Here is a 280,038-nt window from a genome sequence, read left to right on the forward strand (position 1 = left end):
AGCCAGACTTCTCCTAGTCTGTAGCTGCTCAGGGTTGTTGTGCCCCAAGTGCAGGACCCAGCATTTGGCCTTGTTAAACCTCCTGCCATTGCTCTCAGCCCAGCGGTCCAGCCTGTTCAGATCCCTTTGCAGAGCCTCCCGACCCTCCAGCAGATCGACACTTCCACCCAGCTTAGTGTCGTCCGCAAACTCGCTAAGGGTGCACTCGATGCCTTCATCCAGGTCATTGATAAAGACATTGAACAGGGCTGGACCCAGCACTGAGCCCTGGGGAACCCCACTTGTAAGTGGCCTCCAGCTGGATTTCACACCATTTACCTATGATCTTTATCATAGAATCATAGAATCACCAGGTTGGAAGAGACCCACCGGATCATCGAGTCCAACCGTTCCCATCAATCACTAAGCCGTGCCCCTCAGCACCTTGTCCACCCGTCCCTTAAACACCTTAGGGAAGGTCCCTTCCAACCCAAACTATTCTATGATTCTGATTTCTCTTTTTCAAACCATGTAGAGGAAAGTCACGCACCCAGAGGGTTAATTGCAATGAAACCCCGTTGGGTTTTCTCAGCCCCCCGGCCAGGAGGAGGCTGGCAGCGCTGCACCCGGGTATTTATAGCACCGTGAACTTTGAGCGTGTCCAGCGAGCGGGCGAAACCCTGGCTGGAGACACAGGGCTGGCCTGGCAGAGCTGGAGGCCGTCAGGGGCCCCAACCCCAGCGCTGCAGCAGAGAAACCAAGACATGCCGGCCCCTGCGCACCCCACTGCGGAGCTGAGCACCCCACGGCCAAACAGCACCCAGGAACCCATGAACAACAACAGCAGGTTAAGCCTCCTTCAGCCTTCACTGGAGCAGCGTCCTCAGGAGCTGGTGTTCCCTGTCTCCGGAGCAGTGTGTGCTGTCAGCAGGATGCAGGCATCTTCCCTTTTCCGTGACAAACCAGAGGAGGCTGAGGGGAGACCTCATTGCTCTCTACAACTACCTGAGAGGAGGTTGTGGAGAGGAGGGAGCTGGGCTCTTCTCCCAAGTGCCAGGGGACAGGACGAGAGGGAATGGCCTCAAGCTCCGCCAGGGGAGGTTCAGGCTGGACATTAGGAAAAATTTTTCACAGAAAGGGTCATTGGGCACTGGCAGAGGCTGCCCAGGGAGGGGGTTGAGTCACCTTCCCTGGAGGTGTTTAAGGGACGGGTGGATGAGGTGCTGAGGGACATGGTTTAGTGATTGATGGGAATGGTTGGACTCGATGATCCGATGAGTCTTTTCCAGCCTTGTGATTCTATTACTCTACGATACTGAAAGCGAGCAGTATCACTCCTGAGGGTGGGCTGAGCTGCTGATTGCTGTGCAGGGCACCCACCCCCCTGCAGAGCTTGGCTGCATAAGGGTTTCTGGAAACCCCAGCCCTGCTGATCAGTGTTCCGGCAGCAGCAACACTGCCAAGGCTGGAAGCAGAGAGGACACCAGAAAGCCCTGGTCCAGCATGTCCTCATCCACTGTGGGCTTGTGCTTTACTGGGTGTGGGCAGTTGGCATCTCCTTGACTCAAAATACGTGTGTTTCTTGGTGGAGAAGGGCTAGGAGAAGTAGAGATGGGCCACAAGGATGATTAAAGAAGTGGAGTGGCTTCCACCCAAGGAACAGCTAAATGGATGCTTCCTCCAAGGCAGGAGATGACGAGGAAAAGAAGACAGGAAGGCAGGAAAAGTGAATTTATCGCCAGGTCAGAGAAATCCAGGTGGATCTTCAAGAGGATGATGGGAGATGTGTCACCAACACAAAGATCCTCTCCAACTCCTTCTCCTGGAGCTGAATATAGGACCTGCAGACCTGTTGCTAGAAACCTACCAAGACCATAAAGGGTTTTTATTCCCTCTTCAGAAGCAACTGAAATACTTGGGCTGAAATTTGCTTTTTTCTTTCAAGTTTTCACTGTGATGGTGGCCCCAGAAGAGAGCATTTCATCTCCTGTAGGTGATGTGTGACAGTGTCGTAAGCAAATGGAAACGGGATCTTACAAAGAGCAGCATCCAGAAATCTTCCTTGTGGAGGACCAGTGTCATTTCTGATTACAAATCTATTATGGTTTTGTAAATTACCCGTCTTGGCTGACTCTGAGAGCAAGTTCTCAAGATCGTCTCTTTTTTCCCTGAAAGCACTGGCTCTTATACCCTCAGGAGAATGACATGGTGTTGCTGTTGCCCTCTGAGGAGGTCGTAGGTCCTGTGTACCCCAGGAACATTGAGAGACCTTTGCGTTTGGAGGCGCGTGAGCAAGCGTGAAACATCAGGAAAGGAAAGGGAGGAATGGGTTCAGTGTTATGGATTTCTGCATAAAATGGAAACTAAAGCGTGGCTTCAAAATTATTGAGCACGGATACTGTTCATCACATAAGGTTGTTGGGGGAAAAAAATTGGCTGATTTACATTTTTATAGGAAATCAAAGGAGTTTTGTGGGTGACATAGCACCTTCCACTGCGAATGTCAGCGTGAGATAAGTGGGCTTCAAATAAAAGGATAAATATTTTCCCGCGAGGACTGAATTTTTACAGAGAGTTCAGCCTGGGAGGAAAGCGATTTTAAAAGGCATTTTTTTTGTCGCTATAAAAACTGCATTTCAGTAGCACAATCAGCATTTACTGCAAGGATGCTGACCCTCACCCTTGCCTACCAATGTTTTGCTGTTTAGATGAAACTGGTAAAAGCTTCAAACTGGTGAAACTGGTTTTGGTGCAGCTTGGGGCAGCAGGAAAACGGAACAGCCTGGGTGTTGTGGATGTGGTGATTTTCCCAGCAGGAATTTCAGGGCAGGAGGGGAGTCCAGCCTGCTTTTTAGGAAGGGTGGGATTTTTTCAGTGGCTGTCGGAGCAGGCTGTAGTTTAGCAATACTATAATTTCATCCGTGAGTAGCCTGGTGGGGGTTTCATTCGGGTTTCAGGTTGGTGGCCCTCGGAGAATCGCTCTGCCGCGCTTCGGATCCGCTGCTGTCTGGCATAACAATTCAGGTTGCTGGAAAGCGACGATTAGCATAACTGAACGAGTGGGTGAAATGTTCATTATATTGCCTACTGTCATGTTTGTGTACCAGATTTTGTTACCATCTGTCATTTCTGTTTTCTTGTTGTTGCCAAAAGTTGTCATTCTGAATGGAGGGCGGAGACGTATTTTGCAACGCTGACACGAGATAATTTTAGGTACTTTAGGGCTCATATGTTCTGTGCTGGGTGTCAGCAGCCCTCGTGTACTGCAGCATCATGAGTCTTTGATAAATTCTCAGCGGTGATTTAGTTAAAGGAGTTTTTAGAGTCACTGGGCTGCAGTCACACAAATGTGTGAGATTCTCAGCTCTCATAATGTGAAGGAAGCATCCGGTCCTTGCAATCGCAAGGGAAAGCTTGACAATAAAATAGAAGCTTTCCCTGATGTAAAATAAAACAGAAAATATAAAGAAGGGGGGTCATAGCAATGTTGGACTGTGAAAACCCAAGCTCCTGCCTAGAGATCTGACCAAGGAAAGCGACAGCTCTGCCGTAACAGACTGTGATGCTCTCAGATTATTTCCAGAGATGTAAATGTCCCGGGGAAGAGAAGCTGGACAAATTCAACCTTGAAATAAGCTGCAGCTCTCTCACAGTGACAGTAACTGCACACTGCGACAATTTGCAATGGGAGCGGTGTACTCACCGGGGCTTGCAGCCTTTAAAGCAAAATTAGTTCATTTTCAACCACACATTTGTAATTCAGTTTCTGGGAGGAACGGTTCAGCCAGCAAGCAGACAGCTGGGTAGGTGAAGCTGATTTCTTGCCTTTCCCCAGTGCTGCAAGATCGCCTGGTCCAAGAGCTCTGTGTCCTGTGCCAGAGGACACGGGAGAGAGAGGGCTCCGGGGCGCCTGCATCGTCCCCATTCCTCTGGGACAGAGTGTCAAGGTCATGCCAGGAGTGCTTAAACCCTCCTTGGCACTGCTGGGGCCGCACTGGCACCTCGCTGCTTCCCATCTCAGCCCAGAGCAGCTCCGCTCTCACCAGGACTGTGAGATTTTAATTGCTCCCTCCAGCTTTATTTTCCTACAGGAAAGCTGGAGAGGGGCTCTTCATCAGGGATTGCAGGGATAGGAGGAGGGGGAACGGTTTTAAGCTGAAAGAGGGGAGATTTAGATGAGATCTTATCTCAGGTTGCCCAGAGCAGTGGTGGCTGCCCCATCCCTGGAGGTGTTCAAGGCCAGGTTGCATGGGGCTTGGAGCCCCTGATCCAGTGGGAGGTGTCCCTGCCTGTGGCAGGGGGTGGGACTGGGTGGGCTTTTAGGTTCCTTCCAACCCAAACTATTCCATGATTCTATGACCCAAGTTCCAGAGCTCAGTGTTCACTCAAAATGCAATGACCTGTGGCATCCAAAAGTATAGAAAAGATGATATAATGCCAGTTAATGATGCAAATTCATAAGCAGAGCTATAAAAACATCCCAGTGTTGTGGTAGGAACTCATTCTGGAGTGGGAGTGCAGGGGGTCATTGCTTGTTCAAGCAGAGGTGTGGAAGGAGATGGGGCTGCCCTTGCTCTGAAAGAGGAAGAGGTAATCGCGAGCATCTCAGAAGGCTGGAGGGAAACCAGGGCTGTGTGGTGACAGCAACCTCTTACAGATCAAAGGAGGAGAAGGATGGAAATGAGGTTTATAGAATCATAGAATCATAGAATAACCAGGTTGGAAAAGACCCACCGGATCATTGAGTCCAACCCTTCCCATCAATCACTAAACCATGTCCCTCAGCACCTCATCCACCCGTCCCTTAAACACCTCCAGGGAAGGTGACTCAACCCCCTCTCTGGGCAGCCTCTGCCAGGGCCCAATGACCCTTTCTGTGAAAATATTTTTCCTGATGTCCAGCCTGAACCTCCCCTGGCGGAGCTTGAGGCCATTCCCTCTCGTCCTGTCCCCTGTCACTTGGGAGAAGAGCCCAGCTCCCTCCTCTCCACAACCTCCTTTCAGGGAGTTGTAGAGAGCAATGAGGTCTCCCTTCAGCCTCCTCTTCTCCAGGCTAAACACCCCCAGCTCTCTCAGCCGTTCCTCATAAACATTTCTTTCCAACAACTCTCCAAGAACCCTGAGATGTCTGGCAGGAGGGATTTGAAGTTCGTATTCAGAGCCCCAGACCGCCCATCTGCTGCTGAACTCTGCCAGGATGTTTCCTGGCTTCAGCAGGACAAGAAACCACCAAGGGAGCAGCCCTGGGAGGTCCCGCAAAGAGGCCCAGAAGTCAGTATCTGGGCTCCTACATGGAGAAGTTTGTCCCAGCTGCGGGAGCCACAAGAAGGTGAATGATGCATCATGTTGTGAGTGAGTGAAATCCACATCCCATTCTCCGTCTTCACTGGATGCCTCCTGAGAAGCCTTTAAGCAACCCTATGGTGGGTTTGCACCCTTAGTGGCGCTGGTCACCCCACCTTGGCTGCCCTGACCCCTTTCCTTGGAACCACAGGAGGAGGCAGGAACAAGTTGCACAAATGATCTGGAGAGCAAGGCTCAACCCAAATGTTTCAGGGGCTCAGCCTGGGCTGGTCACCTCCGTACCTGAAAGTCTCATGTCACTTTTCCTCCCTTGCTCTCCCTGTGCATGGGCTGGGGTCCCAGGACTCACTCCAACAATTGGGCTCATGCTGGTTCTGGTACGTGTTATAACGTTTTAGATTTTAAACTTCTCCTGCTGGAGCCTCTGCGCATGTAAAATCCTTTATTTTACAAGGCCCTCGGCTCCTTTTTCAGTATGGGTTTGAGATAACAGCTCTGTCCAGTTAAAACACTTCAGTAATGTAAATTTGCTTTCCTTGCTTAAGTTCTCCCCTGTTTGCTCTCTCCCAAAGGGTAATTTTGCAAAGCTTGCGAGCAAATTCCACCTGAGCATTTCAGGGTGCTGTAAGCATCGCTGAAGCCATTGTGAAAAGGTTGAGTCTGTTTTTATTTCACAAGTGTTTTTCAGAGCTCTTGAATTCAATCCGGCTTGGTAAATTGCCCTAAATGAGCACCAAGTGCCTTCTTGTGTGGAAGAGCCTGGAAGGCAGCTGAGAATCACAGAATCATGGAAGGGACCTTAAAGATCATCTAGTTCCACCCCCTGCCATGGGCAGGGACACCTCCCACTGGATCAGGGGCTCCAAGCCCCATCCAACCTGGCCTTGAACACCTCTGGGCAACCTGGGCCAGAGCCTCTGCACCCTCACAGGAAAACAAGATTTTATCTCAATCTTTCCTCTTGCAGCTTAAAGTCATTCCCCCTCACCCTGTCCCTGCCCTCCCTGATCAAGAGCCCCTCCCCAGCTTTTCTGGAGCCCCTTTCAGCACTGGAAGCTGTTCTAAGGTCTCCCCGCAGCCTTCTCTTCTCCAGGCTGAACAACCCCAACTATTTCAGCCTGGACTCATATGGAAGGTTCTCCAGCCCTCGCATCATCTCCGTGGCCTCCTCTGGACTCGCTCCAACAGCTCCATGTCCTTCCTGTGCTGAGGACTCCAAAGCTGGATACAGGGCTCCAGGTGGGGTCTCATAAGAGCAGAGCAGAGGGGCAGAATCCCCTCCCTTGTCCTGCTGGTCCCACTTCTTCCAGATAAGGAGGGAGTGTGGGCTTGGTCATGGGTAGCGGGGCTGACCCGGCAGAGGTGCCAGACTGGTTGTTTACAGGTTGATTTAACAGCTGTGACCATAAACTGGATGTGGTAGAGTCAGAGACTGATCCGAGGTGTGGTAGCTTGTCAAGCGCTGCTCCAGGCTGGGTGATTCGGAGCTGATCTGGTTCCACTCCCCTGCTAAGCCCAAGGTGGGGATAAGCTTTCAAAGCTGGTGTTGGGTAGGAAGAAAAGCAGGAAAAAAGGGAGTTTCTCTTATTAATGCTTAATCTGCTGTTGGCTTAAGAAAACAGGAAAAGAAGTGAGCTAGGGTGATCTCAGACCCAAGTGCATCGTGCGTGTGTATGACTGTGCACGTCGACAGCCACTCTCTTGAATTCAGTGTCGTAGGAAGCAAGCAGCGTGCATGAGGTGGACAGGGAGGTTTGAAAAGTTAATCCCGTTCTAATTAGAGACGGCGTTGCAGCAGCCAAATCGCAGAGAGCGAGATGACACCAAAACCTAGAGTGAGTCAAGTCTTCCAAGAACAGGGCAGGAGAACATGCATAACAAATATAATCCAGCCTCGTGCTTAAACGACTGGAGCAATAATCCCAGAACACCAGGGAAGGTCTTTCTCCTGGTCCAGCTGACAAGATGTTTGGCCTGGTGGGAAGAATATCTTATCCAATCAAGGACACAAAATCCAAACAAATTAAAATGCATCTGGACTAATGTGCAGTGATGTGCACGTACGTTAAAAGTTCTTCCTGACCTTTCCAGGGATGGTTTTATGCCCTGGAGCATGGCATTTTATTCCTCTTGCCTTCTACATAATTTATCATAGAAAAATATTATTTTGGCTATAAAATTACTCACCTTCATTTGAAGCCCAGCGATAGTATTTAACTTTCTGATCCTTTTTGCAACTAATTTCCCCAGGCAAATTACATCCCGTGCAGAGAGATTCCTTTAACTTTAAAATTTCCTGCTGTAAGTGTCACAGAATGGGATATCACAGCTGGGAGGGTGATCATGTATTTGCTAACCTTGAAAGCACCAGAGTCGAGCACCTCGTTGGAGTTGCTCTGACACAGGTTTTCTGGTGGAAATTATCCCCGTTTTCCCTGTTCTGATTATCACCATCACAACACTCAGCTTTGCTGCCCTGCTCTGATCCCCTTAACCTCAGCTCGAAGCTGTAATGACAACCATTATTTCTATTTTTGCCTGAGCCCGTTCTTCAGGCACCGTGCAAACGCATGGCAAAAGGGGATCTCTGCTGAAGAAAAAGGTTTTACAGCTGAAGCCCTTGTGCTGTGCCTGGGAGAAATTCTGAACTGTATCGACAAAAAGGGGTTGGCATTGGCTCTACTACACTCGTAGAATCACAGAATTGTGAAGGTTGGAAAAGACCTCTAAGCTCATCCAGTCCAACCCCACCGTGCCTGCTAAACCATGTCCCAAAGTGCCATATCTCCATGTTTTTTGAACATCTCCATCTCTAGGAATGGAGGCTCCCCCACTGCCCTGGGCAGCCTCTGTCAGGGCTTCACCACTCTGTCAGTGAAGGAATTCTTCCTAATATCCAACCTGAACCTCCCCTGGCACAACTTGAGGCCATTTCCCCTGGTCCTATCCCTGGTTATTTGAAAGAATAGACCAGCACCCACCTCCCTCCAACCTCCTTTTAGGTATTAGATTTTAGGTCGCTCTATGTCGAGCACCCAGGAGATGCCAGGTGCTGACACAAGTCGGTAAGAGGGAAGTGAGACACATCTGAGTAGGATGCACAACAGCCAGACCTCCCGCAAGGAGCTCTCTCAGATAACAACGGGGCTAGAGAAACAGTGGATCCTTTGAATTGGTTGTTGCCATAACCAGAAAAAATAATGGATTTGGTTGGAATCAAACTGATGTGAAAAACTGAGCGAGGGGATGGTTGGTGAAGTGATCTATTTTAGTCACATTGTCCTTTCTTACTCCTTTTATTTTCCCAGTTTTTGAGCTAAAACCTTTATAAAAATCTTTGCTCATGGAGCATGGAAATGTTTTCTTTATCAGGTTTCAGTGCTTTCCAGATTCCAAAAGCTGAAACTTCAGGGGTTTTCTGAAGACTCACTGAATATCCGAACATGCCAGGGGTACCCACCTGCAGAAACGTGCAGTTTTCCAATAACCTGTTATTTGCTAGAAAGAGTGGGGGGGAAAGGTCGTGATCATCCACCTGTACCCATCCCTCAGAAATGCTGGGAATACAACCAGCATTTGGTCTTACGGAAATGGAAAGCGAGGTTCCTAACTCCAGACCAGAGGGAGGTGTCTCCTGCTGTCAGCCTTACACCGCAGCCTGCCTGGTTTGGTCCTGGATCTCCTGAACCTCATCTCCTGAGCAGGAAGACACCGTGGTGTCCACCTACTCACCCCAAGGCTGAGCCTGGAGCTAGATCTTTCCTGATAGCTGCTTGGCCAACATGGTGATGGGGACCAGACACCCACAGCGTGGCTCAGGTCCCACTTCAACAAAGACCACTCTGAGTTCCTCTGTCCTGTGAAAGTTTTTGGTTGGTTTTCTTTTAGCATAAAAGAGAGGAAGAATCATTGTGGTGGAGGAAGAGTGAGGCTGGAGAAACAGCAGGCAGTTAATGTATTCGCCTTGCCAACCCAGCTCAATGGGCTCCCTGCCCTGATGAATATTGAAGGATTTTATACAAAGTGGGACTGGTTCAGCAGGACAGTTTCCTAGAGACCCAGCCCAGAAAGGCTTCCATGTCTTGCTCTCTGGGTGACTCTGGGAGTTGAACAGAGCCTCTGATAAGAAATAAAGTCTTTTAACAGATGTGAGGAGTTGAGACCAAAGCAAAAAGGTTATGGATTGGTGGACAGGCCAGAATTAACCCTTGACAAGGTAAAGACATAACCAAAGGTCTTGCACTTAAGCTGTGTTTGACACCAGGAGTTCTCTCGAAGAAGAAGGCTGAGGCAGAGGGACAGGCAAGGCTCAGCAAAGCAGAAACAACAGCAGAGACGTAGTCTTGTGGCTACCTCCACCAGCCAGGCTGACAGCAGAGCAGGGGCAGAACACAATCGGTGTCCCCGCGGCTTTGCAAAGGCTCAGCAGTGTTTTGCAGACGGATGACTAAGAGCGTGATGGTGAGACTGGGAGCTCAGGCAGAGTTTTCATGGGAATGTCAGGTTCTGCCACAGCAAAAAATAAGGACTGTTAGCCAGAACGCAAGGGGGGCATTTCCAGATGTCATCTTAGATGCTCACGTGGAAGTCACTGCATGACTGTGAGCACTGCTACCAATAAACAAAAAAGCAAGCTGTATGAAGAGGGAGAAACAGCTCAACTATGAGGTTTGTAGCAATGAATTTACTTCCACAAAAGAAACATGCAGTCATCCAACTTGGTTAATAAATGCTTGGATTGCATTTGACTGAAAGGAGCAATGCTTAGTGTGGTAAAATGGGCTGAGTCTCTGATCTCGTCTTTGCAATGTCCTCATGGAGAGAGCAGAGGGCAGCAATGGGTGCAGAGGAATCCTGGACTCGATGATCCGGTGGGTCTTTTCCAACCTGCTGATTCTATGATTCTATGATTCTGAAGGGACAGGGGATTGCCCAGTCCCCCACTTCTGGGCAGAGAATCAAAGGTGCCAAAGTGTCGCTGCTGTGAGGTGCATGGAGTAAACAGAAGAAAGAATGGACGGAGGCACCAACTCTGGTGGGAAGGACAAGCCTTTCTCTGAGATACAGGTTGAAGCGAGAGGTGAATTCTCTGGTGATCTTAGCAGACAGGAGCATAAGCAGTGCTCACCACTGGAGCTCACAGCTCAGCATGTTAACTTGGACCGCCACTCGTTTGGGATTAAGCTAATACCACTCTGTGACCTGCAGCATCTGAAGAGCCTGCAAGTGCTTCTTCCCACTGCCTGCATAGTGGGGAAGGCCAAGCGCTTGACAGAGGGATAAAGCAGAGGAAGGAGGTGGAAAATGCTGCAATATTCCCATTTCAAACGGCCAGAGTGTGCCTGTGGACACCCTGCATTTCCATGTGCCTAGAGAAGGGATATTTCACCATAATCCGCAGGGGAAAAGAAAGTTTCACATCTTAATTTTGACCTGCACTGGCTGAAACCCCCACTAACCCATTCCTTGCAACTGCTAACAGGGAGCCGGCAGACACGAAGCTTGCCCAGATTACCCAGATTTTTATGGATAGAAATACCATTTTCAAACTGGCTGCAGGGCTGGGTGAGAGCTGGTGTCAGGTGAACACAACTGTAGTGTAGCAGAGCGCAAAGACGGATGATTTTCATAGCAGGTTGACTCTTAAAAAGTAAAGCAAATGGACTGTTGTCTCTCAGACAAAGTGCAAACTACGATTTCTAGAGCAGCAACTCAGGATGAGAGTGTAAAGACAGATCAATACTGATTTTCTCACAGCAGTTTGTCAGGCATGGCACAATTACAGGCCAACGCCAGCAAAAGGTCTTCACATTTGGGATGCAGGAAAAAAGGACCACTTGGAGTGACAGACTGGAATATGTTGATGAGAAAAAACTACATGGTCTTCCTGCACCGTTACTCTCACTTTGGTGAGGTAGCCTTACTTCTTAAATGGATTATTCCTCTGCATCAGAGCTGTGCTGGTAGAAAAGATGGGCTCAACAGACGATGAGCAGGATTTTGAGCAGTTCACAGTGTTTTCCACATTTGCATCCGGTTCCCACTAGCCTCTGTTCAACAATCAGGTAGGAAATGGCTTTAAAATAATAAATAGGTACTGAAAAGGAAGGAGAATCGGGTCTGACCAGTGCCTAACAGCATTAAATGACAGGGTAGCACCTACAAATCATGGCCAGCCACCTGCAGGTACTTTGTTTTCCATAAAAAGAAGCAAGGAGACCACTTGGGATGTTAGTTATGCTCGGTAGCCCAGGGAGCTGAGTGTTCGCAGAAATGCACAGACGTACAGCTAAACACAAAAGAGCACTGTGATTGCGGTCCCAGGGGTTACCACCACTTCCTGCACACAACAAGAATCGACACGTACAACAAAAATCAGAAGCCAGAAAGAACAGTTATTTCACATAAAGTTGCTTCACAGCCCCATGAGCACTGGGTGCGTGTAACCAGATGGACACACTCGGAGGAAGGATCGGCAGCTCCTTCTGCAGCAGCCAGGATGAAAGGAGGTAACGGGCGCTGTGTTTGTGTCTTTGCCTGGGACAGCTTCGTTTGGCAGGATGCAGGGATGGCAAAGCAACCAGATACTGGGACATAACGCTACCAGGAAAAAACAGTCTTCTTGCCAATGAGAACGGCACAAGTGATGCCACAGTGCTACAAGTTACTGTGCAGAGCTCTTCAGAAGTTATTCAAGCATAGTTAATTGTTTGGCTGTAAGGGTTTGCGGTCATGAGCCGTAGAAATGATACTTCCATGTTTTGGCTGGGGAAGGAAGGTGGGATCTCGGGAACTGTATCTTTAAGCGGTTTAGTTTGGGAGGCAGGAAGTCTGGAAATGGGCTGCAGCAGTGCCGGTTTCATTATGCAGCTTGTCCTGGAACCAGTCCCTGAACAAAGGAGTTATCCATTAAGCACCTGCCTTTCCGTGCCTAAGCACTGTGGATGAAACCCTCAGGAATCCATGCAGTGTCTTAACGGTCAGCTGGGAGAGTAGGTGGCTGTGCGCTGGGGTCTGGCTTGGGAATCCTGGGTGCAAGTTTGCAGTAGTAGGACTTGTTTCTTTGCTGTACAGTGTCTTTCAGAGATGTTCCTTTTGTCTCACAAAGTCCTCCTGCTCCGTTTGAGTTTGTTCTCTTTGGCATCATCAGCGGATGAGACCATCTGATTCTTGCGATACCGATACCAAAGGGCTGTGGTACGCTGAGCACTGCAGTGCTATGAAGCCTTTGGGGTATTTAATCCTAGCCCTGTTTCCAGGGGCAGTGGATAACAGCCAAGGTCTTCCCTCCACTCCTGCCATTAACCCAATGCTGTTCTAATCCCTAGGCGGAGGCAGACTGAGACCATCCCAAGAGGACGTCGTGCTGCAGAGGAGTTCCAGGACACAGCAGCGGTAGGATGCTCCTGCCTGGGGTACAAGATTCCTTTCCTCCAAAGCACCTCCTTCCTCTCCCACTCTGTCCCCAGGACTCTCAGCCCCCATCTGAATTCACCAATGTGGCAATTCTGGTACTTGCTGTAAGGATAAAGGAGCTCTTCCAGCTCATGGCAGAGGAATGATGGCCTACATGAGTCCTCTCATCTTCTCCCCATTCCCAACGGTGAGTGCACAGCATTGTCCTGGCAGCCGTGGTGATGGTGTCAGGGCCTGTTTCTCGGTGCCTGTATGGGCAGAGCTGCAGTGCTGGTGTAACATCAGGACGTTGCCCAGCACCAGGTAGCACAAACATCTCTCTGGAACTGGCCAGTAGCCATGAGACCACTTGGGTGCTGTCCCCAGTGGTCGATCTCCATCCTGACTTCATGTCAGAGCTGCAGAGTTATTGCAGCGGCAGAGAAGAGGATCATAAGGGGAGCAAGATGCTAGGAGGGTCTCCTGGTCTCCAGCAAATCGTTTGTTGTCCTCAAGTGACATAAGGCAAGGCAAGCACAAGAAGTCACCCAAGCTGCAGTTCAGAATGCACTAACTAAACTTGTTGAAGAGCTGAAGTGGCGGATAGCAGAGGGCTCTGCTGTCCTTGGTCATGCCTGACAGACAACCTGACCTGATTTCCCTTCCAGCAGCAGAACGTTGTCCCTCAACCTAAAGAGGAGCAAATGCCTTATATTACAGCAAAAGTCTCTGGGACAAGAGATATTGCTGTCATGTCTGGAGCTGTTATGAGACACCGAACCCTGTCCCACACTGAGCCATTCTAAAACAGGTGGGAACTTGAGGCTTTTGACGGAAATTAAAGCCGGCATAACTGGACAGCTCTTGCTAACTAATGAATAATATCGTGATAGAAGGGAGGCCTCTAAGAGACCTGCAGCATGATTCCACCTGGGGAAGTGGTGGAGTCTCCTTCCCTAGAGGGGTTTTAAAGAGTGTAGACATGGCACTTTGGGGCATGGTTTAGCAAATATGGTGGGGTTGGGTTGATGGTTGGACTGGATGAGCTTAGAGGTCTTTTCTAACCTTAATGATTCTGTGATTCTATGATTACAGTCAGACCTCAGCAAGGACAGGCACCATGTAAATAAATACTGAATTTGCAAGTAAATGTAATGAAATGCATGTAAATATAATGAATTCAACATTTGCAGTAAACAAAGGGTAGACTCACTTTTCGCAAAAGAAGATGACATTATAGATCTCCTTTAAACCAATAAAAAATTGCTGCTCTATCCATCTCAGCTCATGGGCTTCATCAGCACATCCTGAGGATTGTCCCGGTGCCCTTCTCCAGCCGGGTTGTGGTTGCTCTTCAGGGACATATCAATGCGTAGGCCATGAAAACAGCCCTGAGCAACCAGTTTGGGTATGAGGAGCTCTGCCGCCACATTGGCACAAGCACGCCAGAGGGACTTATACGACCTGCTTCTCAGGTTGGGAACCAGTATGGAAATGCACAGAAGTATGTGAGCTCCCGTCCTATAAACCTGTTTTGGGCTGGGGAAGTCTGTCTAGACAGTCTGCAAGGAATGTGTAAAGCAAAAGGATTTGGTCCTGATCAGCTCTGACCAGTGCAGGTTGGAGATGTGTCCCTTGCCTTACAGCAGAGGCCAGTGCAGCTACACATGGGGCTCAAAGATGGCCTCAAGCTCCGCCAGGGGAGGTTCAGGCTGGACATCAGGAAAAAAATTTTCACAGAAAGGGTCATTGGGCACTGGCAGAGGCTGCCCAGGGAGGGGGTTGAGTCACCTTCCCTGGAGGTGTTTAAGGGACGGGTGGATGAGGTGCTGAGGGACATGGTTTAGTGAGTGATGGGAATGGTTGGACTCGATGATCCGGTGGGTCTTTTCCAACCTGGTGATTCTATGATTCTATGACTGAGACATGAGACTGGGGGGGCATGGTGAGAGGGGATATCCATGGTGGGACTGAGATGGGAAGCTGTGAGAATCCAAGGGGAAGGAGTAGGGAGGGTGGAGTGTTGACTGTGAGGGGATGCTGTAAATGGGATGTTGAGAGGGGACATCTGTGGTGGGATGGAGAGATGAGGCCATGGGGGGTGACTATGAGGGGACCACAGGGAGACTGAGGGCAGAGAGACACTGGGGAGGGTGGCTGTGAGGGGACACTGAAGGGATGCAGTGAGGGGGACTTTGAGAGGGGTCATCCACAGTGGGACGGAGAGATGAGACTGTGGAGTGTGGCTATGAGGGGACACCATGAGAGGACATCCATGGTGGGACTGAGAGATGAGACTGTGGGGAGCAACTGTGAGGGCAATGGGGCGTGATACTGTGAGGGGATGTTGAAGGGCAACACCTGCATCAGGGCTGGGAGGGGGAAAGTGGGGACTGGAGGGAGGCTCAGTGAGGGAGACTGAGAGGGAATGCCGCGAGGAGGACATTGAGAGGGGACAGCTGTGAGGGGACATCCATGGTGAGATTGAAATGAGTCTGTGGAGAATGACTGTGAGGAGACTGAAGGGGACATTGTAAGGGGGGACGTCCAGGGTGAGATTGAGGGATGTTCCTGTGGACAGTGGCTGTGAGGGGACGCTGTGAGGGGACCCCGTGAGGGGACACTTTGAGGGGATATCCATGGTGGGGCACAGATGAGTCTGTGGAGGGTGGCTGTGAGGGGACGCTGTGAGGGGGACAGTGAGAGGGGACATCCATGGTGGGACTGAGACATGATCCTGCGGAGGGTGGCGGAAGGGGCACACTGTGAGGGAGGATGCTGTGAGGGGACACTGTCAGGGGGGATACTGTGAGAGGGGACACTGTGAGGGGACACTGAGGGGGGACACCATGAGGGGATACCTTGAGGGGACACTGAGGGGTACAGTGTTAGAGGGGACACCGTGAGGGGGGATACTGGAAGGAGGACACTGAGAGAGAGGACACTGTGAGGGGACATCATGAGGGGGGCACCGTGGGGGGGACACACCGAGGGGGAACACTGAGAGAGGGGACACTGTGAAGGGACGATATAAGAGGGGACACCCTGAGAGGAGACTTTGTGAGAGGGGGGACACTGTGTGTGGGACACTGAGAGAGTGGATGCTACGAGAGGGGACACGGTGAGTGGACATCGTGAGGGGGGACACCGTGGGGGGACAGCAAGGGGGGACACTGGGGGGGGAACACTGTGAGGGGACAGTGAGGGGGGACACACTGAAGGGGACACCGTGATGGGACAGTGGGGGGGGACCGCGAGGTGAGGGGGACACCGTGGGGGGAATGTGAGGGGGGACACTGAGAGGGGACACACTGAGGGGACAGGACATTGAGAGTGGCCACCGTGAGAGGGACACCGTGGGGGGGACACTGTTAAAGGGGACACGGAAGGGGACACCGTGGGGGAACACTGTGAGAGGGGGGACGCTGAGAGAGGGGACACTGTGAGGGGACGCTATGAGAGGGGACACCGTGAGAGGAGACATTGTGAGAGGGGGGACACTGTGAGTGGACATCGTGAGGGGGGACACTGGGGGGACAGTGAGGGGGGACACTGAGGGGGCTGGACATTGAGAGTAAGCAACGTGAAAGGGACACCGTGGGGGGACACTGTGAGGGGGGGGACACTGAGCGAGGGTCACTGTGAGGGGACGCTGTGAGAGGGGACACCGTGAGAGGAGACATCGTGAGAGGGGGGACACCGTGAGAGGACTCTGAGGAGGGACACTGGGGGGGGGGACGACGACTACTGAGGGGGCAGGACACTGAGAGTGGGCACCGTGAGAGGGACACCGTGCGGGGGGACGTCGTGGGGGGAGACGCCAGAGGGGGACATCGTGAGGGGGGACACTGAGGGGGACACTTTGGAGGGAGACACCGTTGGGAGACACTGTGAGAGGGGGACATCGTGAGGGGGGGCACTGAGGGGGACACCTTGGAGGGAGACACCGTGGGTGGAAGCCGTGAGGGGGACACGTACTGAGAGAGGGGACCCTGTGAGGGGACACGGTGAGCGCACACGGTGAGGGGCCCGGGCCGCCCCTGCCTTTCCGGCGCGGTCCCTTCCGGCGCGCGGGGGCGGCGGCCGGGCCGGCGGCGGCGCCGTAGCTGCTGCGCGGTGACGGCAAAAGCGCCATCCCCCTGCGCCCCGCCTCCAGCGGGGGCCGTGGAAGCGAGAGGCGGAGGGAGGAGAGAGAGAGAGGAGAGAGAGAGAGAGGGGAAAAAAAAAAAAAAAAAAAAAAAAAAAAAAGAAAAAAAACTTTTTTTTTTTTTTTTTTTTTTTAATTGAGGAATCAACAGCCGCCATCTTGTCGCGGAGCCCGAACGCGGCGCGAGCGGAGCGGGGACCCGGCCGGGGCAGCGGCGCCGCCCGCCCACACACGGGGCCGCCGCGCCGGGCGCCGCGGGGCTCGGGGGCCGCGGGCAGAGCCGACCCGGAGCCGCCGACACCGACACCGGCACCGCCGCGAGACGCCGACGCCGCCTCATTGTTTTGGGGCTGTTTGCGATTTTTTTTTTTTCTTTCTTTTCGGGGCGATTTTTAAAATTTTTTTTTTTAATTTTTTAATTTTTTTTTTACCTTCTTTCCTACCTCCCCCCCCCCCTTCCTCCTCCTCTTCCCCCCCCCCCTCCTCTTCCTCTCCCCCCCCCCCCTTCCTCCTCTTCTCGGTTGGACCGGGGCGCCCCCCCCCTCTGCCGGCGCGGAGGGGAGGGGCCCGCGATGCTCCCCCCCGGCACCGACTGAGCCGCCATCCGGGCACCGGGACGGACACGAAGAGAGGGCCGGGAGGAGCGAGGCCGGCGGCAGGGAGGGGGCGCTGGGCCCTTGCCCACCTCCCGCCCCGAACCCTCCTCTCCTCCTCCTCCTCCTCCCCCTGCGGCCTCTGCGGCGGCGGCCCTGGCCCGGCCATGGGGGAGCGGGGCCCGCCGGGCGGGCGCTGAGCGGCGCTGTTGCTCGGTGACAAGAACGGGGAGAAAGAGAGAGAGAGAGAACGAGCTTCACCCCCTCCGCTCTTCCACCGTTCAGGCTCGCGAGCGGTTACCGGTGCGCGGCCCTTAACGCCGGCTGCCATGGCGGAGAACTTACTCGACGGGCCGCCCAACCCCAAGCGAGCCAAACTCAACTCGCCGGGATTCTCCGCCAGCGATAGCACAGGTAAGAGGGAGAAAGGGAAGCGGGGAGGTGGGTTTGAACGGCGATTGTTCCCCACCTCCCCTCCGTACCCGGCCGCCCGCCGAGAGGGGGGTGGGGGGCAACCGCCCAGGCTGGAAGTCGCTTTTTCTTCTTAGCCCCCTCCACTTGAAAGGGGCCGGTGGGTTTCAACAGAGATCTCCCCTCTCCGGTGAGATACAGGGGGGTGGCTGGCGACCGCCCCGGGTTGTAGGGAATCGCCTGACCCCCCTCTATTTGAAGGGAGGGGTGCGGGAGCAACCGCTCAGGCTGTTTGGGATCGCGTAAGGTCCTTCCCTTTGAAGGGGGTCGGTGGGTTTCAACAGCGGTTGTGTGTGTGTGTCCCAACTCCGGGGGGTCGGGGGCAACCGCCCGGATTGTTGAGTATCGCCGAAGCCTCCTCCAGTCCAAGTTGCCCGCTATAAATAGAGCCTAGGAGAGCTTCATAAGGCCCTTGAGTTGAATTTCCCCTTTGCTTCCATCGCTGCTTGATTTTCGCGGTGGATGAGGATCGAGAGATGCGCCTCAGTTTGGGTCCTGGAGGTGCCCAGGTGAACAGGTAAGGAAGGAAAGGGGGAGAACCCCACCAGCACCGACCACCCTGCTGTTGGGGCTCTGCTCCTGGAGTCCCATGTATCGCCTGCAACTACAAACCCTGTGCAGGCAGCTTCTTGCTGCCTGTCTGCGCAGCAGAACACGGAATAAAAACTCCCTAATAGCACATTAATATTTTGCTTTTTTTATCTTGCCTGTGACCTCGGCTCGAACTGTTCTGAGCGTTTTTCCTTAAAAAACACGTAATTCGCTGATAATAATTTAAGTTGTGGGACTGCTTGCGCGATGAAATGTCCAGCAGGCTGGCAGTTGCTGCGAGTTGTCTGTGTGTCGAGTAGTGTCTTTGGCCTGCTTTTTTTTCCGATTGTAATAGGTTTGTGGGTTAGAAAACACATGAAAATTTTTCCTTTCCAGCAAGTGTGTGTTCCTGTTGTAAATACGCACGTGTGTGCACTAGAGCATGTGTGCGTGCCCTGGCGTCTTAGAATATTCCAACTGTTTTAATCACTGAAACAGTAGCTTGAGAGGGACACAAAGTGTGTTGTACTTGCATTTCTGTTTTCAGAGATTAACGAATCTTGTCGAAGGGACAGTTAAGTTAATCATGCTATGCCTGCTGTGTTTTTGCAGACTGGAAAAATTGTTACTATAATTGAACTGATAAATTCTGTGGGGTTTTTTGGTTTGCTTAATCTGTGTTTGGCCGTAGCTTTAGACACTTCAGTCCTTTGAGGGGGGGGTTTATGGTATCTTTTTCTTCTCGGCCCATAAAGAACTGAAATGTGCCAAAAAGAAATAATATTAAGAGTAAGAATTGGCAGATAATATCTGGGTGAGGTCTTGTGATGGAACTCTATTAGTCTCTTTCGTGGAAGCAGCGGAATATCGTACGGAATGCTGGTGTGGAAGTTGCTATGAAATGCCTCCCAGTAACTCAGGGAAGACATAGTTTTTCTTTAGTTCTGCACCTGCACATTTTAGGTTCCGCTGGTGGCCAGTGAAAGATGTTTGAAGCGGTGTCTGTCTTTTTTTTTTTTTTTCCCCTTTTTTGAAGTTCCCTTGGTCTGTTCTGGAATGCTTCAGTCATAATTACGTCCTGTTCAGCAAGTTCTGATGCGTGTCAGTGAGCTCTGTGCAGTGCTAGATATGCAAACTCCAGCATCTGCATAAAGTTTGGCACAACAGAGGGGGCCTTTGGTCACCAGGGGTGGCAAACGCCAGGTTGTATTTTGAACAAGTAGGAGTGTGTCCGTGGCGTTCTGTTGTCGTCCTGGTGTTCTTCAGGGAAAAATACCTCTGCTTGAGAGTGCAGGTAACATTTGTGCGCTTAGAAGTGCTTTTACCAAAAATCTCTTTCTAGGTTTTGTTGCCAGCAGCTAATGCTGTTTTTTGAAAGGTTGCTGAACATTTCTGTGCATTGTAGCAGTGAATAGAAATAGTTTTGAGTAGCGATTGCTGTTAAACACTGTTCCCGAACCTAAAACGGGCTGTGCTTGTGCATGGAGGCTTAAATGAAAAAGTTGTGCTGCAACCTGCGAAGTTGCCTCTGTGACCAGAGGTGTTTGGGTGGATGTGTTTGAGGTGTGTGCCCTGAGCTAGCAGTAAGCTGTGTATCGGATAACTGAATTGGGATTGCAGGCATAAACCCGCGCTGTTCGATGCCGCAGCTTGCATGAGTGGGACGTGCTCTCAAAGACGCTGCGCTAGGCCCGGCTGTGCAGTTCTATCGCTGAGCAGTCAGGCTGCGAGCCTGCGAGTGCTTGTAACCAAGCAGAGCAGTGCAATGGCGAAGGGTCTGGTGGCAGGCCTGAACATTTGGCAGAAAGCAACTGCTCGCCCTTATTTATATTTCACTTCATGCTTTCAGGGGAAATTTTAGCTGCCTTTAATCTTTCTGATAAAGAAAGCTCCTCAGCTTCCCGGACCAAAGTTTGTCCGGTTGAAGTTGGTCTGCTTACATTCTGAAAATACGAACTTCCCTGTTAAACTTAAGCGGCCAAATCAAATGTGAGGTCTCAGAGAAAGGAGTAGAGATGGAAAGATAGCAGAAACATACGTAGTGACTGTCGTTAAGTTTCACAGTCACCCTGTTTTGCTGTTGCCCCACTGCTCTTGAGATCAGTAAGGAAATTCAAGACTCGTGGCTGTTAACTTAGCTTGCTGTTGCTGTGCGGTGTCAAACAAGCTGACTCCTATGGTAAAATATCCATGGGAAAGATTTTTTCATTGTCTAGCCAGGTGGGAGTAATGCTTTTGTCTAATTACTGCTTTATTAGGTACACAGTATTTTTCATACCTAAGCATTTGTCTGTGCTGTAAATGTTAGGAGGCATTCTCATCTAGCGTGCTGCAGAATAAACAAGTGACTGGTACAAAAACTAGAATTACAGTAACTTTGGTTATGGCAGGGTATTATTTCAGCGTGGAGTGTCGTGATTGTTTTGTATGTTGCTGGCATTAGTCCTTCGGCAGAATATATGGTAGGCTGGCAGCGTTCTGAAGCCAGTCTTGGTCTGAACTCTGCGCAGGGATTGCTGCTGCTCTTTTCCAAGCTGGTGTTCCTCGGGTGGTTCAGCAAGTGGCTCAGCGGCTGTCTGTGCTGCATTGCCAGGAATGCCTCTACCTCTGTTTGTTACTGGCCCCGCAACCTTCTGCTGTTGCAGAGCTATACTAGTTACCGAAACGAAAAATCGTGATTTGAGCAAGAGCAGAGGGTGTCCTTAACAGCTTTGGGAGTTAATGAATTCCTCCAGTAGGTGAAGTTGGAAAGAAGGTGGGACAAACTGCTTCAAAAGTCCACCAGAGCTGGATTTTCACCTCATACGTTCTCGTGTGTGTGTGTTTTGGCTTTTTTTCCCTCTACAACTTCAGAGTATAAACAGATGAAGCATTACAGCTGCTGCTGCAAGTGCTGCAGGTGGAGATCTCCAGTGATTCTTTTCTGATTATGGCCCAGTGTGTGAGCATCGCAGTGCCTATACTTTAAATCTGGGGGGAAAACCAGTCTTGTCGCACGTGCCGTTGTACGTGCTGAGAGAAGTAGATCTCTGGCTAACATCCAGCGAGCTACAGAACTTCGCAGAGGGAGTTTGTGTTGATGCAGAGCCTGATATGATTTCGCTCGCCTGCCAAAAATCAGATAGGTGTGTTACAGTGGATTTGGTTTTAGTTTTTAAAGAGGGGGGCTGCCTTTAAAACAAAGTAGCTTAAGAAGCAGCAGGCAGGCTTTCTAAGCTTATGTTCGCATACTTAGCTGAAACTTCACATGGCCTGACGTCTTGATGATCCAGAACCAGGTTTTGTTTGCGTGCATGAAAGCATTAGTATGTGTGTTTTGGAGGGGTTCATTCCTGCATCGTTGAACAGTTTCACAGAAGCCTGTTTATTCGGTCTGCTCCTGGTTTTATATGATGTGCGCAGAACTTGAGTATTGTTTGTGCACTGTGACAGAAAAATCGCTTTTATGTATGTGCTTTCTTCATCGCTCCCTGGGATAAGAAAAAGGGTAATTCCATTAAGTGAACAGATCTGGATTTGTAAGGAGAAGACTTTGGGAAGAAATGCTTCCTCTGGAAAGATGTAGGTGAAGGAGTGATTGTAGCTGTAACTGTTTCATGGGAACATCCTTTGTTTTGCTGGTAGTTGCACTGTAGCTGGCCTGGATGGGAAAAAAATGTGATGTGCTATTTCATGGCTATATTGTTTCTTAAGACTTACTGTATGAGTGCAGTGGTGGATGGGAGCTGATGATGCCAAGCAAAAATGTTTACTTTGAGTTGTGTGAAGCTTGATACAAGCTGAAGGGGTTTCTGTATCTTAAGTGGCTGACCTGCATTGCTTGGTGCCTGCAGATGTAATCTGGGACAGGAGATCTGTAAGATTAGAAGTTGGCTGGTTCACTGAGAGTCTAGTGCAGCTAATTCTTACCGATTCGTGAAGTGTTGCTGATTGCAGGTGGTTGTTTACTTTCTTGTTGTTTGGGGTTTTTATAGATTTTTCTGAGGAGTTTGACACCAACATCTGTGTGAGCTGAAAAGTGAGCCGGTGATCTGCCTGGCTGATTTTATGTAGCAGTTTACAGTCCTACTATCGTGCCCCTTCCTTTTGTGAGATCCACGCTTTGAGTGTTAATTGCGTGTGTACTTGGGATTGATTCCTACCCTGAGTGCTGTCTTGTGCTGGGGCATGGAGCTCCTGGAAAAGAGCAGCCAGGAATAATGGCTGTGCTCGGGGGTCAGTCTGTTGTACCCCAGAGATCTCTTGAGAGACTGTGAAATGATTCCCAGTTTTCTGTTGCAGATTACTCACGTTCTTTTCTGGCTGAATGTTCCTTGGAGTCATAGTCCAGTGCCCTTAATTATTACTACAGCGACATGCGTGTTTCGCTGCTACATCTGCAACTTCACATGAAAAAAGATTCCATCCGTTCTTGCTGCGTGTTTTTATCAGTGCTCTGTTGTTACCTGCTAATAGAGAAGAACATGCGCATGAATCTCACTTTGTTAGCAAAATACTGCAGGTTAATGTGAAATCGGGCTGGAAGGGGCAGTAGAAAAACAAAATTTGTTCTTATACAGTGAAAAAGCATGTGGGAGAGCTCACAGATCTGACACTTCCATCCTGATTGGGTTTACACTTTCAAGAATTTTTGCTTTGTAGAATCTTCCTTTTAACATACGTTATGTTTTCCATCTGTGTCCTCAGATGCCTAAGGTACGGAGAGAACCTAAACCTTTTATTTGGAAAACTCTCTTTAATAGAGATGTCTCGGCAAATACTATCAAGTATTGTGCAGAACCGTAGCATGAATCAAAAGAAAACTGAAATTTCTATTACACCAGTAATTCACAATCATAACTCAGAATCTGAATCTTATTAACACATACTCTTCAAAAGCTTCACTTCATCTTGTTTTTCCTGTTTTCTTATTCACCACCTTTGAGAAGTAAGGTTCTTATTTGGAACATTTCATAAATACAGTATCTTTGATTTGGAATAACTTCATGCCTGTGTTTGTATATGTTTTTATTTATACATACGTAAGTCTGTAAAATAATCCCTTTCTTCTGAGGATCATCTTGAATGCTGCAGGAACTTCCTTGGGACGACAGCTTTGTCAGAATGAGTCGCTCTTTCTAGGTGACGTGCTCCCCAGTCTCACAGGTAGACGTTATTTTGTTGCTGCTCTTGGACACCTCTGGGGCAGACATCGGGGCTGACTGCTTTCTGTTGCAGAGTGAAAAGGAAAATGGAATATTAGATTCCAGCCGCTGGCCACTTGTGTCACACCTGAAGAGCGTGAGCTTTTCTCGTGCTGCCCAGCTTTACCATTGCTGATTCTTTGATAGCTCTTTTAGTGGGTGGTGGTGATGACGTAGGCTCTGTGTCATCCCCTGAGTAGCTTCATCTAATGGAGCAAAAAAATGTGGAAATTACCAAGAGACTTTAATTCAGTAAGTACCGAGTATAAATCTGCTTTGTAGTAGCTGTGATATTTTTTTTCCCAAGGTTCATAAACTCCTTTAAGGAAAGAATTAATGAGAATGATTCAGAACAACCTCATCTCACAGAGAATTAGTGCTTTTAAGTAAAATAGATTTGTGAGGGCATTGGAGTGTTGTATTCAGACAGTTATGGCTGGAAGGTTTTTTAGGTGAAATATATAAAAATCATTAGTTTGAAGCGCATGTCTGGTGCTGCTTCCTTATGCACGTTTGGCTTGGTTTGTGTTGTATGTTGTTGCACAGCTGGATCTGAGTTGCCAATAAAGGACCCTTCACTTATAATTTTGTACCAGAAGTGGGGAGGAAAAAGTGGCTTTAAACCAAAGAACAGGAATACAACTTTTGCTGCTACAATTCATCATAAAGTAGAAACAAAACTCACCTGTTTCTTAGCAATCTTGCATCACACTTCTTGTGTTCATTTCATACTATTACCTCAAGCACACGTCAGTCATTGCCACTGTGCAGCCGGCCTGCTCTGGGCTTCGGTCACAGGAGACCCACAAAGGTGGGGACTCGCAGAGCAGGGCTTGGGTAGCTGAAGAGAGAGCTAAAAAAAAGGCAGGACTGAGTATGGTGTTCTCCCCAGTGATGCCCTTGGTCAGTGTGGGAGGATGGAGAACTGAATGATTAAAAATCTGAACCACCTTGTGTTGACCTATGTATTTAATAAGTCTGTGTCCAGAGAATATCACAGTTGGAGTTGTTTGTCAAGATAATTCACACCTGTGTATGTTATCTGCTGATTTTTTTCCACATATGCAGTGAGGGTGGCACAGCCTTAAGGTGAAACAGTGAGTCTGTGAGTTGTGGAGGTAAGTGAAAGGCGTTCACGTGCAAACACTCTGGGTACAGACTGTGCATTTCATGCCACCATAAGGGAGCGCCCACTAGTAATTACTGGCTTGCCTTAAAGGGCCATCCCAAACTTAAATAGGGCCACAGAAAAGATGTGTGCACTTGTAATGGGGTGAGGAGGAGATCTCACTTCTGCTTATGTGCTCCAGGAACCCTAAAATGTTGAGTCTTTACATCAGAGTGGTCTGAGGTTACCAGTGTGGTGGTCCCAGTCCATGAGCAGGTTGGATGCCTCTTCTTCCTCGAGTTCAGTTTTTTGCTCTTAAGAGCAAGGAAAATTGCTGAAGCCTGTTGGTCCGTAAGTGTACATAGCCTGATGGCCACAGGCAGTGTAACAGTAGTCGCATCTGTGTTGTTGACGCTGCTGGATAGAATTTAGAGTTACTTGTAAGAGCACTAGTGTAAAAATAGTGAAGACACCTCGGGAAACAAGAGGAAGAATAGTTAGGGAGAGGCTCTGTAGGGACAGAGGAAAGCAAAGTCACTGCATGATTTGCTGTCCAGTGCTTCTAGGAACAGACCAAAGTGAGCACTTTTCAGGCTGCTTCTGCCACACGTTTTGGAGGTTATTTTTGTTTTATTCCCCTCTGGCACTGGGAAGGAGATGAGGGACTAGCTTCGTATCAGAATGCACTTTTCATGTTTCTTTCTGTATTTTAACTTTGGTACCAGGTGCATTTCATGTGCTGTTATATACCACTTTGTAATAGTAGAACATTCAAGTAATCTGTGATTATGTGTTTATTTTAATGGAAAGGTAGTAGAAGCAGACCTGAAAACAGTGGTTATTGGTGAAAGAAGCAAGTGTCCTAGGCATTTCTGGACTTTCCATACAGATAGTACTTTCATTATGAGCACAGAGAGGCAGTGGAGACTTTGGATAAGGGCAGTAGGGAGAGACTTGGGGTTACGACATCGTGACACCCAATGTGCAAGTGGAAGAGAGGCTAGGGACTGAACTCCATGTAATCAGGGAAGGGCTTTGATTTGTCCCGTTCTCTGCTCAGGGAGGAGAGAAAGAAGCAGGGGCAGAACAGTCTGTCTTTCCTGCATTAGGCAGTTGGTACCACACGTTTTAGATGTGATATGGGGGAGATAGGTACATGTGTTTTCCCCATCCTGACTTGTATGGCTGGCGTTCAGCCTGGGGTCAGGAGCGTTACTGAAACTGAATCAATGGTACCGGTGCTATTGCAGTCAGGGTTAGAAGAGAGCAGAGTCTTTTTCATCAGCTTCTTGATTGGTTTGCTCTGTGTAATGAGCTTCAGTTTTGAAAAGTCAGTTAGTTGCTGAAGTCTTACAGAAATGGATTGGGTGAGATTTTAGGAGCTTGAAGCTACTTTAATTTAAGATTAACTAGATTCTAAGCTGATAGTGTCTCTTTTGGTTATTGGGATGCACAAAACGAATCTAATTTAATTGATTTTAGGAACTGGGTCACTGCTTAGTTGCATGTCTGTACCCTGAATGGTATTTATCTCATGGCGAATCATGCTTTGGCAGAAGACAAATTGCAAAGGAAGCCTGGTAGATTGGATGCCTCCTTCTCAATCCTCCTATTCCTAAAATCCCAGCTACAGGAAAGCAAGACAAGGCAAGTGTAACGGCCATTTTCAACAAAGGTTAAAGAGACCTTACAGACAATTAGGGTGTGGTCAGGGTCACTTCCACCACTGGGAAGACCATGGAGGGGCTGAGGTGAGTTTAGTGAAAGGCTGCCTTGGAGATCAGGGGACTGGAGCGCTTAACCTTTGAGAAGAGAGGCTATGGGGCTGGGCTGCAGACCTCCCGATGTCCCTTCCAGCCTGAGCAACTGTTAGTCCTTAAGGAAGCGAGCACTGTGATCGTTATTTTGATGAGTTTCCTAGAAGCAAGTATCTGGAATGTGTAAAGTTGAGGTTCATTTCTGTGTATCGATATATTTGACTTACGAATAAGCAAACCAAACTGTATTTCTTACTCATCCCAAATACAAGGAGTTCAAAAGATCATGGAGGAAGAAACATAATACAATATCCACATCTCTTCTTATGCAAATGATAACTGAGAGGGACTTGTCCAGATGCCTACTGATGGATCTCATTCCCCTCTCAGCCCCTCCTACACCCAGCCTTGAGGGTCTTCTCAGCTCAGATGGGTTTCTCATTGCTGTTGCTTATGCTTGTTGTTAAAACTGAACAAGTGATGTTGCTCTCCTGAAAGTCAGATGCGCATCAGTTTACGATCTTCCTGTTTGTCTTGTTAGGTTAAGATGCTAATATAAAGTTTCCTCACTGGAAATTTTTTTTTTTGTCTACAAAGATGATGTTTAATTGCTCTAAAACATTAAACGTGCTCATTGTCTTTTGTGAAACAATCAATTATAAAATCTTCAACCCTCAAAAGAAGGTTGGAATGGTTGTGGCGATTGCTAAGTACACCAAACAGTATGGTTATTGAGTTGAGTTACCTGACATCGAATTTTAGGGAATGCCTGATGCTCTGAACTGTTCAGGTTTTGTCTGCTGGGGTCTGGCGTGATTGAAAGAAACCTTACAAAACAAAATTGGGCTCACTGAAATGTAACAGCTATGTCGGCATGAAAGACGCAGGGTGAAAATACTGCTTGTGTGCTGGGGCTGCAGTATGACTTCAACGTCTGTGCCGTGGATGGGCAGGCAAGGTTTGTGAGGGGAAAACTCCCCATCATGTTTCAAGTGGAGATTATGCTAGAAAAGTGAAACTGAGTTTGATAGTTCCTCACCTGCTCACTGTGTGATGTGTTTGAGATCATAAATCATGTAAAGAAATACCTTAGAAGGTTTGTCATCTCTCCAGGCTAAGCAAAAGGAGAAAAACAGTGGCATCGAAAGAAGTTAATTGATTGACTGTGTGTATTGAGAATGAAGCTCTTGATAACAGTTGCAAGTAGTCATGCAGGTGAAAATATTCTGGCTGCAAATGTGGCATGTTTGTTTGTTTGCCTTCCTTCTGAGAAGGCTTGGAAGGAGGCAGAACAACTTTTTTTTTTTTTTTTTTAATTCTGGTTGCTGAAAGTGTTGTCCAGGAAGGCAGAAAACCATGACATTTGAGCTCGTAGAACTGAAATTAGGAGAGGGAATGCTTCTTAAGTGTAGTTACCGTCTAATCTTCTCCGTGTGAAAATAGGTGATTAAAGAACGCAAAAGTCTCGAATTGGAAGAAGACGCCTTTGGAATGAATGGGGCTGTTGTAGTTGTCGTGTGCTTTTCCATCCCTTCCAAAAGATGTTGCTCCTGGTTTTTGGGTCTCTCCTGTTAAGAGGATGGTTGGGTTTATGTAGCAGATAAGTAAAGGGGTCAGGTTTAGGATGGGAAGTGCTGTGTTAGAGATGAGATGCTAGAGGTGGGTCTGCACAGCATTCATCAGCTCTACAGCTCCCTGTGCGCTGAAACTAGGCCTTCTGAGGTAAGGGAATCTGTCCTCCTTTATTATAAAAACACTTTCTCTGTTCTGCTGCATGCATGGTAAGTAGCAGGTTTCGGTAGCTGTCCTTGACTTAGAGAAATAATTTGAGCCTCGAGAACAGGATCAGTTATGTTCTTTCTGTGAGGATGGGGGACTGAGGCTACTTTTCATTTTGCTACCAGTAGAAATGGGCTGCCCTCTTCTTATGGCACATTTTTATATGGGTATATATGTATTTACATGTATTTTTATAACTGCCAAGACAATCTTTTGTCTTAGTTGTTTTCTTGCAGGCATGCTGGAGTGGACTTGTATTTTATAACTCTTGTAAAGTGTACCTTGTATTGATGTTTTTAATGTGCAGGACTGATTAAAATATAAATGTTCAGGCAATGATTAATCTTTCTGCTTTTGGATACTCAGTGAATTTTTACATGGCCACTGTGCTGAGCTGTTTACCTGCTTTTTACTTCCCTGCTGGCAGAGCTGTAAACTTTCCATCCCGAACCTGGTGTATAGCGTTCCTACAGGAGCTCAGGAGGGGTGGATTACTGTAGATTTAAGAGGCAGGATTCCCAAACGCATTCTGCACTCTTCTTGTACGCTGCAAAAACATTTCCAGTCCTTGGCTCTGGCAGAGCTGTTAAGAGTCCAGCAGCCAAACAAAAAAAAATATTGGAGCACTTACGCTCCGGCAGCCCATTTTGAAACACACTGGGGGGAAAAAACCTACTCTTCTTTTTGTAAGCTGCAGCGACATCTTCCCCCTCCACATTTTGTTGCTCTCAGTCTCCCCCAGCCTCATGTATGTGTGCACACACACGTGGATACCTTTTGTTCATGAAATATTAACAATTTGAATGCAGAAGCTTGGAAGAACCCCGTCCATGGAATTTTCAAAAGTTGTCTGAACAAGTGCTGTAAACCTTGCCCTTCATAGTGAGGCAGGATGACAAGAAGAGTTTAACAGCAGCAAAGGCTCAGCCCCAGGGTCAGCACCCTTGGTGAGGCACGGGCAGATGGCTCCGGATGTGCTCTGGCAGCGCTGCAGGGACCCGGGCATTCGCTTCTGTCCAAGTGGAGCTCAGCTCTGAAAAGAGGTTTTCATCAGAGGGGGGGGTTAAATTAGTGAAATCTTGGAAGAAGTAAGGTAGCACCAAAACACTTGGCAAGGGACACAAATTGCAGTTGAAGGTACGCCAGGAATTTCTGTAGACCAGCTGAAAAGGTGAAGTAAACTTGAAGGGAAAGGCAGCGAGTTAGTGAAACTAAAAGTACTGTATCGAACCTCGTTAACAAGAAGGTGAGTTTTTTACTTCCCCACTGACAAGGGACCAAGAGGTCTGTTCTGAGGTGTGGTGTATTCGTTGTGGCCGGTGTCCTGCAGACCTGGAGGAATTCTGCAGAGCTTGTTGTCTGCTGTAGGTAATGATAGCAAAATGCAGGCCCCTAGAGGAGCTGCTGCTTTGAACCTCTTTGAACAGGCAGGATTTAACATTCCTGTGTATGTGTACTGTGACTGTCCAGGTAGGTCACTGGCATTGGAACATAAATAAAATGTTTATTCATTTTCATTCTGTTAGGCTGAACTGAGAATTCAAACACTGATGAACTGTATTGTATTTAAATGTGCCGCCATGGGTTGGTAAGCATCCTGATTTTGTGATGCAGGTGCAGTGTTGTTTGGGCTTGCTGTTTCTTTTCCGCAATCAGTGGGGTCCAAGTTGTCACGTGCTGGAGAATCTTATGTTGATTTTGAATCTTGAGTCTTGCACCAACTTTTAGCAGTTGAAGTGTGAGCTGAACTTTGAAATAATGAAGCTTTTGGGATGCCTTTCTTTAGAGTAGATCCTTTATTGGCTCTGATCTGGAAAACTGTTACTCACTGTTGGGGATGAGGGTTTTTCAGGCATGACTTGGCTGGAGGTGGGGGCACAAAGTAAAGTTTTCACACATTTCCATTATGTTACAGTAAAAATTGTGAGTTTAGATGACATCCTTGGGCTGGAAAACCTTTCTGACATGCTGCATGTTTGAACAGCTACTCTGGTGCACTGGGACTCGTCTGCTTACGTGTTTATGAATATTGCTGTGTGTGCTTGCCCTCATGTGTTCAACTATCACTTTTGATCTCATGTGGAAGTGCCTGTATGCAGCTAAGTAACTTTCTGGTTTTAGTTACTTACCAAAATAGTATTGTTACACAGATACTGCTAATGATGCGTGATAAAATATTTTCATGAACCCGAGCTGCTCCATTTTAGAAAGCGAAACAAAAAACCTCCACTTTTTATTATTCTGGATGTTCCAACTAGGCAGAGCAGTTCCTTCAAGTAGCTTAATGAAGATTTGATGGATTTATTTTGCTCATCTGGAGAGTGCATGGATTACCACTGTCAACATAGGGCATGATAAATGAGGGCTGGGCACTTAGCAATTTGAATTACTTGAGCCAATCAGAGATCGAGAAGTGACTTGATTCGAGAGGTGTTGTGAGAAGAAAATGCTGAGCGCCTTTCAGGATCTCCTGAGGTAGTGGATTGTGATAAAAATCAGTGCCTAGAAACTGATGTTAAATACATTTATGTGTGAGATGGGGATCAAACTGTTGCAGAAGTAGTAGTGGTATTTTTGGTCAAGCTTTGAAGCCTCGCTGGAGGATGTTCTTTGGCCATACGTAAATTACAAGGTTGAGGTGGGATTGCAGGGTGAAGTGCACTGGCCTGGGATTATGTAGGAGGTTGGAGAAGGCGAGAGAATTGCTCTTTTGGGAGTGTAAATCAATAGGAGAAAAAGTCTTTATCTCTGCCGCCTTCTTTTAGCCAAAACAAGAAAAATTGAAGTTCAATCATTGTATTTGTGCACCCTTAGTTTCTTAAGCTTGGTACAAAGGTTTATCTAAAGTCTTGCCGAGAAACTGTTTCCTGGTCCCGTGTGGCTGTGTGCACACTCTGCAACTCTGCCGGCTGAAGAGCTCCAGAGTCAGTGTCATGAGAATCCTCGCTTGCTCTCTGGTGATCTTAAGTTTTGGGTAGAGATGTCCCCTAGTGCATGTCAGTGTTTATGACCAGTACAAAGCACTGTAGATTAATATTTTAGCCACTAGTTTGTCATGTTTTTCTCACCTGTATTTCTGTTTTAACTTCCAGATTTTGGATCTTTGTTTGACTTGGAAAACGATCTCCCTGATGAGCTGATCCCCAATGTCGAGTTGGGCCTTTTAAACAGCGGTGGGAACCTTGTTCCAGATGCAGCTTCCAAACACAAACAACTTTCCGAACTTCTAAGGGGAGGCAGCGGCTCTTCCTTAAACCCAGGAATTGGAAATGTGAACTCCAGTAGCCCTGTGCAGCAGGGAGTTGGTAGTCAAGTTCAGGGGCAGCCGAACAGCGCGAATATCGGTAATCTGGGTGCTATGGGCAAGAGCCCCTTAAACCCGGGAGACTCCTCTGCTTCAGGCCTGGCAAAGCAAGCGGCCAGCACCTCTGGACCTACCACACCTGCGTCACAAACTCTGAACTCTCAAGCACAAAAACAAGTGGGGATGGTGACGAGCAGCCCTGCAACATCACAGACTGGACCTGGGATATGTATGAATACTAATTTCAGTCAGACACACCAGAGCCTTCTCAACAGTAATTCTGGTCACAGTTTAATGAACCAGCCTCAGCAAGGACAAGGGCAGGTAATGAATGGATCTCTTGGGGCAGCTGGAAGAGGAAGGGGAGCAGGAATGCAATATTCTGCCCCTGCCATGCAGGGGAATGCAGGCAGTGTGCTGGCAGAGACTTTAACCCAAGTATCTCCACAGATGGCTGGTCACACCGGGCTGAACACAGCACAGACAGGAGCAATGACTAAAGTATGTATATATCATTTAATATATTCTCTTTATTGCATTTTTTTTTCTTCATACAGGTGTTCAGAAAACATAGTAGAGTCTTGTCTGGCACAGAACTAAAGAAAGCACTTTCCTGAGCCTGTAGTTACCCCTTTCGGTCACCAGTGATACCGTGAAAGCAAGATAGTTGAAACAGTATCTCTCATGTAATCAGAAATGAAAACACTTGTTGAAATACACATCCTTGAAGTTAAAAGTTGAATAGTATCTTAGCAGGGTGAATTAGACGAAAGTCGGATGATCCTGCAGAAAGGAAGCAGGTGATTGCTGCTGTGCAGGATGTCGATTTAGCTGTCAGACAACATCATCTAAAGCAACGTGAAAAGCGTTAGAGAAATCTTTGTAGGCTGAAGGGAGAGGTGTAGCAATGTGTCCTCTCACCAAGGACCCCTGTCAGCAGCCGTGCTGTGTTTTTCAAATATAGAGGAACTGAGCTGAAAAGATGAAGTTTCACCTAGAATGCCAAGCTAATGCAGGCGTGGCAGAAGCGAAAGGGAGAGGCAGCATCTCACAGAGAATTCCGATTCAGTGGCCATTGCAGGTCAGGAGTATGTACACCTGGAAATACCTGCAGTCGTGGGGCACTGCTCTGGTCCCTTCGTCATACAGTCATTGGTTTTTAGTTCTCCCTTTCCCAGGTGTGAGCTTAGAGAAGTGTTGTGATTACTGCTCCACGGGTCTTGCAGTTAGAAAGCAGTGTGCCCCACCTCTTGTCTGTGTTGCTTTGGTCCAGTTCCTTCCTGAAACTTTTGAGTGTAAACTCATCCAGTTCTGATATATAGAAAAAAATAGTTTAATCTTTGATATTTTAAAATCTCTGATTTTTACATCACTAGTCACTATCATTGTAGTTTATTAATTAACATGTAAGCGTTAATTGATCATTGTGTTAGCAATTAGAGGGAAAAAGAAGTTGAACAATGAGGAAATACTGGCATCATTGTGGAGACCTGTATAGCTCGTGTTATTTTTTGAAAATAATGTAGAATGTGTTTTCATGGCACTGACAGACATCCCTTTGCTTAAGGAGGAGTTGCTTGTGGTCTGAGTGAAGGTCATGTGAAAGTGACTCTAGCTGTCTCCGGCCTCTGAATTGGCCACATTTGTTGTGTGGAGAGGATTGCTCTGCACCTAAAGAAATTCAGCTTATCTTTAATTTATTTGAATTTGAAATTTGTGTGGAGAGTGACAAATTCTAATTGTCTGGATTATTTCTATAAACTTACAGTTATTTAAGTTGTTAGGAGTAGATTTTTCCTAGCCATCACATAGTTCTGTGATGAAACTACTTTTTTTTTTTTTTTAACGCGAACTAACTCAAATAAAATTACTGCAAAGCAAAGGGACTTGTGGGGGGCCTTCACCTGATGGCATATGTGTGAACCTGGAGGGGGAGGTTCTGAGATGTCTTGGTTCCTTTCAAACAAGCCACTCCTGGTAAGGAGTAGGCCAGCACTCGGACAAATTCCATCTTTCCAGGGCCTCAGTCTTAGCCCGATGCCAGCTGCGGATGGGATTCCTCAGCTCCAAAAGGCAACCTGGACTTTCTCAGCGTGTGTTCAGAAAGTAAAGCAGAAGTTAATTTGGACAAGGAATATGTTGCTAAAGGATAGTGGAAGTGCCTGTTACGCATGTCGTTTGGTAGTCCCTGTGCGCAGTGCTGTGCTCAGTGCTGGCGATGCGTTGCTAAAGGTGAGAGCAAAATCAGTGCTCTCAGGAATGCTCTATATGAGCTGTTAGGAGACACTGAAAAAGTAAGACTGTATAGTGATGGATCATGAGTGATGGTGGTGCTTCTGTAGAGGTGCTGTCACTGAAGAGAAAACAATTTTGAAGACTTGGCCAACTTTGAAATTAGAAAATTTGGTGTTTTCCAGGGCTCTAGCTCATGTTGAACAAGGTGAAGCCTAAAAGCATTTTGTGGGGGCTTTGTGAAGTTTTTCTTTCTTCATGTTATAATTTTCTCTCTGTAAGACAGTGAACACACTCAATATTTTGTTTCCATTTTGGAACAGATTATTTGTTCCCTGTTTTTTCTCTTGACAAGAAGCATTTTGCATTTTTGCCATTCTCTTTCATAGGCATTTGAGGACGGATGTCCTCTCCCAGCCTCTTCCCATCCCCTGGTTTATTGTCTTAATGGGATTATCACCCGTGATTGTATGTTAGCTTTTTCTCTTAGTGATGCTCCAGCTGTGATGAAAGCTTTTAAGAAAAGAAATGTTTCAGTGAGTTTTTGCTTCCAAAAACCAAAATTTCTGCTGCAGGAAAATGTGGGTTAGTTTGGTTTTTCACCTCCTGTTTCCTGGTGTTTACCATTTAATGTACAAAGCTTAAAAGATTTGAAGAGCAGCAATAAAAGTGGTGAGGCAGCTGATCTCCCTAATAGTGAATGTGCCTAACCTGAATAAACGGCTTAAATTGTTGTTGCCACCGAGCTGGAAGGACTGTGTCAAGACTGGAAGCAAATTGTCTCGGTGGTGACTGTAGCAACATATCCTAAGGGTGTGAAATAAAAAGTCTAGAAGAGCTTTTAAGCAAGATTTTCTCATTGTGTTTAATACAATTGCTGTGCATTGCTGATTAACTTCACGCAGGTATGGCTCAGAAGGCCATTTTTCTCAGTTCTGTGTGTTTATGTGCAGTGGGTTGCATTCGTGACCCTTTATGGTTTGGGACCAGTTTTGTTGGACAAAACCTTGCTTCCCTGATAGCTTGTTCTAATCCTTTTTTAGTAAATGACTAATCAAGGGAAGTTCGTTGCTTTTTCTGTTTCTCTCTTGTGGTATGTTTTTATAAGCATTCTTTCTAGTAAGAGGAAAGAAAAAACAAGAAAAAAATCCAGAATCTGTTCCCTTCACTTTCTCTCCAAAATAATGGGATTCATTTAATCTGGAGTGTCACAAGCCAATATTGTTAATTTTGAGCTGGAATTGCCATTTTAAGGCAGCTCTTGAAGGAATGAGAAGTACGTCAGAAATGAGTGTGGTAACTCGAGCGTATGATGCGTGTGCTTGCAAAAGCTGAAGGTGGCAGATAAACCTCACCTCTAAGCAACTGAAAAGGGAACAAAAAATAACTGATTCTCAATGTCAGAGAGCCATAAGGGGCTGACATTGAGACAAATCTTTTTCCATTGGCAGGGGAAGATTAAAGCAAAAAGCTTTCTCAGTCCATAGCGAGAGTAGCAAAGGATTGCACAGATTTCATCTGATCCTCCAGCAGCTACAGGTTAAATAATCGCTACTGAAGTCATGGTTGGGTTTTCGTGGGAGTACCTGGCATGTTCTTGGTAGCCTAGAATGATTTTGGGAATAGGGAGCAGAGTAGGCCCTGAGAAGGCTTTGTGAGTTAAAGTTACATCAGCTGACTGTAGCAACGGTCTGAATTCTTCCCTGGCCATGATGGAGATTTGTGTATTCGAGATCATTTAGAGCTCTCGCTTTGTGTTTTCATTTGTCTGAGATCTGGATAGCTTTGAGGACACCTCTCTCTGTGCTGCTGTATATATGTGCTCCCTTAACTGCCAGACCCCCTTCCCATAACGCTTCTGCTGCAGTTGTGGCGTTAGGGCCCTGCTCTCTCGGAGGACACTGCAGAGATGGTTGTCTTTTGACTTCATCGAAGTTGTTTTAAGCAGATTTCTTAAAGAGCAGGAGGATTCTTTGAACAGCTATCACTTGGCAGTGATAGAGGAATAGGTCATCTTGTCACAGTAATTTCCAGTAGTAGCAGAATTGTCCTTTTGTGTTGTACGAGGTTTTTGTAAACTCCATTAAATCCAGAAAACATGTTCAAGCCATCTAGAAAATCTCTTTAAATTAGAGTTGTGTGTTAAGATTGGTTGTTGAACACGTTAAGCAGTAGCAAAGCTAAGCAGATGGTCTATTGCTTCCATATCAATGAGCACTTCACTGCAAGCGTGCTCTGTGCCTGATACTTCCCTGTTGCTGTGAGAGCTCGTCTTTGTCAAATGAGGGAGATGGAGCCTCCATACAGTTCAAGTGCCAGCCCCAATGAAGTTGTTTCTGTCAATGGAATGTTACATAGTCTCTTGCTGAGATGCATTCTCTCATCCTCATTCTGCTGTCAAAGCTTGTGGAAAATCAGAAGAAAACTGTGGGACGTTCCCATGGATTTTCTCTTCCTTTTTGCACTCTGTTAAGACTTTCAGGCAGTGATTCGCCTAATTGGTACTTTGGCTCTTTCCCTTGAGAAGTAGTTGTGTCCCACTGAGGCAGGTAGGACCCTGGAGTATTTTCTGTTTCCTGTGTTTCCAAGGTGTAATGGCTCCCTGTGTGATCCTGTCAAAGGAATTACCTGTACTTCAGTACCTTCAGAGCTCTATCACCCAAATAAGGATATTCTGCTCCCCAGCAGAGAGGGACTTGGGAGAGAATTCTGGAGTTGTGCGTGGCTGATGATCTGTGGAAGCTGTTGCTTAGAACCTGCAGTGAAACTGCAGCTTGCTGGAGTTGCTTTCAAAGCTGTTCCTTCTACAGGACTATGAAACCTACCTCAAGGTTAGTTTTCTTTCCTAGAGGTGCAGTTTAATCAGGCATGTTATTGTGCTCTGTATGCCCAATCAAAGGATATAGTTGTTCAGTCAAATCTCTAAGACATCAGGAGAAAATGCTTGTTTATTTTCATACCCAGTTATGAGGATTACAGCATTATTGTTTTTTTGTAAAATGCCTTTTCAAGATTGTAGATTTTAATTAACCTCAGTTTGAAAACTCTAGAAGGATGTATTTGTATTAATATAAGCTAGAACCTGCCTGGCAGGGGGAAACAGATAGCAAAGCTGGTCTGGCTGATGGGTCTTTCATTGTAGTATTTCAGGAGGTTTCCTGTTAGAAATGAGTTTAGACAGAGTTCAAAGTGCTGTGTGCAAGCAGCGAGTTCTTACTTGCGCATTTTTGTATTTGACTAGAAGTTGGTACAAGTAGTAGGCTTGACACCAAAATCTTACAGGTCAAAAGTATCCCTAACTCTGCAAAAATAGACCCGATACGCTGGATTTCTGCATATGAAATCAGAGCAATTTTTCCCGTATTGGTGCAATTAATTTGAATGGTGTGTGTTTTCAACTTTGTTTTAGCCAAAACAGCTACATGGCAGTGGGTGTTACAGTAGAAGCTTTAGGTTAAAGAGGAGAAGGAGCTCTTCCCAGATGTGAACTTCAGAAAATAGTAGAACTGTATTTTATCTCTACCAAGAGAATAACCAGTTGTCTCATTATTTTTTTTATTGTTGAGCTATAAAAAAGCTGGGTTCTGCTATGTGTTGTTTCCAGGCTACATATGTTTATAATATGTGTGCCTTTGACAGCAACATTCACAGTTTTGCTCCCTGATGTTCTGAGTGGTGTTTTGGTGTTGGACATTAATCCTGGGTAAATGTAATGAGATAATGAGTTATGTTTATAGAGCAAGAATTCCACTACAAGACTTCAGTTGTGTACGTAGTTCTGTTACTTCACATGGTGTTTGGAGGATTCTGTTGCGAGAAAAATTTGTGATGAGAATAAAAGAAGCAAACACAGATTACCCAGCTGATATGCAAGGTACCAGATTGAGCTACACTTACTGATTGTGAATTAAGTCAGCTGGAGATGTTCTCATTCCTTTGCAACTCTGTTTGTTTTAGCAAACTGCTGGTGCTGTTTGTTGCTCGGGTGACTCTCAATCTGGCTGAATCTACCTGGATTGTTTTAACGTGACTCGGAGTTAATTTGCTTTAAGTTGTCTGTCCTAGGCTGCCAAGCTGTCTGTCTCCTAGCAGACCCTGCCTCTGGCAAGCGCAAGCAGCCAGGCCAAACCCCACTAAAGTCTGCAACACTATAGCTTGGTTCTCCATTGAATAACTATCACCAAACCAGCATTTTTACTAAGAAAAGACATACGTGCTTTGATAATAATACAAACGGAAGAGGGATATAAATACATAGAAACTCATAACGGCAAAACTCACTGACTTGTAAAATGAAAATATCTGTAAGGCAGTTTTGTTTTGAAACATGACCATGCGAAATGTTGTTCCACAGATGAGTTTGCTCTGATCTGTCGAAGAGATATGGTGACTTAAAAAGCTCGCTTACCACAACTGTTACTCTGACCCTGAAATTGAGTTGTTTCCTATTTCTAGCAGATGAGTTAAATTCCATTTGCAGTTGTGCAGTGTCATTGAAGGTCTTTGATGCGAGAGACGCTTGGCTCCTCTGCTTGTGCTTTAGCAGGAATCGGGGTTCAGTGTGGCTCTGGTGCTGCAAGGAGCAGTCAGCCTTCATGGGAGCAAACCACAGCTTGGTTTCCCCTCCTTCTGCCGCCTCCTCCGGCATTTTAAAAGCCTGTCTCTGTTACCTTGCAGTGGCTTATGACCCAGCTAACAAAAATGAAATGTTTATGATCTCTTTTCAGAGCAGGATTGTGCCGTTATCTTCTGCTGTAGTTGCATGACAGAAGATTTTTGTCACTGACTCTGAATCATATTGGTTACTGTCTTGCAACTCTTCAATTTCTGTTGTTGGGATGGGGTTTATTTCCGAGTAGTGTACCTAAAAGAAGATTTTGGAAGTGAACCTGATGGATCCACCAGTTCTGTTGGAAGCCACAGATTAAAAGCAACATTGCCAGGGTTGTTGTAGAAGGTTCATTAAAATAACAAAATACACTTCCCAGTCCTTCCTGACAGAGGTAACTGAAATGATATCTTTCTAGCTTTTAGACTTTTTGCATATCTTCCTGCTTGTGTTGGTAGTTTGGGTTTTTAATGAGCAGGTGAAAAATGACTCATGTTGAGAGGGAGCAAAGGCTGCCAACCTAGATTTTGGTGTATAGAAGTTACAAAATGCCTGATTGCTTCAGTCAGAAGGAAATGTCTTTGTTGTAGTCATTTTCCTCCCAGAGTGGTCATGCGCATGGGTACTATTGCATGGAAGCCTTTCTGATAAGGCCTCTCTGCAGGTCTCAAAATTTCTCCTTGCTTAAAAGATAAACTTTAGTATTTGTACTTAACAGTGAGTTGTGATTATATTGGGAATCCTGTAGTTGCATGTACTTACGATAATGTGTCAGAACACCTGGCATTGTGGTCTGAAAACTCGGTGCTGGCGGTCTGTTTTCTGAGAAAAAAAGGCAATGCAGGAAACTTGGAAGATTACGCATAGCATGATATACTTTGTCAGCCTAGCTAAGAAACAATCGGGAACGGAGAAGCTGCAAGGGGAGGCGATTCACCATCTGCTCTACTGTCAGACACAAACCCAACATCGTGTTTGCAAGTTGCACTTTGGAATTTTGAAATCCCCTCACTCAGCCAGGGGCTTGAAGTTTCCATGCAGGAGGCTACGCAGAGCATGCCTGAGTCTGTCTGGTAGCACGCAGGCTGTTTTTAACCTTTTTTAGGAAGATTAACTTTTAAACTAGAAAACTTCTTTCAATGCATGGTTTACTCGGCATCTCAACACCAAAACAAGACAACCCAATTTAATTTTTAGTGTCACAGTTGCTTGTTTGCTGTGCAGGGCTGAGAATAAGTAATGGCAGAATAAAATAGCTTTTTCCTTTCTTCTTGTGAGTGTTCAGAGGAAATACCTGTTTTTTCTTGTCTGGAAGCCCAAGTCCATTTGTGTTTGGTGTCAGTAGACAGTTTGCTGCTCTTTTGTTTATCAGCCATGAGCAGCACATGCTTGTTGCTCCTCCTCACCATCTTAGTATACAGCATTTTCCCCAGAAGTCTCTGTGGCTGGGGAGGGATGTGGCATGTGAAGCGTATTGTTTGTATTTTAACTCAATTAAAGCAGCAGCTTTAATTTGAAGGCCAGAAATACTTTGTAGAATCAAGGTTTAGAGGAATGAGGACTTCAGATTATTTTTGCTACAAGAACCACCTACCAGTAGTGTCTGGAAGTGTTAATACGTGCACGTTCTGAAGATGCTGAAGCCCCACAGTGAGTGTCCTACCTATTGGTGTGCGTACATATGAATTTGCTTGAGGCTCAGCAAATAAGCAGCTCCCTGTGCCATGAGAGGGATTCAGTAGTGCCTTTGTTTGGGGTGAATCATAACGAAAATACGGCATGTTAAATATAGGGACGTCCTTGCCAAAAGGAGACATCTATGAAATAGCCTTTTAGAAGAGAGCAGTAACTGGCTTATTGAGCAGCATGAGAGATGCTGCTGGTGCGGTGTGGAAAGGTTTTGTGTTCTCAGAGTGGCTGCAGCGTAATGCGGTCCTGTCTGCATGGCGTGCTTTTTAAAAAGGGGATTTCTAAAACCAAACAAACAGAAAACAAGCGCCCTTTGAAACTCTTGGCAAATTAACTAAACTGCCTTTGCCATGGGACGATCTTTGTACCCTGGAAATGGAGAAGTGTTGGAACACAACGAGTCGAAAGTGGAATTTCACTGTTGGAATGGCTGCATTTGCTTCCTCAGTCGATGCCGGGCACTGTGGATTCGAGTGTGTTTCTGGATAGCACGATGTGGGGGCTGCATTCAGTGGGCAGTGTCCGAGTGCAGCCCTGGTCTGTTCCCACTGTCTGTTTCAAGCATGTGTTTAGTGACACACAAATTGGATCTTACCTGGTGTAAAAACCTGTTGACAAGTGTCTTTGTAGCTTCATGTGTGAATTGTTCACTCTTCGAGGACAGCACATGTTTGCAGAAAGACTGAAGTTTTAAAGGTAGCTCTTTGAGTCAGGATGGTGTTTCAAAATAAACATATTTGGTGTTTAAAAATTATTTCAACAGTGTAAATTATTTATAGTCACATTTCTCCTTCATTATTGTTAGCGTTGGGCTATAATATTTGTGCTAAGTGGTTGTTTTGAGTAAACTATATTGATTTTTTTTTTCTTTTACTGTATTTAACATACCCTGTAGTGTAAATTTGTTCCTCAGCTATTTGATTTTCTTTTTTCTCTTCTCTGCTTCTGGATTGAAATAATTTTTTTCAAAGCATGGTCTCTCCCTTTGGTGTGTCCGCTCCTCCTTTAGGATTCCTGTCTGCCCCTCTAAAGAAAGGAAACAGAATTCCTCTTTTCAAGGTGTTTTTGAGACGTCCTTTCTCTTGCAGTTACTCTGTAGTGGTGCTGTTGCCTTTTCCCCACCTTTATATATCACAGCGGTTGCATGATAATCTCTTTGGCCAGCTTCTGGGAGAGAAATGGGAAAGAATCTCTTAAATAATGTTACCAAAGCAGTTCATAGTACTAGATTTTTGAAGTATGATGTGCTCTGCTTTTACCTGGCTGTCTCCAGCCAACTACAGGAACTCCAGAGCTGCTGGCAGACACATCCATAAACCCTTTTCTGTGTCCTGTCAGGTACATTGTGAAAGGCTGCAAGTAAAGGAAGAGGCATGGAGGTTGTGTTGAGGATAGAAGCCTGCATTGAGCTCAGTGATGGTGAAGCTGTAGGAATTGAGGGAGGGCAGGAACATCTGAGTCAAATTCCTTCATTATAGAATTCTCTTTTGATGTGACTATAAATGTATTTTAGTACTCGCTGATGCTGCTTTTGGAAAGAACACCTGAAGATTTTGGCCTGTGAATATACAGTCAGGGATCAGTAGAGGTGTATCTTAATTGAATTTGAGACTTTCAAAACCCTCTTTTAAAGTGTTGTTGAGTTGCTGTTGATGTCAAAGCTAGATTTTCTTGGTGAAAGAAACCTTTGAAACGGCTTTAGTTAATTTTGTGATTCTGGTTAACTTTCTGTCCTTCTGTGGCAGGAATAGTTCTTGTTTATCTGAGAAGGCAGGTTTTTCTGCTTGGCACTCAGAAAAGCTTTGAAGCAATTGGAAACATTAATCAGTTGAGGCTAATTACCCATTAATGCTGTGAAGTTTGTTTGCAGAGGTGACACTCATTACAAAGTAAGACTTCTGAGCTTTATTTTTGATTCCTAAGTACAGCAGTGATGCTCAGTGCAGAAATGGCTCTGATTCCTCCTGTAGTGTGCTCTGTTGTAACGGCACTCAGGCTTGTGCAGAATTTTGGAGATATTTTCTTTTTTTAGACACACGTGTATATATATATATACACACACAGTGCAAGCATATAGTTATTTCATTCTGTTATTTCTCCTGGAATAAGTTAATTTCTAATTCAATGTATTAAAAGATTTACTCTCTGTGTAGTCAGTCATTCGTAAATATTGTTTTCCCACAATTGCATTTCAGTAATTATGCAGGAACATTTGTACGTTTTTTTCAAGTGGTAGTGTTGCCTTGGAATACTTAAATTTGTCTTTGACCTCTTGGTGGAGAATTTTCAATCTTATTACAAGTGGTAATAAACCTCCTGACTTCCTCTTAATGGGATTTTAAAAATTTTATTTCTAGCTTTCCCAACTCTTTCGTCCTGTAATAAAGGATGAAGTAAATTAGAGTTATTCCTGGGCACTGGAGGATTTTCCTTTGACTTAGTTTATTACGGAAGGGTGAGACAGCCTAAACACCTTGTGAATCTATGCGATAGGCTTTTGTTACAGTGATTTCCTTACAAAGTGAGGATGGTGGAGACATTCAGCACGCGATGGGCTTGCTCTGGGCTGCTGGCCCGATCACAATTTAATTCTCAAAATGGATTCTTGACGTGTTCCTCTTTTTTAAGGCATTCTTGTTACTCACTGACTTTAAAAGTGAGCGTTTTTGAGTTAGTATTTCTGTCAAGCTGCCAAATTCGCAGACCGGTTTGGGTGAGCAGCTCTCACCTCGGCTGAGGCAGCGGGATTGCCACCATTCCTGCACTGACACCAAATTCACTATTTTTGGTAACACCGCTGGCTTTCTGCCATAAGATGATTAATCTTTTCCTTGCTTCTCCATCTGTCCTTCTGGCATATGCATTCTGAGCACCGTGACTTTCTTTTGGAACCCATTCCTATAGGATGAAATAGTAATTAGCAGAGACTTACTTCTTTTTTGTCAGTAAACAGATACAAGGGGATGCCAACATAGTAAAGAAAGCATGTCTTTCCTACCTCAGAAATGAATGTGAGTTTCTAGTGGACCTGTCTCTTAGACTGCTCAGAGAGCCCTAATCGCTTGGGTGGACCTTGCTTTGTGTCAGAGATTTGTGTTTCATACCAGAGGTAGATAAGAGTCCAAAGTTCGAAGTCCTCGGTGTGTGCCTGGCTGGAACACTGCTCTTTGGTATGGAGTGGTGATGGGAGTTGTGGCAGTAGCTCATGGGGCCTGAGGAGAGCCGGACTCTGGGTGACTGCTGCTGGATTGCAGTAGATCTGGAACTCGTGTGGGGACCAGTGGTGAGGTGGTGCAGATGGCAAAGCGTAGGTCTCTGTGTCTCATGAAGTTACTGCTCTGGGAAGCAGAATTAACACTTTTGAAAGCAGTCCTGTCCTGTCTCCCTGTTGCTGGCTACCTGTGTTAATAGCAGCTGAATTGTCTAGATCTGAATGTGCAATGTTCCTCCATTGCTTGGAGCCGATCTGCTCTTGCACTCACAGCACTGTGTGCTTCATTGATAACTTCTGAGCAGCTGGGACACCTCAATGCTCCATTTCCTTGTCTTTAGAGAAAGACAAGAAAGATCAAAAGGAAGAAAGTTAACATTATTTATGCCAAGCAAGGTGACACTCTTCTCAGTAGTGAAAACATTGCAGTGGATGGGAAGGGAGAAGGGAGTCAAAATACCAGTCTTTGAGTTGCATGTGGAAAGCCCAGATCTGAAGTAGGTGCAGTGATTTGATGACAAGGGATTTGAAGGCTCAGTCCAGTGTAATGGAGTATTAAGTGACTGGTTTTGGTGAGGCCCTTAAAAGATAAAAAGAAAGGGTGCATGGGATTGCGTGACGTGGTGACAGTGAGCAGAGAGCTTCTGGATCATCCCTGTCCCATAGTGACTCATGACAGTGGCACTTGGAGGCAGGAGCAACGTGCTGTTTCTGTATACCCAGTCATGCCAAACCCAAAGGATCCTGTTGGATCTGTGGGTTGTACTGGGAAGAGCAGAATTTCCAGTTCATGCCAGCTTGCACTCTAAAAAAAGAGAGAAAAGTGTCCCTAGCATATCAGTGATGCCATAGGGGATTTTGGATGAAGCATGTGAGATGCTGAGTAGCAGTGGCTCTGGAAGAGCTGGTTTATTTATGTGCAGTTGCTCTGTGCTATTGATTATGGTATAACCCGAAAGTGCAGCTTGGGTGTTCAGAAAACTGAATCATGGTTTATAGGTAGCTTGTGAGAGGTGGAACTAGCTCTTATCTCTTCAGCATTTAGCATGTTGTGTCACACTGGGTTGTTCAGTAGTACAGCAGGAGGAAGTATGGGGAATGTCCTTCCTTGCAAATACAAGGGATTTAGGAGAAAGCAGTAGTGAGTGGCAGTGGTGTCTCACTGGAGTGATTTATCTTGTTGAACAAGCAAGCTCTCAGGTATACAGCTCTTCAACAGTGTTTTTAGTTTGTGAAGATCTGGCTTTTCATCAAAACAGATTGTATCTAGGATGTCGCTGCTTGCTCTCTTTCCTTAATTGACACGTGTATTCTGTTCTCTGAAATAATTGAAATTATTAAGCTGAGGCTCACAGCTAAATTGATTTTAGGTATTGTAACATAGCCCAAGTCCAGGATAATATGAGGCCATCCTTGTGTCTTCCTCCTGTAGCTGTTCTGTCAGATTCAGGGGTGTGAGGACAGTTTGGTGGGAAAAAAAGGCTCTGGTCTTCCTCTTTTTTCTTCTGCCAAAACAGACCTGGGAGTAGCACAGCTGGTGGATTTTCTGTGTATCATCACACTGCTGCTGTATAGGCTGTAGTTCTTCACAGCACCCCTCCCCAAGGGTCCTGTGAGCCGTTTCTGATTGTGCTTTCAGCTCCCTCCTTTGCCCTCAGATAATCTTTCTGAGGTGCTGACAGGACATAACTGGCAATGGGGGTGGCTCATGCAGAACTCTGGATGCAGCAGCTGCTGCCGAACACAGTGGGTATGGCAGAACTCTCTGTGCCTGTTCTTGCTGGAGATGTTAATCTGAATACCATAATCTACCTGTCCATCTCTCTGCTTAGCAGTCAGAAGGGCTGAATTACCTGTGAGGCCTTTATCAAGAATGGGTCAAACTGTCCAGTGATTTCCAAAATGTTTAGAGGGAAATTGGGTTGAGGAAGTGGGGGGAGATGGGACACTGATTGTTACAACACTATAGCTTAGGCCTAGATTGCTTGGATCCCTAGCTAACAACATCACTGTTTTTGTGATCCTGCAATAGGTGTCAGTCTGAAGAGGCAACTTAATTGTTGGTGGATTAAATGAATGAATGAAATTGTCTGGCAGTCTGCTCTGATCTCTTGTCGTTAGATGAGCAGTCGTCTGAAGCTGCACTTGGCCACACTCAGGCTGATGCAGTTCTGCAGCGCAGAGGAGGATGCAGCAGTGTGGTGGCTCTCGCCTCTTTTTTCCTTGGCATTGGTTCTTGTCCCTGGGTTTGGTTAATGGATTTGGCAGCTTGGTCAAGGTCTTCGACCATCTTTGCATGCTGAAATAACTTTTCCTTCTCACCTTTCTGTGTTATTTCTAGATAAGCAGAAGGGAACTTCCAATTCCCTTTCTGTTACTAGGTTGTGTTTTATGAAGAATTGAGGACGTGAAAATTAACAGTGATGTAAAGTCAGACACAGTACCTCTGATGACAGGCCTTGTGGCTGTAGTTAATTAATTCCTGTTGATGAGTAGAAGTGCACACTGTTTAGATAGATTGATAAAATCTTAATTTCAGTGGTATTTGGTCAGTTATATATTTGTTTTCCTTATTTTTACTTTGAAGCTACAAGGCTTCAGCTCTCGCCTGTTGCTGTGTCTTTGCTAAAGAGAAAATGTGTTAACACCTTTCTATTCCTAGAATTGGTACTTCAGGATAACTTCAGTCCTTGCCTTAATAAGATAATCAAATCAGTAAGCTTAAATACTAAGCTAAATAAATTAGGCTCTTAAGTTGCAATTAGACCAATTGTTGTAGGTGTGCCTTTTTGTCCTTAGAACGGCTCTTGGGGCCCCTCTGAATCCCACCGTTTGTACGTGTCATTCATGAAGAACTAATAGAGCATAATCGTCATCATTACAAGAGCATTCACATCAAGCCAAATGCATAAAGAAGTTGCTTCACACTCACCTCCTCTCCTTTTCATATCTTCTGTGGTCACACTGAGAGCTCGGATTTGGTGTTCAAGCACTTTGCAGATTCACAGCTTCCAGAGTACAGCCACACTTACTGAGCTTGCCTGCTTCCTTCCTTTATACAGCTGTTTTCTAGTTAAATATCCAATAGGTACTGAATTGAATATTAACAATAATTATTTTTAGAGTACAGGGCTGGTTCATAATCGGATTATTTCAGCCAAGCTTATTTTCCACTGAACCCATGCTGCTTTGAGTTTTCTGACTTTCATACCAACCTTCCCCTGGTTTTCCTGCTGCCACGCTAGCCCACATCTGGCGATACTGTTTTGAGTACTTGGCCAGAATAATCTCCTGTTATTCTTGTATAGAGGAGTCAGCCCTTCAGAACTTAACGAAGATCAACATCTAACTTGGAGACAAAATTTTATTTCTTTTTCTTCTGGACTAAATTTCTGGACCAACTAATTTTAAAAAAAACTGTATAGCATTAACCCTAGTGGTGATGCAAGATACAAAAGCAGGAGTTGTGTCAGGGGTAGGTGCTGCTCCCTGGCTTGTGCCTGCGAATGAGGATGCTTTCCCTCTTGCCAGAAAACTGGTAGTGAACTCAGTCTGTCCTGCCAGACCTTTTGTCAGGTTTAGAAACCCTGGAGTGAAAGGTGGGTAGGGGCAGCAGAGGAGAGCAGTTTTCCAAGTGAAAATGGGTAGCAGGGAGCAGAACTGTATTCAGCTCTGTGGCTTCTGACTGCATCTTGGAGGGGAAGCTAAAAAAGGGATTGTGAATAGGAAATTACGTGCTTGTTAACAGTGAGTGGGTTTTGCAGCATGTTGTATTGGTTGCGTGGCCTGGGCGCCTTGGAGCCATCCATGGTCATGGAGTAACTCTGAACAAGAGAGCTGGCTGTAGGGATAGTGGTGAAGGGATAGTTTATAAAAACTTGTAGTAGGAGGGAAGGGCAGGATTGATTTGTGGCTTAGATGCTTGATGTACAAAAAGGGAGTAGCTCCTTGATGCTGGGGAGTAGGGCGAAGTACTGTGGTGTGGCAGCAATGATAAGGGAGGAAAAGAATTGACTTTAAAACCAGAAGAAGTGGCATAGTATGAAGATCATGTCTGGTCCTAAGGTGTCTTTTATGTTAGGATGGTGAACTTCTTGTTTCTCTCATATCAAGTTTGAGTTGCATCATCAGGGGAGGTGTGTTGATTTGGTCACAGACTTGGTCTATAATATCCATGGAACTCCGGGAACTGGAGGGATAGAATTGCAGTTCTGCTCTGGAAATAGCCATAAAGCAAACCAGAGAGAAGTTCCTCCCACACCTGCTGCTCAAAACACTGCAGTGTGAGGTGTCTCGTGTAGTCTGCATCAGCTAAACAAAGGTTTTAAGTTTGGGGTTTTTCAGCTTGGAAGTTTGTATGCTCCTTGGCTTGTGAGAGTAGAGTGAAACACCCTATTTCCTACACTCAGTAATGGATTCCAGTATCTTAGCAAGTTGCCATAGTGATAAAAAGAGGAACAGAATCTGCTAGTCTTTCTAGGGTAGTGGAATTATTAAATTAAAGGCATCTTTTCCATTAAAGGAGAGTGGCATTATCATATTTCTGAGAAGAACTGTTTTAGAGTAGAAGTAATGTGTTTAAGCCAGTGTCATGTATGAATCACATGTCTTCAGGCAGTCCCAGCCCTGGCTTGTGGTTCTGCACTAGGGCAGTTCCTAGCACCCCTGCATCGTCCCCAGTGCAGCTGATAGAATGGCTGCCCAGAAAGCACCTTGCTTATGGAAAAGTCTGCTTCCCTTCGTCAGAAATCATGGTTGTGACCACAAAGAACTGGGTAAGAAGCAAGAGTTGCACAAAATTTTACCATGGAAACACCAGCATAAAATGGGAGCTGCTGGAGGGTAAGGTGGGGTGAAAGGAGCCAGTTAGGGATGGGGCAGCGTGAAGAACGTGGCCTGTAGAAACAGGTGGGTGCATCAGGTAGAGAAGAAAGAAAATGAACTGACAATTGAATGAACTGGTAGAAAAGGCAAGAGGGTAGGGAGTATCCTTAAGCTTAGAACAAAATGGGAGTGACCTGCAACATAACCCAGGTTTTCGGAGAGAACGCTACTGCACTAATATAGAATCATTAGGTTGGAGAAGACCTTAGAGATCATCAACTCCAATCATATGTGTCTACTACTAAATCATGTCCCCAGACACCTCATCTATGGACCCTTTAAACACCTCCAGGGATGGGGACTCAACCACTTCCCTGGGCAGCCTCTGCCAGTGCTTGAGAACCTTCTATGTGTAGAAATTTTTCCTGATGTCCAATCTAAACTTCCCCTGGTGCAGCTTGAGGCCACTCCCTCTCATCCTATCATCTATCACTTGGGAGAAGAGCCCAGCACCCACCTCTCTGCAACATCCTTTTAGGTAGTTGTAGACAGTGATAAAGTCTCCCCACAGCCTCCGCTTCTCCAGGCTAAACAACGCCAGTTCCCTCAGCCGTTCCTTGTAAGGCTTGTGTTCCAGCCCCCTCACCAGTTTCGTTGCTCTTCTCTGGACGCACTTGAGGACCTCAGTGTGTTTCTTGTAGTGAGGGGCCCAGAACTGAACCCAGGATTCGAGTTGCAGCCTCACCAGTGCAGAGCATAGGGAGAGAATCACTGCCCTGGTCCTGCTGGCCACACAGTTTCTGATACAAGAAGCTTGAGTAGCCCCGTGGTACACATCCATGCCCTTTGTTGCAGGTAGAAAACCAGAAAAGCCAACGCAGTGCAAGTTCTGATTTTGTTGCTTTCAGGAAAGTGATTTTAACAAACTAAGCAAAATTTGTGATGGTTCAGTCCCACATGAGAACGACCATTCTTACCAGGCTGCCAACTCTCACGTTCTTACTGGTTTATCTTCTTTGATGACTTGTAATTACCCAGTAATCTTCCCCTCAAGTAGCTCAGTTGGGATTGGAATTCTGTTTCAGAAATATAAAAACACTCTTCTGAGTATCTGCCTTCCGTGCTGGCCCCCTCGTTTCACACAGGAAAAAACCTGGAGGCAGAGGCAGGAGCCGTGGCATTGGAGCCTTCTGACTCGCTTGCTTCGGAGCTGCTCATTTCAGAGTGCAGAGTGAATAAGCAGTGTAAAATCTCTGTATGTGCTCAGTCATCTGATCAATTTGTCAGGGTTTTTTTTGAGATTGCAATTAACAGTGCTTTAGATAACATTTTGCAGAAGGTGCCCTGATCTCTGTGCTAAGGTGATTAACCAGGAAACGCCAATTCCTGCCTCACGCACTCGGGCATCTTTTCAGTGTTCAGTACGCAGGGGATCTGCCGAGTCCTTCCTTTTCTTCCCCCTCTTGTTCGTGCCTTTGTGCTGGCACGGAGCTGGTTTGCTCTGCTGGAGCTGCTACCTGGCTGTGCTTGCTGGAGGTGGTTGCTGCTGGAATAAACGCGGGGCTTCTCCTTGGGTAACCAGGAGCAGCTCTGAGATGCTGTTGATCTTAACACTGTTTGGCAGCACGGTGTTCTGCCACCAAAGCTCCTCATCCATCCCAGCCATGGTTGAAAACTGTTATAAATAGATAAGCATTCATTGGAACAGTTTGTGCACTGTTGTACGATTCTTCTCTGGCAATCACAGCCCTGGTGATAAAGCTTAACTTCACTGAAGCACAACTGAGTTTAAGAAAAGCTGAAACCACAGCCATTTATGGGCTTCAGTAAACATCCTGTGTATGGTCCCATCTCCATTTTTACTCTAGGAATTCCCACATACAGACCTGGCTTTCCACCTCTTCAGAATTTCTTTTTTTATTATTAATGATGGACTTCAGACACAAAGAGTCTTTGGTTGCTTTTCGGTGGTGGTAATTTACCAAAATGAACTGTAAGTTGAAGGGCATGTCAGGTGTTTTACAGTGTTGCCAAACTGTCTGCCTTTTTCTTAAGTTACAGGTTGATTTAACTCTTCAGCCTTGGTTCCTTTCTCTTCTTGAAGCAAAGCTTTAGAAATGGAAATACTGTGTAGCAGAGAGCAGGTTTCTACAACTACAAGGTTTCGAATGGAAGCTGCTCTGCTTCGCAGCTTGATTTCGAGGAACAGCAAGGCATTTCTTAACGTTTCAATCAAGCATCTATTAGTTAATGACCACCTAGAGAAGGAACAATTATCTTCATCGTGTTGAGTGCTCAGTTTGGAAGACTTGAAGGATTGCTGTGTTGTTGTACTGAGTTGTGATGTGTTTAATAACTAGATCGACTGAAAAGGAAATATTGAAATATGATAAACCACCTGTGTGGTCCCTGTTCAGGATTGCAGTTCCTTGCTGCTTTGGGGTGTTCTAGGGCTATGGTTTTAACAAACTTGCAAGGAAATTTTCTGTGAGACCAAAATATTTAGTAATATTTTTTCTAAAAATCTATTCTTAAACATTTTTCCTTTAATAAAAAAATGTTAATCTTTCTTGATAATTAAATGAGATGAAGAACACCTCTCTTTCATTTGGAGCAAGGACTTGGTGTAAAATTTGCTTTGCATTTGTACTGCCTAGAGAAGATTTCTCTTCTGCTTTTTGAGAAACCAGCTGTGTTTAGACGCTGTCAGAGGCTTTTACCATTGCATTGTGCAAAGCTCAGCACAGCCCTCTTAGGCAACTTCGTTTTCTGCACCGTGTCTTTCCATGTCCTGGCTCCATCCTTAGGTGTGGGGTCTCCTGCAGCCCAGGGAGGTCAAAGGAAATGGTGACATAGGTTCATCTGTGTGCAGCAGCTCTCTCTCCTGATTCAGGCTCACTGCTGCGCTTTCACGGGGGTGGTGGAGGCTGCAGGGCTTGTAGGGAATTGTAGCATAGCAGTTGTTGCTGGAATATGTTCAGATTTAAGAAACTCTACTAAACTTGCAAGTGAATTCAAAGACAACTGGAAAGGCCAAGTCTTTGTACAGCCAACTGAAGGTTGTAGTTGGGGTTTTAGACACAAGGGGAAACTGAGTAACACCCAAGCAGCTCACGTTCTTGCTTCTTGCCTCTGGAAGGTGTAAATGTTTGGTCATAAAGTGAGATTCTGAGAAAGCAGCTTTTAGTTTCAGAGATTTTCTTCACTGTTCATCTATAAACCATTATAGTATTACTGACTGGCTGTAGGTAGCACATGATCCTTTCTCATATCTTGTCTGAAACAGGGGCTTAAGATAAGCAAGTTTATTAAACGCTTTGCTAGTAATTCTTAGGAGAAAAACTGCCAAAACTCATGTTGTAAGATGTAATAATTAAAAAAACTAATATCTTTGAACATACAGTCCTATAAAACAGACAGAAATACAGAAAATAAAAGCCTTTGTAGTTGTGCAGTGTGATTGTAGCCATACCACTTGATTTAAAAGCAGTTATTATTGCTAAGTTTTTGATACTATTAAGAAATTGGGGCTTTTTGGTCTTGTGTAGTATTTGAATTATTCAGCTATACTCTGGATACAGCATATACTTGATAAACTCTCACACTACTAAGTGCCAGCTTTGGGTTTTTAATGAGTAGCAGGTCAGATTGTACAGTAGGAAAGATTGGCCTTGGCAGCTGTCATCCTGCAGGACACAGGTTAGGGGAGTGTTTCCTAGCGTAAAGCTCCTTTGAGCACCGCTGGGCCAGCTCTCTGAAACCCATGTGTACAAAGAACATGGACAGAAAAGATGAGGCAGAGGCAATTTGTCTTTATTGGATTCTGCCCCAGCTTAATTTAGTGCTCTTAACCAGTGCTTCATCAGCCAGTCATTCAGTCCAATTCCCGTAAGTGTGAATAAGCAACCATGGAACCATTCCTTGTTGTGAGGCTGTTACACCAATAAGTGGCCCCACTCCAGCCACTGGAATAGTCCTTCTGAATCCCCACGGGTAAGGGAAGTGAAAGGACCGGGACCATGGAAAATCAGTGTGTTGTGTAAGGAAGCACTGGAGAGGTCAAAGAAGGGGAAAACAGGATTTAGTATTTTAAATAAAGGCTCACTTAGTGGCTGGATTTATATTTATGACATTTGGAGAGGTGATAAAGTCACTTAGAAATCCTCCCAGAGTGCAGCAGGGTGGAGCGTGAATGTGGTTTGTCCACTTGACTTTTTATTTCCCCTTTATCTGGAGGGGGGAAGGAGGGTCCTAGTGTCAGTGGTCCTCTTTGAAAGAAGTAAATTCCTGCTAAAATGTCTTTACAGTGGACAAAAGGTCCTGAAGTATTAACTGGCTGAAGTCACCAAGACGTCACTGCTTCTCTAGGGAGAGTGTTCTTCAGGTGGAATGGCTCTTTGGATGGACAGTGTCACTTGTTCAGGAGGAGTCGTGTTTCTGCTTGGTGTTCTTAAAGAGTTTTAGGAGGGGTGATTTGTCAAGGGATGTCCTGTCCTGCAGGCATTTTCCTCGAGTGCCAGACCAGAAGTAGATAAGCATTTACCAGATGCCTCTCTCTCTATTCCCCTCCCCACCCCCAGTCTGCGTACAAAGTGCATGGAACACACAAAGTATTCCAGGACTGGAAGATGGTTTGGTTTCCAAAAGTTTTTGCAGTGTTAGGAAAAGTAATTTCTGTCAGTGCAGATAGGGAACGATGATCCTATTGTCTCCATGCATTTGCACAACGAAATTGCGAGTTGAATCTCCAGACTTCAGGTGTGCACAGCTGTGTAACTCTGTAAAACAGGGCAAGGAAAAATATAAGTCTCACTAAAGTTACGAAACTGCAAATTTACTATTGAGTACCTTAAACCAGAATTTAATCTCCGTGACTGCAAAGATGGATATTTGACATTTGTTTATTTTTTAAAATTGTAATAATCTCATTTATTCTTTTCCAGATGGGAATGACAGGCAACACTAGTCCCTTTGGGCAGCCTTTCAGTCAAACTGGAGGGCAGCAAATGGGAGCTACAGGAGTGAATCCTCAGTTACCAAGCAAGCCAGGCATGGCGAATAGTTTGTCTGCCTTCCCTGCCGACATCAAGAGTACTCCCGTCACCAGCGTGCCAAATATGGTGAGTGCTTCTACCCAATCCCCTGTCTCATTAGGTCTTGGTAGTGCATTCTGAATTTTTGGGTTGTAAGCCTCCTCTAGCAGTACTGAGCTGCTTCTCCGTGGCCATTTAAACATCCGAGCCGCCCCGTGGTTCCTCGTGACTGCTCCACAATGCATTGGGAAAGTTTGTGTACGTGTTTATGTGGGAATTTAGTTTCTAAGCAGTCACAGTGTTTTGTTAAAAGGATTGCATTACATGCTTTCGTTTTGTCTGGTACATAGAGTTCCAAACCAGATGAAAATGTCTTCTGTAACTGCTGTTTGTAGATTTAAATTCCAAAATCATTGAAAAGCATTGGATACATCACCAACTTCCCTGAAAATAAACAGTACCTTTCACATCCCTTGAATCTAGTAGGATAAAGACACTGCATCCTTTTTGGTTTATCTTGTGCAGTAGCTCACAGGCTTGTGGGGTAGTTTGTATTGGGATAACTCGCCCAAGTTCGTAGTATTCTGTTTACGAGAGTTTTCTTTATAAAAGTGAAATTGAACATTCCCATTTGTCTTAGTATTTCTGTGTATTAATCAAACCATTTGTGTCGTTTCTATGGCAACTCCAGCTTGTTGCATTTTATGTTCTTATACATGATAGCAGTTACTATAGAAACTTGTAAAACCTTCCATAAGATGCAAATCACTTATTTTTTTTAATTTAACCAGAAACCCAGCTATTTTTTGGCACAATCAGTGCTTGTCCTTCCTCCAGTGAGTTTGCTACCTGCTTGTCGCTAATAAGGCTACATATGAGAGGGAGCAGGATGTTGTAAACTTCCTTTTTTCTCTGGATTTCAGAGGACCACTTCCTAATTTTCCTTTAGCGGCACTGAAATCCTTGTTTAATATTGTCTGTCGTTTATTGCTTATGGTTATGGAAGGGAGCGGGTGAGGAGGATTAAAGCCACGTTCAGCATACTGCTTTGTAAAAGACAAATTCCTGCATGAATATGCTAATTTCCTTTCTAAGATGCCTTCACTTTGGATCAGGTGTAAGGCGACTGAATGATTTCCCTGATTCTGTAGAGAACCTGCAGATCTGCCCATAGTGCTGTGTTCATCTCGGGGACTTTTGTGCTCATTTGACTGTCAGGTTTGGGGGATCCTAAATCTTGATGTGCTCCCTTACTAGCATAAGATGTGGTGGCAGGTATTCAGGTGGGATTAAAGCCTTTGTCAGGAAGGCTTGTCTGGTGGTGGGAGAGGAAGTAAAAGAAAAAACCGTTTCCTTTCTCCCATCTTGTCCAGGAGACCAAGGACAGTGAGGGAAACTCGCTCTCCTAGTGCTGTCAATTGCAGTTTCTTTAAGATGTCAGAAACACGTGTTCTCTTCTGAGAGGACAATCAAACCGTCTTTCTGTGTTTCTCAGGTGTCAAAAGCTTTGTGTCTCCAGTATATCTGTTTCTCCCTCAAGGCACTATGTAGAGCAGTAGCCATTCCAGCCCGTAGGCATCCCTGTCCTGCTCAGGGACCGCGCAGTGGTTAGAGCTTGGTCGTGGTCATGGTGGGGTGGAACTTTCTTCTTTAAACACTAAAGTTTCCATCTAAATGTTTTTATTGCAAAGTCAAGAATTTGAAAGGAAATGACAGACTTGTTAAAATTTAACCTTTACTCGGCAGCGGTGGGTAAGGCAGTGGAATTATTTGGTAATGATACGTACATGGCCATACGCTGTTCCTTCCACGGGGACTTTATTCAGCAAACAATATGAACAGTGCCTTCTGAAAGAGCATGTGGTCAACACTTGTTTTGTGTTTGTCGCTCAGTGTGTGGCTGTGGGCATTGCTGATTGTATGCAGTAATGTGTTTTACTCAAGTGGTGTTTCCCAAATGGTCTTTCCTGTGGCAGCCATAGCATTTACTCTGGATTAGTTAATTTTCACAGTCCCTTTCTGAGCTAAAGATATTTGTCCCTGTTTTAAACATGAGACTGAGAGGGATGAAGGGAGTAAGACTGGAAGAATCTGCTGACTCTGAAATTTAGGTTTGTAGGCTCTGTCTCACTAAAGCCTTCCTCATTTCATATGTTAGCACATTATCTAAGGGCAAAACAATATTCACATCCGTTAGCTGTGTGCACACGTAGCTCGTGGAAGTGATGTCTCTGTCTCATGTTGGGCAACTAAGATACGACTCGCTTCTGAAAAGTTGCTGTAGCAGAGGCAGCTCCCTAGAGCAGAGCTGCAGGGTTTGAACAATTGTACCGTGCTTCCTTGCAGCAATCCCTTCACCGTTTGCTGTGTCCCATGATGCTTTAGGACCTAGGATGGTTCTTTGATTTAATGTGTTTGACCTTGTGCGTGGTCTGTCCTGTTCCCTGAGGGAGGCAGGGTGGAAGCGGGAAAGGGTACAGCGTTACGTTACCGTCTCTCAGAAATGAACCTGGGGAGAAGTGCTTCAGACTCCATCTACCACAGCAAGGAAAGACCAACTACATCTTTTTTAAAAGGACCTCCAGGGTTTTTGTGAGATGATTGGAACCATGTATCTTACTACGCTATCCTTCTCTACTATCCTTACCTGAAAGTATTCCAAAAGTACTGTTCCGTGTGAGATACGTGAGTGATAACATTGGATATCACATCAGAGGTAGGAAACCAGATTCCAGCATGACGTTAAACACTTTAGTTACCACTAAGAATATCTAAGTAAAAGAAGAGCAAATGGCAAGGTGCAGCTGTTGCCTTGTCACCCTGAAAAGCAGGGTGTTTTTTAAATATTCCTTCCAGTCTTTTGCCTTTATAACCGTGTGTGTGCTGCAAAGTGAAAGAAAAGAAGCATATGTTTCTTGGCCCATGTTGTTCTAAGCATTGTTATGTGTGGCACTCCGATCCCAGGACTTTTCCTGCTGTCAGGCACAACCTTGGTGCTGACAGCCAGGATGAACCTCTGCTGCAGCAGTGGGTTGGTTTTAACCCAAATTCAGGCTACTGCTCCCCTAAGAACAGCACACTCTCTCCCCCCTCTTCCCAAATGTAGTGTTCTCAGAAGCATTAGCTCAGTACATCTTCCAGCCCTTCTTCCACACGTGACTTTACACCAGGCCCCAAGAAGCACGTCTGGTTTAATCTCTTTAACTAGGAAAGAAGTAACAAACCTTATGGTATTAAAATGATTAAAAGGTCAGCATTAAGGTATTAATTTTTAGTGCCAGCTGGGTGGATCAATTTTGTTTGTTTGTTTTGTTTTCTTAACTGTGAATCTGAACAACATACCGGCTCTTGCTTTGTGTGACTGTTACCAAATACAATCAGTTTTCCTTACGGAATGGGCAGCTTGAAATCTTGAGTGACTTGTTTCCAAAAGGCAGGTGTTGCCTCTGACGTTGCAGGAAGTTTTGGTGACAGGCTATTGAGAGGCGGTGTGACTTCAGTGGTTTGAGGCAGAATTGGCATAGTCTGTGGCGATGACATCATGCACGGTCTCTGGAGTGTGGAAGTGAGCCACGCTCTGCTCTTTGGCACCCAGCGCAGTGTGCAGCCTGTACAGGAGCCAGCAGCCTCTTGTTTTCAGAGTGGCCAGGCTCCGGGCAGTGCCAGCAGTGAGGGGAACCCTGTTAGACTTTTCCATCAAACGTGCTGAAGCTTTGTGGTGTCTGCAGTGCTCTGTATTTCATGGGTGGAGATGGATGGCTTCTTTGTGGACACACCAGTAAATCTAGTATTTCTACATGGGTTAGTGGTACAAGAAGTGAAATTTGGCTCCCAGACACCACTTTGGTCCCACAGTTATCCTTATGACCAGCAGATGGAGTTGAGAGAATAGTACTTCTTGGAAGCGAAGGAATTAATTTCTCCTTGGTTCTCTTGACTTAGAATTGGAATGGTAAATCTTCTCTTGCATTTTTTTCCCCCCGTCTCTCATTAAGCTACATCTCGGGTTTTCTGTTCCGTTCTTCCGTGTTCCTTTGTTTCTTCTTATGTCTTCTGGATCTCTTTATTGACAGATGTTGATCAGAGGAGAGGAAAACATTGACTAGGGGATGAGGGTGTCTTAGGTGTGCCTTGCTGCACACCACTTAGAGAGGAAGAAACAGTTGAAACTAGGAGGCCAGGTTTAATTAGAACAAGCAGAACTGTAATTATTTAAAATAGACAACTCGTATGCTTTTCTAGAGACCAGATATAAAAGGCTTTATGAAAAATCTCCATCTATTGTGGCCTTACAATGAGGAAGGCTTGTGTTCTTAGCCCTCCAGTGATTTTTTTTTTTTTTCTGTCTTGCAGCAAACTCGTCTGCTCTTTCACTGCAGGAAAAGCTGTGACTGTCACCTCAGAGGCATCCTGTATGTCTGCTGCTCTCAGCAGTGGTCTCCCAGGCTCTGGTGGACTTGCTGTTTGCTCTCCTCACCTTCCTTATGCCTGCCCTGACCTGCATTCTGAAAGTTTTCCTTTCCCACTAATTCTAATTCCTTCCCTTCCTCAAGAAAATCCCACCTGATTTGAAAGGGAGCAGCAGCCTAGCAAACAAGTGGGAATCTGCTCTTTCCCCAGTGCTGTGGCTCATGTTCCACTCTCCCATTCCCTGTATACAAATGTGGTGAAGCATATCCTTTGCCATTTCCGCTGTCTTCCAGCGGTTGAGGTGAAGTATTCCATAGCCAGCAACAACAGCAACTGACAACAAGGCTTTTCTTCACTTGCAGACTTCTCTTTTGTCTCTTATGCACAGATCTGCTATTGGGAATTTTCAGTGTTAATCATTCCTCAAGTCTGTTTTATCACTCAGCAAATCTGTATAAACCTCTTTTTAAAACTTGTTCAGATAATAATTTCCTGTATGTGAGAGCTGGGCTTTGTCTGTAGATTCCTATGTCAAGCTTGATTCCTTTTTGTTGCTTTGAAACACTTCTTCGTTGTGTGTTTCTTGTCTTTGGCTGGTTGCTCAAATATGAAAGCTTGTAAGGACAAGGAGATAAAACTTCACAAGTGTATCCTTACGAAACATGCTGATCCAGCTTTGATTCCCAGCAGTCAGCTGTGTAACACTGAGCCGTTTTCTGGCTTTAGAAGAAAACTCTCTTAGCAACTGAAACCCAAGAGCACTGAGGGCAATCTCTAGGACAAACTATTCAAGTTCCTCTTGTGACATCCATAGGAACCTTTTCACATTTTCTGGTTGTTGTGGGCTTGTGAAGTTTGCTCCTCACTACCAGCATCAGAGGTGGAAGTTCTGCTCTGTTGTAGTAAGTGAAAGCTGGATGGAAATCTTCCTCTTCATTCTTGACACAAGAACTCTGCCTGTAGCCAAGTCAGTGCCAAAACTTTGCAGTAAATCTTGGGCTCTGAACATGTTCTTCACGTTAAGACCATGTATCACAGTGACTGTACGCAGGAGCCGACAGTATCACCCTACCTCTCTTCTTGTTTGCTGGCCACACTGCAAGCTTTCAGATCGTTGCTCCTGACAGGCAAATGTAGTTTATTACCACCTGGGTTGATGTCCCTCCAGGGAGTGTGGCCACCTCCTGAGTCTGTGTCTAGCTCAGAAAGCCCTCTTTCCCCTCTCTGCCTGCCATACAGACTCAGATTCTGATTCCTACTTGGATGTGAAGAAGCAGCACTGCAGAGATACTTTGTGCTTGCAGTTCTTCCACCTGTGTCAGTTCTGTGTGTGCATAAGCTCCAGCCTCTCGAGCCAAGGCAGACCTTCAGTTTCCTGGTATCAGAGGGATCCTTCCTGTGTGCGTAGGACCAGACTGTTTTCCCAGTAAGTTGTGGAACCAGAGAAACCAACATCCACTTGGAGAATATCAGTGAATTGCAAGGCACAGGAACTGGTTCTGCGTTGCTTTCACAGCAAAGCCCTGGCAGACACTGGAGAAAGCCTGCGTTCGTTAAGTGACTGCTCTGAGAAACTCCTCCTTCCTTGCTGCCGTCAGACTGCTGCTGCGCGAGCTCTCAGTGCAGTTCTGTGACAGAGCAGTGCTTCTTGAGATGTTCAAAGCTGATTCCATGCTTATTAGAGAATTCCTGCAATTGCTGTTTGCAGGAAGGACTTCTTTCAGTCTTAATGAAAAAGTGTGGAGTACATGATTGGAGTTGATCGCTCTACGAGTACTTAATTCAGAAAAAATGCTACTTAGGAGTGTACTTTAAGGCTTCCAGTTTGCGCGTGTATCCTCTTTATGCCCCCTGAGCCTGTGATTGAAGGGGAACTGAAGAGATTTGGGTGTGTTTCACCCTGTTTGCTCATGCGTGAGTGAAGATGGGATGCAGCCTTGTTCTCTGCAGACACTGCAAGGGTTGGGGTTTTCTTAAGTTTTAACTGATAGACTGGATGTGCCCATAATATAAATGCACATGTGGATGACATGTTAAATATCTCTTGCTACTAGTAAATAACATTGGTTTTCTAGTCCAAGATGTGCTACCTGTCTTCTGGTCGTGTGAGGCAAGGTCTACAAAACAAACAATCAAAATAGTAATCCTTGGCAGTGGGTTCTCAATTATCTCACTGAGGGCCGCTGTTGATTACAAGCCTGCCTTAAAGAACCAAAAAGCACGCAGAATTTGTCTGAATACAGTGATTCCAGAAAGCGATATTCTGTTATGAGGGAAAAGGAGAGAACATGGAAAGAAAAGGAAATTACAGAAGAGGAAATGTATTTTAAAAGTGTAATGCTCTATGGAAGCCAGGCTGACGCAGAGCTCTCCGTCAGGTATTTTACCTGCTGAAATACTGCCAGTGCTACTGAAATTGATGCCTGCTGCTATCAGAAAAGGACTGTGGTGTTTGATCTTGACAGACAGTGTTGAGTGCTGTTGAATATAAGCACATCAGAACACAGAGGATTACTGCTCATCTCTGCACAGTAAAACTGCCAGGGCTCTTTGTGTCCATCGAAGTCCAGCAAGAGGACATGCTTGTGCACGTGTGCTGCCCAGAAACACAAGAAGGTTTTTGCTCTTCAGAGCTCTCATCCGGTGTGAGCGTGTAGTTCCCATGGCTTTGAATGGTATTGATAGCAGCTTTCTGCTGTAGAACTGCTCTATTACTCTGTTTCTAGCAAACTCGTTAATGAAGCTGCTGCTGCTGTCAGAGGTTTTAGCAGACTTCCAACCCCTGATGTTTATTCTGTTTATGGTAGAGCTCAACAAGGGGACAAGAACAGCAAAACTATCTTTTTCACCCCGTGTGTCTGACCACTGAAGCATTTCTTCTAATTGTGGGAGCAGAAGTGTCCTGAATTTCCTGCTTTGTCAAGAAAATTATTAGTCATTCTGGTGAAGCAATGTGAAGCTCCTGCTCGTTCTGGAGTGGGGTGATTTCTGGGGCTGATGGTGGATTTACTCGCCGTTGCTGCGGCTGCAGTGCCCCAGCTTATCTCCAGTTTTGAACAGGTCTTGCAAACCACTGTTCTTCAAAGGCAGACTAACAGGGAGGAGATCAGCTTCCTCAAACACTTGGCAGTCTTGGCAGTAGCGTAGGTGGTGGAAAGATCATTCATTATATTTGCAGGTTTAGGACTTTACAATGTTGAAATTGTGACCAACATGACTCTAGAGCTTAGGTGATATTCTGAGTTCTTGTTTTGCCCCTACCTGCAGACACTCTCAGCTGGAGCAAGACTGCTTGTTCTTATCACCACTGATACTCTGTGATTATGCGGTTTTTTTTATTATTGGGTCTTCAAGAAATCCTTTTGGGCCGGGCCATCTGTGGTGATCCGGCTGCAGTCACGTCTATTAACTGGTAGAGCAAAAACAAAAGGAGAGCTTTGGCTTGGGAAACAATTCTTTGACTGGGATGCAAACGTCTCTTCCAACAAGATTTTCTTTGGCATGGTCTCTGTATTTTTCTGCAGTTTGGCTGAACTAATTGTTTCCTATTTGTGACCCAAGAATTGTTTCAGCAGAACCTGTCTGCTCTTGTGGATTTGTTCACAGAAGAAATGGCAGAATTACAGCTGCACGTGTTGGGAGCTGAGGTGGATGGATTTCCCTCACTCTCTTCCCTTTTATTGCTCTTTCTCTTGCAAGCTCCACAAATGCAGCAACTCCTTGATGTTTTAAGACTTACTATATGCATTATCAGTGGCAGGGTCCCCACCTCCTCCATCACATACCAAACACTTTTCTGCTTTATCTTACGTGCTTCGTTCTCCAGAAGAACAATAAGCTCTTTAGGACCTGGTGTGCAGGTGGCAAAGCTGAGGGCCGGGCATGCTGCTGGATAAATGAGAGCTTGTGCCCAAGAACTTTTTCACTGACCTAAGGAAGTGAGAGTTGTTGCTGCGATGTGCTCAGTTTGGTAGGCAGCGGAATTTTCTGGGGAGTCCTCAAAGTTTGAAAGCAGAGCTGGCTGCAAATGTTGTGTTCTGGCACCAAGGGGTGGTTCTCCTTAAAGGTAGTGTGAGCAGGCTGTGCTCAGTAGCTCTGTGGGGAGCACTGAACTGTTTCTTCTGTTACCTCCCCAGTATAATCCTGTTCTTCCTATACTCTACTGATAAGTGTTTTTAATGGCTGATTTTCCTGTATTTACAGTGCACAATCCAAGTGATTCTTGGATAGTTTCGTGTTTATCTATGAGATTAATTCAGGCTGTGAACCACAGGGATTTTAGCACTTCTGTAGTCGCATACCTGCTTCGGCTAGTGGAGTCCTTGCTGGCTCTCGATGTGTTTAATTTTGACAATGAAGTTTCTACGTTTATTGTCCTTCAAAGGTCCAAGGAGGTAGCAGAAAAGCTATCAGTTCTGCCTTTTACTGTGGTAGAGACAGCCATATAATTCTGTCTTGTCCCATTAAACTCCTCTTTCTGTTAGAGACAAGAAGCTAGGATAGAGGTGTAAAATGTAAATAGGAAAATATAATACTTAACACACTTGAAATGTTCCATTTTCCAGTGTGGTAAGAGCTCATTTCTGCTGGAGTTAAAGTCTGCCTGATAAACAGAAGATTTTTTCTTGATTCATTCGTTAAAATGTTGGTTATAAATGTCTTAGCAGACGAGTCTCTGAAGGTATTTTTGCTGTTGTAAGGTTAAAACAGAAACGTTTGAGGATGCCACAGAGACTGGCCCAATAGACCTCTTAGCCAGTCCTATCAGTACACTTGGGGAATCCTTTTGTGATACTCAAATTATGACCCAAAATTATCAGAACTGGACTTGCAGACACAACGCTAAACTCTCTGTTCTCTCAGTCCCAGATGCAAACCCAAGTGCAACAAGTGGGGATTGTACCGACGCAGGCCATGGCAGCTGGGCCAACAGCGGATCCGGAGAAGCGCAAACTAATCCAGCAGCAGTTGGTTTTGCTGCTTCACGCTCACAAGTGTCAGAGACGCGAGCAGGCGAACGGAGAGGTGCGGGCCTGTGCTCTCCCGCACTGCCGGACCATGAAGAACGTCCTCAACCACATGACGCACTGTCAGGCTGGGAAGGCCTGTCAAGGTGAGAGTGTGTTGCTGAAGCTGCCTTCACAAATAAGCTGTGTGTAAGATTTCTTGCGTACTTGTCAGCAGTGTTTCTTTTCTTGTCTAGGAGATCCCTATGCCTGGCATAAATGAGTGTCAAACTGGTTCTTTAATTAAACAACTGCTCCCTTTTTCATTACCTGTGCCCAGTTTCCATTTCCAGTCTCTTCATAGTTGTCTTGTTTAGAAAACAGAAAGCAATGTTTCCCCCTTTTGAATTAGGGTGTAGCCTGCAAGTGTCTGTCTTCCCTTATTGTATAAGGGTGCAATACCCACAATGTCTTTGTCTTAGATTTTAGTACAAGTTCCTTTCATTTGTTGTGACATCATTGCTGGGTCCCGAAGACTATTAGCTGGCTGTAGCTGTGTTTTGTTAGATGTAGGGTGTTACTTGTGAAGGAGGAAGAATAGAATTGCTCTAAAAATGAGTTCATTCAAAACCAGTTAACCAAGGAGTGGCCTTAATTCTATTCCTTTTCCTTGTTACAGTGGCTCATTGTGCATCTTCAAGACAAATCATCTCGCACTGGAAGAATTGTACTCGGCACGACTGTCCCGTGTGCCTGCCTTTGAAAAACGCCAGTGACAAAAGAAACCAACAGCGTAAGTAGCTGTTTGGCTGCTCACAGCGGAGTGATATTGATAGGAGAAAGTTGATCAAGTGTGCAATGTAAGATTAAATTTGACAGTGTCCCGACAAAATTGAGAGCTGTTTAATAATCTTTTATAAGGATTAATATACTAGTGAATTCTCCTTTCTGATCGTTGAATGCAATTTATTGCTTAAATACACAGTAATTGAAAGAAGTCACAGGTCAAGCGCAGCTCTGTTTTTAAAGGGTGTGACAACTTCTAACTGGTGGTTTATTGAGTTGCAGGTAGGTAGGATTTTAGGGAAGATATAAGCTACTTCATTATTTTTCCCCGCTGCTGGAAACAAACAAACATGCTAATGAATAATTGAAAATGTTTATAAACAAAATGAATTCTTGTGCATAAAAGGTCTGGGTGTCTTAATTATTAAGTGTAGTTAATCCTGGTGTAGTCTGGCTGAGGTTCTGCAGATCACAGTGGATTTGTCCATGCTTGTTTTTTACAATGGCGTGGCTATTAAGTAGCCTGCTGGGGGAAGTTGGTTTCCAGTGCATTTCTTCTTTCTTGCTCTGAAACAGAAGGTACTGAACTTGTGTTGGTGGGTTTGCTTCTCTTCAACTCCTTTGAGAAGATGCCAAGGTGGAATGTTTCACAGTATATATGTGGCACTTCTAGGAGTCTCAGTAACCTTATGCCCAAATATCTTTAAATAAGGGTTAAGAAGTGAAAAACAGCTGGAGGTCTTGTGAAGCTTGTACATCAGAATTGTGCTGGGAGTGCTCTGCTGATTTCCAGTTAGGCTGGGACTGCAGCAAGGAGTGCTAACAAACCTTGGAGGCCAGAGACCTCCTGCATTAGGGGAGATTAGGGCAGAGGGATGGGTAGCTGGTGAGACTGCCCAAGTTGCCCATTAAGGCTGCTCTCACTGTAGTTTCAGGAGAGTGTATTTTCCCTCTAAAACTGAAAGAATATTGTAAATCTAGAACTACTTGGAGGTAGGGATTTTGTTTTCCTTTTACCAAAGTTCTCTGTGGTTAACAGATAGGGCTTGTGTGTTGAAAGCAGTGATTTGTGGCAGGTCATTAGTTAAGTTTGGCCTTCGGAAAATGTGAGAAAGCTTTGCTTTCTAATGCAGCATGTTCTATTTGTGCCGAACGTCCTCATTGCACAGTTGTTATCAATGCGTTAACAGCATCCAACACAAGTGCTTTTTCAATACAAGCAGCTTCAGAAAAGTAGTTTGTGCAGTGTTTGTTTTTACGTCATTTGTAGAACTTGTCAAAAGAGAAGGCACTCGAACAAAAACAATCCTTGAAAGTCTTTTTATTACAGGATCAAACAGGAAGTTGTTTTGGTTGTGAAGAATTCTGATGGGTAAGGTAGAGTTTGGCTCTCTTGTTGCATGGAGGGGAGGTAGATACAAAATCCCCTTCTGTTCAATTAACCAACAATCCAGTGGTGGGAGCCATGACAATTTGCAGTCTAGTGTGCTGAGGTGCAAGGTGCTTTGTTCAGGATTATATCTGAGTCATATACGTCACCTCACGGTTTGTTTGGGGCTAAGCAGTGGATACAGAAAATACTTGTTTAGGTATATTAGAAAGGATACCCCTTTTGGGGCATTTGAAAATGTGAGACGTGATTTGTATTAGCACATACATTTGAAAATACTGGGCCTGGTCAGGTGAAAACTCACCCGGCTGGGTTGGGTTAAGACTTGAAGAAAATGTTGTCTCTCTTTGTATATGCTGTAGTTATTTATTCCTAAACTGGAGGGACAGGCAGTCTGTGGATGGCAGAATATGAGAACATTTGGAAAGTCTGTTGTCCTCACAGAACGAGTGACCGTGCAACGGTTGTTAAAGACCTTGAGGCCTGGAATGATCTCTTCTGTGCTTATGCCTATTTCGCCATGGTTGTTCTGAGACCTGTTTTACCTGTGCTGGTCTTTCAAGTAGCTCCTTCAAAGTGTGCTGGTCTTTCAGTAAATTCTGCTATTTGGCACTTATGAACCGTTTCACTGGGGTGGTTTGATTCCACCCTGCCCACGTGCAATAATTCACGTGCTCTTTGTCCCTGTCTGTTCCTGCTGCCTGGGGGACTCCCTCTGCGTGCTGCAAGAAGTCCTGAGGTTTAGGTTATTCCCGTGGAACGGTTTCTGTACAAGTATCTTACTCCATGTTTTAGCATTCAGATTCTTTGCAAGGAACATCTGTGCCAGGTTTCATTTGTATGGTTGGGTTTGGTTTGTTTTTTTTCAAGTAACCCCAAAATTGTCTTATTACTGTAAATCGTTGATGGTGCCGTGACCTGTTAATAGGATACATTGGACAAGCTTGTCTTTTTCTGTTTGTACTGTATGGCTCTTATATGCCATGAGTGACTCCAGGAGGGTGGGGGAAACTGCAAAAAGGAATGTTATTTTGGATATGCTAAAATACTAAGCTTTTCTTTTGAATAACGCAGTAACTCCCGCGTCTTGAAGTAATAATTTAAAATTTGGTAGGTATGTTTTGAGGTTGGAGGGTTGTTTCCTTGCTACTGGCAGTGCTTGATACGCTTCATTCTGGGATTGCTGTTCAGCTGAGTGAGACTGGAAGGTGGAGTTCAGAGCATGAAGGTCTTCCCTATGTTTTTCCTTGTAGGAAATTATTAAATAAAATGCAGTGAGGAAAAAAATGGATTGAAAAAGATGAAGATTAGTTGTCTCAGATTTACTCTAAAAATGTAAATTTAAAGAAGGCTGGGCCAGAAATTCCAAAGTATGTGGGCTAAGAGTTGAGAGGTGTGGGATTCTAAGGAGGGAAGTCAAAATAAGGACTAGGAGCTACCTGGCCAAGGAAGGAGGTCATTGAGTATGGGCAGAAAAATGAAAGGAGACCTGGATATGGTGCGTTTGGGACCTGACCTTTTGTAGAGGAGTGCGTTGGTGTGCAGGGAAACGTGCTCAGAAAGGATAGACAACAACTTCTTCACTAGAGCCTGTTTCCTGTGACAACTGGAGATAGAATACGGTTTGGTTAAGTCCTGCTGTCAGTAACTGTAACATCTACAAATGAAATGTGCCTCTTGTTTTTCCAAGTGCTGGAAATCGTACCTAGTGATGACCTACCCTATCAGTTATTCCACAGAGCCATGTGACAGTCAGCCCACAGGAGGAGGAGAGCCATCCACTGACTAATAATGACTCTACGCTGGGAAGGCTTTCAGTTTAATCCTTAACTTAAATAAAAATCGAAATGGCATTAATGCTGTCACTTCCTTTCTTTAAGCTGCTCAAAATATCTGTACTTACCCCATGATTTGATTCATGATACAGCCTTTAATTAAGTGATCACGTACACTTACCTTTGTATACCTGATTCTGGATGCAGCACAGACCTGTGCTGAAGTTAGTTGAGGTAAGCAGCAGAGTTTTTGCTCCAGCCACTTTGAGCTGGAAAGGATGTGAGACGCTGAGCACAGGGATGCAGGACAGAGCGGTCGGACAGCTGCTGGCCGAGGCTCAGTTCGGAATTGGGAAGCAAAATGAAAAAATTAAATCAGACTTCTCAAACATGTTACATTCACTGGGGTGGTCCGGTTGGAGAAGTGCTGGGTACTCTTAAGACAGCATTAGGAGTCAGCGTTTAAAATAAATCCTCATCAGCTGGAGGGGCAGAGGGATCTCCCTCGAGAAGACACGACTGAAGTTTCATTGAGGCAGCATTGTCTTCTTTGCTCACTGCAGCAGGAGTCCTGCAGGTGAGGTAGCATTTGATCGTTTTGATCACATCCTAATTTGGAAGTTCTGGACTGCTCAAGTTGTGCTCCTTTGAACTTTCACTCTTGAGATACATAAAACACATGGGACTTTGTAACAGTGGGACATATGGAGCTCAGTTGTCTTTAGAGCATTTAGGATGTGAACAGCTAATTAAAAAAACCCACAGAGTTGTTGCTTCACGTAGCAGTTGCCTAATGTGATAATTCCTGCTTGTTTCAGTGCTGTACTTATTTTAATTGACATGATTTCCTATGGTATGTGCCACAGAAAGGACTGCATGTGCACTTGATCTGTGCGGCGTGGAAATTTGATGCTCTCTTCCTCCATCTTCTTGTTTGAGAGACTGAGATAATGTAGTGCATTCATGTAAAAACAGTGACCAAACAGACAAAAAAAAACCACCAAAAGCAGATGCCTGTTGTTGTGAAAATACTCAATAGAGGTTGCTATAATTGAGTTAGAAAATAGAGGAAAGCTGAGACCAAATAGTTGGGGCCATTACAGAATCACAGAATCACAGAATAACCAGGTTGGAAGAGACCCACCGGATCATCGAGTCCAACCGTTCCTATCAAACACTAAACCATATCCCTCAGCAGCTCGTCCACCCGTGCCTTAAACACCTCCAGGGAAGGTGACTCAACCACCTCCCTGGGCAGCCTGTTCCAGTGCCCAATGACCCTTTCTGTAAAGAATTTTTTCCTAACGTCTAGCCTAAACCTCCCCTGGCGGAGCTTGAGGCCATTCCCTCTTGTCCTGTCCCCTGTCACTTGGGAGAAGAGGCCAGCACCCTCTTCTCTACAACGTCCTTTCAGGTAGTTGTAGGTATGTGCCACTGGCTGTAGGAACTTAGTCTGTCCCCACATAGCAATACCTTGGTTTGAAGTGTCGGAGCACCACGTGGCTGTTCCCAGCTTCAGTGAGTTTTGCTGCTTGAACAGGTATGTGTGATACATGGAACTTCTTGGAGATCCTTAGGCTTTTCAAACTGCAGGTCAAGGCAGTGGTCTCCAGGCATCCCCTGGGGATGGTGTTAGCAGCTCTGTTTAGAAACAGTGGGGTGATTTCTGTTTGGGGTAGATTTCCTGTCCATGTTGTCGCTCTTAAAGTGACATTCAGAGCATCAGCTCTGACCAAATACCTGAATGGAGTTTTTGAGTAGACCACCTAGTGGTCTGGGGCAGAAACAGAGATCTGGGAATCTGCTCTTCCTGGACTCCTCTAGAATTGCAGGGTTGAAGCTGCTCTGACCCGGGGGCTGAACTTGCACTTCACAGTAACCGACGCCACTGCCAAAGCTCAGCCCAGAGGTGGCTCTGGGCAAGGAGGGGCTGAGTTCTCCAAGCGCTGCCTCTGCCTTAGTGTGAGCCTCAAGCCAAGCACACAGCCCTCCAAGGATCAGTGCCAGCTTTTGTCCCGTGAAGAGCACAAGGAACGGTGAAACACTTGGCTGTGCTTGATGGGATGGCTGGAAACCTTTTTGCTGTTCCCAGCTTTCGGCATCCCCTCTGGTCACCCTGCCATCTCGAGAGATGTGCCTCCTACTTGGAGCCAGTGCTGAAAGTCTGTGAGGTTTTATTGTACCATTCCTGGAGAAAGATCATCCTCTTTCTCTAAAAAGATGGGATTTTTAATAGCCCCTGAGACAATGCTGTCACAGCAGCCTCTGAAGCCTTTTGAATTCCAGGTTGTCACAACTTCTGTGCTACTTAACCTTTCTAGAGACTTCTTTCTTGGTTTGCACCCGTGTAAAGGCCCCATTCTCTTAGACTGCATAATTCCAGAGTGCTGTCTGCAAGTCCAAAAAGAAATCCACACGTTGCTCTTTAATATGTCTTTTTTAAATGAAACTGATAGGCTTTCAGTCAGCTTCTGTCTTTGTTTTTAAACTGACTTGGAAACGATCAGTGAGTTCAAACCTTACGGATGTGTCCACAGAGCAGAAGCAAAGGTGAGGCTGATATCTGTGGTAAAACCAGTGTTAAAAATAGTGGGGGTTGTCTTTGGGAGGGGAAAAAGGATGTTTTCTGTGGTGCTGCTTATTCAGGAGAGGGGGATCTCTGCCTGGATTTAATTGTAGTTCTTTGGCAAATGAGATCAAATTGAATTCTCATCTGGAGAGGGAGAAGTCTGGACTCTGTAAGGTGTGTGTTCTCCTGGGTGGAGGCTGAACGTGCACGTCTCTTTCAGTGATTCCTTCTGTTTTGTAGCAGGTAAGGATTGAAGAAAGCCTAGAGGATACTGCTAATGTCTCAGAAGGCTGGTTTGCCAGCTTTGTTTTGTTTTAAACCACATGCCTCTCCTAATATTTCAATAAAACAGCTATTGCTGCCTACATTAAAAGCAATTATTGTTGCTATATTTAGCTCACAGATTTGTAATGCACATTGCATGTTTAATCACTTGAGGGGGAAAATGTGAAGTGCGTATTACTTCTACCGGAGTAGCAGTGATCAAAATGTGCTGGCTTTCCAGTGAAGGACATACTCCGTGTGTCACTCAGAGGAGCACATCATTACTTAGAATAGCAGCTAAAATGAGGACCAGAGAGCAGATTATTATTCACTTCCAGGTTTAGTAAAAACTGCTTTTCCGTGTTGTTTCCATTCCCTGTCTGCAGTGGAAATGACACTTCCATACATCTGTGCAGTGAGAGAGGTTGGTTAGTTTTGGCAATCGTACAGGTTAATGAATACCTAAATATTATCATCTAAATCATGTACCAACAACCTGTAGCAGGCTCAGCCCCTTCCTGACTTCAAATTATTTTAGATTTTGTCAGTACAATCTGAAACCCATCAGGGCTTTCATATCTCTGAATAACTTGAGGTTTAGGGTAATTTGGCCTTCAAGGATTCATCCAGTGACTGCTCAGAATGAAAATTTCTACCAACAGCTCTGCAGTATTTCCTCTGTGTCCAAGGACACAGTATTTCTGCTGCGCTCAGGAGCTCTGTTCTGGAGCTAAATATTTTGATCTAAAATGGGATTGATGGGAAAGAGGGAAGACGAGGAATTTGTATTATTTTCGCTCTTAGTCTACTGTCCCAAAAATTCTATTGAGCCTTTTATTGGAGCCTTTACTTCATGTGTATTACAGTAGCGATGAGCTTATCTGCTTGAAATTCACAGCCCTTCTCTTCAGACTGCGTGAATTCATTACTGGGGTGGTTTCTGTCCTGTAGAATCAAAGGCCGGGTTTCCCACTTGGCATCTGAGTGTTGTTCTGTCCTTTGGCAGAATATAAACCATACAAATATATGCATGTTCTGTTGATTCTTGGCATAATTTGTGTTATCGTTCGTCCTCATTGATTTTCTGTTTTCTCTTATCCTTTCTTTTTTACAGCCCTTTTAGGGTCTCCAGCTGGTGGAATCCAGAATTCCATCGGTTCTGTTGGCGCAGGCCAGCAGAATACTCCATCGCTAAGTAATCCTAATCCGATTGACCCCAGCTCCATGCAGCGAGCCTACGCTGCTCTCGGACTGCCGTACGGCAACCAGCCTCAGACGCAGCTGCAGCCGCAGGTACAGGGCCAGCAGCCGGCCCAGCCCCAGGCTCACCAGCAGATGAGGACCATTAATGCACTGGGTAGGTGGAGAAAATACCAAGAAACCAGGGGATTGAAATGAACTAAGCTGTTGCATTTTTAGGATAGTCTAGTATTTCACTGGATCAGGGTGGTGCCTTTCTGTTCCTGTTGATTGGATTAGAATTCTACTTTTTGTAAACACTGCCATTCATTTACATTTGAATATTAGCAAGTTTTGAATATATTGCTTCTGCCAAATAACAGTTGGTTCCGTTTCCCTTGAAGTATAGCCCATAGCTTAGTGCTCTCTAAGCAGTAAGAATTGCTGAAGGATTTTGATTTGTTTAACAAGTATTTCAAGTGTTCTAGCACGCATTTCTGTCTCAATTGCAGATTTATTTCTCGAGCTTAATTGTAGTTATATCTTACTTTTATCTTATCAACCCTAGTCTTAAGAGTTTGGGAATTTTTAATTTTAAAAGGCTGGTTTTTGTAGAGAAAAAAAAGTGTTCAGCCTGAAAGTACTGATTCCATAAGTAGCTATGGATGTGCACCACAGCAGATATTTTCTATTTCCTTCATTAACCAGTTGTGTTGATTGAGGATAGTTTTACCCTGTTGTCAAAATTGTGAACTGCATACTCATGTTATTTATTTTTGTCCCAAAGGAGCCAACCAGATGAACCTTCCTGCTGGAGGAATAACAACAGACCAGCAAGCCAGTCTAATTTCTGAAACTGCTCTTCCAACATCCCTTGGGACAAATAAGTAATGCGCGCCTCTTTGTTCTTGCTCAATTAAACATTTATTTACATGCTTATGAATGTAAAGAAAGAGAATGCTGTAGAAACTTAATTTTATTGGCATGGAAGTGATCAGTCGCACCTATAGCTGCGCTCTTCTGTCCCATTTCATTTCTGTGTCTACTGCTTTGTCCCGCTATATTTAATAGTTTTAAATGAATTCCCAACCTCAGAAGTTGTGATTCCTCATTGTTCATATCCTGGATGGGAACTCCTGAGCTTTGCTGCTTTAAGCGTTGCAGTTTGTTGTTATCAGAATTTCACTTAGAGAATGCTTGATGCAGTAGCTGGAAGCGATGAAAGCCGTTATCCAAAAATTACTTTAAGCATCAAGCAACAAACATACAACAAAACTCTGTGTCCTTGTACTGTAGCAGTCGCTTTTTGTTTTAGCCCCCTAATGAATGACGGTGCAAATTCTGGCAATGTCGGAAACCTCAGCTCAATGCCAACGGCTGCACCTCCTTCCAGTACCGGGGTAAGGAAAGCATGGCATGAACATGTCACTCAGGACCTGCGCAATCATTTAGTGCACAAACTGTAAGTATTCACCAAAGCTGCCTCTTTTCTCTGAATGTTTTTAAAGGATTCCAATACAGCAGTTCTACCATTAAGCATAAAGTTGTTCAGCAAGTTACTAGTAGTGGCTCTCTGATGCTGGGCCATGGAGGATGGGCCATTACCTTTAACCCTCCTCCTCAGCTTGTTCTTCATGCTCATTAAGGAGTGGGAGTGAAAATTGGTTTATATTGCCAGTTAGTTTGTTCTGGTGCAGTGGACAAGTATTGATACTGTAGGCTGTTAAACCTCATGTTTTTCATCATTGAATTTATTTAATCTTGTAGGAAATAGTATGATATTGATTTTTTTTTTAAAAAAAAATTGATACGTGCGTACATATTTGTGTAAGGAGGTGTCCAGGGTAAATACCGTAAAGCTATATTAATTGGGGTTCTTTCCTCTGAAGAATCTTTCTTTCACTCTTTCTCTGCTGTTATAGTGTCCAAGCCATCTTCCCCACTCCTGATCCGGCAGCACTGAAGGATCGCCGCATGGAGAACCTGGTGGCTTATGCCAGGAAGGTGGAAGGAGATATGTATGAATCTGCTAATAGCAGGGTATGTTGCTTCAGCCCAGCTACTCGGTAGACATTCTACAACAGTGGTAACAAAGATCTCATAAGCATAATGGAAACCACAGAGAATCATTTCACTGCTCTCTTGATGAGGAAGGCCATGCTTTGACAGTGTTTGTATAGTCCCAAGCCATCTGATTAACATCACTCCAAGCTAATTCAATCCCATCAGCTCCGTGAAAACTAGACAACATGGTCCCGGCCCTGTTTGCATTCCTCCTAAAAGGAGGTGCATGAAGACAGGAGCACAGCTTGGAGTCCTCAATGTTTCCCTTGCTAACTTCCTCCTTTCTGGAAGTGCGTGTAAATAGTAGCTTTAAAACTTTCTTAATGCCTCTTCACCTCTGGAGGTTTTCTATAGGACTCAGTTCTGTTCTAGTGCTTACCTTTTACCTACACAGTCGGAATTGTTTCTCCTCTGCTCAGCAGCACCAAGAGTGGTTTAGGTGAGACACAGCTGTTCTGTGTCTCAATATAATAAGTCATCAGTTTGCCCACATTGATCCTTGTCTATGGGAAACAACAGGATTCCTGTTCTTGTTCATGATTTTCACTCTGCCTGCAAAGAGATGTCAGTTCAAATCTCTGTTACTCAGAGGGGCAAACCTCTGGTGTCTGACACACTGAGGATATTCCTTCGCGATGACACTTTGGTAATTCTGTCATAAAGCAACCACTCTCTGAAAGTTTTTGTCAGGCAAAGACACTGCCTGATTAGAATGTCAGGGTCCCTTCTTGATAGAAGGTCTAAAGAGAGTAGTTAGTGATATTTCAGGTGATAATCATCCAGTAAGATGGTGACACTCAACCTGCCCCTCTCAGGCCGTCTCCCAGCAGAGCTGAGGGTGGAATGCAAGTCATATTTCCGAGAGGCACTGCTTGTAATGCTGCTGCTGTGTTTGCAGTGGTCAGTGACAATGTCATATTCTTGTGGCCACCAAGAGATTGTTCAGCAAGGAAGAACAACCTTGTGTGACCCCCTCAATCACCCTGGCAGCTCTAGAGGGAACAAGGATGTCCTAGACATCCATAGGCATCGAAACACCCTCTCAGTAAGAATGAACATGGTAGCTTCTGGTTATAAATTAAATGTCTTCTGACCTCTGTGCCAGACAAATACCCAGAACTATCTTCTCTTCACCCCTTAAAACAGCTGTCAGGGCCTCCTTACCAGAAGTCTCTTTTGTGGAAGTTCATCTAATGTATTTGACTGCCAGCAGCAAACTTGGAAGAATGGAGTAATTCAGAATGTATTAATGATGCTGTATGGCATTGCATCCTTCTTTCTGAGCAGCATCCGTTCTACTTTGAAGAACTGATCAGTATGAGGTGTCATTATAAATAGTTTGACTTGGGTTTAGTAGCCTGTGCTCCTTGTGAACACGTCCATATTCAGGAATCTTTGCAATGTGAAAGTAACTCGATATTAAATTTACAAGTAGGAAATGAAAAGTGAAGTGTCTGGAGGAGGAGAAGAGAAAGGGTTGTAGTAGGTTTAAAATAGCACAAAGTGTCTGCACTGATGGATTTTTTTAGACATTTGGAGGGAAGTGACCTAAAACCAAAGCTTTATGCTGCAACACTGGACTTGAACCAGGCTGGTGAGGAATACCCATCTCATTAGTTTTCTGAAATGAACCTAATCCTACTGTAATAAATCCTAGTTTTGATGAAAATTGGGTGAAGATAAAATGATAGTGGGACAAGCACCACTCACTCGTGGCACACGGGTTTTAAGAGCACTGGTGACCCCACAAAAGAAATGTAGTCTTGAGGGTTTGTGGGGGGTTTTGCCTTTACGTGGTGCATAATCTCATGCGTGTCCAGAAATTACTGACAGGCAAAATGTGTCTGCCTTGCTGTGCACTGTGACTGTCGTCTCTGATCTGTTGTCAGTGTGGATTGAGTAAAGTGGATTTTTCATCCTGTACTGAGGTAGTGTTCGGTTGTCTGTGCCTGTGGACTATTTTGCACTCATATGCCCCATTCCTCCAGGGTCTGGTTTGGTTTATTCCCTGCAATGATTGTCCCTGGGCAGACTCTTGAGAAAAAGAGCGCTTCCTTTTTGTGTTTAAAAATTGATCTGTCCTTAATATCAATCTCCTGAAGTTTATTCAGCAAAACCAGGTTGCTGGTAACAGATTTTTAGTTTATCTGTGGTTTAGTGGAAATGTTTATTATGAGCATAACATTTAAAAATCAGTAACACTTGCAAACTAAATCACAGCTTCCTGCTTTTTATCGAAGCACCAGAGAACCTGCAGTCTTCTCCTTTGTCTGCTAATCTACTCAGAGTAGATGTGAAGGACAGCCATGAAGTGAAGTCTCGTGTATTTTCTGGAAGCTTTGTTTTTCCTTTTCTGCATTAAAGCAGTGATGGGACTGTCTCAGCTCAACAGAATTCTGAAAAGAGATATTTCCTTCTCACATAGGCAGATGTATACCTAAAACCCCATACCAGGTGACGGTGTTCTGGTAGCCTTCATGAGTTCTTGTGCTGCTTTCTTACACTTGATGCTGAGTATATCTGGTTTTTTTTTCTCTTTTAGGATGAATACTATCATTTATTAGCGGAGAAAATCTATAAGATACAGAAGGAGCTGGAGGAGAAACGGCGGTCTCGCCTGCACAAACAAGGGATGCTGGGGAACCAACCAGCCTTACAGACGCCGGGACCCCAGCCCCCCGGGATCCCACAGGTGGCTGCTGCCATGGGTCAGGCACAGCCCGTGCGGCCGCCCAGTGAGTACAGCTGCCCGAGGTGCTTCTGCCTCTCGGCTGCAGCTCTGCACGCTTCCTGGCCTTCACCTCTCATGCCAGTCTTGCATTTGTATTTTGAATTGTTCTTTGCTAACCCTTCTTCTGTTGTGTTGCAGATGGGCCTATGTCCATGCCAACCGTGCCTATAAGTCGTATGCAGGTTTCTCAAGGTATCTATGCCTTCCTCTTTTTGCGATTTGTGGGTTCAAAGTCATTGTTAGGGGGAAAAGCTGGTCTTCTGTTTTTCTCTTGGAGTCAGGGGAACTGCTGGGTCTCCCTTTTTTCAGCATCATTCTTAGTTCTTGTCGCAGGGCAACAACGATCTCGATGTAGTCTTGTTGTGAGAACTGACAATGTGCACCCAGTACTTTGCTAACAATTGGAAATTAATTCAGTCCTTTCAGCAAGAGGAGAGTGCAAGCAAGAATAGTGTGGATAATCTCATTTAAAACACTAGCGGCAGCGGGGGAAGAAGGTGTTGGCATGTTTTCCTCAGTTAATTAGCCAAAAATACACCTGTAGCTGGAAACTTGGCACATTCATCCTAGAATCTGTGTAGCTAATGATATCTTCTCTTGGTTTCTGATGCACAGTGCATCTAGAAAAGCCTCATGGCTTGTTTGTAGCATTGATGGCTGCCAGCCCTGATGTAGGCTGCTGTGGGCTCATGGGCAGCCGTTTTCTGAAAAATACAAACCTGTGACTTTTGGGTGCTTCACGTTCCTCCAAAAAGGTGTCCCTGGTTCTTTTATTCCTTGGTTCAGAGTTAGCAGCAAGTTGAAACTTGTGTTGAAATGTCCTTCAGATGTTACAGCCTTGGAAAATTCATTTCAATAGGAGGAAAAGTTGATAGCTAGAGTAGCTCTATAATGATTTGTAAATCCTTGATTCCGGTTAGACTAAGTTTTAGATTTTGGAGGGGTTAGATGGTTTGGATAAAAAGCACAGAGCCTCTTTCAGGATGCTGCTAGCTTTTGTCCTAATTTGAGGCTGAGTTGCTTTCATATATACAGCCTGTGTGTATATTGTATTTATTCAGCCATTTCAGTGAATAAGACAGTGCTGTCTCAAAGCAAATGCCTGGGTTTAAGAAACCGTCCCAAGGTATTATTTACCCACAGCATCCTGTCTTTGCACACCATCCACACTCTCCACCTTTTGCATAATTTTATTTTTAGCCACCAGAAGTTAACATTTCACCCTCACTGGTATTCTGAATACTTGTCACATCCTGATATGTCTCTTTAGCCAAGCAATTAGAACAAACTTGACGAAAAAGATGAAGTACAGGGCAGTCAAACTGTGGTCATGTTAAAAGTTAGTATGTTGTAGTAGAGTATACATATGCAAATCCTGATGACTTGTTTCTAATGAGCTGTTTTGGGGGTGCATTTGCAGGAATGAATCAGTTTAACCCCATGTCCATAGGGAATGTACAGATGCCACAAGCGCCCATGGGACCTCGTGCAGCTTCTCCAATGAACCATCCTGTACAGATGAACAACATGGGCGCTGTTCCTGCGGTTCGTACTTCTTGTTACCCAGTTATTCTCAAAATCCATTGTTTGCATTTAGCAGCGTTAATGCTGCTCCAAGAAGGCCGTGTCATAGAGCAGTACTACAAATTGTAGGATCACTTCATGGAAACGTAGCAAGTCTATTGGGCTTTTATTGAGGTGTTTGTTTTCAGTATTTATATGTCTTTTAAAAAAAATGGTGTGAAAGAGCATAGTTCTTTCAGAAAATGTCTTTGCAGTATAGATACCTTCTTTGTTCCTCCATGGAAACACGTTTTTATTCTTTAGAAACACAAATATTTTCAGTTTCTCTGGATTATTTCTGTTAGCTCAGAGAACAAACTGGAGCTTTAACACTGTTGGGTTTTGCATATTCTGTGTTTAAAAATAACTTCCTTGTGAATGCTGTGGGGCAAATGCTAAGGTTATATACTTATTCCTGCTTCTATTTGCTTTACTGAAGTTGTTTTTCCCTTTTATTTCTGATCCTGTCTCTTGGTTGATTATATTGAGGGTATTTTCTGTTGTCTTGCTGTGTAGTACTGAGGGGTAACATCTTTAATTGGGGTGTTAATTTTTAGATGGCGATGTCTCCTTCCCGAATGCCACAGCCGCAGAACATGATGGGAGCTCATGCCAACAACATGATGGGTCAGGCTCCCACGCAGAACCAGTTCCTGCCACAGAATCAGTTTCCAGCATCCAGTGGGACTATGAATGTGAACAATGTAGGCATGGCTCAATCGACAGCCCAGGCTGGGGTGGCACAGGTAAGATGTACTTTCTAATGCTTGAAGTATCTACAGTTAAATATTTTGTTCAAAGTTATTTAATTTATGTATGTTTTCTTATTTGTATTTCAATATCCATTGTTTATTGCATTCACTGTGACTTTGGGGCATCCTGGGTTACTTCTGCTTTCTTCATAAGCTCTTCTGTAACCTGTCTGTGTATGTTAACTGGGGGCAATGACCTGTAATTCCCGAATTAACCTCTAAAATAATACATGCAGATGAGGTTTTTAGGGGAAATATCAGGAAGTAGTTTATGGGATGTTTACAAGCACGTGCTTTTGTCTTTGTGTGGACATTAGTAACTAATTTATAATCAAGCATTACTATAAAGTGGCTGAGGAAGATCTTTTAAGTCTGTTTTAATCTCTCTGCTTCTGAAGAGAAAACTGGGTGTTTTTTATCTTACAGCAGTAGTCAGTGAAGCAGCAGTTGTGCTTCTCATGCAAAGTATTTGCCTTTGCACAGGGAGAGGCTTGTTTTTCAATTTGGAGAGCCCAAGTAATTTAGGTTGGTTGGGACCTCTAAAATTCTTTAGCCCAGCCTCATCCTCAAAGGACAGAGAAGATTTCAGTGCTGCTATTTAAAGTACAGGTGTGATTGCTGGAGTTTTGAGAGTCACACATTTGTAAAAGAATCTCTGTCTCTAGCAGGGGCAGGTTCCCAGTGCTGCTCTGCCCAACTCCATGAGCATGCTGGGCCCACAGAGTGGGCAGTTGCCGTGTCCGCCAGTGACCCAGCCGCCCCTCCATCAGACGACGCCTCCCGTGTCCACTGCAGCTGGGATGCCACCCATCCAGCACCCAACGCCAACTGGAATGACTACTCCTCAGCCAGCAGCACCCACTCAGCCATCGACACCGGTCTCATCGTCAGGGCAAACACCAACCCCGACACCGGGTTCCGTTCCAAACGCAACCCAGGCACAAAGCACGCCGACAGGGCAGACTGCGGCACAGGCTCAAGTCACCCCGCAGCCTCAGACCCCAGTTCAGCCCCAGTCTGTGCCAACTCCCCAGCCATCCCAGCAGCAGCCAACATCTGTGCAGGCACAGCCACCCGGCACTCCAGTAAGTACTGGCCCGTTGCATTTTCCTGCTGTAGTGACATTCCATGAAGAGTTCTCCCTGTGTGTAGCACCATGTTGTGAATGTGTAGAGCCCATAGTTGTCAATAGTAGCTTCTGCTTTAGACTAAAGGGTTCATTCTATAGATATGTGAAAATATGTGTGTTTGTGTGTGTGTTTTGGATGTTCTCAGCATTGTTTGAAAGAGAGGAGTGTATCGAATGCCTTCGAACTGCTCAAAGTAAAAATGGCAGCAGCATGCAGAGGTGTAACAGGCCTAATATTGTATTTGGCCTTAATCACAGTTGGTCTTTTTGATCATGAAATTTGCATAATTTTTTTTTGTTAAGCTTTAGTCAGGATGAATGCACGTCAAGGGATGTACAGTGGCTTAATGGGCAGGCATTTTCTCTGTAAGAAGCCTTTTTGTGGCAGAGTTCTTCTTGCCTTCTCTGTAAAGCAGAGTTATTAAATGTCTTATAGCGAAACTTGGCTACAGTGAGCTCCCGTATCCATGTTCTGCACTGTTTTGGAATATCATCTCATGTCTTTTTTGTGCTGTGCATTTTTAGTAAAGGAAAGTATTTCTATCTATGCAGTGTCTTTCTTTTGTACTGTTTTTACAACAGCTATCCCAGGCAGCAGCTAGTATTGATAACAGGGTCCCCACCCCTGCCTCAGTTGCTAGTGCTGATACGAATTCCCAGCAACTAGGACCAGATGCACCAATGCTAGAAATCAAATCAGAAGTTAAAACTGAAGAAACTGAGCCAGAGACTAGTGAGACACAAGTGGAAGCTAAGACTGAGGTAAATGAGATTCTATACAGCTTAACTGAAAGCAGTGATAGCTATAAAAGCACTTAATGATGTGTCTGAATTGGTGAGCTAAGGGGCGAGAGGAGGGTAGTTACTGGAAATTAACTGTCCTGAGGAAAGCCATGGACGGAGAGTGCTTTGACAATCTCAAACTGATATTTTGATGGTTCTGGTTTGGGTCGTGGGTGTAATGGTGCATCTCGTTGCGTCCTTTCTTAAGGTGGAGGAGGATTTACAGGGATCTTCACAAGTAAAAGAAGAAACAGATGGGACAGAACTGAAACAGGAGCCAATGGAAATAGAGGAAAAGAAGCCTGAAGTAAAAGTAGAAACTAAAGAGGAAGAGGAGAGCGGTACTAATGGAACCACTTCACAATCCACATCGCCATCTCAGCCCCGCAAAAAAAGTATGTGTGTGAGAACACTGAGTTTTTCTTATGTATTTTAGTTTACTGGCATTTGGTTTTGTCAGTCTCTGTTCCTGCTGGGACGTCTTGTTTTGCACACATTTTCCAGCACGTGGAGCTCTAGGAGATCCATGCCTTTGTGTGATTTATTTTTGAAAGGAGCATTCCGTTACCATTATATGAATCACAGCTGAGAACAGCCATGTCATGGTGGTCTTGATCTTAGTAGTCAACTCTCAGCGTCCAGTTTCTGCCCAGGACTGAGGCAATAAGGCAGCGATCACTGGGGGAATTACATACATAGCTCTCTGCCTGCGCATCCTGGCCAGCGCTCTTTCCAAGGGGCTGAGCGTAAACAGAGTGCTCTCTGTAACCGAGACTATCCATGGCTTTGTTTTTCCGTTAGAGACTCACACACTGTCTTCATGCGACGTTTCAGCCATCACTGCTCTGAGAATTGGGTCTGTAAACTCCACCTGAACCAATGTTCCTCTGGGGTTGCTCTACTGCAATTGTCTTAAACTTCAAAGTCCTGCATAGCTTCCAGTGTGGTGTTCACCAGAAAGCTTTCTCCTCAAAAAACTCAATGTCCTTTAAATTAATCTATGGTGTTGGTGTAGATCTAGGTGTGGTTGTGTCTGTGCGCTGTATAGAATCAAAGAACTATAGAGTAGTTTAGGTTGGAAGGGACCCTAAAGCCCATCTAGTTCCAACCTCCCTGCCATGGGCAGGGACACCTCCCACTGGATCAGGGGCTCCAAGCCCCATCCAGCCTGGCCTTGAACACCTCCAGGGATGGAGCAGCCACAACAATCAAGTCTAAAGGGAAACTTAATGGCACTATAGATATTGAACAGACTTACAGAAACAATTGCAGCCCTTGGGTTAGTAAGAAATAAACAGACAAGGTTCTTAAGGAAAACAGGCAAGAAGAGTTGGCTCCATTTGTAGCACAGGCTTTTGTGGTAGCCTGCATCTTGGACTCAAAACCCTTAGCTGTTTAGAGGGCTCTGTCTCTTATCATCCTGTTCTTGAGATGATGCTTGCTGCGGTGAGGTTTTCGGTTTTGACACTGTGCTGCAAACGTCAGGAAGGGGAAAGTGATGATGTGTTTCATTACTTTGTTCTTCTTCCCTTGCCAAGGGAAGTGCACATAACCACGTGAGGAGAGCATCATGGGTGTGTGCTCTCCAGAATGTGATAGAGTTGTCATAAGGTCTTAGTCTGTGCAGCTTGAATCTTGATCTCTTGTATATGGATTGGGTTGCGTTTAATTACCAACCATAATCTTTTTATAGCAAAACACTGTGAAACACCTTTTCCTGTCAATTGTATTTTCAGTTGGCAGCACAGTGGGCCAGCCAGATGAGCACGCAGCAGGAGGAACTGGCAGAACCTATTTCAAACAAAAATATCACCAAAGCAAACAAAAAAACCCCACCAGTTGCATTCCCAGTGGAAAGAATCATTGCTGCTTGTTACGAATGTGCTTGCAAGTAAATCAAGGCGAGCAGTTGAAAGAGGAGGATTTTTGCAGCATGAGTCTGTGGAAGAGCTGTGCTCCTGCTCTGCTGATCCAGTCTGGGTTGCCAGCTACTCCCAACCTCATTTCGGAACACAATTTTATCTTGCAAGTGCTGTCTCTGAGTAACTGTGTGCTCACGTACGTGTGCGGGTGAGCAGATACAAGGGCATACACAGCTTGAATGGGGATATTCGTCCAACTTCAGTAGAGCATTTGTATTCAAATGCTAAATAAACCAAGAGATATTGGAGAGCAAATACTGTGAAGTGTTATTACTGGTTATGTGATTTTTTTAAAACTACTTATGAGACCTATCTGCAGTTTTTCATGGATCAGAAAAGTACGGGAAACTCCTGTCTTCCCGTGTGGCTGGATTCCTGAGGTGCACTCTCCAGTAACCAGGGATGCAGGTACCTGCTCAGCTCCTGAGGGGAAAGCTTGCTCCGGGAGGTGTCACAGTGTGTGTGCTGTTAAGGTAACTTACCAAGTTGGAGCCTGACACTTTCGTGTTTGAAAAGATTAATCTGGAGTGACTTACATTGTGGAGCTGGGATGTCATCTGCTTGTGCCAGCTATCCACGTGTACCACATGCCCTCAGCCTGACTGTGCTCACCCTGGAACTAGACCATAACATGAGTGAAGCAATGGGGAGTGCTGTGTGGGCTGGAGAGCAGGCCGAGGGAATGCCGCTGAGGTACCGCTCTGCTCAGTGCACACGCACCCAGATTGTTGCAGTCAAGCTTTTTTTGAGAATTGCAGACCCCCCCTTCAGCACGGATTTGTTCCTCTGCAAGGTTTTGCCCTTGAAAATGGGGGCAACCAAGCTTTTCCAAATTCAGGGTTTGGTTTGGCTCAGCTTTTTTCTCTGTGAGTCTAATGTAAGCTAGCTAGGACGGGTTTTGGTTCCTCGCGTCTTCCCTTGCAGTCTTCTCAATAGAAACGGCGTAATACTTGTTTGGGTGGCTCCTGTTTCCTGTTCTCGTTGCAGCTGGCCGCCTTAGTTTGACCTTCAAGATTAGTTCTACTGATTTCTTCCCTTCTTTATCAGATATAATGATGTGAGACCTGCCAGGTCTTGGTTTGGGAGGCAGTGTTCAGGTGTGTGGTCCTTATTGGTTGGAAGATGTCGTCATCTTCCTTTACAAATTTTCTCCTTAGCAGTCCTGAGCAGGATCTCCTCGGTTTGAAAGAAATTAAAAAGGTAGAAAAGGTAGCGTTATGCTCTTCTCTGGCAGCTAGTACATACATCATTGTGATTCAGGCAAAGATCCCTTTTTCTTTTTACTGCCCACGCATCCAGGACAAAATGGGATAACTAGATGTCAGCTCCTTACAAATTTCTTCCAGGGGAACTGAGAGCATTTAGTTGTGGAAGAGGGGGAGAGGGGTGAACAGAAACTTCCCTGTAAAATCTGTGCATGGGAAGAGCCAGTGATCGAATGTTTTCTTACTATTCCTGTTCCTTAGAGGCAGAGCAGCATTCTTCCTGCTGAAGATGAGGGCATCTTTTCTTTATGCTTTTAGGTGAAGTCATAAATTAAAATATTAACTGGATTTTGATTTTAATTTTTTTCGAACTGCAAGTAGGTTGTGAGCTTTATCAGCAAAGATAATTGAGTTTTAAGGAACTTGGCAAATGTTGTGCTGACTCTCTGTAGTTTGGGTTTAAATTAAGGTTATTCTGAAAGATACCCTGGCTTTGTGGTATTTTGTTATAGGGGTCAGTACAGGGAGAAATCTAAGAGCAATATTAAGAAGGTGGCTAGGATAGATTATTAAAAGGTGTTTTTTGAACTTAAATTTCATTAAGTGAAATAATTCAGTTTACCTGAGCCAGAGCAAGATGATTCCAGAAGCGACAGAGACTACTTTTTCTCATGAATGGGTTTAATATTTCCTTCTGGTCTTGTGAATTCCATAACGTAATTTAGTGTTGTGTATAAAACTTTGAGCGTCGATGCTAGGGTTCCTTTTATAGGAGAGAGCCTATATGTATGGTGTCTAAATATGGAGAGCTGCCATTCTATCGGGACTGAGATTGTGGCAGCAGCTGCAGTGATGGGCTTGCATTCATGTTGTAACAACACACTTAGGCCTCCTTGGCTCATCTCACTTTTAACCTGGTGAGTTGGAGTTCAGTCGTAGCAGCTGATCCTGGGGTGTCTGTAAGGGGAGCCCAGCCAAAGCCCCTCCATCAGTTTGCTTCCTCCGTTGCTGTGGTTTGTGTGACTTGGGTGGCATCTTGTCTGTTGTGTGCAGGAGCAGCAGTTCTCTCTCTGGTTAGAGGCAGGGTACCCACACAGTATTGCTGTTTTCATCCTGACTAACAATTTCCTGGGGCTGCATCTACAAACAGCTAAAAAACCCTAGAGCTTAATGCTTCGGGAATTTTTTGAGTAAGGTCAACTTAATTTCTTGGTTTGCTTTATTTTTGTGTGTAATTTCAGTGAGAGCAGTTGAAAAAAACCCATCTTCTCAGAAATATTACTCAAATGAAAAAGGAAAAGAAAAGACCTTTTTAAAAATCATAGATTTTTAACTAAAAGTCCTGAAAAGCAATTTGTATCTTACCAAAATACCGTTTGAATGACAAAAGCGACGATCAGCATAGAAGGGGTCACTGTAGCCCTGTTGATTTAAGTGCTTTCAACAGAACTGCTAATTACTCCCTTTTATTGGTATCGTTCTCGTTCCAGTCAGGTAGATAAATACAAGATGCCATCCTGTTTTCCTTAGTTGTCTTTTATGTCTGAATAATAGGCATTCTTTTGTATCTAAAGACCCTGTTCCTAAGGAAATAAATGTAATTTATTACGCTGCCGAGATGTTCAGAGAGCTCTCAAAGTTATCATTATTTTTCAGAAAATGCATTGCCTTTCTTGTCCTTGTCACCCGCTGTTGAAAGAAGCATGGCTGTTGCCATGCCGCTGTTGCCAAGTGGTGGTAATGATGCATATAAATCTGGAAGTATTAACACTTTCAAAATCAATTAACAGTCCATCAGACCACAACTGTTTGTATACTATGGCCAGAACATTCCTGTGCCAGCTCTCAAGACATCTGGTTACTCTGAAGAGCTGGCTCTTTGGCCCTGTCTGTTGCAGTGGTTTGTGCTTGAGGAATCTTGGCTAGGAAATGGCAAACAAGGTTAGAAAGGAGGGAGGGGAAAATACAATTGGCTCTTCTCTGAAGGGTTAAGCAAATTAATTTATTTGGGTTTGGGTAAGTTGTTTTCTTCATCCTCTAGAATATGTATCGTTACGGGCACCGGGTGTTCCTCTATCCTTAGTCTGGGAATATCACCTACTGTGATTTGAGTAAACATAAAGGCCTCTCAATTGTGAGACTTGCCTCTGATCAGCCATGCAGATCAGGAAATCCCTCTTAAGAGTTCTGTGTTAATGTAGTTCATTTTTTTGGGGGGGAGTCAAGAGATTAGGAAACCTGGAAGAGAATCTTCTAACCTTTCTGACTTTCATCAACAGTTTTCAAACCCGAGGAGCTGCGCCAGGCACTCATGCCAACACTGGAAGCTTTGTACCGGCAGGACCCAGAGTCTCTCCCTTTCAGACAGCCTGTGGATCCCCAGCTTTTAGGGATTCCGGTGAGTTGGCATTAAAAAACTGTGAAATATTTTTGTGTTTCCTATTTGCTGACACAAACATTTAGTATTTTCTGTACGGCATCGTTAACATCATAAAACTGAAGAACTTTGTATGTGTTTGAAGGACTACTTCGACATCGTGAAGAATCCCATGGATCTTTCAACCATTAAGCGTAAATTGGATACTGGGCAGTACCAGGAGCCCTGGCAGTACGTGGATGATGTTTGGCTGATGTTTAACAATGCCTGGCTCTACAATCGCAAGACTTCCAGGGTCTATAAGTTTTGCACTAAACTGGCAGAGGTGTTTGAACAGGAAATCGATCCTGTTATGCAATCACTCGGCTACTGCTGTGGGCGCAAGGTACGTATTCTAGTGGTGAAGCCGTGCTCTTTCAAAGAGCTTAGCTTGGTTAATCAAATACAGTATTAGTTTTGCATACTCTTGTTTAAAAATTAAAATACTGGGGGTTGCCAGAAGTTTGGCTTTATTATAAGCACGTTATGAGCTAAAAAAGGTAGATAGGATCCTTCTTGCTGCTATTCTATTGTTATTGTTGCATTTTCTCCCACCTTCGTTGGTCCTAAGCAATATTAACATGCTTTTCCCAAGTCCATTGCAATAAAGTAGGTGGTTAAGAGGATCAGCTGTGTAGCTTGTATCATTAATAATTGCAGTTAAATTGAAAGCTGTGCAGATGTATTTATAATAGCTTGGAAGAGTTCGATAAACATAATGTATGGTGATATCTGTGTCAGATTTGCCTTGATCATTACCCTAAGATCAGATTGTAAATCTCCTCTCACTGTTGTTTTGCAGTATGAGTTCTCTCCGCAGACCTTGTGCTGCTACGGCAAGCAGCTGTGTACAATTCCTCGTGATGCTGCCTACTACAGCTACCAGAATAGGTAAGTCCCTGGCTTGTTTTATTCCTTATTCAGTGAGATCCTTTGAGCTCTCTGCACATATGGAGAAAGAGGAGAGTTACTAGCTTTTTCTTCCCTTTGTCAGCTAAGCCAGGAAAAAAACATTGTTATAACTTTGCGTGCTGTCCTTTTGCAGTGACCTTTTAGTTTCCCCACACTGTACATAGCTTGCACCAGGGAAGTGGAAGTGGAGTGGTTGGTGTTTCCCACAAAATGAGTAGCAGGGCTCATTGGAGATAGAAGGGCAGGACAGCGAAAGGACGCCAAGAAACAGTGTTCTGGGAGAACTGTGAAAATGTGTAGGTTTGCTTCCAGATTAGTGCCTGAATTTACAAAGGAAAGGATACAGCAATTGATCGCAAGACTTATTTTCTCTCTTCCTAGTTAGTAGTTAATTCTATTTAAATAGCTTTAAAAACTACCCAGACTCCAAGAGAAGCTATGAAAACAATCATTTCTACTGTTTTTTTAATTTATATTAGGATTTGGTGATTGTGTGATTATTAAGCAACTATTTTATTATATTAATTTTCTGTTTAATACGGAAATCAATATTGCTATAATAACAAAGCAAACTTGGCTTTGGTTTTGGTTTCTTAGACCCTCTCCCCAACTCCAAAACAATTACAGAACATAGCTAGGCTAGGACACAAACTTCCTTTTCCCTGTTTCAAACAAAGTTCTGAATCGCTTTCCAGAGGCTTGGCAGTCTCTAAGTCTTGCCAGCTTCAAAGTGTGCAGTGCACTGTCGTCAGAACTGAAGTCAGGGAAATGATTCAGAGAGTCGGTGCTTGCATTAAGCGATCCCTGAGTCCCCAAATGTGCTGTAAGTTGGTGTGAGAGCGATGTGCGCTGCTCAGCTGAAGCAGCACGGTGTGAGCAATGAAAACGTGGCCCCTGCATTGTCTGTGAGGTCTTCAGCGGCCTTTGTGAGGCAGAGAGCATTGATTCGGAGGAATATAAATTCATGAGCTATCATAAAAGGTTTTATACAGCCACTGTGAACTTTGAAAAAAGTCAGTCTGGAGAGAAATAAAGCAATTAAGATGCAGTTAAAGGAATAGCACCTCAGTACTGGGAGTGGGAAAAAATAACCCTTAAATAACAACTTTGTGTTGTAGAATGTCGAATACTTTCCATGTTATGCATCCAGTACTGTAGTTGGAAAGAACAGCAGCTTCAGAAACATTGAAGAAGACGTCGTTTTTCTTTCAGTTGTAGGTTTAAATGATTTTAATTACTTGGTGAAAGGCAGTGTTGGTTGCTAGCAAGAAGTACAGGGTTGATGGGGCAGTGGGTTCCCCTGGACTCAGTGATGCAGTATTTAATTTTCCTGACCATTAGAGATGTGATCATCCATTCACAATTAGTTTAGCCTAAAAGGGAGGTGGTTTGTCCAAGTGTCAACAGGCAGCAGCAGGACAGAAGTAGGTGTAGATCCTGTCCAGCCTGATGCCTTGAGAAAAGGTTGGGGATTTGGGTTTGAGTTGGGGGATGGGGCGTGAGGTTTTTCATTTCAGGCCAACTAAATCGAGCAATGAATGGGGGTTTGGGTTGGATTTCTTAACAAAATACTTCTGAAGATCAACCACCATATTTTGAAATGTGCATTTGGACTGTCAGATCATAGAAAGCCCTCGTTCATCAGCTGCATTGCTCTAAAACCGTCAAATGAACAGTTTCCTCTGACAGTGATTGTCACATCATAAGGTTTTTTAACAAGTAGCAAATCATTGCAAAACAAATTCTGTGGCTCCAGCCAATCTTTAATTGTGAAATGTTCTTGACTACTTTGATTTATGGAACGGACAAAATTGGATTCACTTAAGTCCAGCGTATCACACAGCTAAATTACAGCTATGAATATTTAGGCACTATTGAATAAACAAACACTGGCATGACAGTTCAGTGATTAAAAGTTAATTATTTGGTATAGGCCTGTTCGGATTCCATAATACAACAGAAGTTTAGGTTAAGAAGTTTATGTTCAGAAAATACACTTCACGTGTGAATATTCAGTTGAGAAAACCTATGGGTATTTCCTATCAGTTGCTGGCATCTAATCGCTAATTTAGAATTTCCTTTGACTGCAGTTAATGACAGTTGGAAATTCAGCTGTTAATGCAGAGATTGAGCATTCTCTGGACTCTGGTGTTGCACCGTAACGTTACTCTTTACTAAACGGGAATTGGTCACCTGCACAGTCTGCATTTGAAAAGCTTTTCATTGTTGGTGTGTTGCAATAACTACATCCTTTGGATTTCCTGACACTGTTACAACTAGAACAGTGTGCGCTTTCCATGGATTTTGTTGAGTATTTGTAGTCGCATTCAGTCAGTGAATTCCAAGCAAGTCTCCATTTCCGAGGGTCCATATTCGTAAGCTACAACTATTGTTTCCCCTTGGTTATGTTCTGGACAAATGTTCATGCTCTTCAGATGATTCATTGTCACTGTATTTCAATCTTTATTTCCTCATGTTAATTCCATTGATTAAGGCTTGACTCTTACTAGCATTAGGCTTCGGTTCTGCAGCGTGTGAGATCTGTGCTTCCCTTTGGATCCGTGAGGTGCTGGAGCACGTACCTAACACGCTGCCGAACCGACGGGCCCAGCCCTGCAAGGCAAAGCTTCCTGCAGCCGTGGCGGAATAAAGGTGAAATATCTGTGCTGGTGGAGCTTGTTATATTTCTGCTGTGTAAATTAAATTCAATATCTTAGGCAGCCCTGGTGCTCGGTTTTTTGAGTGCTTTGAAAGCCCATAAATTATTCTGGAAATGGATCAGAATTAACCTTTTGTGGGATTATTTATATGTAGCAAAGTATTAATAGGAGCCTTGACCATGGGTTTTCCTGCCTGTGCACACTCCTGTGTTTGGCTCCTCCTGTGTTTCAGTCCTGCCCAGTCTGACTCTTGCAATGAGCAACCTTGCTAGTAAGGAAAATAATTACTGGGGGGAGTTAATTAAAGAAGAATTTAAAGCAGCATGTAATAGAAAAAAATGGACATGGACAATGTGTAAAAGGATATAAAATTCTGAGCCTGTTATGTTTGGTCTTTTGGAAGAAATCACTAGATGATGCTTTATCATCTTAGGAGTCTGGGGAGAGGGGCAGTGGAGTTGGTGTAAATGAGATGTGCAACATCAATGTCTGCTCCTGAAATTCTCTTGCATTATTGCTCTGTAATAACTGTAATATAATTATCATTCTCAGTGACCAAAAATTAATGGAATACATTTGTTCCTCCTGGCCCTGCTCGTTGTGTTATCAGCTCCAAAAGCTCTGATTTTGCTTGAGCGAGTGGCGTTTTCAATCCTGGTTGAGCTGCCTCAGAAGCAGAGAAGTCACTTGCGGTTTACCTTGCAGTGGGCTGGCAGCGGGGTGTTTCAGCTCCCGTGGCAGCTGTGGAAGTAGATGTTGAGGTGGCTGTGTCGGCGTGGGCTGCGTTAGCTGGAATAAACCACACCCTTTTCCTCCTTGTAGCAGTCCCGGCATAGAGGGGAGTGTTCAGTCTGCTGATGCATTCGAGTGGTTCTTGGCTAGGAGCGAGGCTCTTGGAGCCCAAGCCAGCTGGCGGGGCTTGCAGAAGTTTTCAGGCTCTTGTAAATTCTGCTATGGTAACACGGGCCTGGCTGCAGCCGGAGAGGACACAGATCGCTCTGCAGAACGGCTTTCCCCGATGCACCAAAGGGCCTGCTCCCGCTCTGCCTTTCACAAGCATTGAGAAAACATGGAGTGGTGACGTGATGGCCAGTGTGTTCCAGGGGGAATTCTGATCCATACGGCTCAATAAGTGCTTGTGAGCGGCATTTGTGGTCTCCATGAGTGCACAGCCTTGGTTATCCATCACCTACATTCCAGTTGTTTTAAGTGTACCAGTACATATTTGAGGGGCAAGTTGCCATGTTTATCAGTCTCCATCCCTTCAGTTGTTGGTTCATTGTGACGCTGAGTCTCGTTCGATGCCCTCTGTACTCACCGTCCCTATGGTTTTAGTGTTTGAGTACTAAACCCGCATTGTACTGTGCTGCCATTGCTGCTTATACCCTCTCACTCCTGATCCTCCATAAAGCTCCTTTATTTTGATGATCCTTTGCGGCCTTCCTGCAATTTACAGCTGTGGCCTCTCTCTGTTACCTTTGTTCCTGTGTGAATCCATATCCTTTCCAAACATTTAGCCTCTTGTTCTTTTATTTTTTTTTCACGACCCTGACACCTTTGGTTCCAGTTCATCTCAAACAAATAAAAAAAGCCACCAAAAACCCACCCTAGCATGTGTGTAACTTGAATTTCATGTTTATTTTCAAATGCAGATTGTATTTTCTTAGACTTGCGTTCCAATTTACTCAGCTTGGGTTGTAGAACCGCAGGATCGGTTTTGCTGAGTATAACTTGGATTGGCTCTTGGTCTGGTTACCAAAAATTTCGCCGGGCCTTGCATTCAATTTGTAAAGCTTAATTCCCTGTCTTTATGTACCTGATAAATATATTGTATGTATGTACAATATGGAATGTTGTTCATATATATACATATATTGTACTGAAAATAGACAAATGGCTGGAAACTCTGACCCATGATTGCATTTCTGTTAAATGTTTGTCTAGAGTATGGATTTGGTTTCATTTCTATTAAATAATGTTAGCTGAGCAATTGGTCACATTTAATCTTACAATCAAATAACTTTTCCATTTAATATTTGCATGGATTTTTTTTGATACCAAGTGTTTCTGCTGTTACTTCTTTTGCTGGCAATCAGTAAATGCTTTCAGCATATTTTCTAATTACTTCAATCTGCAATAAATGTGTTCTTAAAGCTCTCTGACAGGCTGGGGTTTGACCCTAAGGCAACTCAAACAGTCGCAAGCCTGGAATCAAAGAGCGTTTCTTCCCAAGTAATGCAAATCAAATCCAAATTCTTCAATCTGAAGTCTATATAAACGTAGCGCTTGGTAGCTACCTCATTAATCCTCCCCAAATTCGGACTTTGACGCCCAGTGACTTGTTAGTAATGTATAAAATGAGACCGAATGCTAATCTGTGCTTTGCCTTGGCTTTCTGCTCTGTGTTGTCTTGGTGTTTGCGTCTTACCTCTTACGTCTGTGCTGTTTGTTCCCTCCCCTGTTCTCTAATCCTGCCCTCCCCTCCCCTCTGTTCCTCCTCATTGTCCACACTGACCCATCTATCAACCAACAACGCCCCCCCTTTCGTCGTGGTGATCTGCCCTGCTCTGGTTGGTGGCTCCGTGCGTGGGTGGCTGTGTGTTGTGCTGGACCAGTTCACCCAAATATGGCCTTCTTGCTGACAGGTATCACTTCTGTGAGAAGTGTTTCACTGAAATTCAGGGGGAGAATGTCACCCTGGGTGATGACCCTTCCCAGCCTCAAACGTAAGTCGCTTCCTTCCTTCTGCATGCCTAGTTAAACAGGAGGGGTGATAGTAAAAACTGGTGCCTAGGGTGGTGTTGGTGGGGAAATGCCTGCATTCTTCCTTACGGGAGATGTTTACAGTCACAGACGATCAACAGTTGTAACTGTGTTGGGTCTGTTACTTTGCCCAGCACTGTCCTTCGTGTTCAGCTGCAGTCCTGGAACTGCCCGTAGACCAGCTGCAGGGGGGTGGGCAGCATAGGAGAACACTGTTGGAGAGGGAATGGAAGCTGTGTCGGTAAACGTCGCTAACCCATTACCTTTCCAAATGAAATCCTGATGCCTCACCTTTTGTACTACAGCTTTTGTTTATGAAACCAACAGCTTATCTTTAACCTGATGAGAAAAATAAGATGCTGTAGGCTTTGAGGAACACAGGCTGGTTTGGAAGGTGCCCCCTTTACTGACGACACCTTCCCTTACTCTTCATCATTTTGAATCTCTGTGTATGCTTGCATATCTCTTGTTTTGCTTTACTTTACATAGAAAATGCAATGGGAAAAGTATTTTCTTTAGCTTAAATTAAAATTAACCGAATGCTTTCTCTGAATAGAACATAAATCCTGATAAGCTTTCTTCAGTCTTGAGATTGTTTGCTTACTGCAATTGAGAAAAGCATGATATTGTCTCAGACTGCTGTAAAGGTACTACTGAGTTTTCATGTTAACTCTTTGTCTCTAGAACCATCTCCAAGGATCAGTTTGAAAAGAAGAAAAATGATACACTAGATCCCGAGCCGTAAGTACCAGACTGCTGTTTTCATTAAGTTAATCTCACTTTCGCTTGTCCTTTAGCCAGCACCTCAGAAATTAGGCAGTAAATAAAGACGTCTTCCTGTTTCCCCCATCTCTGCCCCAACAGGCCACAGAATCTTTCTCTGGAGTTTGTAGCACAAGGTACAAACTTGCTTTCCAAGTTGATATCCAAGAGGAAAATGTGAGCCTGTTTTAACGGCAGTTCGTAGTTCTGTTTGCTTGGGCAGTTCCTAAGGTGTGTTCTACCGGGCGGTGCACAAAGGGCGGAGAGCAGCCCTGTCACCACGAGCCTTTCACAGCGAGCCACGACTCCCTGGGCGGGGAGTTCTGCATTGTCTTCTTGGTTTAGCTGGACTCCTAAAACATGTTTTTCTCTTCCCCCAAGTGCTTCGCCCACTGAAAGAGCCATCCTTCTTCCTTCCATTTATCACCCTCCAGAAGTTCGGTGAAAGCCAAGCTGAATGTTTCTTCAGTAGTGCTGTGCTGCTTTCCCTGGTGTCCTTAACTCACTTAAACAAGTGTTGATCTTGCTGTGCTGTTGTTCTCTGGCAATTTGATCCACAATACGTTTTGATTCCTTCTCTCACCTTTTTGAGTGCTTAGCAGAACTGCTCCCCCAGACCTTTAAAGGTGGACTGAGAACCACCCCAGTGCATTTGCCTTCAAAACCAGCATCACAGGCCTGACTGGGAAAACTTCTCACAGTTTTCGCATCCAAGAAAAGAATTTTGACATCTTATTTTGACCAAAAAAAAAACCCAAACACTAGAACAGACCCATGCAGGTGAAGACAAGCTAGTACATGTGTCCTTGGCACAGTGATTCACAAATGACTTGTTCTTACATTTACAGTAAGTTAAGCAACCATTTACTCAGCTTGTGGTTGTTGCAACAAATGAAAATTAAATCTGTGGAGGTAATGCTGAGCTGAATTCTTTGAAACTGGGAAAACTCAGAACTGTGCTTAGGAAAGGATAAAAACAACTAGGAAAATGTTATGCTTGAAAGCCCATTTCACATTTGAAACTAGTATATTTTACAGGGTTTTTTTCATATATATATGTATGTTATTTGCATGTCAAATTGATCAATGTAGATCTGAAGCTATTCCAGTGAGTCTTTGTTTTTAAGTGACGCACAAATTGGGTCTGCTGAAGTTGCTTAAGTTCTTAGCAGAGGGTTGGAAAATCCTCCTTTCATGTTGAACCCTGGAAAATCACTTGCCTGACAAGACAAGTGATTGGCTGCTGTGTTTTCTTTCAGGTTTGTTGACTGCAAAGAGTGTGGTCGGAAGATGCACCAGATTTGTGTGTTACATTATGATATTATTTGGCCTTCAGGGTAAGACACTTGTTTGGTTTTTACCCCTTGTAATATAAGACCGATGTAGTTTATATAATTAAGACTTTCTGCCTTTGCTCTTTAATGTGCAGTCGCTGCCTTTTAAGAACTGAGTACAAAAGGACAAACGCTTTCTGAATAAAGTACGTTTTTTGGTGGTTGGGGTCTCATTTCAGTCTATTCTGATGAAAATGTGCATGAAACCAACTTGTTTGTATATGCAGATTTCTGTGGTTCTTTTCTAACTACTGAACAATGGAAGCTGGGTGGATGTCAGTTTGTACTGCAGAACACATGCAGGTGTGACTGCTTGGCAGAACTAAACCAACTCATAAAGGCTTTAAGGCCTTAAAAATGGAGATACACAATCTGTTCAAATTCAGAGAAAAACATTGTGCTCTGACATTTAACATGGGGTTCAAACACTGAGCTTAAGGAGGCCTATAATGTGTTTATGCTGAGCTTTTGGCAATTTTTTTTTCTCAATAGGTTTGTCTGTGATAATTGTCTGAAGAAAACTGGTAGAACACGCAAAGAAAACAAATTCAGTGCTAAAAGTGAGTTCAATATTTCTGATTTTATCTTTAACGTTATTTTCTCTGCAGCCTGTAACAGCACTTTGATGGAGACTTTCTGTGACCATGATAGACAGTACAGAGGCACTTGCCGAATGGGGAGTAGAGTAACCCAGAGCTTTTTTAGCTGTCAGAATTGTAATCAGCATTTTAAAGATGTGCTCTCTATGTGTCAGTGATCAGTCTCAGTGCTGCTCGAGGTGTTTGGCCTCTATGTCCTTGTTTTTCTAAGATTCAAAAATTAAAAAAAACCTATAAGAGAGGGAAATGGAACAGGCGAAACACAACACTGCATGTGCTTTCTTAGCTGTGTACAGATGTGAAACTGTAGTAAATTACTGTCACCTCTGTGCCCCTGACATAGCCAGTTGTGTTGTGTTTCAGGTGTGCTGTGACACTGATGTGTTTGAGGGGCTTGTCTTGCTTGTAGAGCGGATGGTGGGTTAAGAACTGTCTGCTGGATCAAAGATGATCAGAGGACTGGAGCACCTCCCATACAGGGATAGTTGGGGTTGCTCAGCCTGGAGAAAGAGAAGGCTCTGAGGACACCTTAAAGCGGCCTTCCAGAACCTGAAGGGGCTACAACAAAGCTGAGGAGGGACTGTTTACAAAGACTTGTGGTGATAGGACGAGGGGCAATGGGTATAAGCCGTAGAGGAACAGATTTAGAGTAGCTATAAGCAGGAGTTTCTTCACCATGAGAGTGGTGAGGCCCTGGAACAGGTTGCCCAGGGAAGCTGTGGCTGCCCCATCCCTGGAGGTGTTCAAGGCCAGGTTGGATGGGGCTTGAAAGCCTCTGGTCCAGTGGGAGGTGTCTCTGCCCACAGCAGGAGATTTGAACTGGATGGGCTTTAAGGTCCCTTCCAACCCAAACTATTCCATGGTTCCATGAATTGCAACCAATTGTACATTTTCTGGGAAGCAACCATTGTCAGAACCTTGTTGAAACAGACGCTAATGCAGGTGCCAAAATCTGGCAGGTCGACTAGTCTGTTATCTTACCCATGTCACAAGTAATTTGTGTAAAGCATGCTAAATATCACCTCTAAACAGGAGTACAGCTGGATTATGCTGTGAAATTCTGAACTCTTGAAGTAGTTTTCTTACTAAGAAAGTCTCCAGATGTTACTTACCCGGTAGCTGGTGCAGGGACATTTGCAGACAAACAACATCCTGACAAATAAGTCTCCTGAAGTAGTTTCCTGGCGAAAAGTCACAGTAAACCAGAAGTCTGACTTTCTTCCTATCTGTCGATTACTCATCCAGTGACAAATATCTGGCATTGCCACTATAGCAAAGCTGCTGCACTCGAGTAGCCTGAAAGCTTTCTGTGTTGTGACCAATCTGGATGCCTTTTTTCCAGTTGGCTCTGCAGTTTCCGTTCAGACCTGAGCTGTTACTGGACGTACGTACGTTAGAGATGTCCAAGGGCCAACAGCCAGCTGCTTTCTAAAAATTTGTACGTTCTAATATACGTGGCTTTTAGATCCTTTCCTTACATGTAGCCTTAATGCTGTGTATATCTTTTATCTTCTTATCTGGTCTTTTTTTGTTTGTTTTCCAAGTCTTAATGCTTTGCAATGTAAGGAAGGAAGCAGATACCCTTTGGTTGCTTAGCATTGGAAAGATGATTGAATGAAAACACAATAAAACAGTAGAGTTGGCTGAAATAGCTTTCTGAAAACGTACCAAGCCCTTAGCTGAAAAGGAGCTCTTTCTGTTTCTCTATTTGTCTTTGGAGATATCAACAAAACTAAATAATTTCTTCAGAAAATATTTGTGAATTTTCTTTAAAACTCTTTTTATTTCCTTTAAAATCAACCCCTTTCTATTTTATATGGAAAGCCTCATCTAATATATCGAGCTGGGAAATACTAGGAAAGACCAGCACATTGGAATTAGGCAAGGACACTCCTTACTTTTAGTTTAACCTGCCTTTAAATTGAATTATTGGCTCCCAGGTAAATGATGCGTAGACAGCGTTGTGCTGGTCACAACCACAGGATCTCACTGGACAAAGGGACAAACTCAGACAAAAAAAGATTGCTGGCAACTTCTATAAAGTGATGGTAAAATGTTATGTTAAGTATATAAATCCCGCAGAAGTGAGATCATCTTCTGAGTGTGTGTGGCTTTTGTCCCCTCTATGGGAGCCTAAAATAAAATTTTTGGCTTAGATATTTTGCCACCATGTTCTGTGTGTGATCTCTGTTACTGGGAAGAGCCAACAGCCTTGTGTCAGCACCCAAGGAACAACTGAAAAATGAAGCAATGGAGAGCTGAAAATTAAATGGATTTTAGCAAAGCAAACATCTGTGGATTGCGCCGTCCCTTTTGAAAAGACAGCAGATTGGCCATAAAAAATGAAGTAGAAATATTAGTGGTAAAATAAATACAGTAGCACGAGAGAAATAGTTATAAATCTTCCAGTCAGAGCAGCGTGCTACTTCCGTTTTCTTCATGTAAACCAAAATCTTCGTCTTTATTTCTGTCATTTGTCATGGGTTTATTTGAAAAGCATCACATCCTGCAGTCCTACTAAACCCGTGACCCCCACAAAAGTGAATTGTCGATGTAAAGCAGGGTTCTGGGCAATCCGTGGGCTTGAACTTTTCCAGACCTCTATCAGTGTGCAAGAACTATTGAAGCTTTACATGCAGATCGCTGTAATTGCGCAATCTAAAAGCTCTCTTGCAAAGAAAAGAAAAAGCAATGAAATCGCCATTGAAGTCAAAAGGCTTTTCATTTCTGTTGCTTTGCTTTGCTTTGCCTGAAAAGGTGTGGCGTTGCGCCAGATCTATAAAGTGATGTAATCCCTGTCAGACAGCCAGATAGTGGTTTTGTTAGGAGAAAACATTTGCAGCGCTCATAAAATAAGCCTGCAGATTTAAAAATACTATGTAAAGCCTTCTTTGTTAGTGCACTTACGGAGTCATTTTCCCACTATAGTGGTTTTAGCTTCCACAATGGGGTCTGAACACTTACGGCTTGGGTAAAGAAAGGGATGTGTTTTAATTTTGGCTGCATAAATAAAACCATGACATTTTCATGTAGAGGTAAAACTAAGGGAAGAAAGCCTAGAGAGAAGCAAGCTGAAAGACCTTACAATCACGGTAACACCCTGAACTTAACAGTGATTTCTTCACTATTAATGTTTCTGTTGTCATGTTCTTCCTCCTCATTCTAGGGCTACAGACTACGCGCTTAGGAAACCATTTGGAAGACAGAGTAAACAAATTTTTGCGGCGACAGAATCATCCTGAAGCTGGAGAGGTCTTTGTCAGAGTAGTAGCAAGTTCAGATAAGACAGTAGAAGTTAAACCAGGAATGAAAGCCAGGTCAGTTCTATTAATTACAATGAATGTAATCTTGAGTTATTAATTTTATTTTGGATTTTCCCTGTGTGAATATTGCAAAACTGTGCTAATTTGCACCTTAATCCTTTTGCACGTGGTTGAAATGTAAGCATGAGTAAGATATGAAGATAAAGGAAGCAGCATGTAGTGGATGAAGTCCGAGGACGTGACACTTGTGCTCTGACTGTTGGAGAGTAGTGGGGACATCTTGGGTTTGGTTATAATACTGTGATTTGTGTTACTAAATCTTGCTAGAGTCTGACCACAGTTTGGTTAGCATTACAGAATTCAGCTTAGCTTGGAAAAGCTGCTGAGATTCTGTTCCTTACCATTCCTTTGTGGTGTTGTGGTTTTATAAATACTTCAGCTTTCAGGAGTTATTTTTGATTTGCTTTGTCATAAATGAACAGCTTAAAAGGTTTATTCTGTGAAGCGTTTTGGTTTTAATTCATAAGGACACAGTTTACGTGACATCACTTCATCCCAGTGCAGCAGGCTTTCTCCTCTGCAGTGTATTTAAAGGCTTGTGGTTTCTGAGGACGCTTTTGTACTCAATGCCTGCCTATTCAGGCATATGTTAACTATATGGGAACTCCTTCCATGAGCTCTGTGGTAACAGACGTTGCATTGACAGGGCTCCCCTTTTTAATATGGCTCTGATCTGGCCCCGTTTGACTTCTCTGTAAATGTTCCTAATGAGTTAAAAATAAGACTGTAATGAATTTCCTCATTCTGGTAGGACGGTGATTTAATAATTGCCTTTTTGTTGGGTTGTTTGGTTTTTTTTCCTTTTCCTCTTTCCTACCACCCTTCCCTTCAGATTTGTGGATTCTGGTGAGATGGCAGAATCTTTCCCTTACCGTACCAAAGCTCTGTTTGCGTTTGAGGAGATAGACGGGGTAGACGTGTGCTTCTTCGGGATGCATGTCCAGGAGTACGGCTCTGACTGCCCCCCTCCAAACACAAGGTATGTTTTCCTTTTGGTGCCTATGGTGAGTGCACAGAGAGCATCTTGCTACGTTTACTTCCTTCACTGGGCAGTTACTCTAATATACATGAGATTGGGAGATAACGGTTCAGTTCTGTGGCACAAGTAAGTTCTGCTGTGTAACCACAGATGACTTTAAAGGGGAAAACAAAATATCACAGCAAAAATGTTACAGTATTTTGTATTCTGCGTTTAATTTTGCCTCTGTATATTCTTGCCATCTAAGAAACAGTATCCATTCTTGCTTTTGAGATGTGTTTATACCATGTTAAGATGCTTAAATATGCATTAAAATAATATCATCAACTTTTCTTTGTTCACAATGGCCATATACATATTTAGTGTAAAAGTCGGTACTCAGTAAACAAAACGGACTTTCAGTCATATGTGATTTTCTGTCATTCTTCTCATTGCTGTAGGCGTGTGTACATATCGTATCTAGATAGTATTCATTTCTTCCGCCCCCGTTGCCTCCGAACTGCGGTTTACCATGAAATCCTCATCGGATATTTGGAGTACGTGAAGAAACTTGGGTAAGCAAGATCTTTGTAAAGAAAGAAATCTTCTATAGCTAGCGCTTTGTTTAGTCAGGACACCAGGTAGCTTTCACTTGCCAAAGTCTCTCCTTCTGCTCTCTCTGAGATATGTGGAGCTCCTGCCTCTTCCACAGCAGAGAGAGTTTGGATTTCATCACCAAGATGGTTTTTCTGTCGTTAGAATTCTTAATCTGACAGCATAGCATTTTTTTTATCAGAGTTTCACTTGATGTTCAAGCTTCATTATTATATCCTGGATCTTTTCTCATTTCTTACGTAAAGCGAGGTTATTGCCTCAATATCTTCCACCCAAAGGAAAGAAAAAAGAAGGGGGAGGTGGGGGGGAGGAGAAGGGGGGAAGCCAGAGGTCTGAATTTGTGCGTCAGTTTGTTGGAGTTAATACTAAGAAGGTGATCAAAATGGTTAAGAATCCTTTCCTTGTGTGGAACACAGGTATGTTACAGGACACATCTGGGCCTGTCCCCCAAGCGAAGGAGATGACTATATTTTCCATTGCCATCCACCTGATCAGAAAATACCCAAACCCAAACGTTTGCAAGAATGGTACAAGAAGATGCTGGAGAAGGCATTTGCTGAGAGAATCATTCATGATTATAAGGTCTGCTACTGTCTTTACTTCCCGAGTTAATTTTTATTGGGTTTTATTTTGAAGGTAGCCAACACTGTTTCATAAGACATGAAACTAGTGGTGTCATACAAGGGGTTTTATGCTCAGCTAGTGTCTTTGATGAGATTTCCTGGGAGGTTCTGGCTTTCAGACTGAAAATTCCTTAGGTTTGGTGTCTGCATTAAGAAAAATTTGCAAGATTCTGTCTTCGCATACTTGTCTGGACACGCATTGAAGTGCTTATGTGCTTCCAGATTTCTGAGGCAAAGGGGTGGATGAGAGGTGCTTGCTGTGGCTAGAACTGCTAGTTCCTGCTCTTGTCTGGGAGCAGGGTAGCAGAAGAGGTATAGGCTTCGTTTTCAGTTGGGGTAATTACCAGGGAGGCGTTTGTTTTGTGGTTTAGGGGTATCTTAGTCTCTCCCATCATGCTGGGAGCATGAGCCAGTGGCATGTTGGAGATTCTGGAGAGTCTCAGCAGCTGTCTTGCGGAGGCGCAGCAGGGAGGGGGCTGGTACCAGCCTTGCCAGGCCAGTTTTTGAGCTGCCTCTGGAAAAGGAGGCCTGCCAGGAGTGGGCCCTGGGCTGGAAGTGAGGCACAGCTGTGCAGTGCCGCTCTGGATCCTGTCTCTGATTCTCCTCTCTATTCCAATTGGTCCTCATTTGTTTATTCATGGTGTTGTGTGATATGCTTAACAGGACATCTTCAAACAAGCAACTGAGGACAGGCTGACAAGTGCCAAGGAGCTGCCTTACTTTGAAGGTGATTTCTGGCCCAACGTGCTGGAAGAAAGCATTAAGGAGCTGGAGCAGGAGGAGGAGGAAAGGAAAAAGGAAGAAAGCACTGCAGCCAGTGAGACAACAGAGGTGAGTTAACTTTCTGTGCTGTATTTGCTTCTGACTGGTAATTAATGCTTTAATAAATTGGAGAGGTCACATCCAGTAAACTAGGAAAGAAGATCATTCACATCAGATGTTAAATCAGGGTTTCCTTTAACTGCGTTTGTGGTTTTCTTCTTGGCTAACAAATATACTAATGGCCTCAATTGGTTTGTTAATAGAATCAAAAGTCAATTACGTTAGTTTAGCGCCTCTGTTCTCAGAAATGTGTGAAGTTGCTTTTGGATTGCGTCGGGGCTGCTACCTCTGTTCACTTGGCTGAGCTTCCAGTTCACACCTTCACAAATCACCTTCAGCGTCTGCATTTTGAAATATGCTGTGTTTTTCAAAGGTGAATTCAGTTATTTCTGTTAGTTAAGCAAAGGTACTTGCAGTCATTTGCAACAGTAGAGGGCCAAAACATAGAAGTATTTATTGCAAGCTTTGCGATGGTATAAAATATTGATCTTGATGGTGGTGTTACTTGCCTAGCGTTCTCTTTTTGTATATTGAAAAAAAAATTCTTTCTCAGGGTCCTGGCCTAAATTTCATCATTCGTTCTTTTCACCTTGTTCTTTTCACCTTGTTCTTTCTGAATGTAACTTCTAATATCGAAATATTTCAACAAACACAGCAATATAAAACTAACTGAAAGACAAGGCTTGGAACTGAGGTTGCAGTCCCCTTCTGCTGGCAGTATCCATTTTGATAAATCAGAGCATGGCCTTCCTGTGAAAATACCAGTGTGAATCTCTGCATCTAAGAGAGGAAAAGATGTTTGAAGAAGCCTGGAACAGCTAACTGAAACTCATAAATTTATGTACCTGAAGCAAGAAGATCAGTGATAGAAACCCCAGGACTGGACAGGGAATTCCTATCTAAGCCCAGTTACTGGAAGGGACCAGTGGCAACCTTCTGTGTGTATAGAGTTGCTTTCATCAGTTGGAGGGCTTTTGTTTTCTTTGACTAAATGTGTTTGCATATAAACCCTATGTTTACTGGCACATAATAGTCATGAACATTCCTTGTGTGTCTGTATAGATGTCAGAATATTTCATTAGCTCATTTTTAATACTGTGATACCCAGCATTCTAGCAATTAGAGAGGTGATTTCTGCTGAATGGCTGTGGGCTTGGGCTTTTATTTTGCAAGGACACGAGAAGACTAAAAGTTACTTCTGTTTTCACAGGTCATCTAAATACCATCATCTGCTATTTTTCACTCTTTACTTACATCTGGCAGGCAGTGTATGGTCACTGTGATCTGTGCTGATGTGACTTAGACATGAGAGAAGGTCTGGGGGATTTTTTTTGAGAAACACATTTTATTTGTAATTCTTTTTATCATCAAATATCTGTAAGATCTCATAGAGCAAGCAGTAGGAGCTGAGGTACAGTGTTTGAGAAGGGAAAAAAATAAGTGTAGGATATTAATTACGGAATGTATATGCATACTTTAAAAACCTGGTTTTATCCAGTGTTTGAATTTGTTTGCCTGCCAGTTTGGTGTTTGATTTTTTTCCTGGAAGAGATAGGATATATTTAACACGGTATGACTGGTCTGTAGGAACAAATCTCTGTTATTGACAGCAGAACTGTCTCACTTTTTAGCTACAGTGAATGGGAGAGAGCTCTATAAAGTGTAACATCTTTCCTGTGCATTTATTGCAGGGAAATCAGGGTGACAGCAAAAATGCCAAGAAAAAGAACAACAAAAAAACCAACAAGAATAAGAGCAGCATCAGCAGAGCTAACAAGAAGAAACCCAGCATGCCCAACGTGTCCAACGATCTCTCTCAGAAGCTGTATGCCACCATGGAGAAGCATAAAGAGGTACTGTCAAAATGCACTGCATGAGGAGGAGTTCTTATTCCTATAAACCCAGGCATGATGAAAAAGAAGTGAAAAATCAGGAAGAGTAAAGCTTGTGATTGCCTAGAACTATTCCTGTTGTGTAACAATGTATTGGAAGAGATTAGCCTGAACTAAGTTAATTGGATAACACTTGTAGCACACCGTTACTGCCACAGAACATGAGCTTTTTCCTGCAAGATTACCTAACCTCATTGATTTTTTTTCTTCTCCCCCATTGATCTGCAGGTCTTCTTTGTGATTCATTTGTACGCTGGGCCTGTAATTAACACTCTGCCTCCCATAGTGGACCCTGATCCATTACTTAGCTGTGACTTGATGGATGGGCGAGATGCCTTCCTCACCTTGGCCAGAGATAAGCACTGGGAGTTCTCCTCACTCCGCCGATCCAAGTGGTCCACGCTCTGCATGCTGGTAGAGCTGCACACTCAAGGGCAGGATCGCTTTGTCTACACGTGCAATGAGTGCAAACATCACGTGGAAACGAGGTGGCACTGCACTGTCTGTGAGGTAGGTGTATGTCTCCAGAGACTTCTGCGCTCTCTTGCCCTCCAGCCAAGCTTGACTCTCTTTTTCTGGATATTGTTCGAAGTTCCTGCCAGTTTAGTCCATTCTGACACAGGGGTTGCTAAGCCTTAAGGGAAGGCGACTCCCACAGTGCGGTACCTCTTCTTCTAGAATAAGCACCTTTAGTTTCTTAACATGAAAAGTGCCACTACTCTGTAACGGCTACTGCTGCATCGTTTATTACACTGGCTCCTCTGCATAGATGATTTTTAACTTAATATTAAAGAACTTTAGGACTGGATGGTAAGGTGTGACTGCATGAGGCTAGTCAGGATCTGCAAGGCACTACCTCATCCACATTAAGTGGATGTCCACGAGAGAAGTCAGCGTACCTCACTGCAGGGTGGCTTTTGTTCTGCTTTGTATGTGTACATCGTGTTGTAAGGCCCCTCACCACAAGAAGGATGTTGAGGCTCTGGAGCGAGTCCAGAGAAGAGCGATGAAGCTGGTGAAGGGGCTGGAGAACAGGCCTTATGAGAGAGCTGGGGTTGTTTAGGCTGGAGAAGAGGAGACTGAGGGGAGACCTCATTGCTCTCTACAACTACCTGAAAGGAGGTTGTGGAGAGGAGGGAGCTGGGCTCTTCTCCCAAGTGACAGGGGACAGGACGAGAGGGAATGGCCTCAAGCTCCACCAGGGGAGGTTCAGGCTGGACATGAGGAAAAAATTTTTCACAGAAAGGGTCATTGTGCACTGGCAGAGGCTGCCCAGGGAGGGGATTGAGTCACCTTCCCTGGAGGGGTTTAAGGGACGGGTGGACGAGGTGCTGAGGGGCATGGTTTAGTGATTGATGGGAATGGTTGGACTCAGTGATCAGGTGGGTCTTTTCCAACCTGGTGATTCTAATGAAGGAGCGCAGCCAGGTACATGTCTAGGCTGCTGCAAAGCTGGGTAAGGAGGCTGCCGCAGCTCTTCACCATTGCCTCTTTGGCCCAGCATTAGAGGTTGCCTGCTCTTCAAATTGCCCCGACTAATTGCTTCTTCACCTGGCTCAGTGCTTCTAACGCCTGTCCTGTTACAGCCCAGATCACTGCCACTGAGCTGTGTTGGAGAGCAGTTATGCAGGGAGGTGGACTTGAGGAGAAGGTAGCCCCTACAGGGCTTGTGATGACCTCTGGCTGCAGCGGAACCAAAAGACATTTTCAATAAGTGCAGCCTAGTTTTTACGCTGCAAGTTATTGTCACTTCTGTGGTGGTAGAGTCTTAATTAATCCCTCAGAGGAAAGCACTGAACAGGGCTTCTTGAGGCAAGGCTGCAGGGCATGGATTGCACAGGGGGAACCCAGCAGTGGAGGGGGAGGTATGGCCATTAGGTTTCCTCTGGGTGCTTCTGCATAAGGGAGAGCCTTCCTCCAGCAAAAATGGACCGGGCAGTGAAAATGGTTGTGTTTGAGCAGGTGTTCAGATCAGCATCCATGTTTCTCACCGAGCATCACTCCTACTTGTCTGCTCTTTTTCTGTAGCAAGTGCTCTGTAGGCAGCTGAACTCTGGGTTTTCTTTCCTTTCAGGACTACGACCTGTGCATTAACTGCTACAACACTAAGAGCCATGATCACAAGATGGTCAAGTGGGGCCTGGGTCTGGATGATGAGAGCAACAGCCAAGGAGAGCAGCAGTCCAAGAGCCCCCAGGAGTCGCGACGACTGAGCATCCAGCGCTGCATTCAGTCTCTCGTCCACGCCTGTCAGTGCCGCAACGCAAACTGCTCGCTGCCATCCTGCCAGAAGATGAAACGGGTTGTGCAGCACACCAAGGGCTGCAAGCGCAAGACCAACGGTGGCTGCCCGGTGTGCAAACAGCTCATCGCTCTGTGCTGCTACCATGCCAAACACTGCCAAGAGAACAAATGCCCCGTGCCATTCTGTCTCAATATCAAACACAAGCTTCGACAGCAGCAGATCCAGCATCGCCTGCAGCAGGCTCAGCTCATGCGCAGAAGGATGGCTACCATGAACACCCGAAACGTGCCTCAGCAAAGTTTGCCTTCTCCTACCTCAGCAACGCCTGGTACCCCTACACAGCAGCCAAGTACACCGCAAACACCGCAGCCGCCTCCGCAGCCCCAGCCTTCCCCTGTAAGTATGTCACCGGCTGGCTTCCCCACTGTGTCAAGAACTCAGCCCCCTACTACTGTTTCGACAGGAAAACCCACAAACCCAGTTTCCGCACCTCCACCTCCGGCACAGCCTCCGCCGGCCGCCGTGGAGGCGGCTAGGCAGATCGAGAGAGAAGCTGCCCAGCAGCAGCAGCAGCTCTACAGGGTCAACAACATGAACAATGGTTTGCCTCCTGGGCGCCCGGGACTCGTCAACCCGGCGGTGGGTTCCGTGAACCAGATGCAGCAAGTCAACATGAATGTACCCCGGCCCAACCCCGTCAGCGGCCCCGTGATGCCCAACATGCAGCCGGGGCAGTGGCAGTCGCCCCCCATGCCGCAGCAGCAGCCGATGCAGCCGGGAATGGCGAGACCGGTTTTGCCGATGGCGACGCCGCAAGCAGTGGCCGGGCCGAGGATGCCGGGCGTGCAGCAGCCGCCGCGGAGCATCCCCCCGAACGCGCTTCAGGACTTGCTGAGGACCTTGAAATCGCCGAGTTCTCCGCAACAGCAACAGCAGGTTCTTAATATCCTTAAATCCAACCCTCAGCTTATGGCAGCTTTTATAAAGCAACGAACGGCCAAATACGTGGCGAACCAGCCTGGGATGCAGCCGCAAGCGGGCATACAGCCCCAGCCTGGGATGCAGCAGCCGCAGGCTGGCATGCAACAGCCGAGCATGCACGCTCAAGCGGGATTGCAGAACATGAACGCGATGCAAGCAGGAGTGCAGCGACCCAGCGTTCCTCCCCAGCAGCAAGGGATGGGAGCTATGAATCCCCAGGGACAAGCGATAAACATTATGAACCCCGGCCACAACCCCAGCATGGCGAACATGAGCCCGCAGTACCGAGAAATCCTGAGGCGGCAGCTCCTGCAGCAGCAGCAGCAGCAGCAACAGCAGCAGCAAGGCGGGGCCGGCATGGCAGGAGGGATGGCGGGACACACGCAGTTCCAGCAGCCGCAGGGGCCTGGTGGTTACCCTCAAGCCATGCAGCAGCAGCGGATGCAGCAGCACCTCTCCATCCAGGGGGGTTCCATGGGACAGATGGCTCAGATGGGGCAGCTGAACCAGATGGGGCAGCCCGGCCTGGGGGCGGACGGCACTCCCAACATCCAGCAGGCCCTGCAGCAGCGCATCCTGCAGCAGCAGCAGATGAAACAGCAGATAGGGTCCCCCGGGCAGCCTAACCCCATGAGCCCACAGCAGCACATGCTCTCAGGACAAGCGCAGGCGTCTCATCTCCCCGGCCAGCAGATCGCCACCTCCCTCAGCAACCAGGTGCGCTCCCCGGCACCCGTTCAGTCTCCCCGTCCCCAGTCCCAGCCACCACATTCCAGCCCGTCACCCAGGATACAGCCCCAACCGTCACCTCACCACGTCTCTCCCCAGACTGGTTCCCCCCACCCGGGACTCGCGGTCACCATGGCGAGCTCCATGGATCAGGGACACTTGGGCAACCCCGAACAGAGTGCAATGCTTCCACAACTAAACACCCCCAGCAGGAGTGCGTTGTCTAACGAATTGTCTCTGGTCGGTGACACCACCGGGGACACATTAGAAAAGTTTGTGGAGGGTTTGTAGCATTATGGGAGCATCACTTGGTTTTTGGTTTTTCTTTTCCTTTCGTGTTCTTGGACATTTTGTACTGAAACTTCAGACATCTGGGCTGTTTTGGATCCTGGATGGAACTGCTGCTTCCTACCCGTGGAAGAATGAATTGCTGTTTAAAAAAAAACAAAAACAAAAACAAAAAAACACAAAAAACAAAACAATAAAAAGAATATATTTTTTTGTTAAAGCCAGGCGGTTAAAATATCTGGTCTCTTTTGTGGGTTTTTTTGGTTTTTATTTTTTTGTTGCTGTTGACTCATACCTTTTTTTTAATGGGGGAAAACAAGTTCATTATATTCACATTTTTTATTTGTATTTTCAAGACTTTAAAACCTTTGCGTTTAAAAGAAGAAAAAAAAATAATATTCAAAAACTGTTTCCTGAAATAATGCAACCTTATAGCGAGTCCCGGTAACTTTGAGACCTTGCGGGAGGAGTTGTTTTCTATAGTGAACTCTGCAGGCGTTTGAAGTATTACCCCTGGGAAGATAAGAATTGACTCTTGCACACAAAACCACACATTGGCCAACGCCAAAATCCTTGTCTTGCAGATGTAGAAATCGTTGCTTTGTTTCTCTGATAAAACTGGTTTTAGATGAAAATAGGGATGATCACTCTTAGGCCGTGCTGATTTGAATAGAGAAGAAGCATTCTTTTCTTTCTTTCTTCTGTGTGAAACTTGAAATGAGGAAAAGCAATTCTAGTGTAAATCATGCAAGCGCTATAATTACTATAAATAAGAAAATCCAAGAAGATTCAATCACTGTATAGAATGGTAAAAAAACAAACAAACTCATTTCTTACTTATAATATCTATTGTTAAATAAACTGTGTGCAACAGACAAAAAGGGTGGTCCTTCTTGAATTCATGTACATGGTATTAACACTTAGTGTTTGGGGTTTTTGTTATGAAAATGCTGTTTTCAACATTGTATTTGGACTATGCATGTCTTTTTTTCCATTGTATATAAAGTATTGCTTAAAATTGATATAAATTACTGAAGTTTTTAACATGTATTCTGTTCTTTAAAAATCCATGTAAGAATGTTTAAGGTTTTTATTTATTTATATATTTTTTGATCATGTTCTTTGTAAGACATGGCTATGGATTCTCACTCGTTGCAGCCAGAGGCAGCGGCACGAGCCGCGGTGGATGTAGGTAGCGTTGCCCGGCGCCCTTCAGCGATTGGTTCCTTGCCCAGGAGGGAGAGGAGAGGGGAGCAATTCCCACCCGTGGAATATCCGCAGGCGTTCATCCATAAGGGTTAACTGGAATAAATTATTGATAGCCGTTGCGTTTTAAAAACTGCATTACTTTAGAGAAGGATCACCAGTGAGAGGGGAAACGGAGAGTATGGAGTTAATTCTAGGCTAATTTATTTAGTCTACAGTAAAATATGAACCTATTGACTTTAACACTATTTTTCTGCTGTTAACTCTGAGTCTAGATTTGAGGGTTTTCTGTGGAATAAAAAATAAGAAATCATGTACATGTTCCCTTTAATATCCTGTCACCATGCCCTCATGTGCCTGGGGTGCTTGGCCCTTCCCCTGTTCCCCCCAAATTACTTTCTGGGAGTTATAGAGCCCAGGGAGACTTTCCCAGCGTAGGTGTGAGCTAAAACCACAACCGGCCCCCGTGGCTCCTCTGGGCTGTGCGGCTGGTGGAGGATTTGCTGCAGAAAATCCCATGGAAGCACTGGGCACGCTCTGCTCCTCGTGTTCATTTAGAGCTTTCTCCAGCCTCCCCTTGGTGTCAGAATGGGGAGGGAGGAGAAGAGCAAATGGTTTAGATCAGCTTTTAGCCCCTTACTGTGAAAAGAGCCGAGTGCTGCTGCTTCTCTTCAACTGCAGAGGGTCTCTGCTTGAGCCCAGACATTTCGCTCTTGCACCTTTTCCCCACCACTGGCTTCCTCTGCCCACGCGATGGTCTTCGAGTTGAGGTGCTGAAGCCGGGGGTGAGGGCAGCGAACACCAACCCAAAGCTTGTTCCAAAAAAATCCCTGTGAAAGAAAAAAGCTGGGAAGCCCTGGTGCTCTTTCTCATGCTGTGTACTTTAAAAAAAAAAAAAAAAAAGAAAAAGAGGGAAAATACTCTATTTGTAATGAAAAAGAAGAAGCTTGCAATGTGCTGGTGTTTCTAATAAAAGCTGGTAAAACTGCCCGGGTTGAAGGATGGTTCCACGTGGCTGGTGCCCGCGAGGAGCAGCGCAGCCCGGCACTTGAGATAACTGCCCTCGCTCTCACTAATGCCTTTAAGTAGTATCCAGTTTAAAAACGTCAGCACTGCTTCTGGATTTGGATAAGCTGGGAGGCAGCGTGTGGCGCTCGGGCTGTGGCTCGCTTGGGTTCCTGCTCCTGGGAAAAAGAGAGGAAAAAAACCAATGGGAAGCAAATACTGGAATATTTTCAGTACAACCTGAAGCATTTCGAGAACAAGGAGCAAGGGATGGAGTTAGATCTCATCATCCTGGCTTGCCGGAGCAAGTGTTTTTCCAAGAGAATGGAAGTGCAGAGCATGAGGAGGGGCTGGGCCTTGTGCACGGTGGGCTCGGGGGGCTTCGCTCCAGTCTCTGCTGCGGGGAGGGAATTCGGCATAGCTGAAGCCTGGACAGGATTGAGCTTTGATGGGAGAGGCATCGGCACTAAGGAGCAGCGTGCCAGAAACCCCAGAATTCCTAAGACAAGAGCGCCCTGGAGATTGGTGCAGGATCACCGGAGAAGTGGCCAAGGCCTTCCCCCTTCCCGAATTCTTAACAGAAAAATGTGCTTAAACCTAAACGCTGAGCTGCGACAACTTGATTCCCTGCTTCTTCCTTCCTTTGGCTGCCCACAGCTCGCCGAGCTCTGCTTCCACTGACACTGCTGCGGCTGTGAGCGTGTTGCCTGCTGCAGAACCCCCGGGCGAGGTTCTCCACCCCAGCCGCTCCTCGCTGGGCCAAGGATCCGCTCCCTGCTCCCATCTCCCACCTGAACGCACCGGAGCCAAGTGCTGAGGAGCAGCCCCCGTGCCAGGGGCGCAGCAGGAGCCAAAAAGCTGAGAACAGCGGCCTCATCCATCGCAGTGTCTGAAGCCAGGAGCAGTCGCGTCCGCAGCCGCAGTTGTATAAATCTCCTTCTCGGTGGTGGTTGTGTAAGTGGAAGCACTTCGTGGCTGACAAGGGGATCTGAGTGTGCACCGGGTGCTGCTCCCAAAGCAAACTCCAGCTGGTTGGTTTTCTCCCTGCAGTGACGATCCAGCAGCCGCCGCGGAGCTGGGGGAGCACGGCAGAGCACGCGGGATGCTGGCTGGGGGTCACCTGCCCTTCCCTGCCCTTCCCCTCCGCGTGCAGGAGGCTGAAATGGGGAGCAGGGTGATCTCTGCCACCCTCTCTGCGCTGCCGGGAAAGCGATTGGAGCTGAGCACCGGAGAATAGAAATGAGCTTGGCCAGAGGCGGCAGCTGTGCCCTGCGGTCCCCAAGGCTGCCCCAGACTTGGGGGTTACAGGGGCTGTGGAGCGGTGTCGGGATGCTCAGGAGCGCTGTGGGGTGTGACGGAGGCAGCGATGAATGCAGCAGGAGGAGGGAAGTTTTTGAAACAGGCTCAGAATTGTTTTGGTTTCGGCCGCAGCACGGGGAATGTGGGGGCTGGGGTTGGTTCCAGACGGAAACACGGCCCAGCCAAAGGGTGCCAGAGTGACACACAGGCTGGCGCTGGGTTTGTTGTACCTGATCCGCTCCCTTGAGCACCACAGAACCCCTGCGCCGTGCAAGCATTTCTCAGATACAAAACCTCCGAAGCAACACACGGATCGATGCGGTCCCGACGAGAAGCTGCGAGCACAAACAAATTGCACGCGCAGCCTTTACCAGGAGCTCCCCGGAGCTGGGAATTGCAGAGCTGAGGGCAGGTGGTCACAGCTCCCTCCTGCAGGGCCTCGTCCCTCTGTCTGGGAGCGGTTGGCGCTCACTGAAACGACACTGCCTCAATCTTATTTTTAGCTGCGGTGTTCCTTGAGGCCAAGGTGCTGCTCTCAGGCACATTCCAAATGCGGCTCCCAGTGAAGCAGTTTATTTCCTCTCTCCCTGACCCTGTCCAGAGCCGTCCCTCAACACCCCAGCCCTTCTGGCCCTGATCAGGGCTCACAGCAGCCCTGGGAGATGAGAACTTTCAGAGGAACGGGAAAACAAGATACTAAGGAATTTATCCGAAGTTGAGCAGGGGAGCTGGGAAAGACATGGCACCCCGAGCTTTGCTGAGCAGGGCGAGGGAGGGGATTTCCCCCCTCTGCTCTGCTCTCCTGAGACCCCACCTGGAGCCCCACGTTCAGTTCTGGAGCCCTCAGCACAGGAAGGACATGGGGATGTTGGAGTCAGTCCAGAGGAGGCGACAAAGATGATGCGAGGGCTGGAGCACCTCCTGTACAAGGACAAGCTGAGAGAGTTGGGGTTGTTGAACCTGGAGAAGGCCCTGGGGAGACCTTAGAGCAGCTTCCAGTACTGAAAGGGGCTCCAGGAAAGCTGATGAGGAGCTCTTGATCAGGGAGTGCAGGGATGGTATGAGGGGGATGGTTTTCAGCTGAAAGAGGGGAGACTGAGATGAGATTTTAGGAAGAAACGTTTTTCTGTGAAGGTGGGGAGGCCCTGGCCCAGGTTGCCCAGAGCAGGGGTGGCTGCTCCATCCCTGGAGGGGTTCAAGGCCAGGTTGGATGGAGCTTGGAGCCCCTGATCCAGTGGGAGGTGTCCCTACCCATGGCAGGGGGTGGGACTGGATGATCTTTAATGTCCCTTCCAACCCAAACCGTTCTGTGATTCTATGACTGCAATAGCGTGCGATGGGCTCCCTGCTCCCTTACCGACAGTGAGGTGTCTGTGGGGAGAGGCGGTGGGTTTGCAGCCCTGCCTGCCCCTTGCTAATGAGCCCTCAGGGATGAGGAAATGCAGAAGAAATTTGAACCATCCCAACAGGTTTGGAAATGGTGCCTTGGGCTTAGTGTCCGTGGCTGCCACCTCTGCTGCAGGAGAGAGGGGAACCTGAGAGCCCACAGAGCAGGTGCAGGAGCTGCTGCTGGGAACCTGGGATGGGTCCTGAGTGCACAGAGACCTTCACCAATGGCAGCTGCTTAGTGAAACAGGGGAAGATGGGACAGTGATGATAAGGATGGGTTGTGTCACGGCAGGACTGCAGGTGTTGCTGAGGGGCTGAGGCTGTGGCGGTGATACCAAAAATCATCAAATTGTAGAATAGTTTGGGTTGGAAGGGACCTTAAAGCCCATCCAGTTTCACCCCTACCACAGGCAGGGACACCTCCTGCTGGATCAGGGGCTCCAAGGCCCATCCAACCTGGCCTTGAACAACTCCAGGGCTGGGGCAGCTGCAACTTCCCTGGGCAACCTGTTCCGGGGCTTCAGCACCCTCATGGTCAAGAAATTCCTCCTTATGTCTAGTCTTACTCTGCCCCTCTCCAGTTTATACCCATTGCCTATCATCCCATCACTACAAGCCTGGAAACAGTCCCTCCCTTTTCTTGTAGCCCCTTCAGGTACTGGAATATCAGCAAATAAACACTGCTGAAAATTCTAGCAAATAAACTGAGACTTGTTTTGGAGGTTTAGAACGTGAACATCCTCTGTCAGCCTGGGCAACACGTCGTGTGCAGCAAGATGAGGGCTGGTTACAGAATATCTTTTCCCACTCATGCATGTTGGTAAATTTTCACACAAATCTGATGCATATTCTATTACTCTCCAAGGTCTAAGACTCTGCCATTGGATCCAGCTCTGCCTGACCTTGGGTTTGAGAGGGAGAGGCTGCACATGGAGACGATTCCGGCAGCAGACACCTCTGTTCAGCACAGATCACACTGAACACAGGTGTTCTCACCACCAAAGAATGAACAGTGTGTGAGAATCATAGAATCACAGAATCACCAGGTTGGAAAAGACCGACCGGATCAAGTCCAACCGTTCCCATCAATCACTAAACCATGTCCCTCAGCACCTCATCCACCCGTCCCCTAAACCCCTCCAGGGAAGGTGACTCAACCCCCTCCCTGGGCAGCCTCTACCAGGGCCCAATGACCCTTTCCATTAAATATTTTTTCCTAATGTTCAGCCTAAACCTCCCCTGGCGGAGCTTGAGGCCATTCCCTCTTGTCCTGTCCCCTGTCACTTGGGAGAAGAGCCCAGCTCCCTCCTCTCCACAACCTCCTTTCAGGTAGTTGTAGAGAGCAATGAGGTCTCCCCTCAGCCTCCTCTTCTCCAGGCTAAACACCCCCAGCTCTCTCAGCCGTTTCTCATAAGGCCTGTTCTCCAGCCCCTTCACCAGCTTTGTTTCTCTTCTCTGGACTCATTCCAGAGCCTCAACATCCTTCTTGTGGTGAGGGGCCCAGAACTGAACACAGGATTCAAGGTGCGGTCTCACCAGTGCCGAGTCCAGAGGGAGAAGAACCTCCCTGGACCTGCTGGCCATGCCGTTTCTGATCCAAGCCAAGATGCCATTGGCCTTCTTGGCCACCTGGGCCACTGCTGGCTCATGTTCAACCAACACCCCCAGGTCCTTCTCCTCCAGGCAGCTTTCCAGCCAGACTTCTCCTAGTCTGGAGCTGCTCAAGGTTGTTGTGCCCCAAGTGCAGGACCCGGCATTTGGCCTTGTTAACCCTCCTGCCATCGGTCTCAGCCCACGCCGCAGAAACACGCGCTTGGGAGCCCCCTGGCTCTGCTCTGGGTTAACCCCTCGCGGCTCCGCCTGGGACAGCGGCCCCGCCGCCATCTTGAGGGCGCTGGCGAGAACCGTGCGGCTGGGGCGCGGGCTCTCTGACGTCATCTCCCCGCGCCGGCTGGGGGGCTGGCGCGCGTCTTGACGTCATCTCCCCGCGGCGGTTTGGGGGACAGCGGGCTGCATGGCGGCAGCGCGCAGGGGGCGGGTTGCGGCGGCGGCTCTGCTGCGGCTCGGGATGGGGCTGAGAGCGACCCCAGGTGAGCGGAGACAGGCAGAGGAGAGGGCAGGGCAGGGGAGGAGAGAGCGGCAGGCGGCAGCGGCCCCGCTCCTCCCCGGGAACTAGGCCAGTGGGAAGCGGCTGAGGGCCCTGGGGCTGCTTAGCCTGGAGAAGAGGAGGCTGAGAAGAGGCCTTATTGCTCTCTGCAGCTCCTGAAAGGAGGCTGGAGCGAGGGAGTGCTGGGCTCTGCTCCCAGGTGACACAGATAGAGTCATAGAATCACCAGGTTGGAAAAGATCTCTTGGATCATCGAGTCCAACCATTCCCGTCAAACACTTAAACCATGTCCCTCAGCACCTCATCCACCCGTCCCTTAAACACCTCCAGGGAAGGTGACTCAACCCCCTCCCTGGGCAGCCTCTGCCAGTGCCCAATGACCCCTTCCATGAAAAATTTTTTCCTAATGTTCAGCCTAAACCTCCCCTGGTGGAGCTTGAGGCCATTCCCTCTCATCCTGTCCCCTGTCACTTGGGAGAAGAGCCCAGCTCCCTCCTCTCCACAACCTCCTTTCAGGTAGTTGTAGAGAGCAATGAGGTCTCCCCTCAGCCTTCTCTTCTCCAGGCTAAACACCCCCAGCTCTCTCAGCCGTTCCTCATAAGGCCTGTTCTCCAGCCCCCTCACCCGCTGCGTTGCACCAGGGAAGGTTTAGATTGGATTTAGGGGAAATTCCTTCACAGAAAGGGTCCTCGGGACTGGCAGAGGCTGCCCAGGGCAGTGGTGGAGTCCCCATCCCCTGGACGGGGTTAACAATGGGCAGACGAGGTGCTCGGGGACCTGGTGCAGTGGTGGACAGGGGCGGCTGGGTTCAATGATAAAGGCTTTTCCAACCAAACCATTCTGTGGTTCTGTAGCGTGCATATGGCGTGTCCTGGCTCCTATAGGATGCCTCTTATGTTCAGGCTCATCTCCTGGCCTACACAAGGCATAGACCACTTCCAGGTTCCCTTTCTGGCTCATACGGGGGGTGCAGCATGTCCAAGTCCTTTCCTAGGTTCAGGTAGGCTATACAGCATGTGCCTGGTTATCTGTGGGCTCATATAGGATATATGGCATGTCCCAGTTCATTTGTCGGCTCATAAAGGGTATGTAGTGTGTCCAGCTCAGCTCATGCTGGACAAGGATCAGAAGTTGATGTTTTTTCTCTTCTCTGCCTCTTTTGGTACCCTGTAACCTGAGTGATGAGCCCAAAGAGTTTGTGTTTCCCCAGGATAAGCTCAGGATTCCACCTCGGAGACCTGACAGGATCGAGGGTTGAGGAAATCCCGTCTCGGGTGATGGTTGTGGGATGTCTTGTCCTGTCGAGGCCATCGTGTGCAGGGTTGGAAGTGTCCTTGTGCGTTATCGTTAGCTGCTGCGCTCTGTGTCATTATCCGTCATCCCTCTCCAGAGTGGCAGATCTCTAAGTGTTCCCTGCGGTCTGTGGTTTCCCTGTGGGTTACGGAGAGAAGATGTGACTGAGGAAATCGTGTGACAAATAGGGTTGCCCTTGGGGCTGAGTTGGCAGATTTATTGTGCCATCGAGTGCCACTTGGGTATTTCCTGGCAGTTCAGCCCTTCCGCCGTGGGGATCCCCAGCGGCTGGTGAGTGCCCGTGTCTGCGGGAGGAGCTGTGTGCCCTGCTGGCTGAGCTGTGCTCCAGCAGAGCCACAGTTCTGTTCCTTACCAGTCATTCAGGTTCTTTTGGGGGAAAATAAAGTGAGCAGAAGCTGTGTGGAGAGGGAATGAGAAGGGAGGAGCAGGAGGTGGTGTGCTTCCCCTTGGACAGAGGTGGAGATCCCTGGCTGTGGGGACAGCCATCCCTTCCCTTGGCCGTGTGAGGCTGGCAGCACTTCTTCTGGCTCCTGTGATGCTGGAGCTGACTCAAACCTTTCTGACAGATGTGTGGGTGTGAGCAGCTCAGTCAGGGACCCCCGCCTGCCGGGATCCATTCAGGATTTGGTGCCCAGCCAGACAGCCCGTTCTAATGAGCCCGGAGCTGGAAGTATCTTGCTGCTAGCGCCCTTCTTTGTGGGAGCATCCTCAGGCTTGCAACCGCACAGCACTCGTGCTGTTACGGTAATTTCTGCTGACCTAAATTCTCCCCTTTGTTTTGAGCTGTGCGCTGCTTTGTGCTTCATTTCCCACCCTAAATGTCTAACTGGCGTTTGGCTTGGCTACGCACTCCCTGCAGCCCTTTTCCCAGAAGAGGCTGTTTCCTAGTGGGGTGACTGGGTTTGGGAATCACTGCAGCTCCCTGGTACCTGGATTGAAGGGAGACCCTGAGGCCAAGGGTCCTTCTCTCTTTGGCGGCGGGTGGCGTGGGTGTGCGTGGCCACTCTGTATGTGCAGGATCCCTTTGGATTCACAGGGAACTGGAGGGTCCCTGCCCACGGCAGGAGGTTGAAACTGGATGGTCTTTAAGGTTCCTTCTGACCCAAACCATTCCATTATTCCATGATCAACTATTATAAATAGCTGTAGGTTTTATGTAGTTTCTATGTTGTTCTATGTAGTTCAGTGTCTTTATCAATGACCTGATGAAGGCATCGAGTGCACCCGTAGCAAGTTTGCAGATGACACTAAGCTGGGTGGAAGCGTGGATCTGCTGAAGGGTCGGGAGGCTCCAAAGGGATCTGAACAGGCTGGACCGCTGGGCTGAGTCCAATGGCAGGAGGGTTAACAAGGCCAAATGCCGGGTCCTACACTTGGGGCACAACAACCCTGAGCAGCTCCAGACTAGGAGAAGTCTGGCTGGAAAGCTGCCTGGAGGAGAAGGACCTGGGGGTGTTGGTTGACAGCGACTGAGCATGAGCCAGCAGTGGCCCAGGTGGCCAAGAAAGCCAATGGCATCTTGGCTTGGATCAGAAACGGCGTGGCCAGCAGGTCCAGGGAGGTTCTTCTCCCTCTGGACTCGGCACTGGTGAGACCGCTCCTCGAATCCTGTGTTCAGTTCTGGGCCCCTCACCACAAGAAGGATGTTGAGGTTCTGGAGCGAGTCCAGAGAAGAGCAAAGAAGCTGGTGAAGGGGCTGGAGAACAAGAGGAGCATTTGAGAGAGCTGGGGGTGTTTATCCTGGGGAAGAGGAGGCTGAGGGGAGACCTCATTGCTCTCTCCAACTCCCTGAAAGGAGGTTGTGGAGAGGAGGGAGCTGGGCTCTTCTCCCAAGTGCCAGGGGACAGGACGAGAGGGAATGGCCTCAAGCTCCACCAGGGGAGGTTCAGGCTGAACATTAGGAAAGAATATTTAATGGAAAGGGTCACTGGGCCCTGGCAGAGGCTGCCCAGGGAGGGGGTTTAAGGGATGGGTGGATGAGGTGCTGAGGGACATGGTTTAGTGATTGATGGGAATGGTTGGACTTGATGATCCGGTGGATGTTTTCCAACCTGGTGATTCTATGATTCTAGAATCATCCAATGTTTATGGACCGGAGGGACCCGTTTGTTGGCTCTGGGGCCTTGCTGCCTGGAGATCTGGTGATAGAAGTTACTCTGGGGTTAGCACCAAGCTGCTGCTGATCTGCTTCTCTTTTGGATTCTGGAGTCAGGGAGGAAACAACATTTCTTGTTTTATTTCTTCTGGTTGGAATGTGTGTTTGTGTGCGTACATACAAATGTGGATTTCGCAGCATGTCCTACACCATCTAGTGCAAAATCACCATACGATATGTCAGCCCTGTGTAAATCTGTAAATAAGATGTGTAAAGCCTGGGCTGACTCAGGCCCTTCCTCTCTGAAGCTCAGTGGGCTGGGCAGCCACCCGATCAGTTCTCCACTGCTTTCCCTTTCCGTCATCCAGGCTGTTTTCTTGCTGCTCTCTTGGATGAGCCCAACAAGGCAGTTGAATAAAAGAACGTGTCCTGGATAATGCAGCAGAACTGTTTGTGACGCAGAGAGGGAACAGTTCTGTGTGTAGGAGGTGTTCAGATGCATTCACAACTATTTGTGGGCTCTTCTTTAAGTGACTGGGGAGTAATTCAAGCTTCTGCCTGGAGAAGTGGATCTTGATTCAAAGCTTTCTGGGAGGAGGAAGAGTGTGTTCACCTGGTCTGGAGTGAGTGAGAGCCCAGCCTGATGGTCTGGAGCTGCAAGACTTGTTCTCGATGGCTGTAATACCTGTGAGGTAGGCAGGAGGTTGGCAGAGCCCTTGTGAGGGGAGACCAAGACCTCCCAAGGGGAGCTGGAGGACAATGGGGGATGTAGTGAAGGAGCTGGGATGTCAGATTCGCTCAAGGGCTGTGAGAAGGTGGAGGGAGGGAGGCTCCAGAGGGAGCTGGGCTCTCCCAGCATGCTGGCTGGCCTAGAGAGCTTGTGAATGAGGCAAAAGAGCTGTTTCCAGAGAGGTGACAGTGCCTTGCAGGTCTCCCACAACGGCCGGTAGTTCTCAGTTCAGCCTTGAGTGGTTTATACCCATTAATTTAATGAAAGGACTCTCTCAGCCTGTCCTTGGATGGGAGGTGCTCCAGCCCTCAGATCATCCTTGTAGCCTCCTCTGGGCCCGTTCCAACAGCTCCATCTCCTTCTTATGTTGAGGATTCCAGAACTGGACACAATACTCCAGATGAGGTCTCACAAGAAAGGGGCAGAATCCCCTCCCTCGCCCTGCTGGCCGCGCTGCTTTGGATGCAGCCCAGGTCACAGTTGCCCTTCTGGGCTGCGAGCGCACACTGCCGGCTTGTGCCGAGCTTCTCATCAATCAGCACCCCCAAGTCTTCCAAGTCCATTTTCCCTGCCAGTTGCTTTGTTGCTGTATGTGCTGCTTACCCAGAGCTGACTTTGTGGGAGGATGTGATCCTTGTGCTTGGATAGTCAAGGGCCAATTATTTATTGCCATAAAGAAACTGCTCAGCTGGCTGGCAGGGGCCAAGCAGGGCTGGCTGGAGTTGGTCTTAGATAAGGGAGTGAGCTGGTTCCTGTCAATGGGGTGAAGGGAAGCAGGAGAAAATAGATGTTGGTGCCCAGAGGCCTGCCTGATGGTGTCCATACAGCATCCCGAGAGGCTGCATGTGCAGCCGGAACATCTCTGGGAGGTACCGGCTGCCATGCATGCACTGGATTTTACATTTTCACTGGCAGTGATGTGGTAGTTGATGCATTCCTTTTTGTCTTCATCTTGGGCAGGTAACGGCAATGAAAGCTGCAGCCTGCCTCTTCCTCACTGGTTAATTTGTTGTGAAAGCTGCTAATTGTCCTCTGCTAGCTAGGGTTTTAATTCAGAAGAGACAGTCTGAAGTAGCAGCTTGCCCTTCTTGCGCAGTGAGGACAGTGCCGGAGGGGGCTGGTGGGTGTTTGATCGCAAGGTAACCTCGGGGGCTTCTAAAGAATCCTCCTTTTGTTTTACACTGAAATACCTTGCATTGTGTCTTCTAGCAAAAGGAGCAGCATGTCTCCAAAGACAAGTACTCCGTCGCTGGAGCCTCTGCTACAGCGTTCCTGCCACCAGTGTTTCTGCTGTGCGGATGTACAGCACACAGACAGCGGAGAACAAGGAAGAAGAGCCCCTGCACACCATCATCAGCAACACGGAGAACGTGAAAGGTGGGCACGGACACGGCTGTCTTGTGGGAGCACTCTTGGGGTGCGAGCTGTGTCCTGAAGATGTGGGTGAGCCCTCTGTGGTAGCGTTTCTGCCTCGGGAGGAGCTGCGGGTATTGCTCACTGCGCTTTGAATCCGGATTACATCGTCACCTCCCCAAAACTGGAACGGGTAAATCAGAATGGCCCTTATGGAGAAATGAGGCTATCAAGTTGGGTCTGCGGGCTTAGCCAGGCCATTGATGGTCATGCTAATGTGCAGAGGCTCCGCAGGCACTGGAATTCACCTAAAAAGAGACTTTCTGTGCCAAAACCAAGCAGTGCGTGCCCAGGTCATTGCAGTGGAGTGGGGAGCTCTGATTGTGGTGTCAGCCTTTCAGTTAGAATGAATTGCTTTGCACGTCTCCAGGGAGAGACGCTTTAAAGCAAAGTCACATGAGTTATTCAAGCACAGAAACAACATCTTAACTTTGTGCTCCCGTGGCTTTTTGGGCGGGTGCTTTGGAGACTACCAGGCTGTGAAGCCCCAGTGGGGTGGATGCGCTGCTCCTGCTGCTGCTCGCACCCCACTTTGCCCCTGTCACCGGGGCATGTGTCCTGTCTCCAGCAAGGTGTGACAGAGCTGGTGTGTGACCCGTGGCATCCTCCATGTCCCTTTTGGGTTCTGTGGTGCTTCCACCAGCCCAAGTGCTATTTTTAAAAGGCCAAGAATGGTCTTTCAGCTGAGGTGTTTTATAGTGTTGTTCTATACAAGGTAAATTCTCTTCCTGGGCACAGCTCCCAGCATAAGGGGCTGTACACGTGCTGTCCCCTGACTGCTCCACAGAGACATTTGAGAATCGTCCTTTTCCTGCTTCTGCCCCTGAGTATCGTTTGGGCATGAGAAATGCCGCCTGGCTGTAGAAGCTCTTGGAGCAGGGCGTGTGCAGATGGTTCCCTTGAAAATCGACACACGGAAGAGTTTGGAAGGCAGGCTATAAACCACAGGAGGCACTCGAGGGAGCAGTAGGGATTGCCTGGAGCCACGCAAGGGAACCGCCTTTCATAGAATCATAGAATCACCAGATTGGAAAAGACCCATTGGATCATCGAGTCCAACCATTCCTATCAAATTCTAAACCGTGCCCCTCAGCGCCTTTCCCTTCTCCTTTACCAATTGCTCTGCGGCCCAGAATGGTGACCATGAGCTGGGGCTGCAGCTTTGACTGCTCGATCTGTGTGTGCCAGGAGTTGAGGTGCAGAGGCTGAGGGTCTGCTTAGCAAACCGTGCTCATAGAGGGGTGTGAACAACACCTTTCTTGTCATCTTGTGGGAGGCCACAGCCTCCTGTGTCCTATCCTCCTTCAGGCTTTGGCTTCTGGGAAGCTGAAGCACGTGGTGAGACTGCCGTTTCACCTGCCTTCCCGAGAGGACCCTGGGGAAGTGCCCTGAAGGTGTGTTTGTGGTTTTATTCCAGGTGCAGCCTCTAAACATGAGTTTCAGGCTGAAACGAAGAAACTGCTGGACATTGTTGCCCGTTCCTTGTACTCAGAGAAGGAGGTAAGGCACCCACGTCTTGCTCATCACTTTTCTGTTAGCAAAGTCTTGTCTCTGTCAAGGGTTACATCCAAACCAGCTGGGTGGGGAGGCCCTGGCCCAGGTTGCCCGGAGAGGTGGTGGCTGCCCCATCCCTGGAGGTGTTCAAGGTCAGGTTGGATGGGGCTTGAAAGCCCCTCATCCAGTGGGAGGTGTCCCTGCCTATTGCAGCGAGTGGAACTGGATGGGCTTTGAGGAGCCTTCCAACCTAAACCATTCCATGATTCTATGATATGACTGAGCTGGGAGGATACCTGCTGTGTTTCCCAGCAAGCCCTGTGCTGTTCACATACCGTGCTTTCCTGAACAGAGGTTTTTCTTTAGACATGTTAGAAAACATGTTTTCAAAACAATTTGTGAGCATGGCTGGGTGACTCTGTGAGCCTCAGAGCCTCTGCACTTGAATAGAGTTCAGAGGAACTGTTCTCCTGGCAGATGATAGGGGAACGCAGTCTTTTTTCTAGTGAGCTGGGAATCAGTTTGTGAGGAGGCGATGAGTTCCCGGGTCTCTGGGAGCAGTGGCGACAGGTCTGCACTGCCAGGTTGTGTCTCCTTCCCAGGTGTTTATCCGGGAGCTGATCTCCAATGGCAGCGATGCGCTGGAGAAACTGCGTCATCGGCTGATGGCAGAAGGGAAGGCTTTGCCAGAGATGGAGATCCATCTGCAGACAGACAGTGGAAAAGGAACCATCACAATCCAGGTACCTCCCTGTGGTGAGAGGAGAGCATTGTTCCTGCTGCTCTCATCCCCAGCCTCTGTCCTGAGAAGGATCAGTGGAAGCTGAGTGGCAGTGCAGTCCCCTCGTTCCCAAGCCTGGGCTCTGGTTCACGAGACTGTAGCCTCAGAATGTGATGAGAAACCACCAATTTAACTCCTTCTCACTTGTCCCTATAGGAAAATTTGCTGTTCTTTCCCTCCTTACTAGGACCTACCAGAAGCTTTTCTCCCAAGTACCTTCTCTCGTGCATTTCCCAGGGTGTGTGTGCCTTTCTCACTAGTGGAAAAGCTGGGAGTCTGGTTTCATCCTGACCTTTGGAAAGGAATTCTGTCACATCCTGAGGTCTGAAGTGTAGCCCACAGACCTTCCCTCTCACCTCAGTCACTGGGAGGTGCTGGGGTGGTGAAAAGAACCTTCCCTTACTGTGTCTCCTCCTGCTCCAGGACAGGCAAAGTCCAGCTGATGCTGCGGCTCTACCCAAACATACAGGTGGGACCATAGATTGTGGCGGTACCGTAGCCCTTCTCTGTCCTCCTTTCTCCAGCCCTCATTTTGATTATTCCTGTGGGTGACAAAAGGCTTAGGAGGAGGGGATGGATCTGTGTGAGCCTGCTCGTTTTGGGACTCAGTGTGGTGAGGGAAGGTGGAGCTGGTCCTTCTCTCTGCACTTTGATTGCTCTTGTTCATGGTTGTTGGCCGGGATGGAAGTCTGAGGCTCAGTTCTGGTATTTTCTTAATAAAGAAAGCACACGGTCTGATATTTGTCACTTGGGACGAGAGCTGCTGGGGCTGCTCAGTGGTTTTACACTCCCGTTTCTCTGCAGAACAAGCAGCCGTGGTTGCCATGGGGAAGTTAGTGATCATCAGCGGGCAGCACCATCATCAACCCAAAGAGTCTCAAACCATAATGTGGTGGCCCTGCTACTCCTGTCGTGCCTAACTCTTGCATTTTTCTGACTTCTGCGTGACACCAATTCTTGAATAAGCTCTCTTTTAGCCACAAGTAGGGTGTCATTCCTGTCTTGCTCTCCTCTCTCCCATTTGGGATCCTAGTGAATGCGCAGCCTTCGGATCCGTCAGGACGTTCCTGTGGCTCATTCCCTGTAACGGTGGAAGCTGTTTCCTCTTTGGCAATTTGGTTGAGAGACCCACTTGTCCCCATTGCAGATAAGGGAGTGTTTGGCGTCATACCCAATTAGACATGTTAGGGATTTGCCTTTTTATAACCCCCTGCCTGGCTGCCTGTGCATCTCTAATGCGACTAAATGAGTCTTAACTGGGAGGCTTTTAACTGCAGCAACACCGCGCTCTGAGAAGGGGGAAGAGAGCAGCGCTGCTCCAATCCCTTCTAATAGGTTTGCCTTCTCAGTAGTACCTAAAGCTCCTTACCTCCAGTGTAGGTTTATTTATAACCTTGTGAAGAAACATACTGCGTATGGAGAAGAGGAGGCTGAGGGGAGACCTCATTGCTCTCTCCAACTACCTGAAAGGAGGTTGTGGAGAGGAGGGAGCTGGGCTCTTCTCCCAGGTGAAAGGAGACAGGACGAGAGGGAATGGCCTCAAGCTCCACCAGGGGAGGTTTAGGCTGAACATTAGGAAAAAATTTTTCACAGAAAGGGTCATTGGGCACTGGCAGAGGCTGCCCAGGGAGGGGATTGAGTCACCTTCCCTGGAGGGGTTTAAGGGACGGGTGGATGAGGTGCTGAGGGCCATGGTTTAGTGACTGATGGGAATGGTTGGACTCGATGATCTGGTGGGTCTCTTCCAACCTGGTGATTCTATGATTCTATAACAATTGCTTTGTATGAGCCTCATTCAGAACATTTCCCAGCCTTTCAGGAATTTAGAGGTACCAAAAAACCCTGCGAGGATTGAGATGGAGGAGGACCTGCACCTTAGTCGCTGTTTTGTTTTCTGTACTCACTAGGACCCACCAAACCAGCAGCAGGTCCCTCCTGTGTGATCCGTAGCAGCGATCACCTCAGTATTTTCCAGAAGGGTCCTGTTGTCTCACTCCTTGTTCTCAGATCTTCATGCTGCTCTTGATCCTGGGATCTGCTTGATCTGTCCCCTTCCAAACCCTGAAGCATCTCTTTGCGTCTCACCAGTTCAGAAAAGGCAAGTCTGCAGTGCCTTCTTCCAGGCACGTTCCTGGTGGGGATGATCCAGCTCTTGGAAAAGATCGTTTTCATCTCTGTTAAGTGACCGCAGTTCTGCTCATTTCTCTGCCAGGACTGAATTTCAGTCAGAAACACAGCAAGGCTCAGAACTGTGGTGGGATGTCCTCGTTCAGGGATGTCCTACCTAAGCACTGCCAAGTGCTGCGTCTGCTGAGAGGGAAGCGTTCCCTGGAGTCTGCCAGATTACACCACATCGATTCCTTCACCAAAGTCCTGTTGTTTTAGCAAATTCCTTGGTTTCCTCCACCCCTTTGAAAACCGCCTCGTTCGGTTTCTAGGACAGCTCCACCTGGTAGCAGCCGCCGCCTGCAAGGTCACATCTCTTAAGAAAATCCACTTGAAAATGTTTGGGGTGTTTTTTCAGCAAGGGCAGAGCTGCAGAGCTTTGCAGTTCTGCGTGCTAAGGCTTTACAGATGTGGATTTGGAGTGTTTAAGGAACAGAGAGCCCCTTGCAGACCCCAGAGCTCCCTGACAGCTGAACTTTCCTTCCACACCCAGCCGAGGGTCCCAGTGGCCAGCGGGAGAAGGGGGTTGGCTGTGGTGCCGGTCGATGTTGCTGCTATGGAGCTCAGAGCTCTGTTGTCTGTGAGCTCGGGGGCTGATGCTTCATTTTGGGCTAGAAGAGCCCTGGCAGTTGAGAGGAAGCTATTTGAAATGTTTACAGAGCCAACAGCAGCTGCTGAGGGCGGGAGCATGGCTGCTGGTTTAATAGGGGCGAGCAGTGTGGTTGCTGCCAGAGCTGGGGCTGCTCTGTTCTCCTTGTTGGGCTTTCTTCTCGCCTTTGCAGTCATCCAAAACCAGTGTCTGTGAAGCCACAAAATAACGAGTTTGCTGTGTTTGGGAGGAGTTAAAATGACTGCAAACACCACTCCTCCCCGCAACAGCTCCCTGTGTCACCAAGCAGAAATCTCCTGGCTTACGAGTTGTAAACAGTCTGTAACAAGGACTGGGCTCTCATAAGGAACCGAGATGGTTGGATTTCAGTGCAGGTGCATCTGCGAGTCCAGCCGTGCTGGGTCCTGGCTGGGCTGCAGCAGAGAGAGGGGGACGCCCTCAGCCATGTGCGCATTGTAGCATCTGCCTGCCAGCGGGGCTTGCAGGAGCAGGAGTTGGACAAGAATTCAGGTAGAGATGGAAGGGTTTGTGGACAAGACTTAGGTGGAATTAAGCTTACAGAGGCTCTGGAGCGAGTCCAGAGAAGAGCAACGAAGCTGGTGAGGGGGCTGGAGAACAGGCCTTATGAGGAACGGCTGAGAGAGCTGGGGGTGTTTAGCCTGGAGAAGAGGAGGCTGAGGGGAGACCTCATTGCTCTCTCCAACTACCTGAAAGGAGGTTGTGGAGAGGAGGGAGCTGGGCTCTTCTCCCAAGTGACAGGGGACAGGACGAGAGGGAATGACCTCAAGCTCTGCCAGGGGAGGTTCAGGCTGGACAACAAGAAAAAATTTTTCACAGAAAGGGTCATTGGGCCCTGGCAGAAGCTGCCCAGGGAGGTGGTGGAGTCAATATCCCTGGAGGTGTTTAAAAGACTGGTAGATGAGATGCTTGGAGATATGGTTTAGTGGCGGATAGGAATAGTTGGGCTTGATGACCTAAGAGGTCTTTTCCAGTTCTTTTTCTTCTCCAGGAGGAGGTTTTCAGCAGGAAGAAACTTTTCTGAGGGGAATGCTTGGAAGTGTCCACAGGGGAACAAAAGTTGTGATGTCAGTGGGAGAGCGCTGGCAGTGCTCGTGTTTGTGCTGGCTGATCCTGGTTAGAAGGAGTTTGCAGAGGGTGGGACGATGCCTCGGTGGTTCCTGACAAAGATGGGGAGGCCGAGCCTGTGCAGCGCTGCGAGAAGAGCGGTGGAGGTGCTGCCAGCTCCTTTTGGATTCCATGAGCTAGTGCTGCCGGGGCGCAGCCTGAGGCGGGCTGTTCCTGGGCAGGTTCATTTCCTTCCCAGCGCCGCAGAAGCCGAGCTTCTGTCTTTCCGCCGCCGCTTTACTCCCCAGAGCAGCACCATCTGGTGAAGGGAGCTGGGAAGACCAGCCACGCAGACGTGTACGATGCAGAGAAGCTTCAATCTCGATGGTGTTTCCATCGTGTTCACCCAGGTGTTCTCCTGCAGGAAATGCTGCTTTGCCAGGATCCTTGCCCAGCCACCTAAAAGGACACTTCCCGCTTTCCCTGTCAGCGTCTCGGAGCTGTGCAGGGAGCAGAACGCTTTGAGCTGTGCTCTCTTTGTTCGTTGCGATTCACCCTCATCACAGTAATCTCCAGGAATGGTCTCTGAGCGTTTTGCAATAGGTTTGGCAGGGAGTTTGGAATTCAATAGCCAAATAAATTCGTGGCGTACGGATGTGTATTTTAACATGCTGGAATTTGGGAATGACATGCTGCGCTATAAATAGGAAGGATCAGAGGAGTTAAGTGTTCTGTTCAGGATCTGGAATGAGCAAAACCTGAACCAGATGCTGAAAAGTTTACTTTCTGGCTTTTTCTTCCCTGGGGCAAGGGACTGTCAGATTCCTGAGATTTTGCCGTACCCTGTTTGTTTTTCCTGGCTTTTCGTCTTCCACTATTGAGAAGCTGCTGGGCATCAGCCCTCTTTTCTGCCAGGATGACTGACGGGCCTTCCCGTATTCAACCAAGGGGAAAGTGTTGCTGTGCTGTGACTTGTGGGTTTGCAGAAAAACGCCTGACCCACAGGGCACCTCACTCAGTAACCTCACAAGCTGACCACAGTTTGATCCTTCAGTGGAGTTAAACACCAGATTAAAAGATATTTACTGACATTAACTTCCTTTTCTAGTAAATTAACATGAGCCAGCAGTGGCCCAGGTGGCCAAGAAGGCCAATGGCATCTTGGCTTGGATCAGAAACAGCGTGGCCAGCAGGTCCAGGGAGGTTCTTCTCCCTCTGTACTCAGCACTGGTGAGACCGCTCCTCGAATCCTGTGTTCAGTTCTGGGCCCCTCACCACAAGAAGGATGTTGAGGTTCTGGAGCGAGTCCAGAGAAGAGCAACGAAGCTGGTGAAGGGGCTGGAGAACAGGCCTTACGAGGAACGGCTGAGAGAGCTGGGGGTGTTTAACCTGGAGAAGAGGAGGCTGAAGGGAGACCTTATGGCTCTCTACAACTCCCTGAAAGGAGGTTGTGGAGAGGAGGGAGCTGGGCTCTTCTCCCAAGTGGCAGGGGACAGGATGAGAGGGAATGGCCTCAAGCTCCACCAGGGGAGGTTCAGGCTGGACATTAGGAAAAAAAATTTTCACGGAAAGGGTCATTGGGCCCTGGTAGAGGCTGCCCAGGGAGGGGGTTGAGTCACCTTCTGTGGAGGGGTTTAAGGGACAGGTGATTCTGTGATTCTATAAGCCCGCCAAACTGTGGGTGGTAGAGATGTGCTGTGCCAGAATCCACTCTGGCGTCTCACCTTCAAGCCATCTCGCAGTGGGCAGTTCCACTCTTGCTCATTTTGCTGATGCCTGCGTGCCCAATCCCACCCTGCGTTAACGTGGGTAGTGAGTCAGCCCACTCCTGGATGCGCAGGCTGCTGTCAGCCGCAAGAACTGTGCTCACAGGTACTTGAGTAGAGCTGAACTCCTCGTGGGAACCGCAACACCTTCCACGTGGCTAATTTTCACACTGCTGCCGCCTTATGGAGCATCTTAGGGGACCTGTAAGAGCAGCTTCTCAGGGCTTTTCTGTCAGTTGGAGAAGCTGCTGGAATTTGTGACAGTGGCTGAATGTGAGCCAGCAGTGGCCCAGGTGGGCAAGGAGGCCACCAGCATCCTGGCTTAGAGGCTGCACCTCGAAGTTTCAGTTTTGGGCCCCTCACTCCGAGAAAGACCTTGAGGGGCTGAAGCACGTCCAGAGAAAGGAATGGAGCTGCAGAAGGGTCTGGAGAACAGGGGCTGTGAGTCCGGCTGAGGACCCTGGGGCTGTTTAGCCTGGAGAAGAGGAGGCTGAGGGGAGACCTCATCACTCTCCACAGCTCCTGGAAAGGAGGTTGGAGCAAGGTGGGTGCTGGGATCTGCTCTCAAGTGGCGAGTGATGGGATGAGAGGGAATGGGCTCAAGATGTGCCAGGGGAGGTTTGGTTTAGAAATAAGGAAAATTTCTTTCCTGACATAGTTGTGGACCCCTGGCAGAGGCTGCCCAGGGCAGTGGGGGAGTCTCCATGCCTGGAGGTGTTAAAAAACTGCATAGCCATGGCACTTAGGGACAGGGTTTAGCAGGCACCGTGGGGTTGGGCTGATGATCGGACTGGGTGAGCTTAGAGGGCTTTTCCAACCCTAACGATCCCATGATTCTATGATTTGGAAGGGGGAATGGGTCTTGGTTTCTAAAGTGACATCCTGAAGGAGATTAGCTTGCCCTTTGCTTCTGTGGAAGATGTGTGTGAAGTGAATCTGAAAACATTGTACTACAAAGCAGGATAGATTTTTGTTGGGGTTCTGTGTGAGAAGGTGGCCATTCGAAGCCAGGCTTTGTTGTTATCTCTGTTGCCTTGGGCTCATGCAAATGTGTTGTGGCAACAAAGGAAGGTGCAGCCTAGCCTGAGGCTTTGCGGGATGGTGCTGCTGCAGGGGCTGCTGTCAGAGAGGCTGCACTGGCAGCAGGGAGCTGTTTACTGCATGCAGGAGTGCAAATCTGGATTGAACTTGGGAAGACAATAAGCCTTGTTCCTTCCAAGCCTGGATGGAGCACCGTGAGGTGTGGCTGGTGCACTGTGCTTCCAGCTGGGGTTAGGCTCTTCCTAACACACTCACCTCTCAGGGACCTGGACACCGGCAGCTTCATACTCGAGCCTTGTGGAGCATCATGTGAAGGGGAGAGGAGGAATTAAAAAGACAGAGTAGATGGAGATGAGTGAATGTGGTGCTGGTAGACAAGGGTCTGCTTTATCTGAGAGGTAAGGGATTCACTGCCCTCTGCCACTGATTCCTGGTGTGAGGGCATTGGTTCCCCATCTGCAGGTTGGAAGTAGGCTGCTTCTCGCTGCTCCTCAGCGCCCCTTTGGACCTGTTCAGGACCATCTTTATGCGTGCACGGCCCCTGGCACAGGGGCTGAGGCTGGGCTGAGATCTTTCCAGCACTGTCATCCTGTTTTCAGAGGGGTGTAGAAACCAGCCTGTCCTGGCGGGGTTTAGTCTTCTCTCGATAAGAGGCTTGAGCCTCTGAACTTTTGGTGGTTCGTAGAGACAAGGCAGCCAGCTGCCCCTCAGAGCCTTTTGAGTCCTTTTGAAAGCCTTTTGAGTCCTTTTGAGAGCCTTTTGAGTACACTGCCCTGACCGTGTGCTGGTGGAGCCCTGGCTGTGTGTCTGCTGTCACATTTACTGCTCAGCTGGCTGCAAGGGAGTGCTCCTCGGAACCAGAAGCTGCTGAGGTGCTGGTTCCTAAAGCTTTGCTTTTCTCCTGATGTGTTTCAGTCACACTTGCTGTTTCTTTTCAGGACACGGGTATCGGGATGACCCAGGAGGAGCTGGTTTCTAACCTCGGTACCATTGCTCGATCAGGCTCAAAGGTAAGTGGAGATGAGGCACCCCTTCTCCCTGCTCAGAAAGGTCTTCTCCAATTCTATCTCTTCTCCCACTGATTTCTTATTCTGTCTCATCCCTTGACCTCCAGCCCAGCTGTGAAATTACCCCCCTCTTGGAAGGCAAAGCCTGCCTGTGGGCTCCTCTGGCTCTTGGTGGTCTCCCAAGCAGCACCAGTGTGTGTGATGCCGCAGGCCCTGGCTGCCCTCACTCCTGAAAGCAGATGCCTTGCTCCCCAGGGCATCGCTGTGCAGGGCCATGCACTCAGTTGGCATTCGTCCTGTGTCTGGGAGGGCAGCAGCTGTGTCCTCACAGGTTGTTATTTATATGTACCTGATATAGTTTTTCATCTCTGGAGCCAGCATTTTAAGATTTTGTGCTCCTGATTGACTGAGCCCTTGCTCGTTTTACTTTACTACTAGTGGCAGCCAGTGTTGCCCTAAGCAATGCTTCCCTTCTCCAGAGGTGCAGTCCTTGTGGGAAAAGGGTTTTCCTTGCGCACCATCCTCAGAGCACTGAAACAGAGGTGTGGGATGAGCGTGTTGGGCTGCTGGGGCTGCAGTACCTTGTGTAGAGCTGGATCAACGCATGAGGAGCCCAGCTGGAGGATGGATGACACCCTCATAGTGGTACCTGAAGTCACTGCGTGCTGTTCAATGTCTCCTTTGTTCCTCCAGGCTTTTCTAGATGCTCTGCAGAGCCAAGCTGAAGCAAGCAGTAAAATCATCGGCCAGTTTGGAGTGGGTTTCTACTCGGCCTTCATGGTGGCCGATAAGGTGGAGGTGTTCTCCCAGTCTGCGGAGCCGGGGAGCCCAGGCTACCACTGGTCTTCAGATGGGTGAGGCTGCGGAAGGGATGAAAGTGTGACGAGGCCTTGTGTCCAAACCAGGCAGGGACTGAAAGCTGTGCAAAGCGAGACCGGGCTGGTGTGGTCTTTCATGGCCAGGATTTACTGGCTTAGATCCTGTTCAGATTATACATGGCAACAAAGTGTGGTTATGTGTGCCACGGTGAAAACCACAGGGTGTTTGATAGGAATGGTTGGACTCGATGATCTGGTGAGTCTCTTCGAACCTGATGATTCTATGATTTTATGGTTGAATCGCTTTGGTCCAGCCACCCCTGGGTTTTGCTCAAGGCAGGGCTTGTGCCATGCTGCAGCTCTGCAGGCACAGGTCTTCTGGGGGTCAGCTCTGTGAGCTCAGCCTTTGCTTTTTGCTTGAAGTTTTTGCAAAGCTGCGGGCTGCTGGACCATGTGAAATCCGAGCTTCTGGGGGTGACAAGCTCTGCATCCCCTTAGGACCCCCTAGGAATAAGGAATTTTCTAAGTGATTTAAATTGGTGAACAAACATCCTGTAACTGCGACATCAAGCTGCCTCGGTGCACAGGCAAACTACTGTCTGTGCAGTCAGCGTCGCCGTACCCTTTGAAGGCCTCCTTGGCAGTCATTGTGCTGCTGTCAGTGCTCTCGTCAGGGCTGGTTCCCGTATGGTTTTCCCATAGTACTAGGGTTGGGTGGTCATCGAGAATGAGCACAGCTGCTTTTCATTGTCACGAGCTCCTGCGTACCCCAGTGGAGATAAAAATGAGGGGCTGCAAGCGGGTCAGAGCTATCGAAGGACAAGGCAGGAACCTGGGAGGGTCACTGCAGGGAATGAAGGAGAGGAGTTGAGGGCTAGGCTCAAACAGCCTTAGGTTTGCTTGAAGTTTGTCTCCTTCTTGGTAGAGGCTACTGGTGTCTTTGCAGAGCAGCATGTCCTGTGTCTGGGGTCTCTGTGGGGAAGACAGCCACACGGTTTGGGAGCGTTTTCAGAGGCGCAGGGAGTGTTGGGGCATTCATAGAATCACCAGGTTGGAAAAGATCCACTGGATCATCGAGTCCAACTATTCCCATCAATCACTAAACCATGTCCCTCAGTGCCTCATCCACCCGTCTCTTAAACCCCTCTAGGGAAGGTGACTCAACCCCCTCCCTGGGCAGCCGCTGCCAGTGCCCAGTGACCCTTTCTGTGAAATATTTTTTCCTAATGTTCAGCCTGAACCTCCCCTGGCGGAGCTTGAGGCCATTCCCCCTTGTCCTGTCCCCTGTCACTTGGGAGAAGAGCCCAGCTCCCTCCTCTCCACAACCTCCTTTCAGGCAGTTGTAGAGAGCAATGAGGTCTCCCCTCAGCCTCCTCTTCTCCAGGCTAAACAACTCCAGCTCTCTCAGCCGTTCCTCACAAGGCCTGTTCTCCAGCCCCTTCACCAGCTTCATAGAATCATAGAATAACCAGGTTGGAAGAGACCCACCAGATCATTGAGTCCAACCATCCCTATCAAAAGCTTTGTTGCTCTTCTCTGGACTTACTCCAGAGCCTCAACATCCTTCTTGTGGTGAGGGGCCCAGAACTGAACACAGGATTCGAGGAGCGGTCTCACCAGTGCCGAGTCCAGAGGGAGAAGAACCTCCCTGGACCTGCTGGTCACGCCGTTTCTGATCCAAGCCAAGATGCCATTGGTTATTTGCCTTTTCCTCCTGGTGCTGAAGTGTTGTGGGTGCTCTTAGATTAATAAAATAGTTTAATGTCCCATCATGGATGTACCTGGCGCACAGGCTGACAGGGGGTCTGTTTCTAATCCTAGCTCAGGAGTGTTTGAGATTGCAGAAGCATCTGGTGTCAGAACTGGGACAAAGATTATCATACACCTCAAAGAGGACTGCAAGGAGTTTGCAAATGAGGACCGAGTCAAGGGTGAGTGGAGGAGGGAAGCGCTGTTCCCTTCTGAGGGGCTGGGTGAAGTCTCTTGGTCCTCTGTGAGCAGGAGGTGGATTTACAGTGCTTTTCCTCTCCTGCAGCAACTTTTGCCTGATGATCCTGTTCTTGACATGTTGTTTTCACAAATGTAACTCCTCTATGTCTTATTTCCATTCCAGAGGTGGTGACAAAATACAGCAACTTCATCAGCTTCCCACTGTATCTCAATGGGAGAAGAATTAACACCTTACAGGTGAGTGGGAGGGCCATGGGCAGGTCAGTCATGGAGGTGAACTACTGTAATCCTCCACTGGAGACAGGGAACGGAGTAAAGCTGCTGCTGGTCCTGGAAACTAGGGGACGACTGTCCAGGATATCACAGACTCCATAGTGATCAGTTAATTAGAACTGAGGAAACAATCCAGCAGGGGACACCAGTGCCAGGGAATGGGAGGTCTTCTTGGTGGCTCAGCCCCCAGCCTCATTTCCCTCACAGCTCTTAGCTGAGCACTGCTTGATGCTGGCATTTTCTGACCACTAAAAATCATATTCTAGTACCTGAAGGGGCTACAAGAAAGCTGGGGAGGGTCTGTTTACAAAGGCTTGTGGGGATAGGTTGAGGGGCAAGGGTTATAAACTGAAGAAGGGCAGATTTAGGCTAGACATAAGGAGGAATTTCTTGACAATGAGAGTAGGGAAGCCCTGGAACAAGTTGCCCAGGGAAGTGGTGGCTGCCCCATCCCTGGAGGTGTTCAAGGCCAGGTTGGATGGGGCTTGAAAGCCCCTGATCCAGTGGGAGGTGTCCCTGCCCATGACATAGGGTGGAACTGGATGGGCTGAGGTCCCTTCCAACCCAAACTATTCTATGACATAGCGGCCAGATCCATTTTAGTCACAAGTTCTTGGCCCAGTTGAAGGAATCACCAATGTGACATTAATTATCTTTAAAACCTAAATTGGAGTCATTTTCCTCCAGCATCTCCCTTTCTGGTTGATGAGAGCTTCCTCACCTAAGAGGGCAGGTAGAGACCTGCTTTTCTGGTTTCCTGCAATGTGGCACTGAATGCACAGACTTCCAAGACTGTACTTAAATATTTTGTCATGTTAATTTATGTAAAGCTCTGTAGTTGGTGTAATTAGTCAGTGATATTTATTTGGATTCCTCCATAATAGTGCTTCTGTTCCAAAGGTTTTCTGGCTGTCAACAGAACAGACTCCCCAGAGGAGAGGAGTGCTAGAGTGAGAGGTGAAATACCCTTAATAGAGTTGTGTACTTCTATCTTCTTACCAGAAGTCTGCTCTCCCTTGGGATACAGCAACAGCTTTATTCTCATTATGCTCCCATTTCAGGCCTTTTCTTTATCCGGGATCTTGGGTTTGGGTTTGTCCACACATCCACATTGGTTCACTGTGAACAGAGCCCTAGTGAGTTCCCTGGTGTGGATTTTCCATGATAAGCTCTTAAATGCTTGCCAGGTAGCTGGAAGTGTGGAGGCAGAGGCTGTTCCGGTCATACTGTGATAGCTGTAGCTCCAAATAAAGCTCTTCACCTGACGAGAGCTTCTGGAAAGCACCTCCCTACCCAGCCAAATCCATAATCCTACCTGTGATCCTGCAAACCCTCCATGCTGCTTGCATATGCCAGGGATGTTATGAAGACACTTGTGGAACAAGGCTTTGAGGCAGGAGAAGCTTTAGGAAGCGCTGAATCTCTTGGATGGAGGCGGAGGGCAGGCTGGATGTTTGTATCCTCCCCCCTGTAATCGTTCCTGTCACTCATTAGGGTTTCAGTGGCACTGGGTGTGATGGGCTTCACCCAGCTGGAAATATGGGATTCTTAGCTTAGTCCCAGTGCTTGTTAAAAGGGCAGAACCTCCCTGGTCTTTGCTAAATATGAGTGTTACGCTGAAAACTTAAATGTGACGTGAGCATGGGCTGAATGCTGCAGAAAAGCGCTGGGGAGTTGAGAGCAGCAGCAGGTGGGAAGTGCGGCCAGGGGAAGGGACGTGGTCTGCAGCTCATAGCTTTGATTCCCGTGCTGATGTGTAAAACGGTGCTGCTACAGCAGGGGTGGCCAAGGGGCTGACAAAGCAGCTCCCAGCTGCTCCAAATCAAATCAGTCGTAAACAGGCAATCCGGGAGGTGCTTCACGAGCACTCAGCTGACCTGGTGGTGGGAGAGCAACCTCCAGCAGGGCAGTGGGCCCATTACACCAGACCCACTTCAGCTCTCACTTTCCTTCTGCTTGCTGGTCAGTCCTTGAGGTACTTGACTGGTACTGCCAGTCACCTTGAGTGATGGTCACTGTCCAGGATGTTCTTTGCCTTTGGCAAGTGGGAGGCAATGGAGGGAACCCAAATCCCTTTTGTCTGGGGCTAAACAAACTGCCTTGTATATATTGCGGGGCAAGAGCACCTCAATGGGAGGTGACCTGAGAGCAGCCGAGGGACGGTAGTTTGTCAGTCTGTGACAACAATACATCCCTTTGCCCTTGGGCTGTGCAGAATCATAGAATCATAGAATCACCAGGTTGGAAAAGACCCATCAGATCATCGAGCCCAATCATTCCCATCAATCACTAAACCATGTCCCTCAGCACCTTGTCCACCCGTCCCTTAAACCCCTCCAGGGAAGGTGACTCAACCCCCTCCCTGGGCAGCCTCTGCCAGTGCCCAGTGACCCTTTCTGTGAAGAAGAGTCCGTCTGTTTGAAAGATCATATTTCCTTGCCCCCAGAGGGAGAATATAACACTGAGAGTCTTGCGCTGTGAGGCCTTGAGTATTGAGAGCTGATGGGAGCTCATTTCCCTGCTCCTCCACAGGCACTCTGGATACTGGAGCCCAAGGAGATTGGCGAGTGGCAGCACGAGGAGTTCTACCGCTTCATAGCGCAGACTTACGACAAGCCCCGCTACACCCTGCACTACAAGACCGATGCTCCCCTCAACATCCGCAGCATTTTCTATGTGCCAGAGCAAGTACGTGCCCTTCTGTCGGGGAACAGTGGGACATCTGCCCGGTTGCTCTGAAGAGGAGGGAGTAGGAGAGCTCCTCAAGGAAAGGAGGCTGCAACGTGGCAGGGAGGAGTATCCGGTGTGGCGTCTCTGCAGTGGGCTGGGTGCCACAGCATGATGGTTTGGGAGTTGGAGCCGTGACAGGAGCAGGAGATGGCTCAGGTAGATCCCTAGGGAAGAGAGCCAAGATCTCAGCTCTTGTTGGGTTCAGCACTGGTAGTGAAGACCTTGATATGACCTGGTTAGACGGTGCAGCCACAGAGGAACTGCAGCATCGTGTGCAGCTGAGCACCCTGCACAGCGCTAGTCTTCATCTCTGTCTCTTGTTCCTGCAGAAACCATCCATGTTTGATATCAGCAGGGAACTGGGCTCCAGTGTTGCCCTCTACAGCCGCAAAATTCTCATTCAAACCAAAGCTGCTGACATCCTGCCTAAATGGCTGCGTTTCCTTAGAGGTGCGTGCTGGGGCCAGGAATAGCGGGCAGTGGCTGGTGCTTCCGCAGAGGGTGACGTGAGGGGCTGCCTTCCTGAGCCTGTTTGCCTCGCTGCTCAAGGATTGCTCTGCGTTTCAGGTGTTGTGGACAGTGAGGATATTCCCCTGAACCTCAGCAGGGAGCTGCTGCAGGAGAGTGCCCTTATCAGGTAAGCAAGAAGTGGATCCTCTGGACCACTGAGGCTCTTCTGGCTTCTTGCTGGTTGAGGAAGAGACATTGTGGGATAGCTAGAAGGGCTTGGAAGGACCCAGCCCATAAGCTGCAGCATTTCTGTCCTTGGGAATTTCTGTGGTCTATAAAATGAGTTCTTGGCCCCGCTGGTCTCATCTTGAGACGTGAGACCAGCGTCCTGTGCCGTACGATCTGCTGCTGCCTGCTTGGGCACCTCTTGCTGTCTCTGCTCTGCAGCAGTAACAGTGGGTTTGCTATTTAAAGTATCTGCTCTGCACCACCAAGTGGTTTGGAAAACAAACCCAAACAGTAAGTCAGCTGTCGATGCTAGGAAGCTGGGCTGTTCTTCAGTGTCACCATTATTTACGGGTAGATCTTCACAGAGCACCTTGTGGCTCTTGTCTCCAGGCTTCCTGCAAAGCGCTGCTGTGCCCACACACAGATTTGTCAAAAACTGAGTGCCACCAGCATGGTTTTCTCTTGGTGCTGAGGCTCAGTGAAGCTCAGGGCCAGCAGACCAGTCTCTTCTAATGAGAAGCCCTCAGCTCTGGCTTTGGGTTTCCCTTACTTTTTGTCCTTCGAGCCCCCTCTCAAACACCTGACACTGGTGAAACCAGAGGGAAGGAAAATCCTACTCCTTGGAATCAGCGCTGTTTTCTCGTTAGGTTTGATGGCTAACTTTGCATCCTGCAGCTGGTAAAATCCTCAATGGAGTCACCAAACAAACCCTGTCACTTCAGAGTGGATTTTCAGGCCCTCAGAAAGGGTTCCCCCAAGTTTAACCCTTTTACAGCCACTTCCCATGCGTAAGGGTAGCTGTGGGAGTGAGGCGGGTGCCCTGGGCATGGTTGGTTGTGTCCTGCAGCATCACTGAGTGACGATTTACTGAGGATTTGAGCTTTGGCAGTACTTTTGTACCGTGGCCATAATTGTCATAAGATCATAGAGTTCTAGACTCCTAGAATCATGGAATGGTTTGGGTTGGAAGGGACCTTAAAGCCCATCCAGTTCCAACCCTCTGCCATGGGCAGGGACACCTCCCACTGGATCAGGTTGCTGAAAGCCTCATCCAGCCTGGTCTTCCATGACTTCTCTGGGCAACCTGTGCCAGGGCCTCCCCACCCTCACAGGAAAACATTTCTTCCCAAGATCTCATCTAAATCTCCCCTGTTTCAGCTTCAAACCATTCCTCCTCATCCTGTCCCTGCATCATCTCTGTCACTCAAGAGCTGCTCTTGACTGAGATACAAAGAACAGATGCAGGGCCAAGGAGTAAGAGTTTCTTCTTTGTCCTCATGTTTACAAATGCATCACAAACAGGGAGAGGGATGTTCACCTAAAACCTTTTGTCTTGGTCCAGCAGCTGTCTTTAACAAGGGTTGCTTCTGCTGCAGAAAGCTCCGAGATGTTTTGCAGAAGAGGTTGATCAAGTTCTTCATCGACCAGAGCAAGAAGGACCCTGAGAAATATGCCAAATTCTTTGAGGACTACGGGATGTTCATGAGAGAGGGGATTGTGACGATCGCAGAGCAGGATGTCAAGGTACCAGGAGTTCTGAAGCACTGCAGCTAGTGGGGAGGATTCTGCCGTGGCCTGGGACGAGGGGGGCTCCTGCTTTTCTGTCAATCTTACTGGCCATAACTTGTGTCCCTGGCTCTAATAAGACCTACAGATTCTCTAGTGCCCAAACTCCCACTCTTTCTGACTGGGTGCTGTTTCCCACTTAATTCGAGACTCTGCAGAGTCTCTGTACCCACACGGTGTTGCCAGCCCTCCCTGTACAATATGAGCTACAGCAGGCAATAAAGTAGGGCTTTCCCCTACTGCTGTCCTCTGCCTGCATTCCCATTTCCAGGGCAGCTTGACCTACATCCTGTCTAGGTCACTTTTTCTGTCTCCTTAATATCTGGAGCAGAGGAGGAGACACTCTGAATCCCCTGAGCGTTTTTGCAGGGCTGCAGACAGGCCTGGATGCTACAGAGGGAATTCCTGGGGCTGGGAATGGTCAGGGCGACCGATGGTCACTTGTCGTCAGCTCACAGGAGCACGTTTCTTCCAGGAGGACATAGCAAAGTTGCTCCGTTATGAATCGTCCGCCCTGCCTGCAGGCAAACTGACCAGCCTGAGCGACTACGCCTCCCGCATGAAGGCAGGGAGCAGAAACATCTACTACCTGTGTGCACCCAACCGGCACCTGGCCGAGCACTCCCCGTACTTTGAGGCCATGAAGAAGAAGGACATGGAGGTGCGTGAGCGGCTTATCACAGCCTGGGGAACACCTTGAGCCACCGCATCCCACGGGCAGGGCTGACCTGGACCTGGGAGCCAAGCAGGGCCTGTGACAGTCCCCACTGCTGTGGCGTCTTTGTCCAGGCTCCACTGTCTCCGCTCAGCCTGGCTGCTGCGGTGTGAGGCCAGGAAGGGGCCGTCCCACTGTGCAAGCGGGTTAAGCCTCATGCAGACATCTAGTTCTGATGTCTGTTCGATACCCTAGAGCCCAAGAGCTGCTCTGCAGGGCTGATAATGGCGTTACCAGTGTCCTCTGTCTCAGGACTGGAGCTGGTGCTGGTTCTCCCTGTACGTAGGGCAGCAGGACTTGTTCAGCTCCAGACCTGCCACCCATGGGAACAAAGCCCTCCAAGCATTTGCTTTCATTTGGAGCCCTGAGCAGTCACCACTGTGGGATTGAGCCTGATGGTTTCCCTTGTGACGTTCTCGCTGTTTGGTGCGGAGTTCCCTTAGGAAGGCGGAGATGCTGTTAGATCCCAAACAATCTGCTGTTTCCCCTTTTGTGGCCCAGGTCCTGTTCTGCTATGAGCAATTTGATGAGCTGACACTGTTGCACCTTCGGGAGTTTGACAAGAAAAAGCTGATCTCGGTGGAGACGGATATTGTTGTTGATCACTATAAGGAAGAGAAGTTTGAAGAGAGCCACCCAGGTACTGTGAGGTTCCCCTGGCCCTTCCTGCTGGTGTGTCCTGCTGCCCTGTGCCTCCTCCAGCACTCTTGCAGCTCCTGAGCATGCGAGCAAGAGCTCTCCTCTCCATCCCAGTATTCTCACGCTCTGAGGCAGCTCGTAGTTCTTGCAGATCCCTTTCATATTTGGAGTTTCGTGATTTGAGTTTTAACCACAGACACATGTCTGGTGCCCTGGCAGAGGCAGGTAGGGCATGAGCCTGTCCTCTCTGGGTACGGCTCAGCCTGGGATGGGGGCAGACACATAGGTGTGTGCGGAGTAGTGCTGCCTTCCCATTCCCAGAAGACAACAGACAAATGGAACCACAAAAGGGACTGAGCTCAGGAGTACAGCTCCCTGTACGCTGGTGTGTGATTGCTGCATGCTCAGCTGTGCCCTCTCTCCCCTGCCAGCTACAGAACGTCTGACAGAGAAGGAGGCAGAGGATCTGATGGCCTGGATGAGAAATGCCCTAGGATCTCGTGTGACTGGTGTTAAGGTAGGTCTTGTGTGCCTGAGAAACCGAGGACGGGCGATCCATGGATCATAATCTAGGGAAAAAGATGGTGGTTGACTGGGGAATTCCCAGGTTGACTGATGGGGCCGGTTGAGCCCCAACTTTCCAGCTGGATTAGCCCCTGTGGGCTTGGGATGAATCATGCAGGGGCTTGGTGTGGATCTGTGCTGGGGAGCCCCCGACTCCCTGAGCATCCTCCACCTCTAGCCCATGTGCATTTTCCATCTCAGCACTGATTGCTAGTTTTGCTGCAGGTGACCACGCGACTGGACACTCACCCTGCCATGATCACTGTGCTCGAGATGGGTGCTGCCCGACACTTTCTTCGCATGCAGCAGCTGGCCAAGACCCAAGAGGAGCGTGCCCAGCTCCTGCAGCCCACCCTGGAGATCAACACAGGGTAAGAGTGAGCAACACAGCTCTTGGCACCAACCCTATTCTGGGCTGCATCCCAAGCAGTGGGACCAGCAGGGCTAGGGAGGGGATTCTGCCCCTCTGCTCCACTGCCGTGAGACCCACCTAGAGCCCTCCAGTTGTGGAGTCCTCAGCACAGGAAGGATATGGAGCTGTTGGAATGAGTCCAGAGGAGGCCACGGAGATGATCTAGGGGCTGGAGCACCTCCCTGGCAAGGCCACACTGAGATAGTTGGGATTGTTCATCCTGGAGAAGAGAAGGCTGCAGGAAGACCTTAGAGCAGCTTCCAGTACTGAAGGGGACTCCAGGAAAGCTGGGGAGGGACTCTTGATCAGGGACAGGACGAGGGAAATGGTTTTAAGCTGGCAGAGAGGAGATTGAGATGAGATCTCAGGGAGAAATGTTTTCCTGTGAGGGTGGGGAGGCCCTGGCCCAGGTTGCCCAGAGCAGTGGTGGCTGCCCCATCCCTGGACGGGCTCAAGACCAGGCTGGATGGGGCTTTGATCATGTTGACCTGGTGGGAGGTGTCCCTGCCCATGGCAGGGGTTGGTTCTGGGTGGACTTTGAGGTCCCTTCCACCCCAGACCATTCTGTGATTGTGTTATTGTATGATGGATACCAGTCCTAGGCCTGTGGGGTGGAGGCAAAGGCAGCAATGTCAGGCTCCCAGTTAGCAGAACTCTCCCCATTAAGCGCAGTGTGTGCTACAGTGTCTTAATCCATGAGGCACAGTCCATGTGAGTCACCCTCACGCACTGCGCCCAGCCCTCTGAGGACCGTGGGGCTTACGGGCACTGGGTGGGAGCGAAGAGAGAAGCCCCCAGAACAAGAGCGAGGAAGTTGGAGGTATTTGGACCTTTAGGTAGAACCTTTCGTGTCCCACCTTGGCTTAGCTGCTCATTCTGGAAATAAATTTCTCCTTGTGTCCAAAAATACCAGGCCTCAGCATTGATCTCTCTCACTCTCACAGGCACGCTCTGATTAAGAAGCTTAACGAGCTGAAGGACAGTCAGCCTGATCTGGCCCAGCTGTTGCTTGATCAGGTGAGAGCCAGGCCTTCTCCAGAAGCATCGCCGTCCTCTGCTGAGCCAGCTGGCAGGGAGCAGGGTGGAGCCTTTGTGGTGGGCAGGAATCACATCCTTCTGTGGTGTTTCTGGCACTCGTGGTCCATGTTTTTCTTTCCGAGTGGCCTAGAGGACATGCTTGGTCTCAGCACGCAAGTCCTGAACAGCAGCATTTGCTTCCTCCCCTGCTCTCATCCAGCTCTCGCTGCTTATTTAATGCTTTCTTCTCTGTTTCAGGTTTATGAGAATGCCATGATAGCAGCAGGACTGAACGAGGACCCCAGGCCAATGGTGAGCCGGCTGAACGAACTCCTCACCAAAATCCTGGAAAGAAACTGAGCCACTGAAGACTGAAGGATGAACCCTGTGCCGATATCTCTCTCCTCAAGCGTTGTCCCTCTGTACAGCAAGGGGCTTACAAGGCAGAGGGCCGGGGGAATGCAGGGAACTTCACCCCTCACTGGACAGGAAGGAGCCAGTTGCAATTATTAGATTGTGTCATCAGCCTGTTCAGAGTGCCACGTTCTCAGTGGGAACAAAATCCAGGGGTTGCTGCTAAAACAATGTGCCCAAATTTCTTACACAAGCCTGAAGAGCCTCCTTTCTTACCATTTCTAGAAATCGCCTTTCCCATAACAGGTATTGGCAGCAAGATTCCCAGTTAGGTCTGTGAATACAGCCCCAATCCTGGGATGCTGTCGAGCTCCAAACGAGCACTCACAATTAATTAATTTGCTAAGAAGCCTCCACTTCTGACCGGACAGGAGGAGTTTGTGGGCGTGGAGACAGATTGCTGCCATTAGCACACACAGATACCGTTGGTGGGACACATCAGTACAATCCCATGGCAGAAAAGGTCACTGAGCTGTCGGATACTGAGTTCATCTTGGTCTTGCTGTGGAGAAAGGGAAGTAGCTGGGAAATGGTTTTCCAGAATGTGGCTTTCTGGAGAGTCTCCAGGGGCTTTCCCTCTTCTATGGGATAAGCTGCGTGTCTAACTCATTTGTATTTATGGTAAATAAACTCCTTTTCCAGACCCCTCCACTCTTCTCTCTTCCCCTTATTTGTTGGTCTTTGTGTCTTTCATCTGATGTTTTTTTGGGGGGTTCTCCAGATCCTGCTTGGCTCTTCAGGGCATCAAGAGCTGGACGGGTGGGAGAAGAGGGCTGTTGAAACCACAGTAGGAAGACAGGAGGGTCTGCAGCTCCGGACCCTGTTAGCCTTGTCTGAAAATGGAATTTTAGCCCTTTGAATCCTTTCTGAGGAGCGACGGCTGTTCAATAGGAGAGGTCTTTGTAACAGAAAATACAACACTGGATTTCCCTCTGTGGTTTATACCATGCAAACTGATTTACAAGAACAAGTCCTCCTGCCCTGTGGGGGCTCTGAGCCAGCTGCGATGGTGGTTTAGCTTATCTTTAAATTGTCAGGTCAAGATTCTAGACCTGGATTTGGTTAACTGTTTGGATGCTTTGCTGGCTCCAGCTCTTTCCCGGAACACCGTGAGCTGTGATGAGCTACAAGAAGCCTGGTGGTGCAAAGGGGAATGAGGAGGGTCTGCTGCTTGGGCTGCCATTTCAGAGGTTTTATTAACATCACCTACATTTTGTTTTTATTCAGATGCAGAAGAAGAGCTAATGTGATCGTGTAGGGGATGTTTAGAGGAGCAAGGAGCCACCTACATCCGTAGGGTAGCTACGTAGCTCAGCTAGAGTACACAGGTCGTGATCCAGCTCCGGGTAAGATACCAAAGGCATCTTTTGGTTATGCTGGGATTCCTTGATTGTGCAATAACAAAATACCCCTAAATTGTCTCTGTTTGAAGTTTAGAGGAGTAAAGCGGCAGCAAAGCTGGCACAGATGGACTTGCAGAAGGGTTTGCTCCTCAAAGTGGCCAACATATGTGGGGTTCAGCTGCACCCTGTGGAGTCTGGGCAGCATTCCTGGCTTCCAAGTAAATGCACGATCCTTTGCCATCAAAACTGACGTAAATACCCAGGAAAGATGTGTGTTTGTGGAGGTACAGAGCCTTGTAGGACACGTGGAAGGGGCAATGCAATGTGGCTGCTTCACAGCACAGCGTTTTTCATGAACACAAACTGAATGAAAACCTTTGGTGGTTTTCTGATGCTCACGGTGCAGCAGGGTTAGCCTGGAGGCTGGGTCACCCGGTGGGTGCTGAGAGGGGCTGGAAGTGGCCTCTGGGTGTCGTGCCTGATCTGAAGCTGGGTGCTTGTCTATAAAATCTGATGCAGTGAGAAACGGAGCCTTCTTGCTCTAAGAGGGCCAGGAACTGTCTGACACGTCTTTAACCTTTCCAGTCCTGGGAATCCTCAGGAATCCCAGCAGCCCTCAAGGTGCTATTTTTATTTTTTTTTGCCATGAGAGATCTGTGACTAAAAGACTAAATAAGGTTTCTTGTTCGTGGAATACAAACCTGCCCTTTGTCACCTTTGTCATCAAATGAGAGGTGTGATCTCTTCTCCCAAGTAACAAGGGATGAGAGGAAATGGCTTCAAGTTGTGCCAGGGGAGGTTTAAATTGGATATTGGGAAAAATGCCTTCACTGACAAGAATTGTGGAGCCCTGGCAGAGGCTGCCCAGGGCAGTGGGGGAGTCTCCATCGCTGGAGGGGTTCAACAAATGTGGCACCTGGGGACATGGTTTAGCAGGCACGGTTGGACTGGATGAGCTGAGAGGTCTTTTCAATCCTTAATGATTCTGTGATTCTATCAAATGAGCAGTGTAAAGGATGGATTGTCTCAAGCGCGATGGTAAAAGAGAGGCATGGAAAGCTGTTTAGAGCCCAATTTTTCGCTTTCCGTACAACCTCAGAACATGCTGTGCAAGCAGAGGAGCCTTGTATGGATCTTACATCAGATTTCAGCGTTCTTTGTAGTGGTGAAGCTGCAGTTGTGCTCCTCCAGCTCCCATACTTTCCAGCTCTCATCCTCTCCACTCAGATACTGTATTACTCATCCTCAAAAGTGTTGTATCACTAACTGTTTTCCATCCTACTTGTGCTCTACCTGCAACAAGAATAGCGCCCCCTGATTCTTGTAGCACATTAAGGTGAACCAAGAGTTTCAGGAACATGAAATGTGTGGGAATGGCACTGTGCAGTGCCCAGCATGGGCTACGTGAGTCCTTTGCTTCTGCATTTGCTCTACCAGATTTCTATATTTCCCATTGGGATGGAATTGGGGATCTCCAAACTGGAAGTATCTCACGGAGCTTATTTGGTTTCCTGTCTGGAAGCAATGCTGAACCCTGCTTTGTGCAGAAAATTGATCTGTTGGGTTTGATTTTTACTAGGACCTTATTAACTGCTGCCTGTCTCTTTTTGTTGGTATTGTCTGGGCCAGAATTTATTTTTTTTTTTCAGAAATGACTGAGCATCGGTTGGGTTTTTTCTACAAGATAAACTTTTCTGTGCTTTATTGATGATAAAGAGCGCGGCTGTCTCTCCCGCTCTGCTCAGGCTCATCAGCCATGGAGTCAAACTTGTATCCTCCAGGGCAGGAGATGGAAAATATTTATAGGCAGCGAAATCCATTTTGAAAGGACATTCCTGAGACCTCATGCTTTTAAACTTGGCCAGAAGCCCTCTCGCGTCTGGCTCAGGACCATGAAACTGGACCAGCCCATAAAGTACTTTGCTGGGCCAGATTGGGAAAAGAGTTTTTTCTTGTCCAGATTTCCTGCTGAGACTATCGAGAGTGTCTTGGGCAGGCTCCAGGACTATGATTTATGGACAAACCGCAGGCCAGGAATCTGCAATCTAAGCTCCTTGAGCAGCAACTGTTTAAAACATTATGGGAAGAAATGGCCACTGTTTCCAAAAGAAGAAGGCTTGGGAGCCATTAATAATGTTTAGCACTTCTGTAGATCTTCAGAACTGTAATGAATCCTCCCGCTCTCCTGTGATGCAAGTCAGGATTATTCCTACTCTACAAATAAGGGCTGCATGGAGCTTCAATGAATTTCCCTAGGAAACATGGTGAATCTGGACTCAAGAACCCGAGCACAAAGTGAAACAAGCCTCATCCGGGATCCAGAGGCACAGAGACAAGTACCTGCTGGGTTTGAATGAGGCAATCAACACAAATGTAACAGCAGCTTCAAAAACCTCTCTGCCCAAAACCCAGTTCACCTGGAAACCCTTCCCAGGGCAGTTCTGGGTCTGCCCAAACATTATCTGGTGACATCATGTGCTTTCTCAGTAAACCCCTGGTTCAAGAATTCCTGGGATTTCAGAAGAGGCCTGGAAGCTTGGCTGCTTATGGGAATGATCCTGTACAAAGTCCTTTCCATCTGGTTGTCTCCCCTATTGCTTGGGGAGAAGAAGATGGCATGTTAAAATCTGCCTTGCTGTCTTTCTCGGCCCAGAACAGCTCACTCCTGATGCTCCTGGAAGGGACTGAACATGGGGTTTCCTTCTCTTGCAGCAGCCGGAACCTTTCCTTCCAGAAAAAAAAAAAGAGAAAAAGTCACTTGTTTTCCCTCTGCAATCGGAATCATGATTTGATTTTCCTTTTACGCTTTAACTACCATCTTCTCTAGACTATGTAGTGGTTGATGCTGTGACTCCAACACAGTCCAGGCCAGGAGGGCAGTGTGCCTGCCTGGACAGTAATTTCTAACAGGAATTTTATCTCAAATCCCGAGCCCTTTCCCACTGTGCTGCTCCTGGAAATGTGAAGAGGTGGGAACGGGTAAAGAAGTCATTGGTCCTGGTTGAGAGGTTGGCGGGAGTGCAAGGAGCAAAGACTTCTGTAAGTATGTAGGTTTGTAAGAACTCCTGATCCCCTTGTTGCTGTTGGATCTACGTACAGCAGCAGGAAGGGTGGAAAAATGGGTCAAAGAAGGACTTTCTCCCTCTTTTTAAATCTAGATGGCAAAATCAATTGTTAAACACAGCTGCCCAACGTTATTCCAATATCAAGACATGATCTGCTAAGGGATTTGAGGTCAGGAAGTGGTAGTTAACAAAGCAGCCGTCTGTGAAACCAAGCAAAGCCTGGTTCTCCTTTGGCAGCTGCAGTAAATGAGAGGTAACTGGAGTTAAAACCTGATCCAGAAGGAAATCAGTAAGTAAACCCTTCATGGAACTGTCCAGATTAAATCTACAGAAACTCGGGAAGTCACAGCTGTGAGAGGAGGCAGCAGGAGATTCAACTTGAATTCTGTTTTGCTATTGTATCTTGGTCACCAGACCTGTTCTCTCCCAAGTGGTTTAGGAGCTGTTTTACAAAGCAAGTGTTCTCCATTAACTTCCAGTGTGCTGCAAGGGACCAAGGGTTTTCGGTTTTAGTTGGGCACTGCATTTTTTAATGTGTTTAGAGATTCTTAGCTTGTGTTTAATGCCCAGTGCCCTTGCTGAACAATGGTGATCCTTCTTGGAAATTATGTTTGATTTCGCCTCCCAGGACAACAAGACAAACTTTGGTTTGTTACAAGTTAATTCGATGTGCACACTCTCTAATTGGAGCTGTGTCACTTACTGATCGGAAACATGCATCTTTTTCTGGCAGGCTTGCAAGAGGACTTGGATATGATGGCATGTGCTGTCCCAAAATTCACACTTTAGAGGAAAAAAAACAACATACCAAACCTGCTCTTGAGGAAAATGCTGCACTGTTGCTTCTTTTGCCCTTTCAAGAGACTCGAGGTGCTGGACATATTGCTGAGCTCTGACATGCAGTATGGCTGAAGTCTAGGAGAAAGGCAGGTTAACACAATAAACTAGCACAAAACCTAAACTTTACTCATTGGAATTGGCCCCACAGCTGCTTCTCTAATCACCGCTGACATGGATTGAATCAGCTTGTAGCAAAAGCTTTAAAAAGCTGCTCTAGAGCTGCCAAGGAGCCACTGTTACAAGTCGTAACAGAGCTCAGTCGATCTGCCCATCAGACTGAGCAGAGATAAAGTGGAACACAGATTGGAGACATGCTGACTGCAGCATACTAGGGAAAAATATGTCTATATAATAGATAAAGAGATTTTCTAGAAATACCATTGCACAGCAAATTCAAGCTGTTATCTAAAAAATATTTTCATATTGGCAGTACTGCCTTTAAGTTCCATAATTGTCATTTTCTGCAGAGACAGCTCAAACCCGTGTGACAGAATGGGTCTAGAGGAGGCTACAAAGATGATCAGAGGGCTGGAGCACTTCCCATCCAAGGACAGACTGAGAGTTGGGGTTGTTCAGCCTGGAGAAGAGAAGGCTCCAGAGAGACCTTATAGCAACCTTCCAGTACCTGAAGGGGCTAGAAGAAATCTGGGGAGGGACTGTTTACAAAGGCTTGTACGGATAGGATGAGGGGCAGCGGGTATAAACTGGAGAGGGGTAGATTTAGACTAGACATAAGGTGGAATTTCTTTGCAATGACAGTGGGGAGGCCCTGGCCCAGGTTGCCCCGAGCAGTGGTGGCTGCCCCATCCCTGGAGGTGTTCAAAGCCAGGCTGGATGGGGCTTGGAGCCCTTGACCCAGTGGGAGGTGTCCCTGCCCATGGCAAAGGGTGAATTGGATGGGCTTTAAGGTCCCTTCCATCTCAAACTATTCTATGTATCTAAAGCGTTGCTGTTTCAGGGACCTGCCTGCACCTACACAGTTGTAATTCACAGAGGAACATCACTAGGATGCACTTAATTAAGCCAAGATTTTCATACTGGAGTTTGAAGCGCTGGGGCTTGAGGCCAACTAAGATCCAGGACAAGGGGCAGCGGGCACAAACTGGAAATGCCTCTGTCCCGTGAGGGTGCTGGAGCACTGGAACAGGCTGCCCAGGGAAGGTGTGGAGTTTCCTTCTTCAGAGAGATCCAAACCCGTCTGGATGCATTCCTGTGCACCCTCTGCTGGGGTGACCTTGCTTTAGCAGGGATGGACTGGATGAGCTCCAGAAGGCCCTTCCCACCTTGACTGTTCTGGGATCCTGCAATTTTAAATGCTAGTTCTGTGCTCAGGAACAGGTGAGATCTGTTTCTTTCCCTATTTATGTTTCTCTACATAGGAGTATTTCATAGAGTCATGGAATGGTTTGGCCTGGAAGAGACCTCAAAGCCCATCCAGTTCCACCCCTGCCATGGGCAGGGACATCTCGCACTGGATCAGGGGCTCCAAGCCCCATCCAGCCTGGCCTTGGGCACCTCCACGGATGGGGCAGCCACCAGTGCTCTTCTGGTCAAACTCAGGGCCTCCCCACCCTCACAGGAGAACATTTCTCCCTAAGATCTCATCTCAATCTCCCCTCTTTTGGCTTAAAGAGCTTTGATAGATTCCAGTCCTTTAAAACACAGTGTGCTGTGAGCGTTCCTCCTTTCCAAGTCCAGTCATAAAGCCATGGAATGGTTTGGAAGGGAATGTTGGCTTTTTATTCCTCTTGCAGTCCTTACCCTGTGCATCTTCTGTCCTTCACTGAAAGCAGATTTCAGTGAGCAATAAAATCATAGAATCACTAGGTTGGAAAGGACCCACCGGATCATCGAGTCCAACCATTCCCATCAATCACTAAACCATGACCCTCAGCACCTCATCCACCCGTCCCTTAAACACCTCCAGGGAAGGTGACTCAATCCCCTCCCTGGGCAGCCTCTGCCAGTGCCCAATGACCCTTGCTGTGAAAAATTTTTTCCTGATGTTCAGCCTGAACCTCCCCTGGCGGAGCTTGAGGCCATTCCCTCTCGTCCTGTCCCCTGGCACTTGGGAGAAGAGCCCAGCTCCCTCCTCTCCACAACCTCCTCTCAGGTAGTTGTAGAGAGCAATGAGGTCTCCCCTCAGCCTCCTCTTCTCCAGGCTAAACACCCCCAGCTCTCTCAGCTGTTCCTCATAAGGCCTGTTCTCCAGTCCCCTCACCAGCTTCGTTGTTCTTCTCTGGACTCTCTCCAGAGCCTCAACATCCTTCTTGTGCTGAGGGGCCCAGAACTGAACCACAGAACTGAGTCACAGAACCATAGAACGGCTCGAGTTGGCAGGGATCTTGGAAGATTTCCACCCCTTACCTTGCCAGGGACACCTCCCCCTCGATCAGGGGCTTCATGCCCCCTCGAACCCCTCCGGGCTGAGCCGCCCCCCCTCCCAGGCCGCTCTCGACGCCCCGGGGCGGGGCTCTGCGCGCATGCGCGGACGCGGCTGCGCGGGAATCCCGGTTGTGGCGCGCGCGCGCGCAGCGCCCGTTTCAAAGTGGGGGGGGGTGCGCGCGCGCGCCGAGCCTGTCGTGGCCCCGCGGAAGAGGTGCGGGGCGGGGGGGGGGGCGGCGGGGAGGGCGCGCGCGAGGAGCGGCGCGTGTGGCAGCGGAGAGGTCAGCGGGAGGCGTTGGGGGGGCGAGGGGGCTCGCGGAGCGGGCGCGGTGACGTCATCACGCTGAGGCGGGGAGGGCGGGGCGCGCGCCGTGACGTCGTTGGCGTCGCCTGCGTACACGATGGGGGGGTGGGGGCGGCGAGGGGGCGGTGACGTCATCGCGCCGGGCTCGCGCGCGCGCGGCGCCACCTGGCGGCGGGGAGGAGGAGGAGGGGGAGGGCTGACGTCAGCGGCGTGACGTCAGCGGCGTGACGTCAGCGGCCGCGGGGCCCCTCCTGAGGCGCGAGCGGCGCCATCGAGGCCGGGAGCGACGCCCTGGGTGCTGCGGCCCCAGGGGAGACCCGGTGGGGTCAGGGGGAGCCTGGTGTGAGCCCGTAGTGGGCACTCACGGCCCAGAAACCAGCCATGTCCTGGGCTGCAGCCGCAGCAGAGGGGCTGGTAGGCAGGGGACAGGATTCTGCCCCCCTGCTCTGCTCTGTGAGACCCACCCGGAGCCTTGTGTCCAGTTCTGGAGCCCTCAGCACAGGAAGGACATGGGGATGTTGGAGCCAGTCCAGAGGAGGCCACGGAGATGATCCGAGGGCTGGAGAACCTCCTGTATGAGGCCAGGCTGAGAGAGTTGGGGTTGTTCAGCCTGGAGAAGAGAAGGCTGCTGAAGGCTGCTCCCCTGCTCTAAGGGGAGACCTTAGAGCAGCTTCCAGTACTGAAAGGGGCTCCAGGAAAGCTGGGGAGGGGCTCTTGATCAGGGAGGGCAGGAGTGAGATGAAGGGGAAGGATTTTAAGCTGTCAGAGGGGAGATGGAGCTGATATCTTAGGAAGAAAAGTTCTGTGAGGGTGAGGAGGCCCCAAGCAGTGGTGGCTGCCCCATCCCTGGAGGTGTTCAAGGCCAGGTTGGATGGGGCTTTGATCACCTTGATCCAGTGGGAGGTGTCCCTGCCCATGGCAGGGGGTGGATCTGGATGGGCTTTGAGCTCCCTTCCAACCCGAACCATTCTCTGATTTTATGGCAAGAGTGTCAAAGTTAGCACATGCACTGACTGCTAGGAAGAATCATTAAAAGCTTTGTTTCATGCATCTGGTCTCAAAGAAAACTTTCTTCAAGCTATGTTACCAAAGAAAGCAGAAAGAAACAATGTGGAGTTTTGTCTTTCTCTTCCAGGCTCAGGGTCAGTGGAACAACACGTGGAACCGCCTTGAGGAGAAACCACAATTTCGGCTGCATTACTAACAACGCTTTGTCCCTGGTCCTGCAGGTGCACAGGTACTTCTTTTAACTATGCTGGGTTTAAATAAAGCCAAAATCATGCATTTCCTGAGCAAAACCATATATTGTCTGTACTAAATTGTCTGACTTTGGTAAAGCCCAGAGGCGGTAACATTGCCTGATGCTCAGCCTGTTGGCTCCTGCTTTCAGAAATCCCAGGCTGGGTGTGATCACTGCTCTAACTTAAAAAAAAAGACTCTTGTGGGTCTGGCTTTCCGATGCACTTAAAATCTCTTTCTTCATCTTCCTCCTAGTCCGCCCTCTTCCCTCTGATTTTGTTGTTTGGATTAAAACAGTTTTCTGCCTAGCCAGAAGTCATTTTATTGTTTTATGTTATACGCATGTGTCATGAGCAGACTGAAAACAGAAGTAGAATTTTTATCATAAGCTTTACATTTGGAAGAAAATGGACCTGAAGTTCTTTTGAGCATTTACTTTGCCCACTGGGTCAATTTTCGTTACAGGTTTTTTCCAAAGAAACTGTCAAATGGTATAAAATAGCAATTTAAGGAGAATGTTTGACGTGTTGTTGTGTGGTGGTGAAACTGAAACGGGGCTTCAGGGTCCTCAGTTGAATTCAGGGCCCTTGTCCAGAGTTTCTAGAAAGAATGTTCCTGAGAGCTGAGAACAGAGAGGTTGGTGTCGCTGGCTGAGAGCTGAGCTCTTGTTGTTATTGTTGTTGGTGGTGGCAAATAGACATCTACGTGTCCCTGAGATCAGTGATATGAGACCAGGGTTTCCCAGAGCACTCAAGCAAGTCTGTAAGTAACGATATGTATGGATATCGAGACAATGAAGGAACTAAGTTAATGAAAGGAGAAGATATTTTAATAGGAAGATATTTTAAAATGTGTCTTCTGAACAGTAAACCAAGCCTGTTTGTGATGAACACTGGATTGTAGAGAACAGATTTGATAGCACGGAAACATCATAAAGCAACATATCCACGAAGCAGTACATTGCGTTTTTTACTGTGGGTCTTATGTGTGATCTTAGCTGAGAAGAGAGCAAGTTATTCCTCGTTATAAATTAATGAAATGTTAGTGTAGAAGATATATTATTAGATCACCTGTCGAAATCCATGATGAGTTTGGTCACTTTTTCAAAGCAAGCATCTTTCTAGTTTAGAGAATGTAGGGAAATCAAGATGCTGTGTTACGTTTCTCTTTATATTTGCCTTTTGTGAGGACAAGTTTTAACACAATCACAATTCAGGACCTACACTTTGCGGTAAAAATGGCATCGCTAGAACTTAAATTGTTTTAAGTGAACACGCCCTTTAGAATAACAGTGTCTTCCTTTTTATTTCTCTTTATAGTCTCTTGTTCATTACTTATTCTGTTCATTTTCTTGAGACAAACATCCATAACATTGATTACTCCATTCTCAACCTACAAAATGATAATGTTGTCTGACATGGTCGGAATTATCCACATCAGAGTGGAGTTGGACACCTGGGGTACGGTCACATTGTGGTCGCTGTGGAATGGCGATGGGGCTGGGTTGAATTTTGTGCTGGGTGCTGGAAAGGCAGGTTGAAAGGTACCGTTCCTAAGCTGGTTGGTTGTGTCGCTCCTAACTCATTTCCTAGGTCTAAATAACAGGAAAACAAGATAGGCAGAGAGCTAATCTCTGTGGGATGGCACTGGAAACATATGTGCTCGCTGACTGCTGTGTGCAGTTGCATTTTGAAACCTATCTGACTGCATTTAATGATTTTAAATATGTTGTATTGACTTTGTATGATTTTAATTAATCATTGTGTCCCCTGATACTTCTTTAATGGTTTACAAAAGCATTACACCTCTGTTAACTCAGAGCTCTCATTAAAAAGGTATTAGCTTAACGTAGGAGAACGTGGTTTTCATAACACTGTGTTGATTGGTGTTTTATTATCCATCTTTTTTCATCAATTCCCATGTAAGCCATTCTTTAACGGCCTGGCATTGATCTCAGTCTGAAAGATGGGTGGTTCCTTTCCTGATTATCCTTTTTGAAAAATCACAGCGGCTGCTGCTTGCATGTGATCCGATTCTGTTGACAGAAATACCTTCAGTCGTTGCTGTTCAGTGCGCTTTGGGTTGTGGTTGGAATGGGCTGCTCTTAATGACATCATGAGATGGATTTTATAAGAATATTCAGTATTGTCAAAATTAACAGCTCTACAGTTTGTATTATATTGATCTGGTGGCCTTGCTCTGTTTTTCTTTTTGGTTTTGATGTACATCAGAAACAGTTTTTTGAAAGTCTTCAGTTTTTCTGACCAGAAAATGGATCTTGTGTAATTTGACCTCTTGCTCATACTAATACAATTCATTGTTCGGTGCTATGCGATTCCTGTACTATTATGTAATTTTACATATTTGCTTTTATTATTACTCTGATTACTTTTCTGAAAGCTAAGTTAAGCTTTGGCAAGTATTGATCTCTTTACTGCTTTCTGAGGCCTCTGCTGAAATGTTTTTATTCAGTTCTTGGTTGTAGCCTTCTGTTAAAATTAATAGCTTGTTGTTGTTTCCAGTCCAATCAAGTAAGCATTTTTTAAACACTAACAGCACATCTTTATGATTTGTGTGCTCCTGTGTTTGCATACAAGCCATGAGCATTTGCACCGGAGTGACCGTTAGGTTTTATTTTTATATTCACTTCCCCTTTATCCTTCCAGAGGAGCTATAGACTGAAAACGTCCTGTTTTGGTGAAGTAAGTTTAGTTTCTACAATGTTTGAAAGGCAGAGGGGCATTTTGTTGTGTAAGTAGTGATTTACAACTCGTGTCTGGAATGTGATAGATCTTTTGCTGGTCATGAACTGCTCTGCCCTATATACGAGGTGTAGCCTTGGAAAGAGATGTGAGTGTTGTGCTTTGATGGGATAGCAGGTAAGAGCAGTGGGCAATGCCAGGTAGGCATCGCTACTGATCTTTGCTAAGATTGCTTGTTAGGATCTGGTGATTATTTTCCTAGCTATCATTTCCTTGCTTGTATAGATTCGAGTTGATTTGTAATTTCCTATATTTCCATGTCAGGTTTTGTTATCCTTTTCAGGCACAGGAGAGCTGACAGAGACCAGGACAAGAAGGTTGGTAGCTAACTTTGAATTTCCCTTCTGCACTTAATTTATTCTTTCCCCGCAGAACAAGCACTGCTCTCCTCAGTGTTAATATATTTGCGCTTCTACAAACATGGAGACCCTGCACTGTGCAGCTCAGGTGGTGTATCTCCGTAGCACAGTGTCAGTGGAAAAGGTGCTGGTTGGTGCAGGAACCTGGAGGGAAAAGGATTTAGTGGAGTCCATAAGTATATGGGGGATAATATACTTTTCCAGAACTTACACTGTTCACATGCAAGTTCTCCATCAGGAACCTGTCAGAAGGCTTCTTGTTACAAGATTTGCTTGAGAAGAATCCCTCAGGAATGCCTTCTGGTGTGGTTTCCAGAACAAGCACTACAGAAATTCTTTCCCTGTGCAGTATTTGGACTGGCTTGATTGAACATCTTGCCACCAACTTTCAGATCCTCAGGCTTCGGCTTTCAAAGAAAGAGAAAGGGAGGGGGCAATAAAACTTCCAGGGTGCATCCCATCACCCTGTCTGCTGTCAGTGAGCTGTAATTAGCAGCCTATGTTCCTGCCCACCGTGGCAATTAACTAATTTCTTAAGAAGCGATATTGGTCGCTTTGATCCCGTTCTTCGTTAAGTTCTGGCCAGCCTTAGAGGACTGTCAGGACCACTGTCATGCTGATCTTGCTGAACTTGCTGGTGGAGGGAGTTAGAGAAGGTGCTCCTGCCACCATTCCTGTGGAGCAGAGACGGCTGCTGCAGGCTCAGCACCGGGTCTTCCTCCAGCCAGTTAGGAATGCAGCTGCCTGTTTCTTGTGGGGAGAGGATCTGTCTGTAGAATGGGCTGATCTGTGCTTTCTCTGCAAGGAAATGGCACTTTATGCCCTGCTTTCTAGTGCTAAGTAATCCCACTTTCCCTAGTATTTCTTGTAAAACCTAGGAAGTTGCTCCCTAGGGAGCACAGCCCTTTCCTTTCTGAAGGCACAATCAGGACTCATACTGAGGAACCACCAGAGAGGTCAAGAGAAGAGAAGGTGCCTACTGGGTACAAGTTGTTGAGGACGCCTTCTGGCCACGCTGATGACACATTCCTGGGGGCTGGAAAGGGCAGGAGAATTGTTCCTGGAACAAGTGGTTTCAAGTGGCAAGTGAGCAGGATGTTAGAGGGCTCAGAGAGAAGGTGTTGGGTGTTTGATAGAAATACATTTTCAGTTGTTAAAAGAGATGCTTCTCTAGAAGGTGAGAGGGTAGCAGATGTTTAGCCTGCTGGTTTTGGTTTTTTTTAAGAAGGATCCTATGATTGAGCTAAGTGATTAGAAGGCACTAAGTCTTGTGTAAGTGCCTATAAAACTAGTTGAAATGTTCATCAAGTTCTTTGTAGATGTCTGACATTATATATTTTCATCCTGATAGCATCTTACAAACTTGCTAGCCTCATTTCACCAATAGACTCTCTCAGTAGTCAGCTGGAGGGGTTTGAATTTGTTGACAAATAAGGAAACAAAGAGTGGATTAGTGTACCTTGCTCATAAATCCTTTCAAAAGGAGAAGGAGGTAATTGTGAATGGTAAATGATCTGAGAGAGGAAACTGGCTGAAAGATAGCAAAGAGCATCCAAGGGTTCGTTCGGAATCCACCTTGGGATGTACCTGATTGTCCCACTGAGCAGGGATGCGGCTTTTTGAATTCAGTTGAGAGCAGAGGTGATTCCAGCAGGCTCCCAGCTACATGAACACAGTAGATCATGAACTTCAGTGGGGGAGGAGTGTAAAGTACAGTGTGGAAATGGAAAAATGGAACACTTTCATGCTTCCAGATACTGAAAGAGCCCTGGGCATCTCTGTTCTGGTAAAACCTTTGCTCACCAAGCAGGTGCTTTCAGAACAAAGCAAAAAAAGATGTCAGGACCTGCGAGGCCCTGGTAGGGAAGGAGTGGGACCAATATAAAACTGGGCAGTACCTGCAGTCTGCTGTCTGCAGTACAGGTCAGCATGCCTCAGAAGAGGCAGTGGAGAGTGAAGGGGATCCATGGAATACTGATGGAGATGGTGAGGGGCCAGGAAAGGTTCTCCTAGGGAAAGAGAAAAGACAGTGACTTGTTTTAGAGCACAGACACTGGAGGATGTGATACATGTAATTTAATAAAATACTGAGTGATCTGAAGAGAGTGGATTTGGAGCTTCTGTCCTCCTTGTCTCAGCAGCAGGCAGTGAAGTGGAGAGGAAGCAAACAGAACTGATGAAAAGGGATACTTTCTCCTGTTTTTTTGCAGCTAAACTAAGGAACTTAATTCAGTAGATGCCTGTGAGCCTAGAAAGGGCAGGATCAAAAGGTGGGGTGTTATACGGCTGGAGGGTTATGATAGTAACATTGATGGATTTCTGTGAGAATTAACTGTTGTCCTGGTTTAAACAAAGTTACCAGGAAACAAAATTAGTCCAAAATGGAGAAGGCAAGGACGGGCTATTTGTAGGACCATGGGATGGCCTCAGGTGGTCTGTAGTCCAACACGCTGCTCAAAGCAGGGTCAGTTGTGGGGGTCAGACCAGGTTCCTTGGGGCTTTGTGCAGTCTGTCTGACCTGTTCTGCCTTCCGAAGGGTGCTGGGTGGTCTCTGCAGCGATGCTGCCCAGGGCTGGGGACCCTGCTGAGTGGATCCTCAGCAACAAATCCAGCCACCTGCATATTCCACTCAGGCTGGTGCAAGTGGCAGGACTTGGCACCATTGCAGCATGTGCTATTGCGGTTTCCTCTCCGACACAGCTTGGGACTTGAGCAAAAAGAGCAGTAAGTACAAAATACACTAAATCCAACCTTTCCTTCCATTTTCCAGATTCTGTCTTTCATTCTTGTTAGTCCTGCATTATTCTGTTTTGCTGATCCACATTCACTTGAAGGGCACAGCTGGGCTATAGATTTGACATCTGAGCGGATTGGTAAGCGCTGCTGTTTGTTTTATTTGACAAGCTTTGTGATTTGTTGAGTTCTAAAATCTCCCAAAATGAATTGAATGCCATACTGAAAGAAATTATTTTCAAAGCCATTACTTTTCAAGCTCTCCAAACGGGTGCCAAAGCTGCTGTTAGGTACAGCAGCAGGTTCAGGAATACTGAGATGCTGAACAGAGCAGGAGTCTGTAAATACAAGTCTGGAAAGGGGGAAGGAAGGCAAATGTATTCTTCGTTAGTTTTGCATCGTTTGTGTGTCTGTCTTGCTCTGCCTGGAGCTCTGAACGTTGATTGCAAACACAACAGTACTGATCTGTTTCGATGGTTAATATCAGGAACTCACTGTAAATAATACGGCAGTACAAATGTGTCTGTGAGAGGTATTTAAAGCCGTGGAGGATGTGAGGTTCTGTTTTTCTCCACATGCTGTCTCCTACTCACGAGAAAATGGTCAATTTACAGTGATAACTACACCAAGATTCTGTCCAGGAAAATTGAATTTATGAACTGGCTATATGAAACTGCAGTTTCTCTCTAACAGGAAATTGCTCCAAGATTCACAGTAAAATCCTCTGCTGGTTTGGGAGCCTGAGTTTGAAATAAATAAATCCATTAACATCTGTAATTGCTTATAGGAAAGGCTGACCCATGAAAGTGTGTAACCAGCATTCCTGAGCCTCGCATGTCTGCAGCCAAGCCATTTGAGAAAACAATCTTGCATGTGTTTTTCTTGCTTTTTGAGTCTTTCTGTGCCCAGAGCTTTAATGGAGAAACTGAACCACAGCTGCTGCAGTTCCAAGTGAAACACGCCAGTTTAGGCTTGAAAGGAATAGGTTTTTGGGAGCAATATAAAACCTCTGGTAAAGCAGCCAGAACCACAGTGAACTTAGGACTGGGAAGAGGAGGACAATTAAAATGTCTAAGAATAGAGATCTAGTTTTAATGTTACCTGGGGGCTGATGGTATTTCCATCTGGACATTGTGCCTCGTGCTGTTCCAAGTAATCCCCAGCCAACACTGCTGTTCTTGCTGTAGCTGAAAAGATGAAGAAACTCATGTACAAATACCCTTTGTTTAGTCTGTTTACCTTGTGTACTTGGTGGCAGTTTGTGAAACATGCTCAGTGTGATGGTTCATTGAATGCTGGGAGGAAGAGTTCAGTGTTAGCAGGATTGCTAATCCTGAACGTGAGCAGCCATGGAGGGAGAAGAAGAGAAAGGATGAACATGTGTAGTAGAGTTGTTCTCAGAGCTGTCCCAGAAACCCTGCTGAAATGCCTGAAACTCCCTTTATTTACTCCTCAAAGTGAGATGGGACTCTTCTCTTCAAAGCTGCCGTGTCGCAGAGGAGAATTTTACATTCTAGAATAGCTGCTTGATCTGAAGGACGCTTTTTTTTTTCCTGCCCTGCTGCATTCCCTGGTCTTGTGTTCTATAAATGCATGTATGAGTGCATTTAAAGAAAGAACAGTCTCAAATCCTGAGCTCTAGAACAAAATATCAGTATCAGGAATCGGTTTTGAATGCTTTCCTCTTCTTTCCTAGAGTGGCTTGTGTGTGTCTGTGGTACAATTGCAGTGATGGTGCTTTCAGTCAATACATGCTTTTTCTAACCTTACTGTTTTATACAAGTTGTCTCCTCCTTCAAAGTTCTACCCCAGCCCTGTCCCACAGTGCATCTTCATGTACCTTCCTACATAATCACCTTTTTATTTCTTTATTTAAAGGCTTTATTGAATGTTGTTCTGGAGCCCTGGAACCTATCATGAAGATCCTATGCATGCTCTGTACAAACAGGGGTGCTTAACTTATGGACCTCGAAGAACCTCGTTGTCAATGTGTTATGTGTGAAAGCAAGTGGGGTCCTTGGGGAGAGAACGGGCTCCACTACATGGCTGGAAATTAAGAGTGGAAGAATGAGCTGTATGAACAGCGGAGAGGTGCCCACTGAGTTGACCTCGTTGAAGTCTGGAGGATGGAGATCTTTGAGGTGGTGGGAGGGACTTTGTGAAACTGCAGGTCACGGAAGGAAACCTGATCTGACGCTGGTAGCTTCCCCTGCCCTCCTGTCCTCACAGAATCATTAGGCCACAGCATTCCTGGAACCTTGATGCCAATGGATGAACAGGACAGTGATTTTAAGGAGTTGTGGGCGGATCTTTTGGGTAGAGCGAAGAAAAAAGCTGGGGACAGTGAGGCAGTGAAGAGGGCTCAGAGCAGGTCGAAGAGCACTGCAACAAGAGGCAGATCAAGAAGAGGCAAAGCTGCAGCTAAAGGCCAAAACCATCACTTACCAGCAGTGAAGGAGGCAAATTTGCTGCAAGGTTTGGGTCCAAAGGGACAAACATCATTGCACAAAGAAAATAGTGATGCTGTGGTGTGTAGCAGTGGTGAGACTGCACCAGAGGATGGAAAGAGAAGCCCTTTCCCTGCCAGCCAGCTGAGTGCAGAGGCCAGCGAGTGCAGCCAGGTGACTCTGAAAGGTGAGTGAGCCGAAGGCTTTCAGACAGAAAATAAACTAGGACTGAAAACACTGTGTAGTTCAGTGGAGCTCTTCAGAAGTCCACCAGAGGGAACCTAGAGCAGCACTGGTCGAAGCAGACTTGCATCTTGGCTTTTCACCTGCACTTAGGTACTTAGTCTTATTCCAGGGTTTAACCTAGGAGTGAGTGCTGGGCTACAGGCAGGTAAGGTGAAGCCTAGCTACAAAGTGATGTGTTGGAGAGTCATTATTCGCTGGGGTTTTTTTTTCAAAAACAGAACTGAGAAAAACGTCCTCAAATCATCCAGAAGCAAGCTTAGAAAATAACGAGGTGCTTTTGCACCCAGTGCATCATTGTATTGTGAATTGTATTGCCAGGATATGTTGTGAAGGTCAGGAATATAAACAAGTTAAGAAAGGTGATGGATTAATTAGTAAAGGGTTACTCCTTCAGTGGTTATTAAACATGGTGGCAGAAGGCAGTCACCAGTGCAGGGAGTCCTTAAACTGGTAAATAAGGTCAGCCAGGAAAAGGATTCTTTTGTACCTGTCCTGTCCTGATCACCCTTCTTAAGTGACTGCGCTCAGGAGCCAGATCCTGGGCTGTGAAATCTTTGGTGTCATTGTGCGCGCTGCTCGTAACCACAGGGAGCCTCAAGTGGAGCAGTGACGTAATCCAGCGTTGCCTCTACCTGCTGCTTGTTACCAGCTCTCCTTGGGAACTCTGGGTTCCTTCAGCTCATGGCCTGAAAGTTCGAGTCACAGATAAGGTTTGGAGCCCAGAGGGAAGAACAGCCGGAAGCACACGACATCCTGTGGTGGGAACGCTGCGGAGAGCGGGGTTGGGGGGCTGCCTTGCTTGTTGCTCTTGCAAGTGTCCTTCAGGCAAGGCCTTTCTTAATATCCCATCCCTTAAGAGGGTTACAGAGACTTCTAAACCCCACTGTAGCACAGGAGCCTGACACCGTAACTGCGGTTTATGAGTGTAAAGTCATGTAATAGCATTGTTCAGTTCTTCCTCTAAAAATGGCTGTTGCAAATCAGAGCCAGGCTTGGGCTGCTGTTGAGGAAAGCTTCCCAGCAGCAATCTGGGCAGCTCAGCTGTGTTTAAAGGACTGGTAACGCTCTGGTGTTTTCTCCCCTTCTAGTAAATCCTCCGAGTAGCTGTTCCCAGACTACATTATCCTTCCATCCTGCTACACAGCCAGGGACCTGCTCTTCACCCACCTCAAAGACACCGAAGGTGCGGGTGGCAGAGCTGGTGGTGGAGAGGATGCAGCAGTTCAAGAGGGTGGCACCCGAGCAGCTAAAGCACAGCACAGATGACAGTTTGCCAAAGTCTGATGAAAGCCAGGAGCAGAACCTACCAGAGAATGGTACGTTTCTCTCATTAGCTCTTGTACGTGCAGAGGGAGCTCTGTGGTCTGGCGAGAATGGCTGCAGGAGCAGCAGTCCGGATTCCTGGGCTTTGTTCCCAGCTCGCCTTGTGGCTCTGTGTGCAGCATTGAATAAATCACTCCGGATTACTGAGAAAACTCGCTTTCTCCGTTGTTAAAGGACTGTCCATGCTTTTCTCCCAGCTCTTCTCTAAGGCGGAATTAACCTCATGTTAGGTTCCAGAGAGATAATTGTCTTCTTGGAAACTGGATCAGTGAACTTTGTCATCCTTCCCTCAGGACAGGCTTAGATAGCTCTTAGGTAAATCTGACTCTTCGGTAGCCCCCAGCTTTGGTAGATCTCCAGGCTCTGCATAACGTGATATATTCTGTGCAGATGGATTGAATTCACAGCACTTTTACTCTGGGTTGGTTCTTTATGAGTCGGGGCCCTGCTGGTTCTGCGTGGGCATGAAAATCTGCTGCGTTTAGTACGTAATGTGTAAGATCCCATGCTCTCCCCAGAAACTTTAGCCCAAACTTGCCCTTTATTTGGCTGTGACATGTGAGGTACCGTGAACAAATTGCCACCTGCTGCTCCCAGGGTAGGGCAGGCTGAGAGAGTTTGAAGGGCACAGTGTGTGCTTTTCCTCGTGGGAGATCAGATGTGAGGATGCAAGTAAAAGATTGCAATTAAGTTTGATGTATCTAGTTTAATAAACTAATAATGACAAGTATAGCAGTTCTACACCTTCCATACAGGATTCTGAGTGGTCTGTCTTAGCTCATCTCTCCCTTCTTCGACAGATACCCACCATCTTCTGTCCATGGAACACGATGGGGCTCTGGCCTTGGCTCTTCAGCAGGAAAGCAAAGAGGACGCCCTGGCAAGCCTGGAGGATGCAGGCTTGTTTTTTTGTCAGATCTGCCAGAAAGATCTCTCAGCCATGAACACAACGCGCCGAGAGCAGCATGTTAACAGGTGAAAGACCAGCACGATGTGTCCTTTCCACATCCTCTCCGTTAACCTCAGAGACTGCTCAGTCAGCTTAGCGTTACAGGACACGGTAGCGACATTGGCATTTATGGCTTAAATAAACCAGTCGTTTTTATCTCAAAGCAGGAGCTGATTGTCTTGCCCTGCAGGGCTTCTGTATGTGTGTAGGGAGGCCCATGCTGCTTTCATCAGCAGTGTGGCAGAGGAGCCATGGCTGTAAAGTGCTGTCAAAATTAACGAGGACCCACTACTGTACATTTTAAGATCTTCTGATTTCAGCCAACAGTATGAAGTTTGCTCTATTTTCCTAAGAATTGTTTGTCTAAGGACATCTAGGATGTCACTGTGTGTAGCTATGGCATTTTGGGATGTGGTTTAGTTACGGAGGAAAAGAATTAGTCGTGTTTTGGGCGAGGAAGACTTCTCTGGTGGGGTGATTCTTTTTTAACAGTGGTTTATAAGTGAGCTGGAATGTAAGAATGAAAACAGAAGGAGGTCTTAGGCATGATGAAGTTAAAGGAGGTTATTACCTGCAGTTGCTTTTGAGCAATGTGTTTTTAATATGCCTCCAAGGCCATAATCTCCATCTACTGTTACATCTCGTGTTCAGCTCAGTGCGGGGCACATAATTCTTGTTTCTTTATGGGATGTTTCCGGCTGCTACAGGTAGAGGTGATTGTGCTTCCTATTCTTTAATATCATTTCAATCTTAGCACAGACAGTTTTTAAGTCTTCAGAGATAAGATTTGCCATTGTCTCACAGGTGCCTGGATGAGATGGAAGAAGCACAGATGTCATCCTCCAGCAAACCACCAGTCCCGGAATGTCCCATTTGTGGGAAGCAGTTCCAAACTGCCCAGAGCCGAGTCAGTCACTTGAAACGCTGTGCTGTCGAGATGGAAGTTCCTCCTAACCTGCTTCTTCAGGCAGTGCACTTGCAGGCGTCCTCACTTGGTGAGGCACCTCTTCAGTATCCTAGGTAAGCTGGTGAAAATAAAAGGTGCTGGTTACTTCCTTTGGCCTGGGAGATGTTGACTCTGTGCTCCTGTGGGCGAAGGTTAGAAGCAAGGCAGACGCGCGGGCCGGATGCCCCAGTCCAGAGAAGGTCAAGTAGAGCTGTGACCCAGTACCGGCTGAGTAGAACGTGGGAGTTAGTTGGAGAAATCATCTTGTTTTCCTTCAGTAGGAATCAGGTGGTGGATGGCTTTAAAAGTCAGCAGGCAGGAGCAAAATGGGGCGTAAATAACCTTATACCGGTTTGTCAGAAACATTTGTGCTCCGTGAGGCAATTACACAGTAAAGCTGAATGATGTGTGAGGTTATTGAGCAAACCACACAGTATGAGCATGCAGGCTCTCTGGAGCATCTGTTGGGCCGTTGCCTCGGCTGTTCGGCTTGTGGCTGCGCTGGGTGGATGTGCCTGACACCCAGAGCCGAGGAGGAAGCAGATGTGATTCTATGAAAGGTGCTCAGTACAGAACTGTGTCTGCTGTCTTGGATTTGAGCCGAACCTTCAGATCTCAGCAAGTGGTGCCTGACTGGATTTGTAGAAGGGCTCCTAACTTTTATGCTGAGGGAAGACTGTTGCCTGTTCCCTGTGGCAGCAGAAAAGTGGGAATGCATTTTCTGGTGATCCTGTTTTTGCCCTACGTCAACGTGGTTTTTCCCTTTTGGTACAAAATCGTTCAAGATGGATGCTTACATCAATGCTGTGGGCTTACGCTTACCTTTTCCAAACAGTATTTTCTCTAAATTGCTCTGAATTCCATGGATTATAAGAAATCCTTTGCTTTCTGCTAGGTAATAAAGTAGTGAATAGTTTCTCATTATCCTGGATATGAAAATCTCTGAGCCAGTAGAGCAGCTGGTCGGGAGTGCTCGGTGTTTCTTGTCTAATCCAGTCACATTAACTGAGACTTCCTGCTGCATTCCTGTATTTCAGCAATCAACCAAGCAAGGCAAAGCGAAAAGGCTCCTTCAAAGAGGACGCAAAGAAAATGCAGAAGAGGGCCAAATTGGAGACCAAGGATGAAGATTTGCTGGTTGCTATGGCAATGTCACGCTCTCTGTTGGAGCAAGAAAAGCAGGAGCAAGCAAAATCCTTTACAAATGTGAAACCAGTGGCCGCTTTGCCAATCAAATGGAAGCCAGGATCAGGTATGTGTTAAAGGGAGCGAATGTCAAGGGCTGGGTTATTGGGAAGCAATATAGCACAGCCTGCTCTTCACTGAAACTTTCCTGTTGGGTATAGGAGGGAGGACAGTGCTGTTTCTGTGTTATTTAAGCTGCCGGAGCCTCAGCAATACACAGTGTCCACACACAGCCCGGAAAGACTGCAGGATGCCCATACATTTTAGTGAAATCCCTTTGGAGTCTCATGCTTTTTTCACCAATTGAATCTTTTGAATCTGAATCTGCATAATAGTGTTAAGATAAGCTGTTATTTTTTGTAAGCTGTGGAAGTGAAATAACATGACAAGATTATTGTTATTTCTCCTGCGGTGGATTTTTTCCTGTTCATCCTGCTGCAGCTTGGATTAACGCAGCTTTTTGAGCCTTATCTCTCTGTTTCTTTCTGTGGCAGACATACGTGTATGCAATTGAGCATGTACTTTGCTATTTCAGTGTTCAGAAAGGTTTAGTAAGGGAGACAGCAGCCAGGGGAGAGAATTGTCTGCTCTGTAGAGGGGAGATCACTCATTGTGGCCCAGCTCAGGTCTCCTCCTGGCCCGCAGGCATTGCCAGCTGGATTTGGGGTGGGGCATTAGTCAGGCAAAGGTAATTCAGACACAGGATTTCCAAACAAAAGCTGCTCAGTGCTTGTGAGCGCTGTGGTTTGATGTTGTCGGTGATCTATACACAAGGAAAGGAGTCCTTCAGGGGGTTGTTATGGTTTTCTCTCCCTTTTTTGTGAAACACTGGGATCTAGGCAAGTGCCGTGCAGGCACCATTCCACATGTCTGTGTGGATATCAGTTGCTTCCATAATGATCAGCCTTTGTAGAGAGGTGACAGCTCCCAGAAGGCAGCAGAGCAGTGTGAGCAGGAGTCTGTCTTTTCTGGAGTTCATTTCTCCCGTGTGGGTGATATGAGGCTTCAGGCTACCTGTGGAAATCCTATGAGTTGCCTTCAGCTTGCAGCTACCTTTTGGTCTTCACTGACTACAAGACCTGAAGGAGCTGGGCTTTGTCCAATGTGTTTGACTGTTTGTTTATTCGGGATCCTCTCCCTTTTCTTTTTAAAGAGAAAAAACGGCGTAAAAGAGGCCCAACTGCACCTCCACCATTACTGCTTCAGGACCCGGAGAAGACCCGCAAAAGGATCCAAGAGCGAGTAGCTATGCTGCTTGCAGAAGAGGTGGAATTCCCTCCTACCCCTCAGCTTCCCACTAGCAGGATTTTGGAGGATGAATCTGGGAAAGCAACCTGGCTGTTACCATTGTCCAAAAACAAGGAGTGCTTTTTATGGAATATCAGTGCTCTGACAGGATCCTATGATCCTGAATTATTCTACACTGCTGCATTAAACCCTCCAATTGTACCCTGGAAGCCTGTGCAGGTGCGATGCTCTTTTGTCTTCACTCTGATTGTTCCCTGGTTCACTTTCCGTGTAACCCTTCTGTTTCTTCATGTGGTAAACAAATGATCCTCTGCCTATCCATATTCACTGCTCATGTCCTGTTGTCCCCTGATCTTACACAGTTTGCTTTCCAGATCTCGAACTTTCATTTCTCCAGTTTGGAGAGTAGACCAAGGCTCACATTACCTTGTTATTCCTTGAGCTTTCAGAAATGGAACTGATGGGAACAGAGGGTGCTGAGTAAAAGGACCCCATTGTGGTCATTTTGCCACTAGTTCATCCATGCTAACAACAGCCTGGCTCTTGTTTTTCTGCTCTGACTGGTTATAGTATGAGCTTTGCCCAGTATCTTGCACTCAGCAAGGATCTGGGTGAAAAGTAAGCTGGAGACTTGATATCTGTCTTGCACAGAGGAGAAGTACCTGGAATTGTAAAGTGAAACATTTGCACACAGGCTTGCCCTGCGCGTCCTACTGCCTCTTGGTGCATATGAGCTTTGATCCAGTTTTCAGCTCTGCTATTTGGTTCTGGTTTTCACCTGGATCTCCTGCCTCTTTCAGTGTTCTGTGTTTTTATAAAAAATGCCTACAGACACACAGCTCTTCTAGTCTCTCATCTTATCAAATACCTGTTCTCTGAGAAGAAGGATGTCACTTTTCTTCCTTCTCTCCTTCTTTCCTTGAAGAATTATTTGGTGCTTCTGTTCAAAAATTATTGTGCCCATATGGGTGCTTTATACAGAGTCATAGAAACATTTTGATTGGAAAAGACCTCTGAGCTCATCCAGTCCAACTGCTACCCCAGCCTGCTAAACCATGTCACTAAGTGCCATGTCTACGCACTTTTTGAACCCTTCCAGGGATGGGGACACCCTACTGCCTCTGGCAGGGCTTCACCACTCTGTCAGGAAAGAATTGTTTCCCAATATCCCATCTAAACCTCCCCTGACACAACTCTCATTCTATTGCTTGATAGTTGGGAGAAGAGACCAACAGCCACCTCGCTCCAACCTCCTTTCCAGGAGCTGCAGATGGTAGAGATTTAATATTTCTTCCCTAGTCAAAGCTCAGAGTTTTTCACCAGTTTATTACAGGTTGGGGCTGTAGTGGAGGGGCTCCAATCTACAAAGATTTTTGACCTCTTATCCAAGCCAGGAACTGCCAGATAAGTTTAAAAATAAAAAGTAGGAAGGCCTTTAAAATTATGGCACGGTTGTGTTTCCCTCATTCTTTCCATTCACAGAAATGACCAAACCATTTTTACTTAGAAATAAACAAACAAAACTATTTTTATTGGGAAACAGAGACTGAACCTGGAAACCATCGGCTCCAAGGTGAAAGGTTGATTTGGTTACATGTAACTGCAAAAGCATTTCAGAACTCAGAACAGAAGCACCTGGAGAGCTTTAGCTACGACCGTTGCCAGGCGCTTCAGCTATAATGAAATATTTAGATGTTGGATTGGGAGCGTTTCCTCCATTCTTTCTGCTTGGCAGTTGCCTGTGCAGACACGCTGCTGGAGAAACCTCGTCTTCTGCATCTTCTGCTGTAGTTGTCTTCTGTTCAGAGCTGTCTTATCTCTGAAGGGTCCTTTGTAAAACTAGAGAGCTTTTACTGATGCCCTGAACCTGGGGAACACTCTGGAATCTTTTACTAGCTGTTTCAAAAGTGTGAAGTGTAGTCTGAGCTCTGCAAATACATAAAACAAGACCTAATTTATCTTTTTTTGCCCCCCTTTCCATCAGAATCATAAGCCAGAGAACCTTCTGCCGTCAGTGGGATCTGATCAGCCACAAGCGTCCCAGCAAATTGAGCCTCACCTCAGTTCTCCTAAGCCTGCTTGCTCAGAGGCTGGAGGCCAGACTTCTGATGAATCCAAACCAGGCCATGAAGATGAACAGTTTTTATCTCACAGCCAGAAGGATGCTCAGACCCTCCAGGACCTGGTTGAGTTGGCCAAGGAAGGACTTACCCTCACTCAGTGGAACCTTGATGTGGACCACGTTCAGGCAGCAAAGCAGCCAGGTGAGTTCAGGTGGTTCATAAGCCCGATCCCTTGTCCCTTCAGCCTCACAGAGCCAAACTTTACTCTGCTGGTTAGGGGAGCCATGACGGCACCCAGAGGATGCCGATGTTGATCCAAGAGGTGATATTGCAGGGGGACGTGATTCTGCAGTAAGCTTTAGATACAATCAGGCTGACGTTTCTGAAATTATTCCTAAGTCCTGGCATTTAAGAGACCTCCTGGGCAGCAGATACTGAATTTTATTTTAAAATTCCCTTTAGGATATCAAATTATTTTCTGCCAGGCCTATTCAACAGCTGTTTGATAAGTCTTTCTGTTATGTGCACTGTCTTTTGAGGTCTTGAGACAATCAGGTGAGAGAGAGCTGCAAGAAGGATGATTTTATGGCGGTCCATTGATTACACAAACCTGAAGCTTATTTGTGCCTGTACAGGGTTGAAAAAACACAACACCTAGAATTCCTCTGCGGGCAGCTCTCTGATGTCCCCAGTCACATCTGCATGTGGGGCAAAACCACATATTTCAGAGTCGGTGATCTCCCCAAAATGCCCTGGCTGTCCAGCAGCGTGTGTTGTGTCCCCTGTTCACCTGTGAAAGAGAACACGGCTGCTAAGTTCTGTTTGCATTTTTGCATGAGTATAACATTCCTCATTTCCCCTACTAAGCTGCAGCAGGTGATTGCTGGGCCTGTAAAACCACTCCTGGGGGTCAGCGGAGATGTCGCTTCCTGGGTGAGGGAAATCACTTGTGCACAAAAATCTATATTGTGTGTGTAAATGAGACCAGGAGGAGAAAAAACACTGTGCAGACACTGGTGCAGCTGAAACCGTTCCTGAAGACATTAATTCTTTCTGTTGCTCTGCATCCTGTTCTGCGTGCTCCGTGGGCTACAGCAGGGGCGGGCTGGCTGGGACTCTGATTTCACTGGCTGCCTCAGAGCACTAGGGCCCACAAGCATTTTGTCTAGGTTGAGATGCGGGTCTAGGATGCATTCTGCTAGGATGAGACCTTGGCATGTCCCATCCTGCTCTGTGTCCTAGTTTTTTTCCCACTGGAGGAAAACTGGGCTGTGGAAGCGGAGGAGCATGCTGCGCGCTGCCGTTTCTCCATGTGGATGATGGTGGCGCACACGGATCTGCAGCAGATCGGTGCTGCTCGTGGCTGAACAGTACTCAGTACCCACAGCCCCTCATGGCCCAGAGCCAAACCCTCTGATAAAGGGATGAGCGAGAGGCTGAGCCTTCGACTCAGTCAGGCTGGATACAGCTGCTGGCGTGGCAAGGATACTCTTAGGAATTCTTACTCTGTCTCACAAGTTGTATGTGATTTGTGACGTGCGTTTTCTTCTTTTCCTCAAAGAACCGGCTCCCGGTGATATTCCACAGAGTGGCTTTGTGCCCCCATCCAAAGAGAAGAGCCTCCTGACGAGCAGCTGTAAAAGGGTAAAACCCCCTTTTTTCCCACTTTTTTTCATATTTATTTAGCACTGTACAAAAGAAGCTATTGCATTTGTGAAGTTCATAGGAGTATGGAATATTTCCTATCCCTTTCCATCGAAACAAGGAGCGTCTTAAGGCTGACAGTCCTGCAGGAACCATTGTGGGCACAGGAGAGATCAGCAAATGTGGTGATATTCCATTGATGGCCACGAGCAGCCCTGTGGGTTTTCAGTACTTGTCCCACCTGGAGAGAGAGGTGATTTAAACCAGCAGGAAGACCAGTCGGTGCATCGTTTGTATAAAGAGAACCAGGTGAACAGTTGTGTTACAGCGATAAGAGTATTTAGGGGTAGGAGCTAGGGGTGGAGCTGAACCACGTCATGCAGTTTTCTGCTTTAATGCCCGTGATATCCAAGAGAAAACTGGCCGTAGCCAGTTTCTGTGAAGAAATTGTTCCTAATATCCAATCTAAACTTCCCCTAGTGCAGCTTGAGGCCGTTCCCTCTTGGCCTGTCACCTGTGACTTGGGAGAAGAGGCCAGCACCCACCTCTCTGCAACCTCCTTTTAGGTAGTTGTAGAGAGTGATAAGGTCTCCTCTCAGCCTCCTCTTTTCTAGGCTAAACAAGCCCTGTTCCCTCAGCCGTTCCTCATAAGACTTGTGTTCCAGCTCCTTCATGAACTTCATTGCTCTTCTCTGGACACGTTTGAGGACCTCAGAGTCTTTCTTACAGTGAGGGGCCCAAATGTGAACCTAGGCTGTTTTATCCAGCTGGCAGTGCTCTGTAGATGACATCTCACCCCAGATGCAGCAGTGGATACGTAATCCCCCAAGGATGTATAATCAGTTTTCTTCAATTGAAGTGCATGTGATAAAAATCCTAGTGAATTTTCTTACTGAGGTCACCTGCTTTTTCTGGTGAAACTTATTATCTTTGGTTTGGTAATAAATAATCATGCCGTGAAAGCCAGTAGTTTTTGGTGCTAGGTAAAGTTTGATGCCCTGAGAATGCATGTTCATATTTGTGCTTATAGGGTTAAGATACTTCTGAAAGGAGACAGATCTTTGAGGTGAGAATCAGTATTAAACTTGAGCATCGCAGTCTCTTGTTACCAAGACTCTAGGTGTTCATCAGGAGTATCAAAAATAAAACCCCTTAGCAGGTGAAAATGTTTTGTTTGATAAGCTTCTGAGGCCTTTAGCTACACAGAAACTGTTCTGCTGCTGTTGTTGGAACTCAGTTGCTACCAGCAACACCAATATGATCAGTTTATCAGGTTGAGTTTGATTCTGTGATAGTTTTCCTGAGCAAATGAAGTGTGGCTGAAGAGCAGGAGTGGTTTGTGCTTTATATGAGTGCAGACAGCATAAGTGGAGAGCAAATACTTGGTTTAGTGTTTGATAGGAATGGTTGGACTCGATGATCCGGTGGGTCTCTTCCAACCTGGTTATTCTATGATTCTATGAAATACATCCATAGCATTGGAAACACACCCACCACCCATGCTTAAGACCCCATGACATCTGTGCAGTCCAGTCCAGCTGGCCTGCTCCATAGGAGGGTGTTCTGGTGGGTTCTCCAACAGGAGCACATGCCTTATCAGAGCTGTCGCTGGGCCGGTACGTTTGCTTTGCATGGAGAATGGTGCTGCCAGGAGGTTTCTGGCCTTACATTATTTCCCTGTTCTTGATTCATAATTTTAGCATCAGCAGGAAAGCTGTTCTGGGCTTGCTGCCTGGAATGTAGCATCAGGAGTCTGTGTTTGCTGGCTTCCCAAGGTGCTGTCTTGCAAGTGGCCTACCTGCCAAGAATAAGAAAGCAAGAAAGATCAGATTAGTTTCCAGACTAAGCTTCCTGTCCTCCCCTTGGAGATCATTCCACAGCACTGCCACGTCACGCAGTCTTCACCAGCCCACCTAGGAAGGCCTGGACGGAGCATTCTGATGCTACTGTGTCGGTGCTAATTAGCGTTGGCTGCCTGCAGGCACGTGCTGGAGCAAGTAGAGAGGTTGGGTTTCCCCAGTCCGCTGAGCTGATGTTGAAATCTGCTAATAAAATAAAGAGCTGTGTTGTTCCAGGTGGAACAGCATCCCGTGCAGATGTTCACTGGAATGAATCTTGCAGTTCCTCGACTCTGCAGTAGGTTTGAGAAGCACAGTGTCGGTGATCATTGTGGTTATATATAAACTGGTTTCTGCTTACAGTCAGGCGGTCTCTCGGCTGTGAGCTGAGGGTATTTCACACTTCTCTGAAGAATTGGCCACCTCCAGCACTTGCCTAGAGGGATCTGAGCCTTTAGATTGACCGGGGTGTGTTCATACTGGGAGCAGCTCCAGAGCAGAAGCAATGTTCTTCACTGCTGTGCTTGGCAGCGTGTCCCAGGCCTGACCTGACCGCCACCAGTACCAGGCGCAGTCACCCAGGCCTCCCCAAAATTCTAGAACAGTAGTAGAAAATACGTTTCCTTTTTATTATTAAGGGGAATCCTCAAAAGGGGTTTCGGTAACATGCACAGAAATTCCTTTGAACTCTACACCTACATTAGTTTTATTCTATGTGGCCCCTTGTGGCAGAGCTGATCTTCTCAGCAGTACTTGCCAGACAGTGGATGAGGGAAGAAAGGCTCATTACACCATCCTTGAGTCATCCTCTTTCCTCTGACTCTAATTACAGTGAATTGAGTTCAAATCCACCAAAGTGGAAATTACAGTTTCCTAAGCATGTGGTGGGAGGCAACAGATCAAGAGGTCCAGCTGCAGGCTGGACCACAGCAGGAAACGGTGCGGTGAAGGGCTGAGGGTGATAATGGGCTGTAATGCGAGGCAGAACAAGTACAGCAGAACACAACACGACTGCCCTTTCTTCACGTTTGTGAAAAAGTGGAGGAAAACAAAGCCGGGAGCATCTGTTAGACTTGCCTGCATATTCATCACAGAGAAGGCCACAAGGTGATGATGCTGATAAGTATCTTCAGAAGGCGAAGGCAGCGCATCCTGACTGGTGCCCACAGTGCAGCGGCGCTGACAGACTGGGTTAGCGCAGGAAGGACATGGAACTGTTGGGAGCAAGTCCAGAGGAGGCCACGGAGATAATGCGAGGGCTGGAGCACCTCCTGTATGAGGACAGGCTGAGAGAGTTTGGGTTCAGCCTGGAGAAGAGAAGGCTCTGTGGAGACCTTAGAGCAGCTTCCATTACTGAACGGGGCTCCAGGAAAGCTGGGGAAGAGCTCTGGATCAGGGAGTGCAGGGATTGGACAAGGGGGAATGATTTGAAGCTGACAGAAGGGAGACTGAGATGAGATGTTAGGCAGAAATGTTTTTCTGTGAGGGTGGGAGGCCCTGGCCCAGGTTGCCCAGAGCAGTGGTGGCTGCCCCATCCCTGGAGGTGTTCAAGGCCAGGTTGGATGGGGCTTGGAGCCCCTGATCCAGTGGGAGGTGTCCCTGCCCATGGCAGGGGGTGGAACTGGATGGGCTTTAAGGTTCCTTCCAATCCAAACCATTCCATAATTCTGTGATTCCCTCCTTATTTTTCAGGGACACGTCTGACACCTGTAACTGAATCCTGTAACTGAATCTTTGTGTTCCTTCTGTGTTCCAGTCCTCTCTCAGGTCGCTGGCTGAAGATTTCAGTGCGATGGTCAACAACCCCCACTTAAGTGATGTCGAGTTCCAGGTGGACTCTGGGGAAGTCCTCTACGCCCACATGTTTGTGTTGTATGCCCGGTGCCCTCAGGCCGTTCAGGTTGTAAGTACTGCTGACAGACTTTCCTCCTCTGCTTCAGGAGAGCCCAGGCTGCCCACGCCAACAATCAGTTCTCGGCACAGAGCACTGCTGGGGTTTCAACTTAGGAAACCAGAATCATGACAAAGTGGTGAAAAACATAATACTTTATCTGGAGGGACTGTGGGAAGGCAAGGATCCTTGCATTCTGCCCATGAGCAATGGAGGAAGCTTCCTGAGTGCTTTTTGCCCTTGAATTTTTGTACCTGCACAAGTGCAGGCTGCCTTGTTCATTGTGGTTTGTCCTGCTTGTCATCCAGGCTGGGAAGCGTGAGCATGGAGTAGAGAGATTCTGAGAAGTACTTGAAGAGTTTTGACACTCTCCGAGTTGCTTTGGAGCTGTCTCGACATAGAAATGTTTTTTATGGGGATTCTCTTCTCAAACCTTGTGTGCCTCTTTTTCCTGCTCTTGGCTCATCACCTGCATCTCCAAAAGACAGAAAGTTGGCCAGAGAACAGGGCACAAAAGCACTGAACTGTGCTTTTTGCAAGGCTGGTGAAGGAGCTGTTGTGTTCCCAGAAGCATTTTGGGTTGAATAGTTCCCAGCCTGCTCCTGTGCAGCCTCCTGTTGGGACAGTGAAAGGCAACGAGCCCAAGATTTGCACTCTTTCACAGAGCTGCTACCAGTCCATACAGCCAGCTCCTTAACAAAGGAAGCTTTCTTTAAAGCTGCCCTCTTGGAAACAGTGGAATTATTTTTCATCCTCATGCATGTTGGCAGTAGTTTCCACCCAAGGTGACTCAGGCCATTCCTAAGGGGTCCATGAAAGTTTGAAGAAGGGAAGCAAGTTCATCTGTACCACACGGCAGCCTTAATATGTTTTTTTTTATGGGATCTTCACAACCATTGAATGGGGATGTGCCCACAAATCAAATGATTTAAAAATTTACTGGGTTAGCCACATTTTCTTATTACTTCATGACAACTCTGTCTGGCTTCAGCGTTCCCGTCCACTGTTTTCATGGGCAGGAATCATTTGGGTGGCTAGAGTTGTGGGAGTGGCCCCATGCTGCATTTTTGATTCCCACAGAGGGTTGTTTTCCTCTTAAGTCCTCACCTGCGGAGCAGCGTTTCATGCTTATTTTCCATAGAGATGAGGCAGTGCTCTTCCGCGCTGAAGATTTTGAGTAAAAGGGGGACAGTAATTAATCTGAGATTTCTTTTGAGCTCATGTTTTCTCTTGCGTGGCATTCCCTAGCTGTGGCGAGAGTTTCAGAGACCACAGTCTGTGGTTTGTCTGTGAGGGAAGCACGACCTTTCTGAACTGGAGATGCCTTTTTGCTAAACCTGAGATCAAGTTGGACCCACGCAGATAATCATAGAATCACCAAGTTGGAAAAGACCCACCGGATCATCGAGTCCGACCATTCCCATCAATCAAAAAAACCATGGCCCTCAGCACCTCGTCCACCCGTCCCTTAAACACCTCCAGGGAAGGTGACTCAACCCCCTCCCTGGGCAGCCTCTGCCAGTGTCCAATGACCCTTTCCATGAAAATATTTTTCCTAATGTTCAGCCTAAACCTCCCCTGGTGGAGCTTGAGGCCACTGGGAGATGGTCAGTTCAATTTTTTATCTTGTCTCTTTTCCTGTGGGACACCAGGTGGACTAAAGTTTTGGCAGTTCATCAGAGGTGGGTAAATTCAAAGCAGATCAGAGGAAGCTCACTTGTAGAGAGGTGTAGGTAACTCTGGAATTTGTGCTCTGGGAAGTAATTTGATTTCAAAACTACCTGGAGAACTCAAAGACCATCTTTTCTATGTGCAACTAAAACAATGAGTAGTTCAACTTTCTCCAGGCTCACAGCTGTAGGGTCAGGAAGGAAACAGCCTGAACTCTGCAGAACCGATCATTCAGATTCCCCCTGAGGCATCAGGTCCTGGTCCCTGGATAAGACTTGGGTGAATGAAAGCGATAAGCTGATATGAACAAGAACGTTGGTGCTGTCATTCCTGTACCAGCAAATGGACTCTGTTTTCCTCCTACTGCAGGTTCACAGCCAGGGGTTCTTGGTGGAGGAGGATGGGAACCCCCAGACCCGCCGTGTGCTGCTGAGTGATGTGACAGGAAGGGCCGTGTCTGTGTTCCTGCGGTACCTTTATGCTGCCGATGCCGACATCCCCGCTGGGCTGCTGCCCCAGGTCAGGGATCTGGCTGCCAGGTTCGTATCATCCGCGTACTTTGGATCCCCTCATGCTTTCAGCTGAACAGACCCCAGCCTGATCCTGTCTGTTGCAGTTTTAGTGGCTTACAAATTCCATAGTCATAGAATCATAGAACAACCAGGTTGGAAAAGACCCACCGGATCATCGAGTCCAACCATTCCCATCAATCACTAAACCATGTCCCTCAGCACCTCGTCCACCCATCCCTTAAACAACTCCAGGGAAGGTGACTCAGCCCCCTCCCTGGGCAGCCTCTGACAGTGCCCAATGACACTTTCTGTGAAAACTTTTTTCCTAATGTTCAGCCTAAACCTCCCCTGTCCTGTTCCCTCCCTCGTCCTGTCCCCTGTCACTTGGGAGAAGAGCCCAGCTCCCTCCTCTCCACAACCTCCTTTCAGGTAGTTGTAGAGAGCAATGAGGTCTCCCCTCAGCCTCCTCCAGGCTAAACACCCCCAGCTCTCTCAGCCATTCCTCATAAGGCCTGTTCTCCAGCCCCTTCCCCAGCTTCGTTGCTCTTCTCTGGACTCGCTCCAGAGCCTCAACATCCTTCTTGTGGTGAGGGGCCCAGAACTGAACACAGGATTCGAGGTGCAGTCTCACCAGTGCCTAGTCCAGAAGGAGAATAACCTCCCTGGACCTGCTGGCCATGCTGTTTCTGATAGAAGCCAGGATGCCATAGTCCTTACATCTTAAATGAAACTTGCACGTAAGAATGTCCTGTCCTCCTGTTTCCTACATGTTTCTCTTCAGGTTGTATCTCTGTGAGATCTTGTGTGTTTGGTATACGCTGAGCAGAATTCTGCCAAGAGTTTTGTCTTAGGGTGTTTATTAACAGCTGATGTTGACGATGATGATGAACATAACCTCTATGTGTGATTCTGAAAGCATTGCACTAGTGATGCACTTGCGGAATGTATGGGATGCTTAGAGCTCTAAGGTGCTGTGTCAGTCGTGATCTCAGTTGTGATGCTGGGCATGCACTAAGCAGAGTTTGAAATAGGAGCAGTTGTTGAAATATGGGGGGAAAATGGTTGGGCCTTCCCAAAATGTATGAACAGAGGTGCCCTGTCACTCCAAAAAGCCGTGACACTTGCACGTGACAGATGTTATCCAGCCCCAGCCGTTCTGTGGGGCTCTCAGCGGTGCTCAAGGGCTTTTAGTGGAGTCATAAACCTGATTAAGTCTCAAACATAACAAAGGAAAAGTGAGCCTGGTGCTTTCCTGTGAGTGACACCTGGAAAAGGGAATTCTGAATTTTAGGACTATATTGGATCTTGTACATCGTAGGAAACCAGTATCCTCATGCAAATTCTTTACAGGGCGCACAAGAGTGATCAGGTGGCAAAGTGGTGAAGAAACACTGAAGAAGGAAGATACTAACATTACTTTTATATCCTTGCAGGTTTGGTGTGAGGGAATTGATGGCAAAGTGTGAAAGCGGCACTGGAGAGAGTCAGGTGTCTTCTGGAGTGGATTCAGATGATGACATTCTCTCTGTGAGGGATGATAAGGATTGTGAGGACAGAGCTGAGAACTTCCAAGACCTCTTGAAGTCAGTGTGGGTGGGTGAAGATGAGGAAGAAGTAGCTATGCTGAGCCCTGAATACCAGAAGGAAGATGACAATGGGGTGGGTGAAAAGGAGCTGGAGGAGATCTATGAGTTTGCTGCAACTCAGAGAAAGATGGTTCAGGGTGAAAGAGAGGAGAGCGAGGGAACAGACTGCAGCATCTGTAGCGATACTGAGGCAGCCCAAGGTACAAACCAGCAAATGGAGGAGGAGGAAGTAAAGAGGTCTGAATCTGCTTCAATAAATGACAACTTCAAAGATTTGAAGGATGACAATGATGTGGAAAGGTCTAAATGTGACTCGTCTGCACAAGAGAAAATGCAGAATATAAATAGGTGTGAAAACTCGCATGCTCCACAGACTGCGTTTGTACCTAATCACAATGAACCTCAAAAATGGGATGCAGCACCCCATGGTGCCACTGCTAATGAAGGAGACACCATTAGGAGATGTGACGGCGTAAAGGATTCTGAGTTGTTTCAGGTCTCACATGACGGGGCAGAGCCCAGTGAAGAACAGTTTCCTGGCCTCCATAGTGATCCTGATACAAATGACAGTTACGAACACTTGTTTTCTGCTACGCAGGGAGGTTACTGTGAGCCTTCCCCAAAGCAAGATGTTACCAGAGAATCAGGAAAGGCTCCTAGTGAAAAACACATTGATGTTAATGATTCACTTCTGTACAGCATGTCTCAAAAAGAGCTTTATCCACATAGGAATGGTTTTTACGATAGTTCTTTTCCCAGACCTCTTGTGCCCCATTTTCCTGCTGTTGGCTCTTCACCTGCATCTTCAAAAGCAGACAGAAAGTTTGATGGAGAACATGTATCGACACCGCAGCAAAACAAAAAGGAAAAGTCATCCCCATCTGATGAAACACCCTTCCAGAAAGCCATCGAGCTGGATACTGCGTCAAGGAATGAGAATACAGTTTCTCCAGCAGAATTTCCCAACTTAAAGAAGTGTGCGTATGTCTCAGTGTTGTCATCACCCATCATCAGAACTCGGGGTGCTGCAGCTCAGGGGAACAAGGAGGGTGATGTTATTGTTTTATCTTCTGATGATGAAATGGAATTACAAGAAGATACGAAGTCACCAGAGTCAAGCTGTGCTCTGAAAGAAACGGAAATCCCTGCGCCAGTGGAATGTATGAACGTAGAACAAGGTCCTGAGATACCAACTCCTGAACCCAACTCATCAGTCACTGAAGCAGAGCAGGGGTCAATCCAGGTCTCAGGTGGCGTTACAGATACAGTGCATGAAGTTAATGATGTAGAGATGTCCACCGAATTGCCTCTCAGCAGCCAAAGAGGTGCCGGTATGGAGCGCAAACGGAGTCCAAACCTGAGCCCTGAAAAAAGGCTCGGTCATGAAGTGTCTTCGGGTACAGACAACTCCTGGCTGGTGCCAGACACACCAGTTCTGAGCAAAAGCAGAAGCTTCTCAACACAGACTTGGGTCACAAGTATTAATTCTTCAAAGATTTCAGGATCTAAACTCAGCACAAAGAACTTAGCAGCAGGTAACAGTGACCATGAGGTAGCTGGGAATCTAATAGAAGTTAGTGAAACAACACCGGTAGGCAAACATTTGCCTGTGGAGAACTCGGTTGGTGAAAGGAGCCCACCCAGCAGCCCAGCAGCAGAATCAGCTCCCAGGAACTCCCCACCAGTTTCTCCAGCAGATACGTTTCTCCTCTCCCCTGACTACACCAACATAAAAAGCCCATGTGTCACGAACTCATCTTTATCTAAACCTGTCTCTCTGTGCCCTGAGCAGTCCCTAGCAGGTAAAACAAATACCAGTGTGATTGAGGTAGAGGACGGCGATAAGGAAATCAGCCTGCCTTCTGTGAGCAGTAGCGTCGTGCTGTGTGACGAGCCTCCGATCGCTGTTGATGACTGCTGGCACATTGAGTGCCTGTCACCAGTCAAAGGTGGCAACCAGGACTCCCACCAGGGCAGCCGCGTGACGAGCGGCACCACCAGCAGCCCCAGTCCAGGCTCCTGGCACAACCAGAGCCCGGTGCACACGCAGGAGATTAAGGGCAGTACCCCTCTTCGAGGAAGTCCTGTTGGCAGGAGAACAGCTTTACTCTGTCTTGACAAGAGTCCTGTTGAGGCGTGTTCCTCCGTGGGCAGTAGGCCGAGTTACCTGAACTCCAAAATCTGGGATGACTGGAATGGAGAGGAGGAGGAAGATGAATTTCCAGAGATGCTTCCTCTGTCTCAGAGGGTGCCGGCTGCAGCAGGCGCCAGTCAGACAGATCCTGTGAAGACTCCTGGTAAGAGCTTGTAGCAATACTGGGTTTGGACTCAGTTAAGAGGTTTTCATTCTAAGTGGTCATCTCGCTTGATCCATTGGAAGGGTCCCTGCCACTGGGCAACATTCACACGGGCTTTTCTGCCAGGCTGTGCTGATGCTCTGCTCTCTGGTGCTGCCTTCGGAGTGCTGGGCCCTTGTAACAGACCTCTGAGTGCTCAGCACATGTCCTTGTGTGGTTTCTTCCATCTAAGACCAGTAATTGATCTCGTAGTAACTAACACATTACTAATTATGCCATATTAAATGATTAGGTTAATGGGTGTTTAGAACATGAAGTGCAGGATTGACTGTGCTTCACAGCATTGGTTAATTGATGTCGTTAAAGCAGGCTCTAATGCAGGACCCTGGGAGCTGGACTAGCTCAGTTTCTTCTGCAAACCCCTGCTATGCTTCCTGGGAGAAGAACACTTCTCTGAATTCAGTAAACATGTTTTCTTAACTGCCTTGTAAAAGTTGCCTGTTCTAACAAAGCCCTGGCTGGGCTTCTCATTCACACATGTATTTTATGTATTAAATTAAGCTGTTTTCTGATTTAAAGTCAATAAAACCCAAGTATCCCAGCTTAGGGGGGGAAAAAAAGCATTGACTGTTGTGACCAATATGAAGCTGAGTAATAATTGAAGGAGCTTGTAGAAAAGTAGTGCTGCTTCAAGTAAGAGGGGGGATATCAGCCACATTAATTGCTTCCTGTACTAATTCTGATCGTGGTCATTTCGCTGCTGCAGAACCTTCCTGTCAGGAGAACAATGAGCCTCCCAGCACTCCGGTGACACCGATGCCAGCTTATTCCATCATGGAGACGCCTGAGCTGAAGAAGGAGTTGAGAAGGTGAGCGCTGCCTCCATGAGCGCATTTTGCTGTGAGCAGAAATGGTGGCAAGTAGTGTGAAAAAGAGCTCCTGGGCTGAGAGCAAAACCATGATGAAGCTCCAGCTGGTGGTTTTTGAGGTCATGTCATGCTTTTCCAGCTGATCATCGGACTCCCTGGCCTGATCCCCTTCCTGAGCTGGGACAGTGGAAGGTGCAGCTTTACCTTAACTGAAGTTCTCACCTTTCTCTTTCAGATTTGGAGTTCGTGCCCTCCCCAAACGTCAGATGGTGTTGATGCTGAAGGAGATATTCCAGTACACACACCGGGACATGGACTCTGACTTTGAGGAGGAAATCCCAGCCTCCCAGCCTCCCCAGCAGAAGTCCCCAGCAAAATGCTCTTGGCAGCCAGAGGCAGATCGGGCTGCTGGAGGGAAGCGTTCCTTGAGGGCTGGCGGCAAGAGGAAGAAGGCTGCTGCGGCTTCTTCAGCGCTCCCTGTGGGGAGGGCAGACAATGACCTTGTTGGATCCCAGGAATCAAGCTGTGCAGCACCCGAGGAGGGAATGAGAATGACACAAGACTCAGAAAGAGCCAAAGAGCAGAAAAGGCCATCTGTATCTCCAGAGATGTGGTCTCTGTCGGACGATGGCGAAGAGCCAGCGCTCTCAGCATCTCAGGAGTCTGCGCTTTCTTCATTGGATGGAAGCGACATCTCTTTTGGTTCGCAGAGGTAAGGGAACAAAGTACTAAACAAAACAGTCAATGCGCAGGACGGAGATGAGCTAGGAACGTGGCGAAGAATGAGATGAGTGTCCATGTGGCCTACAGTGGCCCTGCCACCTCCTGAGGCTTGTCATTTGAAGGTCCGCATGCTCCTACAAAAGAAATAGGCTTTGAGTTTTTCATGTCTAATTCCCTATGAGCCATTTTCAGAGCAGGGAAGCATGTGTGGATGCGTGTGGGCAAGGCCTCTGTGACTCAGAGCGACAAGGAGCGCTCGCAGCCTGCAGCTGGAACAGGGTGAGGGCGACACAGCACCAAGGGAGAGGCTGCTGCAGGCTGACAGGGGCTGTGGGTCACGAACAAGGAATTCCAGACAGCTCCAGGCTGGGTGAGCAGGAACGGCACTGTGGCTGCTGGGGTAGGGAAGTTTGCAGGATGTGTGCTGTGTCCTGCTTTGCTCGTTTTATGGGTGCTGGTATTGTAGAGCCTGGGGAGAGCAGGCATGGGGTTGGTCACCAGGGACTCGGGAAGCTCTGGTCCTGTCCTTGATGGCCTGTGCTTCCCTTGATCTCTGGCCTGCTTCATCTTGCTTTCAGTTCTTTTGTGAATGGACTTGAAGACTGTGCTTTTGCATCCGAGGAGGAGGAAGAGGAGATTCCAGCATCTCAGGCAGCAGCTCGGGAAGAAGATAAGCAGGAGGCAATAAGGTGCTACATCCGATCAAACACAGCCCTGTACAACAGAATTCTCTTTTATGAGCCACTAGAGCTGGCTGAGCTGCACGCGGAGCTGAAACAGAACGGCATTAAAATTTCCCAGGCAAAGCTGCTGGACTTTTTAGATGCTCACTGTATCACATTTACCACGGCCGGGGCCCGGAAGAAGAAGGAACAGAAAAGAAAGGGGAACAAAAAGAGGAGGAAAAGATACTGAATAGAGCCCACTCCTCCATCCTGAACATTTTGTCGGTGGAGGCCTTCCCGATGAGCTGGGAGCCCTTCTCCAGGCAGTGCTTGCAGCGGGCTATGACGAGTGGGCACACTGCTCCTCCTTGTGGCCCATGGCCAGGGAACGCTGGAGAACGGCTCTGGTGAAGGGCCAGCTCCTTGCGCACTGTCCTGCAGCATGCAGGTCAGCTGGAGCCTCTTCTTTCCCTGCTTATTTTCCTCCTGTGCCTTTTTTTTTCCTGTTTTTCTAATCGGTTTTATGTCCCCAACTTTTCCTCATGATGGTGCTTCCAGGGGTCGGTGCTTCCCCCAGTGACCTTTTCTCTGGCTGAGAAATTCCTCACCCTTCACATTCCACTATTCAGTAGAATAACCCGCCTGCAAGAAACTGATCCCTTTTCTCTCTGTAAAGCACTGAAGATTTACACCCTGGTGACTTCTGTCTTCATTTCTTCAGGGTACGATTTGCCCTGCTGATTTTCAAGGCAGAGAGCTTTATGGAAATACGATGCCTTTCTTCTGGCCCCAGTTCAATTTGCCAACTCTGGTAAAACCCCTAGGTCTGTTTCTACGTGACTGCAGAACAGGAGGGTGTTTTCTGCTCTTTGTGATGCCTCCAAAAAACCCCGACACCAGATGTCATGTGAAAGCCCTTTGGATTTGTGTGTCCAGGTGTGTGTGTGTTTGCTTCCGTGCTGGATCTGTGTTAAAGATTCCATCCATTCCATTCTCCGAGCACTGTCCTACCCTCAGTGCAGCTTGAATGTGTCCTCGACAGAGATGTTTTTACAAAGATGGCATCACAGTGACCACTGAATCTCTTCGGCACTTGGTATAACCCAGTCTAAGCCCACATCACTGGCCACTCTCCTCTCCACACCGGACTGACTGTAGGCTGTAAACTCTCTGAGAGAGTCTAAATGGTCACCTTTTATTTATTTACTTTCACAACATCTCTGACTTTGGTCTGTTCTGGCAGTTCTGAGTCTGCAAAGAGTCTCACTCAGCAAAATCGACACAACACTTTAGCAAAAGAAGACGGATCTCTAAACGTATTTATGTATTTGGAACATATCATTTTTGTTTCTATTTTTGGTACAGTATCTCCTTGGGTTTCTTTGATGATATTATCTGCAATAAACAATGTATAAGGTGCTACTGATAAACTGTAAGAAAAGTCTTGTGGCAGAGGTGTGGAGTTCAAAGCGACGATGCTGGGCCTGGTTGAGAGCGGTGGAGTCCGCGCTCTACACCTGAGTTGGCAGAAACCCCTCGCAGAGAGCTGGAGGAGAGGAATTGTCACCCCAGCAGCCAGGAGAGGTGGAATGGGAGACATCACCCCATGAACCGGTGACCTGGTGGGAGATGAGCAGCCTGATTGGTCTGGGCTGTGTCACGCAGGGCGAGGGAGACGTGAGGGACGGTGCTGGGCGCTGCCGGCAGGAGCGGCTGTGGGGAAGGGTCCCACCAGCCTTGAAGGGGAGGGCTGCTGCGAAGGGGACTTGGGTGGCCATCTGGGAGTCTCCTCTTCTCTCTCTGGTGCCCATGCCACAGATAATGGTGGGGGAGCCTCCTAGCACAGCCTTCTACCACATCTGGTGAGTTTTCAGGAACTAGTGATAAGTTTTCTTCCCTGGCAGTCGCAGCGCTTTTCCTCCCTCAGCTTCTTTTGTGGAGCTGCCAGAAGATGATGTTGTTACATGAAAAGAACAAGAGCTTTGCCCTCAGTGGCATTCGAGGAGATCTTGCCCTTAGCACACTGTGTGTTCTTTTCTCAAGTACGTACTTCCAGCCCTTATGGCAAAGTAAGTAGGATCCCTTCCCAGCTTTATGATCAGAGATTTTGTAATGAATTCTTTATTACATGTTAACGTGCAGTGAATGCAGTGTCACAGCTTAGGGGACATAAATTGCACTCGTTCAAGTAGCATCATGTCATCAAAAACTGCATGATACGAAAAAAATCTGGATTTTAGATACTGGAAGTGTCTCCATCCTCTTGTTTTTGTCATCCTTAAACTTTGCAGCTGGGCAGCCTTTGCCCAATGCAGAGAGATGATTTTAACTATCACCTCTGTGCTGTCGGTTAAGAGGTGACCACTTTGCAGAGCTTTGCCTCGAAGCCTCTGCTTTGCTGAAGCTGACAAAACGTCCGTTGTAAATCTCAAAACTTTTCTCAGATGCTCAGAAAAGGATTTAAAATCTCTCCCAGCCTTCAGGACTGCAAGGACATGTCTGACATATGCTGCAAACTAGCTGAAAGCAATTATTCATTCGCCTGCTTCATTAATCCGTAAGCAAAGCGTGCATCCCTGCGCTAGCGCTGGTGCCATCTGCCAGCCAAACATGTGTTGCCAAACAGTTCCAGTCATATTCATTTCTGTGTTCCCTTCCCTTCCAATGCAGCGTTCTTTGTCTGGGAAAATACATTGTCATCAGTCTTTATTTCCAACTGTGTAGCAACAGCGACCAAAAATGTTTTGATACTTCTGTTTATTTTAACAATTCCAAGGCTGCAGAAGTGAGGAGGCATTCCAGGACCTGAAGGGGCTACAAGAAAGCTCGGGAGGGACCATTTACAAAGGTTTGTAGTGATAGAACGAGGAGCAACAGGTATAAACTGGAGAGGGGCAGATTTAGACTAGACATGAGGAGGAATTTCTTCACGATGAGAGTGGGGAAGGCCTGGAACAGGTTGCCCAGAGCAGTGGTGGCTGCCCCATCCCTGGAGGTGTTCAAGGCCAGGCTGGATGGGGCTTGGAGCCCCTGATCCAGTGGGAGGTGTCCCTGCCCACAGCAGGGGGGTTGGAACTAGATGGGCTTTGAGGTCCTTTCCAACCCAAACTATACTATGATTGTGTGATTTTATTTGTTGTTTTTTTCTGTTAAGGAAAGGAGTAGATCTAGTACTGGCATTGCGGGAAGGTTCTCTCGTACCGAGAGCTCTGAGTGATCTTTGGAAACAGTGATCTTCTAGGTTCGCTGTGACAGTGACGTGACCTATGGGGCTGATGATGGGAGCTTCTCTGCAGCCACCACTGTGCTGGTCTGTGTGTTGTCATATTGCCTGCTTGAAAAAATCACCTCAATAATGGGTTTATTTGGAAAAGCCATGTGGCAGATGTTTATGTAGTGATCTTGAGTGTGAGAGCCGAGCTGGTTTCTCCCACAGGCACAGCGCTGCCACAGGGCTTGACCGGGGTGCTCAGGGATCCAGTTCAGTGGTGGTCAGGGATGGTTGGGTTCCAGGGTCTCAAAGGTCTTTTCCAACCAAACCATTCTGTGGTTCTGTGATTCCAGAACATTTTTCTGCAAGAGCACAGTAAAACACTGGAATAACATCCCCAGGGAAGGGGTGGATTCCTCTGCACCGGACTCTTTTAAAAGCTCGGCCTGACAGGGTGTTGGGCCACCTCATTTAAACTTTCGATCATAGAATCATAGACTAGTTTGGGTTGGAAGAGACCTCAAAGCCCATCCAGTCCCACCCCCTGCCGTGGGCAGCGACACCTCCCACTGGATGAGGGGCTCCAAGCCCCATCCAACCTGGCCTTGAACACCTCCAGGGATGGGGCAGCCACCACTGCTCTGGGCAGCCTGGGCCAGGGCCTCCCTGCCCTCATCGCAAAGAAATTCCTCCTGATATCTAGTCTGATTTGCCCCCTCTCCAGTTTATACCCATTGCCCCTCATCCTATCACTACAAGCCTTTGTAAACAGTCCCTCTCCAGCTTTCTTGTAGGTCCTTCAGGTACCAGAGGCTTCTCTAAGGTCTCCTCGGAGTCTACTCTTCTCCAGGCTGAACAACCCCAACTCTCTCAGCCTGTCCTCGTACGGGAGGTGCTTCAGCCCTCAGATCACGCCTGTGGCCTCCTGTGGCAACATCTGGACCTGTTCCAACAGCTCCATCTCCTTCTTATGCTGAGGATTCTAGAACTGGACACAATACTCCAGATGAGGTCTCACAAGAGAGGGGCAGAATCTCCTTGCTTGCCCTGCTGGCCGCGTTGATTTCGATGTAGCCCAGGTCACGGTTGGTTTCTGGGCTGTGTGCGCCCACTGCTGGCTCATATCTGCCTGCACCCCCGCAGGGCTGCTCTCAGAATCACTAGGTTGGACCCACCGGATCATGGAGTCCAACCATTCCCATCAATCACTAAACCATGTCCCTCAGCATCTCGTCCACCCGACCCTTAAACCCCTCCAGGGAAGGTGACTCAACCACCTCCCTGGGCAGCCTCTGCCAGTGCCCAATGACTCTTTCTGTGAAAATTTTTTTCCTAATGTTCAGCCTGAACCTCCCCTGGAGGAGCTTGAGGCCATTCCCTCTTGTCTTGTCACTTGGGAGAAGAGGCCAGCACCCTCCTCTGCACAACCTCCTTACAGGTAGTTGGAGAGAGCAATGAGGTCTCCCCTCAGCCTCCTCTTCCCCAGGCTAAACACCCCCAGCTCTCTCAAATGCTCCTCTTGTTCTCCAGCCCCCTCACCAGCTTCATTACTCTTCTCTGGACTTGCTCCAGAGCCTCAATATCCTTCTTGTGGTGAGGGGCCCAGAACTGAACACAGGATTTGAGGAGCGGTCTCACCAGTGCTGAGTACAGAGGGAGAATAACCTCCCTGGACCTGTTGGCCACGCCGTTTCTGATCCAAGCCAAGATGCCATTGGCCTTCTTGGCCACCTGGGCCACTGCTGGCTCATGTTCAGTCGCTGTCAACCAACACCCCCAGGTCCTTCTCCTCCAGGCAGCTTTCCAGCCAGACTTCTCCTAGTCTGTAGCTGCTCAGGGTTGTTGTGCCCCAAGTGCAGGACCCGGCATTTGGCCTTGTTAACCCTCCTGCCATTGGTCTGAGCCCAGCGGTCCAGCCTGTTCATATCCCTTTGGAGCCTCCTGACCCTCCACCAGATCCACACTTCCACCCAGGAACACAATCCCCTCCTGTAATGAGCTCGGGGATAACCTGGACCCAGGTGCAGCCCCTCGCCCTTGTTCCCCTCACGAGGTTCTGACCCCAGGGCTGCATGAGGTCCCCCTTCCACAGGCGCGAGGCTCTACACATGCACGCTCCCCTCCCTGTGCTGGGTTCCTTGTGCACACGCACACGTCTCTTGTTACCCACCCCGGCGAGGGGCTCTGCGCACACGCGGGGGTCTCTCTCTCAGCAGTGGCCCAGGTGGCCAAGAAGGCCAATGGCATCTTGGCTTGGATCAGAAACGGCGTGGCCAGCAGGTCCAGGGAGGTTCTTCTCCCTCTGTACTCGGCACTGGTGAGACTGCTCCTCGAATCCTGTGTTCGGTTCTGGGCCCCTCACCACAAGAAGGATGTTGAGGTTCTGGAACGAGTCCAGAGAAGAGCAACGAAGCTGGGGAAGGGGCTGGAGAACAAGAGGAATGGCTGAGAGAGCTGGGGGTGTTTATCCTGGAGAAGAGGAGGCTGAGGGGAGACCTCATTGCTCTCTCCAACTCCCTGAAAGGAGGTTGTGGAGAGGAGGGAGCTGGGCTCTTCTCCCAAGTGACAGGGGACAGGATGAGAGGGAATGGCCTCAAGCTCTGCCAGGGGAGGTTCAGGCTGGACATGAGGAAAAAAATTTTCACAAAAGGGTCATTGGGCCCTGGCAGAGGCTGCCCAGGGAGGGGCTTGAGTCACCTTCCCTGGAGGTGTTTAAGGGACGGGTGGACGAGGCGCTGAGGGACATGGTTTAGTGATTGATGGGAATGGTTGGACTCGATGATCCGGTGGGTCTTCGGGTCTTCTCCACCCTGGTGATTCTGTGATTCTCTCTCTCCCTCTCTGCGCACGCGCGCGCCTCTCAGCCGGCGAGGCGTCCTCTCTGCGCATGCGCGCTGCTCCGCCGGCGCGAGGCTCTCCCTACGCACGCGCCGCTCCAAGTCCTGGCGCGAGGCTCTGACCGGAGCGGGCTGTCCCTGCGCATGCGCTCTGCTCTCCTCTCGCGCGCACGAGGCTCTTTGCGCATGCGCTTGTCTCCTCTGCCGCCGGCGTGAGGCGCTCTCTGCGCATGCGCTTCCCTCCCCGCCGGCGCGAGGGCCTCCGTCTGCGCATGCGCCGCTCCCTCCTCCCCTCGCGCCCCCACCCCCCTCCCCGGCGCAGTCGCAGCGCGGCGCGCGGGCCAAGATGGCGGCCGCGTGCTCCTCGCGCTGGTTCGGGGCCGCCGCCAGGAGCCGCGGGGCTGGGGGGCCCGGGGGGCGCCTGCCGCTCGTCTGGCTCGTCCGAGGACTCAGCCTCCCGCCGACTCACGCCGTCCCACGTCGCCTTCTCCTGCTGCCGCTCTGCGCCGCGGGTGAGCGGGCTGAGAGGGAGCAGGGGCCCGGGGGCGGTGTGGGGGCTGAGGGGTGGGGCTGACCCTGGGCTGAGGGTCAGGAGTGTGGACCAGTGGTCTGGGGGTCGTCGTGAGGGGCCGTGGGGGTGGTTCTCGGGTTCTGGGGGGAGCAGGAGCCGGTGTCTTGTGGTGAGGGGGTATGGGGAGGGCGCTGGGACTGGTAAGGGGGGCGGGGAGAGGCTGGGGTTCGGCACAGGGGCAGGGGAAAGCAGTGCAGGGTCTGGGGCCGGGAGGGAGGAGAGGACGGGGGCGTTTGGGGGCCTGGGAAGGGGCGTGAGGGGGCTGGGGCTTCCGGGGTGGTGAGAGCCTGGGGTTTGGTGCAGGAGCCAGGGGGCAGTGATGAGGTATTGGAGGGAGGGGGTGGTGAGGGGGCTAGGGCAGGAGTGTGGGGCAGGGGTCTGAAGTTGGTGGTGAGGGGCCGGATGGGGAGGTTCTGGTGTTGGGGGGAAGCAGGGGTGGTGGTTGCGGACCCGGGGGAAATGGTGATGCAGGAGCTGTAGGGAAAGGATAGGGGATGGGAGTCAGTGTGGGGCCAGGCCCCCGCCTCTCGCCCCCGAGCCGGATTCTCTCCATGACCCCTGTGCCCTCCCATCCCATAGGACCAAGGCGATTTGCCGCTGCCTTCCACAGCAGCACCAGGGCCCACGCCAAGGAGGACTATTACCAGGTGCTGGGGGTGCCCCGCTCCGCCACCCAGAAGGAGATCAAGAAGGCTTATTATCAGGCACGTCAGCGGGGAGCAGGGCCTGGGATCACCTGCGGCCTTGCCTGGGGTCCCCGTGCTCAGACCCACGGCAGTCAAGGGGAGGGAGAAGCAGGAAGGCTCGCTACAGCAGGCTATGGATCCCAAAAGCAAGTTCTGCCTGTGCCATTATCTTGGAGCTCTTTCAAGAAGGTCCTGGAGTTGCTGAGAGACTTGGGAGCAACTCCTGTATTTCATTATGGGATCACAAAATGCTTTGCGTTGGAAGGGACCTTAAAGCCCAGCCCATCCTATTCCAACACCCCTGCCCATGGCAGGGACACCTCCCACTGGATCAGGGGCTCCAAGCGCCATCCAACCTGGCCTTGAACACCTCCAGGGATGGGGCAGCCACCGCTTCTCTAGGCAACCTCAGCCAGGGCCTCCCCACCATCTCAGGAAAACATTTCTTCCTAGGATCTAGCCTAAATCTCTTCTCTGTTAATTAAAGACATCACAGGCATTGTTAAAAAGCTTTTCCTCGTCTTTCTTATCAGTGCCCTTTTAAGTATTGAAAGGCCCCAATAAGTTGTTCTAGGAGCCTTTTCCTCTCCAGGCTCAACAATCCCAATTCTCTCAGCCTTTCTTCAGAGAGGAGGTGTTTTGGGTCTTTGATCATTTTTGTGGCCTCTGGACTCGCTCTAACAGCTCCATGTCCTTCCTGTGCTGAGGACTCCAGAACTGGACACAGGGCTCCAGGTGGGGTCTCAGCAGAGAGGAGCAGAGGTGTAGAATCCCTTCCCAAGCCCTGTTGGTCTCACTGCTGTGGATGCAGTCTGGGACACGGTTGATTTCTGGGCTGCGAGCGTACATTGACGGCTCATGTTGAGCTTATCCCCCAGCACTCCGGGGCCTTTTCCACAGGGCTGAATACTGGAATGGTAATGGGAAGCCACGGCTTTGGGTTCCCTAAAATACAGAGAATTAATACCAAGCTTTGCCTGGTGTGTTTTTCCTGCCATGTGAGCCATGCTAAAGTAAATTACTCTTGTCAGTCTCTAATAGTTCGATTTTTCTTGTTCAGCTGGCAAAGAAGTACCACCCTGATACAAACAAGGATGACCCGAAGGCCAAAGAGAAGTTTGCTCAGCTCGCAGAAGCCTATGAGGTAATGTGTGGGATTTGATTGCCGTGAAAAGGAGGAAGGGTTGGAGGGTAGATGGGACGAAGCCTTTCTTGTGTGTTTCCTGTAAAACCATGGCTGATTTTTTGATGCCTTGTGCTTTATCCTTGAGTGGCTGCGTCCCAGTGGGATCTCCAGGAAAGGGCTTGGCCCAAAGACCTGATTTAGCTGGACTCATCAGTGGCTCTTACAGTTTGTGCTTTTTCTCCACCGTGGTCACTGCGGTGGGATTATTGACTAGCTTAAATAAACCATCAAACCCCTGCCCACAGCCAGGAGTTGTTTGGGGTGGAGGGGCTGCACCCAGCCCCGCTTCTTCCTGCTCTTCAGCTCGTTCAGAAATCCACTTGGGCTGGTGTTTGCTCTGGGGGTTTCCAGATTTAACGCAGTGTTCTTGATCACCAGCTTTTTTGACTGAGTATAGCATGACTTATTCTTGCTTATAATAAATTACTAAGATGTTGTCATTTTTCTGACAATGAGCTGAGAGGCACATGGGAGAAAATGGCTTTTCAGTAATCCCCACGCTGCTGAGAGCTGGGATGATGACAAGAAGTTTGGAGAACCTGGGCTTGTGGCAGTAACGCCTGGAATTCTCCTGCTCTGCAGAATAAGTTACTTGGGATCTGTAGTGTCCTGATGGCAATCATTCTTTTGTCTCCAAGGTATTAAGTGACGAAGTGAAGCGGAAACAGTACGATGCGTATGGCACGGCTAGTTTCGAGCCTGGCGCGACCGGTGCTGGCGCCGGGCGGCAGTACTGGAGCAGCGGTCCCTCCATTGACCCCGAGGAGCTCTTCAGAAAAATCTTTGGAGAGTTTTCGGGATCCCCTTTCGGGGATTTTCAGAGCGTCTTTGACCAGCCGCAGGAGGTATGAAGCACGTTTATTTTCCGAGTAATGAAAAGAAAACAAGAAAGGGAAACCGCAAAAGTCTGAGAGGGACACTAGCCTGGCACAGCGTGCTCCGGGACTGAGCTTGAGGAAAGAAATTGCTTCTAGGAATGTCAGCACGCGAGTGTCCCATGGTGTAGGTGGGAGAGCTGTATAGACACTTCCTCCACAGCTCCTGACAGGGTATCTTTTCTGGATTTGGTTCCTTCACCTGGTGTTTACTTATGCCACTTGCTGCCGCCAAGCTGCTCCATCACTGGAGGCCTCTTTTTTCGTGCTGTACATTTATTTACATGTATTTGCTTTGATCTGTAATGTTGAAAACCACAAAATACCTTTTGACTATAAAACAAGCCTTTCGGCGTCAGGTTTGGCTGCTTAATTGGCTTAACTTTGCAACTTAATTGGCTTGATTTTGCAGGGGAGCCCATAAAACACGGCCAGTCTTGTTCTTTGCTGTGCAGCTAAATGCTCTCTCGAGTACTGAGAGTGTTGGTTCCTGTGCTGCCTTCAGAAACGCTTGCTATTTGGTGCTTCTGGCTTTACTAAACCTGACATTTTTATTGTAAAGAGTGTTTCCTATTCTGCTTGAATTTCCCTTGGTAAGTAACGAGTTTACTCAGGAACGGCAGATGGTGTCATTGGGATTGAAAGCCTTCGCTATTGCCTTTTGCTGCATTCCCGTGAAACAAATCCTTAAGAAATATTCAGGGTTTTCTGGAGCAGGAAAATGCTTGATTTCTATTTTTACTTCCTTCTTTTCTATTCTTAACTCTCTCTTTTGCTACACAGCTGCTCATGAGACATCATTGATGTTGTACATCATTCCTGCAATATCCTTTTGTACCCCTTTCTAATCCTAAGGCAGGTTATTGCTTTCTCAAGTGAGGCAGAACCCTTCTGTATGAATTGTGCGTCCCTCCGTTTCCACCCTCTCTGTTACCTGGGTGTATTTAAGCGTTGTTTGCTATTTGGCCTAAGCTAATTTCCCTCTGCTCGAGGCTGTAGACTGACACCCGTGTTTCCTGACAGTACATCATGGAGCTGACATTCACCCAAGCCGCAAAAGGTGTTAACAAGGAGATCGTGGTGAACATCAACGACTCCTGTGAGCGATGCGATGGTAAAGGACACGAACCCGGCACCAAGGCGCAGCGCTGTCACTACTGCAATGGCACCGGCATGGTAAGAGCTTTCAGAGACACAGGTTCTGCTGTGATTTTCCTTGCTGGGGCAAGCCAGGCCCTTCCACAGGGAAGAATTCCCAGTACAGTCATCGAGTTATCTTGGGTTAGTGTGGACTTGATGTTAATAGGCGGTAGAAGGATTTTATTTGTGTTAAAGACAGGCTCTGCCCTTCAGGACGAGATCATCTGGTATTATCCAGCAAATATCCATCTGGTTTGATCCAGCAAACCATATTCATGTAATGTGACTGTTCTGCAATTACTTGGGCATTGAATAGGATACCTTGAATTGAGGGGCGGAAGGAGGAGGCAGGTGATGATTGCTTAAGAGGGGAATAACAGAATAAGGAAATGCACATTATTTACAGTAATGATCAAGCCTCACGCTTTAGATTTCCACGTATGTAAATGGGTACCAGCTGTTGGTCTGTGACCAGAGTATCTTCCTGTGCAGAACAGGTGTGGTAGGTCAGAGGAAGCTGCGAGCAATTCCCACTCTCTCCTCGTGTGCTCCAGTCTGGTGGCTGGCTTTCAAAGTTTAGTCTGTGACTCAATCTCCATAACGTTTTCCTGGACATGGGCAATAATTCATGCAAGTGGATCATCCCTGGGTTTCTCAAAATACAGACATTTGTAGTTCCTTGTGAAACAGCGCTGTAATGAGCTTTGTTCCTGCTTCATGTTAGATCCTAGAGATGAAGCTCTGTGTTTCCCTCCCCCTTACCAGGAGATGCTTGCTCATAGTGGTGGCTTTCAGTAGAAATCGAAATACAGTGGCAACTGAACCTGATCCAGCTTTTCAGGAGCAGGATCCTCTTTGGATTTCTGAGCCAGATTTCTGCTCCACCCCTGGTTAAAGGGATATTGTTGTCCTGTTGGGTTGCACATGCCAGCAGAAGGACTCAGATATGCCATGCCGGTCACTGGCATTGATTTGTGGAAGTGAAAAGTACCATCTTGGTACTAAATATTTGTACGGTCTGTGTTCTCTTCCCTAGGAGACAATAAATACTGGCCCTTTTGTCATGCGATCTACATGCCGCCGGTGCGGTGGGCGCGGCTCCATCATAACAACGCCATGCGTGGTGTGCCGAGGGACGGGGCAAACCAAGCAGAAGAAGACAGTGATGGTGCCTGTGCCAGCTGGTTAGTGGCATGCTGCTCTGCTGCTCTCTTAAAGAACTTCAGTTGGTTGCTTCCGCTCGGCCAGCAGCCAGGGCCTTGCCTCCAAAGCATGGCTGGTCCCTGCCAGGTACCCGCGTGGGAGCAGCGTAAGGTGTTTTGCTGCAGAGAAGTTGTAAGAACAAAGCAGGCTGATAGCTTGGCTGTTGAAAGGGCTCATAATAAGATGAACTTTCTGGCCACGGATATAAATCATAGTGTGAATCATAGCATGAAAGTTTGTCCTGACTTGGAAGGGACCCCCAAGGATCATCGAGTCTAACTCCTGTCCCCGCACAGCACAACCCCAACATTCACACCGTGGGGCTGAGGGCCTTGGCCCAACGCTTCTGGAATATTGTCAAGCTCGACACCGTGACTGCTTCCCTGGGAGCTGTTCCAAGGCTCTACCACCCTCTGGGGAAAAACCTCCTGATGTCCAACCTAACCCTAAGTGCTTTGCCCTTCCTGAGCTGAGGCTCTGCATAGATCATTCCAGGCAGCTTTCGAAGAGTGAAATTCTTAAAGGTTTTATTGCCTTGGGTATTCTGTTTGTCCTTGATGAAGCTTGGGGAGAGGGTGGGAATCTTGAAAGCCTTAGCTTGGCTCAGAAGAGTGGGCTGATGGTCTTCCTGACCAGAGAGGACAAAATGAGTGGTGGGGCTGAAGACTGGTGTCTCTGAAACTGCCCTGGGGGTGTAGCCTGTAGTTCTGCAGCTTGTGGAGGCTGCCCAGTGTTCCTTAGTCTGATGCATTTCCCACAGGAATTGTGTAGGGATTGAAACAAGGAGCCTGCCTGGGGCACAGCAGTCACCTCTGAGGTATAAACATGTGCTGACACCTCCTTCCTCTGGCCACAGCTCCTGGGATCCTGTGGAGAGCGTTACTGTGCTGCCTGCTGGTACCTCATGTCCCTGGCTGTGCGGGCACGGCTGTGGGGGCAGGCTCTGGGGATGGCAAGAGTTATAGGAGTTCAAGTAACACATGGATTATAACAATAACACTCCCTATTTCTTTTCTGATTGCAGGTGTTGAGGATGGGCAGACAGTTCGGATGCCCGTGGGAAAGAAAGAAATTTTCATTACGTTCAGGGTATGTATTGTTATATTGTTTTCTGGTTTCAGTATTTCAGTTGGTTGCTCATTCAGTTGGTTGAACCGGGGACAGAGGAGGAAGAGCGAGTGATCCCTTGGAACACCCTAGGGTAACTCGATCCATGTGGGTTGTCTGAGAGAGCAGATCTGCATTGTAACAAGGGCTGTAACGCTGTCTGCTCATGAAGAGCAGTGCTGCTTGTTCTGAGGTGAGGCCGTTACGATAATAGGCATCAAAACCCAGAGTAGATTCTTCATGCCTTGAGTCTTTGACTGGGAAATGTGAAGGAGCTGCCTGCCTGCGCGGCTGGAGTGCATTGGGAGTGCCCATGAGACACTGGCTGGCCAAGTCTCCTTCTGCAGATACACATTAGGTGCTGCTTTGCACATTTTCTGTGCCTGAGGCCCTCTTCCCCTGTTGGTATTCCCGTTGAATGCATCTTTGTCAAGGAGAAAAACCTTTTTCAGTGCCTGTTTTGTGGTGCAGGAAGATGTACTTTTCTTCCAGCTTGTAAGGGCCACTGTGAAGGTGCTGGCCTTCACCTTCTGTTCTGGCTTTCCTCTCTTCAGAGGGGAAAGCAGCGTCTGCTCTGGCTCCGCAGAGTCACACTGACTGGTAACTAACCAGGATTAGGGGAGGGAGTCGCTGAGCTAGGACGCAGGCACCCTCTGAAGCCTCTGGCTAATGACGGTTGTGTCAAGAGCCGTGTTTGTCTTGGGCTTCTCAGCCGAGTGCTTTGTGGGTGCAGCAATCTCTTCTGAGAACTTTCAAAACAGTGTAAAATGAGAACTTCTTGGCATTGTGCTCAATTCTTTTTGGAACTGTCTGCCTTTTAGGTGCAAAAAAGTTCTGTGTTCAGAAGAAATGGAGCAGACATCCATTCAGACCTCCTTATTTCAGTAGCACAGGCTGTTCTGGGAGGCACAGCCAGATGTCAAGGCTTGTACGAGACAATCAATATCGCAGTGAGTACCACTACGTGGGAGAGCTTGGGCATAAAGTGGTATGGGGTGGCAGAGGCTTCTCCTCCGCCACGTAAAGTGATGCGGGACAGCAGAGGCTTCTTCTTTGCTAAAATGATGGCACTAATCTCCTAAGTCTGCTCGTATCGCGTTGCAGATCCCTTCAGGATGGAGTGTTGGGCAGTCTGGGTCACTTCTCTTCCCTATAGCTCTGTAGGGACAGGGAGGGGAAGGGCCAGGTACATTGCTGGCTGATCCCTCTGAGGTTTACAGACTGTGAGGTTCCATTCTTCCTTCAAAAGCTTTTCCGTCATTACTCATGTGGCTTCTGAGTCTGTCCAGGTGCATGAATGTAGCAGATCTCTCCCATCCTACTTTGAAGCTTGCTGGAGAAGTAGTTAATTTTTATAGTCGTGTAATTACTTTAAAATAGTGAAACTAGAATAATAAACATGACTCCTCTGTGTTCATAGATACCCCCTGGTATTCAGCCTGACCAGCGCATTCGAATGAGTGGCAAAGGCATTCCCAGGGTTAACAGTTATGGCTATGGAGACCACTACATTCACATAAAGATAAAAGTTCCTCAGTAAGTACAGCTAATGCGAGTTCCTGGGAAACCTTCAGCAAAAGTGTTGTTCAGAAAGATCTCGTGAACTGCTTTATTGATTTCTCACTCTGCTTTTTATTCTAACATGAGGTACTTTATTTAAATACCCTTTGTCAACCCAGCTCTGAAAATCCTAAACCCTGAAAATGAGGAAGTAGTTCTTGACTTGTGCAGACCTCGCTGTCTGCAGCTCTGTCTGGATCCTGGTTACCTAAATTCGATGTCCCAGCTGTCACATCTCCAGCTTAAAGGAGCCGAAGTGCTTGGCAGTTGCTTCTTAAACTTATTGGCCACGCTCTGTTCCTGTGGTGACAGAAACTCGTCAGCTCATATTGCTGCCCTTGGCACAGGAGCTGCTTTCCCAAGATCTCTCTCGACCAGATGCGAGTTCGGTTGCAGCTCCGTATAGTTCTCAGCACCTCAAAGCATTTTGATTTTCTGCTGCAGTTGGGTGAAGTGCATTGGGTCATCTCTCTTTATAGAGAGCCCATTTTGAGAGCACTGTAGGGATTCTCGGTGCGTTCAAGGTGTATTAAACTCGAACTTCCAGTTTCTGCCTCTTGTGTGCACTGCTGAAGGCTGAGGAGGTCTGGATGTCCTGTCAGCTGTAACCAACACCTCTGTCTTGGACCTGCAGGAGGCTGACAGATCGCCAGAGAGCTTTAATGATGAGCTACGCTGAGGACGAGACAGATGTGGACGGCACGGTGAACGGTGTCACAAATACAGCATCAGGTGAGCAGCAGGAAGCAGGGCTTCATCCCCATGGAGTCAGTGTCGGGTTCCTGGGGAGGAAGGGTCACCTCGGGACAGCACATCAGCACGACCTGTTGGAAGTGGTTTTAGCATGGGGTTAACAGGCTGTAGCACAAAGCAAGGAGCCTTTTCCTGGAAAGTCTTACTGGAATACTGGCTGGGCAAATCCATGCATGAGTAGAGAGAAGCGCTGGGATGCTCCGGGGACCTGACAAGCTATGGTGAGTCTTGCTGTGGTGATGACAGCCCTCCTGCTTTTGCCCCTGGGCCAGAAGTCACTTGTCTCAGCAAAGGCAGAAGAGAACAGTGCTTCAGGGCTATTTTCCTGTGTGAGCCGCTCTGTTCTGAGCACGGTGGGGACATTTCTCCTTGGAAGCCAAAGGGAAGCGCTGCTGTCAAGGCTGCTCTGTGCGTGTAGGGGAGCCTCGGACAGAAATACTGGTGCTGAGGGGTGGCTCTGGTCAGCAGGCAGCATCCAGCGTGGTGGGGGAGTGAAGCCAGCTGGGAGCTCTGCAAAGCTGCTCTTTCAGCTCTGGATTTACAGTTTTGATCCAGCAATTATGTGTTTCCAGTTTTGGTGATGAGGTACCTGGCAGCAAGAGCAGCTAAAGAAAAAAGAAAAACAGGACAGTAAGAGTTTTATTGTGCTATTGGGAAATAATTTCTCCTTTGTATTGGAACAATGAATGTAAAAGCTGTAGTTTCTTTCTGTGCTTGAAACCAAAAAGGGCATCCCTGGCTGCATACAGTGAGGCAAAGGTGAGAGGATTTTAAAGCAACTCAGGTCCTCCCTCCTGCGCGTGCCAGAGCCTGAGGAACAGAGGCTGCAGTTCAAGATATTAGAAGGTGGTACCTGCCAAATACTAGCAATGTTCTGTTTCTTAGCTTTAATATTAGAGAAGTTGGGTCTCTTCCATGGAGGTTGCACATTAAAGGTCAGCCTTGGAGGCAAGGGGAGAGATATTTTCATTCCAGCTTTTTAAAAACATTTATGTGCTGGAAAGGAAAAAAAAATGCTCTCCAAACTTGATTTTTAAAAAGCAAACCTGCTGGATTTACCACTATTAAGCAGCAAGGTGGATTGAACCCACCACCAGCAGCTTGCAGCATAGAGTCAGGCTGCTGCTGAAAGCGTGTCCTTGCTGTGGAAAGCAGAAATACGCAGGGTGGATGGGGGCGTGTTCTGCTGCAGGACTCTGCATTTCATCCTGTTGCATCAGTCTGAGCTGGGCAGGCAGCGTGGGAGACAGGGAGAACTGGACTCAGTGTGCTCTCTGCAAAGAAAGCTTGAGGAGGATTTGGGGGTCTTGTTATTGACAGTTTGCTTATGGAAAAAGCAGATTAGCAAAGAGGTTGTCTTTGTTCTCACTGTAGCTGCTCCTCAAAGGGACAAACAACTTCTCAGGACTTGTTTATATAGGAAAACTATGGTTGTTGCTGCCAGAAAGATTCCTTATCTGGATACTCGTTCTGGAACGCTTGGGGCCCTTTTCATTCTACCCTGAGTTCAAGTTTTTGTTGATGCTGTTTGAGCATTGCCTGAGGATTGCGTCAGGCAGGTCCTGGTGTGGGTTCACTCTGCTCTGCCCTCCAGGGTCATGCTGCCACCACGATTATTCCGGAACCACCAATGTCACCTTTTTTTGTTCTGTAAAGTCACGGCTGGCAGAGGTTAAGCCAACAACTTGGTTTTAAGGGCAGACTCCCAGTTCCAGGTTCTTGTTTCCAAAGCCTGTGGTGTCCTTGACTTGGTTGTGCAGCACGAGAATTCCCTTGCCAGCTGGAAGGCTGGGGAGAAGGGAAGGGAACAGCATTACCAAGGCTCACGCTCCTCGTTTCCATGTCTGGGGCCCGGGCTCTCCGGTGCTTTCACTGCCGGTGGCCCCGTGCTGTGTCTCGCTGCCAGGTGCGGCCCAGTATGTGAGGATAAAGGCAAAACCAGCTGCCTTGACTTGACCGTTCCCCGTCTAAAATAACCCTCTCACCTCGCCAGGGTGCTGCCTGCTGGTGGGAGACGTGTCTGACTGCAGCCCTTTGCTGTTTGTGTCCAGGTGGCAGGGCCACGGCTAGCGCTGACGCAGGCGGGGATAGGCCTGAGGCTGAGGAGAACAAGGAGGGATTCCTTTCCAAACTTAAGAAAATGTTTAGCTCCTGACACCCCATCCGAGGTAGGAGGCCTCTTGTGTTTACTGTCGTCTTTTCCCCCACACCAAGCAGAATTTGCACTTGTTGGGAGGTAGAAGCAGCCGGAGCGCAGCGTTGCTTCTCTCTTAGCCTCAGGCCTGCCAGCCGCTGATGCGCAAAGCCCTAGCTGTCCCCTGTGGCCCGGAGCAAAAAGCCAGGGACTAAACTGCATCCTTGCTGCAGCAAAAATGCTGGGTTCATCTTCAGGGAGGTCCTTGCCTCCCCCGTGGCTCTGCCTCTCTGCCTCCTTGTCCACGCAGTGGCTGTTCCCAGTTCAAAGCACTGAGCGTACAGAGCGCGCTGTAAGCTTAGAACACCAGGAGGGAATCGATCTCTGTCACAACCGAGCCGCGTTACAGTCCAGGGGTGCCATTTAGGTGGTGTTGGCTGCAGTGAAGGAGACTATTCATGGCAGACTGGGGTCCAGGGGCTCAGCTTCTCGTCACCGCAGGCTTCAAACTCATCTCTTCTGCGCGGCTGACAAAGCGTGATGGCAGGGTAGGCGGGTGCCTGCGTGTCTTGGACTGATTCGTTCTGGAAATATTAAATTTCTCTTTTGCTTCAACTGCAGGGAAGCGTTCTACTGGAAGCTAGGAGCCAGCAGCAGATCATCTTTGCAGTTGGGGATGGATCCTTCTGGCAGCGGGCTCTGGAGAGAGGGATGTCAGTGAGAATCCCAGTTGGAGAGGCTACAGACCACTGAGGCACAAACAGTCGTCACGATACAAACCCCATTCACCATCCTAGGAACCAGGAATGAAGGAAAGAACCAGCTCTGTAGAAACGCAGCTCGCTCTCTCAAGGTTGTTCCCAGTCCCTGCTGCTGCTGGAATCTTATTTGGTAAAAAATAGAGTTGAAATATTTATTTAGAATCCTAAACAGTGGAAATGAGAAATAAAAATTGTCCTTGGCAGCACAGGGTGGAGCAGTTTGCTGTCCTGGGCGGCTGCTGCTCGCTCTGGTGCTGAATGTGCTTGGTGAACTTACAAAAGATGGTGAAGATACCTTCTCTTAGGAGACTCGGTGGGTCAGGGTTAACCCTGGCTGTCCTGCACGTCTCCGAGGGGGAAGTCCCTGCAGCTGGGACTCCAGAGAGCCCGGCTCCCTCCACAGCCATGAGATTTCTCAGTCCTGCTGAGCTCCTGCGCAGAGTGCAGTGATGGAATCTGCACTTGGCCTCAGGTTTCTCTCATGCTCCCTGTTAACTAAAGTTACAACACAGCTACTGTCACTTCCGATGGGTACAAGTTCATCACCGAGCCCTTTGCCAGTTTGGGACAAAGTCTTTTATTACCTTAGTGCAGCACCCGTAGCATAAACAATTGGGCAGAGTCATTGTTCATACACATGTGAGAATACGAGCGCAGCGGATTGCTCCTGCCGGGCAGCATCGAACTCTTCCAGTGAGTATTTCTGTGGCTCCTGCAGCTGCTGGTGTTAGTTGTACCCAGCGAGCAGCGTCAGCCCAGCTACTAATCGACCAGTTACACAAGGACGTGGCGTAGTCTTGCCTTTCTTAATTTGCTGAAATAGAGCACGTGTTGCCTCCTGATTTAACTGTCGGTAAAGTGATTCTGTATCCATGTAAATAAGATTTGACTTCATAAAGATATTTAACACGTGCTGTGCCTTGCTGCCTTGTCTTCTCCTCCAGCCTCCTCCTCCCCCCAGGTCCCCCATAGGGAGCTCCTCAATTCTCCACTGTGCCCCCCAGGGAGCCCCCCAGAGGGGTGCTTGGAGTCTATACAGGGGTCCTGCAGGTCCAACTGGGGTCCTAGAAGGCTCTAAAGGTGACACAGGGTGCTCTACAGGGGTCCTGGGGGAACCAAGAAGGGTCCTAGGGGGCTCTAGAGGGCTGCTAGTGGTTCCTACAGGGGTCCTGAGGGCCCTAGGTGGGTACTTGGGGGCTCTAGATAGGTCTGGGTGCATTTAGAAGGGCCCTGGGGGTCTCTGGAGGGGTCTTGGATGTCCAAGAGTGACCCTATAAGGCCCTAAAGTGGTCACAGGGGGCCTCTAGAGGGATCCTGGGGATCCTAGAAAGGTCCTAGGGGGCTCTAGAGGGGTGCTGGCAGTCCCTACAGGGGTTCTGGGGGCCCCAGATGGGTGCCTGGGGCCTCTAGGTAGGTCTGGGTGTCTTTAGAAGGGTCCTGGGGGTCTCTTAAAGGGGTCCTGGGAGACCTAGAAGTGTCCTAGAAGGCCTTAAAGGGGCCCCAGGGGGCTCTAGAGCAGTCCAGGAGTTCCAAGAGTGATCCTGGAAGGCCTTAAAGGAGTCCCAGGGGGCTCTAGGCTTGGCCTGGGGGTCCTAGAGTGGGTCTTGAAGGCCTTAAAGGGGTTCCAGTGAGGTCTAGAGGGGCCCAGAAGGGTCCCAGGGGGTTCTAAAGGGGTCCCAGGCTGATCTAGATGGGCCTTGAGGGTCCTAGAAAGGTTCTAGGGGGCTCTAGAGGGACGCTGGGGGTTCCTGCAGGGCTATAGACTTGTGAATTGTGGTATAACTGCCTATTAAGGCGCTTCAGCAAAATTTTACAGCTGGAAGCATAAATACCGCAGGGAAGCTGCTAGGATCGAATGCTGCTGCTCGTCAGTGTTTTCTCTGGTAGCTCTTTCACTGCAAAGCACGAATAACAGGACGTTTCAGTAGAGCCTGGTGAATTGTGACTTAACTGTGCGTATTAAATGCCTCTCCGCAGAACTGAAAATCTGGAAACGCAGCTCCCTCAGGGAAGCTGCTAGGATCGAATGCTGCTGCTCGTCAGTGTTTTCTCTGGTAGCTCTTTCACTGCAAAGCACGAATAACAGGACGTTTCAGTAGAGCCTGGTGAATTGTGACTTAACTGTGCGTATTAAATGCCTCTCCGCAGAACTGAAAATCTGGAAACGCAGCTCCCTCAGGAAAGCTGCTGGCATCGAATGATTCTGCTTGTTAGTGTCTTCTCAAGCAGCGTTTTCACTGCAAGCTGCAAAGTGCTGATAGGAGAAGGTTTTAGCTTTGCTCGGTGATTTGTGAGTGAGCTGTTGATATGAAAGTGCCTCTGCAAAACAGTAAAAATACTATTTTGGGAGGTGGGGGCAGCTTTTGTCCAGGGGCTGCTGCTTTTTGCCAACCGATGCAGGTCAGATAGAGGCAGACCAGGCATTAAATATTGGGAAAACCCCTTTCCTATTCCAGGAGCAGGGATTGCAAACACATCATCCTGCTCCCGAAATCCATTTCCTCCACCCCAGCAAAGTACTGTTTGAATCACAAAGCATCGTGGTCCCTCAAGCTCCTGCAATCCAGCCAGCTCTGTTAGGGCACATGAATTTGCTTTCCCTACAGGAGAGATTTCAGACTTCTCCCCCTTATCAATAATAGTTAAGGGCTGGAGTTTGAAGCCAGGATCTGGATCAAGACCAAGGTCAGGTTCTGCCACTCCCTCAATAATAATCAGGGGTTGGAGTTTGGGATCAGAATGGAGAGTTGGACCCGATTTCACCACCCTCTCCCAAAAACAATGAACCTCATGCTCCAAACTGGAAAAAACAGTTTCACAACACCTTCCACTGCCGTCCAGCAGTGTCGATCCAATCCCTCCTGTTTCACCCAAAGAGCCACCCGCTTGGGCTCTGGGTCTGCATCCAACAGCAAAATAATTCATGGCCTGGAGAGTCCCTCAACTTCTTGCTCAGAAAGTCTAATCCTATCCTTTTCCTTGTAAGTAACCTCTGTTTTAATCAGGGGTTGGAGCTTCGAGGCAGGACGAGGCAGAGAATCGTGTTTCACCATCCCCTCACCCCAACAATAGGCGGCCGCTTCTCCAGCCTCATCTGTCCCCATTTCACACCCCTGAGACACTGTGATTACACAAATCCTTTCTGCCCCTGTATCTCCACAATAATCTCACACTGGGGGCAGCTCCCCCATCCTCCACACCATGAGGTCCTTTTATCCCCTATAACGGGATCCCCCCTTTATGGAGCAACCCTAGTTGCTCCATAAGTTGCAACCCTAGTTGCTCCATCCCTGTGCTCCCCGAGAGAGCCTTGGGGGGCCCATAAGTGGAATCCTTCCTCTTTCTGTCGCTGCCTCTATGGTCTTCTATCTCATTTTTGGCTCATTACTTCCCTCTCGTGCCAGTCTTCTAGCTTCTCTAGTTTCTTCCCCGTATCTAGCAGTTCTCGCCCTGCCTCCGACTCTGGGCAGGTTTTGTTTCACCCTCTCCAACCATTCCCTTGGAGTCTCCTCCTTATACTGTCGAATGCCCTGCTAGCACTCTGTCCCCTAGGGACGGCTTTGAAATTGCCCCGTCTCTGTCCCCGTTAAAGGGGCAACAACAGATCCTGTGCCCCCTTCCACTCTACCTGGTGGACCGTGCGCAGAAATTCCCTTAACATCCTCCCTAAGGGACTGTCTGGAGGGGTGGATGCCGGAGGGATGTACCCTGTCCCATTTCCCTCAGGGTCATAGAATCCTAGAATCACCAGGTTGGAAAGGACCCACCGGATCATCGAGCCCAACCATTCCCATCAATCACTAAACCATGGCCCTCAGCGCCTCGTCCACCCATCTTTTAAACCCCTCCAGGGAAGGCGACTCAACCCCCTCCCTGGGCAGCCTCTGCCAGTGCCCAGTGACCCTTGCCGTGAAATATTTTTTCCTGATGTTCAGCCTGAACCTCCTCTGGCGGAGCTTGAGGCCATTCCCTCTTGTCCTGTCCCCTGTCCTGGGTATCCACACACCAACCAATTCTCTTCGTCCCTTCAGCAGCCAGGTCCCTTGCGGGAGGCTGGAAACGTGCCTCTTGGCACTCTGCTTCTCAGATCTGTTTCAGTCCAGGTCTCATTCACTCCACAGTCAACACCCTGAGCCCGCCCAACTGAACAATACTGACCAGTCATAGAATCATAAAATCATAGAATCATAGAATCACCAGGTCGGAAAAGACCCACTGGATCATTGAGTCCAACCATTCCTCTCATGCTTTCTTATCCGGATCTTTGTGCACAAGAATTACAGGCAACAGCAATACCTTTCCCTAAAAAACCACTGCTTTGTGAATTCCACACGGCGGGAGATGGAGCAGCCCCTTGGGCAGCCCCCTAGACCACATAAGCCACAGAAACTGTCGTAGGGCATCCCACTCATCAAGTGCTGGCAGCTTCCCCGCAGCTGTTACGCTTTGAGCTCTCTAATTTTACAGAGGCACCTTAATATGCACAGTTAAGTCACTAATCACCAGGCTATACTACAATGTTCTATCATTCCTGCTTTGCAGCTTGCGGTGAAAGCGCTGCCAGAGAAGACACTGACAAGCAGCAGCTTTCAATGCTATCATAGTCCCTGCACTATTTATGCTTTGAGACCTGAAATTTTGCAGAGATGCCTTAAAACACATGGTTAAGTCACAGTTCAACCAGCAATAATAAAAGGTTCTGTTACTTGTGCTTGGCAGCTTGCAGTAGAAGTGCAACCAGAGAAAAAACTATCAAGCAGCAGCATTCAGTCCTAGCATCTTCTCTGCCGTAGTTATTTTTTGACATGTCCCATTTTGAGACACCTTAATACGCACAGTTAGGTCACAATTCACCAGGCTACACTAAAATGTTCTATTATTCCTGCTTTGCAGCTTGCAGTGAAAGCTCTGCCAGAGAAGAATCATAGAATCATAGAATCATAGAATCATAGAATAACCGGGTTGGAAGAGACCCACCGGATCATCGAGTCCAACCATTCCCATCAATCACTAACCCAGGCCCCTCAGCGCCTCATCCACCCGTCCCTTAAACCCCTCCAGGGAAGGTGACTCAACGCCCTCCCTGGGCAGCCTCTGCCACTGCCCAATGACCCTTTCCCTGAAAAATCTTTTCCTAATGTGCAGCCTAAACCTCCCCTGGTGGAGCTTGAGGCCATTCCCTCTCGCCCTGTCCCCTGGCACTTGGGAAAAGAGCCCAGCTCCCTCCTCTCCACAACCTCCTTTCAGGGAGTTGGAGAGAGCAATGAGGTCTCCCCTCAGCCTCCTCTTCCCCAGGCTAAACACCCCCAGCTCTCTCAGCCGCTCCTCATAAGGCCTGTTCTCCAGCCCCCTCACCAGCTTCGTTGCTCTTCTCTGGACTCTCTCCAGAGCCTCAACATCCTTCTTGTGGTGAGGGGCCCAGAACTGAACACAGGATTCGAGGAGCAGTCTCACCAGTGCTGAGTCCAGAGGGAGAAGAACCTCCCTGGACCTGCTGGCCACACCATTTCTGATACAAGCCAAGATGCCATTGGCCTTCTTGGCCACCTGGGCCACTGCTGGCTCATGTTCAGTCGGCTGTCAACCAACACCCCCAGGTCCTTCTCCTCCAGGCAGCTTTCTAGACAGACTTGTCCTAGTCTGTAGCTGCTCAGGGTTGTTGTGCCCCGAGTGCAGGACCTGGCACTTGGCCTTGTTAAACCTCCTGCCATTGGACTCAGCCCATGGATCCAGCCTGTTCAGATCCCTCTGCAGAGCCTCCTGACCCTCCAGCAGATCCACGCTTCCACCCAGCTTAGTGTCATCTGCAAACTTGCTAAGGGTGCACTCGATGCCTTCATCCAGGTCATTGATAAAGACATTGAACAGGGCTGGACCCAGCACTGAGCCCTGGGGAACCCCACTTGTCACTGGCCTCCAGCTGGATTTCACACCATTTCCCACCACTCTCTGGGCCCGGCCAGCCAACCAGTTTTCCACCCAGGACAGTGTGCGCCTGTCCAGGCCAGAGGCTGACAGTTTCTGAAGCAGAATGCTGTAAATGCTATAAAGAGGATGCTATAAAGCAGCAGAATTCAGTGCTGGCAGCTTCCCTTTGATAGTTCTGCTTTGAGCTTTCCATGTTTGCAGAGCTGCCTTAATACGCACAGTTGGATCACAAGTCACAAGGCTGCCATGAAACGAGCTCCCGTTCATGCTTTGCGCCTTGCAGTGAAAGCGCTTCCAGAGAAGATGCTAACAAGCCCCAGCATTGGGTGCTAACAGCTTCCCTGCACTAGATGTGCTTCATGCTTCCTAATTTTGCAGAAGGTCTTCAATATGCACAGTGGAGTCACAGATTGCCAAGCTGTACTGAAAGGGTCTCCTGCTCGTGCTTGGCAGCTCGCAGGGAAAGCACATGAGAAGACACTAACAAGCAGCAGCATTATATGCAGGCAACTTCCCTGTAGTAGATGTGCTTCGAGATTTACAGTTTCGCAGAGCAGCTTTCATATGTGCAGCTGAGTCACAAATCACTTAAGCGATGCTAAAATGTTCTCCTATTCAGGCTTTCCAACTGGCATTGAAAATGCTACCAGAGAAGATACTAAGAAGCAGCAGCGTTTGGTGCTGGCAGCTCCCCAGTTTTAGCTGTGCTTGGAGATTTCCAGTTTTGCAGGGACATCTTAATATGAACAGTTAACTCACAGATCACCGAGCTCTCTTTAAACATTCTCCTCGGCACTGGTGAGACCGCTCCTTGAATCCTGTGTTCATTTCTGGGCCCCTCACCACAAGAAGGATGTTGAGGCTCTGGAGCGAGTCCAGAGAAGAGCAACGAAGCTGGTGAGGGGGCTGGAGAACAGGCCTTATGAGGAGCGGCTGAGAGAGCTGGGGGTGTTTAGCCTGGGGAAGAGGAGGCTGAGGGGAGACCTCATTGCTCTCTCCAACTCCCTGAAAGGAGGTTGTGGAGAGGAGGGAGCTGGGCTCTTTTCCCAAGTGCCAGGGGACAGGGCGAGAGGGAATGGCCTCAAGCTCCACCAGGGGAGGTTTAGGCTGCACATTAGGAAAAGATTTTTCAGGGAAAGGGTCATTGGGCAGTGGCAGAGGCTGCCCAGGGAGGGCGTTGAGTCACCTTCCCTGGAGGGGTTTAAGGGACGGGTGGATGAGGCGCTGAGGGGCCTGGGTTAGTGATTGATGGGAATGGTTGGACTCGATGATCCGGTGGGTCTTTGCCAACCTGGTGATTCTATGATTCTATTCTATGATTCTGTGAAAGAGCTACAAGAGAAGACATTAACAAGTAGCAGCATTCGGAGCTAGTAACTTCTCTGTGGCAGATATGCAGACAGGTTTTGCTGTGCATTGTCAACTCACAGATGAAGAACCTACACTGCACACTTTGCAGTTTGCAGTGGAAGCGCTACCGGGAGAAGGAAATAAGAAGCAGCAGCATTCGGTGCTATCAGCTTCCCTTTAGCTGCTATTGGGGAATGCTTCCAATTTTGGAGCAGAGCTTTCCTGAACATATTTGACTCACAGGTGACCAATCTGTACTAAAGCTTTATTCAATTCGTGCTCTGCATTTTGCAGGAAGAAATGTTTTCCTTTTAGGATTTTGAGGTCCTGCCACAGGTTGCCCAGAGCAGTGGTGGCTGCCCCATCCCTGGAGGTGTTCAAGGCCAGGTTAGAGGGCGCTTGGAGTCCCTGATCCAGTGGGAGGTGTCCCTGCCTATGGCAGAGGTGGAACTGGATGGGCTTTGAGGTCCCTTCCAACCCAACCCATTCCATGATTATGTGAGAAGGGACACCTGGCTTACCAAGAGCTTGTCATATCAATGGCACCTCTGTAGCTCTTTAGGGCAGGAACATGCGTCTGGCTTCTGCAGGTGCTTTTGTGTCTCTGGGGGCTCATGAGCTGATTGGACATGAACGGACTGATGAAGGAGCCTATGGTGTCACTGGTGGTTCTGCAGCAAATAGGGTAGGAACACGCACATTATTTCTGCAGCTTTTTGTGATGTTCCGGCTGTTTGAGTATGACCACATACCAGGCTGGTGCATCTGCTCCTCACGTCACTTTGCCCTGAGCAGCTGCCTAGGTGGGATGCCTGGTTTGTGCAGGCACCTGTGGGGTCATGGGTGGCCGAGTAACTGATAGGTCTGGAGAGTGGGACCTGGCTCTTAGAGTTTCTCATGATGTCCATCCTGGCTGAGAGAGTGGCAGGGCTGGAGAAGGGACCTGGCTTGGGACGGTACTTGTGGTGTCACTTGTGGTCGTGTGTCTGGTGGGGACGAGAAGCCACCTGGCTTATTCCACTGGTTTGGTTGGGGTAGAGTTAACATTCTCTAAAGTAGCTGGAATGGGACTGTGGTTTGGATTTGTGCTGAAATCAGTGTTGGTGATCCAGGGAGGTGTATTTTTTTATTGTTGGGCAGGGCTCACACAGATCCAAAGCCTTTTCTGCCTCTCCCACCACTCCAACAGTTTAGGTGCACAAGGAGTTGGGAGGGGACACAGCTGGGAAAAATTTTTCATGGGAAGGGTCATTGGGCACTGGCAGAGGCTGCCCAGGGAGGGGGTTGAGTCACCTTCCCTGGAGGGGTTTAAGGGATGGGTGGACGAGGCGCTGAGGGACATGGTTTAGTGTTTGATGGGAATGATGAGCCGATGGGTCTTTTCCAACCTGGTGATTCTATGATTCTAATCACACACAAACTCTTGACTCCAGTCACTCTGGTCTCCCAGCTGCTGTCACTAAGGTCTTACGGTCCTGCTGCAGTTGCTGCACTCACAGCCCTGTGCTCACAGTAGGAGAGAGAATTGCTCACACATGGAAGGGTTAGAAATTAAGTTTAATGACAAGAAAGGACAGACTGTGTTGGTTGGGGTCCTCTCCTAAACTTCTCATAATAAGTCTTATGCAATTAAAAATTGGTCTCCCCTCGCATCCCATAAATTGTCCTGCCCTCCTGGGCATAGTTTAGCATTGAGGGACATGGTTTAGTATTTGATAGGAATGGTGGGACACGATGATCTGATGGGTCTTTTCCAACCTGGTGATTTTATGATTCTATGAGAGCAGGTCAGCTGCGTTGCTGTCTAGAAATGCAACACAACAAGGGGAAAAACTTCGTCATTGCATGGGCAATGACTTTGTTCAGGGCCAGCATCACAGCCTTGTTTCTAAGGCTGTAGATGAACGGATTTAAGAATGGGTACAGGACAGTGTTCAACAAAGCTACAATTCTGTTGGTGCCCAAGGAAACATCTTCTGAAGGACACACATTGAGAGCAATGCAGCTCCCGTACGCGATGGCTAAGGTGGTGAGATGGGAAGAACATGTGGTTACAGCTTTATTCCTCCCTGAGGCTGCTGGAATGTGCAGGATACAAAAAAGGATGCACATGTAAAACACCAGAGTTAAACATAAGGAACCCAGGATGACAAATGATGAGAAAAGAGAGTCTATTTTCCAGAGCAGGCTGGTGTCAGAGCAGGACAGTTTGAATAAGGGGGAGTAGTCACAAAAAAAATGGTTGATCTTGTTTGAGCCACAGAAAGTCAGCTTGTTGAGGAGGGGCAGACGGTAACTGAAGAGTGTGAAGCTTATGATCCAGGTGGCAACAATTAAGTGGATGCAGAGCTGAGGCTTCATGATGACAGCGTAACGCAAAGGCTGGCAGATGGCAACGTAGCGGTCAAAGGACATAACAACAAGTAGAACAAATTCTGTACAGCCCAAGGCAAAATAGAAATAGGATTGGGCAAAGCAGCTGCTTAGTGAGATTGTTCTCCTACCAGAACCCAGGATCACAAACAATCTGATGCTTGTGGAGGATGTAAACCAGATTTCCAGGAAGGCCAAGTTGCTGATGAAAAAGTACATGGGGGTTTGCAGGTGGTGATCCACACACACGAGGAAGATGATGATTGTGTTCCCCACCACTGTTGTCAGGTACGTGAGCAGAAAGACCAGAGACAGAAGCAGCTGCAGTCTTCGGTCAAGCTCTGAGAAGGCTTCTAGGATGAACTCAGTAACTGCAGTTCCATTTTCCGGACCCATCCTGAACTTCAGTTCATCCTGCCAAGACAGGAACATGACAAAACCACAACTGGGATAATGTGACAGTCTCCATGAGAAGTCTGAGCCTTCCTTCTCTTGTCCATTCCTTTCTTGTAGTCTCCCTACATACCAAAGACAGAGATGGTCCTTCCGGCATTTCTCACACCCTGATTTTTTAGTTTCCCATTTTGGGTGGAGTCCTCAGAGAATTTGTTGTCTTCTTTCTACTTTTCTCAGACACTGATAAAGAATTCTTTCTCTGGCTTTAAAGAGGCTGTCAGCTATTTCACCCATTAATGAGAAATTCTGAATTCACTCAGACCTATTCCAAACATCTCTCACACCTATGTGTCCAACTCATCTCTTCTACTGCGCAAATGCTCAACCATCAAATCAAACCAAATATGGATGTTAAAAGAGATTCTTTCCACTTTTCAGTACTTGCCTTTTTGGACGAGGACTCACCGTGGATTTCTACATGAGCAATATCAGGAATATCTTCTGTAATCCCCTGCTTTCTTCCACTGCTTTTGCTCTCCATTTCTTCAGGAAAGGGGATGGGGAGGTGGAATAGGGACCAAGTACGACTTGTCTTCTTTAGTACTGCAAATCATGACAGAAATTTATGACGGTTCTACATGACTTGCCACCTAGACTCAGCTGGCATCTATCTGCACTGACATGCAGCTACTTCCAAACAGTTGCTCCCTGCTATCACTGTCAAATGACCTAAATACAGAGAAGAAGAGTGTCTGGAAGAGATCTGTTACCTTTCTTTTGCTCCCCAGTTATAGGTTTGGAGGACCCAGACTCTAGAGTTTCCTCTTGTCTCCACCGACTCTAAGGGGAGCCTTGGGAAAACCAGTTCCCACAGGCACCTGCAGTGAGGTAGATGAAATTCACCATTTGAGTCTCAAATCTCTGATTCATTAAGTCATTACATAAAACCAATCTACACATCTCACAGAAGGAAGCACGAGAAAAAAGCATGCACTAAAGACTGGTGTTTCTCCTTTATCTTTACATTTAGTTTTAGACATTGAAAGGAGCAGAGGGGGTGATTCCCAGACCAGGATGATTCAAAATGCAAGGGAGTGTGTGTGGAGATTATGGGTTCAAGGCACTGAAACAAAGCTGTGCTAGCTTGCTAGTGCAAGAGCACTTAAGTCATCAGTCCCTGGGTGGAGGGGACTCTCATGTCTCATCATCCACATAGAGGAGAGGGCACCAATGCGTGGGGAACAGGATCTGCCTTCCCAAGGGCTAGGGCGAGAGCTTTGTCTTTTCTGCTTCATCAAACAGATCAAGAGTTCCTCAACATCACAGCTGCTTGCACAGCACCTTGGCCTGCCTGCAATCACAGCCTCCAAGTATCTGCTCCAAGGAGTCCATGAGGAACCTTTGACCGTAATTGACCAGTTAAGATTGTGAGAGACTTTGACATTTACTTCTGGCTTTATTTCTTTGATGGATTTTTCTGTTTCCTCTCCATACCTGAGGTTTGTGGACTCAGCACTAAAGACACCATGGGGCTCATTAGGGCAGAAAGTCCTAATGAGCTATGTCTCTATTGTACTTTTCTTCACAACTTCAAGCATTTCATTAGAGAAGTTTTAGGAGTCGAGGTTGATATAAAAGATGTTGGCAAATAAAAGTCTCTAAGACTTGTTTTGAAGTTTTAGAAAGCAAGCATCTTTTATCAGGCCTGGGCAACATGTGGGATGGGGATGGAAGAGAGAATGGGAGGGGGAAAAGCCAGACAACTCCTAGGTCAAGATGGAGACAGCTTAATGGGGAAAATAAAAGCTGGCAGGTGTAGCCCACTCCACAAGTCAGTAGGTCTACCCACCTCTGCTGAGTGGCAAGTCTAACCTGTGCCAGGTCTTCCCTGCTCTGCCAGACTGGCAGGTCCATCCCACTGCACCAGGCCAGCAGGTCAACTCAGTAATGTCTGCTTGCCAGGTTTACCCAGCCAGATCTTCTCAGATATGCTGGGCCATCAGGTTGTCCCTGCTTCAACAGGCATGTTCCAGGCTCTGCTGGGTGTCCAGATATACCCCACACCATCGGGTGGCAGGTCTAACCTGTGCTGGGTTGCCAGTTCTGCCCAGCTCGGCCAGGCTGGCAGGTCTACCTGCCTCTGCTGAGACTAGGTCCATCCAGCAACACCTGTTTGCCATGTCTAGAGGCTCCACCACAATGCCAGTTCAAGTCTCCTATGCTGGGCCGTCAGGTCTACCCCACTTCCCCAGGTGACCAGTCATCCTGGCTCCACTGCGTTGCCAGGTCCAGCACATTCCACTGAGCAAATAGGGCAACCTGGCTCCACTGGGCACCAGATGTTCCTGGCTCTGCCAGAATGCCAGGTCTACCCCACGACGCTGAACCAGCAGATCTGCCCAGCTCTATTCGGCCAACAGGTTTTCTTAGCTCCACTGGGCAGAGGGTCTACCCAGCTCTACTGGGTTGCCAGGTCTACCCTCAGCATCAGTCTGGCATGTCTGCTCAGCTCTGCCGAGATTACAGGTTGTAGAATCATAGAATGAGTTGGAAGAGACCTTAAAAATAGCCTAGTTCCAATCCCCCCGCTATGGGCAAGGGACACCTACCACTGGATCAGGCTGCTCAAGGCCCCATCCAACTTCCCTAGGCAACCTGTGCCAGTGTCTCCTCACCCTCATCATGAAGAATTTCTTCCTAATGTCTAATCTAAACCTTCCCCCCTGCAATTTAAAGCCACTCTCCCTCATGCTATGACTACAGGCCCTTGGAAAAAGTCCCTCCCTAGCTTTCTTGTAGCCACCTTCACGTACTGAAAAGCTGCTGTAAGGCCTTCCTGGAGCCCTCTCTTCTCCAAGCTGAACAACCCAAACTCTCTCAGCCTGTCCCCATAGCAGAGGTACTCCAGCACTCTGATCATCTTTGTAGCCTCCTCTGGATCCATTCCAACAGTTCCATCTCCTTCTTATGCTGGAGATTCCAGAAATGGACACAGGACCCCAGGTAGGGTCTCAAGAGAGAAGCACAAGGGAAGAATTCCCTCAGTCTGCTGGCCAGGCTTCTTTTGGTGCAGCCCAGGACACTGTTTGGCTTTCTGGGCTGTGAGAGCATGTTGCCAGCTCATATCGAGCTTCTCACCAATGAGCACCCTTAAGCCCTTCTCCTTAGGGCTGTTCTCAATCACATCTATCTCCCATCCTGTATTGAAACCATGGATTGCCCTGACCCAGGTGTAGGACCTTGCACTTGGCTTTGTTGAACCTCATGAGGTTCACACAGACCCATTTCTCCAGCTTGTCCTGGTCCCTCTGGATGACATCTCATCCTTCTGGCGTGACAACTGCACCACTCAGCTTGGTATCACCTGCAAATTTGCTGAGGGTGCCCTTGATCTCACTGTCTATATCATTGATGAAGATATTAAACTGCACTAGTCCCAGGACAGACCTCTGAGGGGCACCACTTGTCATGGATCTCCATCTGGACATCAAGCTGTTGACCTCTATTCATCCAATCAATTCCTTATCCACCAAATGGTCCACCTATCAAATCCTTATCTCTCAAATTTAGAGAGAAGGATGTTGTGGGGGACCATGTCAAAGGCTATACAGAAGCCCAGAGAGATGACATCCATTGATAAAGATATTAAACAAGACTGACCCCAACACAGAGCCCTAGAGACACTGCTTGTGACTGGCCACCAACTGGATTGAGCTCTGTTCACCACAACTTTCTGGGCTCGGCCATCTGGTCAGTTTTTTATCCCAGCAAAGACTATGCCTGTCTAAGCCATCAGCTACAATCTTCTCTAGGAGAACGCTGTTGGAGACAGTGTCCAAGACTTTATTCAAATCAAGGCAGACAATATCCACAGCTTCTCCCTCATCATCCAGGTGGGTCACCTGGCCATGGAAAGAGATAAGGTTGGTCAAACAGGATCTGCTCTTCATGAAACCATGGTGGCTGAGCTGGTCCTGGTTGTCCTGCACATGCCTGGTAAGTGCATTCAAGATGCTCCCTCTTCCCCAGGCTAAACAACCCCAGCTCTCTCAGCCACTCCTCGTAACAGCCAGGCCCCCTACAAGCAAAGATGATCCTTGACCAGACCCTTCTTTTATTCATAACTTGATTCTTCTATGGCTTTTATATGACCCTTCTATGACCAAACACTTTCATGACCCGAACATTCTATCACCCTTCCATGACCTGACCCTTCTGTAACCCAACCTTTCTGATACCTGTCTACTACCTGACTCCTCTGTTACCCAGCTTTCCTGTGACTCTTTTATAATTCTTCTACAACCAATCTTTCTATGATCTGACCCTTCCATGACTGTTCTATGATCCAGCTCTTCTGTAACCCAAACCTGCTACGACCCAACTCGTGTGTAAACCTTCTATGGCCCCACTCTTCTGTGACTCAAGCCTTCAATGACCCTTCCCTTCTATGGCCCAATTCTGCTACGATACGACCCTTCTGCTACCCGAGTCTTCTATGACTCTTACATTACCCACCTTTCCAATGTCAATTCTGTGACTTGATTCATCTCATCTGCAACCCAACCCTTCTGTGACCTGAGTCATCCCTAACCCATTCTTCCATGATGTGACCCTTCTATGACCTGAGCCTACTACTACCAAACTCTTCTAAGACTCTGAAGAAGAGTCAGATCATAGAAGATTTGGGTCAGATATGTCCTATCATAGAATTATTCAGCCAGAGAAGAGTTGGATGAGAGAAGAGCTGGGTCAGAGGTGAGTCATAGAACAGAAACAGAAGAGTCAGGTAATGGAAGGGTCATAGAAAGGTTTGGTCATAGAAGGCTTGGGTCATAAAAGAGTTAAGTTATAGAAAGGTCATTGAAGAGTCACAGAAGAGTCATAGAAGGGTCATGGAAGAGACAGGCCATAGAAAAGTCAGATTATAGAAGAGTCACAGAAGATTTGGGTCATACAAGGGTTGTAGAAGGGTCAGGACACAGCAGTTGAGTGGAGAAACCTTCCGCAGAGGAACTGCTGAAAGTGTTCATGCTGATGCATTTTATATCTCTATTCCTGCTGCAACCTTTTTCATTTTCCTGTGTGTATTTCCTTGGAAAAGATCTTCAAGAGAAAAAATCCATTGAATTCTAGAATAAGGCAGGGTAGATGAGATCCCTCATCACTGTTGTACTTGGTGTTACTTGTTCTTACTAGAATGGAGTCAACTTTCCCCATAGCATCACACATTGCACATCCCACTGACCCCAGGAAGAGCCCCGAGACATGCAGGAGAGACAGGGGCTGCCTGCCCAGGGCTGGAGGTCAGCGCTTGGCCTTTCTGCTTCACCAACCAACCAACCCCAGACTTTTCTCAGCATCACAGCTGCCTTTTCCTGCTTGCAATCATGGCCTCCAATTCTCTACTCTAACAAGTCCTCCAGTCCTCACTGAGACCAATTAATACTTCAAGGTGCTCTGAGTTCTGCTTTTGACTTCTTGAGAGCTTTGCTCCATCTCTCAGCAGCTGAGGTTCAAGGCCTCAGCAGAAAATACACCCTGGGTCTCATTAAAATACAGAAAGCCTTAACAAGCTCTTTCTCTTCCTGGAGTTTTCTTCAGATCTTCAAGCCTTGTACAACTCATTTGAAAAACATAATTAAAGCCTTGGCTAATGAGACAATCGGAGCTGAGAGACAGGCAAGCTTTGCACTCCCTGTAGCTTAAAACAGCAGCTGGGGAGGGGAGAGTTCTCTTAATGAACAGAGAATGGAAGGAGAAGAAGAATGAGTGTTCAGAAGGCTGGTTGATAAAGTCCTATGAGAGACAGTCCTTAAGGGCAAGGGAGCCCATGAGGCCTGGGTGCTCTTCAAAAAGGAAATCCTAGCAGCTCAGGAGAAAGCCATCCCCATGTTCTGGAAAGGGAGCCGGCGGGGAAACAAAACAGCTTGGTTGAGCAGGAAGATCTTGAGGGACATCAAAAAGATGTCTATGACCTATGGAAGAAGGGACAGGCGTCTTGGGTGGAATATAGGGAGGAAGTGAGACCTTGCAGAGGGAAAATCAAGAGGGCCAAAGCCCAACTAGAGCTCAGATTGGCCAAGTCGGTGAAAGATAACAAAAAAATCTTTCTATAAATACATTAACAATAAAAGGAGGACCAGGGAGAATATTCAGTCCCTATTGGATGCAAATGGAACAACTGTGACAAAGGATGAGGACAAGGCTGAGGTACTTAATGCCTTCTTTGCCTCAGTCTTTAATAGTAAGGGAAGTTGTTCCCTGTGTGTACAAACCCAGGAGTTAGAGGAGCAGAACAAAGCTCCCATGATCCAAGAGGAGGTAGTTAGAGACTTGCTTGCCCAGCTAGACACCCAACTCTTCTGTGATCCGTCTCTTTTGTGACCAGACCTATCTATAATTCGAGTGTTCATGAAGAAATAAACACATTGCGTGGGCACTGCTGGATTTAGGAAGAGCAGGTGTAGAAAGATCTGAGATTGTCTTTGTCTTCTTCACCTCTGTCTTCCCCAGCAAAGTCTCCCAGGCTTCTGTGACTCAGGGCAGGACCCTGGAGAAGATCAACAAGCAGTGGGTGGGGATCAAGTCAGGGATCCTTTGAGCAAAAACAACCATTCCCAGTCTATGAGACAGGATGGGCAGCATCGCAGGAAGTTGAGTGAGCAGGACAATCTCACAGTGAAGCCACTCTCCGTCATCTTTCAGAGGTCATGGAGTCTTGAGGAACTCCCTGACCACTGGCTCCACTCCCACATTGTGTGTCCTTTTCAGAAATGTCCAAAGGATGAGCAAGGGAACCAAAGGTTGTGTCCTTGAATATGTCCACTTGGATTCCATTTATGGATGTCTGGAAGAGAAAGGGACTGGTTTTGTCTTGAACAGGTTGTGTCTCACTATCCTTCTATGACTCAACTCTTCTATGACCTGGCTTTTCTATGACCTGACTCCTCTATGACCCAACTATGAGATGAGCCACTTCTTCTATGACCTGATTCTTCTACAATCCGAACCTTCTACAAGCTTTAAATCACCTCTTTCCTACTGACACTTATCGCACACCAGTCCCACAGCTGGGACTGGTCTCTCTTTCCTGCTGAGGAAACCAGTACCAATTGGAGAATGCATCTTTCACCTCTTCTCTGAACTGAAAACTAATAAAATATAAACTTTAAATAAAGAAATAAATATCTTTATTAGATGCACTTTGAAATCTTCCTCTTTAACCACACTGGGAAATGACTCCAAGAAGCTGTACGAGGCTTGAAGACCAGAAGAAAACTCCAGAAAGAGAAAGAGCTCATTAAGTCTTTCTGTATTTTAATTAGACCCAGGGTGTATTTCGTGCTGAGGCCTTGAACCTCAGCTGCTGAGGGGAGATTAAACAAAGCTCTCAAGAACACAAAAGTTCAACTGAGAGCACCTTGAATTGGTCTCAGTGAGTATCGTTCCTGTCAAAGCCTCCCCAGCAACTCATTAGAGCAGAGAATTGGAGGCCATGATTGCAGGGAGGCAAAGGTGCTGTGCAGGCAGCTGTGATGCTGAGGAAAGCCTGGATTTATTTGATGAAGTAGAAAGGCCAAGCCCGGACTCGAGGCCATGGGAAGGCAGATCTGGCTTTGACTCCAACGACGCTGGTGTCATGAACATCGCCAAATGAAATTTGAAGAAGTTATTCCATGTAATAAATCCATAAATTCATAAAAGAGCTGGGTCATAGAAGGGCAGGGTTGTAGAGTCATAGGCGAGTCTCGTTTTAGAAGGTTCATAGTAGCCTCATGTTGTAGCAGATTCACATCATAAAAAGTTCATAGAATATTCAGGTCATGGAAGAGGAGAGTCATAGGAGTGTGAGAGTTTATTCAGGTTTTAAAAGGTTTTGGTCATAGAAGGGATGATTCAGGGAAGGACTGGATCACAGAAGAGTCATAGAATAAGCTGGTCATAGAAGAGTCATAGAAGAATCAGGTCATGGAAGGGTCATAGAAGAGTTGGGCTGTAGAAGAGTTATAGAAGAGTCAGCTAATAAATGTGTTGGGTCATAGAAGTGTTTGGTCATAGAATATTGGCTTCATAGAGGAGTTGGGTCATAGAAGAGTTGGGTCTTAGAGAAGTTTGATCGTAGAAAGTACACAGAAGTGTTGGGTCATAGAAGGCTCATAGAAAAGCTTTGTCATAGAGAGGTCACATTGTAGAAGTGTCAGGACATTGAATAGTAGGTCATAGAAGTTGTGGACCATAGGATCAATGGCTCATAAAAGAATTGGATCATAGAGACCTCAAAGAGGACTTGTAAAGGAGTCAGATTGTGGAAGTGTCAGGTCATAGAAGGGTAATTTAATAGAACAGTTGGGTCATAGAAAGGTTGAGTCCCAGAAAAGTCAGGTCATCAATGTGCCTGATCATAGAAGTATTGCAGCATAGATGATTTGTGTCATTGAAAGCAGCGTCATAGAAGAGTGACAGAATAGTCAGGTCAAAACATATTAAGGTCATAGAAGGGTTGGATTGTAGAAGGCTGAAGTCATAGAAGGGCCTGGTCATACAAGAGAGCGTCACAGAAGAGTTGGTTTATAGATGAGTTGTGTTACAGGGGAATAATAGAAGAGTTTAGTCACAGAAAGCTCATAGAAGGGTTAGGTCGTAGAGTCTGGTCACAGAAGAGTTGGGTCACAGAAGAGTTGGGTCATCGAAAGCTTGGGTCATAGAAAGTTCGGGTCATAGAAAGTTCATATTATATAAATGTTGGGTCATAGAAGTCTCATGGAAGAGTTCCCTCATAGAAATGTCAGGTCATAGAAGTGCTGAGTCACAGAAGGGATGAAGAAGCATCATTTATGGAAGAGTGCTTATAAAATTTTCATTTAAAAATCGCTTTATATAAAGATCATAGACTACATGGGTCATAAAAGAGTCATAGAAGGGTCATATAAGTGTTAGGCCATAGAATAATCATTAGAGCAGTCAGGTCACAGAAGAGCTGGGTCATAGAAGAGGCGACTCAAATAAGTGCTGAGTGCTGGGTCATAGAGGACTCAGGACATAGAAGCGTTGGGTCAGGAAAGAGTTAGGTCATAGAAGAATGGTGAGACACAATCTGTCCAAGGGAAATCCAATTTCCTCCTCTTTCAGACATCCAGAAATGGGATCTGAATGGACAAGGTCTGAGGAACAGCCTTTAGTTCCTCTGCCCATCCTTTGGACATTTCTGAAAAGGACACACAATGTGGGAGTGGAGCCAGTGGTCAGGGAGTTCCCCAAGTCTCTGTGACCTCTGAAAGATGACAGAGAGTGGCCTCACTGTGAGATTGCCCTGCTCACTCAACTTCCTGCGATGCTGCCCATCCTGTCTCATAGACTGGGAATGGTTGTTTTTGCTCAAAGGATCCCTGACTTGATCCCCACTGCTTGTTGATCTCCAGGGTCCTGCCCTGAGTCACAGAAGCCTGGGAGACTTTGCTGGGGAAGACAGAGGTGAAGAAGACAAAGACAATCTCAGATCTTTCTACATCTGCTCTTCCTAAATCCAGCAGTGCCCACGCAATGTGTTTATTTCTTCATGAACACTCGAATTATAGATAGGTCTGATCACAAAAGAGAGGGATCACAGAAGAGTTGGGTTATATACGAGTCAGGTCATAGATGAGTAGTAGAAGAGTTAAGGAGTAGAAGATTCATGGAAAAGTCAAGTTACAGAAGTCTCAGGTCATAGGAGATCTGCATCATGGAAGGGTCATAAAATATTTGGGTCATGGAAGAGTCAAGGCTTAGAAGTGTGAGAGTTTAGTTTGGAAATCAACAGATCAGGTCACAGAAAGTTCATAGAAGAGTCAGGTCATATAAGTGTTGGGTCATGGAAGAATGGTGAGACACAATCTGCCCAGGGAAAATCCAGTGGTCTTTTCACTGGCCATTTCTGAAAAGGACACGCAGTGTGGCACAAGTGCCATTGTCAGGGAGTTCCCCGAGTCCCTGTGACCTGTGGAAGATGATGGAGAGCAGCCTCACTGTGAAATCATCCTGCTCATTCAGCTCCCTGCGATGCTGCCCCTCCTGTCTCACAGACTGGGAAGGACTGTGTTTGCTCAAGTGATCCCTGACTCGATTCCCACCCACCATTGCTTGATCTGCTCCAGAGTCCTGCCCCGAGTCACAGGGGCCTGGGAGACCTTGCTGGGGAAGACAGAGACAACAAGGACACACGGAATCTCAGATCTGCCTATATCTACTCTTCCTAAATCCAGCAGTGACCACACAGGATCTTTGTTTCTTCATTAACTCTTCCTGAAGCAGCAAACACTCATCACGGTGCCCTTAATTGCCATTCAAGCTGAGACTGGGTTCAAGTCTGGACCCTTGCTGAGCTTGGAGGATGCTGTCCTTGAAGACCATCCGTCCTGAGCTCTATGACCATATCCCATCTCTCTTTCCCACAGGAAAGGCTCCAGCTCCTCCTGCCTGTGCCCCTGGCTGAGGGCATTGCTGCCCATGGGGCTGAAGCCCTGCAGCCCTGTGGCACCAGGCAAGCTCATCCCTGCCAGAAGGAAACCTGGGACCAAGCATACAAGACACTGTGTGTGCGCAAAGCCTTTGCTTAGAGCAGAGACAGGGCTTGGACAGAAGAGAGCTGAAAGTCTAAAGCTGTAAAGACTCAGGATGAAATGCCTAAATTCTCCCAATGGAACAGATCCTCCCAGCTTGGAGAAATTAGATCATTCCCTGTCACTTTCCTGCTGTCCTGTCTAATGATGGCACACACACACACAAAAAAGTGTTTCTCATGCCCAAATACTTTTCTAACAGGAGCAATGACAGTGCAGGAAAGAAATGCCTCTCCCCAGCTGCCCTGACTCTCCTATGATCCAACTCTCCTTCAACCCTTCTATGAAACTGCAATGACTCCACTCTGGCTGTTCCTCAGCAGCCTGGTCCATCTGCTTGGTTGTGTCAGGGGAACAGAAAGGGCTTTTCTCTTTGAGGGTCCTTAGGAGACTGTTCCTATTTGGGGAGATGGATGGTTATGAATCCACGTGCCCTTGCTGAAGACAGGCAGGGCTCTTCTTACAGGACTCAGCGATCCCAGACTGGGAGGGTACTCTTGTGAGTTTCTTCTGTAGAATGGGAACCTGTAAAGGAAAAGAAAATTTCCTTTGGTCATGGAAGAGGCCAGCAGAGACCCTGGGTAGGAAGAGTGTCCCAGACGGCTCAGAAACAGAGGTCATTCTGGTGAACATCCAGCCTGCCCACTGGCTCAAGAGTGGTCCTCGTCCAGGCAAAGCACAGGCAGAAGCCCTCTCTGTTGGACTAACAAACTAGCAAGAGGAATGCTCTGGTAACTTTGCTCTTACAAGAAAAGGGCAAACGTTCTCTAAGCTCTTAAGACCAAGGCTCCCCCTGCAATGTTCATGTACAGGTACGATGGCAGAATCATAGAATCACAGAATCACTAGGTTGGAAGAGACCCACTGGATCATTGAGTCCAACCATTCCCATCAAACACTAAACCATGTCCCTCAGCAACTCATTCACCCATCCCTTAAACCCCTCCAGGGAAGGTGACTCAACGCCCTCCCTGGGCAGCCTCTGCCAGGGCCCAATGACTCTGTGAATTTTTTTTTCCTAATGTTCAACCTGAACCTCCCGTGGCAGAGCTTGAGGCCATTCCCTCTCGTCCTGTCCCCTGTCACTTGGGAGAAGAGCCCAGCTCCCTCCTCTCCACAACCTCCTTTCAGGGAGTTGGAGAGAGCAATGAGGTCTTCCCTCAGCCTCCTCTTCTCCAGCCTAAACACCCCCAGCTCTCTCAGCCGTTCCTCTTAAGGCCTGTTCTCCAGCCCCTTCACCATTTATTTCCTGTGCTGCACAGTTGTGTTTTTAGCAAAGGCAAAGCTTGCTTGGAGTTGATTGTTGCATGGGAAGTCAAGGGTAACTCCCCTCTCTCTTAATTTTACTGCATCCCTGTCTATCCTCTGTTGGGATGGGCAGCTCTGTGATGGGCTCCTTTCCCTCCAAACGGCTCCTCCAAGCTGCTGGCCAGTCAGGGTCAGAGGGCCTTGCCTTGGATGAAGCTGTGCAGTCACCAGCCCTGGGTACATGGGTGGTTTAACCACCACCAAGTTCAGTGGGACTGGAAAGAATCAGATCAGGAAATTTCCAGAGGATGCTGAAGACAGGTTTTGGCACAGAAACCAATGAGCTGACTGCATTTGGACTCTTACTCACAGACAAGATGGAAACGTGTGCGAATCACAGAGTCATGGAATATCCTGAGTTGGGGCCCCTGAGGATCACTGAGCCCAACTGTTGACTCCACAGAGGACAACTTAACAGTTAAGACAGATACCATCACTTCTTGAACAATGGCAGTGTTGGGGTCATGCCCACTTCCCTGGGGAGCTCGTTTCAGCCCTTGGCCACCCTCTTAGGGAAAAACTTTGTTCAAATTGCCAATCTGAGCTTCCCCTGACACAGCTTTAAGCCATTCCCTTGCATCCTGTCACTGGACACCAGATCAGCATCTCCCTCTGCACTCCCCACGAGGAAGTCTAAGCTGAACAAAGCTCTGAAGTCCTTTTGTGCTTTCACTGTCACTGCCGAGGCCTTTTCTGCCTCTCATTCCACCCCACCAGCAAGTTTTGCTGGTTGTGCACAAGAAGCTGGGAGGGGACACAGGCAGGACGGTTGATCACAGCTGAACAAAGAGATCTTCCATGCTATATGACATCATGCTCAGAATAAAAGCCGGGGGACGAAGGAAGAACGGGGAATGTTTGGAGTTATGGTGTTTGTTTCCCCAAGCAATCATTAGGCGTGATGGCTCAACACCTGCCTGACGATGGGAAGCAATTCAAAGCAACTCCTTGCTTTGAGTCATAGAATCATAGAATCATAGAATCATAGAATCACCAGGTTGGAAGAGACCCACCCAATCATCGAGTCCAACCATTCCTATCAAATACTAAACCATGCCACTCAGCACCTTGTCCACCCGTGCCTTAAAGACCTCCAGGGAAGGTGACTCAACCACATTTGCTTGCATGCATAGCTTTTGCTTTACCTATTAAACTGTTTTTATCTCAACCCAGATGTTTTCTCACTTGGATTCTTCTAATTCTCCCTCCTCTCCCACCAACGGGAGTGGGTTAGCAGCTGTTTCGTGCTGAGCTGCCTCCTGAGGTGAAACCATTACAGGCTTTTCTGGTGCCCAGCATGGGGCTCCAACGGTTCAAGACAGCATCAGCGTTTATTGGAATGTGCTACACTGAATTTATAGCTGTTGTTGTTCAGCCATTAAGTGTCAGACCTCAGTGGTTGCCATGGGGCATGCCTTTCTGTAAATTGGAGTCTTATGTTTTTCAGTGTCTCCTTTTTGCTTTTGCTGCTTGCTGTACTGCATTGCTTCTCAGCTTACTCTGCTGTGCCAGGGAACATTTTCAGAAGTCCAGGGCACAGCTGCTTTTCCTGTGCTGCTGTACATGGGCTGGAACTCTAGTGTGAAAGATAACAAAAAATCCTTCTATAAATATATAAATAATAAAAGGAGGACTAGGGAGACCATACAGTCCCTATTGGACGCAGAAGGAACAACAGTGACAGAGGTGAGGAAAAGGCTGAGGTACTTAATCCCTTCTTTGCCTCAGTCTTTAATTGTAAAGAAAGTCGTTCCATCTGTGTACAAACCCAGGAGCTAGAGGAGCAAAATGAGGCTCCCGTGATCCAAGAGGAGGTGGTCAGAGCCTTGCTAGCCCGACTAGATACCCACAAGTCTATGGGGCCGGATGGGATTCATCCAAGGGTATTGAAGGAGCTGGCGGATGTGCTGGCCAAAGCCCTTTCCATCATCTTCCAACAGTCCTGGAAGACTGGGGAAGTCCCACTGGACTGGAGGTTGATGTTGTGCCCATCTACAGGAAGGGTCACAGGGAGGACCCAGGAAACTACAGGCCTGTCAATCTGACCTCAGTGCCAGGGAAAGTCATGGAGCAGGTGATCTTGAGTGCTATCACGAAGCACATGCAAGAGAACCGGGTGATCAGGCCCAGTCAACACGGGTTCACAAAAGGCAGGTCTTGCCAAACTAACCTGATCACCTTCTATGACAAAGTGACTCGGCTGCTGGATGAGGGAAAGGCTGTGGATGTATCTTCCTGGACTTCAGTAAAGCCTTTGACACAGTTTCTCACAGCATTCTGCTTCAGAAACTGTCACCTCAGCCTGGACAGGCGCGCATTCTCCTGGGTGGAAAACTGGTTGGCTGGCCGGGCCCAGAGAGTGGTGGGAAATGGTGTGAAATCCAGCTGGAGGCCAGTGACAAGTGGGGTTCCCCAGGGCTCAGTGCTGGGTCCAGCCCTGCTCAATGTCTTTATCAATGACCTGGATGAAGGCATTGAGTGCACCCTTGGCAAGTTTGCGGACGACACTAAGCTGGGTGGAAGTGTCGATCTGCTGGAGGGTCGGGAGGCTCCAAAGGGATCTGAAGAGGCTGGACCACTGGGCTGAGTCCAATGGCAGGAGGTTTAACATGGCCAAATGCCGGGTCCTGCACTTGGGGCACAACAACCCTGAGCAGCGCTACAGACTAGGAGAAGTCTGGCTGGAAAGCTGCCTGGAGGAGAAGGACCTGGGGGTGTTGGTTGACAGCCGACTGAACATGAGCCAGCAGTGGCCCAGCTGGCCAAGAAGGCCAATGGCATCTTGGCTTGGATCAGAAACGGCGTGACCAGCAGGTCCAGGGAGGTTCTTCTCCCTCTGTACTCAGCACTGGTGAGACCGCTCCTCGAATCCTGTTTTCAGTTCTGGGCCCCTCACCACAAGGAGGATGTTGAGGCTCTGGAGCGAGTCCAGAGAAGAGCAACGAAGCTGGTGAGGGGGCTGGAGAACAGGCCTTATGAGGAACGGCTGAGAGAGCTGGGGTTGTTTAGCCTGGAGAAGAGGAGGCTGAGGGGAGACCTCATTGCTCTCTATAACTACCTGAAAGGAGGTTGTAGAGAGGAGGGAGCTGGCCTCTTCTCCCAAGTGCCAGGGGACAGGACAAGAGGGAATGGCCTCAAGCTCCGCCAGGGGAGGTTTAGGCTAGACGTTAGGAAAAAATTCTTTACAGAAAGGGTCATTGGGCACTGGAACAGGCTGCCCAGGGAGGTGGTTGAGTCCCCTTCCCTGGAGGTGTTTAAGGCACGGGTGGATGAGGTGCTAAGGAGAATGGTTTAGTGTTTGATAGGAATGGTTGGACTCGGTGATCCGGTGGGTCTCTTCCAACCTGGTTATTCTATGATTCTATGAAACCAAATAAAAGCGACTGTAACCTGTGGACAAGTCCATGTGGGAGCAGGACGCTCTGAAATGTCTGTGGCTGTGGCTAAGTCCATAACACAGCACATACACCTTGAAGCATCGGTAGCTGTTGTTCTATCTATACCACAGCAGGTTTACTTCTGAAGGGACTGTGGCCCAAGGATAAGTCCACACTGGAGAAGGCACATGTTGAATTATCTGTGGCTGTTGATCAGTCCACACTGCAGCAGGTTCACCTTGAGGCATCAGTGGCAGTGCATGATGTTGTGCTGGAGCAACTCAAAGCATGTGGCCAAGGATCAGCCCATGACAGCTGGCACAGGTGTCTGCAGTGGTACCTGTACAAACACCCATAACAACACCCATACCTTCACCTGCACTGGCATCTACAATTGTATTTCTACCAATACCTTTACGTGTGACAGTAACTGTCTCTAACAGCACTTCTGATGGATTCTGCTTCCTGCTGCCTGTGTGATTGTGTCTGTCTGCGTCACGGTGCCAGTGACACACTGCATTTCTGCACCCCTGTCACAGGCAGGGACACCTCCCACTGATCAGGGGCTCCAAGCCCCATCCAACCTGGCCTTGAACATCTCCAGGGATGGGGCAGCCACCACTGCTCTGGGCAATCTGACCCAGGTCCTCCCCACCCTCACAGCAAAACATTTCTTCCGAAGATCTCATCCCCTCTTTCAGCTGAAAACCGCTCCTCCTTGTCCTCTCCCTGCACTCCCTGAACCAGAGCCCCTCCCCAGCTTTCCTGGAGCCCCTTTCAGGACTGGAAACTGCCTTAAGTTGCACAGAACATCCCTTTGATAGTTTTTCCTTAAAAATGGTGTTTTCCATAGATTGTTCCCTGAAGATGATAACGTCTTGTTTTCAGCATGATCTGTGCCGAACAGATGTCCCTTCTCCTGTAATCACTTCTACTTCAAGTTTTCGTCTATCTTAAAGCCAAGGCCAAGCACATAGCTGAGCCAGCTCCAAATCGGCGAGAACTCTGACTGTTGTTGTTTCATAAAAGCAAAAAGAGACCCCGGAGCATTTTCGGCATCACCGGGACGAATCCCATCGGCTCCACAGCGACTCCAGCCTGTGCGGAGCGGGGGCAGCTCCCACCCCCTGTCACCGCCTCACACCGGGAGCTCTAGGCGGCCTCGCTCGGGGCAGCTGCTACCCCGGCAGCCCCCGTTTCTCTTTATTTCTCTCTCCCGGGGCCGCAGAGGCCGCAGCAGCTGCTCCAATTCCTCCCTCAGCGGCGCCATCTTGGCTCTCCCCCCACTTCCGCGCGAGGATTGGGCCGCCCCGATCACGTGACCCGCCCCACCGACCACACCCTCTTCTGTGGCGATTGGTTTGTTCTGATCACGTGACACACCCTCCTCCGCCTCGATTGGGCGGGCGGTGGCAGCGAGGATTGGTCCGGCCTGGTCACGTGACTGAGGCTGCACTCTCCCCCCTCCCCCCGAGGGCGCCACGCCCCGCGCGAGCGGTGGGGATTCGCCCGCCCTTGTCACGTGACACACCTCCCGGCCCCTCCGCCGCGATTGGGAGCGGCGATTGGCCCGTTCTGATCACGTGATACACCGTGGCCCCGCCCCCTCCACGATTGGTCTGCTCTCGTCACGTGACTCACGTCGCGGCCCCTCCCCTCCGCGGCGCTTGGCTTGTTCTTGTCACGTGACCCCCCCTTCCGTCACGTGACGCTCGCCCCTCCGCAGCGATCGGGAGCGGCGATTGGCTCGTTCTCTTCACGTGACCCGTCGCGGCCCCGCCCCCTCCGCGGCGATTGGGAGCTGCGCTCGTCCTCTCGTCACGTGACCTCTCGCGGCCCCCTCCCCTCCGCAGCGACTTGGAGCGGCGATTGGTCCGTTCTCATCACGTGACGCGCCGCGGCCGCTACCCCCCCCTCCCCCCCTCCCTTGCTGCTGCGCCGCGATTGGCTGCGGGGCGCGCGGCGGCGCGAGGGCAGCGCCCCCGGCACGTGACGCAGGCGCGGGCCCCGAGCCGGCCCGGGCGGCGGCGGCGAGAGCGGCTCGGCCCGGCCCTGCCCTCCCTTCCCGTGCCTCCGCCCTTCTCCCGCTGTCCCCGCTCCCCCCCCCGCGGTTCTCCTCGCCCCGCGGTGCCGCCGTGGCTCGGTAGAAGCGTCCGGAGTGCTGCCCCGCGGGCGCCTCCGCCCCATTGGGGACTCGGGCCCCGGGCGGTTGACCGTGTGTCCCCTCCGTGTCTCCGCCCCCCCCCCCCGCCGTGTCCCGGGGTTACCGTCAGCGTCCTCGGCGGGACGGCGCTTCCCGGGGCGATGGGGGCTCTGCCATGAGGGCGGGCGAGCCTCGCGCGGAGCCATGGCGGAGCCCCACCGGGTGCCCTTCACCACCCTCCCAGGCCCCCTCAGCGGCAGCTTCTTGAAGAGGCCTCGCAAAGACGATGCCGAGCAGCCCCAGGACGCCGAGCCGGCAGCCACGGCCGTGCGGATCACCCTGACCCTCTTCGAGCCGGATCACAAACGCTGCCCGGAGTTTTTCTACCCGGACCTTCTCAAGAGTTGTCGAGGGAAAATCAAAGGTGGCACCTCGGGAGACAAGGTGAGCAGCCCCGGGGCCTGTGCGCAACCGTGGTCAGCTTCATAGAATCAGAATCCCCAGGTTGGAAAAGACCCACCGGATCATCGAGTCCAACCATTTCCATCAGTCGCTAAACCATGTCCCTCAGCACCTCATCCACCCGTCCCTTAAACCCCTCCAGGGAAGGTGACTCAACCCCCTCCCTGGGCAGCCTCTGCCAATGCCCAATGACCCTTTCCGTGAAAAATTTTTTCCTAATGTCCAGCCTGAACCTCCTTTGGCGGAGCTTGAGGCCATTCCCTCTTGTCCTGTCCCCTGGCACTTTGGAGAAGAGCCCAGCTCCCTCCTCTCCACAACCTCCTTTCAGGTAGTTGTAGAGAGCAATGAGGTCTCCCCTCAGCATCCTCTTCTCCAGGCTAAACAACCCCAGCTCTCCCAGGTTGGGAGATTCCAGAGGTTTACTCAGCCTTTGGCATGTCAAAGGTGCTTGAGGGAGGAATGTGATACTTCTCTAGTTTGGAACTGGAGGGGACCTGGCTAGTGAGAGCAGCCCTGAGGAGCTTTCCTAAAGAGCATTCAAAGCAGACATGTGGCTGTGTCTCTGTGGGGACCTGCTGCGTTGCGTGTGAGTATTTCCCTCTTGGTGCCCAACATCTCTTGCTGTGGGGTCAATCTGGCGCTTCCAAGTGTTGCCCAGCAACTCTGTTCCCCTGCTGAAAGCCATTTCTCAGGACACAGCTTCATGCAAACTTCTGTAGCATCTCAGCATTGTCTTATGGCTGGTTTTCCCTGAACAGGAAACTTGCTTGGACTTCACTCATTTCTACAGTCACTGTTCAGAACCGTTCGGGATAAGCTGACAGCTCACGCTGCTTCTTTGTCTTTCCTTTTGAGAGTGGGGAGAAGCAGAGGCAGGAACAGAAGGAGCCCAGAGAGCACTCAAAACCTTGGGATGCTCTGGGAGTGATAGAACCACAGAGTGGTTTGGGTGGGAAGGGACCTTTAAAACCCCTCCAGCCCAAACCCCTGCAGGGAGCAGGGACATTTCCCGCTCCATCAGGCTGCTCAGAGCCCCATCCAACCTGGCCTTCAGTGTTCCCAGGGATGAGGCATCTCTCTCGTGTACAGGCAACCTGTGCTGGTGTTTCACTACCCCCAGCATAAACAATTTCCCACTTATATCTAGGCTGAATCTCCCTTCTTTTAATTTAAAACCATTTCCCCCTGTCCTATTGCTACAGGCCCTGCTAAAAAGTCTCTCCGCATCATTCCTGTAGGCCCCTTTAGGTACTGGAAGATGCTCTAAGGTCTCCTCAGAGCCTTCTATTTTCCAGGCAGGACAACCACAACTCTCTCAGCCTCTCCCCATAGCAGAGCTGTTCCAGCCTTCTGATCACTTTTGTGGTCTCCTCTGGACTTGCTCCAACAGTTCCGTGTCCCTCCTGTGCTGAGGACTCTGGAACTGGACTCAGGGCTCCAGATGGGGTCTCACAGAGCAAAGCAGAGGGGCAGAATCCCCTCCCTCCCTGCTGGTCCTGCTGCTTTGGATGCAGCCCAGGACATAGCTGTGTTTCTGGGCTGCAAGCGCATGTTGCTAGCTCCTGTCCGACTTTTCACCTGCCAGCACCAACAAGTCCTTCTTCTCAGAGCTGCTCTCCGTCCCCCAGCCTGCAGAGATGCCGGGGCTGCTCCAGCCCAGGTGCAGGATCTCACACTTGCCCTTGGCAAACTCATGAGGTTCACATGGTCCTCCAGCTTGTCCAGGTCCCTCTGGATGCCATCCCACCCCTCAGGCGTGTCACCTGTACCACACACCTTGATGTTGTCTGCAACCTTGCTGTGGGTATGCTCAATCCCGCTGTCCCTGACAAAGATATTAAACAGCGGTGCCCTAAACACTGTACTGAAGTTTGATTTTTCTGAACATGGGTCTGGGTGTGCTGGTAGTGATGGGTTTAATGCATGGGGGTTGGTGGAAGAGGCAGGATTGATCCTGATGGTTTTGTCTCTTTTATCTCTGCAGAAGAAAGACCTCACTGACCCCTTTAATGATGATGAAAAGGAAAGGCACAAAGTGGAGGCTCTCGCGAGGAAGTTTGAAGAAAAATACGTATGTTTTCCGCCTTTTCGTGATGTTATTCCTTGGAATGGGGAACGCTGTTCAGCTCTCAACCAGTAGTGTTTAATGAGCACTGGCTCCTGTGTTCCTATTCAGCTGCCGTCCTTTATCTCGGCCAAAAGATGCATTTTCATGTGTTCCTTTTCTGTCTCAGGGCCAAGAAAATATTTCAGATATGTTCTTAAGCCACAAGCCAGTCTTATTCAAGTGAATGACATTCTCACTTGTGGTGGCAAATAACTTACCATAATTTATAGAATGTAATTTTCTTAAGCAAAAATTAATTTCCAGGCCTTCTGGCTGTGGCACAATGACATCCACTCAGTCTTTAAGTACGATGGCCCCGTGAGCCTGTTGCCTTCAGGACAGCATGGTGCTGGGTAGCGTAGGAGACACTGATCTCTCTTAACTGATTCCTTGCTGTTCTTCCTCTCATTTTACTTCTGTAGATTGCAATAAAACCACGTTCTGTTTAATAACTGGCACTTTGGGATAGTGTTGCCTCGTGATATGAATTTGATCTCTCGGTCACCCTATTGCATTCCTTTTGTGTGTGCTGCATGTGGCACTGAGTCTGTCATGACTGTAGAGCCAGTGCAGAAGAAGGATCCCTCTGTGCACTGGCAGAAATGTTCAAGGGGTACAGAACCAATTCAGGGTAAAAGCAGCTGGCGCAAAGCCCACCTGTCTGTCAGCACAGCGCTTTGTTCCATTTGGCTGCACCAGTTTTAGTTCGGTATGGCAAGGACTAGAACAGGATTTACTGTATCCTCAGGTTATAATCTGATGTGAGTTCATGCTGGTTTGGTTCAGCGGCTGCTCCTCAGGGCAAAAACGCTCTCCGCCTCCCTTCTGTCCTGGAGCCAGTGTCCTCAGTCGGGGCCATCCCTGTGGTAACTGGAAAATAAAGATGAACATGCTGTCAATCTTTTCTTGTTTAGGGCGGCAAGAGACGTAGAAAGGACCGTGTTCAGGACTTGGTTGACATGGGGTATGGATACGACGAATCCGATTCCTTCATCGATAATTCTGAAGCTGTGAGTATGGGCCAGGCGGGAGGGTGTTCCCAGCAGCTGCCTGGGGGGCTGAGCTGGCCCTGAGGCCACCTGGACTGGGTGTGAGCCAGGAGGGTGCCTGGGCTGGGGACCGGGAGATACTGGGGCAAGCGTGCGCAGGAGAATGCTGGTCAACAGGAGCATCCTCTGCCCCACCTGCTTTCAGGTAGCACAGGGCCCACGCCTTTCTCCGAGCTGCTCAGCTACAGAGTAAGGTAACAAAGCACACAGCACCAATCACTTGTTCTCTGCTATTTCCAGTATGATGAGCTTGTTCCAGCTTCTCTTACTACAAAGTACGGAGGCTTTTACATCAACTCAGGAACACTGCAGTTCCGGCAGGCATCTGAATCTGAAGATGACTATGTTAAAGAGAAGAAGAAGAAGTGTCCCAAGGTGAGCAAGCCAGCTTTCTCAGTCAATTTCTGTGCTAGAGCTTGGAGGGTTTGCTGCATGGCAAGTGGGACTCTGCTGGGAAATAGATGCTTCTCTTGGCTGATGATCTCTGTTGGAGACAACCGCATTTTCCTAATGATGAAGTGAGGTGGCTAAAAGAGGGAACAGCCAGAGCACTTGGTGTCTCTTCATCTCCATTGATGGGATTGTCTCTAGTGTAAAGGCTTGGTGCACTGTGAAGCATTGCAGACAGTCCATGCTGGAACTGCAGGAAAAGATGCCTGGGATTGGAGTTGATGTGTCCAGTGGGGAAGCAGCTGCTCTCAGATTCTTGGGAGAGGGCCTCAAGTGGCTCTGAAGGACTGGACAGTATTGTTGGAGAGGCTCTGATAGTGACTTGGTTTTAACCCTCTCCAGAAGCGGAAGCTGAAAGATGGAGGGGAAAAACTGAAGAAGAAGAAGAAAGATGATTCTTATGACAAGGAAAAGAAGTCCAAGAAGTCCAAGTTTCCAAAAGCTGGGTAAGGACAAGGGAGCACTTGTTGCTTAACACCTTGTGTTGGTATTACAGGTGGTGTTTGTTAGGCTGTGGCAGTCCCTGTTGCAGCAGGGGGTGGCTTGAGTGCGTGGTGTGACAGGAGAAGCCTGGTTGCTTCCACAGGAAGAGCATCCAAACAGAGAGCGGCACAGCTAGCTGAAACATTGGCGTTCCTTGGCAGTCTGTTTGGCACCAATGGTGGGAACGGGTACTGGAGAACCTGATGCAAAGGAGAAGGAATTTCCTGCTTTTAATAGGCAAAAAGCATCAAGCTGCTGTCAGGCTGACTCTCCTGTGTCAGTTCCTCTGCAGTAGTAGTTTGTGGCTGAAGGGAACTAGGTATTCTTGTCTCTCCCGCTTCATCTTGTGTTCATTTCTGTTCCCTGTCCTCCTCTGTACTTTGTTCACAGCTTTACAGCATTAAATGCAAGTAAGGAGAAGAAGAAGAAGAAATACTCTGGCGCTCTCAGTGTCAAGGAGATGCTAAAGAAGTTTCAGAAGGAGAAGGATGCTCAGAAGAAAAAAGATGAAGAGCAGAAAGTGGCTACTCCTTCACCAGCAGAACCTTCAGCTCCAAGGGAGGCAGAGGCGATGCCTGACCCTTTGCTCTCCCTCTTTGGCCATGCCAGTGATAATGATCTGCTTCAGGCAGCGACAGCTGTGGACTCATTAACGGACCTAGACCTGGAGCGGCTCCTCAGTGAATCCCCAGAAGGGAGTCCCTTCCCTGATGGGGAGGATGGGAGCGATCCTATTGGGATGGGCTTGGAACAGGACGTCAGGCCGCCACCATCCCTCCCTGAAGGCCTGCCAGCCCCTCTGGAGAAACGCATCAAAGAGCTGACTCAGGTATGGCAGCTGGTTGTGAGGCAGTTGGATTGTGTGGTTGCTGGAGCAAGGAAAGCTCCAGCCGGAGCAAGGTTTGTGTTGCTTCACCCAGAGACAGAACTCTCTCCAGTGGCAGAGTTCCCTAGGGCTACCTAGGATCACTTCTTGGTGTCACCCAGTTTTCCTGTGGGACCAAGTCACTTTCCTCAACGCCTGAGTGTCAAGTACTGTCCAAGTTCTTGGCCTTGAGAACTGCTGAAAGGAATAGTCATTATAATTCTTCCTATCTGTGTGGTTTTTCTAGCTCTCTTGGCAAAGTAAGGCCCTGATGCAAGAGGTAATTTCCACAGTCAGTTTAACAGGAATGAACTTAAAATGGGTACTAATGAGGCTGAAAGACAAATTTCTCTGCAGTGGTTTTAACATGCTGTGATGGTCATGGCAGGGTCTGTGACTCCATGTATAAGAATCAGTGGGTGCAGCTGAGAAGCATTCTCTGCTCTACAGTCAGGGAGAAGGCATGAAAAGCCCTGTAGATGGGACTTGAGGATTTGTTAGGACCGTTTCTGTGCCCCGCGCAGGCACTGAAGCATGGGAACAGTTTGGCATAATACGTGTTGGAGCCACATCCCTAGCAATTTGAGTTCTTTCCCCGTCTTTGACATCTTGTTGTTGGGGCATTGGTTAGGGAGTGGGATATATTGGAAGGGTGATCCCACATTTTTTCCCCAGCAGTTCCTCCTGTGGTTGGACAACTGTGGGGCTCTCCCACCTTCTCCAAAGTGATGTGACCCACTTTGACTCCAGGCATGGCTGTTGTTACCCCAGAAGATAAAAAAGAAAATGGGTTCCTCATGAATGTTTCAATTTGCCATTGGGACTGTTAGCAGAGAACACTGAAGCAGCTGTTCCTGAACTATGTTGACTAAAGGAGAACATTAGGGAGGCTCCCAGGTTATCGAGTTAACCATCCTGTTGTTGCGAGGTGGTGCAATAGCAGGCTACCTGTAGGTTTTCCTGCTGTGATTTTCCTGCTGGTTGTTGCTGACCTATGTATGTTCAGAAAAGAAACCCAGAAGGAGAAATAGAAGATGTAAGGAATGAAGCATCTGGGCTGTGGGACATAAGTTTTGTGGGAGGTGGGAATGAAGAGGTGCTACGGCTCTGTCCAAGAGTCAGATCTTTTCCATCCCAGGCAGTGGGAGCATCTCCTGAGTTAAATGGAACCTCCAGGCCTTTCCTCTTCTGCTTGAAGTGATTGCACTTCAGCCTTCTCCTTTCTCAAAGAATTTTCCAGTGGAGGATTCTCTTTAGCACTGGACCTTCCTCCTTTGCTATCCCAGCTGCCTGTGACTTGCTGCTGACAGAGGGGAATGTGCACCTCCTGGGCATAAATTAATTGCTTACCAGCCTCTGCCTTGGAATGTTAATTTGTGGGATTTCAAACTTGTGCCCTTCTCTCCCAGTCTCCTTTCCCATGTCAGGAGTCACTAACACGATACTCCCAGTTTTGTTTACGTTCTCAGAAGTGTTTACATACTCAGAAGTGACTAAAAGCTCTTGGAGGTTTTCTAGTAGAAAACCTCATTCATCTCTGGGTGCGATTTCTAGGCAGTGCTGGGTGTGCTGCAGTCACAGCTCAGGAAGCCTCCTGAACAAGAGGTGTTTTAGTTTCTGTGATGTTGATGGGAAATAACCCATCCCCTCCCGCTGCCTCTCTTTCTGTTGGTTTCCTGGCTTAATGCCCAGCAAAGCCTGGCGATCAGCATCCCAGACCCTCATTAAAATGTGACTAGGGTGAGTATTCATGTTCAGGGAGAAGCTCTGTGCTCCTCTTACTCAGTCTAACAGCTCTAATATGAAGTTAAAACCATGCCCCAGCACTGTCCCTTCTCCCAGTTGAAGCAGGCCAAAGGGACCAGTTGCCACCAAGCCATTTCCTTTTGTCCCATTAAATGGAGGAATCTTCACTCTTGTATGGTAGCTCCAAGGCACTTGACTCTCCATCTCCAGCAGGAGCCTGTGCAGGGTTTGGTGGAACAAATCTGTGCCTTCTCTTACTGAATTTCTGAAGTGGTTTGAAGAGCGCTTGCTTGCTTGTGCCTGTCTGTGTCTGTAAACTGATGGTGACCTGTGTTACTTGCTGATTTCCAGGCTGCCAGAGCTGCGGAGGGAGAAGGCAAACAGAGATTCTTCACTCAGGATATCAACAACATCATACTGGAGTAAGTGCCACCAGGAGAGAAGAGTGGGAAAGGAGAACATTAGGCAGAACAACATTTTTAGTAAATTCAGGAGCAGTTTAGCAGGAGTTGTAGAGGTGTCCTTGTACAGGTCCTCAGTGTGGGACATGCTTAGGTTAACGTGGAATCCTAGCAATGGTTTCCAGTTGGAATATGATGTATAACTGAGGTAGGAGAATGTTCGTTGGGATATATCCAGGCCTCTTCTTCTCAAGATGTTGCTTGATGTCCACATACTTAGTTTGTCACCTGACCAGCAATTGTTGCTTGATACAAAACTAGTATATCTCTCCCTGTCAGAAATGCTATGTCATGTTTGCTATTTAAGGTTTCTGCTATATGGGGAGTCTCCATCCCTGGAGGAGTTAAAAAACTGTGTGGCTGTAGCACTTTGGGACAGGGTTTAGTCAGCACAATGGACTTGGGCTGATGGTTGGAATGGGTGAGCTTAGAGGTCTTTTCCAGCCTTAATGATTCTGTGATTCTATAAGCGATGTGACCTTTCATCTCATTGACTGATGCTCCTGCACTGCAGCTGCTGAGAAGAACTGCAGGATAGATGAGGCTGCTGACATCCTTTTGTGCTTTTTCTTTTTACTCTGAAACTTGACCAAGGGGCATCATATGGGATAAAGGGCTCAAATCTCATTCTAAAATCTAAAGAATCATCATGTTGTTTGGCTTGTACTTTGTCCCTCTCTCCCTGCCTCCAGTTGCACAGACTACATCAGAGCTGCGTTCTTGTTGCTTAGAGGGGCTGGAGCACCTCCCATACAAGGACAGACTGAGAGTTGAGGTTGTTCAGCCGGGAGAAGAGAAGGCTCTGGGGAAGCCTTAGAGCAGCTTCCAGTCCTGAAAGGGGCTCCAGGAAAGCTGGGGAGGGGCTCTTGATCAGGGAGTGCAAGAAGAGGACAATGGGGGATGGTTTTCAGCTCAAAGAGGGAGATTGAGATGAGATCTTAGGGGGAAATGTTTTGCTGTGAGGGCAGGGAGGCCCTGGCCCAGGTTACCCAGAGCAGTGGTGGTTGCCCCATCCCTGGAGGTGTTCAAGGCCAGGTTGGGTGGAGCTTGGAGCCCCTGATCCAGTGGGAAGTGCCCCTGCCCATGTTAGGGCATTGGATCTGGATGGGCTTTAAGTCCCTTCCAATCCAAACCATTCCATGATTTTTTTTATTCTGTGATGATGAGAGAACGCCTGCCAGGTCCCTGCTCAGCACTGTGTGTGTTTGTTTTCCAGCATAGAACTGCAGACCCGGGAGCTGAACAGCCAGATCCGCTCAGGGGTATACGCCCACCTGGCTGCTTTCTTCCCGTGCAGTAAGGACACTCTGGTCAAGCGTGCCCGCAAGCTTTACCTCTGTGAGCAGGTGAGTAGATGCGGCAGCACTGTCCCATCTCATGTGTGTGTTTCTCCTGATCTCTAGAGCATGATTTTCTCTGCCAGATGGGATGGTGGGCTCCATGGAGCATGGTTCAGGCACTGCACCTGGTGGAGTGGATTCTCGCCCTGCCAGGTTTGAGTGTCTTGGCTGGAAGAAGCCATGTGGAACTTGGCACTGTTCTGTGCTTTGCTCTAGGGTGGCCGATGGAAGGAACCTCTGCAGAAGCTCAAGGAAGCCATTGGAAGGGTCATGCCAGAGCAGATGGCCAAGTACCAGGAGGAATGCCAAGCCCATACTCAGGCCAAGTTTGCCAAGTAAGCTCCTCATTCACTCTCTACACATCTGGGCAGTGTGCCCAGGTGGCCAAGAAGGCCAATGGCATCCTGGCTTGGATCAGAAACGGTGTGACCAGCAGGTCCAGGGAGGTTCTTCTCCCTCTGTACTCGGCACTGGTGAGACTGCACCTCGAATCCTGTGTTCAGTTCTGGGCCCCTCACCACAAGAAGGATGTTGAGGCTCTGGAGCGAGTCCAGAGAAGAGCAACGAAGCTGGTGAAGGGGCTGGAGAACAGGCCTTATGAGGAGCAGCTGAGAGAGCTGGGATTGTTTAGCCTGGGGAAGAGGAGGCTGAGGGGAGACCTCATTGCTTTCTCCAACTCCCTGAAAGGAGGTTGTGGAGAGGAGGGAGCTGGGCTCTTCTCCCAAGTGACAGGAGACAGGACAAGAGGGAATGGCCTCAAGCTCTGCCAAGGGAGGTTCAGGCTGGACATTAGGAAAAAATTTTTCACGGAAAGGGTCATTGGGCAGTGGCAGAGGCTGCCCAGGGAGAGGGTTGAGTCACCTTCCCTGGAGGGGTTTAAGGGATGGGTGGACAAGGTGTTGAGGGACATGGTTTAGTGATTGATGGGAATGGTTAGACTCGATGATCCGGTGGGTCTTTTCCAAGCTGGCGGTTATTCTATGATTCTGTGATCTGTAGCTCTCTCAGCAGGTTCTCTGTGACCTCTAGGCTGCTCTCATGAAGTTTATCACCTACTTCTGTAGCCAAAAATTGCTGATGGGCTTTCTTTGGCCTAATTAAGCTCTGTGCATTCTTTGTGCTACGGCAATGCTGACTGCAGCAGTGTTGATGCGACTGGAGCTTGGCTGAAATACTTTGTGTCTCTGTGTGTTTTTTTTAGGAACACGGCAGTGTAAGAGCAGTGAGGCTTGTGGTGTTGTGGGAGATGTCTTAACCTTGAGCACTTGGCGCAGCTTCTTCCCTATGCAGAAGATTTAGGCCCCCTTCCTGTGCATGTGTTATCGCTGACTACTGAGACCTATGTCCCTCAGAGATCTTTTCTTTGAATCTTCAGGATAATGACTTCCACGTTATCTGTCTCTGTTTTAGGATGCTGGAAGAGGAAAAGGACAAAGAACAGCGAGACCGAGTTTGTTCCGATGATGATGAGGATGAAGAAAAGGGAGGGAAGCGTGTCATGGGACCACGGAAGAAATTTCAATGGAATGATGAAATCAGGTTTGCATAACTTAGGTATTAATTGAACCTGTAACTTCTTCTGTGCGGTTGGAAGAGAAGCGTTTCAGTATTTGCATTGTGTTTTCAGAGCAGTGCTGATCATCTGTAGTCACAGGCAGCTCAGAGGTTTCTGGCAGGCTGTGCTGGTTATGGAAACCACTGCTGCAGTTATTAAATTCCACCCTTACATACACTGCAAAACAAAGCTGATTTCAGGGACAGACCAACTCTGAGAGAAGGGCTGAGAAGCCAAAGGAGAGGGACAGATCTGCAGGGGAAGAAGGAACTGCTGAATTGCTGCAGTCCCACTGACTGGACGCTCCACAAAACCGAGTTCTAGTGGTGAAAACATCTAAAGCGAATGGGGGTCGCTGCCTCAGGCCTGCAAAAGGAGGGATTGCTGGGAGAAGGAGAGAGTGGCAAAGGATGAAATGGGAATCACTTCTCCCTCTTTTTATCTTCTTCTGTAAGAAACTGGGGTGTTTCTGCAGAGATGGCTGATTCGTTTAGAACAAAGTGGGCTTCGCTTCCTGCCTCCTTGTTGCCTCTCGGCACGGAGGTCTGCAGAGATGTTTGGGTCTGTGGTGCTGGTGGCGCCTGTGATCCTGGCTCTGGTTTATTCTCTCTGCTATTTCAGGTGGGAAGAGGGAACAAGGTTTTACTTCCCTGGTGCGTCAATGTTTGTGCAGACACAGAGCGAGGAATGTGCCTTTGCCTCTCCTTTCTTGTGGAGGTGGTGCAGGGTCAGGTTTATTAGCAAGATGTTGTGCAGAGCCAGGCATGTCTTGGCATATTTCTCCAGTCCTGGATGCACAGAGTGACCTCCAACTGGGGCAAATAAATCCGCGTAACTGTCTGTGAAATCTTCCTGTTCCTCAGGGAGCTGCTTTGCCACTTGGTGAAGATTAAGTTGGATGGTTATGACCTTGACAAGAATAAGGCTCAGTCTTTTGAGGATTATGTGAAGACCTTCCTAGATGGAGAGGTGAAGCCCCTTTGGCCCAAAGGCTGGATGCAGGCCAGGTGAGCAAGCATCAAGTTGTACTCCAGGGATTCCTTGTCCTAAGAGACCTCAGAAAGTCACTAGTGCTCCCCGTGCTCAAAGAATGGCCGGCTTCCAAGTCAGATCAGAGTGCTCAGGGCCTTGTCCCATGGAGCTTAGGAAATCTCCAAGGGTGGAGATAACCATGGCATCTCTGGGCCCCTGTTCTGGCACTTAATCATTCTTCGTGAAATCTTTTCTCCTTATTTCTAATCAGTTTTCCCCTTTATGCACTGGATTGAACATTCCCTCTTTTGTCTTTTTGCTGTGAGCCTCTGAGAAGGGTCTGGCTACATCTTCTTCATGCCTCTCTGCACCCTCCACTCTTTAGATAGTGGAAGACTGCAATTAGATGTCTCCTTGGTCTTCTCATTTTCTGGGCTAAACGAGCCCAGTTCCCTCCACCTTTCCTCTTACGTGTCCCTGTTCCTCAGCCATCTTGGTGGCTCTGGACTGTCTTCAAATTATTGACATCTCTTGTAGGGACCCTGACGCTGGACGATGTATCTAGATGTGACCTTATGAGTGCTAAACGGAGGGGAAATAAGCACTTGGACTGCTTGCCGTGCTCTTGCTAATACCTGCCAGGACACAGGTCTCAGCTGCACATCCTTGTAGCAGTTGCTTCTGTTCAGCTTCCCCACCAGGACCCTCAGGTCCTTTCCTGCATGGCTGCTATGCAGCCAGTTGTCGCAGCCTGTGTTTCTGCATGAGGTTATTCCATCCCAGCTGTAGGACTTCGTGTTTGCCTTTGAACTTAATGAGGTTTGTGTTGGCCGCTTTACTCCACCCTCTCCAGGTCCCCATGAACGGCAGCTCTGCCCTCGAACATGCTCTACCCCTCTCCTCTGTTTTTAAATCGCCCTCAAATGTCCAGGTTTCAAATGATGACGTTGAGCAGTTTTGGCCCTGTAATGGATGCGACTGGCAGTGACAAGGTAGAACTGGGACTGAGGTGGTTTCCTGAGTCTGCGTTGTGAAGGATCTTTTCAGACAGTATGGGAAGTCTTCCCTGAACCCTGTGGTATTCCTGAAAGAAGGCAAAGCAGAAAGTTTTAGGTGCTTCAGGCTTGCACTGGACATGTCAGAAAGCAGAGTAAGCAGGAATTTGGTGTGGTTTTCTTTACAGTGGTGTCTTCACTGCTGTTTTCTGCTCTTTCATGCCCTCTATCATCCGTGCCATTAATCTGGCAGTTGCAGAGCGCTTTACAAATTGCAGAGAGGCATTCCGTGGGAACGGGCATCAGCTCCTGGCCTGCTTGGATTTGCTCAATAGTTTTAAAGCAAGGACAACTGCACAGTCTTACTGCCGAGATCTCCATGTCTTTGCATTTAAGGAGCTGAGAGCTGCCATCATCTTCTCTCTGCCGAATTTGCTTTTGGGGTCTCCTGGGGGATAAAGGAAGAAGTAGGCATCAGTTCTTAAGAGCAGTGAGTACGAGTAGCGCATGACAGGTCCATTTGGAAAAGTCCGTGGCCATTTATTGCAGTCGCATGTGCACAAGATGTGGTCACGGGCCAGGTTCTAGTGTGTTTCAGTGTATGGGAGCTGAGTGATGGCATGAAGAGGGGGATGCAGATTTCTACTCGGTTAATGAAGATGTTAGCTAATTTGGGGGCTCAGCTTGCCATCTTTAAATAACCCTTCTCTTGGCATAAAAGGAAATAAAATTCTTTTCCCTCTAGGTTGTAGGTGAAACTGTTCTCAGGCACACAAATGTTCACGTAAAACACGGTACAGGAGAGCCTCTCAGTGAAGTTAACTGCAGAATGACTCACTCCTTGCTTTCCAGTGGCTCAAGGATAGTGGTTTCTCCTGCTGGACATGAAGTTGAACTCAATGATCCATATGGGTCCTTTCTAACTTGATGTTCTATGATTCTGTGACATTTTCATTTAAAGACAGAGGGCAGAGTGACAGCCACACAAAAGGGTTGGGGAGGGATTGGCAACACTAGGAGAACTGTGAATAATTTTCTGGACAAGTCAGCTTGATTCACTGTCATCGTGATCACAGAAGTTCATCTTTAAGAGGAACTTGAAGATAGAGTAGCAACTCTGGCTGTGAGTTCAGAGGGGCCCTGGCCATTATTCTGCGTTCTCGGTTAGCACTAACAGATTAACGGAACATAAGGTTAAAATAAGCTTCGTTTTTAAAAGCAAAAGGACGTCAGAAGTCTTTATCAGGCTGTTAATAGTAGACAGGAAGCATATTCCCTCTGCCAGTACTGAAGATGTAGTAGTTACAAGCTTCTCACCCTGACGTCTAAGAGTGCACCTGAGTGGCAGCGGTTTGGGTGAAACAGTGTTTGTGTGAGGTTCTGGTTTCCTTAGCCTTAGTAGCAAAGGGGTTTGGACGAAGGTCTGTCTGTTGGTTGTGGTTGGTCTGTTGTTACAGAACTGGTAGTGCTAATTTCAGAAGTCAGCTCTCAGCTCTTTGCTGGGGACACGGCGGCGATGGAGACATGTAGTGTGCGAGACTTATCATCTGTGTTGCTCTATTGAGGCAGGGCAAGTCAATCTTTCTCTTGAAGTTGGTGGAGAGCTCTTGTATGATCTGCCAGCTCCTGGATGATCCGTGGCAGCAGTAACACCCAGCTTGAATGTGTTTACTGCCTCTCCCAATTGGCTGTCAGCTTTTTAGGCTGGCAGAGCTTTTTCCTTAGTTATTGTCCAACAACCGTCTTAATGGCCTTTCTAGTGCCTGCAAGCAAAGCTTCCCAGAGAGGTAATTACGTGGGGGAGTTCAGCAGGATTTTCCTGGAGAAGGAATGAATATTTGTTTGCTCTCTGTGGTTTTAATTTCATAAAGTCCCCTGCTGTATTGTGCAGCTCTGTCTCCAGTGATCCCAGCTGCTCTACTGGGTCTTGCTGGATATCACTTCTCATTGCTCTCTTCCCTTCTTAGGACACTGTTTAAGGAGAGCAGGCGTGTACACGGACACCTCACATCAGTCCTGTGAGTATCGCGCAGCATTCCTTTGGAGTGATAACTGGTGAACTCCGTTCCCTGGGGCCTGGGTGGATCGTGCAGGAGCACCTGAGCTTGCTTGGCTCCCATCAGATAGTCTGGCACTGCTTCATTTGGGGAGGTCTAGGGAGAGGAGTCGTTTGTGTGTGCCATCTCCCAGCAACAGCCTTCCTGAGGTGCTTTAACCGTATAGCAAAATCAAAGACAAGAACTTTGAAGCCAGGTTGCCTCCTGGCCTTGTTCGACAGGTTGGAGTCAGGTCTCTTTGCTAGTTCCTGGGTGGCAGACCAAGATAAAGTGGAGTGTGATGCCAGCACTGTGATTATCGTTACCTGTTCAGTCAGTCCTTACTGGATTCTGGATTCCTTCTTTCTTGTCACCTGGTTGAAGGAGGGATATGGTGAGCTCAAGCTAGTGAAGATGGATGCAAACAGCCTGATGGGTGGCAAACCAGGAGAACCATCGGAATCCAGCTGGGCAGGTGCTTTAACGCCAAAGGGTCTCATGGATCTTGCTGGCAGTCTATAATAGATGATGATATGGACTCAGGCTGATGTCTGTTTGACAGGCAGTCCCATTCTTGGCATTAAGTGAGCAAGGGGAAGCAGGAGAGAGTATGAAGTAGATTGTAGAGTCATGCTTCCCTCGGCCATTTGTTCCAGCAGTTCAGGGATGTCTTGTACCAGAGATCGCATCTGACCAGACCAAATGATCTATTTTCCTTGAATCTGGCAGATGCTTTTTGCGTCCTTTACTTCTGGGAACCTAAAAGAACTGTGTAGCTTCTCTCTAAACCAGTCTCTGTATCGGTTTCTCTCTGGGTGTTGCTGTAGTGAGGGCAGCAATGGGTTCCTGTAGTCATTCCCAGCCCTGCATCCGGTGCAGGATGTGTCCGGGGGCTTTCACTGCTCTGCTACCATTTCAAGACTCTGCTCCGCTCCCTAATTCATTCCCCTGTGTGGGAGTTGGGGCTTCCTAGAGCAGCAACCAAGTGTCATATGGTTTTGAATCCTAGCAACCTGAGATGCTGCCTGTGTTCCCTTGGTTCTTTGCAAAAGGCTCAGTGGATCATAACTAACAGGGCCCAAGCGTCCTTCCTAATTGGATGTTTCCCTGCAGGCTTTCAGTGAGCCATGTTTCTTTTGTCTTCCTCCAAACAGGACGAAGAAGAAAGTTATAGCTCCTACTAAGGTGAAAGTGAAGGTGAGTTCTTTGTTTTCTGGTTCTCATGGTTGTCGTGCACTGAGAGTGAATTGTTTCGTGTATTAAAATCCAATGTTTAGATCTTGTATCTATACATTAGATACAAGGAAGTTGAACTGTGAAATAGCTCTGGTCAGTACTGGGCTTGGAAAAAAACACTTCAACAGCAGCTAAAGCTGATGGTGGCAGCAGTCGGGAGGGAGGCAGGGGGGCTGGCAGGCACAGATCTCACCTCTTCTGCCTTTAGTCCCCAAATTGGGAACCTTCCTTTCTTTTTTCATCAGTAAACCCTACTTCCGTTCTGACTCTGCCTTCTCCTGTGATTTTGTTCCAGGAATCTTCGTGCAAGCAAGAGAAAAAGGTGTCAGTTTCTGTTCCTTCGATGCACTCAAGCAGCACCTTGGCTCTTTCTTCAGAGCCCCAGGGAGGAGCTCTGGGCATCAGTGCCCAAACCAGAGACCTCTTGTCCTTTGCGACAGCCCAAGCAGCCAGCAGTACTGGCGCTCCTGCTACCTTCATGGATGACTCGTTGGATGAAGACTTAATTCATAATCCCACTTCCTCTCTTGAAGCAGTCTCAAAGGAACTGGCTGTGCTGAACAGCAGAGCAGGAGGGAGCCCTGACTTTACTCTTCCTGGACCTCCAAAAGCTCCGCCAGAGAAGATCTCAACTCTTGCATCCTCAGAGGAGAAGAGGACGTGTCCAAAATCCAGCCCTTCCCCTACATCATCCTCTAGTTCCCTCCAGTCTCCTCTAAATTTCCTGGCTGAGCAGGCCCTGGCATTGGGCCAGTCTTCTCAAGACAAAAAGACAGAGAACTCTAATTACAAAGAGCTCTCCTGCCAGGCCTCCCCAAGCAAAATCCTTCCTGATGCACACCAGGCTAAGCAGAAACACCACAACCTGGTCCGGCCAAGCCACGGGCCTCAGACCTCTACCCCAGTGCCGGTTTCTCAGGCGAAAGTCTTTCACTCAGGCAGCCAGCTACAGAAAAACTTCACCTCCCCAACTCCGTTTGTCAAACTGCAGAATCCCAAGTCCTCCCCGCTGCCCCAGCGCTCCCTCATCCAGCAGGTCAAGTCATCAACCAAAGCTCAGAGCTTCCATTCGTCTGCATCACCGGGCAGCACCCAAAACTCTAGCAGCTCCCACAAGATTCCAGGCTCATCGTCATCATCTCTCAGCTACACAGGAAAGCACTCAAGTGGCTCTAGCTCGTCAGGACAATCTTACAAACCGCCCTTTGTTTCTGGCTCCCTCTCTAAGCATGGAGCTTCTTCCAGCAGCTCCTCATCTGGACCTTCAGCAAACCAGGGCTGCTCCTCTGGGAACTTGGTGCCAAGCATGCAGACCCCGTCCTCAGGCCAGGTGTCCAGCCGACCATCCTCAAGCTCCTCAGTGAAGAAGACGCCCGTTTCGCAAAAGCTGACTCTGGTGGCACCTCCTGGAGGTTCAAATGGAGATTCTAGCGGGGGCACTCAAGGAGTAGCCAAGTTGCTGACCTCCTCCCTAAAGCCAGCGGTTGTTAGTGGCACTGCGGCTTCTACCTCTGTGCCGGTAAGCAGGGTTGTGCTGGCCTCTCCTAGAGCCAGGAGGATGCGTGGCACTGTGTTAGGCTGTTTACTTTGACAGGAATGGTTGGACTCGATGATCAGGTGGGTCTTTTCCAACCTAGTGATTCTACAATTCTATGATTCTTGCTTGTTCAGGCCTGCCATAAAGCGATGCCTTCAAAAGAATTTCCTGAAATTCTTGAATTACTCTGGCTCTTGGCTGCTTAGGCTGGGCAGTCCTGGCCTTTGCCGTGGGCTTGTGCTCCAGATTTCAAGCTTTCATTTTCAGCTGAACATAACTGAGCAAAACACTGTTCATGAGGATGTAATGTCTCATGAAGGACTCTGGGGTTACCCGTACAGACATGTATTATTCAGCCATTGTATTTAATGGTAGAAGGGCCTTAATTTTCATCTGTAGGAAAAAAGTAATTGTTCCCAACGCTGTTGTATTAATTTGTTGTTGGCTGCTTGTCCCTGCCTTCTCATGTGGTGTATGAAAAGAGCAGGGCAATTAAATGAATAGATTTAAATAGACCTGCAAACGGTGGAGTGCTCAGCCCATGCACCTCGTCTGTTGGTGAGATAAAGAGTTGAAAAGATTTCCCTGGTGGTTTCTCTCTTCATGGGAGAGATCTCACACAATGTTCTTGGGTGCAGCTGCCCAGCAAACCTTGGTGCCTTCACTTGTCAGCAGTGATGTGCTGCTAGGAGTGAGTAGAAAAGGTCCTCCCTGGAACTCACAGGCCATGCATAAGCTTTTCCTTTGCCAAATGGAGGCACGGGTCCAGAGTATGAAAACAACAGAAGGAAGTCCAGTACGGTCACATTTAGAAGAGTGTGGATTGCTGGTGCCCTTGGCACCTCCAGAGGGCCTCAGGAGTTGGCAGCTCTTGGGCCTTGGCTGGGAGGATGCTTCTTGCAACGGGGTGCTCTTGAGTGCTCTGTGTTTTGCAGTTCTTCGAGTACGAGTGATGCCATGGCTTGTGTTTTCTGCTCCTGACTGACCTTTTCCGTTGTTTTTCAGAAAGGAACTAGTGGAGCTGTGCTGCTAACAAGTTCTTCCTCCTTAAGTGTACTGGCTCCATCTTACAAGTCCAGCAATCCAAAGCTGCCAGCTGCCCTGAGCTCCACCCCATTAGGTATTATCTCCCCTATTCATTCCTTCCCTCTTCATGTCATCTCCTTCAGTTCAGACTCCTCCCCAAAAGCAGGAGTATCAAAAGATGCAATAGTTACGGGACCTGCTCCAGGAACTTTCCACCACGGCCTTGGCCACAGTGAGTATCTTCCTGGTCATGTCTGTCTGTGTTACTTGTGCCTGTGCTGTCAGTTAGCCAGAACGCTGATGCTCTGCTGTGTTAACCCGTTGCAGACCAACCCATCTCTCTTGCTGTTGCTTAATGCTGTAGTTCACGCATTTATATCTCCAGCAGTTGCATTTAGAGAACCTTGGGCACATCCCTATAGCTGAATTCCCACTGGCTGGAAGCTGAACTATAGGCTAACTGCTGCAGCTCCTCTGCTTGTTTCTGTCTTCGATGTGTATTTGTTCTTTTTTTTTTTTTTTCCCCTCTCTTTTCTTTGTTTTTCTCTCTAGGTCTTCTCGCTGGCTTGCACGCCAGCCCGCACCATGCAGCGCCACTCCCACACTCTGCCCTGTCCACTCATTTACCGCAAAGTTTGCCAGGTAACTTGTCAGATGGTCACGTTTGTCTTCCACGTCGCGAGCCATCCCGTATCTCAGCAGATACTCCCTCTAGGGTTGAAAGCAAAGTGCTTGTCCACGTTGTCCGACCAGTGCAGTCACCACTAAAACTTGTGGCCTCCCCAAGGTACAAAGCGAGATGTAGCCCTCTGCGTCCTTCGCTGTTTAGCCAGCCAGGGCGAGCGTGTGCATTTCTGAAATGATGAGCCCTTGATGCTTATAGCACGTGTTGGTTCCTGGAGGTGCTCAGCTTTGCTTGAGCAGTGGTGAAGAATTATCCTGCGTGTTTAGGCACGGTCTGCCAGAACTGGTGACCTATATAAAATGTGCCAGCCCAGAGCATCTTGCATCTGTGCAAAGAGCTGATTGCCTGCAGCTCCTTCACAATGAATTTGTAGTTACTTGGTGGTGACGGTGTGATGAGTTTGCTGTTAAGCCTGTTCTGCCCCAGTTTGATACACAAACCAATAGATTTCCAAAGAACTCCTTCTCCGCTCATGAACGGAGTCCTGCTACAGGCTGTGAGTTTGTGTAAATGCACTGTGGAAGAAGAAAGAGGGAATCCATGCAGCATTCAGTGAATTGAGGTGCAGGGCCAGCAGATGGGGCTGATCTGCTTCAGGGAGTTAATTGCCCTGTAGGTGATGGCTCTTTCGACTTTCTTGAGCAAGGGTTCTTTAGAGCTTCAGTGCAGCTCAGTGTCGCTGCCTTAGTGCCTACTTCCGTGTTATTGTCTTACTGGGCACTACGTGTCTGACTGAGGAGTGGATAGTAGAATAGAATCATAGAGGAGGGGATGTGCTGGCTGATGTTGTGGCAGTGAGGGTGATAGATGTGTGGGGAACCTGCTGAAGGTCCTGTGGCTTCCCACAGCAGCTGTTGGGGGCAATGCCTTGTGCTGCTGAGCGCAGTGCTTGTCTGCTGAGGAAAACTGGTGAAAACTCAAAGGATTTGCTGTCTTTGCTTCTGCTGCAGTTTCTCTGAGGTGGGTGGTCATGCCACTTCCCTATGGAAGAGCAGAAGGAGGTGCCAGCAGCAATCCCTGGTGTGATTAGACCCTTCCCTCCTGTCTGTAAATTCACAGTTACTGGAGGGCAGGGTGATCTGGGTTGGAACCTGGCTTGTGTAACATGTTTTGTGCTGCTGAGAACGAGTTCTCTGTCCAATTACTTGAGGGAATTTAGAGCCGTTACTTTGCTGTTGCTTATAGGGCTTATAACCAAAGAATGTTGTGATGACAGGACATACTGACAAAAACTGTGAGTAGAAAAAAGGTGGCCGGGAATAAGTAAAGAGGAACTGATCATTGAGACAGCTTCAGCAGGGACCTGCTTTCTCACTTGGTATTTTCACATAAAGATTGAAGATTGAGCCTAGTGCTGTCTCCTCTGGGAGAGGAGCTGTGGTGTTCTGTAGAAGAACACAGGAGTGTTCAGTGACCACCATCATCTTGAAGTGGGTTAATTTGTTTTGTGGCATAACATGTGGTTGGGCACGTATGCAGGTGGCCGCAGCCGCATCGCTCTGTCTGAAAGCTGCAAGGACTCTGCCGTGTTGGTAGGGTGCTGCAAATGCAAGGAAACCTCGATGTCTTCAGTGAAAGTGCTGGCATTCATCAAACAGCATCTGAGCAAGGAGTGTCCGGTGCTTGCTTGTGTGTTGTCACTTCTGCATCTGCTGGTGGAGGTGCCTGCGTGTTGGTGCTTTGGTTCTGGCTGCTCTCTTCAGAAATGTGATGTGCTGGGACTGAGTTCTTGCATGGAATGAACTGTCCCTGTGTGGAAGGAGCTGTTGCTATGCTGCCCGGTGCCACTGCTGCTTAACTGCATGTCTCACTGTACATATTTGTTCATCATAGTCTGGTGGTTCTAATTGCTCCTGGAGAACCTCCACTTCCTTAAACTTTCCCTCCATGCCTGTTCCTTTCTCTTACTCCAGTAGATTCCCGTGGTTCCTCTTGCTGTTAGTGGGCACCTAAAGCCTTCATTACAACAGCACTGAAAGGGGCTTCAGGAAAACTGGGGAGGGGCTCTTGATCAGGGAGAGGACGAGGAGGAACGGTTTTCAGCTGAAAGAGGGGAGGTTGAGATGAGGTCTTAGGAAGAAAAGTTTTGCTGTGAGGGTGGGGAGGCCCTGGCCCAGGTTGCCCAGAGCGTGGTGGCTGCCCCATCGCTGGAGGTGTTCCAGGCTGGGTTGGATGGGGCTTGGAGCCCCTGATCCAGTGGGATGTGCCCACAGTGGAGTGGGGGTTGGAACTGCATGGACTGTGGGGTCCCTTCCAACCCAAGCCATTCTGTGATTTCTGCAGTGGGGCTGCACTGACAAGGTTATTTCAAAGGCAACCACTTTATTTCTGGTTTCCTAGATGTAGAGACCTAGCAGGGTGGCTTCTAGAGAAGGGCTCAGGCTAGCTAGTCCATGGGCAATCTGAATCCATGCCGTGCTGCACCTCCTGGGAGGCCACAGGAGAGTCTCAGTGCTTCCCGTGTCCCTTACTCGGTTGCAGAGGCAGGGCTGCTCCCAAGCTCCTCTTCTTACTCCCCGGTTTCTTGGTGCTTGCAAGGGAAGAGTAGGTCTTTGTGTGAAGACATGTGGCTGCTGTTTTTGCGTGCAGCTCTGTGGAGCTGCTGCCAAACCCCCTTCCCACTAGGTTTTATTTTCTTTCAGATGCTTCTCAGCTTCATGGCAAAGGGTCCAATGCACAGCAGCGCAAGTTGTGATGTCTACGAGGAAGAGCTGGGATAAACCCGAGAGGAACAGGTCCTGAACTTTGGATACTGGCTGTGTCTTTTCTGTTTTTCCTCACAAGAACTGGAGAGACTGAACCGCAGCAAGGAACTCATTGGTGTGTTTGCTCAGAGGCTTTCAGAGCCGAGCCCCACGCAAAGGGGCAATCTTGAGCCATGCCCTAATGAGAGAAGCATTTTGTAGCACTGTTTTATTGCTGCTGCCCTTGATGCATTCCCTGGCACTGGCAGGAGCTAGAACCTGCACGGAGACCCGGGTGGCTTGGCTTTCTTGCAGTGAATTCCCCACCACCGGTGTCTGTATCTGCCAAGTACCTCCAGGCTTCATAGCGGAGGGGATGAAAGGTGCTTCTTTCTTCTGCTTTGGATTTACCTGGATCATTCTAGCACTGCCAGTGCTTTCTGAAGATGTTTGACTAACTCTGAAATTGTACTATAAAACTGTGCTACAGTTACTTGGAGGACTTGACTTAACATTTCCTGTGTGGTGAATCTAACGAACCACTTGATGTTCCCCTCTGGAGGAGAAGGAAGACTCGAGAGATGTTTTTAGATGCAGTCATTGACTTTGAGAATTCTACTTCTTTTGGGTTTTGGATTTTTTTTCCTCCTGCTCAATTTTATCCTCATTACCATTGGATGCATTGGATTGAATGGGACACTTCTCGGCATGTCACATGTACAGGACAACATAATTCCAGTGCCTTTTGTGGTGGAGCAAGAATGGACTAGTGACACACATTTCAGCTCTATTTTGTGTGCTCCTCAACCCTTTTTTGATCTTTCTGTATTTAAAATGTATTCTGTTTTATTTAATAGAGCTTTTTATGGTTGCACATCAAAAAAAAAAAAAGAAAAGCTGCACTCTCTGGACTTCAATGGTGTCTTGCTGACTGCGAACACAGAACCAAATGCAGAAAGAGCACCAGTTCTTGTCTGAGTTTGTGCAGGCGGGTTCCAGACCCTCCCCTAAAGCCATTTTTTCCTACGGTCGTCAGTTATGATCTCTTTGGTGGGCAGAGGGAATCATCTAGATAACTCAAGGTCACTACTGGTTGAATGGATTCCAGAGAACAATATTTCTCTCCGCAATGATTTGTGCACTAGGATCGTGTTCTCATCGCAGCTGTGAAGCGGGGACCAGCTAGAATTGGGGGGGCTCTCTGCTTTTTTAATCTTTTAACTCTTAGACCTAAACACTTCTCCTGAGCTCGCTCTTTGGGTCTGTGCTCAGCGAAGGGCAGGCTGTGGTTCCAGCTGAGCTGTGTTTGATTTCCTGTTCTCCCCTCAGGGCCTGCATGGGCACAGCTGAGTCGTGCTGGGGTAGCGTTGACCCACACAGACTTCACTGGTGTCGCAAGCAAAAGCTTGCAGCCTTCCTTCTTGAGCTTTGGGGAAGGATGCTGACACTGAGGATACCAGCAAATACCTGCTTTAGTTTTCCCCATTTCTGTTAAGATCCAAGCCAGGCTGTTTCAATCTGAGCTGACACAGAACTTCCCAAGGTCAGGGCTTTGAATTAAAAAACAAAACAAGATGCAGTTCAGATTTACAGTTTGTTTACAGGAATTCCCTAGGTTGTAACAAAAGAGCCAAAGACAGAACTTGTGTTATTGAAACTAAGCACAGCAGTGGTGAATGGACTCTGAGCAGCGGATGTCATGTGGTTGAAGGCCTAATCCTGAGAGGTGCTCTGCACCTTCAACTTCCCATGGTCACTGAAAGCGCATCGGAGCACCTGGCAGGACAGTGACTCGAGGTACCGGTTCTACTCCCTCTGTTTGCTTTCACTTGAATGCTTCTGCTGGGAAGCACCTGTGTGCGTGGCCAGAGCAGAATGCTCTCCTTCTAGGAATTTTGCGAAGCCTCTTGCCTCAGGGAAATGTTTATTTGGTGGCAATTCTGTGGGATGTTTTTTTTCTTTACATGCTATAATGAGTGAGTGAATGGTAGGAGCAAGGCAGAACCACGCAGAAACCTGGCAGCAGATGGGGAGCCTGGAATCTCTGCCTTGGCGAGGCAACTCGCGATGCATTTGTGATGGTGTGGGGAGGCGAGGCTCCCGTGGCACTTACTGGGGGTGGCAGTTCCTTTCGGGTGTGTGAGCTGCGGTTTCCTATTCTATTTTGTTGTGTGTGTTGGGACTGTCTTGCTGAAGATGGTGGGGTCGGTGTGAAAACTGTTACTCTTGTACAGAATAACTGAATAAATTGTTTCAAAGTTTCCAAAATGCTCTTTCCCATCTCTTTACCTCTCCTTCCATGACCTTTCTTTCAAGAATTTGTCTTTCATTAAGAGATGATCACCTCGATCATCTTGTATCTTGAGTGAGTAATGAATTGTTTACTGTTTTCACTAAAGTCTCAGATGTGGTAAGTGAACTCCAGCTCTGCTTCTAGCCCCGGTGGGGGCAGAATTCCACATTCTCATCCTGGGTGCTACTGCTGATGCTTGAAGTTGACATCTGTCTGCTGGAAAGAACTTGTGGGGACTGGACCCTGGATCCTACAGGCTCCTTTCATTCACAAAGGTGAGCGAATGGTGATAATCCAGGATGGATACATAGGGAATGCTTACGGCTGCTTTTGCCAATGTTACTGGGATTCATTAATTTGGGAGAAAGGAGCACAATGTGCTTTATATGTGGAACCCCCTGGTATGTCGCAGTGTAATTCCCCGTTCTCCTGCAGCTGCAGCTGCAGTTTGTTAGGTCACTCCCATCTAAAGCTGCTAATTACTCCCAGCTCTAATCTGCTCCAGCACTTTCCCTCGTGAAAAAGAGTCAACAGTTAAAATGAACAGTCCTATTTTTTCAACTTTGACTCTGAAATGGCATCTTTCTGCGAAGCTGAAGAGACTGCCCTAATTAATAAAGACAAACCAGCTTCTGATTGGAACCACTGCATTTTTATTTTGTACTATAAATAGAATTCCCCTCTATTTCCCATTCCCTTACACAAGTAAATGAAACCTTTAGCTGCATGTAACTCCATCCAGTAAAATATCAGCACAGGTGGCTTTTAGCCGTGAGGTAAGCTAGCGGTGTTCGGAGGGCACTCTGCGCTCGGTTACGGTTGCATGCTTGACACTACCCTCTTGTGTCTGGCAACGCTGCCGTCTCTTCACATTCTTCTTGGTGACCTCTGTGGTGGATGAAAGCTCCTCCTGGATCTGCAGCTGCCGCTGTCAAATCTGCTTCACTCTTCCCCAGCAGTGCAGGGTGAACCAAACGGTGCTCGGGTGTTACTGCAGTGATACTGAATGGAGATGTGTAGCGCAACTTTTGTTTCTACAGAGCTGGTTTTCTCAGAGGACGTTCCCATCGCTTACTCAGTTGTTTGCGATATCAACATGCAGCTGACTTAGCCGCACCCTGCTGGTCACCTCGGAGTCATCTTGACCTTCAATCTCTCTCATGACTGCGGTTATACAGCTTTTAATGAGACTACATGAATATATGTTGAGGAAACTGTGGGTTCTACTGAGTCTTTGGTCTTCAGGTACTTCACTGTCCTGAGGCTTTTTGTCTTGTTTTTTTGTTAGGCTGGTTGATTAGGTGGTGATGAGGTTCTCCTGAGTCTTTGATCTTCAGGTACTTCATTGTCCTGAGGCTTTTTGTCTTGGTTTTTTGTTAGGTTGGTTGATTAGGTGGAGATGAGGTTCTCCTGAGTCTTTGGTCTTCAGGTACTTCACTGTCCTGAGGCTTTTTGTCTTGGTTTTAGTTAGGTTGGGTGATTAGGTGGAGATGAGGAGAGGGAGAAGGTTTTGCTGTAGTCCTGACATGTTCTCCATGACCGTTGGTGCTTTTCTGCAGTGTATGACAGCAAGCAGCATGGCTTTGTAGCGTGGCTGGGGCAGAGAGTCTAGCATTTCAGAAGACACAAAGGAGGGCAAGGACTTGCAGTAATCTTGTAGTTAACGAGTGGTGCAGCTCTGATTGGCAGCTTTTAAGAAAAGTTTCTAAAGTGGAGGGAGTGTATTGTAATTGCTTCCGGACACCAAGACCGCCAACTCCTGGATCGACATCTCCTTGTTGAGGTAACTGTTATACTGAGCCGTGGTTAGCCTTCCACTCTTCAAGGCATCCTCAATTGAGAACTCTCTACCAGACTTCCTGTCAAGGATCACAGACGATTCCCCGTTGGGACCCTTTATTGAGATTTCCTCCCAGTCACATTCCTGGCTTTTCAGTTTGACAAACAGGCTCCATTCGATGAGGCCAAACACATGAGCTTCCTCTGGAGACATTTCTTTTCCTGTGTCGGGATCGATGACCACAATGGAGCGCCTCAGGTGGTTCTCTCTTTGTTCCCTCTTGATAGCCACTGTCTTGAGGCGGTTCTGGAGTTGCTCGATCTCCGTGTCTTTTTCTCTGGATAACTGCTTCAGATCATTTAACTCTCTTTCCAAAGCCTGGAATCTGGAGTCCAGGTTTATTCCACTGTCCATGTGGCTCATGTTTCTCAAATCCCGAGCTTCTGTTGCTGTGAGTTCAATCTCTGACTGCAGTCTCCTTGTTTCCATCAGCAGGTTCTGTTTCTCAAGGTGTAGTTTGTGGTTTTCCTCCCTTAACAAGTCTAGCTCCTTTGATGACTTGGAGTTGTTGAATTCCACCTCAGACAGCCTGGTTTCAAGTTGGTTGATATCTGCATCTAACTCCTTCTTACGCCTACTTTCTTCTTCCAGATTGCTCTTCAGCTTTTGAATCTCATACTCTGTGTCTCCTTTGTCCACTTGGACACTTTCTGAAAAGACCACTTTCTCTTTAACTTCCATCTTCTCCAAAGAAAGGAGCTTCTTCCTTAGGGCTTCCAGTTCAGTTTGCAAGACTTGTCTCCGGTGCTTCTCTTCTTCTAGCTCCAGCTTGAGGAGGGAATGCTCCTTCTCTTGCTGGGGATCTTGCTGAAGGATCACTTTCTGTTTCACAGTCACTCGTTCTGTTGTCTGCCTCTCCTGTTCTTCCAACTCATTCAACCTAATCTTCAGCTTCTGCACCTCAAGTTCAGCCTCTCTGCGGGCCTGTCTCTCTTTCTCAAGCTCTTCCAGCTGACGCTCCAGCTCAGACCGTCTCCTCTGCAGCTTACGGAGTTCTTCACGGAGGCAATCAATTTGCTTCAGCTCGCTCTCTATGCTCTGAGAGAAGGAGCTGACTTCAGCTTTCAAGGCAGGATCTTGCTCATACTTCACTACTTCCTGTTGGACAACTTTCTCCTTCACCTGGCAAAGTTCTTCCTCCTTCTGTCTCACTTTCTCTTCTTGGAGTAGCCGCTCCCTCTCTAGGTCAATGTGTTTAATCTGTTCATCTGCTAGCTGCACTCTCAGAGATTCTACCTCCTCTCTTGTCTTGGGATCTTCCCGAAACTGCAGAATTTCTTGAACAACTTCCTTCATGTGCACTTGAGGTTTGGTATCTTTCAAAGCTTGTATCTCTTGTTTCAGCTGGTAGATCTCGAGGTCAGCTCTTTCAATTGCACCTGTCCTCTCTATGATTTCCTCACGGAGTCGCTGTAGCTCCTTTTCAGTTTCTGGGTCATTTTTATACTTAATGACTTCCTTAATGACTTCTTTGACTTCTACCAGTGGCCCTCTGTTCCTCAGAGCAGCCAACTCATTCTGGCAGCTCTTCAGCTGTTCGTCGCCACCTCGGTATCTCCTCTCCTGCTCTACCAGCTCCAAACGAAGGTTGGCAACTTCATTTTCAGCCTTAGGATCTGGGCGCACGATCTCGCGTACTTTCTCCTGGACAACCACCTTGGCATTCTCTTCCTCCAGCAGCTGGATCTTCCTGAGGAGCTCAGCCTTTTCTCGTTCATTGGAACGACCCTTGGACTTCTCATCTTCGTACTGGCGCCGGAGCTCGTTCACCTCTCTCTCAATTGCTAAGTCTTTCTCTACTTTCAGCACCTCCTTGACGGTAATTTTGCCCTCAGTGATGGCTCGTTCCTTCTCAAGGCGTTTGAGCTTGTCCTGGAGGAAGCTGAGCTCTTCTTCATGCTTCTGCCGAAGAGCGGTCTCCCTCTGCTTGTTCTCTTGCAACCTCTGGAACTCCATCTCCAGCTGGGGATCGTTCTGCAGCTTCAGCACTTCCTTCTCTGTTATCTTCTCCTGCTCTTTGTTCTTCTCGCTGGACAGCACAGCAATTTGTTGGCGTAAAAGGATGACTTCATTTTCTCTGGTTCCTTCCTGCCTCCTGAGCTCTTCCAATTCTTCTTTGAGCTTCAGGATTTCATTAGCTTGAGCCTTATCTTGTTCAATACGCAGTACCTCTTTCACTATATACTCCTGCCCTCCTTCCCTCTTCTCATGCTCCAAAATGCGTAGCCTGATTTTAAGAGCCTCCAGCTCTTCCTGGAGCACTTGGTTCTTGCGCTGCTCTTCTGCGAGGTTCTGCTGCAGTTTGTGGAAACTCTCCTCCAGCTGAGGGTCAGGCACTTTCTTCAGCAATTCTTTCTTCACAACCGTTTCCTGGGGCTTCTGGTTTTGCAGGTGGACAATGTTGTTCTGAATGGCTTTGATCTCCGCTTCCAGTTGTTGCCGGCGCTGAGTCTCATCCTCAAGCTCTTTCTTCAGCTTCCACACTTCTTCCACAGGCCTTACAGATTTTTCAGTCTGGAAAGAGTCTTGTGTCACTTGGATCTCTGGTTGCTGTTTTAAAAAAAGAATATATAGTGAAAAAAACCCAAATAATCCCATTTCTGGTGCTCGTTTTCAAGACCTCCTGCTACAAAATGAAGGGAGGAGGAGGAGCTTCGTTCATGGGGGTTGCCTACTGCAAATGCTGAGCCAGGGATGGGGGATTTGCAAACAGGCTGCTCTTTAACTGCTCTGTGGATTCCCAGCCTATGAAATGCTTTCTGTGATGTCTGTTGCTGTCAGAACAAAGTTTTTAGTCATGAGGGACACTAATTCTCGCATGGCTTTGGCAAAAGAAGTGTTAAAAATGATGCGGAACTTCCTAGGGTGAGCAGGAGATGGGGATGGGAAAGACAGAGGGGTTTTCTGATTAATGATCTGGGGGACATGAAACACTAGCTAGTAGGGTTTTTTTCCAGTTCAACTTGTAGTAAAGGCATCTGTGGATATTCTCTACATGACTGTCCTTCCAGTATCACATTACTCCTGCTTACCTGCCGCAGGAGGCTCTGAGCAAACTCCAGATTCTGCAGCCTCTGTTTATTCATAGCATTTACTTCGGTGAACTTCGCTGCCAACACAGCTTCCTACAGAAGAAAAACGTTTTGAGAAAAGGTAGTGGAACCAGAGGTGCTTGGTCAAGAGTTGCTGCCTAGAAACCATGGCCAGGCCCTACAGAAATAACCCTGAGTGCTGTTCTAAACACTTTCTACGTAGGTGACCTGCCAGGCTCCAGGGGAGGAGGAGCAATTCTCGTGCACACATGGTCATGGTGTACATCTCCTATTCAAAATGTGCAAAAAGAGATGCAGCTGAGGAAGAAGCAGGTGGACCCTCCGGCTGCCTTGGCAGGCAGGGTGAGTTTCATAGAATCATAGAATAACCAGGTTGGAAGAGACCCACCGGATCATTGAGTCCAACCATTCCTATCAAACACTAAACCATGCCCCTTAGCACCTCGTCCACCCGTGCCTTAAACACCTCCAGGGAAGGTGAATCAACCCCCTCCCTGGGCAGCCTGTTCCAGTGCCCAATGACCCTTTCTGTGAAAGTTTTTTCCTAATGTCCAGCCTAAACCTCCCCTGGCGGAGCTTGAGGCCATTCCCTCTTGTCCTGTCCCCTGTCACTTGGGAGAAGAGGCCAGCACCCTCCTCTCTACAACGTCCTTTCAGGGAGTTGGAGAGAGCAATGAGGTCTCCCCTCAGCCTCCTCTTCTCCAGCCTAAACACCCCCAGCTCTCTCAGCCGTTCCTCATAAGGCCTGTTCTCCAGCCCCCTCACCAGCTTTGTTGCTCTTCCCTGGACTCGCTCCAGAGCCTCAACATCCTTCTTGTGGTGAGGGGCCCAGAACTGAACACAGGATTCGAGGAGCGGTTTCACCAGTGCTGAGTACAGAGGGAGAAGAACCTCCCTGGACCTGCTGGTCACACCATTTCTGATACAAGCCAAGACCCAAGTAATGAACAGCTCCTGCCTAACTAAGTAGCTTGTGGCCTGTTTCTGCTGTCAGTGTTTCTATCCAGCATGCACTCTTCAGTGGGGAAATCTCGCTCTCTGATCTTGGGAGAGGAGAGGAAAAATGTCAGGATTTTGGCTTTTCACCCCCATCCCTCTTTCAGAAGGCAAGTGCTTTGTCCAGTATTTTCCCTTTCTCATTCATAGCATCATAGAATCATAGAATCACCAGGTTAGAAGAGACCCACCAGGTCATCGAGTCCAACCATTCCCATCAATCACTAAACCATGTCCCTCAGCGCCTCATCCACCTGTCCCTTAAACCCCTCCAGGGAAGGTGACTCAACCACCTCCCTGGGCAGCTTGTTCCAGTGCCCTATCACCCTTTCTGTGAAAAATTTTTTCCTAATGTACAGCCTTAACCTCCCCTGGCGGAGCTCGAGGCTCTGGTCAGCCTCGTCAAAAAAAATTCATGAGTTAAGAATGATGAATAACCCCTTTCTCCTCTGGTTCTCTGCAGTCCCCTCTGGGATCAACAGCAACCACACTGCTTGCAAAATCTCTGTTGGTCCTACAAGCTGTCAGCTGCTCTCACTCACCAGTTATTCTGGCTCACCAGAATAGGGCTCACCCTTATTTACCTCCTCTTTCACTTTAGCTGCTGGAGACTGCAGCCTGGGCTTCTTGCTCATGTACCCATTCCGGCCATTCTCCAGGTCAAGGATGGACCGTAGCTTCTCTGCTTCCAACTCGTAGTCCTGTGGGAGGAAGTTCCCAGGGAGAAGGTGAGATTACTGGGCCCCCTTCATGCACAAATCCCTCCTAAACCCTGGCTTTCATGACTTCTTCCCTTGACCTGTACATTAAGTGAGTTCCAAGGGTGGTGGCACATGGAGAATTGTTGGTAGGATGTCCCAGCAGGCTTGGAGTGGAAACCCTCCTTTCACAGGGAATAAATCTGAGCCAGTTGTTTTGCTAATAACCTGTTTTTTAGCTTATCAGCTGACTGAGCAAGGGCACTAGGCTTTCTTTCGGTGGCTCCTTGTAGGATGGAGGTGATTCTCCCTCTCTGCTCTGCCCTGGTGAGACCCCCCTGCCGTGTGGCATCCAGCTCTGGGGTCGTCAGTACAGAAAACACAAGGACTTGTTCAAGTGGGTCCTGAGGAGGCCACAAACATGATCAAAAGGATGGAGCAGCTCTGCTGTGACAACAGGCTGAGAGCATTGGGGTTGTTCAGCCTGGAGAAGAGAAAGCTCTCGGGAGACCTTAGAGCAGCCTTCCGGTAACTAAAGGGGGCAACAGGAATGACGGGAACAGACTTTTTAGCAGGGCCTGCAGCGATAGGACAAGGAGAAATGGGTTTAAACTAAAAGAGGGTAGATTCAGCCTAGAAATAAGGAAGAAATAGTTTATGCCGAGGGTGGTGAGACACTGGACCAGGTTGTCCAGAGAGGTGGGGAGATGCCCCATCCCTGGAGGCGTTCCAGGCCAGGCTAGACGGGGCTCCGGGCAACCCAATGGGGTGAGAGGTGTCCCTGCAAGGTGTTGGGCTGGATGGGCTTTAAAGGCATCTTCCCACCCAAACCATTCCGGGTCTCCATTAAAGTTCTCCCAGTGGCAGAATTCCAGTCCTCACCTTCACCGCCTGCTGGTATTGCTGAGCTGTGGCAGAGACCTTCTGCACCTCCTGTTCCTTGCTTGCAATGTCACTGAGGAGTGCCTGGCACGCAGAGAGATACATGTCAGGAGGAACACAACATCCAGACACATCGTTCACCCTTTTTGAGGGTTGCCATTAAAATCACACCACTGAGAATTACAGCCTCTGTGAGTTGCCCTCCTGAGTGGGAACAAGGCACAGGTGCGGCAGTGGGACCTTATCGCATAAAAATAAAGCAAGCTAAGAAGTATTTCTATTTTTTTGGTGTGTTTTGTTCAGGTGGTATCTGAATTCCATTCCTTATCTTTTAGTGGTGCTCCTTCCCTACTCATGGAGCCTAGGGCACTCTCAGAAAGAATTACCGCTTGGCTCTTCAGCTTCATTTCCACTTGCTGGATGTTGTCAGTCTCCTGCGGCTCATAGTTGGGAATGTTGCACAGGAACTGGTTCACTTTGTCATAGTTGGTGCGGTAGTTGGAATAGGCGTTTTTTGCTTTCTGCAGGGTCTGTGTCCTGTAGGGGAAAATCAGCTCAGCTTCAGTGCTGCATGTCTCCTGCAAATGCCTCTGAACCCACCCCCCCCACCCCCAGCTTCCACTGCTCCCTAAAGACACAGATTTCAGCCAGCGTTGTTCCCTTGCTCAAATCCTCACCTCTGTTGCAAGAGCATTTAATCCTAAAGGCTGTCTAGCTCTGACCAGCCAGTGCATGCCAGGAACCTCTATCCCTTACTAGAAGCCCTTCTGCAACTGCCTGTTCCCATGATGGTGTTATGCCTCTTCCAGATTCAGCGTGGTTCCAGCTCCACTGTAAATATTCCAGCTCTCCATGCTGGTTCAGTCCTAGCTGGATCCTGTCTTCTGGGCCCCTCACCACAAGAAGGATGTTGGAGCTCTGGAGCGAGTCCAGAGAAGAGCAACAAAGCTGGGGAAGGGGCTGGAGAACAGGCCTTATGAGGAACGGCTGAGAGAGCTGGGGTTGTTTAGCCTGGAGAAGAGGAGGCTGAGGGGAGACCTCATTGCTCTCTCCAACTACCTGAGAGGAGGTTGTGGAGAGGAGGGAGCTGGGCTCTTCTCCCAAGTGCCAGGGGACAGGATGAGAGGGAATGGCCTCAAGCTCCGCCAGGGGAGGTTCAGGCTGGACATTAGGAAAAAATTTTTCACAGAAAGGGTCATTGGGCCCTGGCAGAGGCTGCCCAGGGAGGAGATTGAGTCACCTTCTCTGGAGGTGTTTAAGGGACGGGTGGATGAGGTGCTGAGGGACATGGTTTAGTGATCGATGATCCAGTGGGTCTCTTCCAACCTGGTTATTCTATGATTCTGTCTTACCTGTGGTCAATTTGTTTGTTGAGGTTGTTGAAGCGCTGGTTGAGTTTGTAGAGCTCGGCTTCCTGCCGTTCAATGTCGGGGCAGTGCTCCTGGAATTTGCTGGCCAGGGTGTTGGAGCACGTCTTCGTCCTTAGCAAGTTTTGCTCTGCTTCATTGAGCAGGAACCTTTTGGACTGAAGCTCACTGCCCATGGCCTGTGGAAAAAGCAACACAGAGATTCTCCGTGGTGACACACATCCCAGGCTTTTATCACTGCTCCCCATCAACTCCAGCTGCTGCACTGGAGCTGCAGAGGATGCTGTGAGTTGTGGAGAAAAGCAGGTGAGAGGCTTGCATTGTAAGCAGAGCCTGTCTGGTAAACCTGAGGGGGAGAAAAGCTCTCTCTTGCTCCCTTCTCTACCTGTTTAATCTTTAAAAACAAGCATACTATGTGCAAAATATTTGGTGCTCCTCATGCGAGCCTTAAACCCTGTTCCTGCCAGTGCAACAACTCCAGAAAGAGCTGTGAAAGTATTTGCACCCTAGTCTGAACTTGAGGACTTGATAGGAAAGCTGAAGGAGGACAGAAAATTCCAGCCTAGCCAGTTCTTGGCTTTGGTCAGTGGTTTTCCCAGCGATAACTGTGCTCAAAGCCTTGCTAGGTCCACCCCTGTCAAGTATCAGCCTCTGCACTGCTTTTCCCAGACTGTTTTGTCCACTACTTCTCCATTTACCCTTTCATCAGATCATTTGCTTTCTGGTTTGGGATGGCAATGGGTGGGGATCATGGAGGTTAACGCAGAGCTTTGTCTCCAGCAGGGGAAGCTGTCCCTTTACCAACTGTTTCAGCTCATGAATTGAGCAGCAATTGCCTCAGCTTTTGGAAAACCATTTTGTATGTGGAGCATGTCGCTAGGGTACAAAACTGCCTGGAGAAACCACTCACCAGCAGCTCTTCTTTCTTGCGGTCTACCACCTGCAAATCCTCTGGCACTGTGTCATCTATCACCAGCTTGTTCTCATAGGTAGACAGCAGGTCTCGGCCTTGTTGGAGGCTCCTCTCGAGGTGCATGGCGACCTCAACTCTGTATGGACAGACAGGAAAGGTTTTCAGGCTGTGTTTATCTCCTCTAGGATCCTGTGCTCTGCCAGGCTCAAGCCATGACTTACTTCTCCTGGGCAGCACTAAGCAGCTGGACTACGCGGTCGTACTTCTTGTTGGTGTTCTCCACCTTGTTCTTGACCAAGGTGGCGCTGCCAGTGTTTGGCACGGATTCAATGAAGACCTCACACTCCTGGATCTTCCTCGTTTTCTCAGGTTCAATGCGACGGACCTCATTGGTGATGTTCTGCAGTAGGAATAAAGCCTTTAGAGCAACAGAACTAGGAGTTTATGGCTAGAAAGACACTGAGGGCTTGTGTTTGACAGCAGGTGCCTCTCAGCCCTTTAGGGTACAGAAGGATATTTTGTGTTGACTTTCTGTTGACTGATGTGTCTTCCCTTAGCAAGGAAGCTCGGGTTGGTTACCACCTTTTCTAGCTCTGTCAGAAACGTGCTGAACTCAGCTGGGCTGCTGGGCTCTGCAGCCTGACAGATGAATTCTTGCCTGGGCATCAAAGTGCTGCAGGCAGTCGGAGCAATTTACTTTCCCTTGTGGCAGCACCTGAATTTTGACACAGCCCTTGGCAGGTGATGTAAGGAGGATCTGAACTTCCTCCTAAACCGTGTGAGTTTTTGTGGCACAGATCCTGGCTTAATTAGGGGTCTGAAGGAGAGGAAAGGAATGGGATGCTACCAGCACTGGAGTTTAGTGGAGCAGGTCCATAAGAAGAAACTGTGCCCTGGGCCATAAGTGTTTTCCTGCTCCTTTCTGAGCTGGTGATAGTGGTGGCAACTAAGTTAACTCCCTGCTGTGCTCAGAATACGGGTAGGATCAGAACTTGAGGGCTTCCCTCTCTTCCTCACAGCCCGCACTCTGCAGCTATCGCCTTTTACCCATTCGACCTTTCTGTGACTGAGCTGTGCCAGCAGCAGGACAAAGGTTTTTGGATTCTGAGGCTGTTCAAAGGGCTGCTCCCCATCTTCACTGGAAGAAGCAGCCAGCTGTAAGCATCACTCCATGCCCGCATGCTCCTGGCCTCAGGGAACACTTTCAGCCCCCAGCATTATGGGGACCACCCTGGAATCCCCCACGGGAGCGTGGTCCCTGTACAGCACCTCCGTCTGCCCCTCCAGCCCTGTACCTTCAGGTCCTTGGAGCGCTCGGTGCTGTCCTGCACAGCTCGACTCTGCTCCAGTGGTGGACGGAGGTTTGCTGTTATTGCTTTCTCCTGCTTGTCCAGGTCGCTGTTCACTTTCTCCAGCCCTGCCAGAAGCTGGCGCCCCCGAACTGATGCAGCATCTGGATAAGGTGGGGGGACACTAAGTTAGAGCTGGCTGGAAGGTGGGTCTCGGCCCAGCCCACTGGGGAGTGCAAAACCCGCATCACCTTCCACTCCCCAAGCCCTGCCTGCTGCCATCGCAGCCTGGCTGCTCTGCCCATGCCAACGCCCTTGTCCCTGGCACCCTGGCCATCAGAAACGGCGTGACCAGCAGGTTCAGGGAAGTTCTTCTCCCTCTGTACTCAGCACTGGTGAGACCGCTCCTCGAATCCTGTGTTCAGTTCTGGGCCCCTCACCACAAGAAGGATGTTGAGGCTCTGGAGCGAGACCAGCGAAAAGCAACGAATCTGGTGAAGGGGCTGGAGAACAGGCCTTATGAGGAGCGGCTGAGAGAGCTGGGGGTGTTTAGCCTGGAGAAGAGGAGGCTGAGGGGAGACCTCATTGTTCTCTCCAACTACCTGAAAGGAGGTTGTGGAGAGGAGGGAGCTGGGCTCTTCTCCCAAGTGCCAGGGGACAGGACCAGAAGGAATGGCCTCAAGCTCCACCAGGGAAGGTTTAGGCTGAATATTAGAAGGAAATTTTTCATGGAAAGTGTCATTGGGCCCTGGCAGAGGCTCCCCACGGAGGGGGTTGAGTCACCTTCCCTGGAGGTGTTTAAGGGACATGGTGGATGAGGTGCTGAGGGACATGGTTTAGTGTTTGATAGGAATGGTTGGACTTGATGACCTGGTGGGTCTCTTCCAACCTGGTTATTCTATGATTCTTAGGAGATGGGAAGCTCTTGGTGACACCTCCCCTACCACGAGCCACCACCAAAGATCAAGACTCCAGCAGCCTTTTTGTGCCTGGGAAGGGACAAGCCCTTCCAGAACTGCACCTCCAATGCTGTCTGCCTTCAGCCCCTCGTAGCGCTGCTGGAGGATGTTCTTGCAGTTGGCCGTCTTCTCCTTCACAGTCACATAGTGACGGGCAATTCTGTAAAACAGGACAGTGTGGGCATGAGGTCGGCATCCATCCCCCTCCGCTGCCCCGCATGGTGCTGCTCTCAGAGGGCAGCGCAGCTCTGCAGGGCTGAACCCTCCCAGCAGCCAGGAGGCAAGTTGGGGGGAGGCGTTTTCACCCCACGTTGGCATAGAGGTAGAGCAATGTCTTCACCAGAGAGGTAAGAGCAGCAGAGAGGGAGCAAAGGCAGGGACCTGCCTGCCGAGGGAGGGATGCTCAGCTTCCCCCCAGAGGAGTGGGATCCTGGATGGCTCTGAGCTGGCCTGATTTTGCCAGGTGGCATCTTGTGTGCCAGCAGGAGGGTGCAGGAATCCCTCCTGGAGGAACCTGATTGCTTCCAGCAGGCACAGCTCTGCCTGGGGGTGGTGAAGGCAAGGGCAAAGGCTGCTGGGGCAGTGGGAGGGTCTCACACAAGAGGCTGGTGAACACCTACTGGTCTGCCAGCGCTATGGCTTCTGCATCAGGTGGGGGGATCATAAAGCAGACCCCGGGGGCGCTGATCTTGTTTCCTGAGCTGTCTGCCACTTCCCAAACGTCTCCACTGTTCTTCTGCAGGGTGTAGTGGGCTCCTCGGCTTATCTGGCCCTGGGGGACAGGAACCGGTCACAGCAGCAGGTCAGGAAACACCACCCGCCCTGATCCAGCCGGCAGCCCCAGGGAGCCACGCTTGCGGCGAAACAGGACTGGCATAAAACCCGCTCCCTCCTCTCTGCACCCTCTCGCTTCTCCAAGCGTCTGCTGCTTGCTGAAATCCCATGCGCCTGCTCCTCCCTTCCCTGAGCCTCCAGGTATGAAGCCAAGCCTCCTCTTGCAACAACCACAGCAAGCAAATTCCCACTAGGGCAGAGACGAGAAGGCGTTTCCGAGGCTGTGCTGTGATTTCCTTTTCGGAGATGGAAGGCAGCTGAATCAGCCCGAGCTGTTCGCTCCTCTCCAGCCCCTTGCTCCTCCCACGGTGTCTCTCAGCTTTGCTGTCCCATCCCTTTGCTCAACTACTCAGTGGTGCAAAGCCTGGTGCCCTGATGGCAGGTGGGGGGAGATGCAGATGTGCTTGCTGGGACTGCTCTGGTGATGGTGGGTGAGTTTCTTTGATCAGAAACACGCCTGGACATCTTCACTGTCTGCACGCTGTCTGCAGGGTGGACGGCAGCTGCGTTTCCCCCAGACCCCTCCTGCTCTGCTCCCCCTGAGCTCTAAAACCTGGTCCCAGCAGAGCGCAACTTCCACCTTGTCCCTGCAGGACACATCACTGCTTGGGCACTGGCAGAACCTTCTTCCCTGGGTGCCTCTTCCATCCCCAGTGCCCCCAGATGAGATGGTTCCCAGGAGCCCCTCTCATGGGCCAAGGGAGACGTTACCTGCTCGCCTTCGTACTCGCAGAGAGCCTCCACGGGGATGGGCTGGAGTGGCATCTCACGGCGGTAGCGCAGGGGCAGGACGTGCTGGCTGCGCTCCTGCAGGGACTTCACCACTGCCTCGTATTTGTCCAATGCCTTCTCCTGGTCCTAGCACGGGGGAACAACCCACAGAACACAGTGACAGACAGTCCCTGGTGTACGGTCCACATCTGCCTGGCTGCATGTTGGTGGATAACCCTGCTCCCTACTATCCACTCTAATTCAAGAGCCCTGTGTAAAGGTTCTTTATATACTAAGCTGGGTGGAAGCATGGATCTGCTGGAGGGTAGGTTGACAGCGACTGAACATGAGCCAGCAGTGGCCCAGGTGGCCAAGAAGGCCAATGGCATCTTGGCTTGGATCAGAAACGGCGTGGCCAGCAGGTCCAGGGAGGTTCTTCTCCCTCTGGACTCGGCACTGGTGAGACCGCTCCTCGAATCCTGTGTTCAGTTCTGGGCCCCTCACCACAAGAAGGATGTTGAGGCTCTGGAGCGAGTCCAGAGAAGAGCAACAAAGCTGGTGAGGGGGCTGGAGAACAAGAGGAGCGTCTGAGAGAGCTGGGGGTGTTTAGCCTGGGGAAGAGGAGGCTGAGGGGAGACCTCATTGCTCTCTACAGCTACCTGAAAGGAGGTTGTGGAGAGGAGGGAGCTGGGCTCTTCTCCCAAGTGGCAGGGGACAGGATGAGAGGGAATGGCCTCAAGCTCCGCCAGGGGAGGTTCAGGCTGGACATTAGGAAAAAATTTTTCACGGAAAGGGTCATTGGGCACTGGCAGAGGCTGCCCAGGGAGGAGGTTGAGTCACCTTCCCTGGAGGGGTTTAAGGGATGAATGGATGAGGTGCTGAGGGTCATGGTTTAGTGATTGATGGGAATGGTTGGACTCGATGATCCAGTGGGTCTTTTCCAATCTAGTGATTCTATGATTCTAAGGCTGCCCATTGGTCGCTCTCTCTCTAGCTGTGCAGGTGGGGATCCATCCCACAATGTTTGAGTGGGATGAGGCAAGCAGGAGGAAAGGCACAGCTCTTGGGAAGAGCTGTCAGCTGTCCCAGGACACGTGCGCCAGCTGGGCCAGCTGCAGCATGCTGGAGCTTGGGCTGGGTTGGAGCCTTGGCTCAGCGCAGCCCTTCCCAGGTGGGCGATCACACAGCCCAGCTCGGCAGCACAGCAAGTTACACAGCCTCCTTGGCAGCAGGTCTAATTAGGCTCCTGCCCTTAATGAGCGCTAACTCAATGAGAGAACAAATAAAAACCAGCCCAGTGAGCAATTGTGTTGCTAGGGGAGAGGCAACCTCTAGCTGGAGAGGAAGGAAGACTTGCATGAAAGGGAGGCAGCAGCACGGTCCTGCTACTTGCTGTGCTGAAATCATGCTCTGGCCAGGACAGATGTCCCTCCAGGAGTGTCACAGAGATACTGGTTCCTGCACTGCCTTCCCTTTGGTCCTGCCTGCACCAATACTCACATCCAACTCCCGGAGAAGAGACTCGAGCTGGTATCTGTCCTTGAACTCTGGGCTGAATTTTTGGTCCAGGTCTGTATCCACCTTCTTCAAGAGCTCCTGGGCGTCTTTAGCATCTTTCTGGAACTGCAGAAAGGCAAAGTCTCTTGTGAGAGAGGGTCCTGCTGAAACCTGAAGCAGACCCACTCCAAAACCCTGATCTTGGACACCGGGAGCGGTGATGGGTATCTGAGCACTCAGAAGTGCAGGGAAAAAGGCAAGGAATTGCTATATCCTGTTCTCGGTACAGTAGAGATAGGGGAAAACCAACCAGGGGCAGCTTATTCCGTGGTCTTCTCCTGCAGAGCTGTCTAATCCCACCTTTCCCCATCCTCAGTTTTGTTTCACTTGGACAGCATCACGACGGTGTCTCCATTGCCAGAGCCACGGAGAAGGCAGAGCTGAGCTTTTCCCCATGCAAACCACCCTCCGGGGCAGTTATTCTGGCAGTTCCCCACAAAAGGCACTGCCTGGGCTGGGCACCCGAGTTCAGCTTTGGCAACAGACTCATCACTTCATCAACACGCCCAGGCTGTGGGAAAGGAATCCAGCCCAACCTGCTCTCCTGCAGAGCCTCCCTGGCCGTCGGATGCAATTTATCCAGCAGACATCTGTCTGCCGAGCTCAACTGGGGTGCTGAGCCCCTGCTCAGGGCTCCCTGGGGGACAGCTCTGCTTTCCACAGGTGTAATTTCCCCACTCAGACCTGTTCTGCTGCGAGGAGCATGCAAGGTCTCCCTAAGCCTTGTCCAGGGGGTGAGGCACCTCTGCGAGATCCCTCTGCTGTCCTGGGGACAAGGATGCCCACACTGGACAGTGGCTTTTGAACCTCGGCATGGGAGCAAATGCTTTCTGCAAGTTAAGCTTTGGCCAAGCAATTACTGTGTGTGATGCTTGAGCAATTATGACTTGTGTTACCAGCTTGAAGTGATCTTCCTAGCCTTACAAGTCCTTTAGACTAAAAGACTAAATCTCTGCTATTTTTCCTGAGCAGATGGAGCTTCTATGTTTGCTGGGGTCTCCCAGCTCCTGCTTTCTGGGTTATGCACAGAAAACAGTGACTTGCTGCCCTGGGTACCTTGTGGAAGTCCTCCATGAACTTCAGGTGGCTCTCCTCACAGATCAGCAGGTTGAGGTACTCCTTCCAGTCGGCGTGCACTGCCTCAATGTGAGCCTGTGACACAAGAGAGGGAGGTGGATGTTAGCAAGATGCCCCACACTGTGAGCCTGGACTGTACGTGGTTCCCTCTTGACCAAACAAGTCCTTGGCTGAAGCCACCCAGATGCTCAGGTCAAAGCTAGGATGGGAATATTGGAGAGCAAGTCCAAAGTTGAGATGCTCCCATGGAAGCTTAGGGGTGGGTATAAGGAGGTGGCAAATCCTGTGGCCTTATGTCCATCTTCCCATCCAAGGTGGCATTTGCCACCATAATTTATCAGCATGGGAATGAGGAAGATGGGACACGCTCCTGAGGTTTATCTCTGCTCCTTCAATGGTGTTTACACACTTGCAGGTGAATGAGATTTTTTTGCTGCTTGGCATTCCAGGAAGTAAAGTCAAAAGTTGTGTTGGTACCAGGTCGCACCCTGGAGAGGGGCTGGAAAAGTCCTTGGAGCACCAGGGTGGGTGGGGAAGCTGGAGCCGATCCCTGGCACTCACCTCAATGGCGTTTTTCCCAGGGTGATTCTGGGCAAGCAGCTGATCTCCGTCCGCGTGTAGTTTGTTGATGGCTTCCTCCTTCTCCTCCAACTTGCGGTGGATGAAGTTCTGCGTGGAGAGAGGCAAGACAGTGATCCTTATGCCAATAAAGGGGGCCTGGTTGCATCCTGAGCTACTCTGAAAGGGCTTGAACAGCTCCACAAGAGCGTGTGAGGCAGCTTTTCCTTTTCCTTCCCTTGCAGATGTTGCCAAAGACAGGACTATTGCAAGTGAATGCTGGGATGAGGGAGAGGAGAATGAGGAAGCTGTCTCATTGTGTTATTTTCAGGAGGAGATAAGGATTAACCTTACTATCTACATGCTATCAACCATACATCTCAAAAACACATCATGACAGAGCAGGGGAAACTGAGGCACAGGAACGGATGCTTTCTGCTCTGGTCCAACGCTGAGCCTGCTCCCCTAGTTCTGTGCCCGTCTCCCTTCCTTAAGTGATGAAGCTGGTGAAGAGGCTGGAGAACAAGACTTACGTGGAGCAGCTGAGAGAGCTGGGGGTTATTTAGCCTGGAGAAGAGGACGCGGAGGGGAGACCTCATTGCTCTCTACAACTACCTGAAAGTAGGTTGTGGAGAGGAGGGTGCTGGCCTCTTCTCCCAAGTGACAGGGGACAGGACAAGAGGGAATGGCCTCAAGCTCTGCCAGGGAAAGTTCAGGCTGAACATTAGGAGAAAATATTTCACGGAAAGGGTCATTGGGCACTGGCAGAGGCTGCCCAGGGAGGGGGTTGAGTCACCTTCCCTGGAGGTGTTTAAGGGACGGGTGGACGAGGCGCTGAGGGACATGGTTTAGTGATTGATGGGAATGGTTGGACTCGGTGATCCGATGGGTCTTTTCCAACCTGGTGATTCTATGATTCTATGAAAACAGCCAGCTGGCACAGGGCCAGGCTGCAGGGGAGCACGCACGAACCTCATACTGGCGGCGCCGGCTGGGGTAGTCCAGGTTGTGGTCGCTCCAGTCGTAATGGGTCCTGTCCTTTGCCTGCTGATCCAGCCAGTAGAGCTTGTTGGTGCAGCGCTGCATGTAGTCCTGCAGGGAATTCAGATCCTGCTGCCGCTGCTGGGAGCTGGCCTGGGAAAGGTCAGAGTGGAGAGCTCAGGCCCAAGCTCCTCATCATGGGTCCCCTGGGGGTGCCTGGCCACCCTGGCAAGGAACCCCTGCCAAAGGATCTCTTGCCAAAGGATCTCTGACGTCTCTTACCAGCAGTTTCTGGTATTTGGCTTGAAAGTCGCTTGTGTATTCCTGGTGACAGAGGAGAAGAAACGCAAGAATTAGGAGGATGTCTCCAGAGCATGGTGGGCTGGATGGGATTATGGGATTTGCCTCCTTGTAAAGCTAGAGTCGATGTACAATTCTCAGCTTCAAGGTTAGGAGAGGATCCGGGCAACCACCCAACCTGGTCCAGGCTGTAGGAGCCTGGATGATGCCCTCGCCTTCATCAGTAGCTCAAAATGGGGCTGAGCTCACGGGGCAGCAGGGAGAGGGGCAGGAGAGCTAACCTTGATGCCTCCCTTGGCGATATGTGGGCCGATGGCCATGACCTCATTGTGGAAGATGTTGTGCTCTTCTACTTGGCTGTTGACCAGTGGCAGGTCAGTCCCAAAGCTCTTGCTGTTTAACGTGTCCTGTGGGGCACAAGAGTAGAGGTTAGCAACAGGGAAACTCCTCCTGAAGGTGGACACGAAGCTGGGTTTGTTCAGCATTGTGTTGGTGCTTCAGAGCCTCTGGATGAAGGCAGCTGTGACAGATGATGCCCAAGGGAAGGCCAGTTTGGGGGTTTGAACCCTTTTCTGGCTGGAATAGCGTAGTGCTGGGATAAAATGAAGAGGAAGGGCCACAGAATAAAGCCCAAAGCAGGTGGTGATTGGGGATGCCAAGCCAAGGACTCAAGAGGAGGGGCTGAGGGTGGTTCAGCCTTGGCAGGAGAAGGCTTTAGGGGGAGACCTAATAGCCTACTTCCCATAAGCCCTTAACCGAGGCTGCAACACAAGTCCCTGAGCACGGCAGATTTCCCACTTGATAGGAGGGAGTGGAGAAGGAGGAGGAGAAGGAGGAGGAGAAGGAGAAGGAGAAGGAGAAGGAGAAGGAGAAGGAGAAGGAGAAGGAGAAGGAGAAGGAGAAGGAGAAGGAGAAGGAGGAAGAAGGAGGGAGAAGGAAGAAAAGAGGAGACTGAGGGGAGACCTCATTGCTCTCTACAACTACCTGAAAGGAGGTTGTGGAGAGGAGGGAGCTGGGCTCTTCTCCCAAGTGACAGGGGACAGGACAAGAGGGAATGGCCTCAAGCTCTGCCAGGGAATGGGTGGACGAGGTGCTGAGGGGCATGGTTTAGTATTTGATAGGAATGGGTGGACTCAGTGATCCGATGGGTCTTTTCCAACCTGGTGATTCTATGATTCTATGGTAACTGTGGGGAAGTTGTTGAGTAAACAGAGCCAGGCTCTACAGGGTGGTGTGTGCAGTAGGAAGACAAGAGATGACAGGCATAAATTGAAATGGAGCAAGGAGAAGCATTTCCACTCCTCTTTTCCACTCCTAGGACAGTGGAGTGTTGGAGCAGATGGCCCGGGGAGGGAGTGCAGTCTCCGTCCTTGTCTGGAGAAGAGCAGAGGTTTGCCCAAGCTCACCCACGAGGTCAGTGGCCAGGCTGAGCTTTAGGAGCAGATCTCCTAGAGGCCAGGCTGGCACACTCCCCCGTGGCCCCCCATCCTCTGGAGCTGCACCTCGCTTAGCCCAGCTGCTGCCAGCAGTGACACTTCAAGCACTGCTTCCTGGTGCCACAGCAGCTGCCCTTGCCTCGTCCCCTCTGCACCCTCCCTACCACCCAGCACCCCACCTCCCTCCCATGTTTGCTGCTCCTGGTATCAAGCAGCCAAGAACATTTCCAGGAGCCTGGTTCTCCCTGGTGAGATGTGTGAGGTCTTGCCTGTCCCCAGCTGGTGCTGCTGGTGAAACTGAAAGTCCCTTTTGTACCTGTTTCTCCTCGATCACTGTTGACCAGTTGACCTGAGGCTCAATATGCTGCAGGGGGAAGTTGTAAATTTGTTCATGTTTCACACGCAAGTTTGCCACTCGTTCCTTCAGCTGCCGGATACTGTGGGAAGGAAAAGAGGATGGGATGCAGGATTTCGCCATGGGTCAGCATTAGCATCAGTAGCTGTAGGTGATCCTCTCTGATCCCCCTCTTTGACCTCATTACTCTCTACAACTACCTGAAAGGAGGTTGTGGAGAGGAGGGAGCTGGGCTCTTCTCCCAAGTGACAGGACAAGAGGGAATGGCCTCAAGCTCCACCAGGGGAGGTTCAGGCTGGACATCAGGAAAAAATATTTCATGGCAAGGGTCATTGGGCACTGGCAGAGGCTGCCCAGGGAGGGGGTTGAGTCACCTTCCCTGGAGGTGTTTAAGGGACGGGTGGACGTGGTGCTGAGGGGCATGGTTTAGTGATGGATGGGAATGATTGGACTCGATGATCCAGTGGGTCTTTTCTAACCTAGTGATTCTATGATTCTACGCTAGGCAGATACCACTCCACAGTGCTCCATGCAGAGCTGACATCTGCAGGGGTGCAGCAGTTTCCACTCTTACACCTGCCCAAGAGCTGCTGCAGGTTCTGCACCTCAGCGCCAGGCAGGCTGCAGAGCCTGTGGTGCCTCCCTGTGCTGCAAGCAGAGCCCCCAGAGAAGCATCCCCACCTTGTCCCAAGGCTCTGAGGATGGGTCACCCCCCCAGTACTCACTCTTCTGTGATCATGTCACCCTGGGGGTGCTTCATGTGCCGGGCAATCGCCGCATCCCCATCCAGCACGTAGAGCAACTTGTCAGACTCGGTGAGTTTCTGAGCTGTCAGGTCCTTGTACTGTGCTAGCTGACACGCCTTGATCTTGTGCAAGTCCTGGGCAGGCAGAGAGCAGGGAGGAAGGGCCACAGGGGGGAAATAAATGGTACCCAGCAGGGCTGAGCAAGGTCCTCCTGATGCACTGCCCCCAGGCACCAGCTCCAATATCTCATGTCCTCCCAGGGGTGTATTTTCCTTTCCCCTCACCTATGTTTAGCCTGGAGAAGAGGAGGCTGAGGGGAGACCTTACCACTCTCTACAACTGCCTGAAAGGAGGTTGCAGAGGGGTGGGTTGGTCACTTCTCCCAAGTGACAGGTGACAGGACAAGAGGGAATGGACTTAAGATGAGTCAGGGGAGGTTTAGATTGGACATTAGGAAAAATTTCTTCACTGAAAGGGTTCTCAAGCCTTGACAGGCTGCCCAGGGAGGTGGTGGAGTCCCCACCCCTGGAGGTGTTTAAAAGGCAGGTAGATGAGGTGCTTGAGGACATGATTTAGTAGGGGACAGGTACGGTTGGTGCTGATGATCTCAAGGGTCTTTTCCAACCTAAGGAGTATATGATTCTGTAGTTCTATGTTAGCCCCAAGGAAGGGCCGTGGCTGGGGGCTGCATCACCTCGGGATGTGTTGTACGCTTTGGGAAGGGGAGGATGGCTCAGGCCCCTTCTCCTCCATCCTGGCTGGGACACATGTCCAGGGAAGCAGAGCCCCGTTCGGCACAGGGCTACCCTGCCCTGGATTGGGAAGAGTTTTACAGTCCTGTTGCCTATTAACACTCTCCCACCTTCTTCCCACAACACAGGGGAACCCACGCATCCCTCTGTTACAGATCATCACAGCCTGGCTCCCCGCCGCAGGATGGGGTAACTGTGCACACATGCCCCAGGAAAAAAGACAAGTGGGAAGGGCTGTGGCAGGAGGTGTAAGCCCATAGCTTGCTTACGTTCTGCATTCGGGAGTCCATCTCCACGATGTTTTTCTCCACTTGGTCAGCATTTTTCTGCAGGCGTTCTATAAGCTCAGTCAGCTCTTTGCTGGAGATGCTGCAGAGAAAGAGTGGAAAGAAAGAGGGAGAGCCGTCACCCCACAAACAGGGCCACAGCCCCATTCTGCCTCCAGGGCTCTGCCTGGGGTGCTGTGACCCCAGGGGTGGCTGGGGGCCAGCGGAGCCTCCTCGCGCTGCAGCTGTGCGTGACTCACTGCTGCCTTTCTAATACTTTCCAAAATATTCTGCTGCTCTGCCAGGAACAGGGCAGTGGGCAGGGACTTCGTGTGTCCTGCACAGTGAAATGGGAGCAATGCCACAGGCGAGCCTGAGCCTCCCTTGGTCTCGGAGCAAGAAAAGAAAGAGATGGGGACCCTGAGAAGCAGAGAGGACCCGCATGCCATACACATAGGTGACATGGCTCATTTGAAGCTGCTGCCCCGTGTCCTGGGGGCACAGTTCTGCCTGCTGCACCCTCTCTGCTGTGGGCAGAGCTTCCTTGCTCTGCAAGGAGCTATTCACAGTTTACACCAAAGAAAAGGATGGGACAGCACACGTTGCATCTATCTTTTGGTGCTTTGTCTCTTGCTAGGTCCTGGTTTTGCTCCCAGGGTGACGCTGGTCCAAGCAGGGTGTAGGGCCAGCCTGAGTATTCCCAGCCCGGCTCCAGCAGAGCTAGAGCAGAGCCCGAGCAACCCATGACGCAGCTTTTGCATTTGCCAGGGTTATTTTAAACATTTCGTCTTCTTGTTGTCACTTTGGCTGCAAGGAGAGGTTGCAGGGAGCCAGGACGGTCTGCCAGGCTGTGTGCCCAGCGATGTCCTGCAGCTCCTCAACAGCCCCTGCAGCTGGAGGGCTCCTAGAGCTGAGGCTGGTGGCAAGGCTGGGGCTCATGTTCCAGCTCTGCTGCTTTGCCATGTGGGCTTCAGCCAAGGGTTTGGCTCGCTCCAATCCCAGCCACCTATAGAGCAGGGATAATGAGCTTTAATGACCTCATTATATGGTGGTAGAATTAAGCGTTATATGGTGCTTGGAAGCATTATTGCTGTTTGAGCTGCTGGTGGATCAGTTGTGTGTCTCCAGCAATGGGTGAAGGGCAGCAGTGCAGGCTAAGGGAGAGCAGCGAGGGCTGGTGGAGCCATCCCGACCACGCCTGCTGATGGCATGAAGGGCTCCTGCTGCCCCAGGTAGACAATTTCATCCAGCAGCTTCATCAGCCCAGATCCAAGGGGTCCTGCAGCACCTATGCCTGTCACGGGGCAGAGGTTGACCCCATGAGCTTCTCCAGGACAGCACGAGGTGTGTCCTCCTGTCTTCCACAGCATGGTGGACCAAAGCGGAGAGGGGACATGGCTCATCAAGCAAGGCAATCCTCTTCCAGGGCTTTGCAATGCCCTCCCTAGGCACAGACCAGTGCTCAGCTACCAGCAGGGAAGAGCAGGTATGTGGCATCATCAGTCCTGTTCACCCTAGGGACCACACAGTCTCCACTGGGGACATCTCAGATCACTGCCTTGGTCAGCCCGGGTCTGATCACCTTCCCAACACCAGTGCTGAGCTTCAGGACACATTCCTGCTTGTCATGTGCGCTATGTCTTTCAATGGAGCAGAACAATCCAAAACCCAGCTCTGGGCTTGTTCTTGAACTTGAACTACTTCTGCCTTAAACTACCCTGAGCTGCAGGAGCCTTGTAGCAGCTGACAGCTCCATGGAAGTTCAGGCTTCCTGGGAAGTTCTGGCATGGGCAGGATTTACACTGTTTTATTTTCCTTTTTATAGATGCTGCAGCATCAGGATAGTACTCAGCAAGGTTGGTGATTTTTTGGCTGCCCCTGCTGCTGCTGCCTGCCTGGCTCCTCCTGATGAGCAGAGGAACTGCCATAATTATGGGCCATCTCAGAAGCGAACGAAGGAGGCATTTCTGAGTATGGAGCAAAGGAAAAGGGGTCCTTGTGAGTTGTGCAGCTGGTCACAACAATTGCAAGGATGAGGCTCACTTTTCTGTTCAATAATGACAGCTGCAGAGTGCAGTGGTGCACTGGGAGATGAGGTGGCTGGATCCTGCTGCAGTGGTAGAAGTAGCCCTTCAAAATCCACTTTGGGGTTTCTTCTAATCCACATCATCCCATATAAACCAGGGGAAACGTCTGATGAAATCAGTGGAAAGAAACTGGTTTGAAGCTGAGCAACTGAAATGGGCTGTGGATGTTCATGTGTCTTCAGATGATGGTTCTTCAGAGCTGGCTGCAGCTTCTTCATCCTGAGAGAGCTTGCAGCCACCAAGGAGCCTCTCACTGATTAACTGGAAACCACCTGAGCTTTGAGGATGGGAGAGGCCAGTTACCCAGGCAGGAGCTTGGGAGACTTCATTGTGCTAGCTGGGAACTGAGCTGGTGCTGAGCAGAGCTCAGGAAGAGCTGCCAGGGCTTGTCTGTTCATCTCCATGTTCCTTACCTTGGTCTCAGTGCTTTCTAGCAAAGCCCAAGGATGAATCTTCAAGGTTTCAAGGGATAGGTAGCATGGATGGAAATAACATTCCCCAAAAAGCATGAGCGATCTGGGTTTTTCTAGTTATGGTGTTGATTGAAGCTTCTAAATTGCATGGGGGAAATAAAATTAAGCTGGTGATTGTTGGAGATCAGCAGCAATGCCACATTTCAGCTGCCATTTCCCAAGCTGTTGCTGCTGATCAAGACCAACAGAGCCATACCTGGAGACTATGCCCAGACTTTGAGCTCACTCGGCATCAGCAAAACTGATCTTGGCTGCTGGGAGCCAGTGAGTTCAACACCCAGGCCCTGACCCTCTCACTCAGGTTCTAGCTTTGCCAGAAGCACCTTCTGTGGCTGCGCTGCTGCTGCTGGGACAGCCAGGCTGGCTCAGGGTGGGGATGACGTGGCTGGGCAGGGATGCGCCCCTTGTCCTCTTTTTTTCCCCACTCTTCCCCGAGATCAGAGGCAAGAGCTCTAATCACCTCTGTTGATCACCTGCCCAAAGCCCCACAGGTACCTGGGGGTGACAGCACCTTCTTCATCACTGCAGGGAGCAGGAGCTGTTGGGACTGGGGGAATAGGGAGGGCAGAGGATGGAGCTTCCCTGTATGCAGAAGACAGTTTGACTGGTGATCCAGATACTGCTGCTTTGATGTGTGGTATCTGGGTGACCAGGGAGAAGAAAACACAGAGCTCACTTGGAGCAAGCAAGGACATGCTCTGTTAAAATGTGGGCACGGCTCTGCTGCTCAGCCTCAGCTTTCCCTTCTTTCTTCACTTTCCTTGCTTTTTTCCCCTCAGTGGTTTATGTGAGAGTCCCTGGCAGAGCAGGTGACCATCACCAGGGGAGGTTTGGGTGCAGGGAAATCTAATAAAAACTTCCCACGCTAGCTGGATATCAAATCAGCCTCCTCCACACCCCAACGTTTGCTGAATACGCGTGGGACTGTGGACAGGGAGGTTCCTGTGTGACCCAGCTCACCCCCACATCTGCTTGACAGGCAGAGGTAATAAGTGTGCAGAAATAAATGCAGAAGTAATCGATTCTGCCCCTCAGTTCCTCTGGTGAGACCTCACCTGGAGTATTGGGTCCAGTTCTGGAATTCTCAACATAAGAAGGAGATGAAGCTTTTGGAACGGGTCCAGAGAAGGGCTACAAAGATGATCTGAGGACTGGAGCATCTCTGCTGTGAGGACAGGCTGAGAGAGTTGGAATTGTTTAGCCTGGAGAAGAGAAGGCTCCGAGGAGACCTTCTAGTACCTCAAGGGGGCTACAAGAAAGCTGGGGAGGGACTTTTTACAAGGGCATGGAGTGATAGGACCAGGAGGAATCACTTTAAATTGGAGAGGGGCAGATTTAGACTACACATAAGGAGGAAATTCTTCGCAATGAGGGTGGGGAGGCACTGGCACAGGTTGCCCAGGGAAGCTGTGGCTGCCCCATCCCTGCAGGTGTTCAAGGCCAGGTTGGATGGGGCTTTGAGACCCTGATCCAGAGGGAGGTGTCCCTGCCCATGGCAGGGGGGTTGGAATTAGATGATTTTTAAGGTCCCAACTCAAACCCTTCCATGTTTCTATGACCTCTCATTTCTGTTTTTATTTCTGCATTTCTGTGCCACTTAACCAATATATTGGGCATTACCAATGTGAGATCATCCCTATTAATAACCCACCTGTCCCTTCCACTGCCAGGTCTGTGGTAATAAAATAAAAGGACAGGCACAGCCCTTGCATCCACCTGGATGTCAAGCAGGGAGCTGAGGGGAGCAGCTGGGAAAGCTGAAGCTTGGCTAAAACCTCCGTGCAAAAGGGACGGAGGAGGCTGCTTCCCCATGTCCTTTGTCTGCTGAGAGGAGGAAGATGCAGGAGAAGCACAAGGTGATGGGTAAAGCAATGAGGAATCCTTGGCTGGCCCAGGAGAGATGTGCAGGTGGGTTAGGGGAGGAGATGGCTTGGAAAGCTGCTGGGAAGAGGCACAGGGTGCATTCGGGTTTTGGAGCAGAGCAGCTGGCTGGGTAAGGCAAAGGGGACAGTCAGAGCATGCAGCGGCGATGGCGTAGGGGGTGGGAAGAGCAGGATTTAGCTACAGCCCAGCTGGGAAGGGCAGCACACACAGGACTGAGCAGAGACAGGAGCAAAGGTGCCCCGGGCACATCCCCTGCGAGGTTCCAGCAGAGCTGAAAGGAAACACAATTCTGCTGTAACAGACAAGTCTTTGTTTGAAAAAAAAAAAAAAAAGCCTGGAAAAACTGGCTATGCCATTAACAGAGAACTTTAATATTTCCCAATCATGAGGGAAAAAATGATATAATTCATGGAAAGCTGCACTTGGCAGAGACTTTATCTCTTTTTAGTGCTGCCTTGAGCAGCTGTAGCATCACCTGCCTGGCACAAAGTTCCCAAGATGATTCCTGTGAGGAACAGGAGGGGTTTGTTGGGTTTCTCCCCAGTGGGGAGCCGGGAAGAGGCAGCTATTCTGTGGCAGAGCTCATCTTACCCCCGTGCCCAAATTCAGGCCTCGGGCAACACTTTGTTTCAGAGGGGCCTGGGTTTTGATTTGCGTTTTGGCGTTTCTCTTTGCGTTTGGGGTTTTTTTTTTCTGTCATGATGATAATTACTGGGATACAGAAACTTTGCTGCTAAATACTGGACTTTTTTTCCTCTGTTCCTAGTTTTTAATTCTCTTCCTATTAGGTTTCACCTTCACTGATAAAAGCACTTTTTGGAGCAAACTTCCCCAAGGCCAGCATCTCCAGGATGTCCGCAGGTTTGTACCCTGGCTTTGCGCTTGGGGTGGGTAGTTGGAAATGCCTTTTTCCCCAAACAGGGAAACTATTTCACCACACACCCCCTAAGTTATGATGCTCAGACGGATACTCCGGGAGGTCTGACTGCTCCAGCTAACCACGGTTCCTGGGAAAGCTCCTGCTGGGAGCTTGTTCTCCGAATCAGATGCTTGCTGGGAGGGTTAATAGGAAGGGCTCTGTCCTGCTCCTTCCCCCAGCGCAGCAATGTTGGCTGTGCCCTTGCTCTCCCACTGGGCAACCTTCCCATGCCAGGAGCTCCTCCACAGATTGGACCGCTTGGCCAGGGACAAATCATAGAATCACTAGGTTGGAAAGGACCCACGAGATCATCGAGTCCAAGCATTCCCATCAATCACTAAACCATGTCACTCAGTGCCTCGTCCACCCATCCCCTACGCACCTCCAGGGAAGGTGACTCAACCACCTCCCTGGGCAGCCTCTGCCAGGACCCAGTGACCCTTTCCATTAAATATTTTTTCCTGACATCAAGCCTAAACCTCCCCTGGTGGAGCTTGAGGCCATTCCCTCTCGTCCTGTCCCCTGCCACTTGGGAGAAGAGCCCAGCTCCCTCCTCTCCACAACCTCCTTACAGGTAGTTGTAGAGAGCAATGAGGTCTCCCCTCAGCCTCCTCTTCTCCAGGCTAAACACCCCCAGCTCTCTCAGCTGCTTCTCATAAGGCTTGTTCTCTAGCCCCTTCACCAGCTTCATTGCTCTTCTCTGGACTCGCTCCAGAGCCTCAACATCCTTCTTGTGGTGAGGGGCCCAGAAATGAACACAGGATTCGAGAAGCAGCTACAGACTAGGAGAAGTCTGGCTGGAAAGCTGCCTGGAGGAGAAGGACCTGGGGGTGTTGGTTGACAGCGACTGAACATGAGCCAGCAGTGGCCCAGGTGGCCAAGAAGGCCGATGGCATCTTGGCTTGGATCAGAAATGGCGTGACCAGCAGGTCCAGGGAGGTTCTTCTCCTTCTGGACTCGGCACTGGTGAGACTACACCTTGCATCCTGTGTTCAGTGCTGCTGGAGACCAGAATCCAGGAGGAATTCAAAGTGCACGAATCCTCCAAAAGGCGACAGCACAGAACGATAAATGCCTTTAAAACTTCTCAAGGCACAGCTACAACTGCATAATATTGCCTTGTGCCACTAGGAATGACACTGAAGTGAAGCTGTGGCAGAGCAGAAGACACAAGGGCTGGGCTGTAACTCGCATAATGCAGGTTTGGGAGAGATTAAGATCTGGCTCAAAACTCCGGAGCAGCGCACTGTCAAGCTACCCACGTAAGGGCGTAACTGGACAGCAGAGTTGCTATGCTTAGTCCAGCTCATTTCAATTATATTTATCTTCCCTCATAGCAATGGTGCTACATTACTGTAATGTGCATGGAAATTAAAGCAGAAATAGGCCAGGTGATGGCGAGGTTCGCTGCACCATAAATACAGAGCAGCTCCCCTGACTCACCTGCTGTCTGGCCCTTGTTGCTGACTCCAGCCCTACCAAACCACCTCCGGAAACGGGCACCAGCCCTCCTGGCTTCTGCCCCAGATGCCTGCAGCCCCTCTTAACTTGGGGCTGGTTCTCCAGGGCTGGGAGCCCACCGGAGCAGATGCTCTCACCAGGAGACCCCAAGAATGAACCGCAGTGACTTCTCAAGGCTGAACCTCGTTTGCTACCTCCCAAGCCTGGACTCTTCTAAGAGAGAAACTCACCTCCTGTTTTCTAAGCAAGGCAAATGTTTAGCGAAGACAAGAGGGAAGGAGGGTGATAGTTTTCCCCCATGTTATACTCCAATTCAAGGCTTCTACCTTCCCTTCTAGGGACACGTTTACAGATAAGATGTGCTGACAACACAGTAGTCATGGCCAGTCCCAGCTGCATCCCAGAGCCTTACACTACAGGGATGGGATGCACAAGAGCACAAAGCAACCCAGTCCAGGAGACAAAAGAAATGTCATCATCATCCACACTCCCTAAGCAAGGCAGGGAGATGCCCACATGCCTACTGACATGCTCAGGGTTGGATAGGGGTGGCTACTGAGCCTGGAGACCACAAGCCAAGGCCAGAGGTGCACCAGGTATTACTAAAAGGAGAGACTTGGCCCCTGGTGCTGTTAATTTGTGCATCAGAAAAAAAGCCAAACATGGGGAACTGCTGAGAAGCATCACCCACACACTGGGGAGACAGGGACACAGTCCGGGGTGCTTGGCACAGAACCTTGCTGCTGTTTTCCTCCAGCCAAGCCACAGTACATGCTCCAAGACTTAACTGGTGCTTCTAAGGATGGATGAGCCTCAGCAGGCCAGAAGACCTGGTATCAAGTTGTCTTCAAACCATCATAGCTTTGCAGGATTTAATGCCGCTCCTGTCCTTTCCCTGCTCTTGCCCTGTTTGACCTTCAAAGCAGGCTTGTAGTGGGTCTGTGTTGGCTTTGAGACAGAGGTGGTTGCTGCAAGTGGCTCTTTCGTTGTTCAGAGAGGGGTTGGCTCCCATGGGGACCTGCATCCCCAGCATGGCAGGAGGGATGGAGTGGTAAAACCCTCCCCTGCCCAACCCAACCTCTCACTCCCTGGGGCCCGAGCAGGCTGTGGGATATGATTTAGTATTGGACAGGAACCGTTGGACTGGATGATCGCAAAGGTCTTTTCCAACCCAAAGATTCTATGAATACACAGAGGAAGCTGCTCAAAGTCCATGTGCTTTGAGGTGCTTTGGATGGAAGGGCCATTTTGGGTCTGGGGAAAGGTGGCTGGCTGCACCCAGAGGGACAGAGTGGTGTTTGTGGGCAGATGACAGCGCCTGGCTTGAGCTGTGCAAACTCACAGAGACTTCGAGTCTCCAGTGCTGCTCATCAAGATGGGAAGGACTCATCTCATAGCTGGAAGAAGCCACCAAGATTCACCGTGTCTCCTCATCAGGCCCCAACTTGCAGTAGGATGGTGCTTCCTGGGCAACCCCTGCCTGAATCAGCTGAGCACAAAGCCCTGGTTCTTCATCTTTCAGCACCTTGCATGCTTGCCAAACCGGTGCTCGGCTATTGCCTCATCACCACTGGGCTCTGAAGGCTCGCTCACCGGTGGCACCTTGGCACTAAGCCCTTGTCTAGGGTGCAGCCCTGGCTGCGCAACCTCGCTGAAGCGCAGGATGAGGCTGGGCTGTACACAGTGTCGAAATCTCCGTCCCTATTTACGGCACTCGGTTGATTTTAGCAGCAAAACTGGGCGGGAGCCGGCTGGGAGCCTGGCAGCGCCTGGAGCAGGGGACAGGGCAGCAAGAGCTCCTCTCCTCTTTGCAATCCTTTTCCAGCAAGTTGTTTAACCAGTCTGGCACCAGCTTCCCCATCTTGATGGTGGGGCTGTTTCCAGTGGGAGTGTTCCCTGGATTCACAGATGTTTGTAAACTCCAATGCAGGAATTAACAAATTGGAGCTAATGAGCGCAGCCCTCCCCGAGGTGTGCGTGGACAGCCGGGTGCAGGAAGGGAGAGTTGCCCGGGGCTTCCTAGCCGACTCCAGCCAGAAACATAAAGATTTCAGCCTGGCCGACAACCTCCAGAGGTGCTTTGGCAGCTGCTCAGAGCCAGCTGGGCTGGTGGGAAGGGCAGCAGAGGGAAGAGTGTCTTCCCAAGCTTCATGCACTGTTGGAGGATGGGAGTGCAGGGTGCTTGGCACGGGCAGGGCTCCGGACACCGCAGTGGGGACCCAGGGTGGG

General features: G+C 48.4%; 7 protein-coding genes and 1 long non-coding RNA gene across 17 annotated transcripts in view; 5 read left to right on the forward strand and 3 right to left on the reverse strand.

Moving 5' to 3' along the window:
* Nucleotides 1-17,333: 17,333 nt before the first annotated feature.
* CREBBP (CREB binding protein) lies at nt 17,334-108,058 on the forward strand. 5 transcript variants are annotated; one of them, XM_069870027.1, is made up of 32 exons: nt 17,334-17,832; nt 31,340-31,875; nt 32,002-32,052; nt 53,060-53,236; nt 62,423-62,672; nt 63,185-63,298; nt 70,404-70,646; nt 71,256-71,355; nt 71,784-71,930; nt 72,391-72,508; nt 75,075-75,267; nt 75,402-75,455; nt 76,684-76,808; nt 77,384-77,572; nt 78,244-78,663; nt 79,290-79,469; nt 79,699-79,885; nt 84,897-85,015; nt 85,140-85,379; nt 85,836-85,924; nt 91,251-91,331; nt 92,053-92,109; nt 93,390-93,467; nt 93,957-94,024; nt 97,230-97,380; nt 98,219-98,365; nt 98,806-98,919; nt 99,376-99,541; nt 100,246-100,413; nt 102,096-102,257; nt 102,525-102,806; nt 104,371-108,058. In XM_069870027.1, exons 1-32 carry the CDS (start codon nt 17,748-17,750, stop codon nt 106,540-106,542), a joined length of 7,263 nt encoding a protein of 2,420 aa, XP_069726128.1. In that variant the 5' UTR covers nt 17,334-17,747; the 3' UTR covers nt 106,543-108,058. The 5 variants fall into 5 exon arrangements, with proteins under 5 accessions (XP_069726128.1, XP_069726124.1, XP_069726125.1 ...); XM_069870023.1 differs by having other exon boundaries at nt 31,340-32,052; XM_069870024.1 differs by having other exon boundaries at nt 31,340-32,052; nt 78,247-78,663.
* A 5,384-nt stretch (nt 108,059-113,442) lies between these two features.
* Nucleotides 113,443-141,454, forward strand: TRAP1 (TNF receptor associated protein 1). Its single transcript, XM_069870135.1, has 18 exons — nt 113,443-113,528; nt 118,894-119,061; nt 120,515-120,597; nt 121,194-121,334; nt 128,959-129,030; nt 129,721-129,881; nt 131,667-131,776; nt 131,959-132,032; nt 134,601-134,756; nt 135,128-135,248; nt 135,366-135,435; nt 136,853-137,000; nt 137,518-137,703; nt 138,259-138,397; nt 138,828-138,913; nt 139,186-139,331; nt 140,317-140,389; nt 140,648-141,454. Exons 1-18 carry the CDS (start codon nt 113,453-113,455, stop codon nt 140,747-140,749), a joined length of 2,112 nt encoding a protein of 703 aa, XP_069726236.1. The 5' UTR covers nt 113,443-113,452; the 3' UTR covers nt 140,750-141,454.
* Nucleotides 141,455-143,817: 2,363 nt separating this feature from the next.
* On the reverse strand, nt 143,818-146,080 carry LOC138727646 (uncharacterized). The gene is made up of 2 exons (XR_011338581.1): nt 146,020-146,080; nt 143,818-144,873 (listed from the first exon to the last, which is right to left on the reverse strand). It is a non-coding gene; the product is annotated as an uncharacterized lncRNA (long non-coding RNA).
* Nucleotides 146,081-149,901: 3,821 nt separating this feature from the next.
* Nucleotides 149,902-181,331, forward strand: SLX4 (SLX4 structure-specific endonuclease subunit). Of its 2 annotated transcripts, XM_069870586.1 has the most exons (17): nt 149,902-149,977; nt 153,025-153,058; nt 155,871-155,973; nt 157,712-158,467; nt 159,615-159,842; nt 160,650-160,824; nt 161,603-161,818; nt 162,782-162,996; nt 164,083-164,396; nt 166,162-166,441; nt 167,802-167,884; nt 171,479-171,625; nt 173,654-173,823; nt 175,230-177,679; nt 178,446-178,548; nt 178,784-179,260; nt 179,850-181,331. In XM_069870586.1, exons 4-17 carry the CDS (start codon nt 158,095-158,097, stop codon nt 180,184-180,186), a joined length of 5,568 nt encoding a protein of 1,855 aa, XP_069726687.1. In that variant the 5' UTR covers nt 149,902-149,977; nt 153,025-153,058; nt 155,871-155,973; nt 157,712-158,094; the 3' UTR covers nt 180,187-181,331. The 2 variants fall into 2 exon arrangements, with proteins under 2 accessions (XP_069726687.1, XP_069726686.1); XM_069870585.1 differs by lacking the exons at nt 153,025-153,058; nt 179,850-181,331 and having other exon boundaries at nt 149,909-149,977; nt 178,784-179,562.
* A 4,976-nt stretch (nt 181,332-186,307) lies between these two features.
* On the forward strand, nt 186,308-198,872 carry DNAJA3 (DnaJ heat shock protein family (Hsp40) member A3). 2 transcript variants are annotated; one of them, XM_069870173.1, is made up of 12 exons: nt 186,308-186,496; nt 187,135-187,259; nt 188,302-188,385; nt 189,066-189,272; nt 190,326-190,478; nt 191,479-191,626; nt 192,670-192,734; nt 193,574-193,702; nt 194,173-194,288; nt 194,947-195,044; nt 197,117-197,233; nt 197,821-198,872. In XM_069870173.1, the coding sequence occupies exons 1-11, from the start codon at nt 186,331-186,333 to the stop codon at nt 197,218-197,220; spliced, it is 1,395 nt and encodes a 464-aa protein (XP_069726274.1). In that variant the 5' UTR covers nt 186,308-186,330; the 3' UTR covers nt 197,221-197,233; nt 197,821-198,872. The 2 variants fall into 2 exon arrangements, with proteins under 2 accessions (XP_069726274.1, XP_069726275.1); XM_069870174.1 differs by lacking the exon at nt 197,117-197,233.
* An 8,154-nt stretch (nt 198,873-207,026) lies between these two features.
* On the reverse strand, nt 207,027-208,124 carry LOC138727755 (olfactory receptor 6E1-like). The gene has a single exon (XM_069870524.1). The coding sequence runs from the start codon at nt 208,041-208,043 to the stop codon at nt 207,027-207,029; it is 1,017 nt and encodes a 338-aa protein (XP_069726625.1). The 5' UTR covers nt 208,044-208,124.
* Nucleotides 208,125-225,572: 17,448 nt separating this feature from the next.
* Nucleotides 225,573-248,695, forward strand: UBN1 (ubinuclein 1). 4 transcript variants are annotated; one of them, XM_069870088.1, is made up of 17 exons: nt 225,573-225,877; nt 227,880-227,966; nt 228,917-229,012; nt 229,292-229,426; nt 229,844-229,947; nt 230,375-230,813; nt 232,947-233,017; nt 234,273-234,402; nt 234,613-234,731; nt 235,807-235,935; nt 236,815-236,958; nt 239,886-239,936; nt 241,109-241,151; nt 241,486-242,709; nt 243,733-243,985; nt 244,306-244,395; nt 247,081-248,695. In XM_069870088.1, exons 1-17 carry the CDS (start codon nt 225,638-225,640, stop codon nt 247,131-247,133), a joined length of 3,408 nt encoding a protein of 1,135 aa, XP_069726189.1. In that variant the 5' UTR covers nt 225,573-225,637; the 3' UTR covers nt 247,134-248,695. The 4 variants fall into 4 exon arrangements, with proteins under 4 accessions (XP_069726189.1, XP_069726192.1, XP_069726190.1 ...); XM_069870091.1 differs by lacking the exon at nt 244,306-244,395; XM_069870089.1 differs by lacking the exon at nt 239,886-239,936.
* A 2,368-nt stretch (nt 248,696-251,063) lies between these two features.
* PPL (periplakin) overlaps nt 251,064-280,038 on the reverse strand; it is a 30,529-nt gene continuing 1,554 nt past the window's right edge. The window contains exons 2-22 of the mRNA XM_069870030.1: nt 270,989-271,088; nt 269,947-270,101; nt 269,183-269,303; nt 267,712-267,837; nt 267,413-267,454; nt 267,122-267,283; nt 266,153-266,260; nt 265,571-265,666; nt 264,458-264,580; nt 262,958-263,104; nt 262,033-262,184; nt 261,475-261,572; nt 260,460-260,617; nt 259,386-259,564; nt 259,162-259,300; nt 258,237-258,430; nt 257,271-257,421; nt 256,885-256,968; nt 255,889-256,005; nt 254,288-254,380; nt 251,064-253,805 (exon numbers count right to left, since the gene is read on the reverse strand). Of these exons, the coding sequence (XP_069726131.1) occupies nt 251,121-253,805; nt 254,288-254,380; nt 255,889-256,005; nt 256,885-256,968; nt 257,271-257,421; nt 258,237-258,430; nt 259,162-259,300; nt 259,386-259,564; nt 260,460-260,617; nt 261,475-261,572; nt 262,033-262,184; nt 262,958-263,104; nt 264,458-264,580; nt 265,571-265,666; nt 266,153-266,260; nt 267,122-267,283; nt 267,413-267,454; nt 267,712-267,837; nt 269,183-269,303; nt 269,947-270,101; nt 270,989-271,088 (5,230 nt within the window). The 3' untranslated portion in view covers nt 251,064-251,120. The remainder of the gene's footprint in view (nt 253,806-254,287; nt 254,381-255,888; nt 256,006-256,884; nt 256,969-257,270; nt 257,422-258,236; nt 258,431-259,161; nt 259,301-259,385; nt 259,565-260,459; nt 260,618-261,474; nt 261,573-262,032; nt 262,185-262,957; nt 263,105-264,457; nt 264,581-265,570; nt 265,667-266,152; nt 266,261-267,121; nt 267,284-267,412; nt 267,455-267,711; nt 267,838-269,182; nt 269,304-269,946; nt 270,102-270,988; nt 271,089-280,038) is intronic.

The sequence above is a fragment of the Phaenicophaeus curvirostris genome, chromosome 16 (genome assembly GCF_032191515.1).
Source record: "Phaenicophaeus curvirostris isolate KB17595 chromosome 16, BPBGC_Pcur_1.0, whole genome shotgun sequence".
NCBI classification, from domain to species: domain Eukaryota; kingdom Metazoa; phylum Chordata; class Aves; order Cuculiformes; family Cuculidae; genus Phaenicophaeus; species Phaenicophaeus curvirostris.

Bases quoted from the DNA above. Each gene is read 5' to 3' on its own strand.
- CREBBP (XM_069870023.1), top strand. From the start codon at position 17,748: ATGGCGGAGAACTTACTCGACGGGCCGCCCAACCCCAAGCGAGCCAAA. The intron at 76,809-77,383 runs GTTCGTACTTCT...GTTAATTTTTAG, and splicing joins ACATGGGCGCTGTTCCTGCG to ATGGCGATGTCTCCTTCCCG. The intron at 94,025-97,229 runs GTGAGTTCAATA...TCCTCATTCTAG, and splicing joins AAACAAATTCAGTGCTAAAA to GGCTACAGACTACGCGCTTA.
- TRAP1 (XM_069870135.1), top strand. From the start codon at position 113,453: ATGGCGGCAGCGCGCAGGGGGCGGGTTGCGGCGGCGGCTCTGCTGCGG. The intron at 113,529-118,893 runs GTGAGCGGAGAC...TGTGTCTTCTAG, and splicing joins GGGGCTGAGAGCGACCCCAG to CAAAAGGAGCAGCATGTCTC. The intron at 131,777-131,958 runs GTGAGTGGAGGA...TTTCCATTCCAG, and splicing joins AAATGAGGACCGAGTCAAGG to AGGTGGTGACAAAATACAGC.
- SLX4 (XM_069870586.1), top strand. From the start codon at position 158,095: ATGCCAATGGATGAACAGGACAGTGATTTTAAGGAGTTGTGGGCGGAT. The intron at 159,843-160,649 runs GTACGTTTCTCT...CTTCTTCGACAG, and splicing joins GCAGAACCTACCAGAGAATG to ATACCCACCATCTTCTGTCC. The intron at 171,626-173,653 runs GTAAGTACTGCT...CTCCTACTGCAG, and splicing joins GCCCTCAGGCCGTTCAGGTT to GTTCACAGCCAGGGGTTCTT.
- DNAJA3 (XM_069870173.1), top strand. From the start codon at position 186,331: ATGGCGGCCGCGTGCTCCTCGCGCTGGTTCGGGGCCGCCGCCAGGAGC. The intron at 190,479-191,478 runs GTAAGAGCTTTC...TCTCTTCCCTAG, and splicing joins ACTGCAATGGCACCGGCATG to GAGACAATAAATACTGGCCC. The intron at 192,735-193,573 runs GTATGTATTGTT...TCTGCCTTTTAG, and splicing joins AAATTTTCATTACGTTCAGG to GTGCAAAAAAGTTCTGTGTT.
- LOC138727755 (XM_069870524.1), bottom strand. From the start codon at position 208,043: ATGTTCCTGTCTTGGCAGGATGAACTGAAGTTCAGGATGGGTCCGGAA.
- UBN1 (XM_069870088.1), top strand. From the start codon at position 225,638: ATGGCGGAGCCCCACCGGGTGCCCTTCACCACCCTCCCAGGCCCCCTC. The intron at 229,948-230,374 runs GTAAGGACAAGG...CTTTGTTCACAG, and splicing joins TCCAAGTTTCCAAAAGCTGG to CTTTACAGCATTAAATGCAA. The intron at 243,986-244,305 runs GTGAGTATCTTC...TTTTCTCTCTAG, and splicing joins CCACCACGGCCTTGGCCACA to GTCTTCTCGCTGGCTTGCAC.